General features: G+C 42.5%; 1 protein-coding gene across 2 annotated transcripts; it reads right to left on the bottom strand.

Moving 5' to 3' along the window:
* Positions 1 to 45,118: 45,118 nt before the first annotated feature.
* On the bottom strand, positions 45,119 to 280,019 carry NYAP2 (neuronal tyrosine-phosphorylated phosphoinositide-3-kinase adaptor 2). Of its 2 annotated transcripts, XM_061634458.1 has the most exons (8): positions 279,237 to 280,019; positions 273,497 to 273,736; positions 157,641 to 157,939; positions 132,188 to 133,285; positions 94,213 to 94,425; positions 93,583 to 93,624; positions 82,618 to 82,721; positions 45,119 to 45,346 (listed from the first exon to the last, which is right to left on the bottom strand). In XM_061634458.1, exons 2-8 carry the CDS (start codon positions 273,700 to 273,702, stop codon positions 45,119 to 45,121), a joined length of 2,190 nt encoding a protein of 729 aa, XP_061490442.1. In that variant the 5' UTR covers positions 273,703 to 273,736; positions 279,237 to 280,019. The 2 variants fall into 2 exon arrangements, with proteins under 2 accessions (XP_061490442.1, XP_061490444.1); XM_061634460.1 differs by lacking the exons at positions 273,497 to 273,736; positions 279,237 to 280,019 and adding an exon at positions 242,783 to 242,859.
* Positions 280,020 to 288,358: the final 8,339 nt, after the last annotated feature.

The raw sequence follows: 288,358 nt of genomic DNA, 5'->3' as shown, positions 1-288,358 counted from the left end.
AAACTTTTCTTCTACATGGACTACTTGAAAATTACTGAGGGTCTGAAAGTATCTGAAAATTTACTATGGGCATATGCAAGATAATTATCTCCCATTAGTGATAAGAGCAAGAATTTATAATTATTATTTTAATTAAAACAAGAGGCTTATCAGTACTTTGAAGTGGTTGTTGTTGTTATGTGCCTTCAAGTCAACTATGACTTATGGCGACCCTATGAATCAGCTACCTCTAAGAGCATCTGTCATGAACCACCCTGTTCAGATCTTGCAAGATCAGGTCTGTGGCTTCCTTTACGGAGTCAATCCATCTCTTGTTTGGTCTTCCTCTTTTACTACTCCCTTCTGTTTTTCCCAGCATTATAGTCTTTTCTAGTGAATCATGGCTTCTCATTCTGTGTCCAAAGTATGATAACCTCAGTTTCATCATTTTAGCTTCTAGTGACAGTTCTGGTTTAATTTGTTCTAACACCCAATTATTTGTCTTTTTTGCAGTCCATGGTATGTGCAAAGCTCTCCTCCAACACCACATTTCAAATGAGTGGATTTCTCTCTTATCCGCTTTTTTCACTTTCCAACTTTCACATCCAGGACTGGGTCTTTCATGATGCCCAGGGGGTGGGGGAGCAGGGGAGTAGTCAATAAGACAGACATCCTGGGATTGGTAATCTAATTAGCAAGTATGTGTGGGGTTGTTGCACACTTCCAGGCCCAGTTTCATTTTGAGTAGGGAGGTGGAAACTGTGTAGATGTGGTTCATCAAACGGAGAAGAAATTTTGAGTTAAGCAAAGCTCTGCTTTTACAAAACCTAAGAAACATACAGATACTTTGAATGTCTGAGTGTCTGCACCAGTGCAATACTGGAGGAACTTGTAAAACTTGCTGCAACAGTATCTAGAACTGAGCATGTGGTGTGAAAGACTCCTTTTTCTAACATTTTGGCTTCTTGTTTTTCTCCACCCACCACATCTCTGAAATATATTGTATATGTAATGGTTAACCAGACTGGTGCCCTGACTTACTTTAAGTTTGTTGCTATTTTGTGTTTTTATTGTGTTTTTATATTGATTGTGTATTTTTATTGTTTTTATTATATTTGTAAGCTGTCCTGAGCTCTGTTTTTAACAGCAGAAGGGCAGGATGTAAATCCCCTTAATCAATAAATATTCCATAGTGTTGGAAACTAGAGTCTAGGCATTTAAGGCTGAAAATGTAATTTAAAAAAAAAAAAAAGATTTCTCACATCTTTCCCCAGTTTTTGGTAGTAATTCCTAGGCACAAAAACAAAACAACTGGACAATCCAAATATTAATATGCAAATATTTGCATAATATGCAAATAATATGAAAATTAGCCTGCCCGGATTTGTGGAACTGGAATATGGCAACCCTATTAATGTGAGGAAGGGGACACTTTTTTCCTTTCAAGGAGCACATTCAGTTAGGGGTAATCTGTTTTGAGGAGTGTGCTAGTTACTGGTTGGAGCCAGTATTAAGTGGGGGCAGAGCCAAAAGTGGGCACACACGACACCCTTTCTTTCTCTCTTTCTGTCACTCCATTCCCATTTTCCCTCCTCATTGCCACCTGCATGAAAAATAGGCCAAGAGCCTCATGAAATTAGGTCAAGAGCCTCATGTGACCCTGGGGTTGCAGGTTGTCCCACCCCTGGCTTAAAGCAACCTTAGAATAGTGAGAACACACTAACCATGGTGGTCTTGTATTGGATTTAGCGTTGGGGGAGAAACTTGGTTTAGTTCACATTTTCATGTGAACCTGACTAATTTAAACATCCTGAAACAATATACAAACTGAAGCACAGATATCCTTGGAAATTCACACTTCTCTGAATTTTGTTATGCATTTTTTCAACCAAAAATAAAATGTGTACAAATGTATATGTTTGGGGATATCCTTTAAATAGGATACAGACAAACTGGAATTGGTTCAGAGGAGGGCAACAAGGATGATCAGGGGACTGGAAACAAAGCCCTATGTGGGCAGACTGAAAGAAGTGGGCATGTTTAGCCTTGAGCAGAGAAGACAGAGGGGAGATATGATAGCACTCTTCAAGTACTTGAAAGATTGCCACACAATGGAGGGCCGGGATCTCTTCTTGATTGTCCCAGAGTGCAGGACATGGAGTAATGGGCTCAAGTTGCAGGAAGCCAGATTTCGGCTGACATCAGAAAAAACTTTTCAACTGTTAGAGCGGTATGGCAACAGAACCAATTCCCTAGGAAGGTGGTGGGCTCTCCAACACTGGAGGCCGTCAAGAGGCAGCTGGTCAGCCACCTGTTGGATATGCTTTAATTTGGATTCCTGCATTGAGCAGGGGGTTGGACTCGATGGCCTTATAGGCCCCTTCCAGCTCTATGATTCCATGATACAACGTACAAAAATCCATTATATTTAGGGCAATGGTTTGCAAAAATATGTAGATTAAGCAAAATTACATGCAAAAATGTGTATATTGAGAGAAATGTGCACCAAAAAACATGAATTTTTGTAAGGACTTTAAAAAAAAAAAGTAAACTGATGTGGAAATGTGGCAAGCCAAACTTAGGCTTGAACAAAGAAGAAACTGAGCAAAACCTAAATTGACAGATTTGTCTGTCTCTATTTGGATTACATTTAAAATTGGTGTAACTATGAGAAATAAAGTGGTCTGTAAACTTAATGAAACTTACCAATAAGCCTGGTACACTATTTTTCCCCTCAGATGTGTTCGGTTATTTCTTTGAAAAGGTTGTTGTTGTTATGTGCCTTCAAGTTGATTATGACTTATGGCAACCCTATGAATCAGCGACCTCCATTAGCATCTGTTAGGGTGGAAGTATACTTTATACTTTAAAGTATACTTTATACTTTGAAATGGAAATGGACTGCCTTCAAGTCGATCCCGACTTATGGCGACCCTATGAATAGGGTTTTCATGGTAAGCAGTATTCAGAGGGGGTTTACCATTGCCTTCCTCTGGGGCTGAGAGGCAGTGACTGGTCCAAGGTCACCCAGTGAGCTTCATGGCTGTGTGGGGTTTCGAACCCTGGTCTCCCAGGTCATAGTCCAGCACCTTAACCACTACACTACACTGGCTCTCTGCTTTATACATTAAAGTATACTTTATATACTTTATATACTGTTGTTTTCACCAGGTTGAGGGGAGTTTGATACGGCAGATCTCTGTCTGAACAAGGCTATGCTGGCATAAGTCCCTCATCTTGGCTTAGCCTGAGGTCTTCTGTAAGGGAAGCCAGCAGATGCCAGCAGAAGAACTGAAAAAGGGACGTTCCAGGGGCATGTTGGAGGAGAGATGGGGGGTTTATGTTATATCCAGGTCCTGTTCAGCTCTCTTCTGTAACCCTCTGTCCCAGCAGCCAGTATGCCAGGAAAAGTGGCTGAAGGAAACATATTTTGTTTCCTTCCGCTACACCCTGTCAGCACAGACAGTGTCCTCCCCTCCAACAGGTCTCCGAGCAGCAGCTGGATGTGCAGCCCCTTCCGCTAGCTCTGCTTCCACCAGCCTCCAGCAAGTTGGATTGCTCTGCCCCTGTAATGTTAGCAACCTATTAAAAGAATTGAACATTTCTAAGTGACTAACAATATTTACATAAATAATTCAAGAAATAAAGGACATCACTCAGTCAAAGTTAAGAACTTTTAAGTCCCATGTACTTTGCTGGGAGAAACTCAGTGATTTGCTTGACTCTCTCATTGATTTTATTGGCAAATAAAGTCTTTACTTTGGCTGGATTATGTCAAAAGAAATTTGAAGGAGAAATAACAGTCGTGACTTTTTTGTCTTACATAAATTTAATCCAATAATTTTCAGACACCTAGAGATATTCTAAAAATGTTTACTTCCGAGAGGTTCAGTTCACGTCAATGGAATAAGTTCATTTCATGCCTTTTTATGTTATTTTCACTCATATATTCATTTTTATGCACATTTCCACCCAGTCTATGCATTTTTGTAAATGTTTTTTAGTTGGCGAACTGCATCCCAAAATTCTAATAAATGCAGATTTTGAATGATGGCTATGTTTCAGTTCTCATATGGTTTCGGAAAGTACAAATTTGATAAATTCTACTTAAAATGTGGACTGAATAGAAATTCTCACCCATCCCTATTCTATGTACAGAAGTGGTGCTTAATTCTCCACTTCCGCCCTCACAGAAAATGACAGATCCTCCCAGCTCTCACCTCTGAGCTTTCCTTTCCTCTCCCAGTCTCTCACCCTGGGAAGTCTCCACTTCCCTGCCTCTCACCCAGAGCCCTTCCTCTTTCTATCTGCCACTTTCATGTGGATGAAGTTCTTGCCTCCCCATGGCATCCCAGAAGGGAAGTCACCTCAAGGGTAATCCCCTGTGGAGTCTCCCCTTGTGGTGACCCGCATGTTGCTTGCAGCATGACTAGTTTCTCTCTTCCTTTCATAATCAACACTGTCCCATGAATCAAATCAACAGCAAATTAGTGTAAATAATAATAATAGTCTTAGAGGCCTTAAAGGGCAGGGAGTAAGATGACTGAAAATCACCTCCCTTTTTCTTTCCTTGATAACTTCTCTGCCAGCTCCTCTGTTGTTGCTGCCAAGATGTTTCTTTGTCACTGCCTGCAGTGTCCCTGTCTTTATCTCTCCTTGTCCTGGAAACACACCTTCAGGCCAGGTGGGGTCCAACCTTCTCACCTTTGCACAGCAGCACCCACTTAATACTGTCCTGTACACCAAATTGCTGGTACGTTTGCGCAAAGGGGGGGAAATCTTACATGGGGCAGGAAGCAAGAAGATGTCTGAATCTCACCTCAGTTTTTTCTTCTAGCTGCCAGCAGCTCTATTGTTGTTGCTGCCAAGATGTTTCTACTCTTAACAGGAATGTTGCCTGCTTTGTATGAATGGTGTGTCCTTCAAACTCCCACCCACCAAATATATTCAAAAGAAGAGGTGTCACTGGGGTTCAGCATAATAGCTGTTGCCTGATGCTAGTCCAGAAGGCCTTGATCTAGTACGGCAATACTTACGCAGAGCAGTGGGTCGCTGTGTGCATATTTTCCTATGCTGAGAAGCCCAGTCCAGAAGCCATAGCAAACTAACAAACCCATATATTTTTTTGGTTCTGTACAAAAATGAAGGCCAGGCTACAAGTAACATGAAGTGGGCAACTGCTTCTGAAAACAGCAGCTTCATGTCTAGATATCTGCTCCCTGTCAGTAACGCCATGTAGACCACTTACTCATGCCTTGACATCAGATATTACCTGCCGACATCTTGTTTACAGCCCAATAGGTGGACCAATGTTCTGTCTCTGTACGTAACAGCTTTGCATGTTGATATCAGCTTTTCCATTGGTTCAGTTTTTTGACAGCTCCACACAACCTTCTTTATATGTTACTAGTGGATGGTGTGCAATAATTTAGGGGATAGGTGTAATGTGGTGGATGTGGTGGTTAAATAGGCTTGTTGCAACTTGTTAAGAAGATACAAATCTGGTAGGAAGGAATCATGAGAAATAATAGGAATTAATGGAATCTATTGTATAGATTGTTACAAATGGATGGACTGACTTTCCACCTTTTGCATGGCAGGGGAAACAGCTGGAAGGCACTTTCTTCAAAAACTCGCCTTTACCTTCCTCCATGTGATTGAAGGTTTCAGAGGGGAAATGTACTCATTTGGAGAAGTGATTTTCCATTGGCCAGGTGACTGATTCAAGGTTCTTTACAGAAAAATGACTCCTGCTGCTGCGAAGTGTATTGTTTTCCACACTGAAAGTTGTGTGCAGTGTAACTGCAAAGATGTACCTTCATTAGAACATCCAAGGATTTTGTTTTCCAGTTTTTAAGGAATGCCTGAACAGGTATCACTCCACTTCCTGTTAGTTACCAGATCTCCTATGACATTGGAAACCTAGTTTCACCCTGTATCAATCTCTTTCCTGAAAACCTGACAGACGACCAGCACCTTGCATATGAAAGGTGCAATATGGAAGACTCTGCTGTGAAATCCAGAGAAGGCTGAAATGCCTATTGAAGTTCCTGGGAAAGGTCTGGTCTGACGGCTAGGAGATTACAACTATCTTACTAAAAATTTCATGCCTCGTAGGTAATCTCAAAGATCTGAGAGTGACGACATGCCTAAAGATTACTAGGGGAAGCCTTTATGGGGCACATTTCATGTGATCAGAGCATCATAAGCAGAGATCCCTTGTGTGTTTCCTTTACATCAAGGATGGAACTGAGTTTTTTCAGCTTTAAAAAACCCTCTTCATTTTTGCTATATATTACACAGCTGATCCTTTAATCTCAATGTGCCAAACTGGAATCTTTGTTCTCAAACCATGCATCTTTTCCTAAAGCCTGCATGATGTCTCAGAGGTTTACTGCAATCTCTATTGTGACTCCTAAGGTATTTAATATGATTTACCCAGAGAACCAAGATATGTCCACTTTCTCACAATTTGAAATTTGCACTTGAAACAAATTTCAAACTTGTTGGGTTGACTGGATATTTTTCTTTTACTTCAGTAACATCAGTTATTTATTATGTTTTATACCTGAATCCCTAAAACTGGGGTTTTTTATACATTGGCTTTGTAAATCCACAGTAGTTGGGATTCAACCATCAGAGAAAGTTGGGTTGGACTTTATCATGTTATCATAGTTACTGCTTCTGTCAAAATGGGTTAAACATTTTTTAAGAGACTATTCTGTCATACATAACCGCAGGGATTAATTTAGATCTCAGAACCTGTTTTCTGCATACTGGCTGAACCCAGGAACATATGAAATTATACCAAATTACAGAGCATTTTAGAGCATGTTCTGTTGCCTTTCTATCATGATTGGATAACCACAACTTGTTCTCATATATGTGGGATTAATGTTTGGTTATATTTTAGGTACACAGATTAACAACCCAATCCTAGGCAGAGTTGGTCTTTGGAACCCTCAACTCTGTATAGCAGTGGTGGGGAACTTGTGGCCCTCCAGATGTTGTTGGACCCCCATCAGTCCAAGACAACATAGCCAAGAGTTAGGGACAATGGGAGTTGTAGCCCAGAAACATCCGGAGGATCACACAGGCCCAGTTCCTACAGTTACCCAGGTAGAGCACTGGCCGAGGGCCGAGGTAGGCAGCGGGGTCGCTCACTGGCTCCAGCCCAAGCCTGACAGCCAATCCAGTTTATGGATATTGCTATAAAGGGTTAATTTTAGATGAGTGGGAGTGGTGTATCCAGTTCAATGCTAAGGAAATGGTGCTCATCATTTCAAAAGTTCAAAATGTTGTTTTTTTTCCTTTTTCAATGGAAGGTTGCCATATCGGTCAAGTTTTGTTTTACTTTAAAGGGGTGGGGGAAAGAGGGAGGAAAAAGTGTGGTTTGAGGAAGAAAGCAAAAGGACAAAGTGTTAGGTAATTTTGTAATTAAGGATTTTGTGCTTTGGTGAAGGCATTGATTTGTTCGTTTGTTCAAAGGATTAAGAGAAAAAGTAGACACATGTTTCTAGAAAAATGTGACAGGAGGAAATGAGGGCACTGGAGATACCATCTCAATGTAGGGCTGCCTTTGAAGACAGTTCAGAAGCTTCAGCTGGTGCAGAACGTGGCTGCCAGACTATTGACGAGGACCAGTCGGTCTTCGCATATAACACCTATTCTGGCGCGTCTGCACTGGCTCCCTATTTGCTTCCGGGCGAGATTCAAGGTGCTGGTTTTGACCTATAAAGCCTTACACAGTGTGGGACCTCAATACCTTGTGGAACGCCTCTCTCGCTATGAACCTACCTGTTCACTTCGTTCAGAATCTAAGGCCCTCCTCCGGGTACCAGCTCATCGGGAAGCCCGGAGGGTGGTTACTAGATCTAGGGCCTTCTCTGTGGTGGCCCCTGAGTTGTGGAACAGCCTCCCCGAAGAGGTACGCCTGGCGCCTACACTTCTATCTTTCCGGCGCCAGGTAAAGACCTTTTTATGCTCCCAGGCATTTTAATCTTTTAATTTTCTTAATCTTTCTACTTTTAACATGTATCCTTCTTAATTTGTGTTGTATTTCGTTTTTGTTGTGCTTTCTGTTGTTTGTTTGTACATGTTTTTGTGATTTTTTTACTATGATATATTGTATTTTATCTTGTTTGTTCACCGCCCTGAGAGCTATTCTGCTAAGGGCGGTATATAAATTGAAATAATAAATAAATAAATAAAAATAAAGTTACAAAGCTTCAAAGAAATGTGGTTGAAAACAAGTGTAGGAGGCATAACCACAGTGCCTTTGTTACTCCAGGTGTACCTAGTATCTAACAAGAACATTTTTGTGATCAGAGAACATGCAGAAAACCCTATGGTGGGATTTGAGTTACCTTTCATGGAACAAGGATATCATGCAACCAGTTATCCAGGTAGTCTACCTTGTCTGGAATAGAGATAAATTAATTAGGATATGAAATGTTATTTAGCCATTTTGATGGATTGATTTTACAAAGGAGGTGGTACGCAATGTGATAATGAATTCATAATCAAAAGGGTATAAAGGCAAGGCCAGGGTTTTGTTGGATGTCGTTTCCTGAGCAGAATCAGCAGAGAGGTCAACTGGTGAAGAGCTTTGTTTGTATGTATATTCTTGCTTCTAAGACAGTTAAGTATAGTGCTTAATGCTTGCTGTGTGAAAAGGGTATGCTTCTGTTTTCCTCTTCTAATAAATCATTCCTTTGTTAGTCTATAAAATAAATTGCTCTTAATCTTATCTGTGTGTATATCACTTAATCTGGGGTGGGGTTTGCTGAGGCTGCACCTACTTGAAAGTGGTTGCTGGGAATTTGGGGCCTTGACCCCTTCATGGATCCTGTGTTTTCAACAACATAGTTTTAACTCCAACAAAGGGGCCCTCTAATAGCCTGTGCCCAAGGGCCTCCAGGCTCCTGGATTCAGTCCTAACCACATGCTCCCCACCAATGCGGTTTAGCCTGAAGCTGGATCGATTTCAAAATGCTAAATTGTGGAGCTTAAGGGAGTGGAACCTGTGGCCCTTTTTAGAGACTATGTTAGTGGACTACAACTCGTATCATCCGTAACAATTGGCTATGATGGCTGGGGCTGATGGTAGCTGGAGTCCAACATCTGGAGGACCAGAGGTTCTCCTGTGCTTTCCATTCAGTGTTATGTGTGGAAAACATAAGTACTGTTCACTTCCCCCGGGTCAGTAAGGCTGGAGCTTGCATGTGAGCTGTTCCTTCACTAATGAAGCACCTCAGACTGAGAATTTATATAAAAATGGAAGCTTTTATCCCTTCCTGGCTTTCAGACACACGTGTTTCTTCCTCAGGCCTCATGGGGAGCCAGCTAGGTATGTTGGGAGTCGCTCTGAAGTTCCTGCCTCTCACACCATCTCCTCGGCTTCCGTGGCCCTGAGGATAATGGAGGGGGGGTCTGGGAGTCAGGAACTGAGGTAGCTGGTGTGGGGATCTCTGGTCCTGGGGCAAGGATTTCCAAGTTCAATGACTCGTCAGGATTATTGGCAGTGTGGAGATCTGCTGGAGGATCCCATTTCTTTTCTCCTTATCTGAGCAGACCTCAGGTTCGAGGTCTGGGCAGGGCTGAACCCTGACAGTAGGAAGCACAGGACACAGTTAACAGGCACAGCCTAAATCTGCATTACTGAAAAAGCTTGGTACTAGGCTTTCCAGCATTCTTAGGACAGATAGTTTCATGTTGTTAAGGCTATACTGTTCTGCAATGCAGAGTAGAATGATTATCCTTTATGTAAGTTTTGGTACAGCTTGACAAATGAAGAGCAATAATCAAATATGATGAATGGATACCTGAGTTCTTCAAGAGGACCTTCCTCCCCTCCAAGTTATCTGGACTATATCTTAGATTTCTGCCAATCTGAAAATAACAGACTCCAATAAATACAATTTGTTTACTCTGGCAAGTCTTGCTAGAAGATGACTGGATTCAGTTCAATATTGCTACTCACAAAGGAAAGCACAGAAGTAATACTACATCCATTTAACTCAATAGGGCAGCCATTCTGGTAAGAACAACTCTATGTACGCAGCAGAGATTCCATATCCTTAATGGAGGCCCCACTGTGACCCTTCCCACTGCTCTTGTCGCTGATACTAGGTAAACTTTGGAAAGGAAAAGGGTGGCAGATTACTGGGCTTTTATAGTGGGATGTGGGGCTTAAGTACTTTTTATGTTCCATTGTGCTCTCATTGGCATCACTGGGAGTGCAATAAGACCTGGACATCAGAATGGGTTAAAATGTTTATTGATTTACACACTGACCATGCTATTCCATATTGTTTTGGAAGCTAATCCCACTGTGTTCAAGGGGACTTACTTTCTAGTAAGTGGATTTAGGATTGCAGCCTTGGAGTACAATCCTAACCCCAATCTGTGCTGCAGGAGGAGATAACAGGCAGAGGCATTCCTCCACTGAGGTGGGGGATGTCAATGTGTATATGTGTGTGTATGTGTGGTATCTCTGCAAATGTGTAGGTCCCTACTGTGCCCTCTGAAAGTGGGGACAGTTAAGAAGGTATCTCTGGCAGTATTCCAACTGGTCTCAAAAAGAGGTAGCACAGTGGTGAAAAAGGGCTGGCAATGGATCCCAAGCTGTCTTTTTCCATTGGGCCCCTCTGCTGTACCAGCCTTAATTAGCAAATAAATCAGGCTTTTCCAACCTTTGAGTCCCCAGATGTTGTTGGACTATAGGTCCTATCAGCCCCAGCCAGCATTGCCAATGGTCAGGAATGATGGAAATTGTAGTCCTGCAACATCTGGGGACCCAAAGGTTGGGAATGAAAAAACAAATAAACCACAGCCCCACCCATATGCCATGTGTGGTGGATGTGAAGGTGGGTCTGCCATTCTAGTCTGCCCTGTTGCTCCCAATCAGGGCTTTGGATTGCTCTGCCCATCATTTTGCTTTATTCAAGCCCATTCTAATTTGCTGTCATTGTAGATGTACTGTGCCTATTTATTGAACTTATGTTTTTACCAGTGGTGTTTTTGGTTTGTTTTATTGATGGTTGTGTCAGCTACTTTGTGACCAAGATGAATGGTGGAAAGCAGTCTATAAATATTAGAAATAAATAAATTAATACAAATTGAGCCAAATGGAGTTCATCCGTCACTAAACTATGTATTTCATCTGGACATAAGGCTATGAATTCTCATGCTGGAATTCTTGTACTTAAACCTAGATGCAAGTGCAAGCTGTTGGTGCTGTTGGAAGAAGAAGTGAGGGGTGTGGAATGGCATGTGGCCACACTGAAGACTATAAGAGAAGATGAAGAGTTCTTAGATAGGACACTGGAACAACAAATGCAAAGAGAAGTACAGGAGGTGGAAGAACAACAACGTGTTGAAGCAGAAGGGAGAGGAAATTCCGTGGAAAATGGTGACAGTTAGGAGCAGAAGAGCTAGAAGATGCCCTGCACCAGTGGAACTATGGAACCAATTTCAGGTACTTAAGGATGAGACTGGAGGACAGCCTGCCGAAGAAAAATTACAGAAGACCCCGCACAACAGCAAGTGAGAGGCAATGAAACCATGCCCCACAACAAGAAGAGAAGAGCAATAGTAGCGGGAGGCTCCCTACTTCATGGGATTGAGAAACCCAAGTATGCCAAGAAGATCCATGGACTTACTAGGTATGCTGTCTGCCAGGAAGATGGATTAGAGATGTGACAGAAGGGTTGCCATCACTCATAAAGCCCACTGACAGATATCCTTTTCTTCTCATCCATGTGGGAATGAATGATACTGCCAAGTGAAACTACAAAGAAATCACATCAGACTTTGAAGCTCTGGAAAGGAAACTCAAGGACTTTGTGGCCCAGTTAGTTTTCTCATCCATCCTTCCGGTACTTAGAAGAGGAGTGGAAAAGAAAAGAAAAATACTCCAGGTAAATGGCCACGAAGGTGGTGCTGACACAAGAGATTTGAATTCTGGGGCCACGGCAATTCGGGGGAAAGTATACTAGAGTTCTTGATTTTACAGGAAGCAAAAACTGAGAGCAGCCATATTTTAATAAACAGAACAATTTTAATAAACTCAGAACAATGGTAAGTAAGGTTCTGTGGCAAACAACCCTAATGAGAAAAGGAGTCCAAGATGGATGGGAGTTTCTAAAAGGAAATTCTAAAGGCACAATGGCTAACAATTCTGTCAAGGAAAACGGGGAAAGAGAGCAGAAGAAGCCAATGTGGCTTCACAGAAAGTGTAGAGATGACTTGAAAACAAAAAAGGACACATACAGGAAGTGGAAGTAAGGCCAGACCACTAAGGAAGAGTACAGACAGGTAGCACGAAATTGCAGGGATGGCGTCAGGAAAGCTAAAGCTCAGAATAAGCTGAGGTTAGCGAGAGATGCCAAAAGCAACAAAAAAGCTTTCTTCAGATACATCCATAGTAAAAGACAGAGAAAATAAATTGTGGTACAGCTACTCAATGAGGATGGCTAAACAATAACAGATGACAAGGAAAAGGCAGAAGTGCTCAATTCCTACTTTGGGTCAGTCTTCTCCCAAAAGAGGGTTTATGACCCTCCTGAGAAATGTGAAGTTGAAGGGCAGGATTGCAGCTTGAGACTGATAGACAAATGGTCAAGGAATATCTAATCACTTGAACGACTTCAAATCTCCAGAGCCCGATGAACTGTATCCCAGAGTATTGAAGGAACTGGCCGAAGAACTCTCAGAACCACTGTCTATTAACTTTGTGAAATCATGGAAGATGGGTGAAGTGCCAGATGATGAGGAGGGCTAATGTTGTCCCTATCTTCAAAAAGGAACCTGGAAACTACAGGCCAGTCAGCCTGATATCGATCCCTGGGAAAATTCTGGAGCAGATTATAAAGCAATCAGTCTGTAAGCACCTTGAAAACAATGCAGTGATTAGTAGAAGCCAACATGGATTTATCAAGAACAAATCCCACCAGACTAATTTTATCTCATTCTTTTGATTGGGTAACCTCCTTGGTAGACTGTGGGAATGCTGTGTACATCATATATCTCAATTTCAGCAAAGCTTTTGACAAAGTGCCCATGATATTCTGATTAGCAAGCTAGCTAAATGTGGGCTGGACGGAACAACTATCAGGTTGATCCACATTTGGCTACAGAATTGTACTGAAAGAGTACTTATCAATGGTTCCTTTTCAAACTGGGTTGAGGTAACAAGTGGGTACTATAGGACTTGGTCCTGGGCCCAGTGCTCTTCAACATTTTTCATTAATGACTTGGATGAGAAGGTCCAAGGAATGTTTATCAAATGTGCAGATGATACAAAATTGGGAGGGAATACTTTGGAAGACAAACAAAATTCAAAGAGATCTTGATAGGCTGGAGCATTGGATTGAAAAACCAGAATGAAATTTAACAGGGATAAGTGCAAAGTTCTACACCTAGGAAAAAGAAACCAAATGCACAGTTATAAGATGGGGATACTGGGCTCAGCAGTACTACATGTGAGAACGATCTGGGGATTGTTGTTGATCACAAGCTGAATATGAGCCAACAGTGTGATGTGGCTGCAAAAAAGGCAAATGCTATTTTAGGCTGCATTAACAGAAGTATAGTTTCCAAATCACATGAAGTATTGATTCTCCTTTATTCGGCACTGGTTCAGACTCATCTTGAGTACTGTGTCTAGTTCTAGACACCACACTTCAAGTAGGATGGAGAACTAACTGGAATGGGTTCAGAGAAGGGCAACGGAGATGATCAGGGGACTGGAAACAAAGCTCTATGAGGAGAAACTAAAACAACTACTTAACGGTCAGAGATGTATGACAATAGAACCAATTACCTGGGGGGGGCTCTCTAACATTGGAGGCCTTCAAGAGGCAGCTACACAGCCACCTATCAGGTATGCTTTAATCTGGATTCCTGCACTAAACTGGGGGTTAGACTCAATTGTCTTATAGGCCCCTTCCAACTCTACGATTCTATGATTCTATGATTCTAGATTGCATGTATGCATGAGCCTCTAGCTAGATCAGGGTAATGATCATGTTGTTGTTATGTGCCTTCATGTCGATTATGACTTATGTCAGCCCTATGAATCAGCGACCTCCAACAGTATCTGTCATGAGCCACCCTGTTCAGATCTTGTAAGTTCAGGTCTGTGGCTTCTTTTATGGAATCAATCCATCTCTTGTTTGGCCTTCCTCTTTTTCTAATCCCTTCTGTTTTTTTCCCAGCATTATTGTCTTTTCTAGTGAATCACGTCACATCTCATGATGTGTCCAAAGTATGATAATGTCCCATTCCCATCCATTTTAATTCACTCACACCAAGTATTGTAATGTTGATATGTTCCATTTCTTGCTTGACAATTTCTAGCTTTCCCTGGTTCATGCTTCTCGCAGTCCATGTTCCTATTCTGTGTGTCATACAACTCCGTACTCTCCTTTCGCATCTGTGTGCATCAGCCTCTGGGCTTCCTTTTGGCTTTGACCCAGCTGCATCATTAGTCACAGCGCTACTCGTACTTGTCCTTTGTTCTTCCCCAGTAGCTTGGTGCCTTCTGACCTGGGGGCCTCATCTTCCAGCACTATCTCATGTTGGGTAATGATCATACATGCCCTATTTTACTTTAAACAGCTGTGGCTGTTAGTGATTTCATATTGCTGAATGGCAATAATTACAGGATTATAAAAATGGCACATTCTAGAAAGTCAAAAGAATAAGGTCTAAGGATCTAATCTCGACAACATGTACAAAGATGAAAAAAGACTAAATTAAAATCTCATGAAGTAACATTGCCATTGCCATAAAGGCTAAAGAGTTAGAAGCCAATATTTTTCCTAAATAATAAAGGCACCAGAGGACATTCTGAAGATTGTTGTAGGAATATCAAAAGCAGGTTCAACCCTCTTTGTGGAACTTTAAAATAAAAACAAAACAGATTGAAATAAATCAAATGTAACTAAAGTCTAAACAAAGAAGGACTGAAACCATTAGACATATGTACTATTTAATTTGACACAGACTCATATTTTAATGTCAGAACATGGTTGCTCTTGGAATATTTAGCATAAGGTATTAACCCCAGACAACCAAGGGGGTGTTTATTCCAATCATGTAGAGGTTTATTTTATTATCCATTATCACTTACAATCTGCACATGAGGTAATATTCGTTGGCATATACAGATAGCAATACCTTGAATGTTATGAAATAACCACCCTAATATATGTTGTCTAATATCAGTCCAAACACATGGATACCCATAAAGAAAAGAAAAGGATAGTGCCACAGATTGGTATTTCTGATGTGTTTCAAAAATGGTTTCTTTCTCAAAGGAGGTTTGCTTTGGTGAACTGCACATAATATGAACATTTTCCCAAGCAGCGAACCTTTCTCTCGATAAAGAAGCAATTTTCAAAACACATCTGGAATGACCAAGCTGTAAATGTGACTTTTTTTCTTCTCTTGGTGAAACCTTTCTCCATGAACTGCACCAGAGATAGACTGGTGATCAATAAAAGGGTACTTTGTTTCCTTCACACCTACCCAGGTCACTGGATGCTTCAGCATCCTAGGAAGGTCCCCCACATAAGAAGGAACTTCTTTTCCCCCCACCAACATTTCTGTGCATCAGTTAACATGTTTTTGGTGAAGATGTTGTTGGTGGCAGGCACAGATGTTTAAAAGCATCCACTGCACTGTTATGCATGCCCACAGTATCACTGTCTTTGCTTCCACAGCTTTCCATGTAAGCTTGCCAGCTCTCCATGTGATTTACAACCATGAAAGACCAGAGTGGTTTAACAATCGATCCCTCTTCCCACGTGCATTGGAAGATATCCACAAGATTGTTGTACAGACAGAGAGGTGTAGATGACATTCACAAATTACCTTTCAAATGCCATGTTTAGGGTTGTGGAGGATCTTGCATAGGGATAATATTGAAGTCCATCTACTCTGTGTGGTGGATGGAATTTATCATTAGATACTTTGTAGAGGCATAATTTAGCTCATATACCAGAGGGAGTCTTGAGGGCAAGGGCGCTACCCCCCTTCTATTACTTTTTCTTGTTTTGTGTTTCTTAATTTGTTTTCTGTTAAACCAGTCTAGAGGAGATTGGTAGTGGGGAGGATGTATGGCGCATGTGTAGTTCCTGCGCAGGGTGGGAGCCTGTGCAGTGAACTGAACGATAGGAGAAAGTCACCAGATGCCTTCAGAATGACAGTCTGTAATTGGCAGAAGGCTGGCCCTCCCTGTGTGTGAGACAGGAGGGGGAGTAGATGGGCCCTGTGTAAGTTTGAATGTGTGTGACTGTTCCCAATCCTCACAGAGGCCTACTGGGATAATTCGCTTTGGCAGGCTTTGTTGGTGGGCTCGTGTTGGGCCCATATTAGGTAGTTGGGAGGAGTCTTAGCATGGAGGAACGTGAGTGATGCCACTCCAATTTCAGTGATTATGGGCAGAGGGAAATATAGCCATGGGGAGGTGGTGAATTACTATAGAAGGCAAAGGCAAGGCTATCTGCGCCTTATTCCTTGCTGCCACTCCTCTCATGGATGGGTTCCTCGTTGCTCATCTGCTGTGCCCACTGGCCTGTGTGTGTGTTGTTTAACGCCAGATCGGTACATAATAAGACCACTCTCATCCATGACTTGATTGTGGATGAAGGTGCCAATTTGGTGTGTATTACCGAGACCTGGGTGGGTGAGCTTGGAGGAGTTGATCTAACCCAACTTTGCCCACCTGGATATTCGCTGCAGCACCAGCTCAGGCTGCAGGGATGGGGGGGAGTTGCTGTGATCTACAGAACTTCCATCTCTGTCACCAGGAAACCACCCTGTCTTGGAGCTGGCTGTGAGGGCCTGCACCTGGTGTTGGGCCGAGGAGACAGCAAACTAGGGTTGCTGCTAGTGTAACATCCACCCTGCTGCCCAGCAGCTTCTCTGACCGAGCTGGTGGAGGTCATCTCGGCTGTGACATAGGAGCAGCCCAGAACAATAGTCCTGAGTGATTTCAATGTCCATGCAGAGGCTGCCTCTAGTGTTCCAGCTCGGGACTTCATGGCCTCCATGATGACCATGGGGCTGTCTCAAGTTGTTACTGGCCCAACACATAGGGCAGGGCACACCCTCGACTTGGTTTTTGCTCCAGATGAAGGAAGGGGTGGTCTGGAGATAGGGGGGTGGATGTCACCCCATTGTCATGGTCAGATCACTTCCTGGTGAAGTTTAGACTTATGGCTCCGATCCTTCCCTGCAGGGGGGGGTGGACAGATTAAGATGGTCCGCCCCTGGAGACTAATGGAATCCACTGGATTCCTGAATGCCCTGGGGGGGTTCCCAGTAGATAGAGCAGGTGACCCTGTTGAAGCCCTTGTCATGCTGTGGAACTGCAAGGCACGTCGGGCTCTCGACATGGTTGCCCAGAGCGCCCTCTCCGGCACTGTGGAGCCCGGCTTGCACCTTGGTACACCAGTGAGCTAAGGGCAATGAAACAGGCTGGACGACGGCTAGAGTGCAAGTGACAAAAGACGTGCTGTGAGGCTGATCGGGCATGAGTAAAACATCATAACCGTGCCTACTGTGTGGCGGTGAGGGCGCCGAAGAAGGCCCACTTCTTTGCCTCCATCACATCTTCAAGTAGCCGTCCGGTGGAGCTTTTCCATATTGTCAGGGGTCTGTTGACATCAACTCCAGGAAATGGAGTCTTAGACCCTTCAGAGGCCCACTGTGAATTGTTTGCAAGGCACTTTGAGGGTAAAGTTGCTCGACTCCGTAGCAGTCTTGATGCCCCATCCACATCTACTGAGGAGGTGTCCAGTGCAACGTCTGCTGCAGTTTCTTGGGAACGGTTTCAGTTGATGCGGCCTGATGATGTGGACAAGATGCTTGTGATGATGTGGCCAGCAACGTGTCTTCTCGACCCTTGCCCTTCTTGACTTATTAAAGCTTGCCGAGGGGGTCTGACAGAGTGGATCCAGGGTGTGGTCAATGCATCATTGTGGGAGGGAGTGGTTCCAGCTGCATTTAAAGAGGCTGTGATCTGACCACTCCTAAAAAAGCCCACCCTGGACCCATTGGTTTGTGTCAACTACCGACCGGTTGCAAATACTCCCTTTTTAAGGGAAGGTGATTGAGAGGGTTGTGGCGCAGCAACTGCAAGTACCAGAATGATCAAGGGGATGGAGCGACTCCGTTACGAGGAAAGGTTGCAGCATTTGGGGCTTTTTAGTTTAGAGAAAAGGCGGGTCAGAGGAGACATGATAGAAGTGTATAAAATTATGCATGGCATGGAGAAAGTGGATAGAGAAAAGTTCTTCTCCCTCTCTCATAATACTAGAACTCGTGGACATTCAAAGAAGCTGAATGTTGGAAGATTCAGGACAGACAAAAGGAAGTACTTCTTTACTCAGCGCATAGTGAAACTATGGAATTTGCTCCCACAAGATGCAGTAATGGCCACCAGCTTGGATGGCTTTAAAAGAAGATTAGACAAATTCATGGAGGACAGGGCTATCAATGGCTACTAGCCGTGATGGCTGTGCTCTGCCACCCTAGTCAGAGGCAGCATGCTTCTGAAAACCAGTTGCCGGAAGCCTCAGGAGGGGAGAGTGTTCTTGCACTCGGGTCCTGCTTGCGGGCTTCCCCCAGGCACCTGGTTGGCCACTGTGAGAACAGGATGCTGGACTAGATGGGCCACTGGCCTGATCCAGCAGGCTCTTCTTATGTTCTTATGTTCTTACTCTTGGATGAAACAGATTATCTTGACCCATCCCAGTCTGGGTTCAGGCCTGGTTATGGGACTGAATTGGCCTTGGTCGCCCTGATGGATGACCTTTATCGGGAGAAGGACAGGAGGAGTGCGACCCTGTTATTCTTATTTGATCTCTCAGTGGCTTTTGATACCATTGACCATGGTATCCTTCTGGGTCGACTTGGTGAGATGGGTATTAGAGGCACTGTTTTACAGTGGTTCCGATCCTATCTCCAAGGTCATTCTCAGAGAATAGCATTGGGTGACTGTCTTTCGCCCCCCTGGCATCTGTGCTGTGCTGCAGGGTACCATCTTGTTCCCCATGCTGTTTAACATCTATATGAAGCCCTTGGGAGCAGCCATCAGGAGCTTTGGGGTGAGGTGTCAGCAGTATGCTGATGATACCCAGCTCTATTTCTCCATAACATCTGAATCAGGAGAGGCCGTGCAAGCCCTGGACCACTGCCTGTACTCGGTGGTGGGCTGAATGAGGGCCAATAAACTGAGTCTTAATCCTAGCAAGACAGAGGTACTGTGGTTGGTGGTTCCCGAGTTTGGATAATTGGTCAGTTGCCTGCTTTGGATGGGGTAGTACTCCCTCTGAAAGAACAGGTCCGTAGCCTGGGGGTGCTCCTGGATCCATCTTTGTTGCTAGAGGCCCAGGTGACCTCCATGGCTAGGAGTGCCTTTTACCAGCTTCGGCTGGTGAGACAGCTGTGGCTGTTTCTGGACTGGGATATCCTGACCACTGCTGTCCACGCACTGGTAACCTCCAGGCTGGATTACTGTAATGCGCTCTATGTGGGGCTGCCCTTGAGGTTGGTCCCGAAGCTACAGCTGGTGCAAAACGTGGCTGTGAGACTGCTCACTGGAGCAGGGTATTGCCAACATGTCACCCCGCTACTGAAAAAATTGCACTGGCTGCCCACGGGCCTAGTTCAAGGTTCTCATTTTGGTGTACAAAGGCCTATACATCTCGGGACCAGGATACCTGAAAGACCGTCTTATCCCTTACATACCCATTCGATCACTGCGCTCTGCAGGTGAGGGCCTCCTGCAGATACCATCTTATCTGGAGGTTCGTTCTGTACAATATAGGAAATGGACCTTTAGTGTGGCAGCACCTACCCTGTGAAATTCCCTCCCTTTGAATATTAGACAGGTGCCATCTCTGCTATCTTTTCAGCACCTTTTCAAGACTTTTCTTTTTCAACAAGCCTTTTAGGTTGAGACCTATCCCAGTCTGTTTCAGTGTCAGAATTGCTTAATATGTTTTTTAATAATGTTTTTATCCCTTTTTAAAAAAAGTTTTAAAAATGTTTTTAATGCTTTTTTGTCTTAATGTATTTTAAGATTTGTTTTTATGATGTTTTAAAGTGTTTTTAGAGCCTTGTTTGCCGCACTGGGCTCCTGCTGGGAGGAAGGGTGGGATACAAATTAAATAAATAAATAAATAAATAAACAAACAAACAAACAAATAAATAAATAAATAATAAATGCAGTAGGAGCTGTGAACTCTCTAACAGGAGGTCACATTCCTTGTCCATTAGATAATGAGAGGCACAAGACTGACAGGGAGGAAAATATCTTAAACCTATGATGCATGACTCATTCTACTATAAAGGAGGGGTCAGGTAGACTATATCAAGCCATTCTTTCAGACGGGAAGGGGGCAGGGAGCCCTCATGAGATATCAAGAAATGTGAGATATTTTATGCTTACTTATATGTGTATAAGCAGTAAATGCTATTAGATGCCTCTCTTTTAGTGCCCTTAATTGTCTAACCTGAACTAATTAACTAACTACCTCTGACCAATGACTTAGTAGTCACCCTGGAACAGAACACCAGGCAACTTTAGGAATTATAGCTCTGTGAGGGGAACAGGGGTCTCCTAACAACTCTCAGCACTCATAATAAATTAGTTCCCAGGATTCTTTGGGGAAAGCCATGACAGTGGTATGATAATTTAAATGTATAGTGCAGATGGGGCTAAGGCTGACTGGTGTGCATACGCACACACACATGCACACACACATGCTTGTACCTGCATCTGGGGGTATTGGCTGTGGCTTGCACCCATCCAGACCACCCTGTATTCCAGATTAGGATTTATAAATGCTTTGCAGCTGAATAGGAGTTTTGTGGGTTTTTTGACAGTGCAAAAAGATCAACTTATTTGTAATGTGGTGTTGGAGGAGAGCTTTGGGGATACCATGGACTGCAATTAAATAGTTAAATAGGTTAATTTGGTTGTATGGTTCAAACAATTAGGTGTTAGACCAAATTAAACCAGAATTATCACTAAAAGCTAAAATGATGAAACTGAAGTTATCATAATTTGGACACATAACGAGAAGACATGATTCACTAGAAAAGACAAAAAGATTCACTGGAAAAAACAGAAAGAAACAGAAAAAAGACAAAGACCAAACAAGAGATGGATTAATTCCATAAAGGAAGCCACAGACCTGAACTTAAAATATCTGAACAGGGAGGTTTACAACAGATGCTATTGAAGGTCGCTGATTCATAGGGTCACCATAAATTGTAATCTTGAAGGCACATAACAACAACAGGAGTTTTTGTGGGGGTTTTCCCTGCCCACAAATTGGCCAAGCTGGGCAGGATTTTCTCCCCAATCTATACTTGATCCAGGGGGTGTAGGGGTCTAGGGGTGGCTGCAGTTAAATAGGTTAATTTGGTTGTATGGTTCATTTTGTCGCATAGGTGGCAAGAAAGGTTGTTAGATAAGGGAACAGGTGAACACCCTTAGGCATCTTTGAAGATGGAGGCTGCTTCCAGAGGCCAGGAGCTCTTGGTTGTGGGCTTCTTAGACTAGATATTGAATGTTCTTAAGGCTCACCTGCCACACCAGCCTGGAATTGCCAGACTCCAGGAGGGGGGGGACAGGAAGGCCTCCCTACTGACCATAAAGTGGTACCCAGACTTTGGGTATCCCTTGTTATGCCCATTTGAATGGGTGGTCTGTCACTCACCCAAGGTTGAGGTTAAAGTTAGCTTCCTGCACCTCTCATTTTACCCTGCAAATTTGATTCATAAGATGTGGCCCTACTACAATCCATCACTCATGTCTCACCTCTTTATTCCTGCGTTCAGCCACAAAATCAGTTTTCAAATCAAAAGCATTTTATTTTGCAAACTCCCATATTCTGAAATTTGTTTCAGACTCTCAATGACCTGCTTTGAATCTCAGGAAAAGGAGTATATACAACTGTGCATGGCATTGAGAAAGTGGATAGAGAAAAGTTCTTCTCCCTCTTTCATAACACTGGAACTTGTGGACATCCAGGGAAGCTGAATGTTGGAAGAATCAGGACAGACAAAAGAAATTATTTCTTTATGCAGAACATAGTTAAACTATGGAATTTGCTCCCACAGGAAGCAGTGATGGCCATCAACTTGGATGGCTTCAAAAGAGGATTAGGCAAATTCATGGCTGATGCTATCAATGGCTATTAGCCATGGTGGCTGTGCTTTGCCTCCAGTTACTGGAAACTGTGGGAGGGGAGAGTGCTCTTAAGCTCAGGTCCTGCCTGAGGGGTTCCCATAGACATCTGATTGGCCACTGGGAGAACCAGATGCTGTGGAAGTTCAAAGTGAGGCCATTTAGATTTAAAAAGTGCAGGTTTGAATACTTTGCAGTCCATTTATAATTTTGTCCTCAAAGAGATGTCTTGTAATATCTGGAGGGAGGGGGCATGCAACCACCAATGGTCTTTAGGAATTAAGCTGTGAAGAAACCATGTAGATTTTAATTTTTTAACTGTTCTTTCTATAGGTTTTTTTTTTGTACTCTTGTATAATTCTACTGCAGGTGCATGATTGTCTATTTAATTCTAGGGTTTAGCTAACCTGCAAAAAGGTTCTTATTTTTCTATTAGGCAATGTAAGGATTCCCTTCTGCAAGGAAGTATTTTAATATACCTGTTGATGCTCTTCTCATTGTTAGGGATATTTCTTGGCACATCGCTAAGACTTTTTTTACAGTGTTTAATACACTTTCATTTTGTATATTAAAAGAAAAGAATAAATTTTATATCTAGGTTCAGACCCAGCATGCATTCTATACACAGTCCCAAATTACATGCTAGGAGGGATATATGTCTGCTGTTTACTCACAGTGGAACCCACAGGAATGTGAAGGAGCCTTACTCCAGGGTCCCCTCCCCCTGCAGGAATAATGATATCATCTACCAGAGAGGTATTTGCCAGTATTATAAGTAAGGCTGTACTCTGAATTTGGCCAAGGCTGGAGGCATATTTGGACATATTTGGGCCTCATCAGAGTCTGGTTCTGACAGCCATGGATCACTACAGATTGGATTGGATGACCCAGAAGTGACCCGGGGCTGTCAGGAGGTGGAGCATCAGACAGGAAGAAGAAGCAACTGTAGTTGTCCTTACTGCCTGAGCACCACTGCCACCCAACAGGATCCCTACAGGCATTAGTTTGAAAGGTTCTTTCCTTCAGGAAAGCACCTTGCAAGCCTTCATTGGACAGGCTCAGTCCCTCAGCTGTTGAGCCCGGGAAGTGATGGCCTGGGGATGGAGGTTTGCAAGGCAAGGAAAGCTTTTGCGGAGCATCACCTGCCCCTCCTTTGATCAGGTGTTCAGCAGAGGGCTTGATTCTGCAGGGTGCTGCGATGCCTCTCCCCCAGTCAATACCACCACTGAGGCATTTCTGGGAGAGGAGGCATTGTAGCACCCTGCAGAATTAACCCCTATCTCAGTTGGGGAGGGGTGGAAGGAGTCACAAGGTTTCCGTCCCCTGCCCCTTTCCCAGCTATATCTTTAGTTAGGGTTTTAAAACCCTAATTGAACATTATTCCCATTCCCCAAACTTATTTGGGACCAGATCTGAGGCAGTGCAGAGGGTGGTCCACAGGTCAATCCAGGGTGGAATGGCCTGATATCCCCTCTGATTAGAGCCATGGGGTAGGTAGAGGAGGCTGTGCACAGTTCTAATTATAAGCTTGGGACACTGGAACACGGGTGTAGCCTGGTCTAGGGTCCATTTGATGGGTAGGCTAGACTCAGACAGCGATTGACCCAAAGACACCCTGTAAACTTTATGGTTGATCAGGGATGGGAATCTAAGTCTTCTCAGCCAAGGTCCAACATGCCAGCTACTACATCACCCTTGCCAGTTGATGCATTTTTCCTTGGGAGTGTGGCTATGGAATGTCTTTGAGGGTGGCTCTAGAGCTTTGCAATGAGCCCCGACATTTCAAAAATTACCATTATCCCACTGCTTACTCACATCTCTTCCCAATCATGTTTAGTTTAAGAATACTTGGATGTGATCTCATCACAACAAAGTTGCAACCAATGAAGTGGCATTGAGGGAAAAGTTGGAAGGCAATGAAGTTAATTTATGAGTCTTCCATAATTAAATGTTACCAGGAAGGCATAGAAGGATGTATAGGTTGGTTTTTGTTCCTTGTAAAATGTAGTTGGGCTACAGCAGGGGTAGCCAATATGGTGCCCTCCAGATGTTGTTGGACCACAGCTCCACCAACCCTCTATGTTGGCCACCCTGTTTCTTAAATATGTGAATAGGCCTGTCATTTCCTTTAAAAGGAAAAATATTTATTTACATGTTATTTGCACTGGAAAAATAACAGCCGTCATATGTCTACAGAAGCATCTGATAATAATTGCCGTATCAAGGAAGTTATGAGATAAATGATAAACTTATCCTGAGATCCTACAGAGGAGGATGTTAACATTTCTTGTTAACCATTTTGTATCATTTGCCTTACCTTAGGAGACAGATCCTAGGAGAAGGAAGCGTATAGAAAGCTAGTTTTCAACACCACCCTAGCAGGAAAGCTTCAGGGGACACTGTAAACAAGGCTAAATTCCACTCGGAGAGAAGGGGGAAAAGGAAACTCCACCGATACATACAGGGAGAGAGTCAGCTCAGTCCTTGCTAAAAAGGGCAGCTTCAGCCTTCCTGAAACACAACCACAAGCTCTGTTTCCCTAGGTTAAAGAAAGGTCAGGCTGTTCTAGGTGGGAAAACAACAAACACAAAAGACTTGCCTGGAAAGCGCAGCCCCTTGCTGAGATTAAAAGCAGCCAAAAGCTTAAACAGCCCCGCCCCTTGCTCAGGAAGGAAGCCTGAGAGAATACTAAAGAGTTAAGCCCCAGCTGATAGCCATCAGCCTCAAGTAACACATCATTGGCTGGCAGCAGTAGCTGGGAGGAACCAGCCACACATATAAAGTCAGAGCACCCTAGCGAGGGAGCCTGCTCCACGAGCTAGAGGGAGCCCCAGCTGACGAAGCGTCAAGTCGAGTTAAGCAGCAGGGCGAGTTCGGCAGCAGGGCGAGGAGGCCAGGGCCCCCCACTCTGCCCGTCTGTTCCCTGACCTCAACTAAACCGCAGTCTCCAACCCATTGATGTAATAAACCTTAAACAAAACTATGCAGGTAAGAAGCCAGCAGGGGTGTGGGGGCTTTCCAGTGTTTTGCACCGCCTGCAGCATGTACAACTATCTGCCTGTTGGACAGAAGTCGTGGGTCTGCTCTCGGTGCAATGAGCTCCTGGCTCTCCGGGAACGACTTCATTTCCTTGAGGCCAAGGTGGCGGACCTGGAAAAGCTGAGAGAGGCAGAGAGGTGTGTGGAGGAGGCCTTCAGGGACGTTATAGCTGTGTGCCATTCCAACGATGATAGCTCTCCTGCTATCATGGAGAACGATGGTCTCGGGGAAGGAGAGCATCCAGCTGAGGAAGAGGGAAACGATCCCTTAGAAGGGACCCATTCCTTGGGGGATGAGCAGCTATCCTCTCGTGCTGAGGATATATCTCCAGGGGGTGGAGGGATCCTTGTAGTGGGTGATTCGATCATTAGGAACATAGACAGTGGGGTGTGTGATGGGTGTGTAGACTGCAAGGTGTTTTGCCTGCCTGGTGCGAAGGTTGCGGATATCGCCCGTCGTTTAGATAGTTTGGTAGACAGTGCTGGGGAGGAGTCAGTGGTCGTGGTGCACGTTGGCACCAACGACATGGGGAAATGCAGCCGTGAGGTCCTGGAAGCAAAATTTAGGTTGCTAGGTAGGATGCTGAAAGCCAGGACCTCCAAGGTGGCTTTCTCTGAAATGCTACCGGTTCCACGCGCAGGACCAGCCAGACAGGCCCAGCTTCGCAGTCTCAATGCGTGGATGAGACGATGGTGTCGGGTGGAAGGGTTTGGATTTGTTAGGCACTGGGGAACATTTTGGGACAAGCCGGGCCTGTACAAAAGGGACGGGCTCCACTTGAACCAGAATGGAACCAGACTGCTGGCACTTAAAATTAAAAAGGTGGCAGAACAGCTTTTAAACTGACTGAGGGGGGAAACCCGACAGGAGCTGAGAAAGGTCCGGTTCGGAATAAACCTCCCCCCTGGGATAAAAACCAAAGAAATGATGAAATTTTAAAAGGGGTAGGCCTAGAAGTAGGCATTGTGAGAGCAGGGGCACAGGATATGAATTCAGAAGAGCAAAATTACCACAGGCCTAACCACAAGTGCCAAAGACACTTGAACAGAGACACTGCTTACAAGTGCCTGTACGCTAATGCTAGGAGCCTGCGAACCAAGATGGGAGAACTGGAGTGCTTGGTCTTAGAGGAGAGCATTGATATAGTGAGCATAACGGAGACCTGGTGGAATGGAGAAAACCAGTGGGATACGGTTATCCCTGGATATAAACTATATCGGAAGGACAGGGAAGGACGTATTGGTGGCGGAGTCGCTCTATACGTGAAAGAAGGCATTGAATCCAGCAAGCTCGAAACCCCAAAAGAGGCAGACTCCTCCACAGAATCGTTGTGGGTGGTGATACCATGCCCCAGGAGGGACTTAATACTGGGAACGATCTATCGTCCCCCTGATCAAAATGCTCAGGGAGACCTTGAGATGAGATATGAAATTGAGGAAGCATCCAAACTAGGAAATGTGGTAGTAATGGGTGACTTCAACTACCCGGACATAGACTGGCTGCATATGTGTTCCAGTCATGACAAAGAAGCAAAGTTCCTAGATATTGTAAATGACTATGCCCTAGACCAGTTGGTCATGGAACCGACCAGAGGGATGGCAACCCTGGACTTAATCCTCAGTGGGGACCGGGACCTGGTGCGAGATGTAAGTGCTGTTGAACCGATTGGGAGCAGTGACCACAGTGCTATTAAATTAAACATACATGTAACTGGCCAATTGCCAAGAAAATCCAACACGGTCACATTTGACTTCAAAAGAGGAAACTTCACAAAAATGAGGGGATTGTTAAAAAGAAAGCTGAAAAACAAAGTCCAGAGGGTCACATCACTCGAAAATGCTTGGAAGTTGTTTAAAAACACTATATTAGAAGCTCAACTGGAGTGCATACCGCAGATCAGAAAAGGTACCGCCAGGGCCAAGAAGATGCCAGCATGGTTAACGAGCAAAGTCAAGGAAGCTCTTAGAGGCAAAAAGTCTTCCTTCAAAAAATGGAAGTCTTGTCCAAATGAAGAAAATAAAAAAGAACACAAACTCTGGCAAAAGAAATGCAAGAAGACAATAAGGGATGCTAAAAAAGAATTTGAGGAGCACATTGCTAAGAACATAAAAACCAACAACAAAAAATTCTATAAATACATTCAAAGCAGGAGACCATCTAGGGAGACAATTGGACCCTTGGATGAAAAGGGAGTCAAAGGTGTACTAAAGAACGATAAGGAGATTGCAGAGAAGCTAAATGAATTCTTTGCATCTGTCTTCACAGTGGAAGATATAGGGCAGATCCCTGAACCTGAACTAACATTTGCAGGAAGGGATTCTGAGGAACTGAGACAAATAGTGGTAACGAGAGAGGAAGTTCTAAGGTTAATGGACAATATAAAAACTGACAAATCACTGGGCCCGGATGGCATCCACCCGAGAGTTCTCAAAGAACTCAAAGGTGAAATTGCTGATCTGCTAACTAAAATATGTAACTTGTCCCTCGGGTCCTCCTCCGTGGCTGAGGACTGGAAAGTGGCAAATGTAACGCCAATCTTCAAAAAGGGATGCAGAGGGGATCCCGGAAATTACAGGCCAGTTAGCTTAACTTCTGTCCCTGGAAAACTGGTAGAAAGTATTATTAAAGCTAGATTAACTAAGCACATAGAAGAACAAGCCTTGCTGAAGTAGAGCCAGCATGGCTTCTGCAAGGGAAAGTCCTGTCTCAGTAACCTATTAGAATTCTTTGAGAGTGTCAACAAGCATATAGATAGAGGTGATCCAGTGGACATAGTGTACTTAGACTTTCAAAAAGCGTTTGACAAGGTACCTCACCAAAGGCTTCTGAGGAAGCTTAGAAGTCATGGAATAAGAGGAGAGGTCCTCTTGTGGATAAGAAATTGGTTAAGAAGCAGAAAGCAGAGAGTAGGAATAAACGGACAGTTCTCCCAATGGAGGGCTGTAGAAAGTGGAGTCCCTCAAGGATCGGTATTGGGACCTGCACTTTTCAACTTGTTCATTAATGACCCAGAATTAGGAGTGAGCAGTGAAGTGGCCAAGTTTGCTGATGACACTAAATTGTTCAGGGTTGTTAAAACAAAAAGGGATTGCGAAGAGCTCCAAAAAGACCTCTCCAAACTGAGTGAATGGGCAGAAAAATGGCAAATGCAATTCAATATAAACAAGTGTAAAATTATGCATATTGGAGCAAAAAATCTTAATTTCACATATACGCTCATGGGGTCTGAACTGGCGGTGACCGACCAGGAGAGAGACCTCGGGGTTGTAGTGGACAGCACGATGAAAATGTCGACCCAGTGTGCGGCAGCTGTGAAAAAGGCAAATTCCATGCTAGCGATAATTAGGAAAGGTATTGAAAATAAAACAGCCGATATCATAATGCCGTTGTATAAATCTATGGTGCGGCCGCATTTGGAATACTGTGTACAGTTCTGGTCGCCTCATCTCAAAAAGGATATTATAGAGTTGGAAAAGGTTCAGAAGAGGGCAACCAGAATGATCAAGGGGATGGAGCGACTCCCTTACGAGGATAGGTTGCAGCATTTGGGGCTTTTTAGTTTAGAGAAAAGGCGGGTCAGAGGAGACATGATAGAAGTGTATAAAATTATGCATGGCATGGAGAAAGTGGATAGAGAAAAGTTCTTCTCCCTCTCTCATAATACTAGAACTCATGGACATTCAAAGAAGCTGAATGTTGGAAGATTCAGGACAGACAAAAGGAAGTACTTCTTTACTCAGTGCATAGTGAAACTATGGAATTTGCTCCCACAAGATGCAGTAATGGCCACCAGCTTGGATGGCTTTAAAAGAAGATTAGACAAATTCATGGAGGACAGGGCTATCAGTGGCTACTAGCCATGATGGCTGTGCTGTGCCACCCTAGTCAGAGGCAGCATGCTTCTGAAAACCAGTTGCCGGAAGCCTCAGGAGGGGAGAGTGTTCTTGCACTCGGGTCCTGCTTGCGGGCTTCCCCCAGGCACCTGGCTGGCCACTGTGAGAACAGGATGCTGGACTAGATGGGCCACTGGCCTGATCCAGCAGGCTCTTCTTATGTTCTTATGTTCTTATGTTTTATTGAGTTATAATGATGACTTTATTTGCTTTCACCAACATACACAAGTATGATAATGTAATCTTGATATCAGAATGAATGCATTGCTCAGTTTTTTGTTTTTATCAGCTTCTCATTTATCATAAATACAGTCACTCATGCTCCCAGTCCATAACAGTATTCTCTATGAGCTACAGAGAAAAATGGTTAAGGGTAGGGGATGTAAGAATTATCTAGTGTTGAAACCTAAACACAAACACAAACAAAGATGGGTGAAGAGGACAGTTGGTTATATCCAGTCAGAACAGATGGGTGGATCTATTAATCATGCCCATCAATGGGTCTACTTTGAATATGACTAATGTTGGATACAACCCAACTTTTTGTAGACAATGATTAATCTTGAATAATAAAGCAGGAGGGTAGGGGGGATTAACTAACAAGAAAGCACATTAACCCAAGCCTTAATTAAAGCTTATGACCACCCAGCTTTTCAAATGACTCCCTCACATTAAATTTTGCAATTCGCCACAGAATTCCATCAGCTCAGATTATAATAATAGTTTGTAATTCAACTGTGGTAAAATGCTGCTCGTTATTAAGATCCCACTCAACAAACCTTCTGTTTATTCATTCACTTTGACACTGATCCCAAAGAAATGGCTGGGCATAAACTGAAATCGATGGGACTAGTTGTAACTAGCTTGATGTCTGTAGGACTTAAGTGGGACTAACTTTCTCTGGATTGGGATCTTATAATTATACATGACTGATAATGCCAACCTATGCAGTTATCACAAGCAAAATAAAAAAGGACTTTAAAATGTAATGCTCATTTTTTGGTAAAATGCCACTTAGTTCATATTTCTCAGCTTCCTTCCTTCTTTTTAGAAGTGCCATTTAACCTCACAATATCAGGGAAAGGTTGTTGGATGCCCAGCTGACATAGCAACATGTCAAAGGTAATGTTTCTAATCTTTATCCAACATTTCCCTCATCCCTTGCAATTCTGTATTAGGGATCGTTATTTTGTCTTGTCTCAAACCTTTGAAATTGTGGAGTCATCTTTGACATAACCCATATCTCAGTAGTTTCCAGCATCATATCTTAAGAGCTCCTCACATGTTGAATGTCATGCTGAGAACCTGTTGGGAAACTATGGAAACCTGATGCTGTGGCACATAGCTTGCCACAAAAAGATTTTGCACATACAGGGATTAACAAAAGAGGGGGAATCCTATTCTTCTCTCTGCTCTACCTAACTTCCTAATGGGTTTCTAACTCCCCCCCCGTTGTTGTTATTATTGGAAAGTCCAAGCATAAATGAAGAGCATTGTTCTTCAACCTTGGGTCCTCAGATATAGTTGGATTACATCATTCCCAGCCAGCTTAGCCAATGGTCAAATATGATGGGCATTGTAGTTGAACAACATCTGGGGCACCCAAGAGGAGGAAGGGTGGTATATAAATCAAATAAATAAATATAGACAGAGAAACAGACAGAGAGACACTGATGTAAACTGTTACAAGAGTAGCTGCTGAAGAACTTTCATTTTAAGCGATGGTACTCTATCCTGAGAGTGGGAAAGTTGTGGTCCTCCAGATATCATTAGGATCCAACTGTCAGGTATGATGGGAGTTGTAATCCAACCACATCAGGAGGGCCACAGGTTCTAGATCCCTGCTCTACCCACATATGAGAAATTATAGTTTTATTTTGCTCTGATATTTCATTAAAGCCTATGGCATTTTTTGTTTTGTTTTTATTTGGGGAAGGGAAAAGAAATGAGTGAGTTCAACAACAAAAAGGCACCTGGTTGGCCACTGTGAGAACAGGATGCTGGACTAGATGGGCCACTGGCCTGATCCAGCAGGCTCTTCTTATGTTCTTATGTTCTTAAAAAAATGTGTTGATCCATGTTAAAGAGCTTTAAAAATATTGTCCTGGAAAGCTGAATAATGGTCATCCATAATGCAAGCAAAGGGTGGCAAGTGACAATTATGATTCAGAAAGAGGATATTTCTGAAGGCCAGGTCCTCTGATATTTCCAAATCATTGGTAAAATATGGGGGGCTGGTTGCTGTTGAACTTTCATTAAAGCTGAAATTTATTTCTGGCAATTTGAGCCAGCCAACACCGGCTCATCTAGAGATAAATCATCCCTTTCTATAATATTCTCTGTCTAAGGTAAATCTGAAAAGGTAGTTCTTCAGAGCTTAGTGGCACCATGAATGCACCATTAATTATTCTTCCCTTTCACATTATCTAGTGCTCTTAACTTGAGGTATGATCTGTTCGAGGACAGAAGACACCTTGTCAAAATCCAAAATTCTATGTCAGCATTTTGTCTGAGTCCCTCACCACTACTTTTTAAAAAAAGTTTAGTATGGAAAGACAAATACACTTTGTCAGAAGAACCATGGGAAGGAAAGCAGAAACAATTCTTGGAGGGTAGCAACCTTCCGATACTCTCACTTCTGTCTCCTTATGCCATTGATAGCTACCCACAGCAAAAGTAGCCAGCACATACAAAGAACAATATTAGGGAATGTGTATAAAGAAAATTTCTTCTAGCACATTGGTGTGTTCATATGTTGAGTATGAATAGCAGTGCTCTAGGTTTGCAGATAATAGCAGTAGTAGTTAAGAATGAATAGTAGTTACAGTGGTTGTAAGCCTTAAGTTGAAACCAATTGATCATCAGCCATTTGGGAAGTGCTTCTCAATGTGCTTTGCAAACCTTGTGCTCAGGGCTTCTCAAAACCCAAGCAAAATGTGTTGCACGATGCTTGCAAAATGCCCAACGATCATCTGGTTGGTGGGGACTTGGGGAGCACTATGGAAGGGGCTTTGCAGGCACAACCAATCTGCAGCGCCTACAAAGCCCCCTTTGGCCAAGCCCAGTCCTTACCTGCCTTACACCTGATTTTATATATGAAGGGTAGGTGGGTGTGGCTTGCACAGAATGGCCTTGCAGTCCAAATGGTGAGCTGCATTTGGCCCATGAGGTAGCGATTTCCCACCCCTGTTGTAAAGGCTTACTGGCAGAAGAAGGTTTAGCAGCCGTTATAGTCATAGTGGAGGGTGTCTTAGTAATACACATTTAGTAGTGGTAATAGGATTATGGATATACATGATGAATAAGAAGTTGATAATAAAAAGGGGTATATAATCTTTATATATCCCTGCTGCATGGAGAGTAGTTGAGGATTGGATAGCTAGTCCTATTTATTGTTGTGGTGGTGGTAGAATCATAATCATTTACGTTTTATAGCAGGGGTGGGCATCCTTTTTTCTGTTGCGGCCATGGTCCTTCAGAAGTAAAGTAATACCTCAGTTAACAAAGTAGATGCATTCCTGGACATTACTTCTTTAACAGACATTTTGCTACCAGAGGTAGGAATAACATAGAAAGAATAGCAATAGGTTCCAATCCCCGCTCATAGATGGTGGAAGTAGCTTCAACCGGGGTTTTAAAGGGTGCCTACCTGGCACCCACCCACTCCCACTCCTTCTCCTCCTCTGAATGGTATTGGATCCCTCCCTCCCCAGCCTTGGGAGAAAGCAAGAGATCTCTTTAATGCAAAGCAACACACAGGCGTGTCAATTTCATCCTTGCAAAGCAAAGGCACAGGCTTATTAGTTTATTGATAGCAAAGCAGACAAAGGCTGATCAGTTTCACCCTAAAGCAAAGGCACAGGCTTGAGTGTTTATCCATAGCAAAGCAAAGACACAGGCTAGTCAGTTTCATCTTAAAGCAAAGGCATAGCAAAGCAAAGACAAAGGCTGATCAGTTTCACCTTAAAGCAAAGGTGTAGGGTTGTCAGTTTATTGATAGCAAAGCAAAGACACAGGCTGCTACAGGCAGGCCTGGGCAGCTCCTCAGCAACCATCCTGCTCTCCTGCTGCTTCCCTCCTTCTCATGCTCCATTGATGAGATAGGTGGTGACGGAGACGGTGGTAGCAGCAAAGCAGGATGCTTGCTGAGGAGCTGCACCAACCTGTTGCTCCACAACTCACCCACACCACTGCCTACCACCTGCTTACTCTCACACTCCCGCTCTCCAACCAATCTCCGGCTGGCCTCACCTCCCCACCCTCTGCCCCTCCCTGTCTCTTTGCTGAGTCACCAGCCTTGGCCGCCACCACTTTCATATTACCATCGCCATGTCCCCACATGACTGTAGCATGATGCTTCACAAAAATATGATATAGGAAGATACACACACACACACACGTTCTCAAGCCATAGAACCCCCAAACCAAAAATCTTTTTATTTTAATCAAATAAAGTACTGCCCTTTCCCATTGTTTTGAAGGTACGTAGAAAAATTGTCAGGGAACTTATTAAAGGCCAGGGAAAATAGGGAGAAAGCTTAACAGGAGAAAATGCTTTGATTTGGATTCCTGCATTGAGTAGGGTGTTGGACTTTATGGCCTTATAGGCCCCTTCCAACTCTACTATTCTATGATTCTATGAAAAAGGAAATCTGATGGGATGAAAGAATAGGGAACCATCTGAACCCACCATAAAATTGGTTGGGACTGCAGGCAACCACCCAGTGCAGAGTGCCCACCTGGATTTTATAGAATAGAAGCCCCTGTCCATGGTTGCTTGTTCTGAGCCCAACCCTAGAGTGGACATACATATTGGAAGGGACATTATTCATCAAGGGGAAACCTTGGAAAGGGGGGAAGAGAAAAGGGGGAAGCAGCTCCTCTGTCCCTCTTACCCTCCTCTGTCCTTCTCACCGTGCAGCCAACAGGGTTTTGGATATCTCAGATCTTCCAACATCAGAGCTTCCTCTACCTGCTGGTGGGATTGTTCTCCTAGAAATCTGTGCTGATGAAACATTCAAACTAGATAAGTTGTTTTAAAAGTCTGAGTAATGTTGCCTTTGAGTTATTTTAATAACAAGACCAAGGACATAAACTATTATTTAGCAATTGAATAACATACACAAAAAAGCAACATGACAATAAATGTCCAAATGAAAAACAGTCCATTTATCTCTAACTGTGGCTGAGAATTTCAAGCTATTTTATCCTCTCTGGGCCTAAATAATAGGTTGAAAGGTAGGTAGTTTAAAACCCCTGCAGTTCTCAACATTTACCATATCATTATGACTTAAATGCCTTCAAGCTTCTTTATCAGATGGCAGATTTTTAAAATTATGACCATGTGGCATTTATGCTAATTTGGAAGCAACATGGTTTTGTAATTAAAGCTTAATAAAATTGTGTTATTTAATCCATTCTCTTTAATTAACTAATTGTTTTTGAAGGTTTATACTTTACCTTTCAATCAAATTATTCTCAAGATGGCTTACAAAAAACAAGCAATAGTACAAACACACACACCCAAATTCACACATACACAAGGGAGGGGGGAGAATTTCAATTCAGTTCAAATGTAAAGGTGAATATACCTAATTTGTTCTTTCTGAAACAAATTGAAATGCAGCTATCCTTCAAAATTTGCACTTCTCCAAATTTGCAATGCAGTTCTTCAGCCAAGTAAGGTGTACAAAAATGCATATACTAGGGCAAAGTATGCTTAAAAATGCTTAATAGTAGTGAAAATAACATTGGGGAAATTGGTTTGCATATGTGTGTATATTAGGTAAAATTGCATAGGAAAATGTGCATAGTAGGATAAATTAGCACTGAATGCAGATGAATTCTCATAAGAACATTTAAAAAAAAAAACCCTACAGATTAATGTGGAAATGTGGAGAACTGGTCTTAAAACTGGAAAAACAAGAAACCGAGAGAAACCTAATTTTACAGATTTACCCATTGCTAGCATGCAACTCAGCAGGATTTTGTCCTCTGAGAGATGGATGGGGCCAAAGCCTTCTTTTCTTCAGTCCTGCAGTCTCAGGCTAACTGGCAATAGGAGGCAACTGTTCTTTCTGACAGAGAAGGAGGAAAGCAAGCTGCCCTTTTCTGGCAGATGCATCTGGCCAAACTGGTCTTCTCCTTGCCATGAAGTTTTTCCTGAGATGATGAAGATGCTACCTTCCAGTGGCTCTTGGTGCCACGGCTCATGACAGAGGCCAGAATGTACTTTCTTTTAGCTCTGCAGCCCAAGGGCAACTAGGAGCAGCATCTCAGCATTCTCTGAGGTGGTGGGGGAAGCAAATTCCCTGTAGCTGCCCCTTCTTTGGCTGATGGGTGGGGCCCTATCAATTGTATTGCCCCATTCTTTTTTAAAGAGCCGTGGAAAAGCATACAATAAAAAAGAAACAATGAATCAATAATAGCAAAGGACACACAGATGGGGAACCGATGAACCTCCAGGTGCCATTGGACGACCACTCCCATCATCCCTGACTGTTGACCATGCTGGGTGGGGCTGATGGGAGTTGGAGTCCAACAACTTCTGGAGGGCCACAGATTCTAGTGATATGGCAGGACTCTCCACTACACTGATGGGCTACAGGCTAGCTTCAGGGATTGTAGGGCAGGGTGTCTGGCATATACAGCTCTGTCCTCCAACACCTTCCTGCTACCCCTCAGCATCTACTGCCTAATGGTAGGGCCAGGACAGAACGGGACATCTTGTTTATTTTAACGGAATGATCAAAACTGCATACCTTACCAATCTTGATTGGGAAATCCATGTGAAAGAATGGAGCAGCTCCTGTAGGTTGCAAAAGTCCATTGGAATTCCACATCCATAAACGTGTACTGGATTGGGGGTGGGGGGTCTGTGACTTTTATAGTTAAAGGATGCTACACTAAATTGCATTCTGTATTTATCCTAAAGTATGGTAACTTCTTCAGAAATAATTACTAACCAGGTTTTCATATCTTCAAAGTGCACATGATAGCCTGACAATATAATTTGGTTTTCCTTGGTGTGGAAGGTGAGAAGCAATTCGTATATTCAGTGGAATGGGAAACTCTTTGGAGCTGACTTAAAACAGGACTCTTTCTTCACCTTCCATCTTTGGTGTTTTCCCTTCTTGCTCTCCCCAAGATTCCATCCAAGTTGTCCCTCAGAGACCTCCCACCAGTACTGCAGAGGTTCACCCACAACAAATGGCTCTGCAACCTTTTTCTTCACTTCAGCAGGACATCTGCTGAACAGGGAGTGCCACAAACATTTGAGGAGGTCCTTGCTAAGGGTGTGCAAGCATCCCACTGTGCACCATGAAATGGACTGATCCAAACAGACCTATTTCAATCTCTTTGAAAGCTCTCAAAGGCTTGAAGGCTCTGATGGAGCACTCACAACTGCCACCATTGATCCCCCTTTCCATATCCTAAGGTCCAGAAACTTTATATCTGGGGAAGGGGGAGGTAGCAGGTTCTCCCAGGTCATCAGTGGAGCATCTTTTCCCATGATGGACTGAGACTACAAGTCCCTGCATTACTAGAGGGAAATTAATGCTGTACACATTGTCCTCACAAAGCCCCAAGAGCACGTAGAATTGTTTTTTGCTGTCTTAGATGCTGGGACCTGTCGTATTAGTCCCAATGTCCACTGTCAAGGGAACAGAGATGGACTATCTCCAGCATCCTCTGCTACCAGCACTTCCCTATCCTCTGACCCTCTTTCCTTCTGCTCCTCCATCTTTTATCCACCAGACTGAGTGGATCTAACTCAATATAAAGCAGCTTCCTGTGTCCCCCCCTTTTTAAAAAAAAGTGGTGGCTAATGTGTGGCCCTCAAGTTGTTGTTGATCTACAGCTCCCATCAGTCCCAACCAGCATGGCCAACGGAAAGGAATGGTGGGAGAGAGCCACAGGTCAGCTACCCCAGTTTTAAAATCTCCTCTTGATTACTTGAAGATGATCTAGCCACTTCTCTGAATGACTGTAGACTTTTGATTTTCCCCAGTATAATTCAGATTTCTCTTTCAGTCCCATGAGCAGGTATTTCAGTAAACCTGTCATATCCATCTATGAATCAAGTCCAGTACATAATGGCAGCCATACTGAATTGATTTAAGTGATACTTACTAGAACGTCCCTCCCTTTCTTAGCTCTCTTGTATACATTTTGCTAGTTAATACTTTTCTTCCAAGAGCAATTTCTGTCTCCAGCATATGATTCAGTGAGCAAATTCAATGAGCAGATACCCATAAAAAATATAAAATTATACACAATATTTACATTCAACATATTTTACATGGGTGCATAGCTTTCCTTTGAAGAGTCTGGTTCAATGAGCACAATCCACCAGGATACCTCCTGTAGAATCTCCATTGAAATAAATGGGATCTGTGCAAAAGCAATGTAAAATGAGTATGGATGAGAAAACTGCCCACTGCCAGGGTCTGAAAATGATATTTGGTGAAATGAGACAAAGGGGCATCAACCGTAACAGCTATAAAGGAGCTAGGGGGTTCTTATACTTTTTAATGTTTTCAAAAAAAATGCCAGGAATGAGCTGGATCTTAACAAGATGGAGGCAGCATTGATGGATACTTCATGGGTCATGGAACTGGGTGATCAACATGTTCTTTTTTATGTGTTGATATGCAATGAAATGCAATTAATAATAAATAAAAATTAAATAGGTAAATCCACCTCTCCAATCCTTCCCCCATCTTTGAGTGTCTAGTATTTTTGTTACCTAAATTAAGGTAAATACAAATTCCATACTTATGTGAATGTTCACAAAATATGACATAACCCTTCAGCTTACATAATGCAGCACATCCCCAATCCTGGCAAATGATGTTTAAATGGGCCTCCCCTTCTCCACACAAGTGTGTTAAATAAGTATTGCATCTGAATATATGTAAAAGGCTCAAGGTTTTCCTTATTCTCTTATTTAGCTCCGTCCAGACAAACCAGCTTGAATTCTGACATAATGAATCAGGAGATAAAAGGCTGAATATTTAAACTATTGCTTTTATTATAATTACACTGGCGCACAAATAAATAAGCACTAAGTTATTGTAAAATATTGTCAATGCACTAAAGAAAACAAAACAGATCTTCAAACAACATCTTATTACTTCAGAAGTATCAAAGTACATTTAATTACATTTTACTTAAAAAAAGAATCAAGTACAAAAATGAAAAGAAATTAATATGTATTCATAACTGTGTATATAGAAATGGCTAATATATGATTATAGTTATCATCTATCTACTCCGTATACATTTCAGGCATGTACCTGACATTGGTAATGAAATATGAAAAAAGCAATATGACATTCAGTTTTAAAATATTGGTAAACATATTACATCGGAATGGACATGTTACGGTTTCATTTCCTTTAAAAACCCTGTCTCTTAAAAATGTAGGGCCATTGGCCACTTTTTAAAAAAACATACTATTTAATACCATTAGCTATAAATTAAGGGGGAAGGGTGCAAAAAAGGAAACATACATTTGCTAATATACGTAAACACATTTTTAGTGCAAGAATTAACAAGACCTGTGACCTTACTGTGCTTTCTTGAAATCACAGTGCACTTGACACAAAATGCTACACTAGAATGTTGAACTTTAGAAATTTAAAGCAAAGTTAAGTGCATACCAAACATTTTCATATATACAGTCCTTATAAGTGTGTGGGTATGTATGTGTGACCTGAATGTTAGAGATTGCATATTTAAATACAGCTGTTTATGAACTCACCATGCTAATCCCTGTCATTCTCTCTCAACAGAAATAGCAGAGAATTTAGAACATGTTTAAGTAGGATTTGTTTGTAGCGGATGTAGTGGACGATTTCTTTGTGAGATGTGCCATCTCTTTAAATCAGGGACAACCCTCCATCTGGAATGTTGTGTGCAGTAGTGAAGTGACAAATTCAGAACTGCAGGGTCCCTTCATGATAATCATGCCACGCCCCTTCATAGCCATGTCCACTCACTTGCTCTCTGTCATCATCTCCACACTCCTCAGTCCTTCCCACATGCACCTTCTTCCAGAACAAGAGATGTCCTTAGGAGCCAATCAGCATGCAAGGTGAGTTTGTCAGAGCTACAGAGAAGAGTCTTCTCAGTGGCTGGCTCACCTCCTTTCTCTCTGATTGGCTCTAATCTGTAGAAAAGGACAAGGAACCATGTAAGAAGATTCTTCTTGGTGGCTAACACCATTCATGCTTATTGGCGTATAGGATGCTGGAGACATAGGGACCCATGTTGGGACCCTTCTCCCAAAAAAGTAAGGGGTCTAAGACCCCCTGAGACCCTGGACCACTACACACCTGGTTGTGTGACATTTGGGAGGGATGTTGAAAAGCCCAAATAGATGATTTGTGCCTGCCTTCACCCATAGGAAAAAAAGCCTCACCTTATGAAATGGAAAGGGCTTAATTAACAGATGGTGGAAAGGGTTCACACTATTACATAAGAGAGACTTTTGCGTGTTAAAAAGATTTAGCATTCAATGTGGTTGCTTCTCTAGAGATGTGCCAAAATCTTTTTTTTTTCAACCATTCATTGAGTGGGTGAGGGCAAATTGAAACTCTCCCAAAAGATTGGGGGGGGGGGGAGAGGAGAGGAAGACATTTCAATCTGAAATTTTGTGCTGGTGGGTGGGTTGCTGTTTACCGTAGCTCTTAGATAAAGGGTTTATGTTTGTTTTCTTGCTCTCTTAACTTTAAGCAAAGCCCTGCACATCTTACAGCAGTTCAAGGCTCTCTCCACACCTTCCTGCTAACTGTACTTCCTAGAATGTCTGACCACATGTCACCTCATGTTACACTGCTCTCAAGGCATTCTGGGAATTATGAGCAGTGGAGAGCAACATAAGACTCTCTCCACAGCTCTCCATTGACCACACTTCCTGGTAAGCCCCAGTAAGATAAGAAAGGGAAGGGGCCATTAGGAAAGAAAAGATCTGCAGTTTCTCATTTTCCCAGTCTTAAATTCAGTTCTCCACATTTCTGCAGCAATTTTTGAACTTTTTTTTAAAAATGAAAATTCTCCAAAATTTAAGTGTGAATTTCTCATAATAAAAACATTTTTGAATGCAGTTTTGACTAATACACACATCTGGCAAGCAATTTCTAATCATATAATGCATTTTGTATGTTATTTTCATATATATTCATTTTTATACACTTTCCCCTAACATATGCACTTTTGTAAACATTGTTTTGTTGGCAAACTGCATTGCAAAATTTGAGTAAGAGTGCATTTCGGAGGACAGTTGTGTTTTGGTTCTCATATTGATTTGGAAAGTGCAAATGTGGTAGATTTGGCTTGAAATGTGAACTGCATCAAATTTATCACCCTAAGGGCCAAAGCTCAGTGACAGAACACATGCAGGAGATTCCAGGTCCCATCCCTGGTATCTCCAGGTAGGGTTGGAAGGGAGCCACTGCCAGACAGCAGCAACAATATTGAGCTGGATGGGCCAATGATCTGACTCGACACATTTCCAGACTGCTGCTGTTTTCAGATGGGATTCCATCACATATTGGCAAATTCAGGTTGAGGTGTTGGGAGGCCTTCAGCAATAAATCAGACTTTTTCTGATAATGAAAGTGACGGGGAAATGATCTGCAAAGTGGGAAATAACACTTGCTTTCATGCAACATCATCTAAGCTCCCTGCAAACAAATCGGAATGAATGCTCATTCCACAGCCAACATTGTCTGATCTCCCTGAAAACAAAACAGGATGAAACATAGGCAGCCTCCTACGTTCCCAGCCTGCCCTCAAAAGCTCAGAGAAATTTCTTTCCTCACCACTACTGTGAAAGCAGCAGAAAATCTGCCTGTTTTAACAGGGGCATATTATTTTCTGGAAATTGCGGGGCTGGGGGTGAGAGATTTTAACCCAGTCCTACTCACACTTCCGTGTGTATAACTACTTAACTACACAGGTGTGCTAAGGTGAGTTACTCCTATGTGTGCCGAGTCAACTTCAGAATGATAACGCACCACATACAGCTAGTCCAAAGAGTTACAGGACCTGGTTGAAGGGAACTTTGCCCAAGTAGCTGTGAATACCATCACTTTACATTATATTTGCATGATTATACATTAAAGGGCTAAAAGTGATCTCATCATGTTTGAAACCTAGTATAAGATTTGCTTGGTGGTATAGAGGAATGGCAGTTTTTATTGATTTATGTTTAAGTTGATTAAGTTGGTACGTCATTTTCAGAAGGATGCACAACAAATAGGGATGCAGTTTAGTGGTGGGTGATAGCTTTTTCCTCAGACTGACTTGGATAAGAGAAGGAATTACCCCTCACCCTGAATTTGGAAATTAGCTTGGATTTTCCCGAACCAAATATATGTTACATAGGACTCCATCAATCCTCATTTTGGGGTCTCAATGGCATCCAATCCCTCCCCTAACATCACCCATGTGAACCTCCAAAACTCTTTCCCACTCATACATTTCCCTTGTGGCTGCTCAAGCTCTTATGACAGGGGACAGGGAGATCTCTCTCAATCCAGTCTGTCCCCTCATGGTATCTGATGTTGATGCTGACACAGCAGCAAACTGCCAGGAACACTGGGAAATGCACGTTTTCAGCACACCTGAAAGATATTAGGGGCCCTGGGGAAAAGCATTTTCCAGTACTTCTGACGCTTGGCTCGTTGTTCTGCCAGCACCAGGATCATGCATTTAAAAAGATCTTTGCCTTCCCTAATAGGAAGAAAGCACCCCCTTTCCTTGGGAAAGGGGAAGGGCAAAACATGAAGGAGGTGGTGCTGCCTCCCTCCTGCCACCAGGGCTCCAGCAGCCTCAAGGTAAGCGGGTGGGAAAAGGTTTTTGGTGACCTCTCTGCCTTTCTCCCATCACTGGAGCAAACAGAAAGGTGGGTGTCCGAAAGAATGAAAGCTGGAGACGTGTGTTAGTGGAGGGAGGAGCTGGAAATAGGTGAGTGCGAGGGAGGAGAGATTTGGTGGCAAGCTGTGGCAGGGCTGTAACTCAGTTGCAGAGCACATGCTTTACATGCAGAAGGCCCCTGTTTCAATCCCCAGCACCCTCAGGTAAGGCTGGGAGCATCACCCATCTGAAACCCTGGCTGCCACCAATTAGTGTAGGCAATACTGATCTATTCCAGATGGACCAGTGGTCTGACTCAATATAAAGCAGTATCCTATGTTCCTAAGCAGATGAGGAGGTTGGTGAGATATTGGACGGGAGGGAGGGTTAGTGAATTGGAGATGAGTTCTTCTCCAACTGAGATTCAAATCCAAGTCAGAAAGAATTCAGTCATAGTGCTTGCCTTGCATTTTAGGCAAGTGTTATGTGCCATCAGGAGTTTGTATCTCCACCCAAGGAATCACGAAGCTCAGCACCATCTCTACGCAGTTGTACGTAAAATGTAGTGAAAAAAGCAGGAGAAAGGAGGATAAATCCTTGGACAACTCCTGCTTAACTTAAGAAGTTCTCCATAGCCATGACCTGAGCAAAAGAGAAAAGAACTGGCAATTCTGCAGTATTTCCAAGTATCTATTGAAACATTTTCTTTGCTAAGAATGTAACAGGGCTTTCTTTTGCCTATAACATTTTCTTTTCAGAAATTAACGATTCTTCTCAACATGCTTATACTTGGTTCTCTGACTTGGGGCATGGGAGCATGTGCATGTTAGCAACTGAATCACATACCCATTTTAGTTGTTGCGTATGCAGTGTGGCAATATGCACATATACATGTGTCTGTGTCCTTATGTTATTGATAAAACATAAATAATGATGCTTAAAGAAGTACTGTACACACTTATAAACCCCCACACCTTCTTCTTTTAAATCTGATACAGAAATTGTCAGTTTGGACATCAAAATATACATTAGTTTATAAAATATTTAAAAACTTTATTTTTTTATTTGTCTGGAAAGAAACTACTATTGGTAAAGTAATTATCAACTTTATCAATATAGATTACAAAATAACCTACTAAATTTTTGTTTTATTTTTGGTCATTATTGATCAGCAGTTGCGCTTGGGCATTGCTGTCAGTATCATTTTAAAAAGGAAAAAAAAGCCAATATGACAATAAATTCAAATGACACATTTTTTCTTTTTCTCCGAGAATATAATATTCTTAAAATGATTGTTAAACGAGGAACCTTTTCATGCTGCCAAACTTTTAGAAGCATCGATAAAAATTTAAATATATAAAATATATGCGATCACATCAACTCTACGGCAATATGGATTTTTAAAAATCTTATCCTACACAGTGCCTTCTAGAAGATACTTTAATGCACAGATCTCACCCTCATGTACAGCTTATAAACCATCTCTTTCTCCTGTTAAAACCAAGAGGTCATAATTCTTTGGTCATGACATTATAGTCTAGATAGATGGGTGTGATGTCACAGAGGACTATGACCCAATTACAGGATCAACCAGGAATACGACAATGGTTACTTGAGAGAAATGTGCTCTATAGACCCAATCCAAAGGGTCAGACTTTCCAAGATGAAGTCAACCTTTCTCATTGACTTTAGTGAGATTTTACACTAATTCATTCCATAACTCGACACACAATACAACATATTATAAAAGAAATGTGAACATTGTGAACAGATTTTTGTTGTTGTTACCTTTACCTTCAGGGACCCAAGACAAATGAAGATGGGAATTATAGCTGCGTTACCACCATTTCAACCTGCTAGATGAATAAAGAATAACTGAATCGTGATGTACAGTCCTTAGTCACAGTGAACCCTGGTCTCTGCAAATCATCTGAATAGAAGAGGTCTCCATTGAAGATAATCTTTCTGCAGCAAATTTAATTTACATGTTTAGCCAACCTACCTTATCAGTTTTCCACAAAACATTCATCCTGATCCTAAAAGGTAATGCATGTGAAGTAGCCTATTTCTTTGTGCTGATCCCCCTTGCACTTGTTTACTCAAAGAAATGTTGATCAAGGCTTTAAAAAAAACACCCATCCCAATGTACAATGTTCCTGCATCTGTTACATACTACTACACAAACACCTCATTAAGCAGAGACGTTAACTCTGACAAGCTATTTGAAAGGGGGGGAACTAATTCCAGACACCCTCCTCCGATCACCAATTCCCTTTAATGGGTGTTGAATGCTGTTTGGCAGGAAAGATCCTTGCACAGCTGCTGCGCAGAAGGGTCTTTGGATCAGGGCTGTATCATGCAATCCATTAGACAGTCTCCAACTATGTCAGTGAGGCTGATAAAGGAGGTTGCACAGCAGTCATACTTGGTAAATTGCACTAGTTCTTAATGCATTAATACAATTTTATAATAGCAAGTATGCTTTTTTAAAAAAAATGTGCAGAATGACACATTGTTAATGTAATTTGGGCATCCCAATAAAATACTGTTTTACCTGTAATTGTTTGCTGTTCTGTCTGTGACCTACCAAACATTTTACAGGAAATCTCTCTAATGAAATCAATTGAGTTTTTCTCTTAATTTCGCTTCTATAGCCCTAGCACTGGTTTGATTCAGATATTTTAGTGTTAAACCAAAAATGTACAACCACATGCTTTTGTAAATACACTAAATTTGGGCAGATGGGATAACTGTAAATGTTAAAAACAAAACAAAAGTATAAAGGTAACACAGAAAATAGTTAAAACAGTATATGAGTAAAATGCTTCATACATGTTTGTATTATATTTTTAAATAGTGTATTGTCTCAGGGTTGTTGTTTTTAAGAGATTGGCAAAATATTTACATATTTTTATTTTTCTGGATCCAAAAGAATCCTCAAAAAATGTGCATGCCTTCATTCAGTGGGAGACAAAGACTTGTCCTTTGAGTGACAGGTGGATACCACTTTAGTAAGTTTTATTCCTAGGCAGTTCATCACCTGAAAATTAAGTCCCAGCCATCACCTGATTAGGAAGATAGGCTAACAGTGCATGTTTTAGCAATGTGCAGAAGATAACCCCCTGTCCTCGTATCATATTGCAGTGTCCCAGAAAACTGTTTGTTGCTTGGAATATGGAGGGGGGCTGTACTTCTTGGACCCTGTGTTCTTCTTCCAACTTGGCAGGATAGGCATGCTGTCCTGTTTGCACAGTCCTTTCTCTGATTTCTGTCGCGCCTTGATTTCTTTGCACAGACAACGTTTTTTCTCAATCATTTCCAGCATTGTATGGTCTCCATGCAACCACTGCATACATGTCACCTATTAAAAAAGGCACAAACGTTTAACCACAAATGAAGTATGGTGTTGGTTCCCTGAGAGAATCAGGAAGCATTCTCAAAATACTTATGGTGACCGCTGGAGGGGGGGGAATGAAAAACTAAGCACAAAAAGTACTCAACAGCATGTACAATGGAGCACTTTTAGCTTCTTTCTGAGACTAACAAATGTGCACAAGTACTGTGCTAAATATTTCTGAGGAATTCTGCACTGACAGCTAGAATGGGGAAGAACCATAGCTCAGTGGTAGAGCATTTACTTTGCATGCAGAAGGCTCCAGGTTCAATCCCCAGCATCTCCAGGTAGGGCTGGGAATGTCCTGTCTGAATCTCTAGAGAGCCACTACCAGCCAGTGTAGACAATACTGGGCTAGATAGATCAATGGTCTGGCTTGGTATAAAGAAGTTTCCTATGTTCCTATATAAAGCTATTGCTGGATGGAACCATGGAAAACTGCAGTTGTGAAATTGACTGTTTGAACTTCTGTCATGGGGGGAAAAACCCTATCCATAGAAAACTAGCATGTCCAAGAGAGTTAAAACAACAGAAAAAAACCCTCTTCTTCTTGTGTGTGTTTTCTTTTACATTGATAGGGTTTTATATATGAGAGAATTTATGTATCTCAAGTGGTACAGGGAAATGCTGTACATGTGATGAGTCATTTAGTTAGCTCAGGCAATGGGTCTTGAATGTTTCCCTGTATGACAGAAGCCGCCTTCAGGACATTCTTCTCTTGAGTTAAATAAACATACAAGGGGGGGCAAGGGGCATGAGCATGCTATCTCCACTCACATTGCTATTCCGGTCACCTCCCACAAGTTGGAGGGTGAACTTTTGAAATGGGCAGCCTCCTATATTTGTGGGGACTCCCTGCATATTTTACAACCCTGGAAAATCAGGGTTCTAAATTTGGGGGGAGTGTCCATGAATATAGGGGGCTCCCTGCTTCATACATTTGCTCTCTGACTCACGGCATATAGTTAGTGCACTCGTCCCTGTGGCCTTCCTTATATATTTAATGAACCCAGAAGACGAATGCCTGAAGAGGCCTAGAATGTGGCCACTATGAACAGTGTTTCCAAGTAATAAATCATAATTCTAGATCATAAGATACCTCAAGAATATACAAAATATATGAGGTGAACAAATATAATATGTAAGATAAACAAAGAACTAAAATAATTGTGATAGAAATGAAAGGTTATTTGCATTTAATCAGGCATTGCAAGGGTATAAATCTGCAACTGTGAAAATGATTAAATTTCATTGTCACAGTCTACTGTTTGTGATGTATTTAGGGTGACATCAAATGTAAGTCATACACAGAGAATACTCACTTAAGTCCATTGATTTAAATGGGTTTATTCTGAGCATGACTTAGCTAACTATCACCCACAGTTTGTACACTTGTCCTGCATTGCATCATGTTGTATCATTTCAGTATATCTTTCAAATGGCTCTATGATGTTGTGCGCTTTGGAAATATATTCAAGGAATGGTCAGAAGAATTTCATTGTAGATACAGTAGGGCCCCACTCATACGGTGGGTTGCATTCCGGACCCCCGCTGTAAAGTGAAAACCGCTGTAAAGCGGAACTCATTGAATAGAATGGCATGCGATGCCTGAAAACCGCCGTAAAAGCGGAACAAGCGCTGTATGAGTGGGGCTTTAGTCTAATTGTGTCTAATTGAGACCGCTGTATTAGCGAATTGCTGTAAAGCGAAGCGCTGTAAAGAGGGGCCCTACTGTAGTAGAAAATGTACTGTAGGTATCTGAGGTGGCCTCAGAGAACACACCTGCTATTGCTAGAAATTTGTGTTATCTGTACATGAAAGCTAATTCATATGACTTAGCAATGGCAGGGGCATAATCATCCTATTTCTTTGTCATGTAGGCTAAATCAGTTTTTTGTGTGATAGGCAAGCAATTTTCCTCACATGACTCTTCACATGAATGTGTAGACAAGCACACTCCTCTGGCTGATTCGGATGCATGGCTTGTATCTACCAGGATCCTTGCATTCGGTATGGTGGGCCCAATTCTGTGGAAATCCCTCCTGGCTGAGATTAGACAGGCACCACTACCTGTTGAATGTCTGGTGCTTGGTGAACACTGTTTTTATTTCAGTAGGCATTTTTTTCTGGTTTTGTGGTTCATTTTAACTGATTTTATCCTTTTTGTATTTTTTTTGTAATCTTATTGCATAACACTCACCGACTATGGTGTTACATGGTATAAAACTGTACCACTATCTGTTTAGTTTCTTAAAACTGGTGAACTAGGACCTACCTTTTAGTTTGCAGTCAGCCCATTATCAAATGAAAAGTCTCAGTATAACACCAAGCACCTATCTCACTGTTCTGCTATAGTGGTAATATAACAGTCCACTCAGTATCAGAACTCTAGCATCCAAAACTTAACTGCCCTATCAATATTCTTTTGTTTTTATCCTTTCCCCACTCCATTTGTATCATAATTATAATAGTTTATTTATATTACATATGTATACCCCACCTTTCCTCCAGGGAGCTCAAGTCGGCATACACTTCATTCTCTCCCAATTTTATCTCAACAACAACCCTATGAGGTAGGTTAGGCTGAGAGGCAGTGACGGGCCCAAGGTCACCCAGTGAGCTTCATGGATACATGGGTATTTGAACCTGGGGATCCCAGGTCCTGGGGACTAACTCTATTAATTATGGCATAGCACAGTGAGAGTATTGTACAGCATGATTTATTTATTTATTTATTTTATTTATTTCTGCGATTTATTTATCGCCCATCTGGCTGGAAACCGAGCCACTCTGAGCGATGTACAAAGTCATAATATATAAGTATCACAACATCAAAACAGCAATAAAACTAAAACAACAGGTAAAGGTTACTACAGTTGCCCACAGCACAGAAACAAATATTTAAATAGGAATGTCAGAGCTGACTAGCTTGAACCTCATGTTACTTAAGAACATCGGAAGAGCCCTGCTGGATCAGGCCAATTGCCAATCTAGTCCAGCATCCTGTTCCCACAGTGGCCAACCAGATGCCTATGGGAAGCCAGTAAACAGGATATGAGCACAGCAGCATTCTCCCTGCTTGTGATTCTCAGCAAGTGGGATTCAGAGGCTTACTGTCTCCGACAGTGGAGACAGGACACAGCCATCATGGCTGTTAACTACTAAAAGACTTATCCTCTATGAATTTCTCTAGTCCCTTTTAAAAAGCCATCCAAGTTGGTGGCCATAACTACCTCTTGTGGGTGCGAATTCCATAGTTTAACTATGCACTGTGTGAAGAAGTTCTTTCTTTTTCCCCTCCCAAATCTTCCAACTTTGACTTTCATTGGATGTCCCCAAGTTCTAGCATTATGAGAAATACAGAAAACCTTCACCCTATCTAATTTGTTCCACAGCATGCATAATTTTATACATCTCTAATATGTCATCCCCACCCCATTCACTTGTTTGCTAAGCTAAAAAGTCCTATATCCCATGGCTAAGACTTCTCTTCTGAGCTACAGATGTGCCAAAAGATTCTTTTTCAGGCATCCATTGCCTAGGTGGTGGTGAACTTAAACCCTCCTGAAAAATGTCTGTGTACTTTGAAATTTTCATGTGGGGTTTGCAGCTTACCTTATTTAAGCTTGCGGATGACCAAGGGTTTTTCTCCCCACATTGCTTTTCAAACTTTTAAAAATAAAAACCCAGATACTGCTCACAAAGGCACAGGGCTCTCTCTGCAGTGTAATGCAAGGAACATTTCCCCGAATGCCTTGGAATCAAGGCCATATAATGTCACATTGTATTGTCCCCAAAGCATTCTGGGAGGTGTGGCCGATGAGAAATGGCAGATGTCTCTCTTCACAGCTTCCCACTGGCTGCACTTCTTAGTGAGATTCAATAAAGGAAGCAATAACCATCTCCACAAAATTTTGAAGAAATTTCTTCCCCTTCCAAAAAAACCCAACAACCCCCCCCCAGCAGCAGAATATTACCCCCTGATTTTGCAGGGAAGGATATTTTCATGAAATAGAGGTAGGGAATATTCCCTTCCCATTCAAATTGTCCCTGTATCAGCTCAGCACCTTTCTTCCCTCAAAGAGAGAAAAAGGAGGGAGAAGTCCCACCCTGTGCTGTTCCTTTCCTCTAAAATGGCTTACAGTGATTTCCTTGCATTTGGTGCTCATCTTCTAGAGTTTTTCCTTGGAGCAATGCTTGTGTCTATACGTACTGCAAACTCCCCCTTGCTTTTATACCTTCCAATGAATATATGTGCTGCCTGTTCTGTATGTGCTGCAGAACTCCTCCCAGGGTGTGGACTTATTGGGAGTCACAATGTGAAAGGCCCTATCTGCACTATACATTTAAGCAGTATCATGCCACTTTAGACAGTCATGGCTTCCCTTAAAACACCCTTGGAACTGTAGTTTGTTAAGGATACTGAGAGTTGGACACCCCTATTCCCCTCACAGTACTACAGTTTCTGAGTGGTTTAACAATCAATCCCTCTTCCCAGGGAATTCCAAATACCTTATTCAAAAACAAAAGACTTCTAAATTGAGTGATATTGATACATTATCTTTGTAACTCACTAATAGGCAAAAACCTTGTGGTTTAAGAATGTACCTATAGCCCACAGATATTTCTATCAAACTTTAAAAAGCAGGGAAATTGGGCAGCTTAAACCATAACCCAGGAGGTAAGAAATGGGATCCTGTGCAAGTTTGCTGAGAATGGATTGATCATTTGCATGCTTATTGAGTTCAGTGGGATTTACTCCCCTGCAATCATGCTTAGGAAAGGTGAAACTGACCACAGGAGATGGGGAGGGGAGGAGGAGGAAGAGGGAGGGAAGGAAAGGCAGAGGGGAAGACTGAGATGGGAGCAGGAAAGAGGGGGAGAGGAGGAGAAGGACAGGTTTGATCATTTGCATGTTATTGAATTCAGTGCGATTTACTCCCATGCAATCATGCTTAGGACAGGCAAAACTGAACAGGGGGGAGGGGGCAGGGGGCAGGGGAGGAGGAGGAAGGAAGAGGGGAGAGGAGGAGGAAGGGAGAGGAGAGGGGAAGGAAGGGAAAACAGGTCTGATCATTTGCATGCTTATTAAGTTCAATGGAATTTACTCCTATGCAATCATGCTTAGGATAGGTAAAACTGACCATGGGGTAGGGGTAAGGGGAGGGGTAAAGGGAAGGAGCATATTGGAGGGGGGCAAAGGAAGGGGAATGGGAGGGCAGGTTTGATCATTTGCATGCTTATAGAGTTCAATGGTATTTACTTCTGTGCAACCAGGCTTAAGATAGGTAAAACTGACCATGGGGAGGAGGAAGGGGAGGGGGAGGGGGAGGAGGAGGAAGGGGAGGAGGTGGGGAGGGGCAAAGGAAGGGGGAGGGGAAGGGCAAGAGGGAGGGGTCAGGAGGGAGAAGGGAGGGTGGGTTTGATCATTTGCATATTTTTTGAGTTCAATGGGATTTATTTCTGTGCAATCATGTTTGAAAATGGAAATGGACTGCCTTCAAGTCAATCCCGACTTATGTTTACTCTATGAATAGGATTTTCATGGTAAACGGTATTCATAGGTGGTTTTACCATTGCCTTGCTCTGAGGCTGAGAGGCAGTGACTGGCCAAAGGTCACCCAATGAGCTTCATGGCTGTGTGGGGATTCAAACCCTGGTCTCCCAGGTCCTAGTCCAACACTGGCCAGGGGGAGGGGAGGAGATTGGGTGGGTGGGCACTGGGCAGAAGGGAAGCCCCTTTGCTTTCCAAAAGGAAAACATTGTGAACAGAATCATTCTTTTTCAGGCTTTCCCCCACCTTTTTCTTCTACAGCAGGTACATGTAGTCTCCCACCCAAATTTAAACCAAAGCTGTCCCTGGCCACATCCACACCAGACCTTTATTTCATTTTGGAGAGTCATGGCTTCTCTCAAAGAATCCTGGGAAGTGTAGTAAGTGAAGGGTGCTGAGAGTTGCTAGGAGACGCCCTGTTCCCCTCACAGACCTTCAATCATAGTGTCTGGCTGTTAAACCACTCTGGCCACTGGAGCTCTCTCATTGGAACAGGAGTCTCCTCTCAGCCCCCTTCACAAACTACACTTCCCAGGATTTTCTGAGGGAAGCCATGACTGTCTCAAGTGGAATCAAAGTCTGGTGTGGGTGTGGCCCCCTGATTAGGCAAGTCAAGCAGCTGTGAGTCTGGCTTTTAGAACTCTGACAGTTGGTTCTTACTGAGCATGCCCAGCATTATCATAGGATTCCAGCCAAAATTTCTTAAATTAATTAAAAATCAGCCAGGCATTTTTTAAAAAACTTTTAAACTGCAGAAAATGAAGGTCGGAGTATGGGGCAAGGTCACTATTAGGATTACAGGTACTCTGTGAACATGGCTGACTTTTAATGAATTTCAACAGATTATGAGAACTCTGACAGAAAAAAGTCCAAAAGGGCTCTGAGGTTTTTTTCTCTCTTTTTAGACTTTGAACTCTCTATTCTCTCTGACTGTTTGGTATATCGCCATGAAAATTGACAGGGTTGTTAAGCAAGCATTTCTGAGTTCAGGACTATAAGTTTTGTAAGGTTTTGTTTTGAAACAAGCTTATGGGAAGCATCAGAATGGCATGGGGGTATTTTCAATTTAACATTGCAGAATGTGAAAAATCTACGCTGGCTATAGTATATAGCCACTCTCGTGGCTGTATAATAAACACATGTGTTGTCTATGGACATCTAAACTAGTGTTGTTAATCAGGAGTATGTTATTAGTTACCTCACTGAGCATTTCTATTGTTTAAGCATTGCCCTTATTGCCCTTATTCCCTTAAAAATGAGAGAGAGGGGAAATCTCCACAGTGTTCTTACTTATTTCAAATTGATGACCCACTCATTATTTTGCATCTTAAGAAATAACATTCACTAATAGGCAAAAAAAATCCTTGCAGTTTAAGAACATACCTACAGCCAACAGATATTTCTATCAAATTTTAAACAGCAGGGAAATTGGGCAGCTATAGTGAGTGTGCCACGGGAGCAGGACACCTGACCTCCTCTCTGAGATGTACTGCCCTATGAATTTGTCAAAATGCAAACACCATTTCGGTTGGTCTTTCATAGTCCAAGCCACTTCCCGTGTGTAGCTTGGATTTGGTAACATGTGCCTCTGAGCATATGGTGAGTGGTGGCAGAACTGCAGTTCTCAGAAGAGGGGCTGACTGTTCAACCACTCTGGCCACTGGAGCTCTGGCAGGGGAATAGGAGTCTCCTAACAACTCTCAGCACCTTTCACCTTCTACACTTCCCAGGATTCTTTGGGGGAAGCCATGACTGTTTAAAGTGAAAAAAGGGCTAGTGTGGGTGTGGCCACCTGATTAGCCAAGCCAAACAACTGTTAGTCTGGCTTTTAGAGCACTGATGGTTGGTTCTTACTGAGCATGCACTTATCATTGACTTCAGTGTTAAATTTCTTAAATTAATTAAAAATTAGCCAGGCTTTTTTTAACTTTTAAAACTGCAGAAGATGAAGGTCAGAGTATGGGGCAAGGTCAATAATAAGATTACAGGTACTCTGTGAACATGGCTGATTTTTAATTAATTTCAACAAATTATGAGACCACTGACAGAAAAAGCCCAACAGGGGCCTGGATTGAACTCTCGATTCTCTGAGTGTTTGTGTACTGCCATGAAAACTTAGAGGATTGTTAAGCAAGCATTTCTGAATTGAGGACTATAGCTCTGCTCACGGCCGGAGTTCGATTCCAATGGAAGGAGGAAGTCGAATATCCGGTAAAAGGGGTCAAGGTCCACTCAACCTTCCATCCATCTGTGGTCGGTAAAATGAGTACCCAGCATATGCTGGGGGGTAAAGAAAGGCCGGGGAAGGAACTGGCAATCCCACCCCATATATACGGTCTGCCTAGTAAACGTCGCAAGACATCACCCTAAGAGTCGGAAACGACTCGCACTACAAGTGCGGGGACACCTTTACCTTTTTTAGTTTTAGTTTTGAAATGAGCTTATGGGAAGCATCAGATGAGCATGGGGGTATTTTCAGTTTAATATTGCAGAATGTGCAAAATCCATGCTGGCTATAGTATACAGCCACTTTTGTGGCTGTATATTAAAGACACGGACATATACAACTAAAGAGGCATTCCCAATCAGAAAATGAAGAATACAATTGCCTGTGTTTTTTCCCCTTCTACTGGGTAGTAATATTGCATTCTGAAGAAGGATTACACAATTTGATCATTTTCTGAAGAGGAAAAAGTAATACTGTTAATGATATAATGACAAAATAATAATAATAATTCTCTGAATTACTACAAGCTTTTAAGAATGTCAGACACTGCAATGTCAACTAATTAGAGGGTTTTAAAATCAATTAATTTATTGCATCTGAACAAATTGACTTATTCATCTATTAAACTATCACATAGTATTTCAGAACTATGATGAACCTTTCAGATGAACCTTTGCATGACTAAATTATAAATATATTTTGATTGCTAATGAAAGCTAAATAAAATGCAAATCTTCAATCAAGAGATTTACAAAGGTTGTCTATAACAATGCTATCAGTACTCAATATTCTTTCAGAGAACACATCTCAAATGTAATTTCATCATTTTAATCTGTAATTAATCAAATTAGGTCAACTGATGTAGCTGATTAAATTGTTCGTCCCTATCCAGACATTTATTGCTAGTTAGTTTCAATGAAATGTTACTCTCAGCGGAGGCAATAATATCAGTATTACAAGATGTGATTCCTCTTTATTGCCTTTCAACACTGAAATCACAATATATATCACATAAAAAAACCAAATGGTGTCAACATTGTACACAAAATCAATAAATCAATACACAAAACACAACTGAAAAAATAAGGAAACACTTCTAAACCATATAAAAGAAAATGCTTTTTTTATTATTTTGCAAAAGAAAAGGTGACCAAAAATATTAAGAGATTATGGAGATGGAAACAATAATAGTAACAACAACAGCAACAACATGAAAAGCCTTCTTATTATGAATGTGATTCTGTTTCAGCAGCTAATTTGCTCTTGTAAGAAGTTTTGTGCCCCGTGCAGATAGTGGGCGTAATTGAGCAAGATGTGCTCCTGCACCAGCCCCATTGAAATGAATGGAAGCGTTTCTAGCATAGCTCCCATTCATATCAAAAGAACTTTGAGAAGGGGAACTTCCAGTTAGAGAAAACCTAAATCTGAATGAATCTATTACATTATCATGTTAGCAGCACTCTTTAGGACGTCCAACACCATGTGCTATAATCATGCAACAGGGAGACAGGGGACTCTGTGGGGATTAATGTTACAGCTTCCCTCCCCTTATTGTCACTCTCATCATCTTCCACTAGTTGGAGGGTGACTGGATGAAGCAGTGAGCCTCCTTTCCCTGTATAGGTCCCCCCCATGATGTGGAACATCAGTTTCAAAAGTGTGTGTGGAGCTTCCATGAGTACAGAGGCCTCCACACTTCCCATAGTTACTCTCCAGCGCCTGTCATTTTTCTGGACATGACACTACTGGACTTTTCCAGCTGCAAAGATATTTTAAAATAAATATGAAACAAACAAACTGGTGGTCAACATATTGCTGTTAACAGCAGAAAATGGGCACATTGTATTGTATGTTATCTCTTTACAACTTTGTGCTATGTACAACTTTTTAATCATCCTGAGCCATTGTTCTGCAAAAGTGTTCCAATGGCTTATAACGGCATACTGTGGCAAGGTAAGCGGGATCACAGCAATAGAACTTTTTTATTTTCTCAGAAAAGAGGCCTTTGCTACCTCTTTATGTAATGAAATTAGGCACAGTTTGGGAATTGTAGTGCATATGGTGTTCATTTGACACAGTATAGAATGTGTTAACCTGATATAACATAGAACCAGAAAAACAAAATTCCAAGGTGCCTGTGGTTGCCAAATGTTCATTTGGTGTTTGATACTTAAATGCTAGCTTACCCATCCCATGTAACGGGATACTATCCAAGTAGATAATGGCCGGAATGTATCGCGTCAGGAGGGGGAGGTAGGGACAGCACGGATGAGCGATCAAGGCCAAGACGCAGGCTCAGTGCAAGATAATGGAGAAACTTGGAAAGTTACTGACAAGACGGGAGGGGCTGTGTTAGGAGGGCTTGAGAGCATATATCACTTGCATCTGTATAATCATGCTTTAGACTGGTTTTCAGGCATGAGCCGAACAACCTAGTCTCCTTTTGCAAAAGATATTGGGGATCAATAATGGTTTTGACTGATACTCTGGTCTCCCATCTGGTGTGTTTTTGGAGCTTCCTCCAGATGTAAAGAGCCATTTTTTGGTGTAACATTTCTGGCGAGCCAGCCAGGAGGTCTGGCTGACCCGCTGGCCTCCTGTTTTGCCCCTGGCGGGCCAAGGAGAGCGCTCCAGGTTGTTTGAACATGCCTTGGGGCCAAGGGTGCAAAGAGCAGAAGACACGGTGGCATCAACCGGAGCTCCAATAGTGAGACCAGAGGGCCAACACCTTAAGGAGTAATGGGAAGCTGTTGGTGACTGTGCGGTGATCGTGAGAGTCAGAAGGCCTACTGAGAAAGCCCGGTAAGATCCGCTTGCAGAATCGGGAGTAGGGACGACTTCACGAGGGGCCCGTGAGATGAGAGCCTATTGAAAAGCCCAGGGAACTGACCTATAGCAGGCAGTTGAAAAACCCAAGTAAAATAGGAACAGGGGCATCGCGGGAGGAAAAACTGCAGAACCCGTTGGGATGTTTCTTGAGAAATTTTAAAGATTTTAAAAATGCATATGGTGCAGGTGCTATGACTAAATGGGGTTTGATTAAATTTTGTAATAATGAATGGCCTGAGGGGGGAACCTGGGATAAAAGTATTATAAGTGCTGTACATGCGAAAGTTACAAGAGAGGGAAAATGGAATCAATTTCCCTACATTGATGTGTGGCAGGATCGGGTGGAAACGAACCCACCCTGGGTAAAGAAATGTAAAGGTGCCTGTTGTACAGCAATGATAGCCTCAACCGTGGGGGTTAAAAAGTCCCAGCCCCAGCATAAGTCCGATCCTCCTGCGGTTTTAAGTCAGCCAGAGGAGGATCCTTTTGTGGATGATGTATTGCCTACTGCTCCACCTCCGTATAATCCTTCATGGAGGGCCCCTTCGGGAAGTGGGTCCAGCATACTAGCTTCACCACAACAAGCATCAACTCCCTCCACATCCCCTATGTTAGCCGAATACATCAAACAGCTGGAGACGACGGGTCAGGAGCGAAGACTTCTGGCAGCTCAGAATCAACAACAGCTGACACAGTTACAAAGGCAACTTAGTGAAATGCAAACGAGTCTGAGGGAGGAAATGGGACAGGAATTAGCTTCATGTGTGGGTGAATTACCTGAACAACCCGCCCTCAGTCCCATATGGCCAGGGGTGATGACAAGAGCACAGGCAGCAAGAAGGCAGGAAAGGGAAAGAGAAGATCTGGCCGATTTGACATGCCCTATGAGAGAGGTGGCAAACCCTATCGCCCCTGCTGCAGCCCCAAGGTCATATGTATATACCCCATTCTCCACCTCAGATTTGTTTAACTGGAAAAATCAGACCCCTGCCCTGAGGGAAGACTCAACCAGAATGCAGGATTTGTTCCAATCAATATTTTTAAGTCACAACCCTACTTGGGCTGATGTTCAGACCCTACTCCAAACACTTTTGAGCCCAGAAGAACGCACGATGGTGATAAGCCAGGCTAGGCGGCAGGCAGAGATAGATGCAGCCCAGCAGAATGGAGTCCCAGTGGTGCAGAGCTTTCCAGATGTAGACCCTTGAGGGGGGCTTGCCTAGAGTCTACTAGGTCTCTTCTGAAGGAATTGGCTAAAAAGGGATATAAAGTGTCTAAGGACAAGGTGCAGTGGTGTCAGGAAGAAGTCACGTTTCTGGGATACCAAATCAAGAAAGGCAAAAGGGCCTTGGGCCCTGAACGAAGGGAAGCAATATGTGGTATGCCAAGCCCCAGAACTCCAAAAGAACTGAGAGCTTTTTGGGGACTAGTGGGGTTCTGCAGGCAATGGATCCCTGAGTTTGGAGTAAAAGCGGCTGTTCTGTATGAGTCCCTGACAAAGGAGGGGCTGAAGGATTGGAAATGGACTAAATTAATGGAAAAAGCATTTAGGGAATTGAAACTAGCCCTAAGTAACCCTCCTGTGCTAGCCCTACCAGATGGACAGAAGCCATACCGATTGTATGTGAGCGAAAACAAGGGAGTAGCTTCAGGAGTCCTGACGCAGAAGTGGGGAGACAAATGGCGACCCATAGGATCCTGTTGCCAAAGGGTGGCCCACTTGCTTGAGAGCAGTAGCAGCAGCAGCGTGCTTGTTGCAAAAGGCTGAGAAAATTGTCATGGGGGCACGACTAGAAATAACAGGCCCACATGACGTAGCCAGAATATTGGGAACAAAGGCGGATAAAGTTCTCAATCCTTCAAGACAGTCTTCCTATGAGAATTTGCTAACTGGACGTAATAATCTGACCCTGTCAGTTTGCAATACCTTGAACCCAGCTACCTTAATCCCTGAACCAGGGGAGTTGTTACATGATTGCCTGGAAGTTCTGGATCAAGATACCTCCATAAGGCCAGGACTGAGAGACATACCGATAGAAGGGGCAGATAATGTCTTTGTAGATGGGTCTAGCCGAGTAGTGGAAGGCAAGCGTTATACAGGAGCTGCAGTTGTCAAAGGTAAAGAGATCGTATGGAAACAAGCTCTTCCTCCTAGTTGGTCAGCACAGCAGGCAGAACTGTGGGCTGCAACCAAGGCTTTGGACTTATATGCAGACAAAGAGATCAATTTGTACACTATTCTAAATATGTTTTTGGTACAACATATGCTTTTGGGGCATTGTGGAAGGAAAGAGGATTCTTGGGAAGTGATGGAGAACCTATTCAGAATGGCAGTGAAATAAAAGCATTCCTGTCCGCATTATTAAAACCCAGGAAAGTGGCTGTCATACATGTCCCAGCGCATCACAAGTGCAAGGATTCCATCTTGCGCGCAGGCAACCGTTTGGCAGATCAAGTCTTAAAGGAAGCAGCGCTAGAGATAGGAGAGCAAGAGAGAGAGGGAGCGTTAATTCCATCACTTGACTTATCCAGCTACCAGGCAATATATTCGCCAGAGGAAATCCAGAGAGCCCAAGAGGCAAATGCTAAACGTCTCCCAGGAGGATGGTGGCAAGTACCGGGAGGGCAGTTTATTATTCCTCGCTCTCTGTTAAGAAATGTGGTGCTCAATACGCACAAAGCCACGCATTTGGGAGGAAGCGCCTTGGGAGATTTGATGATTCGTTATGTCATTGCACCAGGACTGTATGTAGAGACCCAAAGGGCAGCAAGCCAATGTCCCACTTGCGCAGCCATTAATGCAGCAGGGCCCAAGCCCCCAGCACCAATGGGAGGCCGCCCTTGGGCTTTCTATCCCTTCCAGCGTATCCAAATAGACTTTGCTGAACTTCCAAGAACCATGGGGTGGCGTTATTTGTTAATTATTGTAGACCAACTCACTGGATGGGTGGAAGCTTTTCCTTGTCGTCATGCAGCAGCACAAACTGTGGCAAAGATTTTATTAAAGGAGATTATACCACGCTTCTTGTTACCTGAATGTATTGAATCAGACCAAGGGCCACATTTTGTTTCCAAGGTTGTTCAACACGTAAGTGACTTTTTAGGAATCCAATGGAAACTACACACTCCATGGAGGCTGCAATCATCTGGGCAAGTTGAACGCATGGTCAGAACGACAAAACAGACTTTGACCAAAATCTGTAGAGAAACCAAATTGAAAGGGCCAGAGGCACTACCAATTGCATTAACCAGAATTTGTTGTAGTCCCCGGGGAGAGACTAAATTGACACCATATGAGGTTTTGTACTGCAGACCACCATGGTTGGGGCAGGGAAAAGGTAGTTCTGTAAATACATTGTTAGGTGAAAATGCTGTTGTTGAATATGTAACTGCCCTGCAGTCTGTATTACATGATCTTCACAGGTACAGAGTTCCAGAGATTGCCGTTGGAGGGACCGATCCATTCCTATAAGCCTGGAGATTGGGTCCGAGTTCGGAAGTGGCAGCAGGAACCTCTTAAAGACAAGTGGAGCGAGCCGAAACAGGTCCTGTTGACAACCCATTCGGCAGTCAAGACCCACGGAACATCCAAGTAGATCCACGTCAGCAGACTCAAGGCGGCATCACCACCAGTGGAACCAGGGAAGGAGGTAGCACAGGACCTCCCAACAGCTGAGGGACAGGAGAAGAGTCCTGAAGAAAAGTGGCTGTCGGAGATTGTGCCCAGTCTCGGCCTGAAGGTGAGATTCAAGAAGAAAAAGGAGTGAAATGGACTTTCCTTCTTTAATTCCAGTGACTTGGGAAATCAATTGGGAAGAAATAATAGGTGGATTTGTGGGAGCTGTGATTGTGTTTGTATTCCTGTATTATTTTTGCTGTAAACGATTGCCTTAAACAAAAAAGGAAGGTATATGGGAGGCTCATCTAAACCTATCTTCACAACTTATAATAAGATGTGGCTGTTGTGGATATGGAGGCTTTTCCTATTTACAGGGGCAGAGGAACCAGAAAATCCAGAAGAAGAACCAGAAAATTCAGTTTTCCATTTGATGCAAAAAGTGGATTTTTGATATTGTGTGTAATCTTGCTGATTTTATTAATTATGCCTTGCTTTCTTCCATGTATTCGTTTGATTATACAACGCATGGTTGAGAGTGTAACACATAAACAAATGCTTATGATGTATCATAGCCTTCCAAAAGAGGAAGATTATAAAGTTTCAACCCCCTAAATTGCTTTTTGAGGGGGGACTGTAATGAAATTAGGCACAGTTTGGGAATTGTAGTGCATATGGTGTTCATTTGACACAGTATAGAATGTGTTAACCTGATATAACATAGAACCAGAAAAACAAAATTCCAAGGTGCCTGTGGTTGCCAAATGTTCATTTGGTGTTTGATACTTAAATGCTAGCTTACCCATCCCATGTAACGGGATACTATCCAAGTAGATAATGGCTGGAATGTATCGCGTCAGGAGGGGGAGGTAGGGACAGCACGGATGAGCGATCAAGGCCAAGACGCAGGCTCAGTGCAAGATAATGGAGAAACTTGGAAAGTTACTGACAAGACGGGAGGGGCTGTGTTAGGAGGGCTTGAGAGCATATATCACTTGCATCTGTATAATCATGCTTTAGACTGGTTTTCAGGCATGAGCCGAACAACCTAGTCTTCTTTTGCAAAAGATATTGGGGATCAATAATGGTTTTGACTGATACTCGTCTCCCATCTGGTGTGTTTTTGGAGCTTCCTCCAGATGTAAAGAGCCATTTTTTGGTGTAACATTTATACATAGGGTAGCGTTTGAAGCTCTGGTCATTGAGCCATGCCTACACTTCAGCAGGTGCTTCCATATTTTCCCCCAGCATTCTATTCTCACACTTACTTTACTGTATTGTGTACGCTACTAGGCTGTGGAAGTGGCTGTTCTCACCTGGTCCTTGTGGGTTTCTTCCCTCTCCTGTTAGGTGCACAATGGGGCTGATTCTACATTTAGAGCGAGGTGTGGAGGAAACCAAGTAAAGAAAGATCGGTGTGATCATGGATCGTAATGTGTATCAAAACAAAGTTCTTTTTCACAGTTGACACACAGGGACAACATGGACAAACCAATGTGAGGTGAAAGGCGCAGAAGTGATGTTTGAATTAAATTAAAATCCAGCAGTGTTGTTTCAAAATGGCATGTGTATCCAAAAATAAAGTGACCCACAGACTGGTTCCATTAAAAGTGCAGTGCTTTTCACTTTTAGTAGATCTGTCATCAGGCAAAGAAAAAGGAAAAGCTTGCTGAAGGAATCACTTACCATTTATCTTAAGGAAGGGAAAGTGAGGACACCACTATTCTACTTGCTCAATTGTTCATTGACAATTAGGGTAAAGGTTTCTTCATATCCCTGAGTTTGGTATGTCTGGTGAATGCATTTTCCTATTATATTGATTATATAATAGGAACTAAATCTGTTACCTATACAAACATGTGGTGTCTCCATTTATACCTGTGCTGTATAGCAACCTACACCATTTTAAAGCAAGACAACTGATATGTGTGAGATGGAGAACCATGGATTCTGTTCTAGCATTTTAAAATCGTAAGACACATTATCCTCTTTGCTATAACATCACTGAAAATGAAACATAGGAATCTGTCATAAATATGCTTATTCTTTGGCATGTACTATAATCATTTACATTTGGATTTCTACTCAATCCTTTTTCAAGGTTTCAGGGTGGGCAACAAGACTTCTTTTAAAAAATCAACAATTATAACATAGCTATTAATATAAACTTAGCATAATAGTAACATGCTTATTAAGTATACTATATCAAAAGGTGGAATACATGTGTAATCAGCCTGGATATCAATTTGTAATACACATACACCTTGTTTCATTGAGATGAAAGTCTTTTAAAGTAGCTTAGTTTTTCCATTCAGAATTACTCTTTGACCCTAAGTGTAGCTTTGAATACTACAAAGAAATAGGAATAGACAATGTGGAGGTACTCATGGTTCCTCTTTCCCCTCTTGTGGTATAACATCTAACTCACATACCATCCCCAAAGATGAAATGTATGAGTTGCCTCATCATGAAGTAGAGAAAAATGCATGTGTTTTAATTTGGATGCAAGGCACTCAGGCTACCACACATTTAATAATGTCAGAAGCTGCTTTAGGTGACAGTGTCCCTTAATCGACCACTATTTGATGTAATATAAAATGCTTTCACAGAACTTTCCCAAGGTCTTCCTATCTTGGTTACTTGTATCATACTGCCAAGTAATCAGGAGGATTTTACTACACAGCAGATGCAATTGTGTAAAATGCATGATTAAATTATCTTGTCCATCCACCCCATATATGCATGAATCTGTAACATGGGTTGTACTTAAAAGAGAACAGGTAATGTAAAGGATATACTTTTCAAAGGTTTGTGTCTCAGAATGCTCCAAGATAAACATGTCACAAGTTCATGATGATTTGCAAACTGCCTGCTTTTCTTGATCTGTAGACAAGACCACAGCAAAGTCACCTACATCACACATCTTGTGAACTTTATATTGAACAGGATAGATGGGATAGAGGGCTGATTGATGCCACATTGTGGAAAGAACCATAAAGATTCAATTGACATGTGGAGATTTTCTGCGAAGTGCAGCACACAGTTTCATATGGGATACAGTTTTTCAGAACAAGCCAGGGATGATGAACCTGGGGCCTTCCAGATGTTGGATAATAAACTCCAACCATTCCTGATCTTTGACCATGCTGGCTGGACCCCATGAGAGTTGGAGTCCAGAAAAATCTGAAGGACAACTTCTCCATCCCTGGAGTAGGGTCAGAAAGCAGACTGAAGTAGGGAGGAGTCATGGCATGATTGTTAAGAAGCATATGCTAGCCAATATCAAAACACTCACTATAGAAGCACTGTGCTGAAGTCATTTGAATGGTGCAGGAACAGAGTTTAATTCATCAGGGGTCTGTGTGATGCGTCCTTCCCTGGCTCTCCCTGTCAGGTTCCTACCTGCTCGTGGTTACTGCCTGTCTCTAGGCACCACCAGGGACTCCACCAGTCTGGACCGCTCTCTCTTATGATTTCTCTCCCTGCTCTAGCACAGATCTCAACAGATCCCCCTGCTAGGCAACCACCAGTAACGTCCCAATACTAGTATTCCCAGAGACTCTGAATACTGGTATTGTTATTCTCTTCACCGCTGCCACCATTTGTTACAGTTCCCCTTCAGCCTTGGTCATTACCTTACCCTCCCTTCTGGTCTGTGAAACCCCAGCCAAGGATCAGGCCTTTGGTAAACCAAATTAAGTATTTATTACAGATAACAAAGCTAACAAGATTAACAAGATTTCTTCTTAAGGCACATAAGCATATGGTTTTACTCAATACTAATCCAAACTCCACCCCCCTCCTTCTTCACTCTCTCCTGGCAAACAACTCTCTCAAACCCCACCAAGCAATCCACTCTTTCTCTTCTCCCCCCAGATTCCACAATTCACCACCTCACATTCCCCCAGATTTACCTGTCATCCTTTCATTTATACTGTCAGCCATTTTAAACATTCAGCCAATCATCAAGCATTCTATTGCCCATTCACTCCCCCTCCTCTTTCACTACTTACCATGTATACTCTAAACAACCAGCACTTACCATATATACACTAATATATAGGAACATCACAGTCTGTCCTAAACATTTGAGCATGTTTGAAAATGGAAATGGACTGCCTTCAAGTCAATTCCGACTTATGGCAACCCTATGAATAGGGTTTTCATGGTAAGAGGTATTCAGAGGTGGTTCTACCATTGCCTTCCTCTGAGGCTGAGAGGCAGTGACTGGCCCAAGGTCACCCAGTGAGTTTCATGGCTGTGTGGGGATTCGAACCCTGGTCTCCCAGGTCGTAGTCCAACACCATAACCACTACACCACACTGGCTCTCATGTTTAGGCTTATTAAATTAACGCACCCTGCATCTGAAAGGGATACAGGATTAGACAGAAAGGAAAGATTCTCCCTACCTTTTTCAAATCCTTAACATCAAAGTGAGTCACAGAGCAGCAGGCAGCATGACTCAAGCATAAGGTAATTTGCTGCCAGTAAATTCAGTTCCCTCCTGCACATTGAAGTGAATGGGAGTATTTTCATATTCTGTCAGAACAAAGTAACAGGAGATCATTCTTGGCCTTTGGAGTTCTCCAAGTTATACTGTGAAGGGACTCATGGAACAGGGGAGGACCAGACAAAGATCTGGAAGTCATCTTCACAATTCAGTTGCACTTTCCAACATGGAAATAATGTTCTGTCAGCATAGTGCTTACTTTGTGCTCAAAGAAAAGCAATGAAGATATATTTATGTGCAGAAGTCAGCATGGGAATATAATGCATTTTTTAAAATTAAAAAACACGATTATTGTGCAGCATAATAAAACAGTCATTTTCTGTGTTGTGGTTACATGGGCACACACATTTGCTCAGGAAAGAACCATAAGACCCTTATTCAAACAGGCATCCCCACCACTTCTGTAACATGTGTTATATGTGTGCACAATTCAGAACATTCTCCTCTTTACAATTTGTGTAAAGATTCCACAAACATAATCACACTTTGCCTCCATTATATGGAGGCGCACAAATGTCCACAGTCTTCTAGCATGCAAAGGACTTATCGGTGTGTAAATTAGTGCTTATCCCCTTCTGTATCTGCATATCTCTTGCCAGAGTCCTTAATGCATGTGTGGATAACCACCAGCAATTTTTGGGGATCCCTAAAGACCTCAGCCATTTTGGCAATTGCTGCAACAAGAACATAAAATATAATGAAGTAGACACAGTGTTGAGGTTGGATGGAGCCATTCACCTGAGGTGGATGCAAATAGCCCACTCCCCAGGCATCAGATCAGTCATTTGATAAATGGAGAGGGGGTGATAACCCCCTTCTCTGTTGATTTTCATGGATTAGCTGACAGGGAGAGCTGTGTGCCTATACATGCCTGTGTTTTTCTAGTGTGTGTATGCAAGAGTGTGTGTAAGAGAGTGTGGGGTGGCCATAACCACTAACTCACTTATGGCCACACCCACCACTGGTATGTGACCCCCCCCAAACACATACACACACAGGAAGGCTGGTCAAGGGTGAATGTGGCCTCAGGCCAAATATAAGTTTAGCGACCCCGCCGATGTGCACCCAACTTGCTTTTTGCATGTACAGAAATGTGGAAAGACTGCAACATTGCATATGTGAGGATGTTTTCACAAGGGGATGCTAACAGCATGTATTTCTTCCTAACACAAAATTTCTTGAAGAAAATAATATAGGATGACATGGTATATTAACATTTGGACATCCATCATGCATGCTGGTGTCCTACGGATAGTAACAAAAGTGTCTTTTGAGAAAACACTCTACATTCAGGGCACGGCTAAACTTTATGATTGCTGTATAAAGCATGGAAGTAAAATGTGTGTGTACACACTGTATTTCTTTAAACTCCCATGTTTTATTTGCTCAGATGCATTATTTATTATTATTATTATTATTATTAATAATAATAATAATAATAGTTGTTGTTGTTGTTATGTGCCTCCAAGCTGACTACGACTTATGGAGACCCTATGAATCAGCAACCTCCAAGAGCATCTGTCATGAACCACCCTGTTCAGATATTGTAAGTTCTATTATTATTATTATTATTATTATTATTATTATTATTATTATTATTATTATTATTATTATTATTATTATTATTATTACTACTACTACTACTACTACTAATAATAATAATATCCCACCCTTCCTCCCATTATATGTATAATTTACTTTCAGACACGGGAGTGTCTTAAACCCATAAGCTTGGAAAGTGGCTTGGAAGAAGCAAACAAGGGGGGGAAATACCCCTTTCAGATGCAAGGAAAACTGACTTTCCCACAGAAAGAAAGGAGTGTATGTTGGCAAAGCATGTTCTGACTTAAACTTGATCCAATTCTCCCCTCAGACTAGCCCAGATACTGTTTTCAAGGCTAAGGCTCCATCGTGGAACAAATGACATAATAACAAAACCGGCAGTCCTTCTGAGCACATGCAGAGTCTTTCTTCCACCACTGAGTTACTGCAGCCAGTCATCTGACATCTTCCACACAAATCTGCCCATCTGTTAAGATCATCCCCCAAAGCTGTTTTTTGGAAGTGAGTGATGACTGGATAGAGGCCTCCTCAGTTGTGATGCATTTATATCTGTCATAGAACTGCTGGAACTGTGCATGGGGTTGCCAGGCAGTCTCCCATCAGACCAGTCTCTCAACAGACCAGACAGAGACCTGTTTATTTTCAGAAAGGTGGCAGGCATCATGTGCCCTCAGACTATGCTTCATAGGCTGTCCCTGTGAGGTAGAACCCTGAGTACTCAAGAGTTCCAGCTCTCAGGGACAGCCAATATGTGTTCTGTAAGCTGCCCTGCTGCAATGTGCCCTCAACCCATTGAGAGGCTTTGGGTAGGATGATGTGATGGTGGGAATGGGACTTGCATGCCCAGTCCTCTTCTCCATCAAGCAATCATCAATGCTTCTTTGTGACCACCTGTAGAGGGCTATATACTGAAGCACTTTGTCAGCTTGAGCACACACAGTCCAATGCAGAGTTTTCTGACCCAATGACTGTGTCCTTTTGCACACATGTCAACACTCAAGGCTTAAATCAAACTGCTTATTAAGCACTGGAATGAATCTCATGAACTTGATAGGAATTTGGATCAAGTTTATGATGCCTAACACTAAAGCACTTCTGGTGGAATATGTCCTCACTACTTTTTGTTGTGTTGCTAGTGGTTTTCAGAATCCATCTCTCTATGCCCCTCCCCCCCATAAAGTCACAGACTACAACTAAGGTTCTGTTGCAGCTGTTAGAAAAAATTAAGTTAACCTGGAGAGGGAAGGTCTTGCACAAAAGGGGGCTGTGATTCTGCCAATCAAAATTACTATTTTTAAAAAAGAACAACTGACCACCACTTTTTTTGTGAAGATTTGTCTTCCTTCCAGCAAGAAAATATACAAGGCTGCAGCAATTTATTATGCAGTTAGATAAATCCAGCTGGACAAAATCCCCAAAGATAAATAATGTAATTAACGTTAATTGAATGGAAGTTATTACCGTTAAAAAGTAAATATGCCTTAAGTTAGCACAGACAGTTCCTAATAGCGGCTCTAATCCAGCAAAGCACTTATGTGCCCAATGTAAAGTCTGGTGTTACTGATCATCTGGATGTCCAGTAAGAACAGGATGGCGACTGGCCAGGCTTTCATCTGGAGCCTCTTTGTGGCAGGTATCCAGTTTGGGGAATAGGATGTTAAAATAGGGCTGTGAAGTGGTATTCAGAGCCAAATGTCACTGTGGAAATATATTATGAGCTGGAGGGCAACAGCTACTTTCCATGTATTATTTACCTAACCAGGGACTGTGAAAATGGACATGTTGAGAACTGTGACAAATTCCATCACTTTAAATACATTTTTACTCAGTGAATATGTTCAACAATCTTACTATAATCCACCCAAAATACTGAGAGAGAGGGAGAAGTATTCTAAAATGAAAGCAACAAAATTGACTTTGAAATGATGAGATTTTTGAGACCTAATATGTTTAGGATTCTTTTCATACACCTCCCACCTTCTGGGCTTTGGGGCTACTTCCCTGCTGCCATGTTTCAATTTTGATGGGGTTACAGTGCCCATACTATTTCAGACATATACAAATTTCTCAAGAGTTGTGGGTTCAAGGCCAATTTGGCCTAAACTGCACATCAATCTCTAATTCATCACTTGCAAGATGATGAAGATGATGATGAAGAAGAACAAGATGAGAGACTCCGATACTAACAGAGTGAAGTAAATCAAAAGAGGCTCAAGTACCACTAGACCACACACTTTTGTACATTAAGCCAAAGATAACAATGTGTGATTTACCAACATCAGCCCAATGAAACAGAAAGCCTCTGAGGATTAACTTTAATTCAGCAAAGATCAGGGTTAGAAATTTTTTATTTGTTTAAAAAAATGATTTTATCAAGAACGCTTAGGTCTAACAAGCAGAGCTTGGAAAAGTTACTTTTTTGAACTACAACTCCCATCAGCCCAATCCAGTGGCCATGCTGGCTGGGGCTGATGGGAGTTGTAGTTCAAAAAAGTAACTTTTCCAAGCTCTGCTAACAAGTCTGACTACTGTTAATACTATTTCATGTCTGTTCTTATTGGTTGTTAATATTATGTCATGATATAGCTTACAGGGTCTGCTTCTAATGATATGAAATACATATTAGTACCTGTAGCCCATGGCAACTAGTACTTAATTATGAGCCTTGCAAAAGAAAAAGAATGTAAACCTAAGAATATAACCACGGTGCTGGGACCTTACTTAATTGCTGGAAGAGTACTTAAGAGCAATGCCCCTTGCTGTTTAACCAAGCAACCAAACCTAGCTGAGCAAAGACCAAATTATTCAGGCATGGGGATGGTGTTTAGGTTTCCTTCTGTGATGCCTCAGGCTAGAAGGAGGAGAATATGACTAAGAGCAACACCCTGTGGAGAAGCCCTGAGCTCTATGAATTCCTCTTTTGTATATGAGTTTGCTATCTCCGTCCATGTGTGGGCAATGTTGTCATGGGAGAGCCAGTAATACACTGAGATTCTCTCAATGGGTGACCAGCACGAGGCACCCCATATGTCCTATTGCTATCCCAGTTCTCTAAAGATGTTTTTTTTCTTCAGCCGAATGTCTTACCACTGCTACTTATGTTCTGTTGCCTTTCCTTGTCACCTTTTAGGATTCCTGGCTTGTTTACTTCATGGCCATTGGGAAGCCACTGTCACAAACCCCAGTCGTTACTCTCCATTCCCTGAGATCTTTGCTCTGAAAAGTGAATCCAGCCTTCCACAGTCCTATTTTACAGTGTAGAAATGAACCAACAATCCCCATGCAGGTGGCTGCTAAAACATATGAAACACCCCAGCCAACCAAATGTAAGAAGTTACCTTCCCTGAAAGTAAAATAATAGAAAAGTAACCACTGTTTTAAAATTCTCATTTAAAATACATGAAGTTTTATTTTCATTGTTGAACAAGACAAAATGAAGGTTATACGTTATCAAAAGTGAGTGCTGGCATCCATACTTTCATCGTAACTTGCAGACACATAATGTAAATGAGAAAGTCAAACATTTCAGTGACAGACTATGAAGAGACACACGTACATATACAGATATATAAACAAACTATACATACATACATGGGTGAATAGAATAAATATACATATTTATGGGCATACAGTATACAGACAAGATACTATACAGGTGCAGTAAGTGCAATATACTGTATAAGGCTATACAAACATTTGAGGGGATCTGATGAAATTATGGTCACCATGACAACAAGGCTAGAGGGGTCTGTGATGTAACAAAAGAGATGGTAATAAAAACGGTACTTTGTTCACAGTGTCCCGTGTGGTGTCTCCCTCTCTACACACACAGTTTAAACAGAAAACACATGGCAAAATCCACCAAATTCACATATGAAAAAGGCAAAAAGAAGCTATGTTCATGAAGAAAATAGAAATGTGTGTGAGATGAAAGAAGTGGCATTCTATTTATAGCATATTATAAACGGGCTCTTTATTTTCTTTAACAAGGGGGGATGACTAAACTATACACAGTCCCATGCTTTCACAAACTTTTGCTTCATGCCACTTTTAATCATTGTCATCTTCTTTCTATTTATGAGTAAATATCCTATAAAATTGTTGCCCTGAGTCAAACATAAATGTACATTAAAGGATGAAAAGAAACTGATCAGATTCCCACACATGCACACTTTCAACAAAGGCACAAGGATTTCAACTGTAGGTCCAGAAGAGCCACAGGAAAGCAAATCAGTAATAAAGTGTGGGTCGTATTTATTTTCTCAACTTGATTAAAACAACTGTTTTCACATCAGATCTTGGAAAGCTAATTTCCTGACTTTTTATTTTTTTAAAAAAAGACTTCCATAAATTATAAAATAGGTGAGTCTTAAAGCAATACTCCTGAAGGATCCTGGACTCTTATGCAATAACATAGATACCACCTATAGATACACATAGGCTGACATGTAATGTTAATATCTGTTCTTAGCAAAAGTTCAATTTCATTAAACTATAAAGTAGTCCTTATAAGTTCACTGTAATGTTTGAATAGTATCATATCGTTTTGAAGGGCAGTTAAAAAGTGGATGAAACACTTACATATGATTTTTTGATTCTCTGAGTAGACAAAAATGAAATGTGTCCAACAAGCCCCAAGAGATTTAGTCTAACTGCATTAGACCAATGAACCAATAAGAATACATGGCTGCTTACCATCAATAACCCTATTTTGCTTAGTTGTACAACTGGCTCCATGGTGTTTCTGTGTTGTTGTGAGGTTTTTTTGGTGGAAATAATATATATTATTGCACACATTTATGTCTGCATAATTTTATAGTATACTAATAGAAAAACTAACACCCTGATCCTAAACACATCTATTTAAAGCAGTGTTTACTTTAATTTAATAGCAGGTACTTCCACGGAAGTGAGCTTAGAAGTATTTTTAGTGCAATCCTTAAAGCACTGACATGTACTGTATATTCAAAAGCAGCCTAAAACTACAACCCTCTATATGCTTACATTGGAATAAATGTCATTTAATTCAGTAGGACTTCCTTCTGAAGAATAGACATGTGTAGGATTGCATGATTAATGACCATGGATAACTAGAAATCTGTGGTTTAATGATCTGCAGAACCTGTGTCACTTTTTACACATGGAAGAGTTGCTAATTATAAAAAACAAAAACACCTGTCCATGATTCATTCTCATAGGATTTCAAAGATGCCAAGTTAAAAAGTGATGTAAAAGATAAGGAAAATCACAGATGCGAATCCATCAGTAGGCACTCAACAAGGTGGCTGAGACATACAGCTTGGTATTAGAGATTGGGTGTGACAGGACTTCATAACAATTCTTTTTTCACATGTTCAGTGAATGGAAGGGAGAGGGAATTGGTTTGGATCACTTCTGGTGCTCCTGTTCCTGGCCTCCATGTGACCATCTAAAGATCTGGAAACAGCCCAGGAGCAAATAAATTATATAGACTCTTTCTACATAATCAAGAATCCTGCAAAATGTGGAGGCCCTGATCACATACAACAACTACACACAAACAATCGTACACCCCTAGATTATAGTCAGTCCTTCAGATTAATGTGTGGAGGTTGGGACTAGGACAGGACCAGTCCCAATTCTCTCTCCCTCCCTGTCCTCCAAACACACACATTCAGTGAACGTCTGCAAATGGGTGAACTGTTGTGATCTTGTATATTCCTCAGAAAACTTCTGGAAATGGCCACTGTTGAAGGCAAGGTGCCATGCTTGAAGGACTTTGATATGAACCCACATTGTAATTTGTATATTGTTACATTAAAAATGACAACATAAAATGATTATTTTGAAGCAAGTTGATTTAAGTATTTATGTCTTGTAGAGCTGAAAGACTTGTACACCAAGAGATCATCAGAATCTGCTCATGTAATGTAATGTGTGACTCACCAGACATTTCTGTGCATCCTTACCCTTTTTGTTCTGCCTTTGTTCTGTTGCAGTCTACAGATCTGCCCTACTGTAGCCCAAACTCAGCCTATCAATAGCAAATTGGTTTTCTGGATTCTGGCTCTTATCCACTAGCCTCTGATTACTGATCCTTGATTTGGCTCTAGTTTACTATTTTGGGTGACCTCCATCTTTCAGTCATTCTTGAACACAGACCTAATCTAAGCTCTAATATGGCACCTTCAGGTCATTTGGATTCCAGCTTGATTCATTTCCAACTTTGGCTCAAAGGAGTCCCTGAAGGAGTTTCTTAACATTTCTCTATTGAGTGCAATATTCGGACCAATAGAATGAGACCTGCCTTTGCTTTCATGAAATTCTCATTCTCATTAAAGCACCCTTATACCACTTTAACAGACATGGCTTCTCCCAAAGAATTATGAAAACTGTGATTTTTTTTTACTGATGCTGACCTCTCAGAGCTACAATTCCCAGCACCCTTATAAAAAAACCAGTTTCCAGGATTCTCCATTACTGTTAAAGTAGCATAAGAGTGCTTTAAATGTATGGTGTGATTGTGACCAAATATGACACTAGGCATCTAAATAAACCTTACTCATGGAGAGGTCCATTTCCATCTGCTCAGCTTTCTATATTAACTGAATTGCTGGCAACTGCATGCACAGGTCAAGGGACCTGCATCTGTGGACTTTGCAACACTGATGTAGCAATGTTGCATGGGCAGACTCCAGTGACACAATTTATGAATGACATATGAAACCCGTCATAGATTAGTGTTTTGATGGGGATTGTATCAATGGTGGTTTTGTGCTAGTGAAAGTACTTCCACTCATGCAAGGTTGGTTACCAGATTTTTGCTGGTCCCCCACCCCACCCTCTGCACCTTCTGAAAACTGCTCCCGAGTGTTGGGGAGCTATTCTGAGCAGTATATGATGTGGTACAGTGGGCTGAAATAGGAAAAGGGGGATTGGTGAAAAATGGATGTCCTGCTTTGAAAGAGCGTAGCACTTTCCAGCGTGCCTTGCACAAGCCTAAGTACAAAACCACCACCCAACCACATTTAAAATGTGAGTCCCAGTGTATGGTCTGAGCACATATGAGGTCACCACCTTGCTGAAGGTAAACAGGTCTGGGTCTGGTTAGTGCCTGGATGGATGACCTCCTGGGAACCACATGTATAGTGTCTTGGATTAGAATATTGAGATTTCGTGCTGCCAGCCCAAACCTTGGTAAAGTAGATTTACCAGCAGGTCTCTGCTGTGGCTAGGAGTGCCTTCACTCAATTAAGATTAGTGCGCCAGCTGCGCCCGTTCCTTGACCTGTCAGACTTGACTACGGTAACACATGCCTTAGTTACATCCCGATTAGACTACTGTAACGCGCTCTACATAGGGCTGCCCTTGAAGACTGCTCGGAAACTTAAATTGGTACAAAGAGCGGCAGCCAGAATGTTAACTGGAGCTGGGTTCAAAGAACATACTACTCCTTTGCTATACCAGCTCCACTGGCTGCCAATCTGTTTCCGGGCACAATTCAAAGTGCTGGTTTTGACCTATAAAGCCTTATACGGCTTAGGTCCAGGCTATCTGTTAGACCGTGTCTCCCTCTATGAACCTGTCCGGATTTTAAGATCATCCGGTGAGGCCCTCCTTACTATTCCATGTTTCTCGCAAGTTCTACTTGCTGAGACACAGAATAGGGCCTTTTCGATGGCTGCCCCTAGATTGTGGAATTCTCTCCCTAGCGAGGTTCGGTTGGCTTCCTCGCTATCATCCTTTCGCGCCCAGGTGAAGACTGTTTTATTTAGGCGGGCTTTTAACTGAAAATGTTATAGTTTTAATCTATTTTGATTTAATCTATTTTTAATTGTTTTTAACATGTATATTGGTTGTTCTGATTGTTTATTGTTTTAATTGTGAGCCGCCCTGAGTTCCTCGGAAGAAGGGCGGGGTATAAGTATTTTAAATAATAATAATAATAGATTTGTATGAGATGCAGCAACTAATAACTCATGCATTATGAGACCAGCTGATGCATGAGAGGAAAATATGGGGATATTCAGAATGCAACAGTTTGCCTGAAACTGTCTTTCAGTCATATTGACTGTCTGACTTCCAATGCCATTAAAAATGCTACATCTAAGTCCTGGATCATTGGATGTTATATGAAAGAAAAACCAGTCGATTCTAGTCCAATATGTGAAGGAAAGGAGAGGATGGAGGATAGATGAAATCTGTGCTGGCATACCTAGCCTTATGAGAAATGTATTTTATTTTGAACAACTTGTGTGCCTAGATAAAACCCAATGCAACGTGGTGCCTACTGTAAGTGAATTAAATAATTTCCACAGTGATCCTTCATTTCAGGAAATTTAGAAATGGTACGCTCCATCTGACCACTGGATTGTTCCTTGGTATGGTGGACAAAACACTTGTCCTGCACAAAAACTAAATACTATAAAACAAAGTTGATCAACAGCCCCCTCTTGTGGGTGCCCAAAAATAGAAAGCTAAACTAAAATATCAGTTATAACCACCTACAGCAAACAGTACAAAAAGAAAAAAAGATACACAATATATTTGAAGTTTACATAAGTTAAAAAAGTTAGAATATTAAAACTTTTGCTGGGGTTTGGGGAACATTTTTCACATCTTTCAAAGAAAAATGAGGTAAATTTTAGTGGTAGATTTTGCTATGTTCCATGGATTCAGCATTTTGTAAGCTTTGAAAGAATTTTGCATAAAGCAAATCACAACTTTAAGACTGGAGAGTCACAAACTAAGTGTCTAAACTTCTCTGTGTCTTAGCATATTTTCTTCTCTATTGCAGGTATCATCACATCACATATTTATCCCATGTCTTTCAAATAGGACTGGTATCTCCACTTCTTTTCTTCTTCTATTCAGCTACTGTCCTCTGTCATCTTTTCCTTCCTGAAATCCACTGGTCCTGCTTTGGAGCTCTACTGCTACAGAACATCTCAACAATACCTGGCTATAATGATCACCCAACAGAGAACAATTTTCTCTTGGGTAGCAAAGGGAGGCTAAGGAGCTCTCAGAATTGTAGCAACTCATAGATTAAGGGGAGTAGCAAATGATGGGGGCAGAAGAGGAATGCAATGTGCTCAAAACTTTTAGACCCGGGGGAGGGAGGGATGCCCACTTAGGGGAACAATGCACTTGATGGAACTTTTATAGCAGTAGCTTTGATGTGACTCATCTTCTTCCATGGTCCCTCCATCACAGCAGAACTGTTACTTTTTATGATGCTTTAGTAAGAACATAAACACTTTTTCCTTTGCTGGAATTGCTTTGACTTGATCAAATATTAATGTTGTTCAGTGAAACACCTGACAATCTTCCTGAGCTGTTCTGATTGCACTCACCACTCACACATATATCAATGGCGGTCAGAAAATAGCAGGGAATAAAACAAAGCAAAACATGCAAAATATGCACTTAAAGAATTATGTGTATTCCAGCACCACCTAGTGGCTATTATGCTGCATGGTGCAGTGGAAGGGCAATGTCCAAACTATTTCATCTCTGAAGTGGGAGCTGAAAAGTATAGATAAACAAAGGACAAAACTTTGCAATAGACAAATGTCATATTTGAGTATATAAAATGGACTTTGATGTTGTCATGGGGAAAACACCTGTATTCTCTTTGCAGTGCTGTTTATAAAGCATTCAACAGCCATAAATCTGCAGGACAAACAGCATATTTCTCTAGAACAAAGGTAGACATAACGATCGGAGCCTACATACGATATGCTATTGCTGTTAGCTCCTGTTACCAGAATATACCAGGCTAAATTTTAGCATTTGAGAAGTAAAGAAGAAATTTCACAAGCTGACAATTCTGGCAGTCCACAGAAGAACAGCTTTTTTCGATCTCCTTAAAGTTCATGGCTGGTGCTTGTACCCATTCCTTCGAAGATACAAATGGAACAAGGCAGAGCTGGCCCAAAACATTTTGCGATCCGTATGCAAGGAGCATAAGGCAGACAAGTTATTTTGGCACTTGAGGAAAAAAAAATACACACCAGCAGCTCCCTGGTAAAAATATAATAATAATACTTTTTGAGCAGAGCAATCCGTGATATAGGAAGCCAGCATAATTTATGCTAGGGTAGACTGTGCCAGCATAATTTATCCTGTTCCAAACTCTGTTCAGGGGTGTGGCTACAGCTGGCTGAGCTAGCTTGAAGAAAAGCAAGCCTTTAAAATACAGTTTGACTTACACCACCCTTTTTGCCAGTGTAACTTCTGCTTGGTTGCTAGATCACATGACCAAGGTGAATGGAGTTTGGAATGGGGTAATCCTCCCACTGCCCTGTCCCACCTCTGGAATGAACCTTTTTGGGGACTTATGCTTCAGCTCAGCCAGCTGATCCCAGGTCAGCCAGGATGGAGGACTTACTCTGGTGTATCTCTGGCTGAGCCGGGTATGAGGGACTTCAGCCACTGTCGCCCAGCTGAGTCCAGCCAAAAGTCGGCTCAGCCTTGTGGATCTTGGGTTTGGATTTCACCCAAAATCAGCTGCCTAAGACAGCCACATCACTCTGCCTAAAGTTGGGGCTGGCCCTGAGACAATGTAGGTATACTATCTATGTACCACATTGCCTGTCAGAAGCTCTAAAAACTCCATGACAAGAATCAATTCAGAAAGTGTATATTCTGCTAGCAATGCATTTCCATAGCAGAAAAAAGCTGCATTTGTCAAATTAGTTGACATGCAACTGGGCAATTAACTTACCAGACTTGGCCTGAATGCCAGTGCCATGATGCAACTGTTCCACAATGCATAATTAATTTATGGAATTCACTGCCACAGGGAAGATAACATCTACCAATGGCTACTACCTCCTATAGCTAAAAGGAGATGAGATCAGGCGTGTTCAAGGTGGTATGACCATAGCACCCACCATTCCCAGGATGGATCTCCCATCCAAGTACTGAACAGGCTCTGCTTAACTTCTGAAATCAGATGTGTTCAGAGTGGTATGGCCTGCATGTTCCAAGGTAGTATGTCGCTAAATATCAGTTCAGGGCCTGCCCTGCCATTGGGCAGAGTACGGGTGCCACCTCTGGAAGCTGATTTGGGGTGTCATAAAAGGACTGCAAGTTGCTATTTCATTTATTATTCCTCTATTTTATTGCCAGAGAGGGGGAGATGTACCTGTGGGATCTTCTGCATCAAGTGCACTTGAATGGCCTTGGGTACTATGCACCTTCACTTGAGGGGGAGGTACAATTCACTCGATTGCCCCAGTCAGCAAAATGTGCAGCAAAATGTGTTTTTTACACAGATTGCGGGAGGGGGGCAGATCTGGCTCAGGATCCTAGTGTGGGAGTTAGGGTCTTTTAACCTTTAATCCCCATGCTGTGACCCAGTTTGGATCAGGGGCCCTGAGGCTGCACTTTGCACTGAAAAAAGTCCCATTCGCTGCAATGAAAGGTTTGTGTGTGTGTGTGTGTGTGTGTGTGTGTTTTGTACATAATTTTTAGGTGTGGGATGCTTGATACAGATTGAGACCACAGCAAGGGGTACAAAAGGTTAAAGTCAATTTGTGTCAAAGCAAAATAAAAAAAACACCTTGCACTTAAGAGGCAGAGTGGGGAACTAGGAAGCTGCCTTGTACTGAGTCAGAGCATTTGTCCGTCATCCAGTGTATTGTTTATACTGACCAGCAGTGGCTCTCCAGGGTTTCAGGCATCTTCTACCTGAAGATGCCACTGGGGATTGAAGCTGGGGAGATGCTCTACCCCTGAATTACAGAACTACATAGGGGACAGAATGGAAGGAGGCACAGCCTAAGTTGATTAGGGATTTATAAGACATCACATCCCCAGTGGATGGACTATGCTCAGAAGTAGGAGAAGCTGTAGAAATTCCTTCAATAATATCAGAGAACTACTAGCTGCAGTAGTGACCATACTTACTACTAATAATGCAGGATCAGAGGATAAGTCCAGGAGGGAAGAAAGAACAGAAGAAAGGATGCGGTATGTGAAATCAATCCTGAGCTATGCGTGTTATGCCTACAGGTGTACAGAATACTTCCTAAGCTTTCAGAATATGCTTGGAAATCTCATGTCGATTATGCACATCTGTTGTTTTCCAAACTCACAATAAGAATGGGAGAGGGTGGGGAATCCAGAAGTGAGTTTTGCATCTCTCTGGTTGCCACCAATCCCCTCTTTTTTTAACACAAGCAACAGTCAATTGCAAGGGGTGTTCTGGGCATCTCTAGACAGAACAGGTTTTGAAGATATGAAATGAATACGCCAGGAAAATTTCTCAGCCACCTGCTGCACATTTTGTACTTGCCTTAAGATGGAGCCAATGGTGTAATCCGGCAATTTAGAGTCATCTTTACTTTCTGGCACCTTTGGAATCTGTGGCATTTCTGGCTCTATAAATGTTGCCCTTTTGTAAAAAAAAAAAGAACAGCAACAGCAAAAAGGGGGAGGGTGGTTATAACGACTTTACATAGCTCAGTGGCAGAGCATCTGCCTTGCTTGCGGAAGGTTTCAGGTTCAGTCCCCGGCATCTCCAGGTAGGGCTGGGACAGACCGCTGTCTAAAATCATGGAGAGCTGTTGCTAGTCAGTGTAGATGATACTGAGTTAGATGGACTAATACTTGGACTCAATATAAGGCAGCTTCCTATGTTCCTAATATTATGAAAAGCTTCTCGCAATCTGTGTATACATAATATTTTAATCCAAGAACCAATGGCTAGTACTGGCAGCCTCATCTTTCTCTGCAGCTACCTACCTACCCACATACATTGATGTGTATCACTTAAAAGCATTAAGACCAATAATATTTGTTGTTTAAAAATACATCAGAAACAGGAAAGTTGCTAGGTGGGCAGTCGAACAACAAGGGGCTTAAAGGTGTGCTAAAGGAGGATGAGGAGATAGCAAAGAAGCTGAGTAAATTCATCCTTTGCATTTGCCTTCACTGCGGAAGATGTGGGACAGATACTTGCCTGTACTGACTTTCTGATGAACTTTGAGGCATTATTGACAAATTAAAAATTTAAAAATCGCCTAGATGGAATCCATAAGAGAGGTCTTAAACAGGTCTACACAAGCAACAAAACAGGTGATAAAATGCTTAGGTGGTATAATTAGTGCTGAGCTGAACGTTTGTCGGGATGAATTTTCAGCTCAAAATAAGGGGTGTAAAGGAATAGCTAATGAAAATGTATTAATGCAGCCAAAGATGTAAACTCTATGCAAAAGTGGTGTATTTGAGTTGCCATGCTGCACAATGAGATTTCTGTCCATGACAAATCATCTGCAACTAATGATTTCCACATGTAAGCCATGACTTGAAGCTACAGTGTTTAGTCAACACACAATGCATGTCTGAGCTGGTTTTTAGAAGTTAGGCCAGTGTATACCTTCTAGTTACATGAATTCATGCCCATGGGACCAGTGGTACCTGGTGGCTCCATGTCAGCAGGGCAGTGGAATCTGCTCCGGGTTTTAGTCCAAACTTTCAAGGAGCTGCTTCAGCACCTTGGACAGCTCCTTGAAAGTTCAGCCTAGAACCCAGAGCAGATTCCACTGCCCCACTGACATGGATCTACCAGCTGTCACTGCTCGGGACCCTGTATTCAGTTTCCCTCATACTTATATGGCATCCACCCACAGAACACTGTATTGCCACACCCATCCACCCTTGCACAGACGTTACATATAACACGAGGGTTCACAACCTGATAGCACTGTTTTGTAATTTTTTCAAGAGGCATGAACATTCAGGAGTACAAAAGACCAGTAGGATACTATGGAATGGCTAGATAGTTTGATATTTCATGCAGATCTGTTTTCACCATATTCCAGCCAGAACCTGGAGTTTCTTTACATTTCATTCAAACTTCTAGTATTCATAAATATATTTATTAACAAATGTGAAAAAAGAGAGGTGGGGAGGTGGGGAGAATCAAATATTGCCTTCATACTTTGGGTCTGAAAGAAGACGCTAATAACACTTAAGTGAAGCAAGTCCCTGTTCCTCCAGTTCCTCAATCCGAAACATGCTATATGTTTTGGATCACTGCGTAAGTAATATTTTAAGTCTTGCACTTACATAAAACATTACTTGATATGATCTCAACATTAATCTAATAAAGCTAAATATCCATATATTCTTATCTTCAAGTTATATACGTACAATAATTCTTCTACTGACTTTTTCTCTGCAACCTCTGCAGTTGTGACAGCTTTAGTATATTGTAAGTAGTTATATCTAAATTGGGTCATTTTTAAACAGGATCAATCTATCTACCTTGCCCATGTTACATTCTGGTATCTAATGTGACTGTGGGTGGGTTTACCCATATAACAAAACAGGTGATAGAATGCTAAGGTGGTATAATTAATGCTGAGCTGAAAATTCGATGGGATGTTTTGTTTCATGATGTTTTTAAAGATGTTTTGTTCTGATATATTTTGAAGTCTGTTTTTATGAAGTTTTAGAGTGTTAGTGTTTTTGTTTGCTGCCCTGGGCTCCCATTGGGAGGAAGGGTGGGATATAAATTTAATAAATAAATAATAAATGACTTTCAGCCCAAGATAAAGGATATAAGGGGACAAAACACTTTCCCTTTTCTTTTCTTTTCTTTTCTGTTTTGTTTTATTAAACACCTCCACTGCCACTTTCACAGCTGTGGCAAGGAGCACTTTTCTTGGTGGTGCCAGCTACAGGTTGTCTGCCAGTTAGGTCCCCCATTTCACAGACATTCCCAAATCACCTGAATGCTCTCATTTCCCTTCTCACAGAGGCCATTTAGTGGTCATTTTAGCTTGCACTATCTATAAAGAACTCAACCACTTCAGAGTACAGGTGAGGAGTACCACTTATGAATCCTCCCTTTGTTCACTACAAACAAAACTTCCTTGCAAAGAGAAAACTAGCACATCAGGATGAAACGTCCTTTGTCCAGTCCTTTGTCTGCTATGCTAGCTTTCTGTTTTTAACACAACAGATCATCCAAAGGTGTGATTCCCTTACCTATAATCTGAAGCAGTGCAGATCGTTTGAGCACCTTGGCATTCCAGCACCTCATACTGTTGGCATGCGTAGGCTAAGGGTCCAGGATGGGGCATTGCAGATCTGTGCTAGTTCAAAATTGGAGGCACTGTTCAGAGAGATAGAATCCTGCCCGCAAACCTAGACAAAGAGGTCCCCAAGTGTATCTTTTACTTACTCTCTAACTGATTTCATTTATTTGACAATAAGTAAGGTTCTATTTGGAGACAATATTGTCGTGGGGGTAAAACCTGCACCAACACAACAGAGAGAATCAAAAACAGCCGTGGAAAACTCCAGGCACTTAAGAGACAGCTGCACAAATAGATGCAGTTCCCAACATATTTTGAGAAAGAAAAAAAGAACGTATCTTGATAAAAACTGCTTGAGACAACTTTCTCTGTAGTGTGTATGGCCTGTCTCTTTAAGAGGCATGCTGGGTCCGTAATAGAAACACCCCTCTCTTCCCTGGGTATAGTTCCCTCCATAGCTTAATGGGAACTAGTTGGAACTTTAGTCTTACCTACGCGGCAAGCTCTGGTGGCAATGCTGATTTGTTAATCTGTTATTCGCAAAGAAATACAGCTATTGAAGTTTTCCTGACTCCTGCTGCTTCCTGGGATTAGGGCAGGCCCATTGCAAGGTTTCCTCACACAGCAAGTACCCTTCCTAAACCCACAGGATATTACATTCTCCTCGGCTCACCTAAAGTCTGCTTTGGAACCATAGCTTTTTGAGCAGCTGTCTTTTTTGTTGTTCTTGGGAGCAAAACCTGCCCCGTGCCACTAGGTGACCTACCCCCATGATAGTGCTGGTAAGAGGTCTTGGAGGATCCTTGGGCAGGTTAACTCTCCTCCTTGCTTCTGTTCTCACTGCCCATTCACTTGCCATCTCCCTCCGGGCCCAACACATACAGCCACCCAGCGGAAGAGTGCAAGGCAGGCAAAGGAAGCTACTCTATCCCATTCCAGTGTATAGGCAGTGACAGCAAGGAGAAGGAGCAGTAGGACCAGGAGGCTCCATGGGTTAACAGTGCCCCCTCCAGCAGTAGTGTGAGCCTCAGCATGTGCCTGATAATGCCTGTCCCTGTCACATGGACAGAAAACCCATTAGTGAGGTGGCATGGATATCTTATGTGCAGAGATGCCCATTGCACCCTTTGTCGCTCACAACATATGGGAGTTCCTTCCAAATATACCCTGCTCATTGTAAAGATTTTGGCTAGTGTATAAAAACATAGGAGATTATTTAATAGTCCCACTACAATTATACAGGAACTAAGGATGAAGAAAAATAACCTGCCATATGTAGGAAACAGGTTTTTTTGCTGTATGGCTAGAATGTCTATGTATATCAATATCTATATGACTATTAATCATGCACCAAGCTCAAAACAGATGCATGTGTAGCTACAATACAAGAGGTCAACATTCAAATGGTATATACAAAGTCAGTGAGAAATCAATTTTTTATAAAAAAAAAAGTGTAGATGAAATATTTAAAAGAAATCTATGTTATAAACAGCATTGATTAAAATGATCAATTGTTGATAAATGTTTATAAAGTCAGTAAGAAAAAATACATCACACAGGACCTTTTTTTTAAAAAAAGCAAAGTATTAAGCTAATACATAGAGTACAAAAGGTCACCACATTTATATTACAGAATGAAGAGGAGACAATTGGGAATTTAAAATGAATTAATAGCAAAGAAAGTCTTTGATGTGGTGCAGAGGGTAAAATTTCTTTGCTTATAAAAAGAGAAGGAGAGGGAGCGGGGGAGAGAGAGAGACGCACACACATACACAGGCATACAAACAGAAACCAAACCAAACACACAGAACAGTTTACAGTAACAGATGATAAGACACACAGAGAGGTGAGAAAATTTGGCATGTTGCATCACAGGAAGTCATTCACGATTGGCTAACGATGGTACCTGGCTTGGTTGCAGATCGCTGGCTTGCCTGAGAGGAGTAACGGAGGGAGGAGGCACACCTGATGTGGATGCAGATCGCCCTAACCTGCAGCTTGCTTTTGACTCTGGAAAAGAAAAGAAGGATATCAGAGGGCAGGGTCGTGGAGTCTCTGATCTAAATTCAGACAGCCACAGAAGTGTAGTTGTAAAGGTAATCTGTTTTGTACATTAGCATTTCTTTTTTGCTCCCCATATTCTGAGTGTTGACTAGACTTTTCCCAACAGTTCCCCAACTTGTTTTGAGATCTGCCTTCAAGAACCCTTTGATTCTCCACTGCAAGGACTTGCGGAACAGAGCCTGTCATCAACATGACACAGCCCAAACATGGGCACTGCTGCTCGACCATGTTTAGTAGGGAGTGGATTTGACCTTCCCTATGTGACTCTGGAATGGAGATCACATGCAGGGGGAGCATACTGCCATCAAGACTCTCGGAACATTGCTGGGAGGAGTTTACATTGGCAATACAATAAAAGGTCCATCCCTTGTCAGTCTTCTTCAGTGCGGCATCCCACCTGCCCGCCCTAGGGTTATTATGGGCTTCGTCTAGCTGCTCGTTGGAGGGCCAAGTTGGATTTTTTTTGTAGGGATTCCTTAATTGATCTTGTGGCCCCCCCCCATGTACAAAAATGCATTATAGCAGGAGATATTGTTTGCAAAAATCCGTACATTAGTCAAAACTGCATACAAAAATGTGCCTATTAGCAGAATTGCACATGAATTTTCATGAGAATTTTTTTAAAAAAATGGCAAATCGCTGCAGAAATGTGGGGAACTGAATTTAAGACTGGATAAATTAGAAACTAAGAGAACCAACATTGACACTAACAGATTCTTCCATCCCTAGGGACATTACCTCGTGATGTCTTCCCCTGGGCTTTAATTGAAGAGTGGGCACCCAGGATGCAGACCACTGGGGAGATGATTTGTAGAATGAAAGAAAGGACACTCACAAACATCTCTCAGCCACCTGAAAAGCATGCCAAAACCCTGTACCCCCTCACAAGAATTTCATCAACATTTTATTTCCCGTTTGATCATTTTTGAATGCAGTTTCCTTTCTCATTAACTGATGGAGAATTGCTGAAGAAAAAACGTGGGGCAAATGTTTGGCACACCACCACTTCTTGTAGATGATGTGGCCTTCTTTGGTTCTGTTGATGTGAAAAACTACAAGGCTCTGTTTGCCACAACTTTTGAATTGTTTTTCTTCGTTTCAAGAAAAGAGGAAAATGTCAGCATTTTCAATTGGGCATATACATCATCATGAAAGATTATCACATCTTTTGTAGAAAACCCCTTTCATCTGGCATCAAAGGAATAGAATACATCATACTCAGAGACAATGTTTGTTCCTCTTTATCTCCCTTGCCATATATTTCCAGTGTGATGTGCCATTTGCAGCTTTCAGGATACAATTCTATACACACTTGCCTGGGAGTAAACCCCACTGAGTAAGTAAAAATGTATAGGATAAGGATTGCATTGTCAGTTTTCTAGTGCACTAAGTTTCCTGTTAATGATCCAGCTCCCTACCATTTCTGTTCTTCTAAGACTCAAAACAAAAAGTGATTTTTTAAAAAAACTCTTTTCCACAAGTAAGAAAATTAAAACTAAAATTAAATAATTACAATTATTTACTGGCAGTTTAGATGTAGAAAACCCTGTTTCTATCCCATCTGAATAATGCCTCTATATGCTTATTCATGATCTAAACACTATATTTATTTATTTATTATTATTTATTATTTAATTTGTATCCCACCCTTCCTCCCAGCAGGAGCCCAGGGCAGCAAACAAAGCGATAAAAACACTTTAAAACATCATAAAAACAGATCTTAAAATACATTAAAACAAAACAGCATTAAAAACATTCTACATATATGTATAATTACTTTATGTAATAATGGATCTACATGTGCGTGGGTAGGCAGGCTAACTGTGTAGTGGAGCAGTGCAAGCTGCTTGAACCTAGAGGCCAATGCACTGTCAGGTTCTTTCTCAAATTTCCTCTTAGACTCTGGGGCATAACCTAATAATGTGAAGCCTCCGCTATCTGCTAATGGCCACACACACACACACACACACACACACACACACACACACACACACACACAGAGAGAGAGAGAGAGAGAGAGAGAGAGAGAGAGAGAGCTTCTGTTATAGCTTGGGTTACAGTAGGGATGGGCAATCATTCTCAGTTCGAGGGCCATATTCCTTTCTAAACAACCTTCTGGGGGCCACAAGTCACCAGTGGATGGGGCCAGAGCAACAAATGTGAATTTTACCTCTGTACCATAGGCTAGTTTCTACACACAGGTCACATCCACACCATGAATAGTATTCAGCTACTCAGAGTAGACCCATTGAAATTATGACCCTACTTTAGCTGTGTTTATTAACTTTAATGGGTTTACTCTGCGTAGGATTAGCACTGAATATCATCCCATACATCTAAAGCGCTGTTATACCTTCAGCACCTTGAACAGCTCCTTGAATGTTCAGACTTAAACCCTGAGCAGCTTCCACCACCCCACTGACATGGAGCCATCAGCTGCCAACGGCAAGAGGATTTCTTCTTCGTAAGAGCTATTCTTGCAGAAACATACAATCTACTTTGTCCTTTACATATAAAAATATTCATTTGTGTAGCTGAGCTGAGAACTGCATTATCTTGAATAAAACAATTCTTGACAAACTATGTAGTATTCCAAGGCTAAAGAAAAGTTTTTAAAAATTAACATGGAAGTGGGATGGAACAGACTTATGAATGAACACGTGCAAAACTCACACATGGGACACAGACTGATTCATCTATCCTTACAAGCAGAGTCACTTTGCCCAGGACCCACTCATACCTGGAGTCAGCCTGGATCTGTACTACCCTTATCCCAGAGTAAGAGTAAGTACTTCAATCACTGAGATCTTCTGATGGAGCACTTTTGGTGGTTCCTTCATGCCCCTGAGGTTCAGCTTGCCTTCACCAGGGTCTGAGCCTTTAGTGCAGTAGGCCCTGCCCTGTGCAACTCCCTACCAGTAGAGATTTGGGAGGGACCACCTCACTCTTCTTTCAGATGTCTTTTGAAAATGATATTGTTTAGACAGGTCTTTGCAGTTTGAATTTTCTCTTTTTAACCAATCTGTATTTATGTCTGATGTTTTTAATGATGTTTTAATGGTTGTTTTTACTGATTTTATTTTTATATGTTGTATCCTACCTTGCTACAGTCTTATGAAAGTGTGGATTATAAATACATAAATAAATGTAAAGATTTTTTTGGGTTCAAAGTACCTCTGTGTACTTATCCTACTTGGTACTTATTCTGTGTCCTCTTTTTCCCTCTATGCTCTGAAGAACATGCTAACTTCGAGATGCATTAGGACCATGACAGGCGTCTCTAACCACTATGCAATTTCCAGAGCTTGGAAAAGTTACTTTTTTGAACTACAACTCCCATCAACCCCAGCCAGCATGGCCACTGGATTGGGCTGATGGGAGTTGTAGTTCAAAAAAGTAACTTTTCCAAGCTCTGGCAATTTCCTTAGAAATCTTGGACACTGAGAGTGACAGAGACCCTATCTTTCTCCCCTCATGTTCCTACTTGAAGATAAGAGTGGACCATCTAGCCTCTTTCCAGTTACTGGTTAGGGGTGCCATCTAGCAGCTGAAAAGGCAACTCTGTAAAGCCCTTGCCTTCCTCCCTTCACTGCCTCAGGGCACCCCAGGAGGTTAAGGCCATCCCTTGCTCACTGCTCAGGATTATATGGGGCATATCGGATGGCAGTAGACAACAGTGCTATAAGCAATCCTACAAGCAGCACTGGGTGGCTTGAGTCTAGCCACCATTTAAATGTCCCACAATGCTTCAGTAATGTTGTGTCAGGACTGGAGCAGTATGGGAAATTAATATAGCAGCAAGACCCAGTCTTCCAGCACTGTTTAGATTGCTGTGCCAGATTCACTTTTTGTAAAAAGAGGGGCAGGGCAGACAGCAGCAGCAGGCCCTACTGGGGCACTGGCAGGTGCCGCCCAAGGATGCCAGGTACTGATGTCGGCCCTGCACAAAAAGAAACGGGAGGAAAATGAAAAAGGATCCAGACCAAGTCCCTGTACATTATACCCAGAAGTCTAGAGGTGGTCCAGTGTAGCAGCAATCCAATCTGCAACAGCTGACATGATGAAATGCTTGGGTTTAATTGTATATGCATCATACATCTCTGGATAGCCTCTTGAAGGGCAACAGACAAGGGTTAATCCACTTACCAACCAGGTTAGGGAGTTAGTAAAGAGGACTTTTCCCTGCTAAAAACAAAAACAGCAACAACAATGACAAACTTTGCTATTCTCCTTGTGTTAGATCTGTGGAGGTGAATAAAGCCATAATGTTTCAAGCATTCTTCTTGTCAACATTTGTACCGTAATATCTGAGATTAATAATGTATTAGGATATTTCCTGTCTAATCCTAAGAACCTTTACTAAGTACACAACTGTTTCATTTGCAAATCATTTCTGCCTGACTTCTAAATGATCTGGCAAAGCGTCAACATGGCAATGTTAAGAAATTAAAAACAAAAAAACGCAAGGAAACAATACAAGTGTGGAACGCCTCTCTGAATGCAGCGCAGTGCAACGTTCCAGCACTAGGTGGCAGTGCAAAATGCTTTATCCTAAGCAGGCAGCATTACCCTTCTGGAAAATGCTCTGTAAAACATCCACTGTTAAGTTCGATGAAGCCTCCCATTTTGCAGACCCCGTGTGGCTCTTCATTGAAACAGAAGTGGCATGTTTGCGAGGCAGTGTAAAAATCACTGCCAGCTATTCCTCTAAAAAGCCCTCTGATGGGAGATGCCTGAAATCACAGGGGAAGAAACATCCCTGAGAAATTATCCAGGAGATGAGGGGAGGACGCATAGCGATGAAATACAATGATGAACACAGTGTCCAAGGTCACCTTAATACTTGCAAGCTCCGAGGGGAAGCAGCCTACTTTCAAAGACACAGCATCCCAGCCTGTGGGTTATAATGGCAAAGACTGGGAGCAATTGAACCTAATTGAATAGCATGACACAGTATTGAAAGTGGAGTCGACAACAGAGGGATCAGGTGACCCAGTTCTGATGCTGCAGGAATGTACAGCTGTGCCTTGGCATGAAGAAGAACTCAGAGAGGAGGATGGCTGTCTGCCCTTTTGTTTTCATGCTGAAGAGAACAAGAAGATGAGTGTGAACGCTCCACGTCTCACTGTGCAACACCAGAACCAGCTGGGCCCTGCTGAGCTGTTAGGTGCTCAGCTGCAGCTGTCCACGCAGCAGGCAAGGGGAATTGCACAGAAGCAGCCATGTTGGCATGCAAAGTCCACTCTGTTGCTTCACTTTCATTCCTGGAGGGCTGCTTTTCTAGGAATGACTTCCTGCACTTCAGCTAAAGCAGGGATGAGAAACCTCAGCCCTCTTGAACCAGCCCCTCTGCCCAGGGCACACCCCTCACCAACCTTGCCCCACATCCTCCTCAGGTGCTTTTGAAAAATGGAAATAGACTCCCTTCAAGTCGATCCCGACTTATGGCTACCCTATGAATAGGGTTTTCATGGTAAGCGGTATTCAGAGGGGGTTTCCCGTTGCCCCCCTCTGAGGCTAGTCCTCCCCAGCTGGCTAGGGCCTGCTCAGCTTGCCACAGCTCCACAAGCCAGTCCCTTCCTTGTCCGCAACTGCCAGCTGGAGGGGAAATGGGCTGTTTGGGACTATGCAGATTGCCCACTGCTGCACAGGTGGCAGGGCACGTAACCCCTGAGCCACTCACTGTGAGGGTGATCTTTAGCTGGCCCTTGACACCCAGGAGACACAAGTAGGGATTTGAACTCACAGACTCTGGACTCCCCGCCAGGCTCTCCTCCCCACTGTTCTAGACCAGCTGTACCATGTGCTTTTACCTGGCTAGAATGTGCCTCTGAGGAGTGATAATGCCTCTTGCTTGCCTAGATGGAGGACAGAGAGTGTACGCATATACAGAACTCTCTGACTTTTGTGTGGTTGATATGTAGCCTACTGTACCAAAGTAAAGGTCTCATTGCGCTGCCCACTCCTGTGGCCACTCCTGTGGCAGCTGGAAAGTTGTCCACAAGGGAATGTGACCTTCAGGCTGAAAAGTGTTTCCATCCCTGAGCCAAAGCTCCAGCCTAGGAGTGATGGACCCCTCATATATGTTGCAGATGGGTATTTGCTCTTGTAAGCTTGCTGCTCCTAGGTTTACTCAGGAGTCTGGCAGAGAGGGGAAAGGACTGCTTGATACAAGCCAAGTCATGCACAGAAGAGGCAGCTGCCCCCACCACAATTAAACAGATCATAACCACATCGTGCATGTAAAGCACTGCTTTAACAGTCATGGAGAATCCTGGGAACTGTCGTTTCTTATGGGTGCTTGACCTCACAGAGCTACAATTCCCAGCACACTTAAGAAATGACATTTCCTAGGATTCTCCATGACTGTTAAAGTGGTATAACAGTGCTTTAACATGTATGGTGTGGACATAAGCAAAAGGGGAGGCAGCTGGCAACACCTCTCACAGAGACAGAAAATGGGGATGGAGTTAGAAAGGGGGCAACCTGGTCTGTCTCTAATAATCTGGTGTGTCATTTTTTTTTTGCTCTCCCTCTTCAGAGAAGGAATGGGCCAGCAGCTGGAACCCAAACAAAGAGAAGGAGACCGGCGGACTTTACCTGAGAGAAGCAGCCCAGGGAATGAAGCACCACCCCCATCTCATAGTGAATGCTGAACCTGGTGGCCGCCTGCTCTGGGAACCCAAGCCCCATGTGCCACTCCTCCTTCACCATTCCTGGAGGCACTGCTGTGTAATTCCTCATTTTACAGATTAGAGCTGTCATTTACTGGCTCCAATGAAGGACTTGCAGCAGGTTTTTCCTTTGCTTTAGGGCATGGGTAGCTAATGTGGTGCCCTCCAAATCTTGCTGGGCTCCAGTTCCTATCATCTGAGACCATTGGCCATGATGGCTGGGGCTGATGGGAATTTATTTATTTATTATTTGATTTATATCCCACCCTTTCTCCCAGCAGGAGCCCAGGGCAGCAAACAGAAGCACTAAAAACACTTTAAAACATCATAAAAACAGATCTTAAAATACATTAAAACAAAACAGCATTAAAAACATTTAAAAAAAACAACTTTAAAAAAGGGTTAAAACATTATTTAAAAACATATTAAACAATTCTGACACAGATGCAGACTGGGATACGTCTCAACTTAAAAGGATTGTTGAAAGAGGAAAGTCTTCAAAAGGCGCCGAAAAGATAGCAGAGATGGTGCCTGCCTAATATTCAAATCTTTAGTAATCGTGTTTAAAGTAATCATTTTTTTAAAAAGGATTAAAAACATTATTAGAAAAACATATTAACAAGCAATTCTAACACAGACTCAGACTGGGATAGGTCTCAACTAAAAAGGCTTGTTGAAAGAGGAAAGTCTTCAAAAGGTGCTGAAAAGAAAGCAGAGATGGTGCCTGCTTAATATTCAGGGGGAGGGAATTCCACAGGGTAGGTGCCGCCACACTAAAGGCCCATTTCCTATATTGTACAGAACGAACCTCCTGATAAGACGGTATCTGCAGGAGGCCTTCACCTGCAGAGTGCAGTGATCAACTGGGTATATAAGGGGTAAGATGGTCTTTCAGGTATCCTGGTCTCAAGCTGTATAGGACTTTGTAGACCAAAACTAGAACCTTGAACTTGGCCTGATAGCAAATGGGCAGCCAGTGCAATTCTTTCAGCGGGAGGGTGACATGTTGATGATACCCTGCCCCAGTGAGTAGTCTTGCCGCCGCATTTTGCACTAGCTGCAGCTTCCGGACCAACCTCAAGGGCAGCCCCACATAGAGTGCATTACAGTAATCCAGTCTGGAGGTTACCAGTGCATGGACAACAGTGGTCAGGCTATCCCAGTCCAGAAACGGCCACAGCTGTCTTATCAGCCAAAGCTGGTGAAAGGCACTCCTAGCCACGGAGGTCACCTGGGCCTCTAGCGACAAAGATGGATCCAGGAGCACCCCCAGACTCTGAACCTGCTCTTTCAGAGGGAGTACGACCCCATCCAAAGCAGGCAACTGACCAATTATCCGAACTTGGAAGCCACCAATCCACAGTGCCTCTGTCTTGCTAGGATTCAGACTCAATTTATTGGCCCTTATCCAGCCCACCACCAAGTCCAGGCACCAGTCCAGGGCTTGCACGGCCTCTCCTCATTCTGATGTTACAGAGAAATAGAGCTGGGTATCATCAGCATACTGCTGACACCTCGCCCCACAGCTCCTGATGACTGCTCCCAAGGGCATGTTAAACAGCATGGGGGACAAGATGGTACCCTGCGGCACCCCACAGCACAACTGCCAGGGGGCCAAAAGACAATCACCCAATGCTATTCTCTGAGAGCGACCCTGTAGATAGGATCGGAACCACTGTAAAACAGTGCCTTCAATACGCATCTCACCAAGTCGGCCCAGAAGGATACCATGGTCAATGGTATCAAAAGCCACTGAGAGATCAAGTAAGAATAACAGGGTTGCACTCCCTCTGTCCTTCTCCCGATAAAGGTAATCCATCAGGGCAACCAAGGCCGATTCAGTACTATAACCAGGCCTGAACCCAGACTGGGATGGGTCAAGCTAATCTGTTTCATCCAAGAGTACTTGCAATTGCTGCGCCACAACCCTCTCAATCATCTTCCCTTAAAACGGGGTATTTGCAACTGGGCGGTATTTGTCACAAATGAATGGTTCCAAGGCGGGCTTTTTCGGGAGTCGTCAGATCATCGTCTCTTTAAAGGGGCCTGGAACCACTCCCTCTTGCAATGATGCATTGACCACACCCTGGATCCACTCGGTCAGACTCCCTTGGCAAGCTTTACTAAGTCAAGAAGGGCAAGGTTTGAGAGGACATGTTGCTGGCCACATCATCACAAGCACCTTGTCCACGTCATCAGGCTGCATCAACTGAAACCATTCCCAAGATGTTGCACTAGACACCTCATTGGGGACTACAGTAGATGTGGAGGGGGCATCAAGACTGCTGCGGAGGCAAGCACCTTTACCCTCAAAGTGCCTTGCAAACAATTCACAGTTGCCCTCCGAAGGGTCTAAAACTCCGTTTCCTGGAGTTGATGTCAACACACCCTTGACAATACGGAAAAGCTCCACTGGATGGCTACTTGAGGATGTGGTGGAGGCAGAGAAGTGGGCCTTCTTTGCCTCCCTCACCACCACACAGTAGGCACGGTTATGATGTTTTACTCGTGCCCGATCAGCCTCATAGCACATCTGTTGCCACTTGCGCTCTAGCCATTCTCCAGCCTGTTTCATTGCCCTTAGCTCACTGGTGTACTAAGGTGCAAGGCGGGCTCCACAATACTGGAGAGGGCCGTTGTGCTGCAACAACATATGGAGTGCACAATGTTGGCTACTTGCTTTAATGCAAGGCCCTTTCAGATTCAGGGTGTACAGAACAAGCTAACAGTCATCAATAACTTCCTGCACCTTTGGTTCTTTTATTGCAGAAAGCATGACACACAAGACTTGGTAGAGGGGTTGCAAAAATCATTCACCATATTTTCCTTTCTCTGGATAAAATATTTTCCTTTCTCCGGATAATGGCACATCACTGTTTCTGTATTTAAAACAGACAGAACTGCAAATAATTTTAAATTCTAAGCTCTGTATTTTACAATTCCAGCACATTCCAGCTCAGAGTTCAGATTAGAATTTAAAATTAGTTCCATATTGAAAGCACTCTGCTGAAGCATGCCTCACTCTTGGTTGGATTTAAGGTGTCCACTTACACATTGCCAACAAAGAGGAAATACATCAACAAAATAGAGGACAAAAGAGGACACAGATATGATGATGATGGTGATAATAATATACTAATTAAAATTAATATACTAATTTAAAAAGAATTCTTATAACTTTAGAAAAACATTTCCCCATAGTGGGAAAGACTGTGATCAGGTGACCTGTCTGTCTGCTCAGTCTGCTATCTAGGTACTTACTACTAGCCATGATGGCTATGCTCTGCCTCCATAGTCAGAGGCAGTGTGCTTCCAAATACCAGTTGCAGGAAGCTACAGGAAGGGAGAGTGCTCTTGCACTCAGGTCCTGTTTGTGGGCTTTGCATGGACATCGGGTTGGCCACTGTGAGAACAGGATGCTGGACTAGATGGGCCACTGGCCTGATCCAGCAGGCTCTTTTTATGTTCTTATGTTCTTACGAACTGCAGAAGCAGCTCACCAAGTGGAGTGGAGCTGCTATGTTAGCTTCTCAGCAACTTACAATGAGGGAGAGAGGCAAGGCGGTGGGGAGGCTGGCATGATCCAGATGCACCAGTACGAGCACAAGATTGGCTCTGCTAGTGCATTTGCACCATGCCAACCTCCCTGCTGCCTGAATCCTCCCAGTAAACAACAGTGCTCCACCTGCCAAGAAGCTAGTGTAGTGGCTCTTCCCCCTTCGCCGTTAAGCTATTTCTGACAAACTGCTGATGGACAACGTGAAGGCCGCTGCTCTCTCTTCTCATGGTTCTTTATTTTTAAACCAGATTTGGACTCTCTAAAGCGGGACACATGGCCATCCTAGTGGGAATGTGACTTACTGGGTTTAACACTTCAGCACATTTGCTGTCATAAAGTGAAGAATGAGGACGTCCTCTGCTTTGCATTCTGTTCTTGTAACTGTCTTATATAAGGAGGGCCTATAAGGGTGGCAGTGGTGGGGAAAAGCTTATACACACTCCGCAACAGAACTGATACACAATGTAAGAAATATGCTTACCTGTTGTTGGACCAGTTTCCATTGGTGAGTGTGTGTAAGCTTTCAGTCTTCTAGTTTAGGTAGAAGTCACTTTAGCAAGATTCATCACCTTACCTATTTTGTCTCTGGTGTTCTGGGACCAGCACAGGAGTAGCACTATATAACAAACAAAAGAAGTTGTTCAACACAGCAGGCAGAGCCTTACCTATTTTGCTTCTTTCTTTCTATGGAGCCAAACTGCTGTTGCGTTCTCATGTAAGAGAACTCTGAGAAAGCTGTCTGATCTTGGATCAATAAATCTAATAGCATACCACCTTGGATTCTCCCATAGGGCAATGTGAGACATTCAAGGCAGAAGCTTAAAATTCAAAGTCCTCCCCCACTCCAAAAGTCTGGCTCCATTTTGCATGGGAGAAAACAACATCCCATGATCTCCAGCAGGAAATAATGCTTCTTGCATCATATCCACTTAAGGAGAGGCCTTGCAGGTCTTCTCCTGTATGGAAGTGAAGCCTATCACAACTCTGATCCCCTGTTCAACCAACTGGGTTTTTAAGAATTCCTATCAAATGCTGAGAAAAAGCCCAGTTGTTTTTTGTGGATCCTGGATGAGTTCACATGTTACTATTCTCTCAATAACTAGTATTTCCTAAACAGCTAGATATTGTGCTACACGGCCCATAGCATCTGATCTAGAAGCTTGGTCCTTGCATATTTATTTTGTTCTTCTACACTCCCACTTACCTGAGCTATTATTTCCTGCCAACATGGTTGGACTAACAGAAGACCTTCCAAGTCTGCTAGATGCAAGTGGTGGTCCTGGTGTCCCATCCCATTCCTGAGCTTTTATTGACTCTCTGGAGGAAGATGTCCCATAGTGACCTCCTCTCTCTTTATTTTCCAGCTTTGGTAGTGGCTCAGTGCTGTGGCTCCTGATCTTCAGTTCATCTAACGGTTCTGCAAAATGTGCAAAGGTCACAATCCATTATGCAGTGCAAATTGATTACATCCACACTCTACATTTTTTCCAGTTTAGTAAGCTGTTAATTGAGCTCCACTGTAAATGCATGCCATGATCAACCGAGAGGCATAATACGTGAAGGTTTGAAACAGACTTTATTAAAATTATAGTTGTAATTGAACTTTGCATCAAATAGCAGAAGAACTCAGAAGATAGAAAAACTACAGGATAGGTAGAATTAGATCTAAAAAATATTTAATGAAACCATAGAATGTGATAATATAAACATATATTTACAGGAAAGCGTATGTGTGATTTATTATTGACGTTTATTCCATAGGAGAACTCCTATGTTTGTTTTCTAGAGAATATGCTCACAATTTGGCTCAGATGTGCTTAATCAGTAGGTTTAGGACTACCTAACCATGCTGGATTGTGGCTTTTGTTGTCTGCTTAATGCAGGAGTCACCAATGTGGTGCCCGTGGGTGTCAGTGTGTCCCACCAGTACTCCCTGTGGTGTCTACAAAAGTACATATCCTCAAACATCCACAATACATGAGAATGCGTTCTTCCTACTCAGTTCCTGTTTGCCCTGTTTCAGCCTGTCCTACACTGAACACGTTCCCCCGATATGCCCACATTGGAAGCCAACATTGGACACCTGCCCTCCCTTCTGTTCTGAACCGAGAAGAACTGTAAAGAGCTTTTCTCTATGAATGATCCAAGTGGTGAGTGATGTAAACACCTTTTCTCCATTGATGGGGGCGGGGCTGATGAGGGGCATGCCCACACCATCTTGTGTTCCTGTATCTTTTCCTGCTTTTTAGATACAGCGACCATTTGGTGTTATGCCACACCCCACAGCAGCCTTTTACGCTATGCCATGCCCCCATAGCAGCCTTTTTGTGACTGGTGTCAATGGGACTTTCTCAAAAATATGTCAACTGGCCCATGGAGGTTGACCATTCCTGGCTTAATGCTACTCCTTTCAGAGATTTCCATGTGAGAAACTCAATTTGAAATACTTTGTCTAAGTCAAGTTAATGTGGTGTGCTCCAGATAGGGAAAGGGGAGAAATTTGATTTGGTTCGCATTTAAAGACAAATCTATGCAATTCTCACTTTCCAAAACAATATGAGAATTGAAATGAAGCCATCCTTCATAATTTGGATTTATCCGAATTTTGTGATGCAGATCACCAGCCAAACACTGTTTACAAAATGCATAAATCAGGGGATAATGTGCATAAAAATGGATATAAGTGAAAATAAATTATAAAATGCAGTATATTCAGAGAAATTGTTGCAAAAATGTGTATGTTAGTCAAAACTATATACAAAAATGTGTTTATTAGAGAAATCTATACTAAAATGCTGAAGAAGTTTATGATGATTTAAAAAAAACCCAAATTGCTGCAGAAACGTGAAGAACTGAATTTCAGATTGGATGTTGATGATGATGATGATGATGATGATAATTTACCCACCCTTCACCCTAGGGTTCCAGGGCAGGTTACAACAGTTTAAAATACATCATTAAAACAATAAAAAACAACTTAAAATCACAACATCACAAAACAGAGTGGATCCTAAAAATTTACATCTCAGGTGTCAAAGGCCAGGGTATGAGAAACTGAGAGAATCAAAATTGACAGATCTTTCCATCCCTACCTCCAGATGTTGTTAAACTACAGCTCTAATTATCTTTGACTCTTGGCCCTTCTGGCTGGGCTGATGGGACGTGGAACCCACCAACCTCTGAAGGGCACTGCATTGGCTATCCCTGGTCTAAGTGAACCATCAAACATCCCAATTAATACCCACCAAACTAACATCAGCAAGCCAAAAATGCTGCACCATATTCAGCCATGCACGGTATCAAATGTTGGAAGAAATAGGGTCCATGAGTTTTCTATAGTGATATCAGGCTTTTTTAAATTTTAAAACAAATATATACAGCTTTCTATTCAGAGAATTTCAATAACTCTTTGAGTTCTCTCTTGGGAGCAGCCTGTTGCTTTTTTCACTTTTTCCTCTGCTAGGCGCATCAATATCATAGGTGGGAAAAGACACTTAGTTCAAATGGAGCCCTGACATCCTAACTGCGTGGGTGAGACCACAAATACGATTGACTCATCCTAAATTAGACTTAGATGAATACCCTATTGTCTGTGGCCTAATAGCCTTACATGGTCTTCTGCAGTTCTAACTCTCTTGTGGACTAGAAGCATGCACAAAGGGGAGTTTTCAAAGATAACTGCAAAGCTTAACAGGTATCTCTCATTACATGAATTCATGCCAGAATGATTGTTCAACGTGTGCTCCTCCCCCAGATTTACCTACAGAACAAATGCATTAAGCTTCAGAATAAAACATGTAGGTATTAAATGCACTTCCAATATTCACAAAAATCTAGTGATAGGTGAATCCTGGTTTTATAGACATTTTACAATTGAATCCAATGGAAATTGGAACCAAAGGAATAGAATCACACACTGTAACTACTTCTTTAAAAAGTATGAGAGCAGGTATTGGGGGTCAGGATTGGACCAAGACCTGAGTGGTGTTCTCTTTGCCAAATCCCCCCTGAACTAAATCAACCTCCTCAAGTTGCACTGGGGTATCTATATGTTTTGTCCTATGGGGCAAATAGATGCTTGGTGGGGAGAGAATTTAGATTGTGAAACTGTCATGAGGGAAGGGGGTTAACACTCCCCTGCTCCAGCACCACAACTGCAGAGCCACACTGCTCAGTTTTATGTGTGATATATAGGCTTTGTTCTGTTTTTTGCTAGTTGTTTCAGGAGGTTTCATTGAACATCATTATTGTATTTTTATTGGTTTGATGTAACCTGCTTGGAGATGTTGATTATATTAAATGGTATAAATTGTTTGTAAATAAACAATTTATAAAAAGTTCAGCTCCTTCCCAATTTGCTTTTATGCTTAAAATATTAGCATTGGCATAAATATTTCATATGTTGCCTGTCCTCCCATAAGAACCCAGGGTGGTTATGCAACATCATTAAAAAAACTCACAATCTTTGCAATAGTGTAAAGATCTAAAAATACATCTCTAAAATGTAGAAATATAACCAACAACAAGCAGCTGAATTTGGTGACAATTCATCTCACCAAAGCCACTGCTTCCTCTAGTTTGACCCTAGACTCATGTTTTGCAGCATCTCACCACAGAACAAAAAAGCTAGTTGAGGTGCACATCAGTGTGAAGTCTCTTGTAATATTAGCCTTGCAAAATAGCTTCCCTGGTTGGAGGGCTGAACCAAGAAATGGATGGAAAGGATGAAGGGGGCACTGGAATGGGTTTTATTATATCCAACATATCCTCCAAGGAACTCATGGTGGCATCCCCACACAACTCCCCACACACACATTTTATCCTCACCATAACCCCATCAGGTTGTTTATTATTATTATTATTATTATTATTATTATTATTATTATTATTATTATTATTATTATTATTATTATTATTATTTATTTCTACCCCGCCTTTTGGTCAAAAGGCCCTCAATGCGGCTTACAAAAAATAAACATAAATATAAAAATACATCAATAAAAACAATACAATTTACAAAAAGCAGCAATTACAACATCCAATAAAATACATTAACAAATCACAAAGCAAAAATCCACTCCTCTCTCTTCTTGGCCTTCTAAAAAGGGCCCAGGAGAAAAGATGGGAGGCAAACGCCCATCTCCAAACCGGCAGAGACCCACACAAAGCAAGAAAAGCCCCTCTAGAAGGAACAGAGAGAGGAAGCTGGCCCAGCAATGGCGGACGAGGGAAACAGCAGTGGAGTCAACACCGTCCCAGGAAACGTGTCTCTCCGGCGAACCTTCCCAGTCTAGGCTCAAGGCACACTCTCCTCCGCACTCCCAGCACATCCGATAGGCGAAGAAGCAGGACAAAAGCTTGAGCAGGAGGCTGAAGATGGCCATGCCGGCGCTGAAGCGAGTGGTATCGAGCAGTGAGGAAGGGTGAGAGACAGTGTCTCGCTGAAGATCACACAGTGAGCTTTATGGCTGACTGGGAATTTGAACCCTAGTCCCTAACCACTACACCACAGATGGAAGAGACAGCATAGCTGGGAGCAGAAGAAGCAACACTGAATGTGAGCAGAAAGGGGCCGCTGGAGTAAAATCAGTTGTATAAAAGAAGGGGGAAGAGAGAGAGAGAGAGAGAGAGAGAATGCAAAACTGGTCCTAGTCCAGGTAGCAAAGATTTCTACTCCCCGTTCCAAACAGTTTAGCCCACTATGCAGAACATTTCCCCAATACACCACTGGAACTCTTTGGATGAAATGTTGCATAGATCATCAGTACTGTTAACATCAGTACTGTTAACCAACAGTTAACAGTACTGTTAACATCAGTACTGTTAACCAATTCTCAAGACCTTTCTTGCGCACCAAAATCAGTCTGCAGTTGACAGGACAGTTCATAATATATTTGCATGACAAGCTTCATTTTTGAGGTTATCTAAAAACTAATAAAGCTAAAAGAAATGAAACTGTCTGGATCAGTCTGCCATCTCTCACCATCCATTCTTTGCCCAAAGAACATTGTTATTGGATGATATTTATCAGGAACACAAAAGCAGAACCTTAAAAACATTGCTGTTTTCCACAGCCAGGGGAAATTACATTTCCAGAGAGCGTCATTATGGAGACCTCTCCATTGTCTGTATGTGTAGAAATGAACTGTTTCCTGTTTTAATATTCTCTGATGAATATGAAAAGATGATTTGGTGTGCCCATGCTTTGAAAACGCCTGCAACATTTGGAGCAGGCTTCTTTTCAGTGGGCCAATTCATCACACCTCGACAAATAAAGTTTTGCAAGTAATAATAAAGTTTCAGCTCAGATGGAGCAGCTAGAACAATATAAATTATTATACAGCCACAAGAGCTGCCCAATTTCCCTGCTTTTGAAAGTTTGATAGAAATCTCTGTTGGCTATAGGTACATTCTTGAATTGCAAGAGTTTTATTTTGCCTATTTGTGAATACTATATCAGAGGAGAACCTAGGTTTTTGCATTAATCTGCAGATTTTTTATATTAAAAATACCCATGAAAAATCATATTCAAATACATAGGGCCATGTCCAGTGCTGCAGCTCCTCTAGAGCAAAGGTCTTCGGTGTATGCAATGGTACTTTCTCTTCCTCACCTGTACCCTCCAGCCCTCTGCATGCCCTCAAAATATGCTGTGGAGCAGTTTTGGGGGGCACACAGGAGGACAGGAAACATAAGTCTGATTGCATGGCATTGGATACAATGCTTTGTACTGAATCACAACATACATATTTCAAAATGTAGCTTATCTCAATGTACACTTTTCTAAATATATTCTATCATAAAATATGCATTTTGTTACATAGTTTGGAACATTTTTTGAGCCAAGAACTATATCACAAATTTTGGAAAAGTGCATGTTGGAATTCACAGAAATCGAATTCCTCCAGTACCTCTTGTCTGTTGCCAGGCTTTTAAATGAATACCAGGGACAGGTTGAGTTTGATGGGGTTTATGATGGGAGAGGACATGTAAGCTCTGTACAACCTAGGAATTCCATTTAATAAGCTACAGCTTAAAACAAAAGCAAGCTGATAAATCAAAGCTGCGGAAATGCTTTATCTAAAATTCTGTCATTGAAATGAATACACGCTGTCTAGTCTGTCTCATATGCCTCTTAAGCACATGTTAATCCCAAAGCCTAGCTCATAAGAGCTGAGTGACAAACAGCAAAAATATCTTTTTAGGAGGCAAAAAAAGTGCAATTGAAGGAACTGTAAATGAGGGCAAATCTCAATCTTCTACAAGTGATCCAAAATGTATCAGATGACATGCATGCATGTATTATTCATTCATCTTTGCCCCCGTCTGTTATAAATGTAAATAAATCATAAATCACCTTTAGATTAGAAAGCATTTTTTTTATTTAGGAAAACAACCAGGGCCAGTTTTTCCAAAGTCCATTAATAATCCTCAAGGTATTTTCAATTAGTACTGCAAAACAAGGTCACACTGACCCAGGCTGCAACTTAGCATGCTGAATGGCTCTTGAGCCTTACAAATTGGTGCATTCCTGAGCTATTCTTTGCATGGTTCCTGAGGAGCCCCCTGGAAGCTGATTTATATGACGATTCACTACATGGGAAATCACAATTTTTCTTTGTTCATGGGTTTTTGGAATGATAAACCAATCTTATAAACGCTACCTCTTGTGTCAGTATCATGGTTCAAGATGTTCTGGCTCTAGCAGCTTGACATTGATAATTTCATTATTAAGGACATATGGGCTTTGTGGAATTCTCTCTCCATGGAGATCAAGCACTGACTGTTGGGTGCTTCCACTGACAATTAAGAGCACCCCTCTATAACAAAGCTTTTCCTGACTGTTAATACCGAGCTCCTGGCTTTTCTGGCTATTGTAACTGATACTTTTTTTGTTATCTAATTGTTATATTTTGTTATATGCATTTTGTTATATGTATTTCTTTTAAATAAAAAGCAGTATACAAATGATTTTCATAAAAAAAAAATACATCAATACATGGTGACTTTATCATGCACGCTATAGGTATGAGAATCAGCCCCAAGTTTCTTAAGGATAGGTTTTCAAAAGAGAAAAAAAAATCGTTTTGGTTCTCCAACTGTGCTTGGGAGGTGCAACTTGTTTAAACAGAATACAGCAGCTCGATTGTATGCCAGCCTTCCCCAACCAGGTACCCTCCAGATGTTATGAACTGCAACTCCATCAACTTCAGATGGCTGAGGTTGATGGGAGAGGGCACCAGGTCAAGGAAATGTGTGCTGCCGCCTGGAGCACAGAAAGATGCTGGAATTGTGCTTGTGAGGCTTGGATACAAGATTCGACAGTTGTAATGCTTATATCAAATAAGAAAAAAGTGTTAGGTGCATTGAATTCCTTCCTGGCTGAGATCCTGCCTCACCTATTCAGTCTCCCAAACCATCTTCCTCCCACCACTGACATAGCAACACTACTCTGATCTGCTTTTCTTTGTTTGTCTTTGTTACAGCTTGCATTTTCTTTGGTAGAAATGGCAAGGTTTTCTCATATGCCTTGCATTGAATGTTCTCATTCACCTCAAGGAATCAACGTAAATGATTGTGAAGGATAAGAGTCCAAACTAGTGTTCTGCCAAATTTTCAAGAAGTTCAGTCCTTGACACAAGAGGGATGCTTTTGATGGACTGAAAAAAAGCCTCTCAAGATCTCCAGCTTCAGTGGTCTGTCATTCTTTTGTTGTGTCTATTTGCATCCGTGACAGGTTATTCTTAAAGCACCAATTTAGGGATCCTTTCTTCTTTTCTGCATGATCCCAGCCAATCAGGAATATGTAGTGAACATGATGATGTCATGTCTATGTTATTATGTCACTGACAGCAAATGAAGCCTCTCTCTCTGTCTCTCTATATGGGAGGAAGAAGACATGCATCCCTGTTGCCCAGACAACAAGGTGACGCTCCATTTTGCCATGTTGCCATGGTGATCTAATCTCCTACCAGAATTGCACTGCAAGGTTTTTACCCCAGTCTAGAAATCCAAAGTATGTCATGTACAGTTATTCAGAACTAGTGTGGGCAGAAAATGGATGTGGAAAGCCTGCTCACATATCAGCCTGCCCATACCCAGAGGCCATCTTCTGATGCTTTTCTCCATGTGCTCCTGCAATTGGAAGTGAAATGGGTGGCAGCCATGGAAAGGACATTTTTGGCTGTGCTGCCCCTTGGCAGGAAAGTCTTTCTCCGAGGAAAGTCACATTCTGCCTACATGAGGACTTGTATATTCCTCAAGGTCTTTAGAATTATTTTAGTTACTTTCCTGCTGCTTTTTGAAAACTGTTTCCTGAGTTCTAATACTTTTTGGATCATACTTTGTGGTTTTTAACATTTTGTAAATCTCCCTGGAACCTCTGATGGAAGATGATGTAAAAGTTATGTTATATATATAAATAAGTAAGATCCCACTGAAAGTAAAGCAATGCAGAGTAGTGCTCTGTAAAAATAAATTACACTCAAAAATTCTGGAAGCCAAGCAAAAAAAATAGTTAAATTCTCATGGGTGTGGTGAAGGATTTTAGATGTGCTTAACTTACTTTTCATTCACTAGAAAAGACAGTAATGCTGGGGAAAACAGAAAGGAGTAGAAAAAGAGGAAGACCAAACAAGAGATGGATTTATTCCATAAAGGAAGCCACAAACCTGAAATTGCAAGATCTGAACTGGGTGGTTTACAACAGATGCTATTGGAGGTCGCTGATTCAAAGGATCGCCATAAGTCGTAATCGAAGGCACATAACAACAGCAAAACTTACTTTTCAGATGGCTGAGGGGTGTTTGTGGGTGTCCTTCATTTCATTCTACAAATCACCTCACCACTGGCCTGCCCTCTAAGAACACTCCATCCATGCTCCAAGTCAGGCAGCCAACTGATCTAGATGAGGGACCAGCCTTCCTGGGTGCCTGTGCTTCAATGAAATCCCAGGGGAAGATATCATGAGGTAACTCCTCCCATGTGTTTTTTCAGATCAGGAAGTGCAGACAGCCAGGGAAGCTGCAGAATGCTGCAAAATGTTTTAAGGAAAGCACATACACTACCCTGACTACCTCAAAATGATACGGTAAGCTCAAAGCCCTGCACCCACTGAAATGCTAAATTCTCAAGCGTCTAGAGAATGAGGCAGAAAAATGAAATTCTCTTTTGCAAGGGGAAGAAACCCTGTGAGAAACTGGAGGGCAGATTTTAGCCCAGCACTAATGCAGATGGATGACATCCCTGTCTGGCTATGCATTCGAATGGGGATGGCATTCATTCACACATCATTGCTTTCAAAGGGAAGCACACCCACCTGAAGGCACATCCTTATTCCCATTCTGCCCTGATTAATTACATGCAACTAGATTGGGTGAGGGAGCATCACTTTGGTTTCCTTGACTAGTGACACATGCTCCTTCTCCCTGCCGATAATTTCTTACCCTCTCCAAATGCTCCTTTTTGAAATTTATTATTTCTTTATTTCTTTATTGCATTTGTATACCTCCCCATAGTCTGGGTGGTTTACAACAATTGAAATGGAAATGGCTTGCCTTCAAGTCGATCCCGACTTATGGCGACCCAATGAATAGGGTTTTCATGGTAAGTGGTATTCAGAGGGGGTTTACCATTGCCTTCCTCTGAGGCTGAGAGGCAGTGACTGGCCCAAGGTCATTCAGGGAGCTTCATGGGTGTGTGGGGATTCAAACCCTGGTCTCCCAGGTCGTAGTCCAACACATCAAAAAGAAACATAAAAATTTAAAAACACATTTTTAAAAAGCAATTTACCCTACATTTCACACTAATCCACATGTATTTTGCATATAACTTCAGATAAGACCTGAATGAGCCCTAATTAAGTTGATTTGATTCAAGGACCCAACCTTTGAATACATCCTTTGATTTCCTAACCCGCAGCCACTGCCAGCTGCTACCGCCATCTTTTCAGTTATCCCTTCTTGATAGGCTTTACCTGCTGCTACTACCACCATTGGTACCACTATCTAGATCATATGGGACACAATAAAAAAAAATAGTTGAGTCAAAGGGCTTAAGTGCACTTAACTCTCTGGGGGATTGCCATGGCACATATGTACACAATATGTTTTAAATGGCAATTGTAAGGAAACAACTATAGCAACTCTTTCATATGCAATGCAGTTTGATTGTAATATTCAAGGATCTCTGCATTCATTAGCAAATTGGCAGAGATCTACATACCAGCTGCAAATCAAATATATTATTCTGCAACATTTAGATGCATATCATAGTTTTAAAAGTGCTAAATATCAAGATTCACATCTGTAAATATTAAATATTATTTTATTTTTAAATTTGAAAAAGAGAACAGGCCTCTATTCTATATATAGATATTGTTTCTCCAGAAAACATATAGGGATAAATTACTACATTTACTGCAACTAGAGTAAATGTATTATATACCTTATTGTCCAAGCACAGACATTTTAGACATTTTCTAGCATTCTTAGAGATAAATCTGTTCTTCAGTAGGAGTGAAATGGAGCCTTCAACCCACATTTTCCCAAGGTATTACTTGCAATTTTGAATCAAGGTATTCGGCAACTGCAGTGGCAGATTTGCATTCTATAAAGTAAATGCTCAGTTAATGAAACCTGGTATGGGCTGCAGTATAAATGTATAGGCCAGGATTCAAACTACTTCAAGCTACTTGAAGCTTGTCCAAAGGCTTGGATATGCCTGCTCCCCAGTGAAATTGTTGACTTTTCTCCCCCTTTGAAAGACATGCCATATGTCAAACTGCTTTTAGAAGCTCCCCCTGCATCAGAAGATGTTTCCCATGAGGGCAGCTAATCTTTGATAAACACAAGTATCATACCTCCCTGCGTACATGGAATTTGTTGCACAATTCTGTAGATCCAGACCATATATTTGAACAAGTGGTGTGGTCACAACTGGGACCCGGGGCTGGTATATTTGGGCATCTGCCATGGCTCACACTACTACAGGGGACCCACTGCTGAAGCCTCATGTATTCAATGGTTTTGACCCTCTGTCACCACTAAAGAACTATAAGGAGATTGCAGAGAAGCTGAATGAATTCTTTGCATCTGTCTTCACAGTGGAAGATATAAGGCAGATCCCTGAACCTGAACTAACATTTGCAGGAAGGGATTCTGAGGAACTGAGACAAATAGTGGTAATGAGAGAGGAAGTTCTAGGCTTAATGGAAAATATAAAAAATGACAAATCACCGGGCCCGGATGGCATCCACCCGAGAGTTTACCAAGAACTCAAATGTGAAACTGCTGATCTGCTAACTAAAATATGTAACTTGTCCCTCGGGTCCTCCTCTGTGCCTGAGGACTGGAAAGTGGCAAATGTAATGCCAATATTCAAAAAGGGATCCAGGGGGGATCCCGGAAATTACAGGCCAGTTAGCTTAACTTCTGTCCCTGGAAAACTGGTAGAAAGTATTATTGAAGCTAGATTAACTAAGCACATAGAAGAACAAGCTTTACTGAAGCAGAGCCAGCATGGCTTCTGCAAGGGAAAGTCCTGTCTCAGTAACCTATTAGAATTCTTTGAGAGTGTCAACAAGCACATAGATAGAGGTGATCCAGTGGACATAGTGTACTTAGACTTTCAAAAAGCATTTGACAAGGTACCTCACCAAAGACTTCTGAGGAAGCTTAGCAGTCATGGAATAAGAGGAGAGGTCCTCTTGCGGATAAGGAATTGGTTAAGAAGCAGAAAGCAGAGAGTAGGAATAAATGGACAGTTCTCCCAATAGAGGGCTGTAGAAAGTGGAGTCCCTCAAGGATCGGTATTGGGACTTGTACTTTTCAACTTGTTCATTAATGACCTAGAATTAGGAGTGAGCAGTGAAGTGGCCAAGTTTGCTGACGACACTAGACACTAAATTGTTCAGGGTTGTTAAAACAAAAAGGGATTGCGAAGAGCTCCAAGAAGACCTGTCCAAACTGAGTGAATGGGCAGAAAAATAGCAAATGCAATTCAATATAAACAAGTGTAAAATTATGCATATTGGAGCAAAAAAAAATCTTAATTTCACATATACGCTCATGGGGTCTGAACTGGCAGTGACCGACCAGGAGAGAGACCTCGGGGTTGTAGTGGACAGCACGATGAAAATGTCGACCCAGTGTGCGGCAGCTGTGAAAAAGGCAAATTCCATGCTAGGGATAATTAGGAAAGGTATTGAAAATAAAACAGCCGATATCATAATGCCGTTGTATAAATCTATGGTGCGGCTGCATTTAGAAAACTGTGTACAGTTCTGGTCGTCTCATCTCAAAAAGGATATTCTAGAGTTGGAAAAGGTTTAGAAGAGGGCAACCAGAATGATCAAGGGGATGGAGCAACTCCCTTACGAGGAAAGGTTGCAGCATTTGGGGCTTTTTAGTTTAGAGAAAAGGCGGGTCAGAGGAGACATGATAGAAGTGTATAAAATTATGCATGGCATTGAGAAAGTGGATAGAGAAAAGTTTTTGTCCCTCTCTCATAATACTAGAACTCGTGGACATTCAAAGAAGCTGAATGTTGGAAGATTCAGGACAGACAAAAGGAAGTACTTCTTTACTCAGTGCATAGTTAAACTATGGAATTTGCTCCCACAAGATGCAATAATGGCCACCAGCTTGGATGGCTTTAAAAGAAGATTAGACAAATTCATGGAGGACAGGGCTATCAATGGCTACTAGCCATGATGGCTGTGCTCTGCCACCCTAGTCAGAGGCAGCATGCTTCTGAAAACCAGTTGCCGGAAGCCTCAGGAGGGGAGAGTGTTCTTGCACTCGGGTCCTGCTTGCGGGCTTCCCCCAGGCACCCGGTTGGCCACTGTGAGGATGCTGGACTAGATGGGCCACTGGCCTGATCCAGCAGGCTCTTCTTATGTTCTTATGTTCTTATTTGAGGTCAGAGGACAATCTGGACAAGGAGCTTTCATTCTCCCAGATCAGAAGAGAACAGATTCAAAGGACTCTTTCCTGGTGTGGTTCCTGTCACCCCCTTATTGTAAGAGCCAAAAATGACTGAATAAGGCAACAGTCAATTTGTCATAACCCTGGAATCAGATTTCCATTCTTCAGGGGATGAGTAGAAGACTTCAAACCAGAAGGGGAAGGGCATGCAGGGCCAGCCCCAGAAGTGCTTCCACAAGATGAGCTGGGGACAGTACCCCTCCATCCTAAGGATGTGGTATTGCTCTCCTTGGACTCACAGGACTTCACTGCAGAAACCCCAGTGAGATCAGAGACTCCCCTGCTTAGTTGTAGTAGGAGACTACTGGAACGCCAGTAGTAGGAACTTAACTGCTCAGTTGTAGTAGGAGACTACTGGAGGCCCCTTTAACTAAAGAAGCACCTTCTGGGGCAGATGGGGCTAACAATCGGGATGTAGGTGCTACCACTACATAGGGTTCAGTTTGATGCTGAAGTAATAGCACAGCTCTGTGTTCCTATAGCACAGCCTGAATCCTACTTCATCCTTGCCTAAAGTTTCAGAAAGCCTTTCCTCTCTACGGAAGCAACAGTTTCTTTATCTATATGTAAGAACATAAGTAGAACCTGCTAGATCAGGCCAATGGCCTATTTAGTGCAGCATCCTGTCTTCACAGTGGTCAACCACTGTGGAAAGGCCACAAGAAAGATATGATCACAAGAGGCCTCTCCCCTCTTGTGGTTTCCAGCAACTGGTATTCAGAAGCATACTGCCTCCCACCTACGATAAGAAGCTTTCTGCCAGTGATCTGTCCATGGTTCTGATAAGTTTTGCCTAGTTCTAGCCTGATACTGCTCTACCAACAGAGTCTAGGGCTCTGAGCACATTAGTCGCCTACAGCAAAGTGCTTCCTTTGGGCTCACCGGGAGGGGAAACGGGTTGATCTGCAAATCGGTTGTGAAATCTGCCTGAAGCTGAATTCAAAAACAAACAAACCTTGAGCTGATCCCATCAGGATTTAGAGAAAAAAGGGGCAGAATTGAACTAGCGTTGCATGCCCCTGTTTTCAGAAGAGAGGTGGAGACGCACTGGAACCGGCACAACAGTAAGTGTGTCTCTACCCTTGATCTTGCTGACTTTGACCTGTTGTAGCTTACCTTCATGTTGCCTATTGAAACCTGACCTTGATTAGCATGACTCCAGCACTGACCCCTGTGCCATCTGGTTAAGCGGTACCACAACTGTAGCCCATTTCCCTGGAGATCAGAGCCCAGCTGGAGCAAGACAGGACAAGCCCCAGGCCCTGCTCCTCCTCTTCAGTGTTGCTGCCTATTTATCCACCCCCTCCAACCTTGCTAGAAAGAAGAAAGATCAGGAGGCTTCTGGACACTGCTATGGATTGGACTCTGAGGGAGAGGGGAGGTGAACAATCAATGGTGATGGTGCTAAGGGATGATCCCACTCAGGATGAGGGTCCCAGTAAGAATATATTGCCTAAAGCCCCTCCCCTCAAAATCTGGAGTTGATATAGTCAGAATGTTCTAATTTTCATTGTGGCCCCATCTGCACTATACATTTAAAGTGGCATTATGCTACTTTAAACAGTCATGGCTTCCCCTAAAGAATCCTGATAACAGTAGTTAAGAGTGCTGAGAGTTGTTAGGAAACCCCTATTCACCTCATAGTGCTACAATTCCCAGAATTCCCTGGGAAGAGGGATTGATTGTTAAACCACTCTGGACGTTGTAGCTCTGTGAGGGGAACAGGGATCTTCCAACAACTCTTAGCACCTTTAACAAACTTCAATTCCCAGGATTCTTTGGGGGATGCTGTGCCTGTTTAAAGTGGTATGATATTACTTTAAATGTATAGCGCAGATAGGGCCTGTGTCTCATTTTCACTCTGAGAAAGTGTGAGTGAGACAGAATACGTTATATGAACCTGCCTCAAACCAAGTCAGAGCATTTGGTCCATCTGGGCCAGGATTATCAATTCTGATTGGAAGTTTCTCTGGAAGGGATGCTTTCTTCAGCCCTCACACCCAAGGACCCTTTATGGTTGAAGATGCCAGGGATTGGGATCTTCTGTATGCAAAGCATGTCCTCTACCAGTCAATTACAATCCTTCCTCCAAAGAGTGTGTGTGTGTGTGTTCGAACCTGAGAAGGATTTATTGGAGGGGGGGGCAGAAATCAATGATACTAAAAAAATCCCTCAGAACATCATCAGTATCATATAATACACATTGACAAGTGCCTCACACTTCCAAGCCTAAGAATGTTAGTACCATTTACTTAGTGTAGCTTGGGAAATTCACAGTAAATTAGTTTCATCTAAAAGATTTTGTTTATCATGGCCCTGAATGTGGCCCTCTACTCTTTTAGCCCTCTCTAATGGAGCAAAGCCTATGCACCAGACAGCATGTTCATACTGGCACACTGCAGACATTTGTTGTCTTTTCAGTCATTCCTTGTGCCGAGATTGTAACTTGTGGAGATCTGTTGGATAAATTGCAACTCAAGCTTGAGCAGTTGATTAAACAAAGAGGAAAAATAAAGAAGTCTATGTGCATCAATGTCAAATAGCAGCTGCCTAAAACAACATTAAATAAAAAGAAACCCCAAATTACAATTGTTATGTAATTATGTTCTTTTCACTGATTCTGTATCCTCTTGCTGCATGAAGACAAATTGATTTTTTTAATGATGATATGATCCTAAATTCATCAAAGAGAAGCAAACACAAAATCGGACTCCCAATGAGGGTGCTATTCAATACTGGTGTTGTTTTGTATCCATGATAGTCCTGTGCAGACATCACATTGCATGTGCGTTCATTTTGTATGTGGCTGGAGCACTGAATGACTGTACACACGTTCACAGTCTACAGCAGAACTTGAATAAACTTATGATTGCAGACATTTGTTCACTTGTATATACACTTAGCTGTGTGAAACACTGAACATGTAGCAACATCAATTTAAGCATTGCTCTTACCCCCCTCTCTCTCACACACACACTCAGAAGAAGATTCAAGAAAGCATATATGGGGAAAGGAGATCTTGGGAGATCTGCGATAAGCCAATCAAAATAGTACAGGCAAGTTAAACTAGATGACTATCATTGAGGTATGCATCTATCTACACTCTGAGCATGTAAGCTACCATTTTGTTGGTTTCCCAAACAAAGGCAAGGAAAAACATCTCTCTCCCTGCTAAGTGAACCCTGGGTATCTGAGCCTGACATGCACTCCCAGAGGACCCCAAGGCCTAGCAGGCCAAAAGGAGATATCCCACCTTGGTGACTCAACAACTCCGCTTAAAAAGAGTGTGACTCGCCTGGCAGCACAGAGCCTGTCTGGGCCTGTGCACCCACACCAAGGCCCAATGACCTAATCACCCCCCACCCTGGAGATCTCCTCTGTGGGCCCAAAGCCTTATATGCATTCCTGCCGATGCAGGAATGAATCCTTGAAGGAGCAAGCTGCTCCACCTCTGGTGTCTGCGTCTGTCAAAGCCCTCCATTCAGGGTGGTGTTGGTGTATGGCCTCTAGAGCAAAACCAGAAAGGTCCAAAGCTCCTCGTGAGTTGCCTTGCCATGCAAGCCTGAACTACTGCGGCCTTCGCGGCTTGCCCACTGCTACAGCTGGGCCAATATTGGGGGGAGGTGGATGGCTGTCAGAGCAAGGCAAAAAAAGCTACTGCTCCTCGAGAGAGCCATCTCACCACTCAGGCCTCCACCATTGCCACCTCTGCTGCCGCCTCTGGCCTCGACACTGCCGTCTTCAAGACCTAAGCCCTAGGAGGACAGGTGGGAGCTAGAAGCTAGCTGCAAGCATGACAAGAGAAAGGGGGTTTGGGAGGCAGCATAGCCTTAAATACTGGGCTGGCTTGCCTCCCCCTATTGGGCTCTACAGCCTATTGGATGCATTCCAGTGAGTCTCTTAGAAGCGAAGGTGGGTACAGCAAAACCTCCCCCTTTTAAGGAGGGAGCGGCATTGTGCAATTTGTCTACCCAGCATGTATTGTTGATCATTAGCATTTTGTAGCATTTCCTACATGATTATTTCTGACATTATCCCCACTGTAATACAGACTAGAATTCCATGTGGGAACTTGCTTAGATTGGAATGCTTAATTAAATGGGCTGAATGTGTGAAAAAATAAAATCAACATGCATGCCCTGATCAGTGAGACCCACCCAACGTACATTTAGGTAAACCCATGTATATACACTGACTGTATGTGCATTCCCATTCCTTCCTCTGTCACCACATCTTGGGTGGGATGGAGGCAGCTTTGGAGTCAAAAGGAGGACAAAGGAGGAGGCAAGGAACATGGTAGTTTAAAGGTCTCCGTTTCATGTCAAACAACCAATGGGAGGCAAATCACATCAGCAACCAAGTCAGCTGGCTCTCTTTCCTCTTCCCCACTAAGTTTGGTTGTTGGTGGAGGCATGTCACTCAGACCTAGAAACCTAAAGATTCTTATAATAAGTTCAAAGCACAGGGACCTAGTCCAGTGATGTGTATGTGCAGCAGCAGTCTAAACACCCATGGAGCCCCCTCTTGTAACTGTTGTGGTTGGGGAGCTCACCTTTCCCCCCCCACACACAATGACGATTCCATTTGAGGAAGGTCTGCAAATGTAAATGCATTTGTGGCTTAATGAATTAAGACACACTCATAACATTCTCAATATTAACCGGAGTGGGCTGAAGCCATATGATGCCCAGAAAACTCTGGCTTGATATTCCCTCATAACCTGTGTGGATATTCATCAAGGCCCACTACATGGGTGCTCTCATTTTGTATCTAGCATTGTGGAATGGTCTGCATATCACACAATTGCATATGATGAGTACAGTTCAAATTGGCAATACCCAGCATGACAGCATGAGACTCATCCAAATCCTAGTTCATTCATATATATCAGATTACAGTGTTATCATCACTTGGAATGAGGCCACAACACAAATGTCAAACATCCTAAATTATGAAGATATGGATTACTTCTATGTGAGTCAGGAATGCATTAAAGTTGCATGGAGGATGATGGTTTGTTCCTCGCGTTGTCAAAATAACAAGTGCCATGCTGTGCACAAAGCCCCCCTTCTGCACCATGGGTCCAATCTGGAGGAGGGCATCAGGCCAACCTTCCCGGGGTCGACCCAGGGATCACCTGTCCTGCCTTGGAGCCACTCCCAAATAAGTTCAGGGGCAGAGCCCAAATTTAATTAGGATTGAAAAAAACCTAGTTAAACTGATGGCAGGGCAAGGAGAGGGGGAGGGAGATGTTGCATCTTCTCCCCCACCCAACTGATAGTGGGATCAATTCTGCGCAGGATCATTCCCCCCACTCATCAGCTGACAAGGAGAGAGAGTGATCCTGTGTGATGCAGGTTTGCAAGAAGCTTTCCTGCAGGCAAACCCCTTGCAGACCAGCATAATGGAGGTTCGCTCCCTTTGCTCAACAGCTGATGAGTGGAGGAAGGGATCCTGCTTGCAAACTGACCCCCACAGAGTGCTTGCAAACTACCCTGACAGTATTGCTGCTTCTGCTCATCAGTTGATGAGCGCAGGGAGTGAACCTGCGTGATACTGGTTTGCAAGGGGCTTTAAGCCTCCAGGAAAATCCCTTGCAAACCAGCATTGCACAGGATCCCTCCCTTGGCCCATGAGCTGATGAGCAGAGACTGTGATCCTGTGAGGCAACACTCAGGCAGGAAGGAGAGCCATGGCTACCTCTTCTTCCTGCCTAATGTCTTGCCCAGTGATATCCCTGGGTTGTTCCAGGTCATCCAATCTGACCCACAACAATCTGTTGGCCATTTCTGACTTTGTGGGTGGAAGTAGGTCAGCTTATTTTCTGAGCCAGTCTCTGGCATGGCAGGGCAAGAGCTTGCCCATCACTTTTCAACAGAACGGTAGCTGCATCGTTGATTGGATCCATCAGAAACCAGGTCTCATGCAGCTGTCATTGCTCAGCCATTGCAATAGGTGCCATTCAGTAAGAATTTAAATTGTTACTACTCTCCTTTAATGGTCTGAATGTTTGTCCATGTAGTCTGAGAGAACTGGGCCCAATGATTGAGCTCTGAGAACTTGCTCTCTTTTGGATGACCATTAAGAGTGATCAGGTTGTTGGGGAGGACCAAGGACCTTTGTACTCCTGGTGGCCCCCCACTTGTGAAATTCCCACAATTAAGTGGTTCCTACAGATTTTTTTAAAAAAAATTCCACCAAGCTTCCTACTGATTTTGTTTACTAGCTCCCTGATGTTTTTTATGATACATTCATTGATTTGATTTGCTTCTAATAATTATATCGTAAGCCGCTTTTGGGAGGGCTTGCCCAGAAAGGCGGGGTGGAAAGAGACATGAAAGAAAGTTGAAACAAAGATTGCCTGAAATGTTGTACCTCTGGCATTTCACCATATTGATGTATGCTTGGGGGTCTGGTGAACAGCAGGTCAATAGGTCCAGAAAGAATGTTCAAAGTTGGTCAAACCTGCTGGCCAAGTCTGCTTATACCTTCTTTCAGTTAGAGAGCTTGCAGACTAAGGCTGCAATCCAATACACACTTAGCTGGGAGTAAGTCCCACTGAACCCAATGGAGCTTACTTCTCAGCAGACATGTATTGGATTGCAGCCTAAATGACTGGTGGGCACTCTCTCAACAGTTGGGAAATAGCTGGAAGGTCATGTCTTTTCTGTTCTGAATGGGGACATACCTTTCTCTCCCCCACTCCATCTAAGGATGATGTACTCTAGAGCCATGTGTGTGTGCGCATGTGTGCGTGTGAGCGTAGGTGTGTGTGCATGTGTGAAAAGAAACAAAAGAAAATGCACTTTGAATTGGCTTTTGAGACAGATGCAGAGAGGGCCAAGGCCAATCAGATGGGTGGCCAAGAGGCTGATTTGGCCTGCGTCTCAAGCTCAAAGGGGCCCTCAAATTTAGACACTTGTTAATTGGTTTGGCCTTTCTTAAGTTTGATCTCTTCTTGCAAAGGAAACAAAACTCAAGTCACCATTGTCCCTGGAACATCTATCCGCACACACACGCACACGCACACGCACACGCACACACACACACACACCCCTTTTGTTCATCTTATTTCCCTAGGATCTTTGCAGACCATTTCTTCTTTCTATGCAAATATTACTGTTACCAAAAATTTCTTTAATGGACTTTACCGTAAGATCCATTTGGATGATTAGTGTGCTGTGTCAGTTCCTGAACAAGCCCTAAGTTCCCAATTCGCGATGAGTAATAATTGTAACGCTACTCTCCTTAATTTCCCTGCAGAGGTCTGTGATGTTCCTGCTTATAGTGTAAATATGGTAAATGCTGTTTATATAGAAGACATATGGTAAGTGGAGTGAAAGAGGAGGGGGGAGTACATGAGCAGTAGAATGCTGGATGATTGGCTGAGCGTTTGAATGGCTGGGAGTATAAATGGAAGAATGACAGTTGAATCTAGGTGGATGTTGGGAGTGTGGAGAAAGAGGTGTTTGAGGGTGGAGGTCAGGAGTGTGGAGAAAGTGGGAGTTGGAGTTCTGATTAATAATAAGTCAAGTACAAAACAGGAATAGATGAAACCATACGCTTGTGAAACATTCTAAAACTAATCTTGTTATTTCTGATATTTAATAAATACTTATTTGGTTTACCAAAGGCCTGATCCTTGGCTGGGGGATATACATACCAGAAGGGAGGGCAAGGTAATTACCAAGGCTGAACAGAAACAGTATCTAATGGTGGCAGCGGTGAAGGGAGGAATAATAACAATTCAAGTATCCAGAGCAACCCAGAGTTGTATGCGTTATCTATAAAGATACAAGGGGATTGGGAACAGCATAAGCACGCAGTCACAAAAGTAACCAGCTAGAGAGAGACTCAGGCAAAGTCTCTGGGAGTATTGGTTATAGGACGTGACTGGTGGTGCTGGCTAGCAGGGGAATCTAGTGAGATCTGTGCTAGAGCGGAGTGAGAAACCATATAAAGGACGGTCCGGACTAGTGGTATCCCTGGTGTTGCCTAGTGAAAGGCAGTAGCCACAAGCAGGTGGGAACCTGACAGGGAGAACCAGGGAACGACGTCACATGTGGTGGCTGTAGCGGTGGGATTCGAACCCTAGAAAGTTCCTAAAAGTGGTGTGGCTAAAAGATATAACAAATAAAGATTACTTGTGAGAGTGACTGGCAAAGAGTGTGTGGCAAAGTGCGAGTGAACTCCTAAAAACATGACTGAATATATAAAGATGAAAAGAGAGGAGATGGTGGAGAAGTGCATAACATTCAATTTACCTCACAAGGGTAAAGGGGTAGATGAATTGCGAGTAGCATTGATAGCATTCGCATCTGTTCAACAAAAACAACCTGTCAGAGAAGAGAACCCAGAAGGGTACTCAAGCAATCCCGCTTATATAGAGTATTTGAGAGAGAAGTTAAAGTTGGAAACTGAGAGATTGAGGATGGAAGGTGTAGAGAAGGAAAAACAGCGGGAGTTGGAAATTGAGAGAATGGGAATGCATACTGAAAGGATGAGAATGGGGTTTGAGGAGAGGGAGAAGCAACGAGCATTGGATGATGAGATACAGGTGGAAAAGTTAAAATCTGAAAGAGAGAAGTTTCATTTTGATGAAACAAGAAAGGACAGAAATGAAACCAAAATAAAGGTTACACCAAAAGATTTTGCGGTGTTTGAACCTGGACAAGACCCACAGATTTACCTCAACACCTTCGAAAAGGCAGCTCAGATGTGGGGGCTACGGAGGATAAATATATGCAATATTTATCAAATCTGATCAAAGGGGAATTGGCAGAGGTATACCAATATTTCCCCTCAGACAGGCCCATCACATATGCCGAGTTTAAAGAGGCAGTGTACAAAAGATTCAGACTGGGACCTGACTACTTTAGGAAGTTATTTCGAAACTGTCAGATCCAAGCAGGGAGGTCTTTTGTTGAACTGGGAGCAAAATTGATGGACATATTTGGAAAGTGGATGGGAAGTGCCAAAGCTCAGTCAGTGGAAGAGGTGAAAAGCCTCATGATACTGGATCAATTATACCATCAGTTACCACCAGAAATAAGGCTCCTTGTCAAAGACCGTTCCCCTACATCTGTTCAAGAGGCTGCAGAGTTGGCAGATCACTTTGCCTCCAATAGAACTGGCTGGGTGGGGAAAACATCAAGAGAGTTTAAACCCAGACCATATAATGGTGGCAGAAAGGATGTGGTACCACAGCGAGTGAGTCCTCCAATAAAGTCTGAAGGGCACAGGACACCCCAGAGTGGATCTGTGTACCCTAAAATGGAGGAGAAATTATGTTATAAATGTGGTAGACCGGGGCACCTACGTTTTCAATGTGAGGTTGCCAACCCCATTGGTAATCCTGCTCAGGGAAGGGCAGTGAAAACAGAACCAAGGGAGTTAGAAATGAAGAAGGTTCAGTTCTGCCAGATAAACTGGACAAATGTAAAAGACTTTGATTCAAGTCTGAGAGAAGAAGTGAGTGTGCAAGGGGCAAATTATTGGGCATTGCTTGATACTGGTGCCGCTCAGATGTTACTGAGGCCAGATTTGATAAAATCTGAGGAAATATTACCTCAGGAAACTGTGACAATCCAAGGAGTGAGGGGTGAACCAGAAAGCATACCCATGGCCCTGATAAAATTAAAGTGGAGAGGAAAGGAGGAAATATGTAAAGTAGGTATTAATGCCCAACAACAAGAACCAGTGATACTGGGAAGAGATGTTATGGGGGCACAAGGAAAAATATATGTGGTAACCAGACAACAACTTGGCAAAGCAACAGAAACCATGTTAACAGAGGCCGAAGAAAACAGGGTGGAACCTGTTATCGAGCCTAAGGTCGCCATAGCAACCCCTGGCAGGCCTGCTAAAAGAGACAAACTATATCGAATGGTCTCTAGTGAAGAGGCAGAGCAGTTCAGGGAAGAGCTGGATAAGGATGCAAGTTTGAAGCAAATGAAGGACCAAGCCCTTACACAAAAGATTCCCTTTACTGACAATCTGAGGAATCAAATTGTCTGTGAGAATGGGATTTTATATAGACTGTGGATGCCTGCTGAGAGAGAGAATGAATGTGAACCAGTGAAACAAATGATGGAAGTTGTGCAAAAGAATTTAAGTCAAGCTCAGCAGAAGCAGTTACTGGTATGATAGAACAGCCAGAGAACGTGTGTATGATGTGGGAGATATGGTTATGGCATTCATACCCAGGAAACACGATAAATTACAGGCCAACTGGGAGGGACCATATACCATAAGGGAAAAGCTTGACACAGTGACGTATGTGATAACCACAGACCAATTAAAAAAGCATAAAGTGGTTCATGTAAATATGTTGAAACCTTATCACACCAGGGATGCAAAGGTGTTGCAAGTTACCTTATTCCCTGAGGGAAGTGGGCCTGAACTTCCAGATTTGGTACAGGAAAGCAAAGCAAAAGGTGGGGTAGATCAATTGGAATGGTCGGAGGAAGTGAAGGAAGAAGTCAAGAAAGAGATTCTAAGAATTTAAAAAAATTATGGGGATCTCTTCAGCAATAAACCTGGCCGAACCAGTATAGCCAGACATTCAATTGATACTGGAAATCATGCCCGAATCAGATCTGTTCCGTACCGTGTGAATGGGAAAGTTTTGAATGAAATTAGAAAGGAGGTTGAAGACATGTTGGAACTAGGAGTGATCAGGGAATCCATCAGTCCCTGGGCCTCAAGTATTGTACTGGTTCTGAAAAAAGATGGAACCACAAGGTTTTGTATTGATTATCATTTAATCAATAAAATTACTGTCCCAGATGCGTATCCTATGCCTAGGGTGGACGCAATGTTAGAGCTATTGGGAGCAGCAACCATTATCTCTACCATAGATCTGTGTAAAGGATTTTGGCAGATGGAATTAGACGAGCAATCCAGAGCCAAAACTGCCTTCAGTACACCAGATGGGTTATATGAGTTTGTGACTTTACCCATGGGACTAAGGAACTCACCAAGTTCTTTTCAGAGACTAATTAATACTGTGTTGCGAGGCATGTCAGGTTTCGCAGTGGCCTATATAGATGATGTGGCCATTTTCAGCAAGTCGGTGCCTGAGCATGTCCAACACCTGACAGCAGTATTAGAGGCATTTAAGAAAGCACGGCTAACAATAAAAGCCAAGAAATGCCAGTTTGGGTTGAATGAAGTGATCTATTTAGGACATAAGGTGGGGAGTGGGAAAATAACCCCCTTATGGAGCAAAGTTGAGGCAATACAATCGTGGCCCATCCCCTTAACTAAGAAACAAGTTAGGGCATTTTTAGGTGTGGCTGGTTTTTACCGTAAATTTGTAAAAGATTTTGGGGAAATCGCAACCCCCTTGCATGAGCTAACAAGGAAAAAGTGTGCTGAGCGTGTGGTGTGGACGGATGAATGTCAAAAGGCTTTTGACCTTCTGAAGCAAGCCTTGTGCCAAGGGCCTGTATTAAGAGCACCAGATTACGAGCAACCATTCATCGTGGCTACGGATGCGTCAGACCTAGCGCTGGGAGTCGTCTTGCTACAAGAGAGAGGAGGTACCAGACATCCAGTGGCGTATCTTAGTCGCAAGCTGACATAGAGGGAGAAGAATTATTCGTCGGTCCAAAGGGAGTGCCTAGCGGTCGTGTGGGGACTGAGCAAGTTGCGCCCATACGTGTGGGGACGAAGATTTACAGTGACAACGGATCATCAAGCATTGTTATGGTTACAGACTATGAAAAATCATAACACTATGCTGCAGAGGTGGTCCTGGGCTCTACAAGATTACCAGGTGGACTTCAAGTTCATAAAAGGCAAGGACAATGTATTGGCCGATGGACTTTCAAGGCAGGTGGCTGGGACTGCAGTGACGTGACCCAGACGTGGGTGCAAAAAAGACATTTTCCCCAAAGAGACTTGTTTTTTATTGTTAACGCGTCGTATGAATCCTAGAGCAGGAATAATACTTTGCTGTTATTTTAAGGGGGGGGATGTGATGTTCCTGCTTATAGTGTAAATATGGTAAGTGCTGTTTATATAGAAGACATATGGTAAGTTGAGTGAAAGAGGAGGGGGGAGTACATTAGCAGTAGAATGCTGGATGATTGGCTGAGCGTTTGAATGGCTGGGAGTATAAATAGAATGACAGTTGAATCTGGGTGGATGTTGGGAGTGTGGAGAAAGAGGTGTTTGTGGGTGGATGTTGGGAGTGTGGAGAAAGAGGGAGTTGGAGTTCTGATTAATAATAAGTCAAGTACAAAACAGGAATAGATGAAACCATACGCTTGTGAAACATTCTAAAACTAATCTTGTTATTTCTGATATTTAATAAATACTTATTTGGTTTACCAAAGGCCTGATCCTTGGCTGGGGGATATACATACCAGAAGGGAGGGCAAGGTAATTACCAAGGCTGAACAGAAACAGTATCTAATGATGGCAGCGGTGAAGGGAGGAATAATAACAATTCAAGTATCCAGAGCAACCCAGAGTTGTATGCGTTATCTATAAAGATACAAGGGGGTTGGGAACAGCATAAGCACGCAGTCACAAAAGTAACCAGCTAGAGAGAGACTCAGGCAAAGTCTCTGGGAGTATTGGTTATAGGACGTGACTGGTGGTGCTGGCTAGCAGGGGGATCTAGTGAGATCTGTGCTAGAGCGGAGTGAGAAACCATATAAAGGACGGTAAGGACTGGTGGTATCCCTGGTGGTGCCTAGTGAAAGGCAGTAGCCACAAGCAGGTGGGAACCTGACAGGGAGAACCAGGGAAGGACGTCACAGGGTCTCTCAAAGGCTGCAACTCTTTCCTGTACAAAAAATTCATGTCATTATCCTCAGCTATGGATGAGAAAGGAGCGTGTGGAATGATTATGCCCTTACGTTTTCAAAAGATTTGAGGACTTAGGCATCCAACGATTTAGATCGTTTCAACATTTCAGATTCTTTTTTGGATGCAAAGTGAATCTTGGGTGTTATAGAATTTAATTATCTGTCAAGTGACATATACAGGAAGTTGAAAGTGACTAATCATATTAAAAATGGATACATTTCCATATCAGGCTACTGCCAGCGACTCAGGGATATTCCAGGCAAAAAAAAAAAAGCTCAAGTAAATATGCAAAAGCTGAAATCTTCATTCTAGTTCTTTTTCTGAGGAAAGCCTTGGTCCCTGCCATGGAAAGTAACAAGAGGGACTTGGTTTCCACATCCAGTGCAATGTGTGATGTCACCTCTCTGCTTCATCACCAGCCATGCTGCAACACAAAAAAACTCCTTCCACCAAATTAGCTTTACCGAGAAGCCCTCTTAGGATGAGGCTTCGTCATGGACTTTGGCATGGACATGGTGAATCTCTTTTTCATGGTTCACATTGGGGCCATATAAGGGAGGTCCAACCTGGTGATAGGTGGTGACTTTATTGCAACATTGAGCTGAATCCAGAGTTCAGGGTAAACAGGAGTGGGCTGCCTGCTTCCTATTCATACGGCCCTTAAAGGACTTTGGGGTTGATTGGAGCCAGCAAATCTCAATGCCTAGCTCCTAGTTACACTCCCAGGGTGATCGTTATGGCAGCAGCTAAATATGCTCACCCCAATATGCTCATCACAAATTGGGTGTTGGGTAAATGGTCTCCTATTGTAGCTGGATATTTGCTTATGCTGTACCAAACTATGAGTAAGCTATAACCAATTAAATTGTGAACAATGTTAATCCTGGCTATTGTCTTAGGATGGTTTCTTGCTCCTTTCCATACCCTAGTGCAGAATGTTGGAGTATGTCCCTGCCAGGGACCAATATGTTTCCCTGCCAGGAAAATAACCTTTTTACACTCCAGTACAAGGGTGGCCATGTGTCCTGCTTTACAAATGACAGTTCTGTCTGAAGGGCTGTCATAGACTTTGGTCTGGTCATTTCACTACCAGAAAGGGATTTTTTTTTATCATCTAGTATAAGCTGTCTGCAGGTTCTGTTTCTTTCTGTTTGGCTGAAATGTTTTCAAATCTATCAACAAAGGTATTTGTTTATTCATTTAAGGTATTTATTTCAGGAGTGAGCCACATTTGGCCTGGCATAGGTTCCAGTTTGGCTTTCAAGGCCACTTTCTCCAAATCACATCCACCTGCCCATTATTTGTGATATCAGATGTGGGTCTGGTAGTGATGCAGCTGGATTGACGGCAGGATTGGGGCACTTTATTGTGTAACTGATTCCTACAGAAATCACTGCAGTCACTGCCCCTTAGCTGAGTTCCCCATGGGACACTCCATTACATAGCCAGTCCTTGTAGAAAGCAGCTTTACTATGCCTACATTTGGTGCTTGGAAAGCATTGAGCACACAACCAGCTGTCTATCTGGCACTTGGGAAGTGCTCCGCAAGACACTTTTGACAGGAGGGTGGGGCAAACAACCTGTCAATCATCTGGCATCATAATGATGTCAGGTAATTTGGCAGGTGGATTGGTACGCAGGGGTGGGGACAGAAAAGGATCTGGCCCACAGGCCTGAAAGGTTTCCCACCCCTGATTCATTCATTCAGTCATTCTTCCGAGGAGGCATACCTGGTTCTCTCCCTTCCCCATTTTATTCTCAGAAAAACCCTGTGAACACCTACACCCACCATGTCCCCTTCTAACAAGAACTGTCTAGGATTTAAAACCCAGATTTACTTGCATCCTATAATACAAAAATCTGGTGATATTTTGTATTTGCTGTAATTTGTTTTTTATTGTCAAAGAACCAAATGAACTGTGGAATGCTGATTTATATAATGGGCTGCAAGTTGCCACACTACTGTGAAGGGATGAAGCCAATGTTTGCACTGACTCATTCTCCCAGCTTGAGTCTCTTTGCACTCATACCTAAGAATAAATTCATTAATTCCCAGGGTGCAGCCACTAAAACCTTATTAGCATAGCGGACAGCATTCCTGTCTGTCATGTGGGAGGCCAAGGGGTTTAATTCTCCAGTGAGGATATTAAATACTTTGATGGTGAAGGACAAAAGTTAAGTAGTAGAGCATATGCTTTGCATTCAGAAGATCCTGGCTTCAATCCCTGGGATCTCCAGTTAAAAAGAATCTGGTAGTAGGTGATGGCATAGACCTCTGTTTGAAACCTGGAGAGCCACTGCCAGTCAGAGTAGACAATACATGGGCTACATAGTCAAACAGTCTGACCTGGTATTTCTATTTTTCCAAATTCTCCCACAGTCCCATGTAAGTGAAGGAAATCCCAACAAACGATTTGGGGGGAGATGTCTATAGGAGAGGTGGAAGTGAGCATACACAATTCCCGCCATCGTCAGACCCAAGGGCTCTGGTGATGGCAAGCCTTTGCAGCCATGCCGAGGAAGACCTGGCATGGCTTCAAAAGCCCCTTACCTTTGGCACGAAGTGGCCACGCACGCCTGTTACATAGGGGGCAGAGCAGGGTGGCTATTTAAGCCCTGCTCCGTCTCCCCTCGGCCTCTTTTTGGCCTTACCCGATAATGGAGCAGGTCCCCACTTACTTTTAGTTGTATGCCTGTTCCTTTGGAGCATGGGGGGGGGGCTGAAGGAGGCTGATGATCAGCTGTAGCACAGGGCTTCAAGGGCCTGAGTGATCAGCTGTAGTGTGGGGCTTCAAAGGCCTGTGCGATCAGCTGGAGCACAGGGCTTGGCGGCGCGATTAGCTGGACGGCAGCAGAGCAGCAGTGCGGGCTGCAGTCAGCTGGAGCGCAGCAGCGATGGGCTGGGTCGCGGTCCAGCAGCTGGGCTGCAGTCGGTGGGCTGTGACGAGTTGTGGTGCTTGGTGGCAGCAAGTGTGGGGCGGCAGTGATCGGTGGCAGCAGGGCTGCGAGGGCCTGGCACAGGCCTAGCAGGTGCTCCCGCAGCAGGAGTGGTGGCAGTGCACACATGGAGAGGCAGCGAGGAATCAGCGCGGGCTTCTTGGCGGGCCTTCCTGGGCCTGCATGGTTTGAGGGGGTGGAGGTTGGGCATCTTCCCAAGGCTGCTGAGGGCAGTGGTAGCCTGGCAGCTTTCCGGGGGGGATGGCATTCTGCCTTTGCTGGTGGCCATTGGTGGTTTCCCGCCCATTTTAGGTGGGGATTTTTCTGCTTTTTTAGTTGCATATACTAGAAGCTATTCTGCATGTGTGTTCATATGACCCTCCCACACAGAGTTATTACATTTATATTCCACCTTTCCTTCCCTCCCCATTTTATCCTCACAACCCTGTGAGGTAGGTTAGGCTGTGAGATAGAGACTGGCCCAAGGTTACTCAGTGTGCTTCATGGCTGAGTGGGGATTTGAGCCCTGGTCACTCAGGTCATAGTCCTAACCTCTAACCACTTCACCAGACTGTCTTAAGGCTATACAAACAGTGTTTTCTTAGCATGCATATTGCAGTCTAAGTTGCATTGTACCGCAGATCAGAAAAGGTACCACCAGGGCCAAGAAGATGCCAGCATGGTTAATGAGCAAAGTCAAGGAAGCTCTTAGAGGCAAAAAGTCTTCCTTCAGAAAATGGAAGTCTGGTCTGAATGAAGAAAATAAAAAAGAACACAAACTTTGGCAAAAGAAATGCAAGAAGACAATAAGGGATGCTAAAAAAGAATTTGAGGAGCACATTGCTAAGAACATAAAAACCAACAACAAAAAATTCTATAAATACATTCAAAGCAGAACACCATCTAGGGAGGCGATTGGACCCTTGGATGATAAGGGAGTCAAAGGTGTACTAAAGAACGATAAGGAGATTGCAGAGAAGCTAAATAAATTCTTTGCATCTGTCTTCACAGTGGAAGATATAGGGCAGATCCCTGAACCTGAACTAACATTTGCAGGGAGGGATTCTGAGGAACTAAGACAAATAGTGGTAACGAGAGAGGAAGTTCTAAGCTTAATGGACAATATAAAAACTGACAAATCACCGGGCCCGGATGGCATCCACCCAAGAGTTCTCAAAGAACTCAAATGTGAAATTGCTGATCTGCTAACTAAAATATGTAACTTGTCCCTCGGGTCCTCCTCTGTGCCTGAGGACTGGAAAGTGGCAAATGTAACACCAATATTCAAAAAGGAATCCAGGGGGGATCCCGGAAATTACAGGCCAGTTAGCTTAACTTCTGTCCCTGGAAAACTGGTAGAAAGTATTATTAAAGCTAGATTAACTAAGCACATAGAAGAACAAGCCTTGCTGAAGCAGAGCCAGCATGGCTTCTGCAAGGGAAAGTCCTGTCTCAGTAACCTATTAGAATTCTTTGAGAGTGTCAACAAGCATATAGATAGAGGTGATCCAGTGGACATAGCGTACTTAGACTTTCAAAAAGTGTTTGACAAGGTACCTCACCAAAGACTTCTGAGGAAGCTTAGCACTCATGGAATAAGAGGAGAGGTCCTCTTGTGGATAACGAATTGGTTAAGAAGCAGAAAGCAGAGAGTAGGAATAAATGGACAGTTCTCCCAATGGAGGGCAGTAGAAAGTGGAGTCCCTCAAGGATTGGTATTGGGACCTGTACTTTTCAACTTGTTCATTAATGACCTAGAATTAGGAGTGAGCAGTGAAGTGGCCAAGTTTGCTGACGCCACTAAATTGTTCAGGGTTGTTAAAACAAAAAGGGATTGCGAAGAGCTCCAAAAAGACCTCTCCAAACTGAGTGAATGGGCAGAAAAATGGCAAATGCAATTCAGTATAAACAAGTGTAAAATTATGCATATTGGTGCAAAAAAATCTTAATTTCACATATACACTCATGGGGTCTGAACTGGCGGTGACCCACCAGGAGAGAGACCTCAGGGTTGTAGTGGACAGCACGATGAAAATGTCAACCCAGTGTAATTAGGAAAGGTATTGAAAATAAAACAGCCGATATCATAATGCCATTGTATAAATCTATGGTGCGGCAGCATTTAGAATACTGTGTACAGTTCTGGTCGCCTCATCTCAAAAAGGATATTATAGAGTTGGAAAAGGTTCAGAAGAGGTCAACCAGAATGATCGAGGAAAGGTTGCAGCATTTGGGGCTTTTTAGTTTAGAGAAAAGGCGGGTCACAGGAGACATGATAGGAGTGTATAAAATTATGCATGGCATTGAGAAAGTGGATAGAGATAAGTTCTTCTCCCTCTCTCATAATACTAGAACTCGTGGACATTCAAAGAAGCTGAATGTTGGAAGATTCAGGACAGACAAAAGGAAGTACTTCTTTACTCAGCGCATAGTTAAACTATGGAATTTGCTCCCACAAGATGCAGTAATGGCCACCAGCTTGGATGGCTTTAAAAGAAGATTAGACAAATTCATGGAGGACAAGGCTATCAATGGCTACTAGATATGATGGCTGTGCTCTGCCACCCTAGTCAGAGGCAGCATGCTTCTGAAAACCAGTTGCCGGAAGCCTCAGGAGGGGAGAGTGTTCTTGCACTCGGGTCCTGCTTGCGGGCTTCCCCCAGGCGCCTGGTTGGCCACTGTGAGAACAGGATGCTGGACTAGATGGGCCACTGGCCTGATCCAGCAGGCTCTTCTTATGTTCTTATGTACTATGTGAGATATTGGCTATATATATAAAGTACATTTCCTCAATGAATCCTTGAGAGCAATGCAGATTCCAATACATCTGCCTGTAGACACTGTTACACCCCAACTTTCAAATAGAATTATGTTTTAGGTAGAATTCCATGGTAGCCCTGATAATATCTTATAACATTATACAGCAATAGCTCAGTTAAGGAATCCTCCAGGAACCAAGCTCTTTTCCAGGCAGGCTTTTTAAAAGATGAAACTGACCAGCTTTCCTTTGCTATGGATAAACTTTCAAGCCTGTGCCTTTGCTTTTGGGTGCACCGGGTTGCCTGGGGTGCTGTGGCCTTTTTGTAGCACATTTTGCTCCTTTGTGTGAGTGGCAATTTTGAACACATTTATTTGCTGCCTTGTCATGGGTAGCCATTTCTAGTAGTCATTTTGAAAATATTTTGCTGCCTTGTGTGGGGTGGCCATTTTGGACTGGCCATTTTGGAACACATTTGGCTCCTTCATGTGGGTGGCCATTTTGAGCACTTTTGCTGCCTCATGTGGTGGCCATTTTGGGACACCAGTTTGATCTAGCTGTTTTGGTTCTTTCGAGAAGGGTCACCTAGTGGATGTAATTGTGCCCCCCAGAAGGGTGCCAGGGACTCAAAAGGTAAGGGTAAGGCTGTGAGGCGGCTGGCTCAGAGGCTGCCTCCTCCACCTCAGGAATTCTTATCCTTGGAGGATGAGGGGCCCGATATGGCCTCAGAGTTAGCCCACATTAAGTCGCTAGAGAGGTGAAATAGGCAGCCTCAGGAGGCTAATGGGGTGAGGTTTAAGGCAGCTAAGGGTCTCCAGAATGAAAACAGTCAGTATGGCACTGTTTGGGATTCTGTTTTAGGCCGACTGGCTGCATTGGAGGACTCTTCAGGTCTGTTTGCACTTCCTTGGCTACTGGGAGTCCTGTGGTGGAGAAGGCTGTGCCCCATCTGGGTTATGGCGAGTCCACACCTGCAGGTAATGTGTGGGGAATGGCTCAGGGGTGGCCTTATTCTCCTTATGCCGGTGCGGTGCCTTCTGGGTATGGAAAGGGGATGTCTCCTCCAATCCAACAGCAGCCTGCGAGTGAGGCTTGCAGACAGGTTTGGACTTCTATGGGCGGTCCTACCATGGGGCCGGCTCAGATGTCTGGTGATCCTTTGGCTTATGTTCAGGATGGCACCTTGCCATTTGAGGAGACGTCCACTCCCCTGGGGGCTCATTTGTTGTTAGCAACATGACAGCGTATATGGAAAGGGGAATACGTTGATGTGTTTTCCTTATTATACCGAGAACCTGAACAGAAGGAGAAGGATAGGCAGGAGAAAAGCGACAATGAGAAATTTAAACAGAAAAAGGTGGATAGGACCTGGGGCCATTGGTTGGCAGGGTTTTTGATCTATATGGGGGTAGTGATGATGAATCTGTTAGGATGAGGTCAGCAGTGGATGTTCACCTGCAGTGGGACAGGAAGGACCTAGAGTTGTAGTTGCAGGTTATGACTGCAGCTTGACCCATGAAGGGTGACAGGGCAGTTAGTGGCCATTTGCTTGGTGGGTTTGCCGGTGTGGCTCCTACCCGTGGGTCCACGGAGCAGGGGGTTCAACCCTGCCTGCTCTGTTGGGAGTTCAGTGCTAAGGGCTTTTGTAACAGGAACCCATGTAAATTTAGGCACGAGTGTTCCATTTGCCCTGGCTCCCATCCCTTCACCAGTTGCGCTAGTGCTCAGGGATTTAGGGGTTTTCAGAGGGGGGAAAACCCGTGCCTGGGGGACAGCCTTCAGGAAAGCGGCCCCACACCGATTAAAGTTCCTCGGCTTATGCACTTGCTCTGGTATTATCTCAGAAGGACAGATGCAGCTTGTTTGGGGGAAGGTTTTCATTCTGGTTTCGGGATTGTTGGGGGCATAGGCCTTACATGCCAGGGAATCTTAAGTCTGTGGTGGGAGTGGAGTTAGTGGTGCAGGAGAAGATTAACAAGGAGGTGGCTGAGGGACTGTTTGATCACCCTCCCATGCCCATGCTAAGGGTTTCCCCTATGGGCATCGTCCTAAGAAAGATCCTGGACAGTTTAGGCTGCTTCATCACTTGACAGCGCAGTTTTGATAGTCTGGCATTTTGGCCAGGGTGCTGTCATGGGTAAGTGTGATATTAAGTCAAAGCTTTGCCCATGGGGTGTTCTATTTCTTGTTCAGCTTTTGAACACTTTAGTACATTCCTTGAGTGGGCTCTCAGGAGGCGAGCTGGCTGTGCAACCAGCTGATGAGGATGTTTGGGCAGTTGGCAGAGGAGTTAGGTATGCCTTTGGCCAAGGGAAAAAACTGAGGGCCCATCACCTGCGCTCACCTTTTTGGGTATTGAGCTTGACTCGGTGGCTTGTTGTTTACTGGCAGCCAAATTAGGGCGTTTGAAGTGCAGGGTTGATAGCATGCGGGAAGCTAGGAAGGTTACACTCACAGAGCTGCGGGAGTTGGTAGGGCATTTGAACTTTGCGTGCAGAGGCATAGCACCTGGCAGAGCATTTCTGCACAGGATTTGCAACCCGATGAATGGCCTAAGCAGGCCTTATCATTGGATTAGAGTTACTAGGGACATGAGGGAGGATTTGCTAGTTTGGTCTCATTTTTTGGAGCAGTTTAATGGGGTTTTGTTTGGTGTAGGGATTTGCTGTTGGAGGCGGAGTTGTAAGTTCACTTGGATGCCTCTGGGGCTTTAGGCTTTGGGGTTGTTTTCTGGGATAGATGGTGTGCTGAGCATGGCCTGTGGCATGGGCAGAAGCTGGCATCACTAGGAATTTGACAGGAATGGCCCATCTTACAGACTGGTATCAGGAATAGCAAATACCCTTGAGAAGTACAATGGGTGGACTACACACACGGTGCATTGTCTCCAAGACTGTGGTGACCAAGCTTTCTTGGTGATCATTTCATGATTTTAAGAAGGCATAGTCCTGAGGGTACATAGGGCCATCATGTTGCTGATGATAAGCAGGTCTGGGTCTGGTCAGTGCCGGGATGGGGACTGCCTGGGAACCACATGTAGGCTGCCTTGGCTTTCTTGAGGAAAGAAAGGTAGGATATTCATTCTACATTTGGAATATACCATGTCTAATCCCAACTGCTTTAATATTATACTGAGTCGGTAAAAGCTGCTCTGATAATAGAGTAGCAGATTACCCAGTATGGGATGTTATGGAAACTACTATTCACATTACAATAAAGTGCAGTGACCACTTTCTGCCTTTGAGAGGCTGACTACAGATTTTAATTACTGTTATGTTTGGGGTTGGATCCCAACCTGTTCGGTATGCACCCTTCAAGATTAGTGTGGCTTCTACAGCAGCTAGGTTGGGTTTGGGAGCACAGCCATTCAGGCAGTGGAGCACTGGCAATCTGGTGCCTTCCAGGCTTGCGTCAGGCCAATCTAGGGTCCACTTGTACCGTTGCACTAAACAGTGTACTGTTAATTGTTGTTTCTGTTTTAACAGATTGGAGGGTGCTGGGGAGAGTCAAGGTACTCATGTGTGGCCACAGATGGAGTTCTGGGCCAAGAAGAGGGCATGGCAGATCAGGTATGGAACCCAGTTGGGGCTCAGCCATTGTGCTTTGGTCCAGTGGCTGGGTAGATGTGGCATGCTGCGGGAATGCCTCCTGCAAATGGCGATGCATCGATGGTGCAGCACCCTCCACAGGTCTTAGTTATCCATTAGGGAGGCAATGACTTGTGAGTGTTGAAGGGGAAAAGCCTTTATCATTCAGGTTTGCCCGGACTTTGAGGCTGTAAGTAGTGGGCAGCTTGGGACCGTGACTGTTTGGTCCGATATCCTCCCCAGGAGAATTTGGTGGGGCGGGATTGACCCCTGGAGCCTGAACAAGGCTAGTCAAAAGGTAAATACGGAAGTCCGGCTCACCCTTGCTGATAAGCAGGGTGAGGTAATACATCATCTGGAGATGAAGTGTGGCAGGCTGATCTTTACCGGCCAGATGGCGTTCATATGTTTGACCTGGGTAATGATCTGTTTCTTTCTGATCTGCAGAGTGCCCTGCATGAAATAATTTGTCACAGGTGGGGGAAGAGGGACTAAGCTGAGGATTGCTCTCTTCTGTGGCAGATATGTGCAGAATTTCACAAGGTAGGGCTTCGTGACCACCCTTAGGCACCCTTTAAAGTGATTGGTGGGTTCTGAGGCCTGCCTCCCAGGTTGTGCAGCCGGTTGGCAGGATAAGGCTCACCTTTGGGGCTAACCTGTAACACCCACTCAGAGGTTGTGTGGCCCTGAGGGGGGAGTGGAGCAGGAAGGCCTCCCTAACCACCGTGCGGGGATGGGGCCCGGAGAAGGGGATTGGGCTTGGACCACCCCCTTTCCCATGGCAGGGTGCCCTTGCCCGATTGGGGATGAGTTAGGTTCCACACTTGTCTCTGCAGATCATTTTATTATGCAATCAGGCATGTAATTGGCTTTATTCCAATAAACGTGGCCCTTGATTTACGCACACTTCATCTTGTATTGCCTCCTCATTTCCCAGCTATGTGCTGCAATTCATATGCATCAGCAATTTGGCTCATGTCTTTCTGCAAGTGACACTATAAATACACAGTTATCAGCTACATTTGACCCAGGGTTTTTCCAGTGTTATTCCTCTGCCCCAAAGGCATAATTTATTGCCATTTACTACATAAACCCCATGACTAGAAAATAAACCCTTCTTAAATAAAAGCATCTCAGCTATACAGGCTTCAAGATGCCTCAAACTCATTCATAAAGTGGTTTTATAGGACCTGCAGAGGAATGTATATCATGCTTACTTACTTCGCTAAACTAAGGGCTTAGAATACAATCCCTGCCTGCACTTGATTCATTTTCCCAACTGTTTGAATCAAAAACATTTCTGACATGCTGAAGGCTAAGCAGAGGTGAGAAGGGCTAAAGTTAACGGAAGCCGCTTTGTGCCTCCTGTTTCTTGCCTTCTTCCACTAAAAATCAAGCTTTTTTCTGCCTAACCTGGGCACGTGGACAAAGAACCACAAGGCAGGAACCAAGCAGGGAACAATTTGGGGACATGGACATTTTCCTTTTACCTGGTAAGAATTCTTTTAAAAAATACAGCTGTCTAGCCTTCCTGGTTTTCATAGAAGACTTTGAAATTATACGGTGCATTAAATATTTCAGAATCAGAAGGAAGAGGGGATAACTCTTTGCTGATCGTTCGGGGTGGTATTCAACTACCGTGTCCTGTCAGTACAAGGATTTTCTGCTTGCACAATGGGATTTTCCTCTCTCTCCTCCCCCTGCCTGCACCCTGCACCCTCCCCGAGTCTGCTCCCAGGGGTTGGGGAACCCTTAGAAGAGATTTAGAGGGTCACAGAGGGAGGAGAGGAGGGAAGATCCATTGTGCAAGTGTAAATCCTTGCACTGATGGAACATTAACTTAGTGTTACATTGGATTCCACCACCAGCCAATAATAGAGCACATTTTCGTCATGCAGTCACAATTCTCACATTCAGCTCCTGCTGCTTAAAGTCTTTCAGGAAGCAGGGCTGGGGAAGATCTTTGTCTGAGACAATGGAAAACCCCTGCCATTCAAAGCAGTCCAAGCACAGCCTTCAGATGTTGCTGAATGTCAGCTCCCATTATCCTTGTCAATTTGCCATGTTGTCTAGGGCTGATGGGAGTTGGAGTTCAAGGACATCTGGAACACAGCACATGTTCCTGAAGTACACAGTACCAGGCTAAATGGAACAAAGATAACATCTTTTAAGATTCCTAGTTAACATTGGGCACGAATGGTGGAATCTTCACTTAGAAAATGTTTATTGGGCAACTAGAGGATGCCCTCTTGCTTACCTCAGTCATGCTCACGTTTGTCACATTAGAATCATGGAAGCCATCACCTTCAATCATCACTTTCAAAGAGCTTCTTACAGTAAGATTTTCATAGGTTTGGAACCTATTTGTAGTTTTGAATATGAACTTCTTCAACACTGGTGGGGTAAAATCCTACCCCAGGTGTGCTTTTCATTTCAGAATTTACAAAGATGTAGATCTACAACATAGCATTTCTAAGATATTGTTCACTGCACGGCCGTAAACAATATCCCCAAATTTCAATTGCTTACATACACAAAAAGCACAGGGGACAAAAAAGAAAAAAGTCAGAAGTCTATTGAGTTTTTTTTGTCCTAGCCAAAAAATGTTCCATGCAGTTTTTCAAGCAAAAATTGATCCAGGGAAGTTTATTTAGGGTGCATGGCTTTGTTTTGCAATATTTTACTACCCTGATATACACTGTAATTTGCCATGGGTAGGAAAATGTCTCTCTCCAAAACCCTCTATCAATTTAAGTTTCTTTGTGTTAAAGACAGTTAAAATTAAAGCAACATTAGTGAGTTTGGGGAATAAGTCACTAATGGTTATACCTTTAAACATATTTCCTTGAAGTACATTGAACCTTGCAGAAAATAGAATTAGATAATAAAGAAATATAAATAGTTCTAAACTAACCCAGGAAACTCACAAAGAAAACGAGAACATTACATGAAGCCAAGTACACCAAATTCATGGAATCCCTGACAGTAGGACAGTTAGCCAATGACTACACAGTACAATTAGCCAATGAAACTATGACACTAGTTTCAGTGTTGGTTGTAAAAAGGCAAAAAAGCATGATATGAAACACTTACTCTCTGCAGGCTCTTTAGATCTTCTTCCACTGGAGGATTTCCTCAGTAAACTTCGTCCTGAGGTAAAAAGGCTGGTTAATTCCTCTAGAGGACTGGTAGGTGTTCTAGAACGGGAACTGCTTTGTGACGATGACCCGTAGGTATTGACAGAGGCATTTACCATTTTCCCTCCTTCTTGCAATATGCTTCTGGCTGTAGAATGAGGCACTGATGGAGAACTTCTTGAGAGACTTCCTGAATGTACAGAATCATAAGGAGGAGGTCTTTTGAGACTTAAGGGGGTAAGTGACCGACCCATATTCACAGGAGAGGGAGAGGCTGAGTGGCTTTTAGGATAGCCATGTGGAGACTGTGTTCTGTATAAGGTAGAAGGATGTGGAGGTGAAGAGGAGTGTCCTGGAGTACTAGTTCCATGAGGTGCCGTCTGGTCTTTTTCTAGTTTTTGATGACTTGGAGTATGAGGTGGTAGTGAAGATGGAGAAGCTCCAGCTTGCTGCTTGATATAAGACACATTTTCTAACACAGGAAGCTTTGTGACTTCCAGTGGTGTTAAAGGAGATTCATCAGAATTTGGGGAGCATTGCACTGGTGCAGGTGGGAATACCAGGAGTGGAGGTCTATGAGAAAGCAAATTTGGAAATGGTGGGGGTATATCACAAAGCACACCCTTGGGAGTAGATGGCACTGAGGACTTGGTGAAATCAAGGTCAGGCACTGTGGGAGTAGCACACTGGGAAGAACAGCTGTGATGGTCATACTCACATGGACATTTTGAATCTTGGCCTCCATCATCAAAGATGGGGTATTTCATTTCCTCATATACTGCCTCACTTTGATCCTCCTCATCTTTTTTGAAGTCTCTAAGTATATTTCCAACCATTTCAATATAAACTGGCTCTTCTTCCTCAGTATCTGGAGCAGGACTGCTGACCAGTGATAAGGAGGCATCCCTACTTAGGGTTGACCTTGTGGGGCCATGTTTTTTTATGTATGTCTCATCAAAAGATGCACTTAGCTGAGTGTTCGGGTTCCGTTTTGGCTTAGGAGGAGGAACCTTCTTTGAGTATTCATCACTATGAGGCCTTGGTTTCGCTGACACTGCACAGGAAGCAAAATACACATTGATAAGATGTTTATTTAAAATGTTGTCCACCTTTCAAGCACCTGTAGCATGGTCCATTTTCATAACAGATAATTGTTTATTCTTTTTCTCTTCTCCCCTCCTATCTGTTTTCACAATAGTTAATTTTTGTCATTCCTGCCTTTTAGGTTTGCTTTTATTTATGATTTTCTCCCCCACCCCACCCCCAACATAATATAAGCATATATCTGAAAATTGAATACAGAGGTGTGTGTTTTAAAAAAAACCCACTACAGTATGCAATTAAAGCACACATCTAACAAAACACTGTTCAGACCTTGTGAAGCTCACTGGCATTCTAGATGTGGTGATATTTAGAGTCCATTCTTCAAAAATGATGTTGTCTCAATAAATCATCATCATCATCATCATCATCAACAACAACAATAATAATAACAATAACAATAACAACAACAACAATAACAATAACAATAATAGCCTAGCCCACTCTCCCTCCCAAAGGAGTCCAGGGCGGCAAGCATACAAGCACTGAAACAATCAAAACACCTAAAAAATCTCCAATATAGATGCAGACTGAGAAAGTTATCTACTTAAAGAGCTTGTTGAAATTAGTAGACACCAAAAAAGACAACAGCAATAGCACCTGTCTAATTTTAAAGGGAGGGAATTCCAAAGGGCAGGTGCAAAGGCGGTAAATGCCTGATTCCTATATTATATGGAATTGACCTTCTGATATTATTATGGTATCTGCAGGAGGCCCTCTTCTGCAGAGTGCAGTCATTGATTGGATATATAAAGGGTGAGATGATCTTTTAGGTTACCTGGTCCCAAGTGGTATAGGGCTTCATACATCAAAACCAGCACTGTAGATAATTTACTAATGTACATGTCCCTCATGTTCAGATATAACTTTTGATGATCACTTAAATAATATGAATGAATTGGGCAGATCTAATATTTTAACATCCTAAGGTTGCAATTCTAGGCTCTACTTACATGGGAGTACACCCCATTGAGCTGATGGGGCAATGAGCTGACATACATAGGATTGTATTGTAATGGCTTCAGTGGAAGTCTACAAGTCTCAGTGAGTCCTAGGATCTTAGATGTTTATAAATGGAAACCTAGGAACAATATTAGGGACTTTCTTTGAAACGGCGAATTAAAACCTTGCATTGAAATCTTTTTAACAAAAAGGTCAAGGATTCCATGCAAATTAATCTCTACAGAATAATCAAGAAAGAGGTTTGTGTAATTTTTTTATGGTTCTCTTAAACTTTCTTTAAAAATGGATAATATCAGAGTCCCTGGCATTGCCATTAGTCTATCCATTTGGATTAAAATGTCTAAGATGCTTAGACCTAATTTTTGTGGAATAAGAACATCCTGAGCTGAAAGTTCAAGTATGTTACTGATCTTTTCCAAAGCTCTGTACTTCCTAAAGTAAGCACAAAGAAGCTGTTTTAAAGACTACTCAATAGCTATGACTTAACAGGAGGGGCTAAAAGGTTTATTTTTTAGCATCTTTTTAGAAGCATGAATCACTCCCTCAGTTTACAAGCAGGATGTCCTACATGAGCATTCAGGGCCAGATTAGTCATTAGGCTAATAAAGATATAGCCTTAGACCCTCACATTATTTAGACCAGTGGTTCTCAAACTTTTTTGGTTCGCAGCACACTGTAAAACATATAAAAATTTTCTGGCGCACTTTGTGTACAAAATTAAAAATATATTAATATATTTTAAACTATGAACAGAACTAAACTATAGAAAACTATTACTTACCCTATACAAATGGGTTTCTTCTCATTTTTAAAATATACTTTCATAATATTTGAGGCACACCTAGCCACCTCTTAGGGCACACCAGTGTGCCTGGGCGCACCGTTTGAGAATCACTGATTTAGACCCTCAGTTTCCCAGCTCAGCCACAAAGGTTCCTGAGCTTCTGCACTGCAGTTACTGCATTGGTCCTCCTGCTGATCAACAGCAAACTGCTGAGCAAGAGGTGTCTCTACCAGATGGCAGCCCATCCCAAACTCCATTGACATATGACTGCCAGTTCAATCCTCTTGCCTATGAATTTCATGATGTTTCTAAGCAAAAGCAGATGAATCTGACAGACAGCTGCTAATTCTTTAAACTATGGGGGAACATCCAAGTAGGTATTCCACTGAACACAACACAGTGCAGATTTGCTAGGAAGCTGCCTTATACCAGGTCAGATTATTTGTCCATCTACCCAAATGTTCTCTACTCTGAGTGGTAGCAGCTCTCTGGGGTCTTAGGCAAAGATCTTTTCCATCTCCTGATAGCTTGTCTTGTTAACTGGAGACATCAGGGACTGAACCTTGGACTTTCCACATGCAAAACATGTGCTCTGTTACTGAGCTACGATTCATCCTATTGACAACAATATTTATTATTATCTTACAAATTGCCTTTTACATGTGTCTCAAAGTGATTTACAAATATATAATAACAACAGCTAAAAAGAATTTTAAGAACGGTACAAAACACAACTGAAGACAGATATTTATTTTGTATTGTTTTTAAACCTAAGGAAGAAACCTTTTCATCAAGCTGGAAAAGCTTGTCAAAACCAAAAATGTCTCCAATTGCTACCAGAAAGTACAAGTAGTGGGCATTTGTTCCATTTTAACAGGAATGCTGTTCTACAGAACAACGGCAGTCACACTGAAAACCCTACTCAAAGTTACTGTGTTATGATATTTCACCTGCAGTTGTATGTGAAACACTACGCAAGCCACAAACACTTTTTGTCAGTCTACATCTAATATACTATTTCCATGCAGGATGTGTGCATGTGTGTGTGGAGACAGAGATCATGCCTGAATTATCTTTTCCCATGATGGCAGAGATTGGTTTCTAGGTACTATCCCTATGCCTAGTATCAGTGGAGACTGGTGGCTCCAATGTCAGTGGGGCACTGAAACTTCCAAGGAGCAGTCCAAGGAGCTGAAACACATTCCTAAACTAGGTTCAGTACTGTGGACAGCTCCTTGAAAGTTTGGAGTAAAACCCAGAGCAGATTGACTGCCCCACTGATATCAGAGTCACCAGCCTTCAGAGCTTACTGTTCTTCATTTCTCTCACTAGTACAGGGTCTGCACTGACAGGAACTTCCTTTTCCAGCTGCCTTCTGCCAACTCAATACATATACATCTCCAATATATTTCTAACATTAAACCTCACAGTCAGCACTGCAGACAGAAAGAATACCTTCCACACACTCAGCCTCAAATACACTGCTAAAGACAGAAATGGTACAATTTTCTATTGTTATTTGGTTAATAGTGTTGTGCAGCCACTCTGGCTGAATCCCAGTTCTTGAGCCACATTGGGCCGATCGTGGATTTGGCTGGAGCATGTGGATGCATCTCCAGATTATCCTGGGTTGAACCCACCTGGCGTGATCCAGGGATGTCAAAAGGGGAGGAGGATTGGGTGGCAAGGAGAGGGGATGAAGAAAACTCGCATTTCCTTCTCCACAACTTCTAACCGCATGTTCAAAATCCTGATTAAACATGTTAAACATGCAATTGGGAAGGGGGAAGAAGCAGCAGCAGGCAATCTGCCCCAGCAAGGCCACCTTCTCCCCCCAACACGGCTCCTGGTTTGAGGCCCAGATCCAGGTTGGGTCGGCCCCAAATCATCCCAGGTTGGATTGGAACTATTCCAGAGCACCAGAGCGGACCCCAAATTGGATCAGGGATGATGTGCCCAGCCCTACTGGTTACCTTGTTGTGCTAATCTATTGAAGTTGTTCTACAGTAAGACCCAATGCAACATCTGAGGATGTGCCTCAAATTTTACAATGGGCATGAGAATTGATGAAACTTGATTAGTGTGGCATGTATGGTCTGCGCAGATTATTTTTCACATCATTCCCAAGGGATGTCTTATCTGCTCTACCATACAGAGTTAGAACATAGGCCACATCTGCACCACACATTTAAAGCATTGTGATACCATTTTAAACAGACATGGCTTCCCCCAAAGAATTCTGTAACTTCCCCATGTGTGTCTGAAGCATGTTCCATGGGATGTTCTGATGCTCATAACGGGCACCAGATGTAGACTGTGATGATACTGTGCCAACCCTAGACTGGTGAGGAACCAAGGTGGATAAAAGCACCAACTGGTCTGGATTTCAGGGATTGCAAATAGTGCATCTAATTCCACAAATTAGAGCCATCTGGTTGCACTTCGACAGGTACCTGTAGCACAATATATTTCAGGTCCATGCTGCTTTCTTACACAATGAGCAGCATGGATTAAACTGTTAACTTTCTTTAGATGTGGGAAGCCCTGCTTCAGCACAGGAGATTGTATGAAGTGACCTTCAGGTCCTTTCCAAGTCTGCACTTTTTTCATTCAGTGAAAAGGTCCTCCTCTCCACCCACACATTCCCCACCAATAATTCAGGCATTATCTGTGTGTTCTATTTTGTGTTCTGCTGTGCAGTAAAAAGAAGAAGATAACATGGTTTGAAATGCACTACGGAAGTGCTTGGCATTTTCTCATCTGGTGTATGAATGCCATGTTATATCATATACAGAAAACAAAATACAATTAGTGGCATAAAGGTTGGCTGACTTTGCCCTCATACATAATATGGAAGATAAATGTCTACAAGAGGAGTCCTCCTCTCTTACCCTTCACAGGACTCCTATGTCTCTCTTACCATTGTTTGCATGAAGCAATTTTCATAACAGATAAAATAAAAATATGTATTTTAGACTCCTTCCATCACCGCAAAAACTCTGAGCTGTGTAAATATTTTATTTCAAGCACTCTCTGAATAATCACTTGCCTTTTCAGAATATTAAGAATAACAGGAATATTAGGGAAAGAGATCTGGTAGTTCCCACAGGCAATGAAAAAGGAATTATTTGGCATTCTCTGTAGGAGGGGAAAAGGCACGACACTGGATTAGCACTGACATTTAGCAGACATGGAAAACATTCCATGCATGCTGAGAAAAAAAACTCCCAAGAACAGCACACTCTGGCCAATTGCCACACTTAATGATATTCATACCCTCCACTGTTGTGTTTTTATAGATACAGAAATCTATCAAAGAAGAACCTTACTGAATCAGAACAAGGGTCCATCTAGTTCAGGATAAAAAAATAATAAATCTATATCGACTTCATACCATTCCTAGGGCTGAATTCAGCTCTTTGTATCCAATGTTAGTCCTTCTCAGAGTAGACCCAATGAAATTAATTGACATGACTTTGTTGTTGTTATGTGCCTTCAAGTCGATTACGACTTATGGCGACCCTATGAATCAGCGACCTCCAGTAGCATCTGTCATGAACCACCCTGTTCAGATCTTGTAAGTTCAGGTCTGTGGCTTCCTTTATGGAATCAATCCATCTCTTGTTTGGTCTTCCTCTTTTTCTACTCCCTTCTGTTTTCCCAGCATTATAGTCTTTTCTAGTGAATCATGTCTTCTCATTATGTATCCAAAGTATGATAACCCCAGTTTCATCATTTTAGCTTCTAGTGATAGTTCTGGTTTAATTTGTTCTAACACCCAATTATTTGTCTTTTTCGCAGTCCATGGTATCCGCAAAGCTCTCCTCCAACACCACATTTCAAATGAGTTGATTTATCTCTTATCCACTTTTTTCACTGTCCAACTTTCACATCCATACATAGAGATCAGGAATACCATGGTCTGAATGATCCTGACTTTAGTGTTCAGTGATACATCTTTGCATTTGAGGACCTTTTCTAGTTCTCTCATAGCTGCCCTACCCAGTCCTAGACTTCTGATTTCTTGACTATTGTCTCCATTATGGTTAATGACTGTGCCGAGGTATTGATAATGCTTGATAAGTTCAATGTTCTCATTGTCAACTTTAAAGTCACATAAATCTTCTGTTGTCATTACTTTAGTCATTTTGACATTCAGCTGTAGCTGTGCTTTCCCCTTTAACTTTCATCAACATTTGTTTCACACCATTACTGGTTTCTGCTAGTAGTATGGTATCGTCTGCATATCTTAAATTATTGATATTTCTCCCTCCAATTTTCATACCTCTTTCATCTTGTTCCAATCCTGTTTTCCGTATGATATTTTCTGTGTACAGATTAAACAAATAGGGTGATAAAATATACCCTTGTCTCACACCCTTTCCGGTGGGGAACCAATCAGTTTCTCCATATTCTGTCCTCTTGTAGCCTCTTGTCCAGAGTATGGGTTGCACATCAGGACAATCAGATGCTGTGGCACCCCCATTTCTTTTAAAGCGTTCCATAGTTTTCCATTATCTACACATAAAGCACAGGGTGATTTTCTTCTGAAATTCCTTGCTTCATTCCATTATCCAGCCTATGTGCGATATGATCTCTGGTGCCTCTTCCCTTTCTAAATCCAGCTTGGATATCTGGCATTTCTTGCTCCATATATGGCAAGAGCCTTTTTTGTAGAATCTTGAGCATTACTTTACTTGCATGGGATATTAAGACAATAGTTCGATAAATACTGCATTCCCTAGAATCCCACTTTTTTTTGGAATTGGGATATATATTGAATGCTTCCAATCTGTGGGCCATTGTTTAGTTTTCCATATTTATTGACGGATTTTTGTCAACATTTGGACAGATTCATTCTCAGTAACTTGTAGCAACTCTATCGGTATGCCATCTGTTCCCGGTGATTTGTTTCTTCCAAGTATTTTAAGAGCAGCTTCCACCTCACATTCTAATATTTCTGGTTCTTTATCAAATGGTTCCTCCATGAATGAATCTGTCATCCTGGCATCACTTTTATAGAGTTCTTCAGTGTATTGCTTCCATCTTCCTTTTATTTCATCTCGATCAGTCAGTGTATTCCCCTGTTGATTATTCAACATCCCTACTCTTGGTTTAAATTTCCCTTTCATTTCTCTAACCTTTTGGAATAGGGCTCTTGTTCTTCCCTTTTTGTTGTCCTCTTCTATTTCTATACAATAACTATTGTAATAGTTCTCTTTGTCCCTATGTACTAGTCACTGTATTGTTGCATTTAGGGTTCTAACTGTGTTTCTATCTCCTTTTGCTTTTGCTTTCCTTCTCTCTTGAACCATTTTAAGAGTTTCTTCAGTCATCCATTGAGGTCTTTCTCTTTTTTTAACTAGAGGTATTGTCTTTTTGCATTCTTCCCTGATAATGTCTCTGACTTCACTCCATAGTTCTTCTGGTTCTCTGTCAACTAAGTTTAAAGCCTCAAACCTGTTCCTTATTTGATCTTTATATTCTTATGGGATGTTATTTAAATTGTATTTTGGCATTATGATTACTTTGTTGTTCTTCTTTAGCTTTACTCTGATTTTCAATAGTCATTCATTGGCGATCACTCGTGGCCGAGTAAGATTGTCTTTCAAGACAGTGACAGTGGAGGCCAATTCTGGATCCACTCAGCCTCCCACAGTGAGGACATAGATTGAAGATGGTCACAATGAGGATTTGTTTGATGTGCCTTCCGCTTAGCCCATTTGCCTTGTATGCGTGCTTTTTCAAAGTCCACAGCACCTTTGATAATAGCCGACCTCCATTTGGGATGTTCATGGGCCAAGACTTCCCAGTTGTCAATGTTCACGTTAAATTTTTTTAGATTCGCTTTAAGAACATCTTTAAACCTCTTTTGTTGTCTACCAATGTTCTGTTTTCCATCCTTAAGTTGGGAGTAAAGTAGCTGCTTTGGAAGACAGTGATTAGGCATTCGAACAACATGGCCAGCCCAGCAAAGTTAATGTTTAAGGATCATTGTTTCAACACTGTTAGTCTTTGCTTCTTTCAAAACGCTAACATTAGTCCGTCTGTAATTTGCAGAATTTTCTGGAGACAGCATTAGTGGAATCTTTCAAGAAGCTGGGAGTGGCGTTTATAAATGGTCCATGTTTCACAGGCGTACAGTAAGGTCGGTAGTACAATAGCTTTGTAAATAAGCATTTTGGTCTCCCTGCGAATATCCCAGTCCTCGAACACTCTACGGTTCATTCGGAAGAATGCGGCACTCGCAGAGCTCAGACGATGTTGAATTTCAGCAAAAAAATTTACACAAAAAAGATCAGAGCTTGGAAAAGTTACTTTTTTGAACTACAACTCCCATCATCCTCAGCCAGCATTGCCACTGGATTGGGCTGATGGGAGTTATAGTTCAAAAAAGTAACTTTTTCAAGCTCTGAAAAAGATCACCCCACCAAGTGTAAGAAGAGAGAGACTTTTCTTGGTTTCTAATGCAAGAAAATTGTTTAAACAGGATTCTACTTTATATGGATGTTCATACTTTTAAATTAAGCAATGGGCAAAGAATGCCAGTTAAGAGAGTTTGTGTGTGTGGCAAATATACAACTCTGATACAGAACCTAGAACTGGAATAGGGAACCTGTGGCCCTTCAGATAATGTTGGATGACGTCCCATCATCTCTGACCATTAGCCATGCTGGCCAGGGTTGATGGGAGTTGGAGTCCAATAACATCTGGAGGGCAATATGTTCCCCAGCCCCTAACCTAGAGGGCTCAGTCCTTAAACTAGATTGATGACACCCCAACTGAATAAGCAGACTGATAATGAATAACATTTTTGAAGTGAGGTATTTTTGTAGCACAAAGGATCAGCAGAGCTTTCAAACATGCTGCAGTTAAGACTAGAAGTTCTGCACACTCCTTGTCCTCATCATCAGCTTTATGATTTTTTTTTCTTTCCTCCATAAGGATGGATTGAAATATGAAATTATGTTGTGGCATTTCTTTTCATCTGCTCAGAGTACGAGGGGAAAGGACAATTAAAAAAATAACTGGTTTGTCATTTTCTATTGTACCTCAGCTGTTTACTAGCTTTTGAGACCTCCACATAGAGATAATTTACTGTACAATTCAGCCCACTAAGAAGAATGGCATTAAGTACAAAGGAAAATTAAACTCCTACCTCCTCATTTATAAAGGTACTATGTCAATAGGAATTTCAGACCTGAACCACCTTCTCTCTCTCTTTTTCCCTTTAAAGTAAAATAATGTACATGCAATCATGAATTGGAAAAAAAGCAATTCTCAAAAGATCTTACCTGTATGCATAGCAGCTAGAATTTGGCTGTGATCCTAGTACACTTACTTCAGGGTAAGTCCCATTAAACTCAGTGGGACTCACTTCTGCATAAACATGCTAGGACTGCACAATTGATCAGGCTATGCTTTGACAGATGTTATTAGAGAGTTATTATTTTGCATATGGGAGTGAATAGCTATTTTGCTCTAGAACTCTAGATCTGCACTATAGTTGAAGCTGAAAATATACAAATGACTAGGGACAGAGGTCTGTTTAAAATGGATTTATATACGCAATCTAGCATTTCCAACCTGATCGTGCTTTGCTTGTATTGAGCTGGTCGTGCACTGAAAAGCCAACAAATTATATGCAAAATCAAAAATATATTATAGGTATAATACATATAAAAGAGCCAAGCCCCATGCAGGACTGTATTTCTACAACGTAATTTTATATGTATTAATACATGTATTTTGTACAGTTATATATTTTATGTAGGCATTTTAGCATGTGTTTTTAAATTGTTTTTTAAAAATGTGTTTTTAAATTTGTGTATTTATTTTTAATGTTTTTAATTGCTGTAAACCACCCAGAGAGCTTCAGCTATGGGGCGGTATACAAATGCAATAAATAAATAAATAAATGCATTATTGTATGAATCTGTGTATATGCTGGTTACTTTAGTAAATCTGGAGTGTATATATGTATAATATGATGCAGATAATAATGCAGATAACAATGTTTATAATAATGCATATAATAATGCACATGACATGCGGGAAAATGGTTTGGATTTTTAGCAGAATCTATTAAAAAATGGCTTGCTTCTCGCCAAGATGGAAATAAAAAAATCCATCAGGATAAACTCAACATTGAGATTTGCAGAAAATTCTATACCAACAAATAACTCATTTCTACTACTTTTGGTTCACATTCCTTTAGAGATACCTGCCATTTAAAAACACAGTCCAAATATAGTAGTAAATGCTAAAAAGCATGTTTAACAAATAACAACATAATCTTGGGGGTGTTGACTTAAAACTGAACACTACAGTGCTCAAAGAGTGCATAGGATTGCTGCCTAAATAGGCCAGAAGACAGAGATACCATAATATGAAGTCAAGAAGGCACTGAATTTGAAGCTTTTCTTCAACTTTGAAAAGGGCTTGAATTTGAAATTGAAATTTTGAGGTTTCAGTATTTTTAAAGATTGCTTCAGAAGTACCTTTTCCTTTTTTACAGAGCAGGGATGAAGAAGCCTGTCAATCTCCATCCATGACATACTGGATGGATACAGACTTAGGCAGCAATCCAAACCTAAGATATGCCAGGATGAGTGAAATAGGAAGATCTCCAGCTAAGCCTGGACTACACTGGCTGAAGTCCTCATCCCAGCTCAGCCAGACTTATTCTGGCATAAATGCTCAATCCCTGCTGAGCCAGGATTCAGTGCTGAGCCGAAGCTGGCTGAGTCAAGGCCAGGGTGAGTCCCCAAAAAGGGGCGTTCTAGGGTTGGGGCAGCGCACGGACTTACCCCTATTCCAAACTCCATTCAACTTGTTCACATGAACTAGCAACCCAGTGAAACCTACACTGGCAAAAAGGGTGGTATAAGCCAAACTCTGCTCTAAAGGCTTGCTTTCCCTCTACCAGATTTAGACTGGCTCATCTGGTAGTAGTCCTGCTCCTGAACATAGTCTGGAATAGAGGTAAATCGCACCAGCATAATCTACCCTGGCGTAAATTAACCTGGCTTCCTATAATTTGGATTTCCCTGTTAGTCTGATTGAAATCAATGGAACTTTGATTTCTTGACTAACTTCTCCCATAGATTTCACAATCAATGTGAAATAATGGGAAACAAGGACACAAGAGGTAGACACTGTTACTCTGCCACTAATCAGAGATCCAGACTGTCTGATATTCTGTATTAAACCAGCTCTCTGCCTCTCTGTTTATACCAAACTGAATTAGTTAACCTTTCCCCACAATGAAGAATCCATCCACACAACGTTCTTGGGAAATTACAAAATGACTGATTACTCTCTCCACTTAGGGTCTTTTGCCTCTGGACTTTACAGTTTAACACCATATTTTTCATCAGGCCTGTGTAACTAAAAAAACCTTGAACAACAACATGAAAATAATAAAAATGCATTAAAAAAAGACAATGTGGCTACAAATTGTTGAAAAACAAACTACTTTGGGGCTTTTTTAAAAAACCTAGAGATTTCTTTTTAACAAACAAACCCACATGTAAAGGTTTTGTAAAGAGCTCAGTAGTTAGGCATACATTCTAGATTCCCTTGAGCGGCTATTTTAGAGAGAAAAATACCTTCACAAAATATTGCTTGTAATTAAAAAGATATTAAAATTATTGACAGTTAAATGTTTTTTCCTACCCCACAATAATTATTAGGAATCATTTGTGTTTCTTTGTAAACCAGTAAAATAGTTTGGAAACAGGGCAGTAGTTTAATTCCTCTGAGATCGTGTAGGTACAAGGCTGGCACAAGAATTTTGCTGCCTGAGAATATAAGAACATAGGAAGAGCCTCCTGGATCAGGCCAATGGCCCATCAAGTCCAGCATCCTGTTCTCACAGTGGCCAGCCAGATGCCTATGGGAAGGCCACTAGCAGGACCTGAGCACAACAGCGCTCTCCCCTCCTGCAGTTTCCAACAACTGGTATTCAGAAGTAGACCGTAGCCATCATGGCTACCAGCCATTGATAGCCTTATCTTCCATGAATTTGTCTAATCCTCTTTTAAAGCCATCCAAGTTGGTGGCCATCACTGCCTCGTGGGAGTGAATTCCACAGCTTAACCATGTACTGTGTGAAGAAGCACTTTATTTTGTCTGTCCTGAATTTTCCAACATTCAGCTTCACTGCATGTCCACAAGTTCTAGTGTTGTGTTATGAGGGAGGGAATAAAACCTTTCTCTATCCACTTTCCCCATGAACTTTATACACTTCTATCATGTCACCTCTTACTCACCTTTCCACTAAACTAAAAAGCCCCAAATGCAGAAAGAGCAGATCTGTAAAGTAGAAGTGCTTTCAATCATAGGACTGATTTTGGATCTGAATCCCCAAACCAAATGGATTTTGGAATTAAGATGCTCCCCAGCTTCTTCTACAATGGGAATACACTGGCAATAATAGCAAACTCAAAATTGGCAGTCGTTGTTGCCTGGACCAATGAGAACTATGCAAAGATTAAAATCTGTAAATAACTATCCCTTAACAAATCTGCGAGGACAGTATGTGGAAAAGTATCCAATGAATAAAATAAATATAAAGAGCAAAGCAACATGTACTCCCAGTCTCTTTAGAGATTAATTTGTGCATCCATAGGTCAAATGTAATTAAACTGATATCGCTATGTACTCTCACTGTTAGTAAATCAAGTGACAGGATTTCAAACTGAGAACTAGGAAGCTGCTAAAGATTACTTGTGAAAAAGAGGCTTTTTCCTGGAGAGACATTGTATCAATATTCTCATGATAGCCATTTCTAATATAAAAGTCCTCATGCTGTTATCTTCCTAATGTGTTTATCAATGTGTTATCACCACCTTAGGCAGTTAAAAAAATCATAATCTGCAATAGGATACACAGTTTTGTTGAAGAATGACTAGCAAAGCACGTATTGATTCGTATGTAATAATTTAAATGCTAGGTGTGTCTGAGGGCCTTTATTTGCCTTTTTGCATATAGAACATTTGCAGTCCAATTCATATGGAAGAAAGTTGGTCCTTAAGGGAAATGATGGCACTGTCCTAATTTCCTGCTTAAAATGCAGTGTTATAGAGGAGCAGGAACATGGGAGTGCAGCTCCAAAACTGTAGTCACCCAAATGAGGTTCCATTCTGAACATGAATCTATAAAATGGAAATGGCCTGCCTTCAAGTCGATCCCGACTTATGGCGACCCAATGAATAGGGTTTTCATGGTAAGCGGTATTCCGAGGGAGTTTACCATTGCCTTCCTCTGAGGCTGAGAGGCAGTGATTGGCACAAGGTCACTCAGTGAGCTTCATGGCTGTGTGGGGATTTGAACCCTGGTCACCCAGGTCATAGTCCAACAGCCCCCTTCATTTTATTTCAGAGCAACTCTCCATTGCAGCTATGCTGTGTCTGTGGGAATGTCAGAACCACATGTGCTGGGTTGATCATGTGGGATTTCCCCAAAGAATCAACAGGAGGAAACCCATGTAACTAGCCCCAACCACGAGATGATAGTATTCACACACATGGCACAACTGGGTGGGTTATTTGTTTGTTTTGTTTATTTATTGATGGCTGAAGGAGACTGGACCTGACAACCCAGAGATTACTAGATGAAATAATGTTTGCAATCTGTAACTAGTTTCAGAATGTTTTTAATTGTTTTAAAATGCTTTTTTATTGTTGTTAAATGGGTTGTGTTGTTGTGTTTGCCAGGATATAAATGCAATAAATAATAATAAAAATAATATTTAAGACATTTTTACAGTGCCCTTTATTCTATTTGGAATTTCAAAGCTGTGTGAAAGGAAATGGACTACCTTCAAGATGATCCTGATTTATGGCGACCCTATGAATAGGGATTTCATGGTAAGCGGTATTCAGAGGGGGTTTACCATTGCCGCCCTCTGAGGCTAGTCCTCCCCAGCTGGCTAGGGCCTGCTCAGCTTGCCACAGCTCCACAAGCCAGCCCCTTCCTTGTCCGCAACTGCCAGCTGAGGGGCAACTGGGCTCCTTGGGACTATGTAGCTTGCTCACGGCTGCACAAGTGGCAGGGCACGTAAGCCCTGAGCCACTCACTGTGAGGGTGATCTTTAGCTGGCCCTTGACACCCAGGAGACATGAGTGGGGATTTAGAACTTACAGACTCTGGACTTCCAGCCAGGTTCTCCTCCCCACTGTGCTATATTAACTTGTCAAACCTGTGTATAATCATGAAACTAAACCTAGTATACAACAATAAAGCAATGGGGAAGAAATCCTAATTTTCTTAGAACATAGGCATGATTGAAATTAACAGAAGTATAGTTTCCAAATCATATGAAGTACTAATTCTCTTCTATTTGGCACTGGTTAGGCCTCATCTTGAGTAAGGTGGCCAGTTCTGGAAATTGCACTTTAAGGATTCAGACAAATTGGAACAGGTTCAGAGGAGGGCAACAAGGATGATCAGGGGACTGGAACCCTAATGTGGGCAGACTGAAAGAAGTGGGCATGTTTAGCCTTAAGAGGAGAAGACTGAGGGGAGCTATGATAGCACTGTTCAAGTACTTGAAAGTTTGCCACACAGAGGAGGGCCAGGATCCCTTTTTGAGCGCAGAACATGAAATAATGGGCTCAAGTTACAGGAAGCCAGATTTCAGCTGAACAACAGGAAAAACTTCCTGTTACAGTGGCACCACAATGGAAGCTATGACCTAGGGAGGTGGCGGGCTCTCCAACACTGGAGGCGTTCAGGAGGCAGCTGGACAGCCATCTGCCAGGTATGCTTTAACTTGGATTTCTACATTGAACAGGGGACTGGACTCAATGGCCTTATACTGTAGGCTCCTTCTAACTCTATTATTCTATGATGGTTCTATGAAAATACAGTAATACCTCAGTTAATGAAGTAGATGCATTCCTGGACATTACCTCTTTAACAGAGACTTTGGCACCAGAGGTAGGAATAACATGGAAAGAATAGGAATTGGTTCCTACATCACAAAAACGAAGAGCAGTTCAACATATTTCAGCAAACTTTTTATTCAAAACTAACAATACACAAGTCTGAAATGAAACGAACAGGTCAGGTAAGCCTAGCATACAGACCACTTGAAGGCTCCATACACTCGAGCAGGCAAGCAAGGGGCAGCCACCCCCTTGTGATTGTGCTTTCTCTCTCTTTTTCTCTCTCTCTGTGCCTCCTCCCCAATACTTGAACAGTCTGTGGTTATCAGTGCTTTCAGGGTACCCGAAGCACTGTTTACTTCAGAGGCACCTGCACCATCTGGCAAGGAGCGCCAATTTCAGCCACATGAGAGAGAGCTGCCTGCAGCAGCTGCAATCCAGTAGACAAGGAGCCACAATCTGAACAGAATGTGCACACCCCATGCACACTTTCCATACTCCTTGTTAAAAGGAGCATTTTTCTTGAAGGATTTGTTAACAGAGGCATTACTGTGCCCAAGTGAACAAAAATGTTTTAGCATGGCACCAAAAATATTGCCATGTGGGCACCAGGCTTGCCTAGGGATGGAGAACTAAAGGGCTGGGAGCCAAATGTTGATCTCCAGATCCTCCCCAGGCCATGCACCTTCTTGAGCCACACCCCACACCAGCCCTGCTTTGCATGTTTCTTGAGTGTTTTTGTCTGGCTAGAATGTGTTCTTGAACTCTGATAATGCTTCTTCCTTGCCTAGATGGAGGATAGAGCAGAATGTGTGTGTGTGTAGAAACTACCCTACTATACAAAGGTAAATTTTACATTTAGTGCTCTAACCACTTTGTCCTATGACCCCACCCACCACTAGCTTGTGACTCCTGGAAGGTTGCCCTAAAGGAAATACAACCCTTGGGCTGAAAAATGTTCCCCACCCCTACTACAGGGACCATCCATATAATCCATAGATGGGATGGCATTACCAAAAAGGCCTTTTCTTTTGTTGACAACTTGTTCTGTGTGAGAAAGGTCGTTTGGCCTCAGCTAAGAGCTGAGTGCTGGAAGTGGGGAAAAAGCAACTCCTGTTTGGGTCCTTTTGTTTGCATTCCAAAGGGAAGATAGAGTTAGGATCTTCCAGCTAGCTAGGCTTGCCTACCTTTACCTGTGCTGTTCTCTACCTAACGTCCTTCAGTTGTAAACTGATATGCCCCTTCCTTTGTTTTCTTCTTCCTCTCCAAGGAGAGAGGAGACATCTTTGCTCTCTCTCCTGAGCCATGAGGGCAATACCCATGTCTGGGCATTGCACCTCCAACTTAGTTAGTTAGAATTAGGTGTGCCTTTCCTATCTACTATGTATTTCTATAAGTAAAGTAGCTTTTTCTTATTTTACTAAGTCTTAAGTCTCAGTGATCTAAATGCAGGGTAAAAGCCTGCTTCTATTTATTTATTTATTATTTGATTTATATCCCGCCCTTCCTCCCAGCAGGAGCCCATGCTTCTAAGGTAAATAGACACAGTGACACTCGCAGCTCAGACCGCTGAGTATCTCTGTATATATATACATATTTCCATAACACTGAGAGATCCAGCCCTGACCGATTCAAGCCTTCTTTGGGATATGAGAGAAGAAAATGTGATGTCCTACATATTGCACAAGGCTTTGCCACCCAAGGAAGATCCCTGTTGTGATTTAATAGCCAATCCTTGCAGGATTAGACTGAGCAACGGATATTACTGTGATGCACCACTTGTGGACAAGGAGCAGAGGAGGCCAATCATCAAATTACAGGGACATTCTAGTGCATATTTTTCTATCTCAGTTAAAGACACCAGAAATGCAAAAGCCCATTTAAACATCCTTTGTGAATATGGCCACAGAAAGAAAAGAAAATCTGAATAATTTCTGAAAAGTGCTCCCTTTTTAATGTGTCATTCTGGACGTTTGTTTCCATAGTAATTGCATAGCTGACAGGCTTCTCTGTAGTTATTATATCCAGCAGTGAATTACTCCCAAAATTGAGCATACCTAGCAGTTTTGCACTGAGCTGCACTTTCCATTCTGGCCGTCTTACTCTCAGTAGTTAAAGGAGCTTCCCCAGAGGTTCCTGTGTTATTTTAGCACCCCATGGATTTTCCACACCCTTTCTTTATGCCCCATTAATAGTCCATAATTTTTGGGGGGAGGGGCTTGTAGGTAAAGGATCTGTCAGGCTGTAGGTCTGGGGCCATAGATTAAATTTAAGGATGATAGGATTTGCCCTGTTGTGTCTCTTTTATAGTTCCTCTGGGTCACTATGTCCTGCATTTAACTCCTCCTGAATTCCAGTTTAACAAGAAGGAAGTTGACTTGAACCTAGGGATGGTGGAGGAAGCCCATTCAGTTTACATTTACAGCTGAATCTATCAAATTTGCACTTTCTGAAACAATATGTGAACCAAAACACAACCATCCTTTGAAATTCACACTGATCTGAATTTTGTGATAGAGTTCTACAACCAATGTTTACAAAAATGCATTCATTGTATTAGGAGAAACTGCTTGCAGAAATGCATATATTAGTTAAAACTGCATACAAAATGTGTTTAATAGGAGAAATTTACACTAAAATGCTGAAGAATTTTCATGAGGGTTTTTTTTAAAGCAAATTGCCATAGAAATGAGGGGAAGTGAATTTAATATTGGGAAAATGACAAAGAAAAGGAACCACAATAGACAGTTTCTTGCATCCTTCCTTAAACACTTTCATCCATTGCAAGAATGCAAGTGAGGCTTATGGGGTCCACCCCCTCACCTGCAAGTCATGTGTTGACCACACACCTGCCAGCTGTGTGTTCAGTAGCCAAGTGAAGGGGCCCTATGGACATACGGATGTACACATCTAGAGCTCTTTCATGTGTATGTGTCAGGAGGATTGTGACTGGAGTCTTCACATGGTCATCAAATGCACAGCTGGCAGGAGTCATTTGCAGGTGGCAGAGCTACATGGCATGAACCCATGAGTCCAGGTGCAGGACTACATTTCAAAGCATGTAGGGGTTTGAGTGGAATGTCATTTTTAAAATGAATCAGGGAATCAAAGTATACATAGTTTGCCTCAGCTTTCAGTACATTAACATCTTTCCTCCTTTCCATTACTGATAAAATCCTGGGGGGGTGGGGGATCTATCTATCTATCTATCTATCTATCTATCTATCTATCTATCTATCTATCTATCTATCTATCTATCTATCTATCTATCTGTCTGTCTGTCTGTCTGTCTGTCTGTCTGTCTGTCTGTCTGTCTGTCTGTCTGTCTGTCTGTATGTTCCTCAACCTGCTGCCTTCTAGATGTTTTGGACTATAACTTTCATCATCCCAATCATTGTATATGGTGGGTGGTGCGGATGGAAGTTCACCCGGAGGAAATATCTGGAGGGCAGAGGTTGGAGAAGGCTGGTACATATGACGGTATCTATAGGATGGACACAGACTTAAATCTTGCTGTAGACTCACTGATTTCAAGGGATCCACTCTAAGCATGACTAAGGCTATATACCCACCATACATTTAAGGCACTCCCCCCCAAAAAAGAATAATGGGAACTATAAATTGTGAACTGTACTGGGAATTGTAGCTCTGTGAATAATAAACTACAGCTCCCAGGATTCTTTGGGGGGTGCTTTATATGTAGAGTGTGTAGGGACGGGCGAGAAATTACATTCAGTTCACAATTACAGCTGAATCTATCAAATGTGCACATTCTGAAACAAGATGAGAACTGAAATATAGCCGTCTTGAAATTTGCATATATCTGAATTTTGCAATGCCAAACAATGTTTACAAAAATGCATAAGTGATGGGACAGTATTCATAAAATCAATAAATTTTTAAATAACATACAAAAATGCATTACATTAGGAGAAATTATTTGCAAATATGTGTATATTAGTCAAAACTGCATACAAAAATGTGTGGTGTTAGGAGAAATTCACACTTAAATGCTGAAAAACTTTCATGAGGACTTTATTTAAAAAAATGCAAATTGCTACAGAAATGTGGAGAACTAAATTTAAGATCAGAAAAATGAGTAACTGAGAGAACCAAAACTGACAGATTCTTCCATCCCTATTGGTGTGTATGCAGCCTAAGCATTCAACCCTATAAATGAAGAGTTCTGCTGAGATATACATGTGTTCTTGCACATTGGCAAAACATCACAGATAAAGAATCTTGATGCTATCAGTAATCCCCCCCAATGTATCATGCACACCCACATGGATAATGAAGGCAGAGAAGGAAGACACAAATGATGAGAGCCACCTCTATCAAATAGTCTTAACAACCATTCTGTGATTCTGGGTTGTATCCAATAGGAATGTGAGCTGTCCAGAGGCCTTGATTTGTGGCCCCCAGGGAGGGCCAATCCTCCCTGTCCCTCATTCCACCCTGGATCCATTCCTGAAGCTATTTGGGGGCAGGGCTAAGGGTTTCTTAAAAATTAAAACATGGGATAGTGGAGAAAAGGAGATGTTACATCTCCTCCTCTTTCCCCCTCCCCCTGACAGCAGGAGAAGCAACCAGCACCTCCTTCTGCAAACCAGCTGGTAGGTGGGAAGATTCCATCCTGTGCATTGCCTGTTGCTGCTCCTTTGCAAGCAGTTTCTCTGCATGCAGGGAAGCTGTTGGAGAACCAGCAGCGCCAGGCACCACACTGCACAGAATGAATCCTCCTTCTTACTAGCTGATAAGCAGGAGAATTCCATACTGTTGGGAGCGGCTCAGCAAAAAAGGCACAATGTTTTTGTGAAGCAAATTCAGGAGGACTAGTTTGGGGTGGACTTGTCTTTCCTCCATGGGGCAGGGGCTCTGGCTTGGCTTCATCCACCAGTTCTAGCTGCCACTTGTTCTGCAGCAACAGTTCCAAAACAGCCACCATCCCCAACTCCTCTACAACTAACACTCCTGCAGCCTCTGGGCAGGCATGCAAGAACATGGGCATCATCCTTGTCATGGTCCCAAACCTACCCAGGAGCCCTAAAACAAAGGAAGGAAGGAAGGAAGGAAGGAAGGAAGGAAGGAAGGAAGGAAGGAAGGAAGGAAGGAAGGAAGGAAGGAAGGAAGGAAGGAAGGAAGAAAGAAAGAAAGAAAGAAAGAAAGAAAGAAAGAAAGAAAGAAAGAAAGAAAGAAAGAAAGAAAGAAAGAAAAAGAAAGAAAGAAAGAAAGAAAGAAAGAAAGAAAGAAAGAAAGAAAGAAAGAGGGAGGGAGGGAGGGAGGGAGGGAGGGAGGGAGGGAGGGAGGGAAGAAGAGAGGAAGAGAGGAAGGAAGGAAGGAAGGAAGGAAGGAAGGAAGGAAGGAAGGAAGGAAGAGGGGTTGGGTCTGGTTCTAATTCCCTTCTAACTCTGGGTGAGAGCACAGCACATGGAGGATGGATGGGAAAAGAGGGCAGACAGATGAATGGATTGAATGCCAGATGGGGTGGCTGGGAGGGAGAAAGGGCACCCTCATGGACACTGCCTCTGTGCCAGGAAGTGGGATTAGTTCCACTAGGGTAGCAAGAAGTGTGTGTGTGCACTCCTTTGTCTCAGAGTCACTATAACAATGCTCAGTCTTCCATCATGGAGGGAATTTGGAGACCGTGTGCGGCTTGGGGAGGACTGGTGAGAAGAAGGAGGGGGAAAGGCCCTACCTTCTCCCACAAAGAGGTGCCTCCTTTTCCTGATTTCTCTTTCTTCCCGCTCACCCCTGCTTCCTTTTTCTGCCCCATGCCCCATCGCTTGATAGCCCCAGATCACTTTGGGCAACCTGACCCAACCTGGAGGGATCTGGGGTTATCTCAGCCCAACTTGGATGAGGCCCAGATGCCTCTGAAGTGGCCCAGTTTGGCTCAGGGCTTGGGCCTCACCCTAGTATCCAATGCAGTGTGAGCATAAGGAGACTTGCACAAGGGACGTTCCCTGCTCCATCCTCCTCCTGCAGTCACCTAAGTGTCCTGAAAAGCTTTTTCTGGGGGGCTGTGGGCTGCAGTGGAGGGGGAAGCTTGTGCAAGTTGTCTCTACCTGGCTTCCCCAGATTCCTCCTCCCAATGCAGCCCCACATCTCACATTCCAGAAGACTGCAGAGGGGGGGGAGAGACAGGGATCCCCCCCTTGTGCAAGTGTCCTTGTGCTCACCCAGCGTTGGATGTAACTTTCTATAAATAGATCATAAAATAAAAACAATTAAACTTTGCTTCTAAAAATAAAACGTTAACTATGCAACTGCTATACTATCTCATTAGTGACTATCAAGATGGCTTCAGTAGCTAGAAGAGCCTATTGCCATCTGTGGCGATTCCTGGACTAGGATAGCCTAGTCAAAGCATTCCATGCTCTAGTAATCTTCCAATTAGATTACTGCAATGTGTTCTGGGTGGGGCTATCTTTGAAGATGGTCCAAAAGCTGCAACTAGTGGAGAATGCAGTTGACAGAGAGCTGAGTGGTGTATCCAATCATACCGAATTTGTGAGAGCTACACTGGTTGCCTGTATGCTATGGGGCTCAATTCATGGAGTTGATAACCTACAAAGCCTTCAATAAAGTGGGACCCAAAGGGTAAATACACACTCACTGTTCTGCCAGTTCCAGTGCATCTCAACCTCTCTCTTCTGAAAAAAGGGCACTATTACTGTAAAATCTGGTGGGATCAGCTTTAGTGCATTTTCTTAAAAAACGTTAGCTTCAAAGAGACTTTGCAACTGATTGGCAGGTCAATCTATTCCCCTTCCAGGTGTGGCGAATGGAAACACTTTGCTGTAGGTGACTAGTGTGTTCACAGCCAAATACTTGAAGGCAATATTAAACCATTGTAAAATCATCTGGATTTATGTCTTTCTTAAAATGAAATTTGTATTCCATAAAAGGATACTGTGTTCTTATTACATAAAATCCCAGTGAAATGAAGAGGCAAGTATGGTCACTTTTGGTATCAGATAATCTTTTAGTTTTCTAACTAATATGGTGCTGGGTATTTTCACCTACTGCTGATGTCAGTTTTGAAATGCTAGCATTATAAATCTTGCCATATCACAGCTAGAGGAAATAAATATTGGTCCTACTCGTTGTGATGGATTCTAATTGTGTTATAAGAGACAAAGGCCTATTGACCCTTTATCGAAGCTGAGATGCCAGAGAAACCACCTGCACTGTTGCTGCTAACTCAGCAGGTTTATTTAAAAAGTAAGGGAAGGTGGGATGGAGAGATGAGGAGGAGGAGGAATGGGGGAGCAACTGGGATGGAAAGAGGACGACAGTGCTGCCATGCACCACAAAGAAAAGGATAGCAGCAGAAGACATCGACAGCAGGGGAGCACTGGCTGGACTATGCACCTGCCAGCCCTGATTATAAGAAGACAATGATTGGCACTGTATCTGGGAAAGTGGTATTTATCTGAGGCACAAAGTCCAATCAGGAGACCAGAGAGGTGTTGCATCAATGAACTCAAAACAATTATTTTAATATTACTGTTTGCTGCTTACCTTATGTCTTCCCTTACCCTTTTGGTAAGATCAAATTTATTACGCTGACCCTTTATAATTTATGCTAGGATTGATAATACGATTGCAAGCTATTTGCATACAGGTTGGACAACTCTCTGGTTAGGCGATGCACCTGATAGTGGCCTGATGGCACCATACTTCACATTTGGGTTATTAATTTTATTCTTCACACCCATCCCACTGGGCATGATGCTTACTACCTAGTAAGGACTTTGGGCCCATCACTATCTGTCAGCCTACTCTACCTCACAAGGTTATTATTAAGACAAAATGTGGAGGGCAATTATGCATGCCAACCTGAGCTCCATGAAAACTGAACACAGGGGATGGGGAGGGGAGCAGGCAGGAGGGGGAAGAGGAGGGCAGGTTTGATCATTTGCATGTTTATTGAGTTCAGTGGGATTTACTCCCTGTGCTCATGCTTAGGATAGGTGAAATTGACCATGAGGGAGGGGGAGGGGGAGGGCATTGGAAGGGGATGGGGAGGGGAAGAGAGGGGTGAAGGAAGGAAGAGGGAAGGGGCAAGAGGGAGGGGATAGGAGGGAGAAGGAGGAAAAAGAGGGGAGGGCAGGTTTGATCATTTGCATGCTTTTTGAGTTTACTCTCATGCAATTTACTCTCGTGCAATCATGCTTAAGATAGGTGAAACTGATCTGGGGGAGGGGTGGGGGGGAGGAGGAGGGCAGGAAGGGGAGAGGGAGGGAGGAATGGGGAAGGGAGGAGATTGAATGGGTGGGCACTTGGCAGAGGGGAAGCCCCTTTCCTTTCCAAAAGGAAAACATTGTGAACAGTATCATTCTTTTTCAGGATCTCCCCCATCTTTTTATTCTACAGCAGGCACATGTAGCATCCCACCCAAATTTAAACCAAAGCTGTCCCTGGCCACATCCACACCAGACCTTTATTTCCCTTTAGTTAGTATGGCTTTTCCCAAAGAATCCTGGAAAGTGTCGTTAGTGAAGGGTGCTGAGAGTTGCTAGGAGATGCCCTGTTCCCCTCACAGAGCTTCAGTCAGAGCGGCTGACTGTTAAATCACTCTGACCACTGGAGCTCTGTCAAGGGAATAGGAGTCTCCTCTCAGCACCTTCACAAACTACACTTCCCAGGATTCTATGGGGGAAGCCATGACTGTCTCAAGTGAAATGGAAATCTGGTGTGGGTGTGGCCCCCTGATTAGGCAATTAGCTGTGAACCTGGTTTTTAGGACACTGACAGTTGGTTCTTACTGAGCACACCCACCATTATCATTCAGTTCAATGTAAAATTTCTTAAATTAATTAAAAATCAGCCAGGCATTTAACTTTTAAACTGCAGAAGATGAAGGTCAGAGTATGGGGCAAGGTCAGTAATAGGATTACAGGTGCTCTGTGAACATGGCTGATTTTTAATGAATTTCAACAGATTATGAGAACTCCAACAGAAAAAAGTCCAAAAGGGGTCTGTTTTTCTCTCTCTTTTTACACTTTGAACTCTCTATTCTCTCTGACTGTTTTGTGTATCACCATGAAAATTGACAGGGTTGTTAAGCAAGCGTTTCTGAGTTCAGAACTATAAATTTTGTAAGGTTTTGTTTTGAAATGAGCTTATGGGAAGCATTAGAATGGCATGGGGTATTTTCAATATAACATTGCAGAATGCAAAAAATCCATGCTGACTATAGTATACAGCCACTCTTGTGGCTGTATAATTATAGAATTACTAGGGTTACCATAACACTATTTACAGCACATCTTGTATCTCAAGATATCTCAGAAGCGGAATGGAGCTTGATGCTCCCATATGGCTTTACAGAATTTCAGGAAAATTCTGTCTTTATTTTAGAATAGTTTTTAGTCACTCTCAATAAAATTAATAAATAAGGTTAAACTCAACTTTAAAATCTTCATGAAGAAACAGGAGCTTGTTCTAAATTCTGAAATTTGAACTGGCAGCAAATATTCACTTCTAATGGTAGAATTTATCTTTGGCTAGGATTGGATGAGAAATACACTTACATGCATTTTGGTGACAGAACTTGTAGACTGCCCAAGCACAGAACCTCCTTGAAGTTTGAGGGATACACCATCAACAAGTGAACATTTAATATTATCTCCAAGAGTAAATGGAGGTGTAGCATTTACCTTCAGTCCGGTCTGGCAGCTTTGCACTCTTAGTTGTTCCAGCATTTACTGTTTCAGAGGATGTGCTTAGCTTGGTATTGGGATCTCGTTTAGGTTTTGGTGGTGGTTGCTTGCGAGAGCAGCTACTGCTTTCATCATCGGTACCTCCAACAGAATGAAGCGACTGGGATCTCACGGCAAAACCACTAGAACAAGGATGTGGCAGTCTGTCCTGAGGGGCAGGCATTGTCATAAATCCCATGCGGAAATGCTTGCCAACGTAGCTTCCTTCATTTCCTCTCACAACTTCACCACCTAAGCTGTAAATAAGATAAATACACATGTATGTATAGGTATATGAAGCTAATAGAGTTGTTTGGATGGCTAACAAAATTTTAACTCTCTTGTTAAGTGAGTTACTGCTTAATTACAGAAATTGCTTTGACAGCTTGAATACAGTCTAGCATTTCAGGGATGCCATGGTGTTTACAAGAGGTAGTTCTAATCCATTTATAATATTAGTTTTGATTCAGGGAAAAAATAGTTTCTGTCTTAAAAATGTGTTCATTATAAAACTCCAATGGACTAATTTAGGTCCACTGATATCAGTGGGTCTACTCTGAGTAGAACTTAGTCAAATACAACACTATAATCTCAACTAAGGCTGCAATCCAATACACACTTACCTGAGAATAAGTCATATTGAACGCAATGGAGCTTACTTCTGAGTAGACATGTCTTGGATTGCAGCTTAATTGCCTCTACTATATTTTAGTTAAATACCCACATTGTTGTTACATCAGGCATAAATTCAGATTTTGTTTGCAGTTTGCATTTCACTTACCACCACTCCCAACCCAAACACCCATGAAATTTATTTTCACATTTATTTTACAATGTGCAGACCAGATTGGTGCTTCTTCAGAAATCATCCAGAACATTCCATCGGATGTCTTCTCTGAAGGATTATTTATTTATTGGTTTGTTTTTATTAGGAACATTTTGTACCATTTCTCACTTCTGAGAGAACTATCAAAGAGATTCACATCATAGAAGTATAAAATAAAGATAATATGCAACAAACATATAATCAAATGCTTAGGTAAATAAATGTAGTTTTAACTTCTGGTGGAAACCATCCGGAGTCAGCACCTGCCTAATTTCCACAGAGAAGTCATTCCAGAATAACCCACCAGATGTCTTCTTCTCACACTGTCCCAATCCAACAGAACATGCACTAAGCCATCACAACTATGTGTGTCACCCTGAAAAAAGCTGAAATCCCACCAAAAAGCAAGCTGACCTCACAGTCACTCTTCAAAACAACTCATCAGTGAGATTCCAGCTTTTTAAATAAGGCTATCCACATACTGCATATAGATCTATACATACTAAGGAATTTGCATTACATTTTTCAGTGAGAAATTTAGGATGTTGTTGTTGTTGTTGTTGTAGTAGCAGTAGTAGTAGTGTACTTCAAGTATGTTTGGTATGACAGGCATCAGTTTTTATTATACTGTTACCATTTATACAGTCTCCAGAGGTTGGAGTGCAGCTCCCATCTTCCATGATCTTTGGCCCAGCTGACTTGGGCTGATGGGAGGTGGAATCCAGCAACATCTGAAGTGCCACAGATTAGCCATTCCTGTTTTATGGTTTGTTCCATGCATGATAAGTTTTTCTTTTAAAAATTAATAATCATAGGTTGTTCTATTATAATCCTATTATTATTAATGACTATATCTATATTTATCTGTATTATGGTCTGTATTTATTTCTGTGACATTTACATGTTCATTTTTTCAGTGCCCCTGAAGTTGCCAGAAGCGAGCTTCTGGGGAAGAACAATGGACAAGTACAAGTAGCACTGTGACTAATAACACCAGTGGGTCAAAGCCGAATGGAAGCCCAGAGGCTGATGTGCACAGATGCAAAAGGAGAGTCTGGAGTTGTACGACGTACACAATAGGAACATGGAATGTGAGAAGCCTGAACCAGGGAAGGTTAGAAATTGTCAAGCAAGAAACTGAATGTATCAACATTACAATACTTGATGTGAGTGAATTAAAATGGACAGGAATGGGACATTTTCAATCAAGCAACTACAAAATATTTTGTCCTTACAGTAGCCTCTTGTCCAGAGTATAGGACAATCAGATGCTGTGGCACCCCCATTACTTTTAAAGCATTCCATAGTTTTTCATGATCTACACAGTCAAAGGCTTTGCTGTAATCTATGAAGCACAGGGTGATTTTCTTCTGGGGTGTATTTTATCACCCTATTTATTTAATCTATATGCAGAACATATAGAGAACTGAGCACTGAGGGAAAGCTACAGGCAGCTGGGCACTCAGCAACTGTAATTATTCCAAAGCAATTCAACGTCGTTTCGGCCTTCGCTGCTGCTGTTGTGTGTGTGTGTGCATTGTTGCGGCCTGTTTGGGCCCTGCTGCCGGCGGCGTTGCGTTGCTGCCGTTGCTGCTGCCTGTTCGCCTGCCCGCCATCGTTGTGCCACCGTCGTTGTCATCGCCGGCCCACTTGCGTGTGGGCGTTGTCGTCGTTGCCGGGGGGCGCGCTGCCGCGGAGGACTCCGTTGCCACGGCCCACGCCGTCATTGCCGTCGTCTGCCCGCTTGTACGCTGTCGCTGCTGCTAGGGGGCGTGTCGCTGCTGGGGACTCTGTCGCCGCGGCCCGCGCCGCCGCTGTCGGCCAGCTTGCATGCGGATGTTGTCGCTGTTGCTGAGGGGTGTGTCGCTGCTGGGGATTCCGCTGTGACCCGTCCTGCTGCCATTGCTGCCGCCGCCCGCTTGCGCGCGGGGCGTTGTCATCGCCGGGGGGGCCGTGCTGCTGCCGGTGGACTTTGTCGCTGTGGCCTGTTGTCGCCGCCATCGCCGCCGTGGGTTGCAGGCGTTTTTATTATCGCTGATGGCCGTGCCGCTGCCCAGGACACTACCATTGCGGCTTACATCTTTGCTACCTTCGCCGCTTTTTGTTCGCGTGTGGGTGCTGCTGTTACTGCTTGGTGCTGTGCTGATGTCCTGGTGCCGTTACTGCGGTTTGCTTTTGGATGGGGGGCTCGAGACTGCCATCGCTGCTTGAAGAGGATTAACTAATTTTTAATGTTGTTTGTTGGGGGGGTGTGGGTTAAATGTGGGGTGAATGTTTTGTATGTTTGCTTGTCTGTGTGGATTTGTGTATTTTTAACATGTGCCTGGGAGAAAAGATTCCATCCTTCCTGGGGGGGCTTTCGGGGGCCCCAATTAACGTAGTGACGGGTAATGGGAGGTATGGTGTTAGGAGGAGAACAGGCCAGGTAAGGGGAACTCGTCCCAGACAAATTGTGTCTGTGCCTTGTTCCGGTTCTCCTCATATCCACAGGATTGCTGGTTGTCCTATCAGCCAGCTCTCAGATCTCCAAGTGCTGCTTTTGAATGCCAGGTCGGTACATAATAAATCCTCACTTGTCCATGATTTAATCCTGGAGGAGGGTGCCGACCTGGCATGTATAACCGAGACCTGGGTGGCTGATCAGGGAGGAGTTGCTCTTTCCCAGCTTTGTCCACCCGGGTATTTGGTTCAGCACTGTGGTAGATCTGAGGGCCGGGGAGGGGGGGTCGCCCTGGTCTATAGGAGTTCTTTTCCTCTCACCAAGCACCCTGTCCAGACGGCAACTGGTCTGGAATGTCTCCACCTTGTATTGGGCCAGGGAGACAGACTAGGAATACTGTTGGTGTACTGTCCACCTTGCTGCCCAACAGCTTCCTTAGCTGAGCTGACAGAGATAGTCTCGGAGGTGCTGTTGAAATCCCCTAGACTTTTGGTACTGGGGGATTTCAACGTCCATGCCGAGACTGTCTTATCTGGCGCAGCTCAGGACTTCATTGCCTCCATGACAACAATGGGGCTGTCTCAATTTTCTACTGGCCCAACGCATGTGTCGGGACATACTCTTGATCTGATCTTCGCCACTGGACATGGAGATGGTGATCTGGTGGTGGGGTGCTATTCATCTACCCCATTGTCATGGACAGATCACCGCTTGTTGAGATTTAGACTCACAGCGGCTCTTTCCCTCTGCAAAGGTGGAGGATCTATTAAGTTGATCCGCTCCCGGAGCCAGATGGATCCCGTAGGTTTTCAGAGGGCTCTGGGAGATTTTCCGGCTGATAGGACCGGTGCTCCTGTCGAGGCCCTGGTCGCACTGTGGAATACGGAAATGACCTGGGCTATTGACATGATCACTCCCGCGCGCCCCCTCTGGTGTAGAGCTCATACAGCTCCGTGGTATACTCCGGAGCTGAGAGCGATGAAACAAGAGAGGAGGAGGCTGGAGTGCAGATGGAGGAAAACTCCCAGTGGATACAACTATGCTTTGGTAAGTGCCACCAATAAGTTGTATACAAAAGCGGTAAGGACAGCAAAGAAGCTCTATTTTGCTGCCTCTGTTAGATCATCTTTATGCCGCCCAGCGGAGCTTTTTAAAGTCGTGCGAGGGCTCTTACACTCTGGCCCCCACGATACTATGGAAACATCTGAGACCCGCTGCAACGAAATTGCTGGACACTTTCAAGATAAGATCGCATGTATCCGCAGGGACCTTGACTCTGATGTTGTGACAGATGAATCCATTGAAGTGTCCGGAGCACGGCCTTGTCCTTCTTTATTGGATGAGTTTCAGTTGGTGCAGCTCGAGGAAGTGGACAAGGTGCTTGGAATGGTTCGGGCAACCACGTCTGTTCTGGATCCTTGCCCATCTTGGCTAGTGAAAGCTAGCAGGGCTGGGACCACCGGTTGGGCCAAGAAAGTGGTTAACACCTCCTTGAGGGAGGGAGTAGTCCCTGGTAGCCTCAAGGAGGCAGTAGTGAGACCTCTTTTAAAGAAACCCTCCTTGGACCCAGATAATCTGAATAACTATAGACCGGTGGCGGATGTCCCTTTTTTGGGCAAGGTTTTGGAGCGGGTGGTTGCCAGCCAACTCCAGGCGCTCTTAGATGAAACCGATTATCTAGATCCGTTTCAATCCGGTTTCAGGTCCGGTTTTGGCACCGAAACAGCCTTGGTCGCCCTGTATGATGACCTTTGTCAGGAGAGGGACAGGGGGAGTGTGACTCTGTTGATTCTCCTTGATCTCTCAGCGGCGTTTGATACCATCGACCATGGTATCCTTCTGGGGAGACTCGCAGAGTTGGGTGTCGGGGGCACTGCTTGGCAGTGGTTCCGCTCCTACTTCGCGGATCGTCACCAGAAGGTAGTGCTTGGGGAACATCACTCGACACCATGGACTCTCCATTGTGGAGTCCCCCAGGGATCGGTCTTGTCCCCCATGCTTTTCAACATGCAGCCGCTGGGTGCGGTCATCAGGAGTTTTGGAGTGCGTTGCCATCAGTACGCTGATGACACGCAGCTCTATTTCTCCTTTTCATCTTCCTCAGGTGAGTCTGTTGATGTGCTGAACCATTGCCTGACCGCGATAATGGACTGGATGAGAGCTAATAAACTGAGACAAGACCGAGACATTGTTGGTGAACGCCTTCCCTGCTCAAATGGTGGATGCTTACCCTGTTCTGGATGGGGTTACACTCCCCCTGAAAGAACAGGTACGTAGTTTGGGGGTTCTTCTCGACTCTTCCTTGTCTCTTGAGGCCCAAGTGGCCTCGGTGGCACGGAATGCGTTTTACCATCTTCATCTGGTAGCCCAACTACGCCCCTATCTGGACAGGGATGACCTCGCCTCCGTTGTCCACGCTCTGGTAACTTCAAGATTGGATTACTGTAATGCGCTCTACGTAGGGCTGCCTTTGAAGACAGTTCGGAAGCTTCAGCTGGTGCAGAACGCAGCTGCCAGATTATTGACGAGGACCAGTCGGTCTTCGCATATAACACCTGTCCTGGCGCGTCTGCACTGGCTTCCTATTTGCTTCCGGGCGAGATTCAAGGTGCTGGTTTTGACCTATAAAGCCTTACACGGCGTGGGACCTCAATACCTTGTGGAACGCCTCTCTCGCTATGAACCTACCCGCTCACTTCGTTCAGAATCTAAGGCCCTCCTCCGGGTACCAACCCATCGGGAAGCCCGGAGGGTGGTTACGAGATCTAGGGCCTTTTCTGTGGTGGCCCCTGAGTTGTGGAACAGCCTCACCGAAGAGGTACGCCTGGCACCTACACTTCCATCTTTTCGGCGCCAGGTAAAGACCTTTTTATGCTCCCAGGCATTTTAATCTTCTTAACTTTTTTAATCTTTTAATCTGTATTTTAATTTTTGTAGTATTTATTTTGTTTTTGCTGTGCTTTTCGTTGTTTGTTTGTATATGTTTTGTATTTTTATTATGATATATTGTATTTTACTTTGTTTGTTCACCGCCCTGAGAGCTATTTCGCTAAGGGCGGTATATAAATTGAAATAATAAATAAATAAATAAAACATATATGGAAAGCGGGATTGGAACAAGAAGAACGAGGTGTGAAAATTGGAGGGAGAAATATCAATAATTTAAGATATGCAGATGATACCATACTACTAGCAGAAACCAGTAATGATTTGAAACGAATGCTGATGAATGTTAAAGAGGAAAGGACAAAAGCAGGACTACAGCTGAACGTCAGAAAGACTAAAGTAATGACAACAGAAGATTTATGTAATTTTAAAGTTGATAATGAGGACATTGAATTTATCAAGGATTATCAATACCTTGGTACAGTCATTAACCAAAATGGAGACAATAGTCTCCTGTCGGGAGGAAGGGAGGGATATAAATCAAATAATAAATAAATACATAAATAAATAAATAAACATTTCGAAGTCACCATATTGACTACACCTGATCCAAGGCATCAGAAACAGCTACTTACTAGAAACAGGCTTTTAGGATGCATGGAGCCTCTTCACCTCTGCAAAGCTCTAATGCAGAGGTGGGAGCCTTTTTCAGCTCAAGGGCCACATTTCCTCACGGACAACCTTTGGGAGCCATATGCCAGTGGTGGCTGGAGCCAGAGGCAAAAGTGAGCAGGAAAATGTATGTGACTCTTCTCTAATTATGTAGGCTACATTCCAGCTGACACAATGCAAAGATTTCTGTACACACACACATACCCCACTCCATTCTCCATGTAGGCAAACAATAGGCATTACCACAGTTCAAGGACACATTTCAGCCAGGCAAAAGGCCTCAAGGAGAGTGTGGAGCAGAGTTGGTGATGGATGTGACCTGGGGAGAGGGCATGTCCTAAGGAAAGTCCTCAGGGCCAGACAGAGAGACCTGAAGGGCCACATTCAGTCCCTGGGCCTGAGGCTCCACACAGCTGCTGTAGTGAAATCTGCTCTCTACATCTGGCACATTGGTTAGGTGGATTTGTGTTGGGCTAGTGAAAAAAAGAAAGAAAGAAACTGGAAATGTGAAGAAAATAATCAGTCGCTCTCTTGTATAGGTTTTAAGATTTTTTATTATAGAAAAAATGTTGTTGATTTTTCAGTTCACTACATCTTAGCTGGTTATATTTTTCTTTGACGTCTACAAAATTTCATGCCATTATCTACAGATTATCACTAAGAGTCAAACACGCTCCCTCAAACGTGCAATTTCCTTTGCTGTTTTATAGCATGAAGTTTGTCCTGCCCATTGACGTAAAAGTGTTTAGCTGATCCTCCCAGTTGTAAATAGTGGGACTGACTGGTCCTAGCCTGCTTTGTAGCAAAAGAGGGAGAGCAAGATTTATGTGCACTTTCCTGTAAAGGAAAATGAAGACAGCTAGCAGAAATGATTGTGTAGATGATCTCATTCCATTACTTTTGACAGAAAGGAGACTGTGCTCTTACTGTTCAGATGATAAGCTCCAGCTCGTTTCAAAATTCTATTATATGAGTTGCCAAAAAATTCCGCACAGCTTATTAATATATATGGAAATGTACATATGGATTACTCCCCTGAGAGCTTTTCATTTGGGCTTGGTCAGGTTCAAACGGCTTTTATGACAAGGAAAAAAATTAGCTGAAGTGCAGCATAGAAAAGGTTACTTAAAAAAGAGCGGGTTGGAAGGGAGACATTTGTCAGAATGGAAAAGTGAAAGGACAATTTTCAAACCATATACTCCAGAGTAATCTTACTGAGTGCTACTACTGAGTAGCACATGCTTGGGGGATTGCATTCTCATATCCAGATTATAATAACCATTACAGCCAACATTAGTCATACGCAGAGGAGACCCACTGAAATTAACGACTAATGTTGGATATCATCCTTGGTCTGGAGCTTCTGGAACTTTGCCATCCCAGATAGTGATAGCGCTTATTGGATTGGGCTACCTATGCTGCCTATTGCAATGTTCTTCAATGATGGGTCACCAGATGTTGCTACAACTCCCTTCAGCCCTGGCTATTGACTAAGCTGGCTGGGAGTTGCAGTCCAACAGTATCTAAGAATCCAAGTTTGAAGAACAATGTCCTATTGGATATGGCTGGCCTTGAGATCAGAACCCCATGCGTGAGGGTTGAAACTGGCCCCATTGGCAATAAGAAACCCAGTTCAAGATAAAAGGGATAAATTAAAAACCCAATCCCCTCAATGAAAAGGACAGGGGGAGTGTGACTGTTACTCTTACTTGGTCTCTCAGCGGCTTTTGATACCATTGACCACGGTATCCTTCTGGGCCGACTTGGTGAGATGGGTATTGGAGGGTATTTTACAGTGGTTCCGATCTTATCTCCAGGGTCGTTTTCAGAGAATAACATTGGGTGATTGTCTTTCAGACCCCTGGCAGATATGCTGTGGGGTGCTGCAGGGTACCATCTTATCCCCCTTGCTGTTTAACATCTATATGAAGCCCTTGGGAGCAGTCATCAGGAGATTTGGGGCGAGGCGTCAGCAGTACGCTGATGATACCCAGCTCTATTTCTCTGTAACATCTGAATCGGCAGAGGCCGTGCAAGCCCTGGACCACTGCCTGGACTCGGTGGTGGGCTAGATAAGGGCCAATAAACTGAGTCTGAATCCTAGCAAGACAGAGGCGCTGTGGGTTGGTGGTTCCTGAGTTCAGATAATTGGTCAGTTGCCTGCTTTGGATGGGGTCATACTCCCTCTGAAAGAGCAGCTCCATAGTCTGAGGGTGCTCCTGGATCCATCTTTGTTATTAGAGGTTCAGGTGACCTCAGTGGCTAGGAGTACCTTTTACCAGCATTGGCTGGTAAAACAGCTGCGGCTGATTCTGGACCAGGATAGCCTGACCACTGTTGTCCATGCACTGGTAACCTCCAGGCTGGATTACTGTAATGTGCTCTGTGTGGGGTTGCCACTGAGTTTGGCTGTAGCTGGTGCAAAATGCGGTGACGAGACTGCTCACTGGGGCAGGGTATCACCAACATGTCACCCCGCTGCTGAAAGAATTGCACTGGTTGCCCATTTGCTACCAGGCCAAGTTCAAGGTTCTAGTTTTGGTGTTCAAAGCCCTATACAGCTTGCGACCAGGATACCTGAAATACCATCTTACCATATATACCCAATCGATCACTGCACTCTGCAGGTGAGGGCCTCCTGCAGATATCATCTTATCAGGCAGTTCGTTCTGCACAACATAGGAAATGGATCTTTAGTGTGGTGGCACCTACCCTGTGGAACTCCCTCCCCTTAAATATTAGACAGGCGTCATCTCTGTTATCTTTTCGGTGCCTACTGAAGACCTTCCTCTGTCAACACTCTTTCAGTGGTCCCAGGCTATGATCCCTCTCTTTCAGTGGTCTCAGACTATGGTCTGAAGGTACATAAGGCCAGCACCCTGCTGAAGCTAAGCAGGGTTAGTGCCTGGTTGGGAAACCACCTCGGAACCATATGTAAGCTGACTTGGGTTTCAATCATGAAAAGAAAGGCAGGGTAGAAATGTAATAAATAAATAAATAAACAAACAAGCCTTTTAAGTTGAGACCTTATCCCAGTCTGCTTCTGTGTTGGAATTGCATTTTAATATGCTTTTAAACCTTTTTTTAAAAAAACAATATATTTTTTAACTTTTTAAAAAAAAATGCCTTCAAAGCTTTTAAAAAAATGTTTTTAAAATTGTTTTGTTTTAATGTATTTTAATGTCTGGTTTTATGATGTCTTAAAGTGTTTTTAGTGCAAAAAAAAACACTAAAAACACTCTAAAATATCTTAAAAACAGACTTTAAAATATGTTAAAACAAAACATCTTTAAAAACATATTAAAACAAAACATCTTTTTTAAAAAGTTTTAAAAACATCTTAAAAAGCAATTCTAACACAGATGCAGACTGGGATAAGGTCTCTACTTAAAAGTCTTTTGAAAGAGGAAGGTTTTCAGTAAAATATGTAACCTGTCCCTCAGATCTGCCACCATACCTGAGGACTGGAAAGTGGTCAAAGTAATGCCAATCTTTAAGAAGGGTTCCAGGGGGGATCCCTGAAATTACAGGATGGTAAACTTAACATCTGTCCCAAGAAAACTGGTGGATAGTATTATTAAAGACAAATTAAGCAAGCATATAGAAGAACAAGTCCTGCTGAAGCGGAGCCAGCATAGCGTTCCTCACAGGTCCCACTAACCTATTTGAATTCTCTGAGAGTGTCAACAAGCATATAGATAGAGGTGATCCATTGGACATAGTGTACTTAGTCTTTCAAAAAGCTTTTGACAAGGTGCCTCACCAAAGACTACTTAGTAAGCTTAGCAGTCATGGAATAAGAGGAGAGGTCCTCGTGTGGATCAGAAACTGGTTAAGTAGCAGGAAGCAGAGAGTAGGAATAAATGGACAGTTCTCCCAATGGAGGGCTATAGAAAGTGGAATCCCCCAAGGATCAGTATCAGGACCTGTGCTTTCTAACTTGTTCATAAAGGATTTTACCATCACCCTGATCACCAATTGCATTGCTAAATTTTGACAGAAACTGAAATAGACAACTGTAACCCGAGGTGACATGATTATGCAATTTTATCTATTTAAAAATTTCAAGATGTCTTGGAAATTTCTTTTCTTTAAATTTTAAAGAACTGAGGCAGGATATGACAATACCATGAAACCAGAATGTTACAGAGCCAATTTGTTTTCTAGATTGACCACCAGTCACTACATTTTACATTGTGCCTGAGCTTTTCTCATTAATTCAGATCTATAATTTGGTGGTTTCTTGCCTTAGGCACCAATATCTCTCTGTGTTTCATATCCTTTGTGTAAAATCTATTTTCTCCTGTGAGCTGGGATCTGATATTTAAACACCACATACATTTTGTGAGAGATACCAATTTCCTCTCTAGCTAGTTGACACTTTCTGGATATTTTGCTCCATGATTCAAAATGTGGAGAAGCATATTTCATTGTTGTATAGGAAAAGTCATTCATACTTACATGCTTCTTGATCCTTCAAGTTGCTTTAAACTTCAAAGTACAGCTGCACTATTTGTGACTGTTTTTAACAGGATGTTTTAAAGGCATGGAACGATTCCTGCAAATCACTCCAGTTCTTGCACATATGCACTAAAATGCTGCCTGAATAACACCTACAGGAGTATGCTGTGGTTCATTTCATGCCCAAAAAACTTTGAAAAATAGGTGAATTGGGCCTTGGTGAGTTGTGAACTTAACTCAAGCTGGGGCATTCACCACTTTAAAAGAAATCTACTAAAAAGATTGATTCAATATAATTTCAGGATGTAAAAGTGTTCCTGTGAACTGCAACCATTTTTCATCCTCAATGGCTCAATTGAGAATTGACATTGGTAGCTGCTCACCCATTCTGAGGAAAAATATATATATATTAGTTAGATTTCATATATGCTTAGCAACCTTGACTATGCTAGAACTATGGGAGATGTCTCAGCTACAGTTAACTCCTTATAGCTATGGTAAGAGCTGGGATGTGAAGACAGAATAACTGTTGTTGGGAGATGTGCTTAGCCCTCATAAATGCAGAGGGTTAGGCCACCCGAAAGTGTCTGATCATAAAATCACATGTTAAACTTTGGAGGCAGAGCAAGGGCTAAGGTAAACCTCTCCATGTTTGTTTTGGGACTCAAGTACACATTGCCAAATTTTAACTGTAACTCTTGATTGTATCTGAACAAATGAAAAGATTGTAATCTATACACTTTTATTTAAGACATTTATATACCGCTTAATCATTTGCATTTCTAAGCGGTCTACATAAAAAGGAGCCATACATTTAAAAAAACAAATAACACAATAAAATCACCAAGCACAACCTTAAAATGCCTGTTGGAACAAGAAAGTATTAATCATGCACCTGAAGTTCAGCAAGGAGGGTGCCTGTCTAATCTCAGCTGCCAGGGAGTTCCATAGGCTTGGGCCAACAACACAAAATGCACAGCTTCTAGTTGTTTCCAGGCTGTGCTTCTGAGCCACCAACAGAGACTCTCCCAAAGAACTCAGTGACCAGACTGGGATATAAGAGTTCAAGTGGTCCTTAAGATATCCTGAATCCAAGTTGCTATACTGATACTTGTGGTAGTTTCGGGAGGAAAGAAATATTTTAAAATGAAACATTGAAAGAAGCAAACTATCATCTATTCCAATAGCACTCCTAAAATAGGAAATCCTATAGCTAAAGCATTCCCAAGAAATACTTCTCAAGTTCACTCTGTTTTCAATTGCACCCAGACCCACCCAAAATGATAAGGCAGACACAAGCATATGGGCTAATAACCAGCAACATTTATTAATGCCAATTAACGAATTAAAGCACCTTAGACCAATTAAAACAGGTAGAAAGTGAAAACTGGATTAAGCCAAGCCTCGAGATTGAGATCTGCAGAGGGGACCTGGATAATTTTAAAAGATCAGTGCGGGCCCCTATAAATCTGAGTGCTACGGAACTTAATTCCAGCAGGTCTGATTTTTGAGCGAGTAACCTTGGCTCTAGGCCGCAGAGTAGTGAGCTAGCTACTCCTGGCCTTTCATTGCCGGCACATTATCTGTGCCTAGGGAATCATGTCCATCTCACCCCCGACTCCAGCCTTGAGGCACTGAGTCTGTGATCTGGGCAGTCCTCAAGGAGGGCTCCTGTCCCCAGCATCTGGCCTTGAGACTTTGATGGCTAGGTCTGAGGAAGCCCCCTTTCACCTTCTAGAAGATGCCTCAAGGTTCTCACCAAATTATTTCCACTTGCCCCCTTTTCCCCCTAATCCTGCACTGACCCTGCCACATAGGGGACCTAGCCCATGCTCAGGTCACCTCACCCACCACCAGAGCCCAAGGTGATGCCTAATACCCTGCCGCAGATCCTCAAGGAAAATGTCATACCCCTCATCAGAGAGAGTATGTACAGGTGTACACCTGTACACCCTGTACAGGTGTGGCAAAGAGTGTTTGATGTCTGGATGGGGGATGAACCCTCCCCAACCAGCCAGCAAAACCCACCTCAAGGAACCATTCACCTTCCTCCCGGTTTTTCCATCTGCTTGGGGGCACCGCACTTCCACACTGCGCTGAAGCATGTCGGACCAGATGATTCTCACCCCTGGGAAGGCAGCTTGGATCGAAGCAAACTCCTCCTCCACCTGGAAGTGGAGTGACAAGCTCTTCCTCACTCCCAAGTCATTCTCACCCAGGTGGATCAGCAAGACTTGAGGCGGGGAGCCACCACGCAGCCACTGAAGCAGGACTGGGAGAAGCTGGCTCCACAGCATGCCATGCCAGCCGGCCCACTCAACGTGAGCAATCCAACTAAGGCCAAGCTGTGAACCCAAGCCAGACCCCCTAGCCCTGCGAAGGGCCCAGAAAACAATACTGTGGCCACAAATCAGGATGCGCTTAGGCTCACCACTCCCGCCAAAACCTGTAAAAACAAAATAAAATCCAAAACAAAAATCCAGCGAAGAACCTCAAAACTTACACAAGTAAAACTATTTAAAGGGTCAGATATACTTCTTTAAAACTCCAGACTTCCAGCGCCCAATGGCCTGAATACACCTGCCTTTCAGGCCCAAAAGTGCTGCCGTAGAGGCCGCACCAATGCAATAAGAGTGGGTTCCAAAGCTTCCAGCTGGAGCACCAGCCATCTCTAAGGCTTTCTTCACCACTGCCCAGAACTGGTAATGAGTCAAAGGTGACTGATCCTTGTGCTGCAATAAAAACCCCAGGTTCAGCCCGCAAAAGCGAATATAAGCAGCCAAGTTGCGAACCGGACAGAGTTCAAAAACCTCACATGATGCCAACCAAACCAAAGAGCCTTTGCCCCTCTGATCTGTCTTCGATTTACGTAGCTGGACAGACAAACCCCCATCAGTAAAGGCAACATCAGAAAAACCCAAGGCTCTGGTGGATCAATCAAACTTGGAAGCGACAACTAAGTCGCTAACCCTGAAGGCCCCCAAAAAGGCCAGGAGCATGGCAGCCTTGAATAGTTGACTCTCGAAGTTCGAGTGACATAAGACTGCAAGAGCCCTGACGCAGGCCAAGAGCAGAGTCGGTGAAATGGGGCAGTGTGCATCAGGCTGTTGAGGTGCCACCCTAGCCCAGCCTTCCAGCATCTTCCTAACTCTAAATCCCCAGTAGGGTCAGGGAACCCCTATGCCTTGGAGTAAAAGGCCAGGCCTGCCAACTTGCCTGCTATTGAACCTTTAACTAAACTTAAGAAAAGTTTAAGAACTTAAGAAAAACTGAAAACTGCAAAACATGGTCGGGATTGGCCAGTCCTCAGCCAAGCTTGCTGATTGGCAAAAAGCTGCTAACTGAGAAAAGGCCCTCCTATAGCTGGACCTGGTGCTGGAAGCCAATGAAGCCTCTATGGCTTGCTGGACCTCGATCTTCCAAGGTGCCACATCCATGGAGGCACCAAGTCCAGTGTGGCTCTGGCTATGGGGGCAAGTGCCCAGAAATGGTCTACCTGAAAACAAGAAAGGGAACCTGCAATCTTATTATCGAGGCGAGGAACTTGCCATGCCAGGGGAAAAAATTATATTTAAGGCACTGTAAAACAAAAAACTGGACCAGCCTCATGACCCTGGGGGACCTAGATGACAAAGAGTTGATAACCCAGATAGTTGCCTGGTTATCACACCAAAACCTAACTGACCTATTGGCCAAAAAATGGGTCCAGATGTGCACTCCAACTACTATGGGAAAAAACTCTAAAAATGTCAGGTCCTTAGTGATGCCACTAACAACCCAGTCCTCAGGCCACCACTCCACACACCAGAATTCTTGGAAATAAATGTCAATGCCCAAGCCACCGGCAGCATCAGAGTGGACCTGCAGCTCAGCCTCTAGAAGTAACTCGGTCCTCCAAAAGGAAATACCATTAAACTGGTCCAGAAAGGACAACCAAACCCGCAGATCCTGCCTCATGCCACCAGAGACCCTGATTCTGTGATGAGGAGCCCTAAGACTTTTGGCAGCGTCCCACAGGCGCCTGAGAAATGCTGTCCCGGGAGCTAATGTCTTGCACTCAAAATTTAAATGGCCCACTAGGACCTGAAGCTGTTGAAGAGTAAGTTTCTTGACTGATATAGCCTGGGTCAGTGTCGCCCTCAAATCCTCAAGCTTCTGGTCAGGGAGCCTGGACAATTGAAGTCCAGAATCCAATTCTATGCCCAAAAGGGTTAAGACTGGCAAAGGAGCCTCAGTTTTTTCAGAAGCCAGTGGGACGCCCAGCTCCTCAGCAATGGACGCAAAAGCTGCCTAAGTTGAAGACAATCATCAGAGCCAGCAGCTCCAGCAAAGAGAAAATCATCCAAATAATGGATGATACTCTCCGAGCCAGTCCTTTGCCTAACCACCCATTCCAGCATGGTGCTAACAGTTTGAAAGGCCGCACATGAGATGGAACATCCCATGGGCAAGGCCCTATCAACAAAAAAACTTGCCCTCAAAAGAAAAACCCAGCAAATCAAAATCATGAGGGTGAACCGGAAGCAGGTGAAAAGCAGACTTTATGTCGCATTTGTCAAGCAGAGCTCCTCGGCCACAGCGCCTCACCATAGCAACGGTGCTGTCAAAGGAAGCATATGAAACAGAACATAGGTGCCGAGGGATCGCACCATTCACTGAATCCCCATGAGGATAAGACAAGTGGTGAATGAGGTGAAACTCTCCTGAGGCCTGCTTGGGTACCAGCCTGAGTGGAAAGATCCTCAAGTTGGGCAAGGGCAAGGAATCGAAAGGGCCAGAAACCCTATCCTTCCTAATCTCTTTCTCCAATTTAGCACAGACAATGTCTTTCAAACCAGAGATGGATTTAAGATTCCTGGACATCCGGTGAACCCTAGGGCCAACATAAGGAATACGAAAACCTTCTTGAAAACCTTTGGCTAAATATTCCGCAGCGGTCCTATATGGCTACATTAATGGGACTGCTGGCCTTTAACAGTTGCAGCTGTGGGCGGGGGGTTGTCATAACCACCTCCACGGCTGGGATGCCGCCCTATGCTCCCCCCTCTAGTGGCCCTGCTACGTGCACAGTTGATGATGGCATGGCCTGCGCCACAGCTGGAACATTCATGTCTGAAGCAATATGGCTGCCTCCCACAGTGACCCTGGGAATTGAAATCCCAGCAGAGCAGGCGGGGTTGAGCCACCTGCCCCACAGTCCCAGAAGAAACCAGGGGAGCGGGAGAGCGGGCCAACAAATGCCCACTATCAGCATGCTTACCAATGGCTTTGCGTGCCAGGGCCAGGCATTGCATCCACAGCTCTTGCTGCGGAATGTCCCAAGGGAGTGCGGGGTTCAAAGCCGCCCTCATCCTAAAATTTTCATCATACCTGAGCCACGCTGTGCCCAGGTACTCCGAAAAGGCCCTTCCCAGAATGAGGTCAATACTTGCTTGCTGATTTATGCCACTGCTGGGTCACTCTTTAGAAGCTTTGTCCTAATGTTCATGTTGGTAATGCTACATCCCAATAATTTAAAGATTTCTGTTCTGTGTCCAATCTACAATGAAGAGTATTTAAGATAAAATTATCAAGCGTATAAGGCCTTGCTTAAGTAGAATTAGCATAGGTTCTGCAAAGATATGTCATGTCTCACTAATACTTCCTGAGAGTGTCAGCAAGCATGTTGATAAGCCAGTGGCCTTTCAAACAATGATTGATAGTTCCTCACCAAAGACTCCTGAGTAAACTTAGCAGTCATGGGATAAGAAAACAGGTCCTCTTATGTATCAGTAACTGGTTAAAGAACAGGAAGTGGAGAGCAGAAATAAATGGACAGTTCTAACTGTGGAACGATGTAAGAAGTTGGGTCCCCCAAGGATCTGCATGGGGACAGGCACTTTTTAACTTGTTCATAATGGCCTGGAGTTAGGGGTGAGCAGTGAGTTACCACAGCTGCTAAGTGTACTAAATTATTCCGGGTAGCAAAAACAAAAAGTGATTGTGAGGAACTACAGATGGATTTCTCCAAAACGGATGAATGCATAGCAAAATGGCAGCTGTGGTTCATTGTAAGTCCAAAGTGATTGACATGGAGGCAAAAGCCCTTTAACTTCACATATACATAGATGGAGTTAGAACTGGTGTGACCGACTAGGAAAAAGTTCTTGAGGTCATGGTTGTCAGCTCAAGTTGAGCCAGTGTGGGGCAGTTGGGGAAAAAGGTGAATTCCACATTATTATAATTATAAAAGGAATCAAAAATAATCTGCTGATATTATATTGCCATTATAAGAAATTATGGTGCAACTATAGTTGGCATACTATGTACAATTCTGGCCACCACATCTCAAAAATGATATTATAGAGCTGGAAAAGGTGCAGAGAAGAGCAATCAAAATGATCAGGGACCTGGAGCAATTCCCCTTTGAGGAAAAGTTGCAATGTTTGGGGCCTTTTAGATTAGAGAAAGGCAAGAGAGAGGGACAAGACACAGGTATATACAATTATGCATGGTGTGGAGAAAACAAATAGGACATTTTTCTCCCTTTCTCATAATGCTAAGTAGAAGATTCAGGACAGACAAAAGGACACAATTCTATACACAGGGCATAGCTGAACTATGAAATGCACTACCAGAGGGTATGGTGATGGGCCCAGCTTAAGATGGCTTTAAAGGGGGATTAGTCAAATTCATGGAGAGTAAGGCTGTCAGTGGCTATTAAATGGCATTGATATATGCTCCCTTCAGGATCACAGGCATCAATACCAGTAGAGGGCTACTGTGTTTGTGTCCTGTTTGTGGACTTCCCCTGGGCTTCTGGTTAGACACTGGTGGGAATCAGGATGCTGAAGGAGATAGTTCTGATCCAACAGGGCTCTCCTTATGTTCTCAGTGAATAAATCTACTCTTATTTTCTTTTAAATAATTTTTAAGGACATTCTTCTCTTTATCTTTTTTCCCCTTACAGGTTGAAATAAAATCAGTTGTATCCAGTTGAGTTATGCCGGGTGGTATCCTACGAAACAGTTCTGCTGCTAGTGCAAGGACTTTTATCTGCACCATGGAACTTCTCCACCTTCTCCTCCCTCTGCACCCCCAAATCTGTGCTGGAGGCTTCCCCCAGTCATCCAAAGCAGAGCTGGGGAACACACAGTGAGATGACAGGGTGGGGAAGTTTTATTATGCCCCTAAAAGTCTTTGAACTAGTGGAGCTGTTTAGTCGGACATCACCCGCTCAGAGCAGGCCTATTGCAATTAATGGACTAATGCAATTAGTCATACTCATTAATCTTAGTGGGTCTACCCTGACTATGAGTAACATTGAATACAACCCCTAGTTCTCTGTCACATCCTTCTTCAACTATCTTCTAAAATGTACCATCTTTGTATCTGTCTCCTGCATCCTTCTCAATTTGCAGTATCTATTTAGCATGGGCACAACACTGTAGGAGAGGTTCTTATCTTTGCTGAATAGGGGGGTACTAATACTTACCAGGTCTTGGAAACTATGTTCATGACAGTGTAACCTAGAATGGCCTTTGCCTCAGCACCACCACAGTGACTCATGCTCAGTTGATACCAATTAAGCTCCAAATTGCTCGAAGTGGAGATGCCTATTCATCTCTGCCTGTGGAAGCAAGCTAAGGCTCCCTTTCAATATTAATTATTTTGAAAAATACATTGAATCATGCTTACCTAAAGCAGTATGTATTTTCTAGCAAAAGAAAGAACATAAACAGCAGGGGTTTTTCATCCACACCAATTAGCACATTCACACTTCAGAAAACACAGAGCATGATCCACTAGAAGTTCTCCAGTGCAAGCCCCGTTGACAGCAGTACAAAAAGATGGAACTTGTTGGTGGATTGGGCTCAATATGTTCACTGTAGAATTTTTAGCCACTTGTGAATGCTTATGCCATCTAATTACCACATTCTCTTCCCACTTGTGTCTAATCTTCTGAGATAAAGGACTGAAGTGCCTTTGAAATTTCTGCTTCCCCTAAGAATAAATAGAATAAATTATACAGTGTGTGTGTGAGTGAGAGAGAGTGTGAATGACTTTCCCCACTTTGTATCTGAAAAGTGCTTTCAAGATTAGCATTGGGACTTGCCTAAAAATTGATGCTGTGCTATTTTTATCCACTCAAATAAGATTTCTACTGTCCATGAAAAAGTCTAATACTGGAAGGAGGAGGAAGCAAATAAAGAAGTCTTATATCCTGACACCTGTGCATATCCCACTACTGTAAAACGTAACTGTATTGTAAATTGGCCTAGATTTTTTATCAGGTGCACACATGCATGCAGACAGGTCCAGAGACATAACGTGTTGTTTAGTTCAGCATCTTTCAATTGGCATTCTGTTTTATAGCGTGTGGTTCTAGGTTTTTTATTCTGCACAGCACTGTGATTAAACCCAATCAGTCCTGCTCCTGTACCAACTGAAATGTGATTGAAAGGTGCACATTTTCTCCCATCCAATCTTTAAAGGAATTGAGTTAGAGACAGTGGTGAAGGACTGGGACTATGAAGGCCTCATGTACAAAATACTCAGCTGGTGCAAAATGCAGCAGCGTAACGGCTCACTGGGGCAGGATATTATCAACATGTCACCCCACTGCTGAAAGAATTACACTGGCTGCCCATTAGCTCAAGTTCAAGGTTCCGGTTTTGGTGTACAGAGCCCTATACAGCTTGGGATCAGGATACCTGAAAGACCGTTTTATCCCTTATATACCCAGTCAATCACTACGTTCTGCAGGTGAGGGCGTCCTGCAGATACCATCTTATCAGGAGGTCCGTTCTGCACAACATAGGAAGCAGATCTTTAGTGTAGTGGTACCTACCCTTTGGAATTCCCTCCCCTTAAATATTAGACAGGTGCCATCTCTGTTATCTTTTCAGCACCTACTGAAGACCTTCTTCTTTCAACAAGCTTTTTAAGCAGAATTCCAGTCTCTGTCTGTGTTGGAATTGCAATTTAATATGTTTTTAAAGCTTTTTTTTTAAAGATGTTGCTTTCGCCTACTGTTCAGTGTCAACCTTGATTTATTTGACATGTTTTATAAACTAGACCATTAGTTCACAGCTCGAGATGTTAGCAAAGTTCTCCTGAGTGGGCTTCATAGCCAAAATTCAGGGGCTCAAAGAGAGGTGCCCTTTGCAAAATCCCAAATTCTTTTCTGGCTCAGACTAAAATCTGACCTGGAGACTAATTCCTGGCTTCCCTGACTGTTAAAGGAGAATAAATAGTTTTACCCTATCAGTTTCTATTATTTTAATTTGTGTCACTGGGATATCGGGTCCCAATTTATTTACAGTCATCTTGTTTGTTTGATTAGGGCTTCTTTCCTTTGTGCTCAGATTAGAGAGACTTCTCCTAGCTAGGGCTGGCCCAAGTAAAGATATTTTGCTGCCTAAGGCAAAGGACAAGATGGCACCCACCCCTCTCATGCCACACACAGAAGCTAGGTAAGATTGGCAGGTATTGATTTGACTGGCAGTTACTTCAACACTTTCAATGGGATAGCGTCATACACAGCACCAGGCAGCACGAGGGCAGCAGGCTAGTTTAGGAGAACATTGCCCCCTAATATCTGCTGTCTGGTGCAGTTGCATCACTTTGCCTAATAGTAGGGCTGGACCTGTTCCAAGCCCTCACACTCCCTGGCTGCCAAAGCCTAGTAGGTGCCTTTTTCAGCCCAAGTTTAGAGCACCTGCATGTACTCCAAACTCTGGCTACAAAGGCAGCCATCCACAATGGATCTCCTCTATATTGTGTGGCCCTGGCTGCCTTTTACAGTGTCAAGTGGCCAGGATGCCTAGCCATGCAAAGTTGACAAAAAGCAGACAGGTGTTACAGCACAGGGACCTCCAGACAGCCCGGCCCAGCCTATGAAATTTCCTGTGCAGGGAACATCTGAACCCTGGCTGGAATGACTGCCAAGAACTCTCATTGTTCATCATTCCGGGTATCAAAGGAAGCCTCTGAACTTGGGGTAGGCTGCCTTTTACAGCCAAGGATTGTGCAGTAGCGTCAGCTGAACAGTTGACTCAGAGCACATGATTCTTGGTTCCCATATGCAGCCTGTTGGCCTTTGCTAGGGTTCTCACACACAAAGAAAAGCTAGTGGATGCTTTTTGCAGCCAAGCATGGTATGCCCTTACAGCTTGGTCCAGGTGTCCAATCCTGTGTTTGGTAAACTGAACACAAATGTATAGCAATTTGCCCCTAATAAGAACCTTACCCACCACTTTTTGTGAACCATGGAAGCACATTTTGTCACATTGTTTATTTCCTTCCCAAATCTGCTGAGTGTACAGTTTAATTTAAGCCCTGAATCAAGTCTGCATGACTCCAGTAAGTGCCTTAACATCACACCCACTCACCCAGCTCTTGAAGTTTGGAAATAGGAAATAGATTGCACTACCTAATATCTCTGGACTCCCAAACATTTGAATTGGCAATGCTGAAAATGGTTATTCATTTCTAGAAGAAGCAAACTGCTTTTGTCCTCAGATCCAGGGGGATCCTGACAATCTATCATATAACACTGCCAACAGATACAGCCCCAACATATACAATATTCATACACAATACCCAGTCTTTCCCATTTCTGCAGAATCAATGCAATCTTTGAAAGCTGGTCATATATTACACAGGTCCATATATTCCCAATCAAACATAATGCAAAGCACCAGGAACTCACTCATAAGGCTCTGAGTATGTAGCTTCTTAATATCTGCTGCTACTGTTCTGTCTCTCTCTCTCTCACTCATTGGTTTCAACATGATAAAACAACTACGTCAAATATTGTACTTCAATATTGGCAGCTTTCAGTTTTGCTTTTCATCCAAGCTTAAAAGGCTGCAGGGTCTTGTTCACTAACATTCAAATTTCCCTTTGAACTGCTTGCTGGAGTTCTAGTTATAGAACATATTTATTCATAACAAAATGATTGCCACAATGGAATATTTAAATATTTTATGTCTAAATCTAAAACCAGAAAATGTACTTCTTGATGGATGGAAACCAGGACTATGAAACTGATAGTTACAATACACTAACAATCTATAGCTAAATAAATAAATAAAAATGAGGGCTTTAAAAAATGAAATGGCAATTTAAAAATAAAAAATATCATATGATCAGAAAGGAACTGGGGGGAGAGGTAAGAGTTATGATTTGGATTGGGTCTGGAATTTCATTCTAAAACATGAAAGGGCAAAGGTTTGAGTACAGATGGAAATTACTGGTTTTTAAGCATGTCTAACTTCATCTGAATTCTACTCTAAACAAGTAGACTAAGGCTGAAATCCAGTACCCACTTACCTGGAAGTAAGCCCCATTGATGTCAGTGGCATGTTCAACATTGTGCTGTAACAGTGCAATCCTAAGCATAAGTACCACTGGATTTCATGGGGCTTACTCCCAGGTAAGTAGGTATTGAATTTTAGCCACCAGGATTTAATACCAAACAGTCCCAATAATGTGAACCTATGTGCATGGATTGTTTAAACATTTTCCCTGTCAATATCAAGATTAATGATATTCTGTAGATAATTCTGATGCTGTTGCTCTTGCTGCATTTTGCATGTCAAGATCAATTTATGTCTAGAGCTCAGCCACAATAGTCAGGTAGAGACTAATATCCAGTGATGTACTTCATGGAACCCTTCTTACATCACTCAAATAACTGACAAACACAGCTTGATAAGAAACTGTAAAATGAATACTATGCCCAGTTCTGCAAGCATGTCCAGTCACTCTACTGTGGGAATTTATGAGGTCAGGATATTTTAACTCTCCCAAACCATCTACAAGGTAGGAGGCAAACTATGTTCTTGATTGAGCCAGTTCATTCATGATGGATGAATTCCTCTCTGTTCAATTTGGAATTGGGTCAGGATTTACATATACCACTGGAAAACACTAAAAACACAATATTTTAGTGTTCTGGATAAATTTGTCCTAAATCTAAACTGATGCTGTGGAAGGATCTAATTTGCATTTGACCCTGAGGTTTAGGGAATTAAAACTTTTGGCCTCACCACACATGCCGGAAGCCTCAGGAGGGGAGAGTGTTCTTGCACTCGGGTCCTGCTTGCGGGCTTCCCCCAGGCACCTGGTTGGCCACTGTGAGAACAGGATGCTGGACTAGATGGGCCACTGGCCTGATCCAGCAGGCTCTTCTTATGTTCTTATGTTCTTATGCCATATCAAGAAAATTGAAGCTGGGGGAGAACAAAAATAGAATGGATAAGTAGCATTTGCACAAGCTATAGTTTGTTAGAGTTGGGGGAGGATTCAAGAGCTTTAGCAATTATTCCACAGCTTTCCCCCCTTCTCTCTCGCAGTTAATTCTATAGGCTCCCTCACTGGATCTGCATGGAACTGAGTCGTATGAAAGTACCAGTACATGAAGAAGTTTAGTGCCACTCCCTTTAGGAACATAGCAAGCTGCCTTATAATGAATCAGACCATTGGTCCATCTAGCTGTATTTAGATTGATTGGCAGTAACCTCTCCTGATGGGACATTCCCAGCTCTACCTGGGATCTGCTTGGATTTGAACCTGGGATCTTCTGGTGGGGCCACCACTGCATCTGCAGCCCTGCCGCTCATGGTTCAAAAACAATATAGACTCAAGGTTCAAAAACAGTCTGACCATAGTCACTAAAATCTAGAAAGAAAGGAAAAAAACAAATTTCCATCCAACAGTGAAATCCCAACATTAATGTGGTCATCCATGCCTCCAGAGGAGGGAGTTCTGGAGCTGGGGCACCAATACCATGCTAGAGCCATTTGGCTCTTTGTCTCCTCCATCTCCATACTCAAGCTGCATGAATTGACGCTCAATTAATGCCCTCTCCACCTCATGTTCAGACTGCTCATCCATGGCTGAGAGCCACAGGATAAGAGCCCTTTGGCAATTATAACCAGAGGCATACTGGATCAGACAAATGTGCATATGTGTTTGTAAAAGATTTGAGAGAAGTAAGGAAATACCTTTTTATTCTTCCTAATGTAAACTGATAACTCCAAGTTATTTTTTTAGTCCCAGGTTATGGTTTGAAGGTAAATGAGACCACCACCTTGCTGAAGCTAAGCAGGTCTGGGTCTCGTCAGTGTCTGGATGGGAGACTGCCTGGGAACCACATGTATGCCACCTTGGATTCCATGGTGAATGAAAGGTGGGGTATAAATGTAACAAATAAATAAATAGTGCAAAAGCTTACCCCGGTAGTCTGGTTTCACGTGGAGTTTAACCATAAGCCACGTGAACTCCAAGCAACTCCCATGGAAAGGAATGGTGAGATTGGATTTACACTAGTTGCCCATTTTCCCTTTTTTTAAGCTCCAGGCATCTCATCAAGCATATGAAAATAGGCAACAACAATTTCAGACAAGATATCTTTATTTACTAAAATTTGTTTCTTTCACATTTTCATAGGTTATGCAAAAGGTTTTGCAATCCTTATTTTAAGAGCTCTAGAAAAATCTTCAAGTATACAAAAGTAATAACTGAAAGACCAAAAGCCATATGGCAATAGCAAAACCCACACGGCAGATCTCCATTACCACTTTGCTGGGGGAAACCCCCAGACCTTGTCTTTGTCGATAAAGGAATCACCAGTGACTAGGGATGGGGGGGGGAATTCAGTTCAGTTCACATTTAACCTACCTGATTAGCATTTTCCAAAACAATACATGAACCAAAACACAGCCATACTTCAAAATTTGCACTTCTCTGAATGTTGGAATGCAGTTCTCCAGTCACGTAATGTGTAATAAAATACATATATTAGTGGGGAAAGTGTGCACAAAATGCATATATTACTGAAAATAACATAGAAATGTTAGCATATTAGAGAAAACCGCTTTGCAAAAATAGTGTATATTAGGCAAAACTGCATACAAAATGTGTATATAATAGGAGAAATTCTCACTAAAATGCAGATAAATTTTCATGAAGACATTTTTTAATGCAAACTGATGTGGAAATGTGGAGAAACAATTTAATAATGGAAAAATGAGAAACTGAAAATGACAGATTCACCCACCCCTCCCAGAGATAGGAACCAGCCCTGGCTCTTTGGCAGGCAGGCAGGTTTATTTTGCACAAAATTCAAAGTTGGAACAAATTCCAAGTTTGCTTGTCTTTTATCCATGCATATATATGTTGACCTACTTGTCAATCTCTTATTTATTTATTTCCCGCTCTTCCTCCCAGTAGGAGCCCAGGATGGCAAACAAAAACACTAAAAACCCTATAAAACATCATAACAGCAGACATTAAAATATATTAAAACAAAACATCTTTTTTTAAAAAATCTTTTAAAACATATTAAAAAAGAATTCCAATGTAGACGCAGACTGGGATAAGGTCTCTACTTAAAAGGCTTGTTGACAGAAGGTCTTCGATAGGTGCTGAGAGAAATGTATATAAAATGTTGCTTTTTCTATTCTAAGGATAAATAAAATATGTGATTTTATTGTTCAAAATAAATAATTACTCAATTGATAGGTTGCAGTAGATACTTTATAGAAGCTGAAGCTAAGACAAGTAAACGAAAAGGGGCTTTTTCTCTGAACAGGATATGATTAACCACAAGCTATGAGGCTGTAGCTGCTCTGTTTGCTTTGCAGACAAACTTAATTTTAAAATAGATAAAGGATTCATGCTTGGCTAATTTAGAGGAGGTTTTATTTCTTTGCTTGATGTAAAGGGGAGTAGTTAAATAATAGATTGTTTTAAATGACTGTTTCATAGATTGACCTTAGGCAAGACGTTGCTAGGTAGAAGGGGTTTTTTCACCCATAAAGATAGAAGAAGATAAGATGGCCATCTGGAACACAGACAGATGAAACCTGTTTGCAGTCAAAGTCGGTTTTAATAATAAAATGGGGATTTTCAGTTGACAGAATTATAGGGAAATTTTACTTTGCTTGACATAATGGGAGTGTTTTAAAGATATTCTGCTTAATTAATATTTACATAATAAATATTGGTATGGGGCAATGTAGAATTAAGTAATAAGAAATCTAAATAGGGATGGGACTTCATTAAGGCGTTCTTCGGATAAGATTGTAGACCCTGCCTCTGGCCAATCAGGAGGCAGGGGAGGGAATCATAGTGTCGGGCTAGGGGATAAAAGTCTGTATCAATGTCATGTTGGGTGTGTCTGCCTTCTGGTAGGACACCCGTCCTTGCAAGTACGAAATAAAAGCTTTTAAAATTGATTCACACTTGTCTCTGTCGTGGGTCTTCCACAGGAGACCATTTTTGGGGTCTCATAGGGGGTTTTTCCCTTAAGGAAAACCACGTTAAAACTACGTTTCTTACAGTGCCGAAAAGATAATAGTGATGGCACCTGTCTAATATTTAAGGGGAGGGAATTCCAAAGGTTAGGTGCTGCTACACGAAAGGTCCGTTTCCTATGTTGTGCGGAACAGACCACCTGATAAGATGGTGTCTGCAGGAGGCCCTCAACTGCAGAGCGCAGTGATTGACTGAGTATATAAGGAGTAAGATAGTATTTCAGCTATCCTGGTCCCAAGAGGTATAGGGCTCTATACACCAAAACCAGAACTTTGAACTTAGCCCAGTAGCTAATGGGCAGCCAATCTCTCCACCCTTTTCAAGCAATGCATATCTGATTGCAGTATGGTCTCATAAAGCTGAAATGAGCCTTACAATTAAAACAAAGTCTCTAGTGCACTCCTCCCCTTCCCATCATGAATAAAAGGGAGCTTTGTGGTTCTTTAATTTCTGAGCCATATATTTTTGCTTTGATTAAAGGTAACAAAAAAATGCACAGACATTTCTTTCTTGTTTTTCTTGTTGTTTTGCTGCCATTGCTTTTGACACCCAAAACAATTTCTTATTATATATGTGTCTCATCTCATGTATTTCATACTCAGAAGTAAAGTTTGAGCTGTCACTTAATGACATTTGGCGCATATAAGTCTGAATTTTAATAATAGGCTCCAGCATCTGCGTCTGCTTCTCTCTCTCTCCCTTTCTCTCCCTATTGTGCACTGCATGACTCCATTGATGTAGGGTTCCCCCCCCCCATTTTTTTTCCTGGAGTAATCATTAAGCTCATGTTATTTGCCTTTGGAGAGTTAAATATGCCTGTCATATGCATGAATTTTAGATTTTCTGGCATCCCTAGTGTATGGGGAGCACCCCCTATTTATGTCAAAAAATTATAATTCAAAACAGCTTTCCTAAGTCAGGGGTGTTTTTTTGCAGGGGGTCTAGTGTGGGTTTTCCCTCACATAAATTGATTGCCTGTCATATTCTTCACATAAAAATGTTACATGTGCATGTTCTGGAGTACTGCTTCTAATATTTTAAAGTAATTGTTGTTGCAAGCAGCAGGGTAATAAATGGATGCTAATAAACATACATTACATGAACACAAAATTTTAGAAATCTCTTTTTCAGCAAAGTTTTACAAATGCAGTAAGAGTAAACATCACCCTTTCCTTTCGTTCAGAAAAGCAGTATTTTTCTCTGACTGAAATGCATGATTTTGTTCTGCACTGTTTTTCATGCCACAGTTCAGTCAATATTGGCCCAGTTGTTTCAAACGAGTTTAAGACAAGAACGTCTGAGACTGAAAGTAATAAATTAGCTGTCACAATCTTTTCATGCTTTTATAAAAGGCCAGACAACATGACACAAAAATTCATTACATTTGCTTCTTTGTAATTAGGTGTACATTAAAAAAATACATCTAGGAACACATAGAGGAGGGGTCACCAACCTTTTTGAACCAGAGGGCACATTTCAAATTTTGAGAGTGCTGGGGGCACCAGTCACAAAATGGCTGTCGTGGAGGGAATGCCATAACACAAAATCAGAGAGTAGTCATACTGAAATTTTTCCCATAATTTTATTTCCATACTAGAAAAGACCTGATCTGTTGAATTTCTGCCTACCATACATCAGTTAAAGGTACAAGAACACTGTTTTTCCCAGTGTCATCTCTAAACCAAAGCTTAGGCCACCATCGTTACCTACATACCTGGAAGTAAGCCCCATTAAACACAAAGAGACTTACTTCTGAGTAGACATGTGTACCACTGCATTAAGAGTGACTTCAGACATAGCACCAAACCACAGTCCTATGCTTGCATGGTCTGTCCTTCCTTCCTTCCTCTCTCTCTCTCGCTGATTTTCCTCACACATTCAATTAAGTAGCACACCATAGTCTGGTGTTACAACTGGGAAAACTATGGTTAACTTTGAGCAAACCAAAGTTTGCCTGTAAACTAGAATTGCAAATTCATTTCCATTCAAATTATATTTTACAATCCTGGTTTGAAGGCAGTTTGCCCAGTACACATGCTGCTAAATCAAAAACTGAGAACAGGTATCAGAGCATGCAAGAGGAGAAGATACAATGCAAGCATGGGGCTTGTTCATGTAGCATTAAAACAGGTGTGTGTTATAGCTGAATTTACCTGGAATTTATTGCTGGCCTGTTAGTACTCTGCCATTGGCAGCATCAGCAGTGGCCATTATAAGTGGATGTCTTTAGACAGTAATGAACAGGCAGGGTGATAATAAACTGAAGCTGAATCTAGACAAGACATAGGTGCTGTTGATGAATATTTCAACTAATTTATACAGGACAGGGTTGTATTTCCCTATCATATAATGGGTCTGCAGTTTAAAGATGCTCCTAGAGTAAGCTTTGGTTATGGCTCCTCAAGCGGCATGTGTAGCTTAGAGATCCTGTTTCCAACTTTAGTTGGTATTTCATTTGTGGCTTTTCCTGGAAAGAATTGATCTTGCCATGATAGCCCAAGTTTTGGTAGCTTTCAAGTTTGACTGCAGCTATGCATTATACAGGGGCTGAACCTGAACAGAATACAATGGCCAGGTTGTTCACACGATGTTGCCAGAATGAGGCTGGTGTTATGAATCTTGTGATTTTGTCAGGCAAATTGCTTGGTAGCAACCCATGAAGTTCAGGGAATGTCTCTTTATAGGGAAACATTGTTAGGGGGAAAGCAGCCTAATAGCTCAGGATGGGTGGTTGATGTTTCCTCAAAGGAGTCTGAAAAACAGAATGTAATATGACATTGGAGGTAACTATTCAAAGATAAAAAGACAAAAAAATTCGACTGTGCTTCAACAAGTCCCTTACATGAGCCTAAGTAGCATACTGGATTACAGACTCTTCTACAGATGGTCTAGCCAGGCGAGCTTGAATGTTTCTTTTAGGCCTCCTCCTTATAGTGGATTTTTTCCTCAGTAAAGTGATACTGTTCATATTCATCCCATCTATCATCATTTTGGATCTTTGAAGCTACCATACAAAATAGGCCTATCGCAGTGAGGTCAAAAGGTGCTTTCGACATATTAGAACAAGCTAATCTGGGGCCACCAATGAGTCATTCATGCACATGTGTGGGATATACCCAACACATAAATATATATCACACTCCAAGCTGAGCCTGTACACACATTCAGCTAAAAATGTTGAACAGAAAAAAGAATTGTGACCTCAACCGTACTGAAATCATTGGGACTTAACCCTGCAGTCCTGTTTATTTGAGTGTGATTTAGGCATGCTTCATGCTGTCTGAATTGTGGCTACACATATAAATGTCATGTGTGCAACTTACTAGCATACTACAAAGACAACAACAACTAAGCAATTGAAATGACACAAAGAATTATGAAGATCGGTGCAAACCAGAAGCACATATTTTGGTAGTTGAACAAAAGATGCTTTGAAAATAGTACCCAAAACAGAGCCACCTGTCAGCTACAAAAAACTACTAGCTTAAAAGGAAGGAGAAACCACAGTTCTTGGAAACCACAGGAGGCAAGAATGCTCACGTGCTCAGGTCCTGCTTATGGGCTTCCCATAGGCATCTGGTTGGCCACTGTGAACAGGATGCTGGATTAGATGGACCACTGGTGTGATCCAGCAGGGCTCTTCTTATGTTCTAGTGTGAGTTGTTTAGACTTTCCTCAGTCCGTGATGTTCATAGCATTGACAATTGTTTTTCAGCATGCTACAAAATATTTTAACTGGGATTGAGGTGACAGTGGATATGAGGATCTGTCTTCAGTGACCAGTTACACAAAGTGACCTTGGGCCAGTCACTACCTTTCAACCTAATGAGCCTCCCAGAGTTGTTGCAAGGATAACATGGAAAATAGAAGAACTATGTCTGCTGCCTTGAGCTCCTTGGAAGAAACATGGGATATAAAAGTAGTAAATAAATAAGTTCAAAAATAAATCAACCCATCTGAAGCAGAGCTTTAGCTAAAGGCCATAATCTCCTGGTTTCTGGTCCAGGGCTTTAGCCATAGAACTAATTTACCTCATCCTTAAACTCTAGAAACTATAGTAAGAGTTTGGGAGTGCAATTCAAAAAACATTTAACCAGCTATTACTGTACTTGATAAACACGATAGCCAGTTTACAGGAAACCACTACAGCTATTTCTTTACCAACTTTACAATAATAGCAGTTGCCATTTGTTTAATGAAATAATTACAGCCAGCAGGAGTAGTAAATAGCATATTGTTGGTCAGGTAGAAATCTGAAATGCATGCCTGGCAAAGCTGCTGGAAGCTGGTTAGCCATTTATGCAACTAGGCTTTGATTTGACCATCTGCATGTTAGATGAACAGTCTTCATCATTTTCTTGCCATTTAAATCATATAATGGGAAAGTAAAGTAGGATGCCATCCAGAAACGGACAGACAGAGCTTGGAAAAGTTACTTTTTTAAACTACAACTCCCATCAGCTCCAGCCAGCATGGCCACTGGATTGGGCTGATGGGAGTTGTTGTTCAAAAAAGTAACTTTTCCAAGCTCTGTGGACAGATTTGAGGAGAAAGAGCGTATTAATTCTATTAATTTGCTTTAATATGTTGCCCCATCACTAGTTTTCTATTGGTTGTTTCTGTGATTCAGAAATGCAAAAAGAGGTAAAATGAACTTATAGGCTTCAAAAACTCCCTTCAGGAGGATGCTGTTTGACATCACAGTTCCAACAGCTCACCCTGGCAAGGCACCCACACATATTACTAAAGGCTCCCAGTTCCAGCCCTGGCAACTCCTGGCAAAGTTGTTGCCTAGAGAATGATAAAATCACCTTTTGGAAGGGCTGTAGCTCAATGGCTCAGCACATGCTTTGCATGCAGGAGATCCCATGTTGAATCCTTAGCATCTCCAGGTAGGGCTGGGAAAGACTCCTATCTGAAATGCTGTAGAGCCATGTCAGTCCATGCGAACATTACTGAGCTAGTGCTCAACAACATACCACTAAATCAGGGGTGGGGAAACTTTTCTGGCTGGTGGGCCAGATCTTTATCTGCCCATCCCTGCCAGGCCAAATTTGACAGATGAGTGGGGGCTACCCATCCATCAGTCATCTGCTGTCACTACACTATGACATCTCATGCTGCTAAATTTATCACATCAAAAAATAACATCCAAGTCAGGGCACTGAAAAAAGTGAGTTTCCTGGAAAGTTTGTAGGAAGTTGCCAGACCTGGAAGATGAATTGGCAGTGCAAGAGTCAAAGCTGAGGGTAACTGGCAGTCCTGTCTTTTCTAGGTATCATAATCTTGTGTTGCAAACACAAAGACAAATGAAGCTAGAAACGTCAGAAGCAAGGAGGAAAGAGGTATTAAAGATTATGATGCACTTCACAGAAGAACTGAAATAGGAGCCATTTGGTGGATTAATGATGCTAAATATTTACACCACACACTAACCGATCCACAACAGCTAGAACACAATTTTTCATTGGCTGAGATGACAAAGCCATTAAAACCTGGATCTTTGACACAAATCATTCTCAATATACTGTTGTAGCATCCCCCGATGCACTACATTTCAATGGGGGCATCCTGGATCATTTCTGTTTGATATAATTCAGACTGCATTTTAGAAGCAGACTTTGCTGTTCTATATCTTCACCACTTTGAGCCCTTCCATTGCTGAAATTTAATCAGCATTTGTAAACATGGGTATGGTGATTTCAGTTAGTTTATTGCTTTTCAGTGCAGTAGCATTCTCCCTCTGTAATCTCAGAGGGAAATCAGAACACAAGGGAAATCCTGTCTTCTCAGATTGTAACAACCTATGGGTGATAGGTTGCCATAATGCAGGAATTCACCTGAAGAATGCTGGGCATTATCTGAGAGGATTCTGTCACAAAAATGAAGATAGTATAAATGGGATCATTGTAAAGGAGGCTGCATAGACACCATACAATTGAAGCACACAACTTCCTTCAAATAATCCGGGGAATTGTAGTTTGTTGAGGATCCTGGGAATTGTAGCTCTGTGAGGAGTAAGTTACAGTTCCCAGGATTCTTTGGGGGAGGTCACGTGCTTTAAATGTATGGTGTGTACTTGTCTGTACACTAAAAAATATATATCAAAAGTAATTATTTTCTGTGTATTTTGTTCATGTGGACTCCATTCTGCTTCTACAGTGTAAACATTATTTTAATCCCTCCATCCCAAAGGCTATTTATATGCTTATGTTTTTTCAGCACAAAGAATAACAACTTAAACATGCAGATCAAGTAGAAAAATAATTAGGTACAAAGCAAGGTAATAAAGAGTTAGTGCAATGACACCTAATATTTATGAGAATATTAGTACTGGAAGCAACTTTGCATTATTCAGTTTCAGTATCAAACCTTGGATATCAAAACTATTAGTTGCATCTAATGCCCATTGAAATTAATGGACATGACTAACTTGGACCCATTCATTTCAATGGGTTTATGCTGAGCAGAACTTATTTTATTTTATTTATTATTTATTACTTGAATTTATATGCCACTTTTCCATACAAATATGCTTAAAATGGCTTACAAAAATGCAAATGACGACATCAATAGCAATCAAACTTAGCAAATTTAGTTAGATACAACCGCATCAGAGATTTCACTGTCTCCACTTCCCATTTGGTTTAATTTATGAATGTAGTTTGTTTAATTACAAGTCTAAATTCCACTGGGCCTTCTGGATAAATAAGGTTAATCCTAAAAAGAATCAGAACTGTTACTTACTTACAGAGTACATACTGTCTATCTGCATGCTCACAACTACTACAGAATTGGATATAACCCTAGAAAATGAGCTTATACTATCCTACACTAGAAAGCAAGACCCCAGATCTGAGTTTTTAATAGCCAAAATGAGACTACTGTTATTATTCCCCACCTCAAAATCTTATGCCTGATGAATGTGGATTCCACAAGAATAGTATGGGTTTTGGTTCCTCACAGGGGAAATTTGTTTTGTCATTTGATGTCTGCAACATAAGCAAGAGGATAAGCTCTACTATTAGCTACAGGGAGGCAGCCACCTCAGGCAGCACATACTGGATGGCAACAGTGAAATGCTAGAGGAAAAAGCTAAGTGTGCCATGTGGCCTGTTCTGAATCCCCTAAACTAGACTGCAGTCCACAGGTGCAGTAAAAAACCCGGGCCATAATGGAAGGGTATGCCATCTTGTCCTCTGGCACAGTCACAAAAAGTTTTCACTGGTACTGATCAGCACAGTCACTTCTACATGTGAAAGAGGCATAGCAGAGCAAACTGCCCAGATATGACATAACCTTATACACAAAGACTGTGCAACCGAACATTCTCCCCCTCTCCTTTCCCCATGTGCCCCCTAAATCTGTTCTGGAGCAGATTTGGAGACAATGCAAGGCAGACTCAGGTTGCGGGGGAGGAGAGGGATGAAAAATCCCCTTGCATAAATTGAAGTTGTTCTATGAGCTCAAGAATTTAGTTGAATACTACCCAATATTTTTCAATAGAAGGGCTTTACATATTCACACTCATAACAAGCACTGCACATAAGAATGAATGTCTCTCCTAAGACCATGTCTGCTGTGGTAACTGTGTGCATCATTTGAAAACAAAGAAAACATTGTTTTTGTTGCAAAAAAAATTCACTTTGTTCTTGTTGCATTATATTTTTACTGTATATTTTTACTGGTTATTTCTTTTGTAATTTTTTTTGTAATATGTTTTAATATGTTGTTCACCACTTTGGGGGCCTTTTGGCCAAAAAGTGGTATATAAATAAACTAAAAACTAAACATAATATGCCACTGCTCCCTCTGCCACCAAGAGAGCTTTGCCGTTGTCTGCCTCCACACTTCCTATCTTGTGGCTTTTTGGTGAGTTTTTGGGGGTGGGGGAAGCTTGTTTATTTGCCAATAGTTTTCTTCTACCCCCTCACATTATGCATGCAGATGGAACATAGGAAGCTGCCTTACACTGAATCAGACCATTGGTCTGTCTCTAGCTCAATATTTTCTATCAGGATTTGCCAGGGTTTCAGAGTGCAGACATTCCCACCCTACCTGAACATCCTGAGGATTGAACCTGGGATTTCTGCATGCAAAGCACTACCACTCAGCTTTGGTCTTTCCCCCATAACTGTTGTCACATGCATGCACATTATTGTTTCCCTCTGAAAATTAGTTTAGTTTCACATGTTGTGACTGTGTCCACCTTGGTGGAAAGCCACCTGGAAATGCTGTCTCCTCTGTTCCATACCTGAAAACAAGAGAAAGCTAAGAGTAAGTAGTTAATGTTAAAGAAGGCATGCACTCTCAAAGCTGCTGGGTTTTTTAGTTCACATCACAGGCAGCTCCACAGTTTTGTGGGCCCTTGTGAGCATTTCATCTGGACAAATGCATATACAACCAACTAAAACTAAAAAGGAAAGAAACCCAACCTAAACAAACCTAGAAGAATTCAGTTGGGCTAGATCATCTTTCTATTATTTATTTATTTATTTATTCTGTTATACTTGTATACTGCCCCATAGTCGAAGCTCTCTGGGCAGTTTACAGTAAAATATTAAAATATTGCATATAATTTTATTCTGTTTGAAATGGCTATCAGTCATTTATAAGACATAATTAAAAACTTCCATATGTATCAATACAATTTCTTGTCCTGACAAGGAATTATGTCTTACCACTGACAGCCATTTCAAACAGAATAGAATTTATGTAATGTTTGAATAGATAGATCATCTAGCCCAACTGAATTCTTCCAAATTCATATACAAACCAGATGACTGCAAATTTTGATGACTTTATTAATTATGACTGGCTGGCATTGCCTCTTGTCCTGGTCACCTTTTTGTGATTCGTTCTAGCTGGTGAACTCAAATAGATGGCATAAAAGTGGCATTTATCCACAACTGCCCTAACTTAATCTGTTGGCTTGGAAGGACTCACTCGTGGTGACATATATATTCGCATTCAGACTTTCAAGATGACCTCATATACAGCATGTAGACTTTATAAGATAGATCTGTTTCCTTCAATATCTTTCAGGAGCTGCAAGTTGTTGGATTAATTTATCATTTGAATCCCACAGTGCTTTTTCAGATACAATCATACACAACTATGTCAAAGCTACTACTTTGAGTGCTTGGTACAATACAATAACCGTTGCCTGGACGCGACAATGGACTGGATGAGAACTAACAAACTGAGACTCAATCCTGATAAGACTGAGATGCTGTTGGTGGATGGTTTTTCCAATCAGATGGTGGATACATATCCTGTCCTGGATGAGGTTACACTCCCCCTAAAGGAACAGGTTCGTAGTCTGGGAGTCGTTCTAGACTCTTCCCTGTCACTTGAGGCTCATGTAGCCTCTGTGGCACGGAATGCGTTCTACCAACTTCGATTGGTAGCCCAGCTACGTCCCTACCTGAGTAAGGAGGATCTTACATCAGTAGTACATGCTCTGGTAACCTCACGTTTGGATTACTGTAATGCGCTCTACGTAGGGCTACCTCTGAAGACGGTTCGGAAGCTACAGCTGGTGCAAAATGCGGCGGCCAGACTGCTAACAAGAACGAAGCGGTCTGACCATATAACACCTGTTTTGGCCCGCTTGCACTGGCTTCCAATACGCTTCCGGGCCAAATTCAAAGTGTTGGTATTAACCTATAAAGCCTTATATGGCGCGGGACCTCAATATCTGTCGGAACGCCTCTCCCGCTATGAACCGGCTCGTACACTACGGTCTGCTACGAAGGCCCTCCTCCGGGTCCCGACTCATAGGGAGGCCCGGAGGGCAGTGACAAGATCAAGGGCCTTCTCAGTGGTGGCCCCCAAACTATGGAATAGTCTCCCCGAGGAGGTTCGCCTGGCGCCGACACTATCATCCTTTCGGCGCCAGGTTAAAACCTTTCTCTACTCCGAGGCATTTTAATTTTTTGTTAATGATTGTAATGTTTGTAATTTGATTTTAGCCTTTGCTGTTTTTAGACTGTGAAATTTGATTTTAGACTGATGTTTTGTATTATATTGTATTTTATTGTATCTATGTTCACCGCCCAGAGAGCTATTGCTAGTCGGGCGGTATATAAGTTTTAAAAATAAATAATAAATAAATATAAATAATAAGGTAGCGTATATGACTGTTGGTTCTTATCTAGATTGCAAGATGGATGAGAAGGTATGTTCATCCAAAAGGTGCACTGTGAATGGAGGTGATGTTGGATGCTTCACATCTGGATGTGAATCATGATGCAGATGTGCACCCAAATGCACAGTTGTGTAGCCAGTACAGCATGGGGATTTGTGCATGGGAGCATATTTAAGTGTTCAACCTGACCTTGGTGGATCATGCCTCATATCCATATCTCTGAACAGTATCTACTATGGATATATCATCATAATCTCCTTCAAACCCCATTTTGCAGCTCTTGTTTATTCTTGAGGCTGGGCCTCATAACTTGAATCCATTCTCTGATCAAATCATTTGTTCTGAGCATCCATAAACTATAAATGTCACTATACATATAAATCAATACATATGTGTCTTTCCTTTGCCTAATTCCTATGCACCAGAAGGTTTACAAAATGGACAAAGTCAGAAAAATTAGTGTTACAAGATGAGGGAGAAAGAGTAGAAGAAGATGGGCACTTATAATATATTGGTTCCCTCCCCCTTATAAATATGAGATGGGAAATAGTCCTAAGAACAATGATGTGCAATGCAAATCTATGCATGTCTGCTCAAAGGAAAGCCCCATTGACTTGACTAGAAGAAAACTACTAGCTAAGTGTACATAGCTGCCTTTCCCAACCTGGTGCCCTCCAGATTTTTTTTTACTACAACTCCCATCAGCTCCCAACAGCCATGCTGGCTGGGACTGATGGGAATTGTAGTCCAAAACACTGGAGGGCATCAGCTTGCGGAAGGCTGGAGCACAGGATTGTAGCCTAAGGAATATAATAGTGATGGAATCTTAGCATGTCCACTCAGAAGTCCGATGCAACTTCAGGTTGAACACAGAAAAAAATGCTCTGAGATAAAGATTTCATACTATTTTCCATGAACTTTCATTTTGGTTAATTTTGTATTTTCTGACATAATAAGAGATAACAACAAAATATCTTGTGTCCTTACAAAAAACATATATGTTTCAGAATACAGTGTTTCCTGTGATGCAGCACTGATGAAAAATCAAATGAAAAATTACACCTGTTTTCATAAACTAGATTTAAAAACAAAAAAAGCAACATTTTTTTCTTTGTCAACATTATGGGAAATGACTGTTTATTCTGATTTGTGAAGTTCCTATCCGTTTGAAGCACTATGCTTTTCCAGAATAAGTCTGTTGGCCATTTTACATATATGCAGACATAGCTCAAAGGTCCATTAGGAAATGAGGGATTCTACAACCGTTTTTTACAAGTAAGTGTCAGAATGAGATGGCATTTCCCTGCCATTATTTGGAGGGTATCGTTTTTATACTCACATGGCAATACTGGGATTCAGATATAAAAAAAGATGAAAACTTAATTGCATTTGTATTTGCCATTGATGTGTCTTGATTTCACCATAGCTCTCTTCAGGCATTTTAACAGTGAAACCATGTTGGAAGCTGGGGGCCAATGTGCCTGGCCCTGCACCGCCAACATCTTTTCACTTATAATGCTGGAAGAGAGCTTCTGAGGAGGGCAAATGTTAAGAAATGAAATTACTGAAGGATGCTGGGGAATGACACATTGTAGTGACATTTTCCCACGAACACTCTGTGCACATGCACAGTTGCACACACTTCAAAGCAATATTGTGCACCTTGAGGGATACAATGTATAACCTCAACCTTGGTTGTCAGAAAGTCAAATATGGTACTCATTAAGCTATATATGCTACAGGTGTACTTCTCAAATTAGGATGAGCTCTGCTCAGAGGGTGCAAGTCACAGTTCCAAGGATGGAGACAGAGGCCACACCTACACCATATATTTAAAGCACTCTTATACCACTATAACAGTCATGGCTTCCCCCCAAGAATTCTGGGAGCACTAGTTTGTTAAGGGTGCTGGGAACTGTAGTTCTGTGAGGGGTCTGTCAATACCCTTTATGAACTATGGTTCCCAGGGTTCTTTGGAGGAAACCATGATGTTTTGAAGTGGTATAAATGTGCTTTAAATATGCGTTGTGGATGTGACCAGAGATATTTCACCCCTAGCAGGGAGAAATCAAAGTGTGTGTGCTAATCAAGGAAGCTGCAGAGGCAGGGGCAATGTGGGCCCTTTCTGCTACAACAGCTCCTTCCTCTCCTAGCTTTTTCTCTGGCTGGCTGGTTTCAGGAGAGTCTGTAGCCCTCTTCACACATTATGCACATGAAGGGACAGCATGGATACAAAGACTCAACTTGGAGAACTTCTAAAGTTATTCATCTCAGGCTTTCTTATAAACAGTGCCAGTGCTGGAGTCGTGCCCAATAAACAATGCCTTTTGCACACAGCAGTGGGATGAATACGTACAGCTGTCTGAGAGCAATCAATTTGCTTGCCTGCCAGAGATGGATGACTATGGGGACTGTGGAAGATAGGGAACGTATATAAGGGAAACCAAAGGCAGTGCACTGTTTCACAGAAAGACTGTGTCCTTCCCTACAAACCATATCCCGGGTTAAGATCAGCAAAGGAGTCCCACTTCTTGGTAGTTCCACCACTCTTGGAGGTTCAGGTCTCTGTGACAGAGCTTCAGCTGTGGAACTCTCTCCCCACAGAGGTGTGTCTGGCAACTTCATTGTATGGTTTTCATTATTTGTTGAAGACAGAACTCTTTATTTTGGCCTTTGACACTTGAGAAATACCTATTTTAGGACCACTCTGTTGTTCTGATTATAAATTGTTTGAACTGATTCCAATCTTGCATTTTTACATTGTTGAAACCTACTCTGGGACCTTATGGTGAAGGACAGGTAAGAAATCTAAATAATAATAATAACAACCACCTGTTTACATGCTCACATTTAAAATGCAGTAGTGATGTCATATATGTAATTACTAAGCATTAAATATCCCTTTAGTCAGTGGGTTATTAATTGGTATTAAAACCATCAAATGTTGATAAATGAAACTCACATTTTTGTAAGCAGGGATGAAATGAAGACGTATTATCAAACTTTGGGTTGGGAAGATGACTTCACTGCAATAATAGGGATGCAAGGTGGGAGGTGACTGGTTTATGGCAGACAGAGTGCTGAACCTCCTCTCTTCCTATTTCTTGCCTGCCAATATCCCTGAGGCTGTCCCTCACCTTCCGCCACAGCAAGGCTTAATTCTGGCTGCAGAGCCTACTTGCAGGAAACAATGACTGCTGGGCAAGTTGGGGCATTTACAGACATCAACAGGTGGGGAAAAGGTTAAGTGCCTCCATTCAGGACTGAAGAGAGGGTGGTGGTGGGCAAAATCCCTGGGTCCCAGATCTCTGGGGGCCTGGACTGTGAAAAAACAAACAATTTTGTTGTTTGGATTTTGGAAAGTTGCATATCATAGAATAGTAGAGTTGAAAGGGACCTATAAGGCCACTGAGTCCAACTCCCTGCTCAATGCAGGCATCCAAATTAAAGCATACCTGACAGGTGGCTGAACAGCTGCCTCTTGAATGCTTCCAACTTTGGAGAGCTCACCACCTCCCTTGGTAATTGGTTCCATTGTCATACTGCTCTAACAGTTAGGAGGTTTTTCCTGATGTTCAGTTGAAATCTGGCTTCTTGTAACTTGAGCCCATTAATCTGTGTCCTCTAATCTGGAACAATCGAGAAGAGATCCTAGCCTTCCTCTGTGTGATAACCTTTCGAGTACTTAAAGAGTGCTATCATATCTCCCCTCAGTCTTCTGTTCTCAAGGCTAAACATGCCCAGTTCTTTCAGTCTCTCCTCACAGGGATGTGTTTCCAGTCCCCTAGCATCCTTGTTGCCCTCCTCTGAACCTGTTCCAGTTTGTCTGCATCCTTCGTAAAGTGGAATGTCCAGAACTTGATGCAGTACTCATGATAGGGCTTAACCAGTGCTGAAAAGAGGGGAACTAGAACTTCATGTGATTTGGAAACTATACTTCTGTTAATGTAGCCTAAAATAGCATTTGCCTTTTTGTAGCCACATCGCACTGTTGACTCATATTCAGCTTGGGATCAAGTTCCAAGATCCTTCTTATATGTAGTATTGCTGAGCCAAGTATCCCCCATCTTATAACTGTGCACTCCGTTTCTTTTTCCTAGATGTAGAACTTTGCACAGATCTCTGTTAAATTTCATTTTGTTGTTTTTAGCCCAATGCTCCAGCCTATCAAGATCACTTCGAATTTTGTTTCTCTCCTCCAGAGTATTAGCTATCCCTCCCAATTTTGTATTATCTGCAAATCTGATAAGCATTCCCTGCACCTCCTCATCCAAATCATCAATAAAAATGATGTAGAGCAGTGGACTCAGAACCGAGCCCTGTAGTACCCCACTCATTACCTCCCCCCAGTTTGAAAAGGAACCATTGATAAGAACTCTTTGAGTACGATTATTTGCCAACTCGTGAATCCACCTGATGGTTGTTCCATCTAGCCCATATTTAGCTAGCTTGCCAATCAGAATATCATGGGGCACTTTGTCAAAAACTTTGCTGAAGTCAAGATATATTATGTCCACAGCATTTCCATAGTCTAATAGGGAGGTTATCTGATCAGAAAATGAGATAAGGTTAGTCTGGCAGGATTTGTTCTTGACAAATCCAAGTTGGCTTCCAGTAATCACTGCATTGTTTTCAAGGTGCTTACAGACTGACCACTTTATGATCTGCTCCAGAGTTTTCCCAGGGATTAATGTCAGACTGACTTCAGTCAGTTTCCCTCAATAAGATGCAGTTCCTCAAGTCCTGGAGATTCAAAGTAATTAGGTATTCCTTGAGCATTTGTCTATCAATCTCAAATTGCAATCCTGCTACTTCAACTTCACATTTGCCAGGATGGTTATAGACCCTCTTTTAGGCACTTCTGCCCCAAAGGGCACTTCTGCCTTTTCTTTGTCATCTGTTATCATTTTGCCGTCCACATGAAGTAGCTGAGCCACCATTTCTTTTCTCTTTTATTGTGGATGTATCTGTAGAAAGCTTTTTTGTTGCTTTTAGCATCCCTCGCTAACCTTAGCTCATTCTCAGCTTTAGTCTTCATGACACCATCCCTGCAATTTTGTGCTACCTGTGATATTGTGCAGAATGAACCTCCTGATAAGATGGTATCTGCAGGAGGCCCTCACCTGCAGAGCGCAGTGATCGACTGGGTCTATAAGAAATAAGACAGTCTTTCAGGTATCCTGGTCCTGAGCTGTGTAGGGCTTTGTACACCAAAACTAGAACCTTGAACTTGGCCCGGTAGCAAATGGGCAGCCAGTGCAGTTCTTTCAGTAGCAGGGTGACATGTTGGCGATACCCTGCTGCAGTGAACAGTCTCGCCACTGCATTTTGCACTAGCTGCAGCTTCCAGACCAACCTCAAGGGCAGCCCCACATAGAACGCATTACAGTAATCCAGCCTGGAGGTTACCAGTACGTGGACAACAGTGGTCAGGCTATCCCGGTCCAGAAACGGCCGCAGGTGTCTTATCAGCCGAAGCTGGTAAAAGGCACTCCTAGCCACTGAGGTCACCTGGGCCTCTAACAACAAAGATGGACCCAGGAGCACCCCCAGACTACAGACCTGCTCTTTCAGAGGGAGTACAACCCCATCCAAAGCAGGCAACTGACCAATTATTCAAACTCGGGAACCACCGAACCACAGTGCCTCCATCTTGCTAGGATTCAGACTCAGTTTATTGGCCCTCATCCAGCCCACCACCGAGTCCAAGCACTGGTCCAGGGCTTGCACGGCCTCTCCCGATTCAGATGTTACAGAGAAATAGAGCTGGGTATCGTCAGCATACTGCTGACACCTCACCCCAAAGCTCCTGATGACTGCTCCCAAGGACTTCATATAGATGTCAAATAGCATGGGGGACAAGATGGTACCCTGTAGCACCCCACAGCACAACTGTCAGGGGGCGGAAAGACAGTCACCCAATGCTATTCTCTGAGAGCGACCGTGGAGATAGGATCGGAACCACTGTAAAACAGTGCCTCCAATACTCATCTCACCAAGTCGGCCCAGAAGGATACCATGGTCAATGGTATGAAAAGCTGCTGAGAGATCAAGTAAGAATAACAGGGTCGCACTCCTCCTGTCCTTCTCCTGATAAGGTAATCCATCAGGGCAACCAAGGCCGATTCAGTCCCATAACCAGGCCTGAACCCAGACTGGGATGGGTCAAGATAATCTGTTTCATCCAAGAGTACTTGCAATTGCTGTGCTACAACCCTCTCAATCACCTTCCCTAAAAAGGGGGTATTTGCAACCGGTCGGTAGTTGTCATAAACCAATGGGTCCAGGGTGGGCTTTTTCAGGAGTGGTTGGATCACTGCCTCCTTCAAGGCAGCTGGAACCACTCCCTCCTGCAATGATGCATTGACCACACCCTGGATCCACTCGGTCAAACCCCATCGGCAAGCTTCCATGACTATGTGGGAATTTGAACCCTGGTCTCCCAGGTCATAGTCCAACACAAAACTGAGTACAAAAATGTGTTTATTAGGAGAAATTCACACTTAAGTACTGGAGAATTCTCATTAAGATTTTTTTGGGGAAAAATAGCAGATTGCTTCAAAAATGTGGAGAACTGAATGTAAGATTGGAAAAATGAGAAACTGAAAGATTTGAAATTGACAGCTCTTTCCATCCCTAATCTAGATGCAGAAAAAAGTTCTATTTTTCAATATACTTTTGTTCTCAGGATGCAGTCAAGACAGTCTTAATTTCCTGTTTTTGTAAGCCATTGTTTTGGTTGTTATATCTAAAAAATAAAAACATATTTTTCTAAATAAATAAATAAATAAATGTTGGTATCTCAACAAACCAAAGAGTGGGTATAATGTCTGTTGCTAAATCTCAGCATATCCAAATCTTCTATAAGCCCCACATTTATTAATATGACTGAGACACGGCAAAACACAACATACACATTGAGGGTCTCAAGTTGAGGCCAGACCTACTAGGTCTAGTTCACAGTTTACAATGCTACTAGGGTCCACTTCACATTTGCTCAACAAGGATTTACTACCTTTTTTAAAAGGAACAGTACACCAGAGTTAGAAAAAGAAAAAGCTACTAGATGGGAGTGCATGACAAATATTTTTATTTTTTTTATCTGTGACACAAAATATCTTTTAAAACATATTTTTAAAAAGCTTTACAAACATCTTAAAAAGCAATTCCAACACAAATGCAGACTGGGATAAGGTCTCTACTTAAAAGGCTTGTTGAAAGAGGAAGGTATTTACTAGGCACAGAAAAGATAAGAGAGATGGTGCCTGTCTAATATTTAAGGGAAGGGAATTGCAAAGCATACACTACACTAAAGGTCTGCTTCCTATATTGTGTGGAATGGACCTCCTGATAAGAAGGTATCTTCAGGAGGCCCTCACCTGCAGAGTGTAGCGATCAACTGGGTATATAAGGGGTAAGACGATCTTTCAGGTCCCAAGCTGTACAGGGCTTTGTACACCAAAACTAGAACCTTGAACTTAGCCCAGTAGCTAATGGGCAATTCTTTCAGCAGTGGGGTGACATGTTGGCGATACCCTGCCCCAGTGAGCACTCATGCTTCTGCATTTTGCACCACCTGCAACTTCTGGATCAACCTCAAGGGCAGCCCCACATATAGTGCATTACAGTAATCCAGCTTGGAGGTTACCAGTGCATGGACAACAGTGGTCAGCCTATCCTGGTCCAGAAACAGCAGCAGCTGTCTTACCAGCCAAAGCTGATAAAAGGCACTCCTAGCCACTGAGGTCACCTGGGCCTCTAGCAACAAAGATGGATCTAGGAGCACCCCCAAACTACAATCCTGCTCTTTAAGAGGAAGTATGGCACCATCCAAAGAAGGCAACTGACCAATTATCTGAACTCGTGAACCATCAACCTACAGCACCTCCATCTTGCTAGTATTCAGAGTCAGTTTATTGACCCTCATCCAGCCCCCACCGTGTCCAGGGACTGGCCCAGGGCTTGAAGAGCCTCTCCTGATTCAGATGTTACAGAGAAACAAAGCTGGGTATCATCAGTGTACTGCTATTATAGAGAAACACAGCTGGATATCATCAGAGTACTACTGACACCTTGCCCCAAATCTCCTGATGACCACTCCCAAGGACTTCACATAGATGTTAAACAGCATAGGGGACAATATGGTACCCAGGGGCATCCCACAGCACAACTGCCAGGAGGCCAAAAGGCAATCACCCAATGCTATTCGCTCAAAATGACCCTGAAGGTAGGATTGGAACCACTGTAAAACAGTGCCTCCAATACCCATCTCACTAAATCAGCTCAGAAGGATACCATGGTCAATAGTATCGAATAGTATCAAAAGCCACCAAGAGATAGAGTAAGAATAACAGGATTGCACTCCCCTTGTCCATCAGGGCGACCAAGGCAGATTCAGTCACATAACCAGCCTGAACCCAGATTGGAATGGGTCAAGATAATCTGCTTCATCCAAGAGTACTTGCAGTTGCTGCACCACAATTCTCTCAATCACCTTCCCTAAAAAGGGAGTATTTGTGACCGGGTTGTAGTTGTTACAAACCAATGGGTCCAGAGTGGGCTTTTTCAGGAGCGGTCAGATTACCACCTGTTTCAGGGCAGCTGGAACCACTCCCTCCTGCAACAATGCATTGACCACACCCTGGGTCCACTCGGTCAAGCCCCCTCAGGAAGCTTTAATACGTCAAGAAGCGCAAGGGTCAAGAGAACACATTGCTGACAACATTGTTGCAAGCACCTTGTCCATGTAATCAGGCCACATCAACTGCCAACCCAAGCAGTTGCAGCAGACATCTCACTGGGGACTACACATAGATATGGATGGGGCATCAAGATTACTATGGAGGGGAGCAACTTTACTCTCAAAAAGCCTTGCAAATAACTCACAGTGGGCCTGCGAAGGATCTGAAGCTCAGTTTCCTGGAGCTGATGTCAACAGACCACTGACAATATGGAAAAGCTCCACCGGACGGCTTCTTGAGGATGTGATGGTGCCGGAGAAGTGGGTCTTCTTCACCACCCTCACTGCCACATAGTAGGCACAGTTATGATGTTTTACTCGTGTCTGATCAGTCTCACAGCATGTCTTTTGCCACTTGCATTCTAGCCATCATCCAGCCTGTTTCATTGCCTTTAGTTCACTGGTGTATCAAAGGGCAAACCAAGCTTCACATTGGAACAAGTCTATATATGTCTATATATGGCATTGTTTTACCGTGAAACTAACATTATGGAGCACAAACATATGTGTCAAGAACACCTCATAGATTTAGGAACTTTGGCCATTGAATTTCTCTTCTCTTCTCGATCATCCCAGAGTGCAGGACATGGAATAATGGGCTCAAGTTGCAGGAAGCCAGATTTCGATTGGACATCAGGAAAAACTTCCTGTTAGAGCCATACGACAATGGAATCAATTACCTAGAGAGGTAGTGGGCTCTCCAACAGTGGAGGCATTCAAGAGGACAGCCATCTGTCGGGAATGCTTTGATTTGGATTCCTGCATTGAGCAGGGAGTTGGACTTGATGGCCTTATAGGCCCCTTCCAACTCTACTATTTTATGATTCTGTGAATCAAAACTTGCAAGAAAACTAAACGTTGATGATATAATTGAAACATTTTCTAATAGAAAAGCCCACAAAGCACTGTTGATGTGTTGTAGACGAATAGATTGATAACCAGTCATAAACAATGTGTTTTCATTCAAATGTATTAACGCTACTAATTAAGTAGTTTAGTAATGTAGTAGTACTAAAAATGTTAAGTTTATTTTCACTTGGAGTTGTGAATAGTGTCATTTTAATAAACATATTAACTATCCCATTCTGATAAATGCTTTTCATTTATTTTCAGACTTTCTCACCCTAAGATAAGGTAAGTGTGTATTGGGTTGCAGCCTAAAGTAGCAACATTTGGTTTGTAAGATGATTTAGGGAGATGGGGGGTGATCATTCATCTTGCCCCGGGCCCAGTGCCAGTGGCCCTGCTCCCACCTGCCGATTCTTCCTGCAAGTGACTACTGGCCCTGGCATTAGCACTGTGGGGGAAATGCAGGCTTGGGAATCTTGTTTACCTCCTAAAGGGCTTGGAACCCTATGCTTGCCTCCTACCTATGGGGACCCCAGTGTTTACCACTGCAGTCATTCCTATTTCTGTCCTGGATGTTCATTCAATAATTAAAAACACTACCATGAATTTAGTCCAGCCTCTCAAGTAACTAATAAATATTTAACACATAATTGTAACTTTCCAGGAAAGATTTCATGTGAAAAGTGCAGAGTGGTTTGTGTTGAATTTTTTATTACAAAACAGTGCGTAAATCTTCAGCTGCTAAAACTGTAAAATTAATTCTGGCACTTCTCCCAAAACATGTACCATTAGTTTCTCTTGAATTATACTTTTTTTTTTTTAACACTCTGAGTTAAGAAAAGAATGTTGGTCGTCACACTCTTACTGCTCTGCAGACTTCGACAGATCCTCTTGTTTTGTTCCCAGTTTGAACTTCCTAGTGGTAAAAGAACCCCAGAGGGAGAAGCAGGGGGTGGGGTGGGGTGGGGTGGGGGAGAAAGACTGGTGATATGTTTAAATTGAACTGGGTCATAGTTTGACCCACATAGATAAATTCCTACATACTACATTAAGGCACATGCCTTCAAAAGGTGTAATGTTAAAGTTTAATTAGTAGTCACAAACATGAACATTAAAGTATTCTTAGAACACTCCACCAATCTTGTGCACATTTTATACCTACAGGTATATATACCTACAGGAGTGGTGGGGTAGAGCCACTGAGCTGGCATCGTAGCAGATGCTTACTGGAAGAGATAGTTGAGGTGAGAGACAATTGTCGGGGAGGTCAGTGTGGTGCAAACACACTGGCAGGGGTGCCAGATTGGCTCCACCAGGGCATTTGCACCACACCGACCTCCTTGCCACCTCACCTCTTCTCCTGGTAAGCAACAGTGACCCACTTGCTGATAAACTACAACAGCAGCTCCACCCCACCTGGCAAGCTGCTTCTGTATACCTACAGTATATTTCTATAGGTAGAAGATATGCAGAGAAGAAACAGCAGAAATCATCAGTGTGGGCTACATATGAAAATGGTACACAGGGTGCACTTGAACAGGGTTATACAGTGCTACAAACCAAGAAGGCCTCCAATATTAACATTTCAAGCTCCCCTAAGCAGAAGCTTTATGCTATCCCAAGTAAATCAATTAATTACTATTACTCATTTTTTACATAAAAGGTCTCCAAATGAGACCTGAAGTTGGGTGTGTGTGTGTTTGGAAGGACTCTGGGTGCTGCTGCAGCTGTTGCCACTTACCTACCCTGCCTTCATTTTGTGTCTTCTGCTCCAGGTATATGAAGGGGAAGAGCTGCCTGAGGCAGTGCCTTGGCGTCGCGCCAAGTGTGACGCTAAATGCGCACTTAGCATCGGACGGTGTCGTCTTGGGGTTGTTTTGGAGAAAGAGGACAATGGAAGAAATGTTTATAGTGCTATGGGTTATGGAAGATGGGGTTAGGTGGGGAGAAGCACAATGGGACATTGGAGAACATGTTGCAGATATTGTTATAATTGCTATGTTTGGCTTGTTTTATTTATTCTGTTATTATGTTATGTATATCGTTGAGATGTATTGTTTACTTATGTTTATTTAAAATGTGATGTACTGTTTTCCTTTTAATTGTACCAATATGAATTGTATATTATATATTGTATATTGATTTTTTTTATGTTATAAACCTTCCAGAGAGCTTCGGCTATGGGGCGGTATAGAAATTTAATAAATAATAATAGTAATAAATGACTCATATTTAAAAACTCCTCAACACAGGGCCAGTGTAGTGGGCCCTCCGGCACCAATACTCCCCCCATGGCTGCCCCATCTCCCATGTTGTGATGTCAGCATGTGCTGACATGACGACATGGAAGCCCGCACCATTCACAGGTGTGTATGCTGTCTTAGAGATGGAGGAGCACCCACTCCACCATCAGCATTGGGCTGCAGGGCATAATTTGCAGCTGCAAATCATGCATCATATCTGACACCACAGTGGACTGGGGAGCTCCACCCTCCCAGCCCCAGGCTGTAGATCTAGGCTAGGGTCCCCCAGGAGCAGCCGGGGGCCTTGGGAGTGGCAGGACCCTCAACCCGTGCCTCACCTACCTGCCCGCTGACACTGGGCCTGCCTCAACAACACAGGAGAGGAATTTCCCTAATAATCCCTATTAGCCTATCTCTGTTCTTCTGCTTCTTATCTAGATAAAGAGCTAGTTTTCAACCTTCTATTATTATTATTATTATTATTATTATTATTATCTTTATTTATACCCCGCCCTTTTTCCAAACTGGAACTCAAGGCGGCTTCCAGATAAAAACAAGTACACATCATTAAGAACCTATAAGAATATAAAACATATAAACATATAAAATCAGCATTAAAACAGGATTAAACTATTAAGATGTTAAAACCAATTACTCTTAAAATACTGCAACCCAGTTTAGGAGCATACAGGCAAAACAATAACATACAGCATCCTCTTCAGTCACTACCCTTAAAGCCTTCAGTTCCAAAGGCATGCCGGAAGAAAAAAGTCTTTAGCTGTCGGCGGAAAGACTGCACAGAGGAGGCCATTCTTGCCTCCCTAGGGAGGGAGTTCCAGAGCCTAGGGGCAGCCACCGAAAAGGCCCTATCTCGTGTCCCCACCAGTCGCACTTGTGAAGGTGTTGGGATCGTGAGAAGAGTCTCTCCTGAAGATCTCAGGGCCCGGGCAGGTTTATATAGGGAGATACGGTCTGACAGATAGCCTGGACCTAAGCCGTATAGGGCTTTATAGGTCATAACCAGCACTTTGAATTGTGTCCGGAAACAGACTGGCAGCCAGTGGAGCTGTTGCAGCAGGGGAGTTGTATGGTCCCTGTAACCAGTCCCAGTTAACATTCTGGCTGCAGCTCGTTGCACCAGCTGAAGTTTCCGAACAGTCTTCAAAGGCAGCCCCACGCAGAGCGCATTACAGTAGTCTAAGCGGGATGTAACTAAGGCATGTGTCACCATAGCCAGATCAGACGACTCCAGGAACGGGCGCAGTTGGCGCACTAATCTTAACTGTGCAAAAGCATTCCTGGCCACCACAGAAACCTGGGCCTCCAGGTTTAAGGCTGAGTCCAGGAGCACACCCAAACTGCGAACCTGCATCTTCAGGGGGAGTGTAACCCCATCCAGCACAGGCTGAACCCCTATTCCCTGATCCGCCTTTCGACTGACTAGGAGCACCTCTCTCTTGTCTGGATTAAGCTTCAGCTTGTTCACGCTCATCCAGTCCACCACTGCTGTCAGACACTGGTTTAGAACCGGGACAGTTTCCTTGGAATTAGGTGGAAAGGAGAAATAGAGTTGGGTGTCATCTGCATACTGGTGGCACCGAACCCCAAATCTCCGGACAACCTCTCCCAGCGGTTTCATGTAGATATTTAATAGCATGGGGGACAGAACTGAACCCTGAGGGACCCCACAGGCCAACGGCCAAGCAGTCGAACAGGAATCCCCCAGCACCACCTTCTGGGTTCGACCCTCCAGGAAGGAACGGAGCCATTGTAAAATGGTGCCCCCAAGTCCCATCCCGGTAAGGCGACCCAGAAGGATACCATGGTCGATGGTATCGAAAGCCGCTGAGAGGTCCAACAGAACCAACAGGGACACACTCCCCCTGTCCAGTTCTCTGGACTCATGTCCAGTTCTCTAGGACTCATGTCTGTCTTTGTGTGTGGGTCTGTGAGTCTGTCTGTCTGCAGGGTAACAATCACAGTATATTAAGGTAACGTAATGGAGACACAGATCATGAGTTTGTTTTGTTTTAGAAGAAAGCAGAAGAAATCATTTCCTCTGTATTTGAGACAGGTGGATACTTTTGCAAAAGTGAGAGAGAAATTGGTGATAGAGAAATTGTGATAGGGAAATTGCAAAAGTGAGAGAGAAATTGCATCGCATTTGGACTTGTTCTACATTGGTGTGATTCTATTGATACAGTGACTCCTCATTTGCATATCAGAAAGAAGTCAAATTTTAACAAACAGAGAGCAAATCATTCCTAATTAGAATTAAGTGTTTTGATATCTATTTCCAGGTAATTACAATGGATGGTTTTGTTCTAGCTTACAATTTCACAGTATGTCTCAAACCAAAGAAATAATACAACAAAAAAGAAAGCACAGGTTCAGTAGAGTGGCTTCTCTTTCCAGTCTTTCTAAACAATAACATTGAAAAGAAAGGAAATTAACTGTGCTGGATTTTTATTAGATCAGAAAAACAATATTTAACCGTCAGTGATTTCAGATGACCATGTCATAGAATCAAGTCTTCCAGCTTGAATCCCTGTCATATTGCGTGATACCAGTTCCCAGATGAAGGCCAAGCCACGTGTGGTTTATATAGGCCTCATCAAACTCTTGTTCTCCAAACCTTGCAAAACACATTGCATTTTGAAGAACCCTTAAAGCTCTTTGAAACAGTATCTTGCTAGGACACAAGGAGCAAGGGGTGTCTTAGGTGCTAGTACAAGGGAATGGCCTCCCTCCCTCTCATCTTGTGTGCCAAATCTGTGGCAGGAAGAGGCTTCCCCATCCTACTAAGGGAGCAGAGCTAAGAGAGACAATGAAATGTCCCATATGCAAAAATCTATGTCAGGTGTGGGAACCTTTGGCCCTCCACATATCATCAGCCAAGCTTGCTGGTGGTGATGAGAGCTCAGCAACATCTGGAGGGCCAAAGGTTCACCACACCTGGTCTATGTTATATTGCAACATAATATTGAGTTTTAATATCACCTGCATCTAAACAGTACCAAGACTGCAAGCAAACACTCCTATTCTTTCCACAGTTCCCAAGCTGACATAGTTTACAGCAACAAGGTGACGTGCTAGCACAAATCTTTGAAATAAGATGGATACAGAAAATTCAGCTTTGATTGTCTAATTTTTCTCAAAGATCAAGGATAACCTACATGAAAATCCTTTTCTTTAATTATACAATAGCTAAGAGGATGTGACTCAGAATCTTTGAAATACCTCAGTGGTTGTCTACTTGCGCAAGTGAAAGCACTCATCATTTTGAATTCTAGTAGCTTAGATTTATAGCTTAATGAATGCCATCTTTCATTGGATATATTTTTAAACTGGTAAATATAGTGTCAACAAGTCATTGAATTAACTAGCAAGCAAGTATAAGTTGTCAGGCATTATTCACATGATTCCATTCTATTTTCAGATAATTAGGATGACAGGACACAGTTACCCTTCTTGTGTATAGGAGAGCTAAAAGCGTTTCATTTTTCATTGATATGGTTCTATATTACTATTACTACTACAATTACTATTATTATTATTATTCCACTTTTTGGCCCATAGGGATGAAAAGTATATTAAAGTTTGATAAACATGAGAAGCAGAAACAATAAAAGATACAATAAATCTATCAACAATTAAGACAGTGTAAGAAAACAAAAATTACAGAATGAGGGATAAGAATAAAAGAAATCCTTCTCAAGCTGAAAAATTAAAGCACACTCCTACCACTACCCCATCCCATGTATTTAGGGTCGAAAAACCCAAAATATTTTTTTAAATACCCAGATTAGAGGAATTAAGTGGTACTTGCATCATCATCCCATTCCAGGATGAATGAGTGATAAGTATAAATCACTACCTAAAGGAAGCACTTCCAATATTAATAGTTACCACAAAGTGGAAATGTCCAACACTTCACCCTATACTGTTTTGGAAGGTAGGCTTAAAACAGGTAGCCCGCACACTTATGTCAACCTGAAGGGATGGCCCAAATGGGAAAGTCTCTTTGATCTTCTCCCTTTGATAACAACATACTGGTGGTGGCCTGATTGCAGCAGCCATTCAAAAATAGCCCAATCTTCTTGGAATGACTGTCACTCAGCTACAGTTGTAAAAAGTTCAAAAGGTGCAGAGTTACCTTCTGATCTATGGTAATCTTCTGCTACTCCCAATTTGCACTCAGCAGGCAGGAACCTCAGGGTCAGATATTCCAGTTGCTGCTTCTCTCACTATGGGATAAAAATTCCTGTTTCTTTGTTCCAGCCTTGGCCAGCTGAGTATCCTCCAGATGTTGTTGGACTGTGCTGTGCTGGCTGGGGCTGGTGGTAAATGTAGTCCAAAACATCTGGAGGGTCCAGGCTGACAAATGAGGCTTTGTTCAGTGGCCAGTATGAGCTGTGGAACAGGTGTTTAGGCCACTACAGCCTGCCTGTCTTCTAGGTTCTGGAAATGGCTTTGGAATACGAATACTTGTTTCTTTACTTATATTTTATTTTAACATTTTCTCAGAACACTTTAGGTCAAACATGTATGTGTTTACTCTCATGGTCAAGAGCTTATTAGGAACAGTATTTCTGTTTATATTTTGATTTCAAAGTGAGTTATTCCCTAAAAGTAAACCTGTGTTTATTAATTATATTAGAGAGCAATTCAAACCCAAGATCCACCAGGATGAGTGAGTTAGGATTTGGCAGAATTTTGGCTCAGCCAGTTGAATCTCAGCTGACCAGGGCTATACCAGTATAAGACCTCAACCCAAGCTCAGCCAGATATAGGCCAGCATAAGTTCCTCATCCCAGATTAGCCATGGCTCAGCCGGGACTCAACCAGCTCAGCTGAAGCCAGCTCATCCGAGGTCAGCATAAGTCCAAAAAAGGGGTATTCTAGGGTGTGGCAGCAGTGGGACAGTGAGGGGACCACTAATGCTGGATCCTAACTATGTCCAGCTCAGTCACATGATCTGGCAACCAGACAGAACTTACAGTAACAAAAAGGGTGGTCTAAGACAAACTTTGCTTGGGCCAGCTCAGCCAGCAGTAACCTCAGTCCTGAATGAGGTTTGGATCTGGCACACTTTAACTTAATTTAAACTGGCATAAATTATGCTGGCTTTCCATAATATCCAATAGACAGGAATCTGTGTGCCTACATATATAGCTAAACCATCTTGTGAAATATGCTAATGATAAGGAGATGTTTTGATTTTAATAGGAGAAACCAAATAATCTTCAAATACCTATAAAAGTTGGATAGTGGTAGCCAAGTAACTGTTTTATGATATATATATACACACACACATATACACACACACACATACAGAGAGAGTGTGTGTGTGCAATCTAGGTCAACGATGGCGGTACAAACTCATTTTGGGACCCTAGACCTCCTGCGTATGCCATTGCATTAGTAATTTTACTAAAACTAGGGAGTCAGCCTCTGCTTGCTTCACTCACCAGCCCCACCTATCATCACCAATCCCGCTTCCCCCTGGATCACCAAAGCCCCCCTCCCCCCACAGTTCACCATAGCTGTCCCCAATTCCCCTCTGGTGCCACCAGAGTTCCTCTCCTATCCCCTTTCCCCACCCCCACCCAGGGGTCAAAAGAACTCCACATCCCCTTCACTCCCCACCACCCAAGGCAACACCAAAAGCCCTTCCCCCTTCTCCCCACCACCACCACCCCAAGGGTTGCCAGAGCACCCCTCCCCCTTCTTCCCTCCCCACCCTCCTGGCTGGCCTCCCACCCACTTGCTGCGGCCAAACTCCGGGCCTCACTGTGTGGGCCTGCCCCCCTTCTGGGCCTCACTGCATGAGCCCACTGCCACTCTGGGCCTCATGGTTTATCCTTGCCTGCCTCACCTCCTAAGTGTCATGCTACCCATAAACGCTTACAAAAACATAATATAGGTAGAAATATAATGTAGCAACTATTCATACAAATAAGGGTTTGCAGAATTAAAACTAGATGTCTAAAAGCTGTATTATACACCCACGAGTGGCTGTATACTATAGTCAGCATGGATTTTTCACATTCTGCAATGTTAAATTGAAAATACCCCCATGCCAATCTGATGCTTCCCATAAGCACATTTTAAAACAAAACCTTACAAAACTTATAGTCCTGAACTCAGAAACGCTTGCTTAACAACCCTCTAAATTTTCATACACAATACACAAAACAGTCGAAGAATCGAGAGTTCAAAGTGTAACAAGAGAGAGAGAAAAACCAGACCCGTTTTGGACTTTCTTCTGTCAGAGTTCTCGTAATTTGCTGAAATTAATTAAAAATCAGCTGTGTTCACAGAGTACCTGTAATCCTATTACTGACCTTGCCCCATACTCTGACCTTCATCTTCTGCAGTTTAAAAGTTTAAAAAATGTCCAGCTGATTTTTAATTAATTTAAGAAATTTAGCATTTAACTGAATGATAAGGCTGGGCATGCTCAGTGAGAACCAACTGTTCTAAAGCCAGACTCACAGTTGCTGGAATTGCCTAATCAGGGAGCCACACCCGCACAAGACTTTGATTTCACTTGAGACAGTCATGGCTTCCCCCAAAGAATCCTGGGGAGTGTAGTATGTGAAGGTGCTGAGAGGAGACTCCTACTCCCCTCACAGAGCTCCAGTGGCCAGAGTGGTTTAACAGTCAGCCATTCTGATTGAAGCTCTGTGAGGGGAAAAGGGCATCTCCTAGCAACTCTCAGCACCCTATTCTAACTACATTTCCCAGGATTCTTTGGGAGAAGCCATGGCTGCCTTAAGTGAAATAACAGTCTGGTGTGGATGTGGCCGGGAACAGCTTTGGTTTAAATTTGTGTGGGAGGCTACATGTGCCTGTTGTAGAATAAAAAGGTGGGGAAACCCCTGAAAAAGAATGATAGTGTTCACAATGTTTTCATTTTGGAAATGAAAGGGGCTTCCCCTCTGCCCAGTGCCCACCCATCCAATCTCCTCCCCTCCCCCTCCCCTTCCTCCTTGCCCCTCCCCTAGGTGAGTTTCACCTATCCTAAGCATTATTGCACAGGAGTAAATCCCACTGAAGTAAAATACATGCAAATAATCAAACCTTCCCTCCCCTCCTACTCCCTTCTATCCCCTCCCTCTTGCCACTTCCATCCCCCTTCCTTCACACCTCCCTTGTCCTCCCTATTCCCATCCAATCCCTTCCTTCCCCCTCCCCATCAGTCAGTTTTACCTATCCTAACCATGATTGCACAGGATTAAATCCCACTGAACTCAATAATTTATTTATTTTTTATTTATTTAAAATATTTATACCCCGCCCTATTTCCAAGGAACTCAGGGCGGCTTACAAATAAAAACCATAATCAATTAAAAACAAGCAATATACAGTTTAAAACAATTAAAAATAGATTAAATCAGTAAAAGTTAAAAAATGACAATATTAGTTAAAAGCCCATCTGAATAAAATAGTCTTAACCTGGGCACAAAAGGATGAAAGTGAGGCAGCCAGTCGAACCTCGCTAGGGAGGGAATTCCACAATCTAGGGGCAGCCACTGAAAAGGCCCTATTCTGTGTTTTTACAAAGCAAGCTTGTGAGAAAGATGGAATATTGAGCAGGGCCTCACCAGATGATCTCAAAGCTTGGACAGGGTCATAGAGGGAGACACGATCTAACAGATAGCCTGGACCTAAGCCGTATAGGGCTTTATAGGTTAAAACCAGCACTTTGAATTGTGCTCAGAAACAGATTGGAAGCCAGTGGAGCTGGTACAACAGCGGGGCTGTATGTTCTCTGAGCCCAGCTCCAGTTAACATCCTGGCTGCAGCTCTTTGTACCAGTTTAAGTTTCCAAGCAGTCTTCAAGGGCAGCCCTACGTAGAGCGCATTACAGTAGTCCAATCGGGATGTAACTAAGGCATGTGTCACCGTAGTCAAGTCTGACAGGTCAAGGAACGGGCGCAGTTGGCATACCAATCTTAGTTGAGCAAAGGCACTCCTTGCCACAGCCGAGACCTGTGCCTCCAGGTTCAAGGCCGAGTCCAGGAGAACTCCCAAACTGCGAACCTGTGATTTCAGGGGGAGTGTAACCCCGTCCAGCACAAGTTGGATCCCTATTCCCTGATCCGCCCTTTGACTGACAAGGAGCACCTCTGTCTTGTCAGGATTTAATTTCAGCTTGTTCGCTCCCATCCAATCCATCACTGATACCAGGCAACAGTTCAGAACCTTGACGGCTTCCTTAGTTTCGTTAGATGGAAAAGAAAAGTAGAGTTGGGTGTCATCCGCATATTGGTGACATCGAACCCCAAAACTACGGATAACCTCTCCCAGCGGCTTCATATATATATTAAATAACAAGGGGGACAGAACAGAACCCTGGGGGACTCCATAGGTCAATGGCCAAGGGGCCGAACAGACATCTCCCATAATCACCTTCTGGGTTCGTCCCTCTAGGAAGGACCGGAGCCACCGTAAAACCATGCCTCCAAGTCCCATCCCAGCTAGGTGACCCAAAAGGATACCATGGACGATGGTATCAAAAGCAGCTGAGAGGTCCAGCAAAATTAATAGGGACACACTCCCCCTGTCCATTTCCCTGCATAGGTCATCCACCAAGGCGACCAAAGCCGTCTCAGTCCCATAGCCGGGCCTGAAACCAGATTGAAAGGGATCTAGATAATCCGTGTCACCCAAAAATCTCTGGAGTTGGGTCGCCACCACCCGCTCTATTATCTTGCCCAAAAAAGGTATATTAGAAACTGGGCGATAATTACCTAATAATGAGGGGTCCAGGGAGGATTTTTTCAATAAGGGTCTTATTACTGCCTCCTTTAAGCAGGACGGTATTCTGCCCTGAAGTAAGGAGGCATTAATCACTTCCCTGACCCATTCAATTAGTCCTCCTCGGGCATTTTTTATAAGCCAGGAGGGACAAGGATCTAATATGCAGGTGGTAGGATGCGCCTCTCCAAGGAGTTTGTCCACATCCTTGGATTGAACAAGCTGAAAAGAGTCCATTCTAATCGAGCAAGTAGAGGCCAAAGTTACATCCACAGAGACTGTATTAACATTGGTGTCTAAGTCAGAGCGAATCTGAGTGACTTTATCTGCAAAATGTCGTGCGAATTCATCACAGCGGACTGTTGCATGGTCACCATCATATTCACAGGGGTCAGAATTTAAGAGGCCCCTGACCACTCGAAACAGTTCCGCTGGACGAGACTTGGCAGACGCAATGGAGGCGGAAAAGAAAACTTTCTTTTGAGCCCGCACTGCCACGGAATAAGTCCTTAAATAGGTTCTAGCACGTGTTCGATCAGATTCGCTCCGAGTTTTCTGCCAACAGCGCTCTAGCCTTCGTCTTTCGCGTTTCATCGCATGCAAATAAGCATGCAAATGAACAGACCTGCCTTTCCCCTCCTTCCCCTCTCAACTCCCTTCCTCCTCCCTTCTTCCTCTCCTCCCCTCTTCGTTCTTCCTCCTCCCCTGCCACTCCAGACCTCCCTCTCCATGGTCAGTTTTACCTATCCTAAGAATGATTGCACAGGAGTAAATCCACTGAACTCAATAAACATGCAAATGATCAAACCTGCCCTCCTCCTCCCACTCCTGCCTGCTCCCCTCCTCCACTCCCCATCTCCTGTGGTCTGTTTCACCTATCTGAAGCATGATTGCAGGGGAGTAAATCCCACTGAACTCAATAAGCATGCAAATGATCAATATATTCTCAGCAAACTTGCACAGGTTCCCATTCCTTACCTCCCAGATTAAAAAGCAGACAAATTCACTAACAGGCAAAAAACCTTGCGGTTTAAGAACTCACCAATAGCCAACAGATATTTCTATTAAAGTTCTATTAAAGTTTAAAAAGCAAGGAAATTGGGCAGCTATAGTGAATGCACCAGGGGAACAGGAGATCTGACCTCCTCTCTGAGATACTGGACTGCCCTACAAATTTGTCAAACACAATTTGGGTTGGTCTTTCACAGTCCAGTCCACTTCATGTGTAGCTTGGAAGAATTTGGTAACATGTGCCTCTGAGCATATGGAGAGTGGTGGCAACACCTGCAATCTCCAAAGATGGAGAATTACATTTTTGTATGTTTGTTGGTGTTCTTACTTCTACCAGGTCTGAGTTGGTTCAGCTGGCAGTAGTTTATTTATTTATTTATTTGTGATATTTATTAGTCGCTTTTCCCCCAAAATGAAACTCAAAGCGACTTACAAGAAATACACCTCAAAAACATATACAGAATAAAGATAACAGTACAAAAGCATACCAAGCAAAACTCAATACAATAAATAGAATGTGATAAAAATCACAACACACAATACAACTCAAATATAGGTTTTCTGATACCCCCCTCCTGTCCCCAAAACTCAAAACCTACTAGTTCAACCATCGTAGTTCCACTCCTGAACTGAGTGGTATCTTATACTGCGCTAAGTTATACTGGCTACCTACAATAAGGATTGCTCAGTAAAGGTCCAATTCCTATATTGCACGGAATGGACCTCCTGATGAGATGTTATCTACAGGGAGCCCTTTCCTGCATATTTCAGTGATTGGTTGGGTATATAAGGGTGAGATGATCTTTTAGTTATCCTGGTCCAAAGTTATATAAGACTTTGTATACCAGTACCAGCACCTTGACCTTGATGATGATGTACTGCCTTCAAGTCAATCCCTACTTACGGCGACCCCATGAATAGGGTTTTCATGGTAAGTGGTATTCAGAGGGGGTTTACCATTGCCACCCTCTGAGGCTGAGAGGCAGTGACTGGCCCAAGATCACCCAGTCAGCTTCATGGCTGTGTGGGGATTTGAACCCTGGTCTCCCAGGTCATAGTCTGACACCTTAACCACTACGCCACGCTGGCTCTCCACCTTGACCTTTTTTTTTTTTTACCTTGACCGTAGCCCAGTAAAAAAGGCTTGGTTTTATTTTGAGGTTAAAAAGTCTATGTCTTATTTTTTAACCTTAATCAATGGTCTTCCTTATGCCCATCCTATTAACTAACTCTCATCAGGAGTGAGAATTTGCTAAAGATACTGAGTGACTGATTTATGAATGAAAGTGTTGCCAATTCAGTTACACAGCTGATTAATAAACAGCAAAGCAGAGAGAAAGAGGGGCATTATCACTTAATGGCAATACATCATAAGACATAAAAACTGATATTTTCTTAGCGGTTTTGACAAAATAATCTTAGGCATTTATTACACAGACCCTGTTCCAATCTAAATAATGTTTATGTACATTCATATTAAAAATAATAACTATAGAATTTTTTCCAGTAATCATAATTTTGCTTCATTAATCAAAGGAAATATGTTATTCAATTATACATTATTTATACTTGACATGTGGTATCAAGACTTGGTTAAGATTAAATGACACTTATCACTGCCTACTTAGAAAAACTCCCTGGAGACCCATGAAAGGGCGTCTTGGATAATGCAGTCATCTGTTGACCTGCTGTCATTATTAACTGTGTGTATTAAACATACCAAAGGTGAACATCGGGTCTCTTAAAGTAATGGCCTCTGATAGCTTAGATGTACCTAAGGAGATTTTGTTTTCTTCTGGTTTAATTATGTTTTTAAGTTGACGTACAGAACAAGAAAGGTGCATTTTAGACACCAAACGAAGTCTTTGATCCACAGAAAGAATACACAAACATTGCTGGTTTTAACACTGTTCCTGTATAAAAACAAATCATCGCTGCTATGTCCGAGAGGAGAGGGCATTTAACCATGACAATTCACAACTGCTGCAATCCTATACATACTTATCTGGGAGTACGTTCCATTGAACTCAGTGGCACTTACTTCAGAGTAGAATGCATAGGGTTGCATTGTTAGAGAACTAGCAAGAGTCTGATCATAACAATGGTTTTAAAGTTGCCCCGAAAGATATGGATTAGGCTGCAAACTCTGAATTTAAAAAACAAAAACAAAGGAGGTTTTGTACAAAGAAAAAAATATCACGTAAAGGCAAACATTTGGAAGCCTGTAACCCAAGAGTTGATTGATTGGTAGGGACGGATCTGTTAGCTTCGGTTCCCTCCGTTTCTCATTTTTCCATACTTAAATTTGGTTCTCCACATTTCTGTGGCAATCGGCAATCTTTTAAAATCAAATTTATTTATTTATTATTTATTTTATTCGATTTATATACCGCCCACAGCGCAAGGGCTCTCAGGGCGGTGCACAACATGGATAAAATACAATAAAATCACAAAAACAGCAAAGTATACATTATTAAACAAGTAAACAACCTGATATAGATAAAAACACAAATGAATTAAAATGCCTGCGAGAATAAAAAGGTTTTAACCTGGCGCCGAAAAGATAAAAGTGTAGGCGCCAGGCACACCTCATCATAAAGGCTGTTCCATAAATCGGGGGCAACCACTGAAAAGGCCCTAGATCTTGTTACTACCCTCCGAGCTTCTCTGTGAGTCGGAGCTCGGAGGAGGGCCTTAGATGTTGAACGTAGTGAACGGGTAGGTTCATATCGGGAGAGGCGTTCCGCTAGGTATTGTGGTCCCGCGCCGTGTAAGGCTTTATAAGTCAAAACTAGCACTTTGAATTTGGCCCGGAAACAGATAGGTAGCCAGTGCAAACGAGCCAGAACAGGTGTTATATGTGCAGACCGCCTAGTCCTTGTCAACAGTCTAGCTGCTGCGTTTTGCACTAGCTGTAGTTTCCGAACTGTCTTCAAAGGCAGCCCCACGTAGAGCGCATTGCAGTAATCCAATCTAGAGGTTACCAGAGCATGCACAACTGAAGCGAGGTCGTTGCTTTCCAGATAGGGACGTAGCTGGGCTACCAACCGAAGGTGGTAGAACGCATTCCGTGCCACCGAGGCCACCTGGGCCTTGAGAGACAGGAATGGATCGAAAAGAACCCCCAAGCTACGAACCTGTTCCTTCAGGGGGAGTGTAACCCCATCTAGAACAGGTTGAACATCCACCATCTGGTCAGAGAAGGCACTCACCAACAGCGTCTCGGTCTTATCAGGATTGAGCTTCAGCTTATTAGCTCTCATCCAGTCCATTATCGCGGCCAGGCAACGGTTCAGCACATTAACAGCCTCACCCGAAGAAGATGAAAAGGAGAAATAGAGTTGCGTGTCATCAGCATACTGATGACAACGCACTCCAAAGCTCCTGATGACCGCACCCAGTGGCTTCATGTAGATGTTAAAAAGCATAGGGGACAGGACCGATCCCTGCGGGACTCCACAATGGAGAGTCCAGGGTGTCGAACAATGTTCCCCAAGCCCTACCCTCTGGAGACGATCCACCAAGTAGGAGTGGAACCACTGCCAAGCAGTACCTCCAACTCCCAACTCCATGAGTCTCCCCAGAAGTATACCATGGTCGATGGTATCAAAAGCAGCTGAGAGATCAAGGAGAATCAACAGAGTAACACTCCCTCTGTCCCTCTCCTGACATAGGTCATCATACAGGGCGACCAAGGCTGTTTCAGTGCCAAAACCGGGCCTAAAACCGGATTGAAACAGATCTAGATAATCGGTTTCATCCAAGAGCACCTGGAGCTGGATAGCGACCACCCGTTCTAAGACCTTGCCCAGGAATGGAACATTCGCTATCGGTCTATGTCCTCACGAAAATTCTTCAGCATTTTAGTGCACGTTTCTCCTGACACACACATTCCTGTATGCAGTTTAGACTAACATACACATTTTGCAAGCAATTTCTCCTAATATCCTGCATTTTTATGTCATTTTCACTAATATGTTCATTTTATGCACACTTTCTATAAGATTTGTTTGGTTGGAGAACTGCATCGCAAAATGTGCATAAGTGCAAATTTCGAAGGATGGCTGCGTTTTGGTTCTCATACTGTTTAGGAAAGTGCAGATTTGATAGATTTGGCTTTCAATGCAAGCTGAATCAAATTTCATCCTTTCTGACTGGTAAGAATTGGCTAGCTGGAACCGTAAGAACAGAGGAGCTGCCTTATATTGAGTCAGATGATCCTTGGCCCATCTTGCACAGTATTGTCTATACCAACTAAAAGTGAGTCTCTATGATTTCAGACTGGAGAAATTCCCAGCCCACTTCAAGATGCCAGGGATTGAACCTGGGTCCTTCTGCATGCAAAGCAGTTGCTCTACCAGTAAGCTACAGGTCAGTGCCCCATTCCATTGTATTTCAGCCCCATTACCTCCTTAGGATTAGGAACATACCTTATGCTAGATCACCTGTTCTGTCCATCTAGCCCAGCTTTCTCCAACCTGGTACTCTCCAGGTGGTTTCAACTACAACTCACATCATTCCTGTCCACTGGCCTTGCAAGTTGGTGCTGATGGGAGTTGTAGACCAAGACAATCTGGAGGGCGCCAGGTTGGAGAAGGCTCATCTGCCCAATTATTATCTATACCAACTGGCAGCAGCTGTCTTCCAGGGAGTCAGAGGACTTTCACATCACCTGCCAATCTAATCCTTTTTACTGGCCATGGGAAGATTTAACCATGTATTTAAACATGGTATTGTATTATGATTTTACTGTATTTTGTTCACCGCCCAGAGAGCTATTGCTAGTCGGGCGGTTTATAAGCTTAATAAATAAATAAATAAATAATAATGTAGGTTCCTTTTGCATGCAAAGTGTTTGTTATTCCCCTATCCTATGGTCTCTTCCTTTAATTGCCAGATATTAGCACTGCATTAACTGCAGAAGCCACAGCAGATAAATGCTTTCTAGCAGTCAAAACCTGGCAGCTTTAGTTTCCTAACCAACAGTTCCTAGAACTTTTTTATTATCTGTTGTTGCCTCAAGTTCCTGCATAATAAATTCTTATTTGCCCTTTCCTTCAAGAGCTGCCTGTGGGTACTCTTGCCTTCAGATTATCTGTCCATGGATACCATACAACCAATCAGTGTTGCAGAATCCACTGCCACAACTCAGTAAATTACTTGTTGCAATCCAGTAATCATGACTTGCTGTATAATCCCATGACATGACACTATCTGATAGAACTGAGCTCAACAAGATAGAGGCAATATTCCTGAAAATGTTAGTAGCAAAAGGCACAGTGGAGGCTGGCCCACCAGGGCTACTGGGGCACAGCCCTCCCAATGAGGATGTCAAACAATTTTTACACACTTTCCTGTCCCACATACATTTTATAATTTCTTAAATTTACAGAGGCTTGTGAAGGCATTTCTGTCAATCTCCTGTTCTCTGACCAATCAGCTTCTGGTTCTCTGGATAATCTGCTCTCTGCACCACTCAACCAATCCTAACCCAAAAGTATAGCTATGGCAAAGAGGTCCCCTACAAGACTGCCTGCTTGTCAGCCCTACTAGGAAGATTCCTACTCCATTTGTTATAACAACCTCATATCCAGCATAGCTAGTAGAGCAAATCAGGGAGGAGTTGGAACTGCTTCAAGAACAGCACCAATCATACATTGGTTCTGAGCATGCTTAGAGCTATTTCCATGAAGGCTAGATCTCCTCACTGGTAACCAGAGGAGCAACAGGGACTGTTTCCTACTTTCTTGTTTAGTTTTTTTGTAACTTTGAGAGAGAGAGAGAGAGAGAGATCAAACAAACAGTACATCTCTTTCTATAATATCTATTTTTAATTTAATCATTTTGCATTTATTATTGCAAATTAGAAAACTGGGAGGAGAAACACCAGATGGCTTGTGCATGTGTGGCAACAAACTCTGTATTAACTATTTCCCTGCATTCACTCATTAAAAGCTAGGTGGAGCAGATAGATCGGAGCCACTTGCAATTCCAGAGTATTTGCCAGAATATTTCCAGAAAAGGTGTATGGATCGGCTTCCAACAAGCCCCTCCTCTAGGTTAAGTTCAGAATATTTTCAATGGCAGGAAATGCTTGCTGTTTCTAGCTTGCTCTTTTGTGAGTTTTGTAATAATTTCTAAAATGAAAAGTTTGGGTTCTATGTCTCCACATCCTCCCCTAAACCTGGAAGATATTCTTACTAATCTCAGACATCACAGAGGCTGATTATGATTAGTCGGGTGTGATATACTGTGTGCATGAGCAGAAATTATTACTTCACATTTTCAGAACTGAGCCATGCATTGCAATTATGTTCTGCTGTGCTCTGATGTGCCCTGGCTCAAATGAAATAATTTTTTGTCTATTAGTTGGAATCCTTTCTTCTTTTAATTTAGAGAACAAAATGTTTTGGATAATGCAAAGTTAAATTCATTGTTGGGGGAGGAAAGCTGCATGCACCTGGAAGCAAGTGTTCCTCCCATTTTAAAAGATTGTGTGTGTGCATGCAGTTTTTTGGCAATGGGTGTGTAGGTGTATTCAATACATGAATTCAAAAACAGATGTCATGTGGTACGGCTTAATTTTTAAATAAGAGCTATGGAATCAATCATGTCTGAAAATCATACTTGGCCTTCTTACAGTAGTACCACAGGAAAGAAGCAAAGTAAGAACACCAAAATAGAAATGGACTGCCTCCAAGTCGATTCCGACTTATGATGACCCTATGAATAGGGTTTTCATGTTAAGCTGTATTCAGAGGGGGTTTACCATTGCCTTCCTCTGAGGCTGAGAGGCAGTGACTGGTCCAAGGTCACCCAGTGAGCTTCATGGCTGTGTGGGGATTCAAACCCTGGTCTCCCAGGTTGTAGTCCAACACTCAAACTGCTACACCACACTGGCTCTCTCAGAAGAACACCAACAGACATACAAAAATGTAGTTCTCCATCTTTGGAAATGCAGTCCTGATTGCAGGTATTGCCACCACTCACCATATGCTCAGAGGCACATGTTACCAAATTCTTCCAAGCTACACAGGAAATGGATTGGACTGTGAAAGAACAACCCAAATTATGTTTACATTTTGACAAATTAGTAGGGCAGTACAATACCTCAGAGAAGAGGTCAGGTCTCCTGCTCCCCTGGTGCACTCACTATAGACACCCAATTTCTCTGCTTTTTAATGTTTGATAGAAATATGGCTATAGGTATGTTCTTAAATCACAAGCTTTTTTTGCCTATTAGTGAATTTCTCTGCTTATTAATCTGGGTAGTAAGAAATGGGATCCTGTGCAATTTGCTGAGAATGGGTTCATCATTTGCATGTTTATCTAGTTCAATGGGATTTACTCCCATGCAAATATGCTTAGGATAGGAGAAACTGACCACGGGGCAAGGATGGGGAAAGGGAGGTGGGAGAGGAGGAGGGAGGGACAGTGAAAGTGGAGGGTAGATTTGATCATTTGCATGCTTATTGAGTAATGGGATTTACTCCTGTGCAGTCATGCTTAGGATAGGTGAAACTGACTACAGGGGATGAGGAGAAGGGGGAGGGGAGGGGGAGGGGGAGGGGAGGGGGAGGGGGAGGGGGAGAGGGGGAAGAGGAAGGGAAGGGAGAGGAGGAAGGGAAAGAGGAAGGGAAGGGGAACAGGAGGCAGAGGGGGGAGGTTTGATCATTTGCATGCTTATTGAGTTCAGTGGGATTTACTCCATTGCAATAATGCTTAGGATAAGTGAAACTGACTGGGAGGGAGGGACGGAGGGCTGGAATGGGCAGGGGAGGAGGAAGAAGGAAGAGGGGAGGGGAGGAAGAAAGGAGGAGGAGGGGAGAGGAGAGGGGAAGGAGGGAAGGGAGGGAAGGAGAGGGGAGAAGAAAGGCAGGTCTGATCATTTGCATGCTTATTGAGTTCAATAGGATTTACTCCTGTGCAATCATGTTTGAATAGGTAAAACTGACCATGGGGGATGAGGAGAAGGGGAGGGGAGAGAAGTGGGAAAGAGGAAAGGAGGGGAGGGGGAGGAGAGAGATGGGAGAGAGTAGGAAGGGAGAAAGGGACAGGGGAGGGCAGGTTTGATCATTTGCATGTTTGTTGAGTTCAATGGGATGTGCTTCTGTGCAATCATGCTTAGGATAGGTGAAACTGACCTGGAGGGGAAGGAGGAGGGGGAAGGGGGAGGGGAGGAGGGAGGGGAGGGAGGAGAGGAGATTGGGTGGGTGGGCACTGGGCAGAGGGAAAGCCCCTTTCCTTTCCTTTCCTTTCCTTTCAAAAAGGAAAATATTGTGAACAGTATCATTATTTTTCAGGGTTGCACTCACCTTTTTATTCTATAGCAGAAACATGTAGTCTCCCATCACATTTAAACCAAAGCTGTCCCTGGCCACATCCATACCAGACATTTATTCCAGTTTTAACTGTTTTGGCTTCCCCCAAAGAATCCTGGGAAGTGTAGTTTGTGAAGGGTGTTGAGAGTTGCTAGGAGACACCCTATTCCACTCACAGAACTACAGTCACCAGAATTCTCTGGGAAGAGGGGCTGACTGTTAAACCACTCTGGTCTCTGGAGTGCTGTCAGGGGAATAGGAGTCTCCTAACAACTCTCAGCACCCTTCACAAACTACTCTTCCCAGGATTCTTTGGGGGAACCCATAACTGTTTAAAGTGGAACAGTAGTGTAGTGGGGAGTTCAGAACTACAGGGTCCCTTCATTATAGTCACGGCCATGCCCCTCCCTCTTTTTTTGCCGCTGGTTGAGATCCTTGTTAATGCCTTCTCACACAACAACAGACATCCCTAGGAGCCAATAAGCATGAAAGAGGAGAGTGTTAGCTACTGAATCTTCTCAGTGGCTGACTCATCTCCTTTCACTCTGATTGGATCCAATCAGCAGGAAAGGACAAGGAAGCATGCAAGAATAATAAATAATACAATTTTATTTTTGAGTCACCTATCTGGCCGAATGAACGGCCACTCTAGGCGACGTACATAATACAGTAAAATACAATATAAAAACCAAGAAAGACCGTAATCAATAATTAATTAAACACCAGTTAATAACAACAGTTAAAAGACTAACCCACCCCAGAAGTCCCATAGACCTGCCTGAACAGCCAGGTTTTCAAGGTCCGGCAGAAACTTGACAGGAAGGGGGCATGGCGAAGATCGAATGGGAGGGAATTCCAGAGGGTGGGAGCCACGATCGAAAATGCCCTCTCTCTGGTCCGCACCAGCCTAGCCACTTTAACTGGTGGGACCGAGAGAAGGTCTTGTGTGGCTGATCTTGTCAGACGGCATGATTGGTGATGCTGGAGGCGTTCCTTCAGATAAACTGGGCCGAAACCGTATAGGGTTTTAAAGGTCAACACCAACACCTTGAATTGGGCCCGGTAAACAACTGGTAGCCAGTGTAGATCTATTAACACCAGAGTAATATGATCACGGCGACGGCTGTTTTTACTCAAACGTGCCACCGCATTCTGTACCAGCTGTAGTTTCCGGACCGTTTTCAAGGGTAACCCCACATAAAGCGCATTACAGTAGTCTAAGCGGGAGGAAACCAGGGCATGTATCACCCGTGGGAGCAAATGAGCAGGAAGATAGGGTTGCAGCCTTTGTATCAGATGTAATTGATACCAAGCTGCCCAGCTCACTGCCGAAACTTGAGCCTCCATGGACAGCTGGGAGTCAAGGATGACCCCGAGGCTGCGGACCTGGTCTTTCAGGGGTAATCTTACTCCATTGAACACCAGGTCTATATCTCCCAACCTTCCCTTGTCTCCCACGAGCAACACCTCAGTCTTATCGGGGTTTAGTTTCAGCCTATTCCTTCCCATCCATCCACTTACGGATTCCAGGCACTTGGACCTGGTCTCCACAGCCAACTCTGGTGAGGACTTAAACGAGAGATAGAGCTGAGTGTCATCCGCATATTGGTGACATTTCAGCCCAAATCTCCTGATGATGGCCCCCAGCGGCTTTACGTAGATGTTGAATAGCATGGGGGAGAGGATAGAACCCTGTGGCACTCCACAATTGAGAGGCCAAGGGTCTGACACCTCATCCCCCAATGCTACCCGTTGACACCTGTCTGAGAGATAGGAACGGAGCCACTGTAAAACAGTGCCCCCTATTCCCAATCCCTCCAGGCGATTTAAAAGGATACTGTGGTCGACGGTATCAAAAGCCGCTGAGAGATCCAGGAGGACGAGGAAGGTATATTCCCCCCTATCCAATGCCCTCCTCATATCATCTACCAGAGCGACCAAGGCCGTTTCAGTTCCATGTCCCGTCCTGAAGCCCGATTGGAATGGATCTAAATAATCTGCTTCATCCAAGTGTTTCTGTAGCTGTTTGGCCACCACTCGCTCAATCACCTTGCCCAAGAATGGTAGGTTAGAGACTGGGCGGAAGTTATTCAGCTCTTGAGGATCCAAGCAGGACTTTTTCAAGATGGGCTTTATTATTGCCTCCTTAAGGGCTAATGGCATTGCACCCTCTTCCAAGGATGCATTTACCATTGCCTGGATCCATAAGCTCAGCCTCTCTTTGCAGCTCATAATGAGCCACGAAGGGCAAGGATCCAGCAGACAGGTGGTTGGCTTCACAGTAGAGAGCACCTTGTCCACTTCCTCAGAAGGAAGAGGCTGAAACCGATCCCACCGGACCAGAGTGCTACTGGCCGCCTCCGGCTCACTTCCTGTGTCCACGGCGTACAGAATCGTGCTCTTCAGGCGCTCAATTTTATCAGCAAAGTGTTTGGCAAATGTGTCACAGGAGGCTTTAGAATGCTCCATGGTTTCCTGAGCCACTGGACCGACCAGGCTTCGGACCACTTGGAACAACCTCCTGGGACAACACTCCGCCGACGCAATAGAGGCAGCAAAGAAGTCCCTCTTTGTTGCCTTTGTTGCCACCTGGTAGGCAGCTATTGCTGTTCTAACCAGTGTCCGATCGTCTTCAGAGCGAGATTTCTGCCACCGGCGCTCTAGTCGTCTCACCTCCTGTCTCAAACCCCGCAACCGTGGAGTGTACCAGGGTGCTGTCTGAGCTCTATTCAGGGGGAGAGGACGTTTCGGAGCCACCCAATCTACCGCCCTAGTGATCTCCTTATTCCACTCCATCACCAGGGTTTCGATTGGGCGTCCTTCAGCTGGCTCCAAGTCTCCCAGTGCATTCAGGAATCCTTTAGGATCCATCAGGCGTCTGGGGCGGACCATCCTAATAGGTCCTTGTCCCCTGCTGAGGGTATGCGGCATTACAAGGTCTATATTCACCAGATAGTGATCTGACCATGACACGGGGTTGGAAGAAACAGCCCCCATTTTCAGAGCACTTCCCTCCCCTCCCGAGACAAATACAAGGTCAAGAGCATGACCGGCTACATGGGTGGGCCCTATATTACTAAGGTGCAGTTCCCATGAAGTCATGGTTTCCATGAAATCCCGAGGGGCTCCAGTGAGGATGGTCTCGGCGTGCACATTGAAGTCCCCCAAAACCAACAGGTTGGGGGAGACCATCCGTACACCCGAGATCACCTCAAGCACCTCGGTCAGGGAGTCTGCTGTGCAGCGGGGTGGGCGGTACACAAGTAGAATCCCTAAACTGCCCTTTGGGCCCAACCTCCAGTACATGCAATCAACAAACTTGGTCTCATGGAGAGGGGGTCTGGCGAAAACCAAGGATCCCTGATAGATGACTGCCACTCCCCCTCCCCGCCTACCAACACTTGGCTGTTGTGCGTATCGGAAACCGGCCGGACACATGGCCTCAAATGTAGGAGCTGAGGCCTCGTCCAGCCAGGTCTCCGTAATACACACCAGGTCCGCGTTCTCATCCAGAATCATATCATGGATGATTGCTGTTTTTTGTACCACAGACCTGGTGTTACACAACAGCAGTCGAAGGTTGTATGGAGTCCTGCGTCCCCCAGTTATCTTCTGGTTATGGACAGGCCCGGATTGAAGAAGAAGACTCTTCTCAGTGGCTAACACACTCCCTTTTCATGCTGATTGACTGGTAGGATGCTGGAGACATAGGGACCCTGCTGGGACCCTGCTCCCAAAAAAGTAAGGGATCTAAGACCCCCTGAGACCCTGGATGACTACACCATTGAAGTGGAATAAATGTCTGCCATGGGTGTGACCCTCTGATTAGCCAAGCCAAGCAGCTGTTACTCTGGCTTTTAGACCTCTGATAGTTGGTTCTTAAAGAGCATGCCTGCACTATCATAGACTCCAATGTTAATTTTCATAAATTAATTAAAAATCAGTCATGCATTTTTTTTAACTCTAAACTGCAGAAGATGAAGATCAGAGTATGGGGCAAGGTCAGTAATAGGATTACAGTATTCTGTGAACATGGCTGGTTTTTCATTAATTTCAACAGATTATGAGGCCACTGACAGAAAATGTCCAACTGGGATCTGGATTCTTTTACTCATGTTTCAGACTTTAAAGTCTAGATTCTCTCTGAGTGTTTTGTGTATTGCCATGAAAATGCAGAGGGTTGTTAAGCAAGTGTTTCTGAATTCAGGACTATACATTTTGTAAGATTCTGTTTTGAAATGAGCTTTTAGGAAGCAACAGAATAGCATGGGGTTAGGGTTAGGTATTTTCAATTTAACATGGCAGAATGGAAAACATCCATGATGGCTATAGTATAAAAATAAACAAGAGAGGGAGAAATGATGCCAAACCAGTTGTGGGTGGGAAGGGCAGTGGAAGTTTCAAAAAATAAAAATGAGCATTTTCATTATTAGGTTGGGTTGGAGAAATCAGACCATCTGAAAATACTACTTAATTCCTGAAAATTGAAGTGGACAAACATTTGGCACAGCCCTAAATTCAGGCCTTCCTACATTAACAGTGTGACAGCTTCTTCAATGTTATTTATTATTTATTTATTTTATTACATTTTTAGACCGCCCTATAGCAATAAGCTCCCAGGGCGGTGTACAGCATAGTAAAACAGGTTAAAATACAGGTGGATGTAAATACAATACACAATGAAATATAATTAAAATTTACAAATTTAAATACAAATTTAAATTTTTTTAAAATGCCTGGGCAAAGAGGTAGGTCTTTACAAGGCGCTGAAAAGATAGCAGAGAAGGCGCCAGGCGTATCTCATCAGGGAGGGCGTTCCATAGTTCGGGGGCCACCACTGAGAAGACCCTAGCTCTAGTAATGTTGTGGTTTACTTCTGTATTTGCAAGAGTTCACGTAGACTAGGATTTCTGTCATACTCACACTTTGCACATTGCTTTAATTCGATGTTCATGATTTCCTGACTCAACACAACAATGCATAAATCATGCTGGCTATTGCACACAATGTCAACAGTCCCTGTGGTTGTTCTTTTATAGCCTGTCACATGTAGAGGGAGATGAAATGCAGAGCAGCTGGTGCCTGCTTCAGAGCAGGCAGGAGATATTCTCTAGGTATAATTTTCACCTTGACTGGTCACTGTACAAAAGCCATTAGCAATTCTACCTTGCTGGAGGATCTCTTTTAAGAGAATAGCTGCATTTCTAATGTCTGTAGTGTGAGCTAATGAAGTCTCAAGAAAGTTAAAGATTTGTTCAAAGGTAGCTTGAGGTATTTGTGACACTGTAGTTTTCCTTTCCATAATTTTGTGTTGAAGCAGACAGCAAAGTGCAGACCTTTTAAAGGCTACCTGCTTAAAAATAAGGGTAACATCCAAGGACATCTGTCTGATTGCACAACAGATTTCCACTTCCCATCTAACTTCCCCTTTTTATTTTAAATCCTTTGAACATTAATTTGTACGTATCTGGTTCTAATGTATACATTATGCAAAAAGATAACCTTCCTCTCCTTCCCCCTGTAGTCTGTCATATGCCTCCAGAATCTGCTCTGTAGGGGGGCCCAATCCTCCAGAGGCAGATTTGGGTGTGCACAGGGAGCTGCTGGGGGGAGGGGGGAGGAAAAGAAAGAGAAGATCTGATGCGCAAACAGAAGTCTGTTCACATGACATTGGATTTCACCAAGGGAAATTTTAAGAAGTTGAAATAAAATGAACACTCTGTTTTTGATTTTTTTTATTAAGACACTTCAGAGGACAGTGTACTAATCTGTAAAATCATTAATGATTGGTAACTTTCTGCATAATGCATCAATTAGAACCGGATACGTACAAAGTAATGCTCAAAAAATTTAAAATAGAAGTCAGATGGGCACACTGAAGTCTCCTATCAGAGGGCAGCTCCATTCATTTGAATGTTGTGAACTGCAGTGGTATTATTGATGATACTACCAAGATGGTATAGAAATGTTTCAAATACATAAATTAAATTAAATTTAGCCATTATGAAAAATGAGTCCCATCATTCAGTGCCATCCACACTATAAAACATACTATTATAGAGCATGCTACCACTAATTAACAACATAATCATTTCAGAAGAGTCCTTACATTCAGATGTTCCTGTATTGAACTGTGCATGTATGTTTGCTCCTTTAAAATCAAAAGGAGTGTAGAGAATGAAAATGACACTTTAAGGCATTTTAAGATCTGAGCCAGATGGTACTTATGCATTCCTAACCACGTCTACTTAGCAGTAAGTCCTAATGAATTCAATGGTGCTTATTCACAAGTAGGTGGGGTTAAGATTGGAGCCTTACACCATGGAGGCTCAAGAAAATGTATCCCAATGTAGATTGATTGATGGATGGGTGGATGGATAGATTGATTGATGGACTGATTGATGGATTTAAATGTATTAACTGCCCTTCACCCCCAAGCCCCAGGGCGGGTCACAACAGTTTTTAAATGTGTTGTTAAAAACAGTTTAAAACAACCTAAAATCATATCACAAAAAATAAGGTGGGTCCTAAAAATCTGCATCTGAAGTGTCAAAGGGCAGGATAAAGAGGTGCGTCTTCAGCATTCACCGAAAACTGTACAGTGAAGTTGCCAGATGCACCTCTGTGGGGAAGGTAGTTGCACAACTTAGGAGCTATCACTGTCAGTCTCTGCCAGCTGCACCGAGGTGATAAATGGTGCTGTAAAACAATTAGCTGGCAGCTGCCTATGCGGGGGCTTGGTTGTAAAGCAGATAAGCAATGGAGAAGGTCAAGGGGTCTCAGTGAACATACCAGGTCATCTTCCAAAAGGCAAAATCAGTGACCAAAGCAAGGTCCGATATTCTAACAAAGGCAATCCAGGTTTCAGGGCATGGCATGCGAGGGTCTGATGCTGGTGTCTTGATGTTGCTTCCAGGAAAGGGCAAATGGTGTCTCACTGCCTTTTAAGCTCCCGTCCCTGGTTCATGTGCTAGCAATCAGCCCTCCGACTCCCAGGAGCTTATAGCCTTAAATGCCCAGAACGCCTGCGTTGCTCTGCTACTCGCAGGCGACTTCGCTCTGCAGGGAGTGGAGGGGCCTTCCGTTCACTCCCTGAGTCTGACTGAGGGGGCCGAGCTGTATCCTGAACATCTTCCAGTGCTGGGGGGTTTGGGGCTGCTTCTTGGGTGGGTCTGCTTGTTCCCTCTCCTGGGTCTGCTGTGTCAATCCCCTGCTCATCCTCATCCTCTGAGGATTCATCCAATGGAGGCATGACAGCCACAGAGAATGCCCTCTCCTGGGCTGCTCCCCCTAGCAGAACCACTGAAGCACAGTGCCCTCAACCCCTACCTCCGTGGGATGCTCCAGAAGGATACCATGGTCAACAGTATTGAAAGCAGCTGAGAGATCAAGGAGAATAAGCAGGGTTGCATTTCCCCTATCTCTTTCCCGACAGATGTCATCAGCCAAGGTGACCAAGGCAGTTTCAGTGCCATGGCCAGGCCTGAAACCAGACTGGAGTGGATCATTTTCCTCCAAACATGCTTGAAGCTGGACTGCCACCACCTTCTCAAGCACCTTGCCCCAAAAGGGGATATTTGCCACTGGGCGATTGTTGTTTACAACTTCTTGGTCTAGGGAGGTCCTCTTAAGAAGGAGATGCACCGCTGTCTCCTTCAAGGCAGAAGGTACCTCCCTCTCCTCCCTCCTCCAGTGAAGCTTAATCACTCCCTGGATTTACCCAGTCAGTTCCCTACAGTTAGCTCTAAGAAGCCAAGATGGGCAAGGGGGCAGGTGGTCAGGTGCACTTTTTCATGGAGCTTGTCCACATCCTTATGCTGCAATAATCAACACTGATCCAGCACAGATGGAACAGACAATGCTTTGGATGCCTCCACTGGACTTGCTCTAACTGCAACATTCAACTCTGATTAGGGTTGCCAGGTCGGAACCATCAAAAAACCTGAGAAAATGGGGGCGGGCCCTAGTGACGTCACGGGGCGGACCCTAGTGACGTCACGGGGCGGACCCTAGTGACGTCACGGGGCGGACCCTAGTGACGTCACGGGGCGGACCCTAGTGACGTCACGGGGCGGGCCCTAGTGACGTCACGGGGCGGGCCCTAGTGACATCATTAAACATGATACATTGTATCAACCACAGTTGCTTGGAGCATACCATTCAAAAAAAAATTATCTGATTGGAGATTAAAATAGAAATCTTACCTAAAATAGGGTGTTCCTAGGTCCATCTGAAGTGACAAGGTCATTCTTTCTCACAAGCTTAGGGTGATGCAAAATGGAAATGGACTGCCTTCAAGTTGATCCCAAATAGGGTCTTCATGGTAAGCAGTATTCAGACAGAGGTGGTTTACTATTGCCTTCCTCTGAGTCTGAGAGGCAGTGACTGGCCCAAGGTCACCCAGTGAGCTTCATGGCTGTGTGGAGATTCAAACCCTGGTCTGCCAGGTCACAGTTCAACACCTTTAGGGAACATTTAATCTAGCTTACTTGCTTCTGGCAAGAAGGGTTTACGTGCCCTCAGGCCAGGCCATTATTGGAAGAAAGGAGTTTAGTGTTGCAGAGATGTTAGATGGGAGCACAGATGGATGCCCCTGAAGGCAGCAACTGTAAACATGCTTATTAAGGAACTAAGCCCCATAGAACTCAATAGGACTTACTTCTGAGTAGATATGGTTGCAGCCATGTTAAACAAATTAAACCAGAACTATCACTAGAAGCTAAAATGATGAAACTGAGGTTATCATACTTTGGGCACATCATGAGAAGACGTGATTCACTAGAAAAGACAACAATGCTGGGAAAAACAGAAGGGAGTAGAAAAAGAGGAAGACCAAACAAGAGACAGATTGATTCCATAAAGGAAGCCACAGACCTGAACTTACAAGATCTGAACAGGGTGGTTCATGACAGATGCTCTTGGAGGTCGCTGATTCATAGGGTTGCCATAAGTCGTAATCGACTTGAAGGCACATAACAACGCCTTCTTGCCTGCACTATCTAAAAGTAACATTTGTAGGGATGAGAGAGCTGTTTTATGGCACCAACTATCCCAAATAAAAGGCACAATTCAAACCATGTCTGCTGCTACATACATGCTTTAATCTGCTAGCCCATAAGAGACTCCCATGAAAGCACTATAGTCCAGGAGGCCTCCACCTTAGAAAGTGCCCCCACTACATTCCAGATCAGTTCCAGCCTTGGGAGGGGACAACTATATTAATAGGTTGCTCATTGCTATTGTTGAGTGGCAGATGCCTACACAAAAGGCATCAATGTGCCAATTTTACAGTAGCATTAAGTTACTACAAACAAATAATGCAGCAGAGTTACAACACCAGGACTGCACACTGCACCCATGTTACTGCTCCCCATATTGGTGTCTCCAATAATCCCTTTAGCTGTTTAGAAGGCAGGTGGGTGTTCTCACTTGTAATCTGCATTTCAGAAGATCATTAGATCCAGAAGTGTAAGCTCCGAATCTTGCATTAAGATCCACAGACTACAAAAAAAAATTCATTCATTCTATACCACGATTCAATCCACAGCCTAATCAATTTGGACAGATACTGAGATGGAAGGGGTATTTAAAAGCCTAAGTCTGTGGGAAAATTCTGCTAACGTCTGTATGCTGTAGTCCTTTAATCCAAATACTCTCTTAGTGCCATGGATATTAACTGAACTTGCTAAGCAAGTTACAGCATGAAGTCTTTTCCCCTGCAAGAATGAGATTTTGTAGGAGGGGAGAAAAAATGACAGGAATTAAGAGATTTCGAGGGGCATGAAAAAAACTGTCATCTCCTACTGTGGCCAGGCTTATCTGTAAATACTTTTCCAATATATTTTTAATAGTACCTTTGTACAGAACAATAAATATCTTTTCAGCATTCTGGTTTTTTACCTCTGGAAAGGAGCAGCGTGGCACCGATGGGCAGGAGCGGCCGCGATGGGGCTGAGGAGTCTGTGCGTGCGGTCGTTCCGAATCCGGTTGGGGAAAGAAGGACCGGTTTGAGGCCTGGTCATTTTCAGGCCGTCGCGCAGAGGGAGAGAGAGAGAGGGAGAGAGAGATTTGTCTTGAGTCTGCTGTATTTAGTGAAGCTTGAGTCTGCTGTATTTAGTGAGTGGCCTGCCAGCCTCAGCCGGTTCCCCTGCTCCAGAAAGGACGGCCGGCCGCTTCACTAAATACAGCAGACTCAAGCTTCACTAAATACAGCAGACTCAAGACAAATCTCTCTCTCTCTCTCTCTCTCTCTCTCTCTCTCTCTCTCCCCCTCTCTCTCTCCCTCTGTGCGACGGCCTACAAACAACCCGGCCTCAAACTGGCTCCTTCCACCAGCGGCCTTCTTCCCCCAACCGGATTCGGAACGACCGCACACACAGACTCCTCAGCCCCATCGCGGCCGCTCCCGCCCATTGGCGCCACGCGGCTACAGCCTCCACTCACCACCCCCTCACCTGTACTTCTGTGGCCGGCGGGAGCAGCTAGGCTCTGCTGCACAGGGTGGGGGGGTGCGGCGGCGACTCAACTCCTCCTCCTCCTCTCTCTCTCCAGTCCCTCCCTCAATTACAAAGGGCGGGAAGGCGGCCAGCCACAGCCTTCACGCATGCGTATGTCAATCACACATGCGTGGCTGAGCGGCACGCTCAAAAGCCGGAGATTAGCCTCTTCAAAGGAATTATGGCTGGAGGCCGGAGACGGCCCCCTTTTCCCTGAAACTCCGGCAGAAAACTGGAGACCTGGCAAACCTAACTCTGACCAAATTTGAACTGTTTTCTCCCTGAAGTGCCTTGCAAAATTGATACAGCAGGCCTCTGGGGGTGTCAGAGCAATGCCCTCTTGGCTAGATGACAAAAGCCCATTCACTATTCAGAATAGCTCTCCTGGACGGCTACTTGTGGATGCAATGGTGGGGAAGAAGTAAGCTTTCTTCACCACCACCACTGCCACATGGCAGTCACGATGGTGCAACCTTACTTATTCTATATTACCTTATTTACTTTATTTCATTCTATTTTATATTATGAATAATGTGTTTTATGCTGTTTCTGAATGGTCTTTGACCGTAATAAAGAATTATTTGATTTGGTCAGATTCAGACCTAGATCTATGCCACCTATGCTCCACTTGCTGACCCTCCTGTTTCATTGCACATAGGTCACAGGAGTACCAAGGTGACCTACATGCTCTACAGCAACAGCGGGGACACTCAGAAGCAACTGGATCGATGCCTATACAAATCTCACCATTCCACAGAGAGACAAGAACCTCAACAAGAGCACCAGCCATGTCAGCCAGAACATCCCCTAGAGCATTCAGGAACCCATCAGATTCCATAAGTCTCTAAGGATGGGGCATCTCAATGGATCCCCCATCTTTGCAGACTGGAGCAGCTGCATTCAGCCCAAACCTTACCAGGGAATGGTTCGTCCATGACAAGGGACTCACAGAAAGTCCCCCAATCAATGGAGTATTACCAATCCACTTTGTGGCAAAGAGCAGGTTGAGTATTGGAGATTAAGTTATGTACAAGTGACATGGGTATATATGGTGGGAATGTCTGCAAACCCTTATATGGAGCCAACTAGTCGCAACAGGAGAAATAAAGCAATGCAGCAGAAATATAGAGCACAATCACCAAAATTAACTAAAAGCAGTAAGATGCAGTCCATAAGATAACCAAAATAAAATCAGCTGCAGAAAAGTATTAAAAACTAGAAATAAGTTAAAGCTGTTAAAACTGGCATGAGAAATATTTTATGATGTTCCAAACTAACTCTGAAACAAGATCATCTCCATGCTAATATCCTTTTGGTTGAAGCAGATTCTGAGCCCGTGGAAGTCATAACCCTTAATTTAACCACACATTGCCCTTCATATCTAGCAGGGCTGGCCCTACCATGAGGCAGAGTGAAACAGCTCCCTCAGGAGGCAGACTGAGGGTGGAGGGTGGGTAGAGGGCAAGGCTATGTGTCCCGTACATCCTGCCATGGACTTCTAAACTCGCCTTCTGCTCTGTGTTGAAAATTCATTTCAACTGCCACCCCGGTCAGCTTCTATATGTGGAATATCCTTCGGATGGCAGGATGTCTTTGGCTGGCCCTGATACTTAGCTTCACGTAGTGGCCTGAGACCTACTTTCCTGTACTGATGTCCAAAATGGTTGTGAACAAATGATTCATTTGTGGCTGGTGGCATGGTTCATCTTTTCTTTTTATATCTTTATTTGGTGCTCCTGTTTCTATCTCTTTGGGTGAGGAAAACTCACATGATTGGTCTTGCTCATATTTACACACAGATCTTGTACAGGTCTGTGGCTTCCTTTATGGAATCCATCTGTTGTTTGGTCGTCCTCTTTTTCTACTCCCTTCTGTTTCCCCCAGCATTATTATATTTTCTAGTGAATCATGTCTTCTCATTATGTGTCCAAAGTATGATAACCTCAGTTTTATCATTTTAGCTTCTAGTGACAGTTCTGGTTTAATTTGCTCTAACACCCAATTATTTGTCTTTTTTGCGGTCCATGGTGTCTGCAAAGCTCTCCTCCAACACCTCATTTCAAATGAGTTGATTCTTCTCTTATCGACTTTTTTCATTGTCCAACTTTCACATCCATACATAGAGATTGGGAATACCATGGTTTGAATTATCCTGACTTTATTGTTCAGTGACACATATTTGCATTTGAGGACCTTTTCTAGTTCTCTCATAGCTGCCTTTCCCAGTCCTAAACTTCTTCTAATTTCTTGACTATTGTGTCCATTTTGGTTAATCACTGTCGAGGTATTGATAATCCTTGACAAGTTCAATGTCCTCATTGTCAACTTTAAAGTTACATAAATCTTCTGTTGTCATTACTTCAGTCTTCTTGACGTTCAGCTGTAGTCCTGCTTTTGTGCTTTCCACTTTAACTTTCATCAGCATTTGTTTCAAATCATTACTGGTTTCTGCTAGTAGCATGGTATCATCTACATATCTTAAATTATTGATATTTCTCCCTCCAATTTTCACACCTCCTTCATCTTGGTCCAATCCCGCTTTCAGTATGATATGTTCTGTGTACAGATTAAACAAATAGGCCGATAACATACACCTTTGTGTCACACCCTTCCCGATTGGGAACTAATTGGTTTCTCCATATTCTGTCCTTACAGTAGACTCTTGTCCAGAATACAGGATGTGCATCAGGACAATCAGATGCTGTGGCACCCCCATTTCTTTTAAAGCATTGCATAATTTTTGTGAACTACACAATCAAAGGCTTTGCTGTAATCTATAAACCACAGGGTGATTTTCTTTGGAATTGGTATATATACCTAACACTTCCAGTTTGTGGGCCACTATCTAGTTTTCCATATTTGACCAATTTTTGTCAAGTTTTGGACAGATTCAGTCTCAGTAACTTGTAGTAACTCTATTGGTATGCCATCTGTTCCTGGTGATTTGTTTCTTCCAAGTATTTTAAGAGCAGCTTTCACCTCACATTCTAAAATTTCTGGTTCTTCATCATACTGTTCCTCTCTGAATGAATCTGTCACTCTTGCATCTCTTTTATATGGTTCGTTAGTGTATTGCTTTCCATCTTCCTTTTATTTCATGTCGGTCAGTCAGTGTGTTCTCCTGTTGATTATTCAACATCCCTATTCTTGGTTTAAATTTCCCTTTCATTTCTCTAATCATTTGTAACAGGGCTCTTGTTCTACCCTTTTTGTTGTCTTCTTCTATTTCTATACAATAACTATTGTAATAGTTCTCTTTGTCCCTACGTACTAGTCGCTGTATTATTGCATTTAAGGTTCTGACCTCAAACCAATACACACATTAAAACACAGCTATCTTTTTAAATTCACACTTCTCCAAATTTTGTGATGCAGTTCTCCAACCAAACAATGTGTAGAAAAATGCATATATGAGTATTCATAAAAATGCATATACTGGTGAAAATAACCTTCAAAAATACATTCTACTAGGCAAAATTGCTTTCCAAAAATGTGTATATTAGGCAAAACTGCATACAAAAATATGTATATTGGAAGAGAGTTGCACTAAAATGCAGATGAATAAACCAAAAATTGCTGCAAAAATGTAGAGAATTGAATTTAAGTTTGGGGAAAAAATGAGAAACAGAGAAACAGAACCTGACAGATTTCTCCATCCCTAGATATAATGAACAAAGTAGAACTTATTTAGTAAACATTGCACAGGATTGCACTGTTACTCTCCCTAAATGTAAATAGGATAATAAATAAGTATGGCTTTTTCAAAGCATTTGACTGATACACAATAAACATAAATGTTAGTCATACTTATAGTGTTTCATGACCCTGAGTATTCAGGGGGAAAGTCAAGTCTATGAACGTTTGACCATGAAGGCTGCAAATGCTTTTGAAATCCATCTTGGCAGTGGCTGTGTATTAACCTTAACACCTTTCTCTGATGATAACATGAGACAGTCCACCAAGAATTGGATTAGGAATTCTGGTTTAAAATCTGCAGAGTTCCACTTAAATAACAGGTGGGCTTACACAGAAGATAATATAAATCACTCTTCAGGTACTCTAATTCCATACAGGCTATTAAATTCTAAAGTTTCTAACTTTGGGGCATCTCTGCTGCATGTAAGAAAAGCTACCTATTATTATATCATGGCCTTACAAGCTAATAACAAATTTTCCATTACATTCTGTCTGTCAAGGGTCAGGCAACTTCTACAAGGAGACCTAACAGAAAACAGGGTGTGCAATTTGGATCTTGCTACAGCTTTGGGGGAGAGGGGGAGGGGAGGGGAGGGGAAGAGAGAAGAGAGAAGAGAGAGGAGAGAGGAGAGAGGAGAGAGAGAGAATTATGCTATCTCTTTGGATTATATGAGGCATGACTCCTCTTAAACTTCCCTAGATTGAATTAAATCAAACATACTAACTAGGGTCAGAAGCTTCAATTGGCAGATTAATTGAATCTAGCTTTAGTTGCTTAATCATTGATGGACAAATTCTTATCTGAGAGTTAAGGGCAATTAGTGAGGAGTTATTTTAGTTTTAGTTTGCTATTGAAAGAGAAAAATATTGCAGATAGTCTTTCTAACTATGAATATCTGCATAGATCATAATTCTCACACTTGCTCTAGTATCTCAAAAAGGCACTTATATTACAAATATGCAACTTTAAATTGACTGATTCAATTGAAATATAGGCAGATAGGTAAGAATTCTTCAATAGGTTGATAGTTACACATATTAATAAATCTCAGATGTTTATCATGTAACCTTGTGGGGACCCATATCTTCCTCCTTCTGCTTCTGTTTCTTGGTGTAAAATGCCATGCAGAATGATAGCTCTAAGATAAAATTTAATTAACAACAAGCCTTTGGATTTAACACATTTTGTAAGGGGTTTTCCATGTCCATTCAAGTTCCAAAATGCGGGAAATTACAGCTGTTTAGGGCCAGCTTTTGAAGGGCCAGTGAAAATAATTCACTGGAATTAAAACCTAGACCTGTTTATCAAAAGGAAATCACACACAGACACACACTCCATGCCTGCCCCTCTTCATCTGAGCTCAGGGCATTTCCCTCTTCATCTTGGTTAAACAAAATGCAGTGGTTGCTTTAAAAATGAAGTGCTTTTTGGGCACCTGACTACACAGAGCAACTTGGGATTTTAGGAAGTCCCTGATCAAACAGCTCAAGATTCCTTGTTAATGGTGCAAACCAATTTGTAAATTGAAAATCTCACTTAAATCACCCATATTCACCTCATAATTCAGGGAACACACAGAGCCTATGCATGCCCCTAATATATACCTCCAAGTGAGAATTATGCATGCCCCTTTTTTTTTGTTTATGCAGCACATTGTTCTACATAATTTCTTTTCTGTAACTTATGGGATCAAGTATAGCAGCTGCAAATTAAAAACAAAGCGCAAGTGCTTTTTTTTGGTATACATAATTGAATTAACAAAAAAAAGCTTTTTCAGATATTACACTGAAAACTATTTCCTTTGTGAGAGTATACATTTCTAATGTTCTTACATCTCCATTCTAGTCTTGCAAACATAGATCAATGCTTAAATACTGATCAGTCATCGTCAAGAGCCCTTTTAATCTCTTCCCTTTGCAGTTCTCTCATAGCAAAAAACAAAAAGCCTCTCCAACAACATCTTATTTCTGACTTTCTCATGTCCTTGTTCTTCCTCCCAATTGCAATTTTACAAGACCAGTGGAATAAATTCAGCTGCACAGGAACAATAATCTAGAGTAGCAGCAAAAGGAACCATAGTGGGGAAGTTTATTTCATTTATTCTTTATTATTAAACATACTCTACATTGAATATGCTAAGACAAACTTTCTGTCAGCACAAGGATTTCTCCTTGTACAACAGAATGTTCTCCCCCTCTCCTTCCCTTGCATGCCCCCTAAATCTGTTCTGGGGTTTTTCCAAACCCTCCAGAGCAGATTTGTGGATGGCATAGGGACAGGCCTGTAGCCAGGGAGAGGCAAATGGGTGCACCACCACCCTAGAGCTGTGTTTTGCCCCCTCTAGGAGTTTTGGGGGAAATTGTCCCCAATTTAGTTGAAAACTGCCCTAAATTTCTATCCCACCTTTCTTCCCAAAATAGTAAAACGATACTTAAAAAAAGTTCTGATAACTGATATTAGTTTTGCCCACACCATTCCCCCGGAGTAAACATGGGAGACATATAAAGGGAATGAATGCTACAAATGTATTACATTAAAGAACCTGCAAGGGAGTACTGAACTATCTGATATGTCTGAGCAGCCTAAGCCAGAGAACATGATGGGAGGATTTTCCACACTTTCACTTGGCTGACAACACCCCAGCAGATCGTAGGGTTAACAGATCTGTGTCTTTCCTTGCCCCTGAGTGCCAACTGCTAGAGATCACAAGTGGAGGGAATGCTTTTGTGCTCAGATCCTGCTTGCAGGCTTCCCACAAGCATCTGCTTGGCCACTGTGAGAACAGGATGCTGGACTAGCTAGGCCTTTCAGCAGACTGTCTCTTATTATGTGCTTAACGGTGAAATGAGAGGGGCTTTCATGAGATGCATCCTTCTTCCACTGTCCAGCGTTCAGAGAAATTCATCATCTGGTGCCCAAGGTCTGTTCACCCGCCCACTTCTTTCATGCCACCTGGCAATAATGGGCAAGTTGGGAGAACATTCCTTCATCAAGCTGGTGCCCTTGAGCACTCACCAAGGAAGCTAACATAAACCCCTTCCTGCTCTAACTCCCTGCCAGTTGTGACAAATCAATTACCAAGTCCCCATAGATTTATCATCTGGAGTAGGCAAAAAGAGGTGAATTCTTGGCCAATAAGAAAACACCTCCCCCCCCCCAAATGCAACTCAGACTCCAAAGGCACCTAGCTAATTCCATACTGCAGAAAGGGATTTTGTTTGTTTGCTTATTGATTTTATTAAATTTATATCCCATCCTTCGTCCTGGGCAGCAAACAAAACAATTTAACAACAAAGAATTCTAAAAACAATTAAAAATGTTCTTCCATCCAGTGATATCCAGGTTGCCAAGAACAGTCTCCTTCAGCCATCAAAAGCCTGAGGAAACAGGAATATTTTCAAATTCCTCCTAAAAGTCATATGTAGGGGACAGATGCGCTTCACAGAGGAGGACATTCCACATCCCACTCTGGGATGGGTGGGTATAGTGCCACATTAGCCAATAAAGAGGCCTGATCAGGGGTGGGGCTGGCTTATAAAGCTGTCTCGATGCACCTACGTTTATGTAGGCACTTCACTTCCACGAGAGCATGTGCTCTTACTTTATTCACTCCAGCAGGCGGGTGAAGTAAAGCAGCTCCTGCTTTAGCATGGAGCTCAATTCTGCTAAGCATCTTGAATGGAAAACATCTATTACAGCCTGTTTCATAAGCTCTATGTTCCAAAACAAAGTAAAGACAGCAACACTCGACACACTTACCTGGGAGTTCAATGGAGCAGGCCACATTGAACACCAAGAGACTTACTTCTAAGTAAACATGCATAGGATTGCACTGTAAATTACTACAATGTGCTTGACATCAGGGTGTTTTTAAAAAACTTCAGGGAAAGTACAACTAGCCCAGAATGTGGCTGCCAGGTTACCAACTGAGGCAAACCACCGAGAATTTATAAATAATGCCATTTCTTCATCATCTGTATTGGCTTCCAGTTGGATTCCAGGCACAATTCAAAGTTCTTTAACAGGCCTAAATAAGGGTTGACTAATTTGACTGTGGATGGTATCTGGACCCCAAGCATTTCTTTGTGTCCCCAAAAAATTGCCAAAAGATGTTCTTTTTTCTTTTTTTTAAATAAAGCTATATATATTCTGCTTACTCCTTTTTCATGCAGTCCTTGCTAGCTGTTGCTAGGTTTCAAAAAACCTTCAGTCCCCAAATGGGATAATTCTTCTTACCTTTAAAAAGCGGCTTTTCTGCCTCTGCGGCACCACCATTGCAAGAAATTTTTAGAACCTAGGAAACAGGAAGGAGGGATACATGCTGTTTCCTGAGTTCTAAGGCTTTCTTGCAACGACAACACCCCAGAGGCAGAGAAGACCTTTTTTAAAGGTAAAGAAGAGGGCTTCCCTCCCTCTTCTTGTTTTTCCATCCTATCATATTATTGCGATGGAAAACACACACACACACCACTTCAAGTTTCTCTGCTGACTGATAGAAGATGAGGGCTCTTGGAAAGTGTGAGAATGTGGCAGTGGTGTGGGATTGTTTCTTTGTCCGAATGTGTGTGTGTGTGTCACTCAATCTGCCTGCCTCCTTGAATGTCTGTGTGTGTGCTGTCTATGTGATGAGAGTGTGGCATTTATTTATTTATATCCCACCCTTCCTCCAAGTAGGAGCCCAGGGTGGTTTATGTGTGGTGAGTGTGAATGTGTGTGCATATGTGCCCCCCCCGTGTATGTACGTATGTATGTATGGCCTGGAGTCCATGAGGGGTTGGTCAACTCATAGTGCAGCCTGTGGTGATTTCTTCAAAGAGTGGCAAGGAGGCAAAGCGTGCGCTTGCACTGAGGGCATATACGGTGTGTCGCAGAGACATGGATATCCAAATATTTCATGTTATACTGTAACCATAGTTGAGTTAAACCTCTGCACATAGCCTCATTAATTGCTGCATTTAGAATAGTTCTGCCAGGCTAAGTAAAAACAACCTTCCATTTGCCTGGTTCTGCTTTTCCATTACCTCATTCCTCAGATAAGGCTGTTTTCACTCTCCTGTGAGAAACTTATGTTTATGACTGCCCCTTCTCCTGAAGGGAGGAGAACCCAGTCCCAGACAGTTTCTAGGAGAAGGGAGACCTCTTAAAATCCAGGCAGGTGAAATGTCTCTTTCTTGTTCTCACCCTGGGAGATGGAGAGCATGCATCTGTCCAGGGAACTCACAGCCTTTTGGAGTGGCTCCCCGTTGCACCTTGGGAACCAGTGCAACACCAATTGCAGCGATCCAAGGAGAGTCTGTACGCTTACTTTGCTTTGCTTTTCATTTTTATCATTTGCATATGTGTTCCAACTGTATAATCAATAAACATTAGTCATTATTTCACACCAAGTGGACTTGTCTCATCTTGGTATCCTGGAATCTGGTTTGACCAGGCCCTGAGTGGATCAAACCCTCAGGTTGATACATGCCCTTGGGCCAAAGAAACGTTTAGTCACCCCTGCCCTAAATGATTAGGGCCTAGGATACCTTAAAGGCTACCTTCTTCCATATGAGTTGGAAGAAAAAAGATCACCTTGCAGGTCCTGCTCTGTGTTTGTCACAGAAGTGGAACAGACCTGAATGTGACAGTATCTTGAATGGGATAGGATTGTGAAATGTGGTTCTGTATTCAATGTACTGGAACCTACTTCTGAATACATACATAGGACTGCATTGTGCAAATGCCTCTTAGAATTGGAATACATCATTTGTTGATGTTTTTAATGCTGGGTAGAAAGTAGAAGGCAATGCATTTGAAATCTAATGTACTTTCTAACCAATATAAGTCTCACATTTCCATTTCATTTCGGAGATACCGAATTGAGTTAAGGGTTAGCTTCAGAAAACAGCCAAGCAATGATAGCCTTTAAAGCTGAGAAGCCTCCTCTTTAAGCAAAAGTAAACATTCAGAAAAGTCAGGGTTTTTTTATTTAGCTTCTATGTGATGAGAGGAAGGCAATGGCAAACCACCTCTGAATACCACTTACCATGAAAACCCTATTCATAGGGTTACCATAAGTCAGAATCGACTTGAAGACAGTTCATTTTTTCTATGTGATGAGTTTCATGTCAATAAAATCATTTAAGGTAAATAATGTTTTAAGAAGATTTTGGGACTATGTTGCATCTGATAAGATTTCTTCACTATGCAGCTTGGGCTCCTGATAATTTGGCCAACATGCAGTAAATTGAAAATGTTTTTATTTACCCAGGCTGCAGGATCACATTAAGTGTTGGCAGTTCTGGGACAAAACTATGCTGCTGGTGGTGGGAGACACTCTGATGGGTTTTGATGTATGTTTAATTATGCATATTTGTATTGCTATTTTATTTTTATATTTTAGGTAGCTCTGTGCTCATATTGGAGGAAGGGTGAGGTACAAAACATGGTGTGTCTGTGTGTTCCCCATTATATGAATGTTTCTATTTCTAAAAGGAGATATTAACAACTCCAAAGAGAGAGCAACAAATGTGGTCTTCTCCCTGCTCATTTCATCCTATCATAGCGATGCTGCTAGTATAAGTCAATAGGAATGGGTTAGTCCACATTTTAATGTGAATCCACCTAGTGCACACTAGGGATCTGTCAATTTCAATTCTCTCAGTTTCTCCTTTTTCCAATCTTAAATTCAGTTTTCCACATTTCTGCAGCAATTTGCCATTTTTATAAAAATCCTCATGAAAATTCTCCAGCATTTTAGGGCATATTTCTCCTATAAACACATTTTTGTAGGCAGTTTTTTGCAAGGAATTTCTTGTCACATAATGCATTTTTGTATGTCATTTTCACTAATATATTCATCTTTCTGCACGCTTCCCCTACATGTGCATTTTTGTAAATATTGTTTGGTTGTCAAACTGCACTGCAAAATTCAAATAAGTGTGATTTTTGAAGGATGGCTCCATTTAAGTTCTCATATTGTTTCAAAGAGTGCAAATTTCATAGATTTGTCTTTAGACATAAAGTGAATCGACATTCTTGCCCAGCCCAAATTCACACTCCCTGAAACAATACACAAACCAAAACATAGCTGTCCTTCGAAATGTGCACTTCTCCAGATTTTGCAGTGCAGTTCTCAAACTCAAAAAATTGTTAAAAATTGTGTAGAGAAGTGGTAAGTATTCATAAGAATGCATAACTTAGCAAAATAACATACAAATTACTATTACTATTACTATTATTAGTTTTTTTACTAGAACTCACTGGAATGGACTACAGGCACCCCTTTTATTTCTGCCCGTAGCAACCATTTTGTGCTCACACTTGCCTCACTTTTATCTATGTATGAGCACAGACACTTCAATTATTTTACCCCAAAAAGCACTAATTATTATTATCATTATCATTATTTATTTATTTATTTATTTATTTATTTATTTATTGTATTTCTATACCACACCATAGCCGAAGCTCTCTGGGCAGTTTACAGTACCTAAAAACATATATAAAAATTTAAAACACATCTTTTAAAAACAATTTAAACACAAATCAAACATTTAAAACAATATAAAAACACATGCTAAAATGCCTGGGAGAAAAGGAAAGTCTTGATCTGGCGCCGAAAAGATAACAGTGATGGCGCCAGGCACACCTCATCATTTATATCCCGCCCTTTCTCCCAAAAGTACCAAGGCCAGGCAAACAAGTGATAAAACAATAAAGACATCTTAAAAATAAATATTAAAAACAATTACAATACAGATGAAAACTGGGATAAAGGTATCTCTTAAAAGGCCTGATGGAATAGGAAGGTCTTCAGTACGTGCCAGAAACACAACAGAGACAGCACTTATCTAATATTTAATGGCAGGGACTTCCAAAACATAGGTGCCATAGCAGCAACAACAATAATAATTGGCAGCCAATGCAATTATTTCAGCAGTGAGGTAACATGTTGGTGATATCCTGCCCCAGGATATTTTGCACCAGCTGCAGCTTCCTGACCAATCTCAAGGGCAGTCCCACATTAAGCACATTGCAGTAATCCAGCCTGGAGAGTACGAGCACATGGACAGCAGTGGTCAAGCTATCCCAGTCCAGAAACAGCTGCATCTGTCTTTCCAACCAAAGCTAGTAAAAGGCACTCCTATCCACTGAGATCATCTGGGCCTTTAGGGACAAAAATTGATCCAGGAGCACCCCAGATTATGAACCTGCTCTTTCAGGGGGGGTACAACCCCATCCAAAGCAGGCAATTGACCAATTAGCAAGACTCAGGAACCACCTACCCATAGCACCTCCATCTTCCTAGGATTCAAAATCAGTTTCTTGGCCCTCATCCAGCCCACCACTAAGTCCAAGCACCAGTCCAGGGCTTGAATAGCCTCTCCCAATTCAGATGTTACAGAGAAATAGAGCAGGGGATCATTAGCATACTGCTGACACCTCACCCCTAATCTCCTAGTGACCACTCCCAACAGCTTCATATAGAAGTTAAACAGCATTGGAGATAAGATGATACCCTGTAGCATCCCACAGCATAACTACCGGGGCCCAAAAGACAGTCATTCAATGCTATTCTCTGAAACCAACCCTGGAGATAACCTGTTTCATCCAAGAGCACATGCAATTGTTGCATCACAACCCTCTCAATCACCTTCCCTAAAAAGTGGGTATTTGTGACTGAGCAATAGTTGTCACAAACCAATGGATGTAGGATGTGCTTTTTTCAGGAGTAGTCACATCACCACCTTTTTCAGGGTGGCTGGGACCACTCCATCCCACAAAGATGTGTTAACCACACTCTGGATCCACTCAATCATACCCCCTCGGCAAGCTTTAATAAGCCAAGAGGGGCAAGGGGCCAGAAAACATGTTGCTGGCTGCATCATCACAAGCACCTTATCCACATAATCAGGTCAACTCTACTCAAAATGATCCCAATAAGTTGCTGCAGATGTTGCACTGGATCCCTCACTGGAGACTGCAATGAATGTGGATGTGGTGTCAAGATTGCTACAAAAGCGAATGAATTTACCCTCAAAATGCCTTGCCAACAATTCACAGTGGGCTTCCGAAGCGTCTAAAAATGCCATTCCCTGAAGTAGATGTCAACAATTCCCAGAAAATATGGAAAAGTTCCACTGCATGGCTCCTTGAGAATGCAGTGGAGGCAAAGAAATGGACCTTTTTCGCTGCCCTCACCATCATATATTAGGCACTGTTACATTGTTTCACTCATACTCAGTTGGCTTCCTAGCACATCTTTCATTAATTGTGCTCTAGCCATCATCCAGCCTATTTCATTGTCCATAATTCACTGGTGTAGCAAGATGTAAACAGGGACAACTGTGTCAAGAACCTGATGTGTCTCATTGTTCAACAACCTGACAAGGGCATCTAACAGGGTGACCTACTCTGTCTGCTGGAAACTCCCCCAAGGCAATCAGGAATCCATTGAATTCCATTCGTCTCCAGGGTTAGACCATATTAATCCCTGAAGGGGAGGATCAGAACTTTAAGGCCAAACTTCACCAGGAAGTGATCTGACCATGAATAAGGGGTGCTATCCATCTCCTATCTCCAGATCATCCCTTCTACCCTCTGGAACAAAAACCAAATTGAGGGTATGTCCTATGTGTCAGACCAGTGACAACTTGAGACAGCCCCATGGTCATCATGGACGCCATGAAGTCCCGAGCCGGAACACTAGAGGTACCTCAGCATGAATATTGAAATCACCCAGGACAATAATTTTGGGCTCTTCCAGCACCGCAGGCAAGACTGTGTCCACTGGCTCAATCAAAGGAGGTGCTGAGCAGCAGGGTGGATGCTAGTTTACTGTCTCCTTGGCCAGCCCACTCCAAGACAAAGTTGTTTGCTGATGATGAATGTGGAAATTCTATGGACCACAGCAGCTCCTCTCCCCACCCCAGCCCTGCAGCTTGTGCTGATGTTGCACTGAGTATCCAGGCAGGCACAGCTGGGTCAGATAAACTCCTTCCAGATCACCCACCCAGGTCTTGGTAACACACACCAAATTGGCACCATCCACAATCAAATCATGGATGAGTGTGATTTTATTGTGTACAAATGTGCTGTACACAAGTGGGCACAGCAGATGAGCAACCAGGAAACTGTCCATCGGAGGAGTGGGAGCAACAATAAAGCATACATAGCCTTGTCCTTGAAGTCCATGGCAACTTATCACCTCCCCATGGCCATCTCCCTCTACCCATGATCCCTGAAATTGGGGTCATATCACCCATGTCCCTTCTTCCCAAGCCTTCTCCTAAACACATAATATAATATAATATAATATAATATAATATAATATAATATAATATAATATAATATAATATAATATAATATAATATAATATAATATAATATAATATAATATAATATAATATAATATAATATAAACAACAGCCCACCAACAAAATCCACCACAACCAATTATTCCAGCAGGCACCTGGCAGAACTGAGAACAGTATTACTGGAATTACACAAGGCCCGCCCAGTTCCTGTCAATCTGGGACACATCTACTTCCCTCGCACCTCACACCCAGGGAGGGCCAGCCTTCTGCCAGTTACAGACTCTCGTTCACGATGAGGGAAATTGCTTACACAAATGTGTATTCTAGAAGAAATGGGCACTAAAATACTGACTTTTTTGTGAGGGCTTTTACAATATCTTTATATTGCAAACTGATCAGACGTATGGTGAATTTATGGTAAAGGCCAAATCTTAACCAACCAACCCATCATGATAGTACTAGGTGAGGTTCCCTGGGGAGGGCATGCTGCAACATTGGTGCCACAACTGAAAAGGATCTATCTGTTGTACTTATCCTCTGTATGTCAGAGGGAGACACAGAGCAGGACTGATGTTGACTGGAATCCATGGGAGGAGACTAGAGTTGAGTAAGTAGAGTTTTAACTTATTTACTTTAGTTTTCTATAATATTTCATATCTAGAAATCAAGGCTGGACAGCCTGTGGCCATCTAGATGCTGAGTGACTCCCAACAGGCCCAGCCAGCATAGCCAGGTATAATGGGAGTTGTAGTCCAACAGCACAATATAATAAGGATTTACAACCTGCCTCTTTTAAAGGCAGCAGCAACAATTTAAGAATAGCTATCAGTGTTAATGTTGTCCCTATTGGGTTACATGCTGAATAAGCTAAATAAACTAATTACTCTAAAGCTATCGTTTCTGCCGTTAGCATATACATGCAGTGCTCCTTTCTCTTCTGGAACAGCATGTGGATGAAGAAAACAACATTTGCATTAAATAGTATGGCAAGGTTGCTCCCTTAAAGCATTCTGTTTTTGAACAATCTCTCCTGCAATACTTGATATGCATCCCTTGATATTCCCATTGCCTGCAAAGATTCAATTAAAAGTATGTCTCAGAAATTAAATTATGGTGTGGAATTAACTGAAGGTATGAAATACTGCATTTGCCCTGGCATTCAAGGAAAAGCTGTACTTAGCAATTTGCTTAATGGCTCCAAACATGTGATCTCAACTTAATAAATGAAAGTGCCCTCAGCTAGCGCAGAATTACTGGGGAGAGATGTCCTATATAATCTACTAGCAGAAGAAAGGGTTTAAATGATATTAATTTGCTGCACACCATGTAACTGTCAATATTTTTAGACGGTTGATAGAATTTCATTTCTACCAAAGGTCATTTGTGTCTTCTGGTGTTATCTGCGTTTTACACATGGACAATTTAAAATATACCTGCAGATTTATGAAGCTTTGGACCACCCCAACAGTACCTTGTAGATCTGTTTCCCAGACATGTGTAGCAGGATAAAAATATACTTGCATTGCCATTCCCTCAGTGCATAATTGTGAAAATTGGAACAAAGGTTGCCTTCTGCATCCCTAGTTTATCAAAAATCAGGACTGAGGAACAGAATATTGTTCAGAACAAGAAGAGGGATCGCTATATGGCTCTGATTCACTATTAGACCTCAGCGTCCATGCTTCCAAAAAGATAGGCTTGCCAGTTTGCAAAGTCAGGAAGGGAGTTTATCATGCTTTTTGACTCTTTCATACAACCTGGTTTGCCTGAATCTCAACTACTTGCCAGAATCCAATCAATGCTGCAACAGAACTTATGGCTTTTGTATTTTTATACAAGCAGAGCTCCCCCAGATTTTTTCACGAATTCTCCCGATGGACTGCAGCCTCCATTGCACACCCCATATTGCTTCGAAGGGTTGCTCAACATGCAGATTTTTGGAGTACTGCATTGAGTAGGGAGAATAGCAAAACCCAGAGCCACCACCTTGTACAAGAGGAAGTTCTTTCCACTCTCAAAATATAGCATCTTTGGATGCTACATATCAGCTTTATTATATTTTATTTATTAAACTGTTTCTACAATTGCACTACTCATCAAGATTTCAGCTTGCATGAGAATTGTAAAATAAGGGGAAGTTTGTTCATTACCAGTGCCAACACCTGGACAGATTGAGCTGTAGCTCAGAACCCTGAACTTTCAGAGGGTTCCTTAAGCCCTGGATTTATGATCTCAGACTCAGCTTCCCCATTGATCTTCATGATCTGCGTGTTCAGTCTTTCTGAGGATCACTCTTTGAATCAGGGCCATCTGCCTGGAACCTGTGCCCAGTGAAAATGCTCCACCCCAGTGGTAAGCAGTATCTTCTTTCAAATTGCACCAGGCCATCAAAAAGGCCAGAATTAGCACAGGGAAATCTTCAGAGTAAGGAAGACTTTGGGGAGAAGTCTCATAATTTTTACTTTGGGCCAGTCAAGGAGCATGACAAACCAGCTCCACAATCCCTCTGCAATGTGTAGATGATTCATTGGACTGAAGGGGCCCTGTGCAATGAGAAGGCCCTGTCCTCTTGTCACTAAAAGTGCACAGCTCATTGGTACATATCTTAAGCCCAGGTAGGTGCCATCTTGCTCATATAAATAACATACAAGTTCCTGCCTTTGTTTTTAGGTTCTCCAGGAAAGATCACTCTCCACACAATATATTTTTAAAGGAGATTGTTTATCATCGAATGACAGCTTTCCACAGGGTATTGCATTGACACTTTGAAATTACTTCACGTGGGAAGTCAAGTCAAATTAGAACAGAAAAGCTTTGATGGAAAAGGCCATTTCATTAACAACTATGTTGTACAGTTGTTTCTAACCCCGCTTTAAAAATCTGTGATTTGCCAGCTTTAATCCAATCACAGAGAAAGGTAATCTACTTTTTTTAAAAAAAAAAAAACTACATTAATATTTTCATATTGTTTCAGACATCTACCTAACAGACCACTGATAAATACCCCCTGGCAGATGTTTTATTGGATTACCAGGGAACTGAAATGTTTCTCCAATTTACGGACTATTGAAGATATTCATATTAAAACTCTCTGTAATCTGATATGATTGGGCATGGCTGATAATTTAAGATAGGTCAGTTTAGGCCAGATGTGGATAGACTCTAACTCCAAGCATCCCCAACACTGACCATGCTGGCTGGGATTGATGACTGTTATAGTCCAACAACATCTGGACAGCAGCATGTTGGCTACCACTGATTTAGTTGCTGGCATTGTTATTGGTAAGCTTTGAGACAGATGGAAAGGAAATAATCCCCTTTACTATAATTATGAATGGTACAATAAATGAAACATCTAATATCAAAATGAGGAGGGACAATGTACAATTACCACTTTAGCCTGTAAAAAAAGTAGAGGTGAACCACATTTTCACAAGATTCAAATTGTTCATTGACATTTGCAATTTCAACCCACAAGAATTGTTCGTCAAACGACAATGCAAGTTCCACAAAAGAAATTAAAGCAGGATTTCCTTGGTATCCTGTCCAAGGCCAAACACTGCACAGAGGAAGCTGTGCAAAAATGAAAACAAATCTAAATTGATAGCTCTAGCCCCATTCTATAAATGCTTTGAAGAATGTATGAACTGACTGCTAAATCAGAGCAAAGTCCCCTAGTCCAATACTGTGTGCCAACAGCAGTTAGCCAGATACCAATGAAAGGTCATAAACAGTCAATCGTTATGTGAATCATTATGCACTGGTATTCAGGTAATAGGTCTTCTGAAAGCCAAAGCCAATGAATCTCTGCAAAAGCCCATAGAACTCTTGAGCTCCAGAAGCTCAACTGCAACCAGTCACTAGTAATGGAAGAATCTGTCAATTTTGGTTCATTCAGTTTCTCATTTTTCCAATCCTAAATTAAGTTCTCCACATTTCTACAGCGATTTGCAATTTTTCTAAAATAAAAAAGCCCTCATGAAAATTCTTCACCGTTTCAGTGTGTATTTCTCCTAATAAACACATTTTTGTATGCAGATTTGACTAAGGTAGGATTGTTTGCAAGCAATTTCTCCTAATGTAATGCATTTTTATAAACACTTGTTGCAGATATTTGTCACAAAAATTGAATTTCAAAGGATGGTTGAGTTTCAGTTCTCATAATGTTTGGAAAGTATGAAGTCAATAGATTCAGCTTTAAATGTGAACTGAATTACTGCCCTTTCACTATGCAAACTTCTACTTCCTGTATGCACATTTTAACGGTAACAAAAAGCATTTACGAGGTCAGCGAACAGCCTCTGCTCCTTGCTCTGCCCCTCCTTATTCCTTCACTGCTCCTTAGCCTTGCAAGCATTTCCCAGGCTCCTCATTCCTTCCAGTCCTACCTCAGGATCCTTCTAGTGTATAACTCAAATAATGCAGATAGAGGGAAACATCCTGTTTTTTTCCCTCCAGCATTTGATATTCAGAGGTATACTGCATCTGAACATGGAAGGTCCATTTAGAAACGAACTGTTGATAGACCTGCTCTCCATCAATTTATCCAATGTCCTTGCTGTGCTTAAAATGAAGAACTTTGTACATCATACAATAGAATTAACACTGCCTTTTATGCAAAGTCATGGACACCACCAAATCCTTGATCTAAAACCCATCTAATCTTTCAGCCATCATCAAATCTTGTGGTGGTGAGTTCCATAATTTAATTATGCAAATTAATATCTACATCAAGGGTGGGAACCTTTTCCAGCCTGAGGGCCACACTTCTTCCTAAACGACTTTCCAGGGTCTTCATCCTAGTGGGGGCAGGGCCAGAGTCAAAAAGTGGGTGTAGCAATGAGACACTTATCTTTTTGGGGTAGGCTACATTCCAGCCATACAGAAGAGGTACACACACACAATTATCCAGCCAAGTAAAAGGCATTATATCCAGGCAGGCAAAAACATGTGAAGAAGGCAAAGAGCAGGGCCAGTGAGGGGTGTGGACTGGAAGAAGAATGTGGCACCTGGGAAGGCCTGGGGAGAAAGCCTAGAGGGCCACATTTGACCCCCTGGTCTGAGGTTACCCATCCCTGGTTTACATTTTCCTAAAACCAAACATAATTCACAATATCTAAGATTTGGCCATGGTTGTGAAGTGGATTTTTGCATTTGTGTCACTGCAGGCATATTTTTAGAATTGTGCTGGTTCCATCTGTGTTTCCCCCCCATTAATATCATTCCCTTGGGTAATGTCACCCTTTCCCTTAACCTTTACAGTACAAGTAATGAAAGTGTTTGTCATAGAACCACTATGCCATTTCTGAAGGCAGAAGATCAACATTCAGCAAGCAAACTAAGAAAGAGCAGGCTTTGCTAATATACGCCACAAATGGATGGTGCCATTTCGCTCAAAGTATTCTGTTATGAATGAGATTCAACCTCTTTAGTCAACAACTCAGAATGTAATTGGTCAGCAGTCAAGATCCTTTCTTCAGTCTCCTTGTCTGTCAATCAAATTTAATTCCTTCTGGGAATGTCCTTAATTTAATAAATAATAACGCTTATCTGGTATATGTGCATAGTAGCTTTTCTGCTTTAGAAACATTACAAATTACAATGCTCTATTATAGTGCAGTATATGTTTTAGAAGGATTGTGTCCATTAAATTTCATCCAAGTGTTCCAGATGCATGGGGGACAAAGCCAACTACATTTGTAAAATATTTCTAGGATTAGGAAATACGTCCTTTAAAACTTTTTTTAAAAATAAAATAAACCAACTTAAAATCCTTTCGTTCACATTCCCACCACCCCTTGAACCTGGATGTTGTGAAGCACTAAAATGCTTGAAGTGTATTTTGGATTCTCTCTCATACACAAATCTTCCTTCTTGGTTTAAATACAGTCTTTTGTCACTGAAGGCCAGTTTTTTTTACAGTATATATGACTGCTGGTTTCTTGGCAAATTGGTTATCTGAATAATATTCTGTCTTGTAGCAATGAAAGTTAATTTAGCCACATGATGGAGCAATCAGATGACCATTTTGTTGTGTGGCCAACTGTAAAATTCATAAGATTCACTAGTTATCCCAAACTGATTTTGGCCCCTTTCAAACACATACAGTCTGTGTGGCTTAGATTATGGCTCCCCTCCTGTCAATCACCTGACATCAGCCTGAAAACTCCACTTTTAGCAGGGAGCCACATTTTTACCTGTACCACATCTTATGTCATATATGACATCAGGTTTAGGACAGGTGGCTGTTGTCTGGCTGAAACAGCTCTGCAGGTCAAATGAGGAGGCCTGGCAGACCCAATAAGGCCAATGGGCCAAGGGTTGCCCACCATTTGGAATCGGCTTTCACATAATAAGGTGTCATGGCTCTGGAAAATGCATCTGAATATTCCAACCAAATATAAATGATGTTCATCTGGGGTGATATCCAACAAAGTAGATTTAGGGGGTGCATGGGAACCACATGAGGAAGGGAGAGGGAGGGGAAGTTCCATTGAACAGCCAGAAGTCCTTGCACTAACTGATCAACTTTGTTGGATATCACCCATGGGCTTTTCACATCCAAATAACATACCAGCATTGATTGGGTGGGAATGACCATGTGACTGGTCCTATCCACATGGTTGGGATATTCAAATGTCTCAGTAGTATGGGGTCATAACATAGGAAAATAACTCCTACATTGCTGGATGTGAGCTTGAAGGGACTTTGAGTCATGTGGAGTGGCCCTAGGAAAGAGGCTAGAAACTTCGTAGCTCATATCTTCCTCCTGCTTTATCATGCTTGCAAAAACCATGATATAATTGGATGTAGCTACATACAAAACTTTTGCAAGTACATGCTCATCCACGTGCAGGATTAGCACATCAGACATCTGACATGGCATTGATATGCATATACTGCACGCACATGGTCTCACCACCTTGTAAATGTAATGTGGTAGTAGCAACATAGGAAGATAGGAGCTGCCATGTACTAAGTCAGACCATTGGTCCATTTAGCTTGGTATTGCCTACAGTGACTGGCAGTAGCTCTTCAGAGTTTCAGACTGGGGTATCTCCCAGTCCTACCTGGAAGGCTGTGGATTGAACCTGGGACCAACTACATACAAAGTAGCAGCTGTACCACTCTGCTATGGTCCCCTTCCCATATTTAAATGAGACCTGAGACTAGGCAATTTGTACAAAACCTGGAGGAGTCTTGCCTGCCCTGTGACAGCTGTTCTGCTTAATGTAAAGGAGGATCTCATGGACATTGTATAAGGTATCAAAAAAAAGAATCAGGCCGTTGTTTATCTAGGAAGGATAAACAAAAAACTATTATGCAAGGGGAATGGCTAGACCTGAATCTTGAGTTCAAATTAACTACCACGCCAAATTCAAGGTGCAGGTGATCTGAGAATTCATTGAACAACTTGGGACCTACAGATCTGAAGGAGTGTCTCCTCCTATACAAATCTGTCTGCTTATTAAAATCTGCAGCTCAGGCCTGCCTGCTTGTTCCGCATGCAAAAAACATCTGTTATGCAGCAATAGCACCCCAATTATGGATTGCACCTCAGTTATGGAATGCACTTCCCCTCCATATACGCTGATGCGTTTCTGGCACCAGTTAAAAACCTATTCATTTCAGCAGGCTTTTATGATGATTTAACTACCTGACATTTTTTTTTAACTGTTTGGCTGCTACTGATTTTATTTATTTATTTTATTTATTTATTAACTTTATTTATACCCCGCCGTTTTTCCAAATTGGAACTCACGGCGGCTTCCAGATAAAAAACAGATACAATTAAAACCTACCAAAGTTAAAAGCATATAATACATAAGTAAATAAATATAAACAGATATAATTAAAAAATGAACTCTAATTTAAAATAGCATTAAACTGTTTCTGATAATTAAAAACTATACTCATAAAATCAGAATAATTAAAAAATAAACAAGCAAGAGCAATATGACCTCCTTTTGGGCCTATCCTTAGCCGCCTTCGGAATCAAAGGCTTGCTGAAATAAGAAAGTTTTTACCTGTTGACGAAAGGACTGCAGGGAAGAGGCCATTCTTATCTCCTTAGGGAGGGAATTCCAAAGCCTAGGGGCAGCCACTGAGAAGGCCCTATCTCGTATCCTCACTAGTTGTACTTGTGCGGATGAAGGTATTGAAAGAAGGGCCTCTCCTGAAGATCTCAGGGCCCGGGGAGGCACATAGAGGGCGATGCAGTCTGACAAATAGCCTGGACCCAAGCTGTGTAGGACTTTATAGGTCAACACCAGCACTTTGAATTGTGTCCGGAAACAAACTGGCAGCCAGTGGAGCTTTTTTAGCAGGGTAGTTGTATGGTCCCTGTAATCAGCCCCAGTTAGCATTCTGGCTGCACCACGTTGTACCAGCTGAAGTTTCCCAGCAGTCTTCAGAGGCAGCCCCATGTAGAGCGCGTTACAATAATCTAAACAGGATGTGACTAAGGCATGTGTCACCATGGCCAGATTGGACGGGTCAAGGAACGGGCGCAGTTGGCGCACTAATCTCAAATCTGCAAAAACCCTCCTGGCCAGTGCAGAAACCTGGGAATCCAAATTTAAAGCTGAGTCCAGGAGGACACCCAAACTGTGAACCTGTGTCTTCAGGGGGAGTATAACCCCATCCAGCACAGGATGTATCCCTATTCCCTGATCTGCCTTACCAGGAGCACCTCTGTCTTGTCTGGATTAAGCCTCAATTTGTTCATCCTCATCCAATCCACAACTGATGTCAGACACCGGTTTAAAACTAAGACAGCTTCCTTGGAAGAAGGTGGAAAGGAGAAATAGAGTTGGGTGTCATCAGCATACTGGTGGCACCAAACTCCAAACGCCCGAACAACCTCTCCCAGCGGTTTCATGTAGATGTTAAATAACATAGGGGACAAAACTGAACCCTGAGGGACTCCACAGGCCAATGGCCAAGGAGTCGAACAGGAGTCCCCCAGTACCACCTTCTGGGTTCGCCCCTCCAGGAATGACCGGAGCCACTGCAAAACAGAGCCCCCAAGTCCCATCCCAGCTAAGCGGTCCAGGAGGATACCATGGTCGATGGTATTGAAAGCCGCTGAGAGCTCCAGCAGAAACAATAGGGACACACTCCCCCTGTCCAGTTCTCTGCGTAGGTTGTCCACCAAGGCAAGCAAGGCCGTCTCCGTCCCATACTCAGGCCTGAAACCAGACTGAAATGGATCTAGATACTCTGTTTCATCCAGGAATCTCTGGGCTGGGAGGCCACCACACGCTCTATTACCTTACCCAAGAATGGAATATTGGACACTGGCCGGAAGGTATCCATGTTTAAGGGGTCCAGGGAAGGTTTTTTCATTAAAGGTCTCACAACTGCCTCCTTTAGGCACCTTGGAATTCTGCCTTGTTGTAAGGAGGCGTTGATTTTGTTGTAATTTCATCTGCTCCTGTTAACTGTTGGCTGTATTTTTGATTTTATATTTAAATATATATTTTAACACATTTTCTCACAAAATAAGCATTTCTAAACACATTTCTTTCTAAAATACAAATAGTTATATGCATTCATCTGGTGTATCTTTTCAACTGAGAACTACACCATGAAATTCAGAGGATAACTGTATTCCACTCTACACATTAGTTTGAGAGGTACAGATCTGATCATTTCTTATCAGAATTTGCAAATAACAAATTCTAAAAGCTAGGAATGTTAGAGGGTACTTTGATTAGGACCTTCTCTTGAATCTGGATCTAGTCCTGTCTATATAACCTCCTTTTTTTGCTAAGCAAAGTTCTATCTACTCTTCTCAACCTTTTCATCTCCTAAGAGGCTTAACTAGGCTGTTAGAAGTAATGTAAGCATCAGGCCACTGAAGGATTGGACTCTGGCCAGAAAGTAACAGGTAGCAATAATATTTATTGAACCTGACCCATGGTGTATTTTTAGCCACTGGCTAAAAGGCAAAGCACAATATCCATGTCTCCTTGGTGATATACCGAAATACTAGAAAAGCACCAAAATGGAGACAATAGTCAAGAAGTCAGAAGAAGGCTAGGACTGGGGAGGGCAGCTATGAGAGAACTAGAAAAGGTCCTCAAATGCAAAGATGTATCACTGAACACTAAAGTCAGGATCATTCAGACCATGGTATTCCCAATCTCTATGTATGGATGTGAAAGTTGGAAAGTGAAAAAAGCTGATTCAGAGAAAAATCAACTCATTTGAAATGTGGTGTTGGAGGAGAGCTTTGCGCACACCATGGACTGCGAAAAAGACAAATAATTGGGTGTTAGAACAAATTAAACCAGAACTATCACTAGAAGCTAAAATGATGAAACTGAGGTTATCATACTTTGGATACATAATGAGATGTGATTCACTAGAAAAGACAATAATGCTGGGAAAAACAGAAGGGAGTAGAAAAAGAGGAAGACCAAACAAGAGATGGATTGATTCCATAAAGGAAGCCACAGACCTGACCTTACAAGATCTGAACAGAATGGTTTGTAACAGATGCTATTGGAAGTCACTGATTCATAGGGTCACCATAAGTTGTAATCGACTTGAAGGCACCTAACAGGAAAGCACCAAAGTTTCCAGCAGATCATTTCTACTTTAAAAGTGTAAGAAAGTATTATATTACCAGCTTTCTGCATTGCATGAAGTAAGACGCTTGGATGGCAATATTACATTTTCACATGATGAATTTGTTTTCGGGCTGTACCAGTTCAGATTGGAAGTGGGGGACCGAATGCTGCTCTATATTAAAAAAAATCCTTGCACATACAAAACTAGAACATCAGGCTCAGCTAGAACCCTCATCCCTGGCCTGCTGTACTCCTCTGTGAAATTCATTTGATCTAGGTTACTCTTTCTGTAAAAGTATGAAACAGAGGCATTTCATTATGGTGTTATCTGTTTGTTATAAACTCTTAATAGATAACTGATAGTATCAGGCTTCTGAATGTTCCATCCCAGTAGGTAACTTTTAATGATTTTTTTCCCTATGTCCAACGATGATAATTATGATGAAATTGCTACTGCTGCTATTATACAGTTTGCATTACATATGGGTAGCCATATGGATGACAAGCATTTGGGAAGGCAGATTTGTTACCTAGTTCATCTCAATTATTTATAAATTCATTGTAATGCATTTGGAGAGCATCTTTATTGCAACCATTTTGTTGACAATGAGTAGAAAAGCTGAAAAGTAGCACTTTCTCCAAGTTAACCTGTCTACAGCAAGGTCATGAGATAATGGTAGGTACATCACAGTATTTACAATATATACAGTGGAGTCACTATGTCATCTATCTGGAAATATAATAAAAAAGCAATTCTATTTGCATCATGATTACATCTTTCCATAGGCACGAATCCTTTGATTAGAGCCAGCTAATATTCAGTTCTGGAAAATCAGCATTGCATTGCAAGAGAAGCATGTTTTTATTAAAGCAATAACTAAAAAAAGTGTGCCTTGATCCACCCAGCTATTTACTATCAAAATGTTGAGATCACTTTAGAACCTTGAAACTTTGGATACTCATGGCTGGGTGTATCCACCTTGCACTGATAAGAGGCAGGAAATGAGTTTGGTCCTACTCTGATGCTTGTTACCTGCAATCCCCCTATCAAAGCTTTCTATCAAATAATATTGGAGATGTAGCTACTGTGGTAAACTGAGCACATTTAAGATGCTGGGTAATCAAATCATCTCCTGTCCTAGCACCGTCACATCTCCTTTTCCCTATATGCTGTACATTTGCTTTGACCTGGTCACTGGTTGTTCTCAGCACAATAATGTCAATGCCAACTCAACATCTAGGCTTCATTTGCAGCACCAGTCTAAAGCCACAGGTTATGACATTGCATTCCTGCATCAGCCACTGCAAGCATTCAAACACATTTTCCACTGTGGTGGATTACAGAGTTGGATAGTTTTCCTGGAGGACTGACCTACAGCATGTTGTCATTGACAAAGTATGAATTCCATAGCATGTTTGAAGTATGAAGTTCACTGAGCACAATCTTGGCCTGTGGTAATTTTCAAAATATAAAAGTAGTCTGTGCTATTTTATTTTATTTTATTTTATTTTATTGGCTTATGGAATGGGTTGCCAACATGGTGCTATCTTCTCAATACTGCCACATTATTGGAATCAAAGAACAATATGATATTTGATGAATGAACGAATCATTGCTGTGGAAGCCTTCAGTGTGCCTATTTGTAGCATCCTGGGCTCTACTTCTAGGGCAAACTTCATTGAAATACATGGCACTTCCTTCCAAGCAGGTATTTTTAGGATTGCATTGCTAATCCAATATTGCCTTATTTTTTGCCAATGTTTATATCAGCAATAAATCAGCTATGTAAGATGCCAAAGACTCTTAACCACCTCTAAGGCTGAAATCATATTCATATTTCCCTCAGAGTAAGTCCCACTGAACAAAGTAGGACTTACTTCCAAGTAAACAAGCACAGGATTGCACTGTAAGATCCTTAGTATGTCTCTCTCTCTCTTCCTTCTTCTTCAACCCTTTCTCTGCCGTAGATTCAGATCTATATCTACACATACATTCACACATAAAAGAAAAGGAAAAGGAAATAGTAGTTTGTGGGTTTTTTAAAAAGCAAGAAATGTGCTTACATTTGCTGAAGGGTTAATCTTCAGTGTGTGGTTTGCCATAGATCATGAGAGGTTAAGATGACAGCTGTTCATTACAATTACTCCTTCTTTACAAGAGCTTAGCTCTGCTACTGACTGACTGGCCCATTTCTGTTAGCTTTGGCACAGAATGAAAACTGCAAACATGCTCCTCCTCCTTTGCAACATCTGTCTACTTATTCCCAAGAAGGAGCAAAACAAAGCGGCATGCAGTGCCACTTTTGGGCTAGAAACAGGAGTAAAGCCCAGCAAAAACAATGCTGGGCTGAGGCTGCATCCAAACAGTGATGTGTACAAGTTTCAGCACTTAGTGCAAAGTTCATTGGGATTAAAAGGTGTTCCAAAGAAGTGAAATAAAGGGGACAAAAGCTGCTGTTTTATAAAATGTGTGGCCAACCTCCAGCATGGCAACTGGTACACCAGAAGCTGTCAGGATGTGAGGTTTTCCTAACAGTGGTGACTGGTGGCTCCATGTCAGTGGGACAGTGGAATCTGCTCTGGGTTTTAGTCTGAACTTTCAAGGCACTGCCCAAGGCCCTTCATCACTTTTATCACTTTCATCACCTTGGACAGCACCACTAAAGGTGGATTACAACAATAGAATCGGCAATTATAAAAACAATTGCAACAATATTATTATTTTATTTATTATTACTAGTATTTATTAATCGCTTTTTTTCAACAATAGAACTCAAAGTGACTTACAAAAAGGAAGCAAGAACACAATAATTGAAATAGCTTGCAACAAAAGCAAACAATTACAAAACAATTTCAAGCAAAATAATATAACCATAATAGAAAAAATAACAAATAGCAAACATTACAACAACACAAAAACTATTTCCACACTATAAGTATAACATAACACATTATAGGAGGCTGCATTACACGTCTAATCAACATTGCAGGGGTAAAAGAAAACTTAAGCAGTTTCAACTTAGTTACTAGAGCACCCCAACCATGATGTTATACGCAGTCTCATTCTTTCTAACAACAGAAAGTCCCTTTAGTCTCCGCCAATCTCCATCAGCCGCCACCCTAGCTCTTCCCGGCAGCCCGATCTCAAGCTTCAAAAGTTCTATTCAGCCAGCAAAAATTCAAGTGACAGAATCCCAAGTGTTGCAGGATGAACTATTTTGTAGGCAAATGCCAACAATTACATGCTTTTAAGCCCAGGATTATATCTGTTTACTATTTATTTAAAGGAATCGGGAGTGCTCAAGGCAGGTGTGGGGAACCTTTGGCTCTCCAGATGCGCTGAACTACAATTCCCTCAGCCCTAGCAAGCATAAAACAGTAAACACAGTAAACACTCCAAATGGAGCAGAACGGTATGAATTCATCTAAAGTGGTGGTCCCACAAAACAAAACACCTTAACAATCAAAGGCTAGGGTAATAGTATGGCTATGTTCTACCTCCAATGTCAGAGACTATATGCTTCTGAATACCAGTTGCTGGGAATCCCAGGCTCAGAAAGCGCTTTTTTACTCAGGTCCTGCTTGTGGGCTTCATATTACTATCTGATTGGCCATTGTAAAAACAGGATGTTGGACTAGATGGGCCACTGGCCTGATGCAGCAGGGCTCTTCTTACATTCTTATGAAAGCCAAGGAAGTATCTGTGCCAGCAACTAGGAGGTTTCCATGAACAGACCTCCTGCTCCACCCATGCCAAAGAAGATCCACAAAATCCTATGGCCCTAAGGCCACCATCCCAAGACCATAAAGTCTCTAGCTTTTTTAAAAAAAAAAATAGAGGTACAAGAAAAACATGCAGGCAATTCTACCCAATTACTCACTAAGAAATAAACAAGTTCTAACTTTCTGGTGGATTAAATAAATACACAAGATAGAGCACATTAGAGTGGGCATGATTTATGGCACTCTTGCAAAAAAAATGGTTAGCCTCTGTGGCCATATAACACATTAATTCTTATTAAGCTCATTCATTGTCAATTTCAGTATTAAATTATCATATTATTTATTTTATTTATTTATTATATCCCGCCCTTCCTCCCCGAAGGAGCCCAAGGCAGCAATATATAAGCTTAATATATAAGCCATTTTCTTGAGGAGAGATTTTATGGAAGGAATGGGGAACCTTTATCACTTTTGGGCAACCTTCTGAGGGCCACATGCCAGTGGTGGGTGGGGCCAGAGGTGGAGAAAATGGAAATGGACTGCCTTCAAGTCGGTTCCGACTTATGGGCAACCCTATGAATAGGGTTTTCATGGTAAGTGGTATTCAGAGGGGGCTTACCATTGCCTTCCTCTGAGGCTGAGAGGCAGTGACTGGCCCAAGGTCACCCAGTGTGCTTCATGGCTGTGTGGGGATTCAAACCCTGGTCTCCCAGGTCGTAGTCCAACACCTTAACCATTACGCCACACTGGCTCTCTATGGAGGGTGGAGAAATGAATGTAATTCTTTCCTTTGGACAACAGATTAGTTTCTACATACACTTTCATATCCCTTTTGGTCCTCCACCCAGACAAGCATAAGTCATTATAAAATTCAAGGGCATATTTCAGCCTGGCAAAAACATTTTTGATGTGAATCAGGGCCAGAAAGGAGTGTGGCCTATGGAGAGGGAGTGTAGCCTTTGGAGAGTTCCAAGGGCCAGATAAAGAAACCTGGAAGGCCATATTTGCCTCTGAGCCTCAGGTTCTCCACCACTGTTTTACTGCCATGCATTTATTAGAATCTGTCCTTAGTTTTTGAAGTAATAATAATAGGGAAACATAAACATGGAAAAGTTTAATTCCATGAAAAGTGGAGTATCTGAACATCTGCTTCAACTATGAACATGCTGGCAAGAAAAGGTCTAAAACCATGAGTACCTATAGGTAAACCAAAAATATTCACCCTTCCTACAGTACTGTGAATTGGTGGAGCTTCCCTGACATTCATATCCAGAAGTAAACCCTCCAGCAATTGGTGTACTGTGATCTATTAACTGTGGGCAATATATATCTACAGCAATGCACAGACCACCAGTGTTAATGAAAGTAGATCCTTGCTCCCTAGGAAATGTGATAGTGTTGTGCTTTTACAGTGTTAACATGTAAATAATGTGTTTTAGCAATAATAAATTTGAACAAAAATCAATGTGAATAATGTTGAGTTATATTTAAAAATAATGCTGTTTTTTTTAAATAAAAAGGCTAATTATAAAGTGGCTATAGGACAGTTTGACATGTCAGACGTTTGTATCATCTCATTCTCTTAATCATCACATTAACCTGGCATTCTTTGCACAATCCCTGACAAATATACTAAAATTAGGTCAGAAATCCATCAGCTGACTTCATCCAGTAAGAGACAAAGACTTTATCTGTACACTCAGGAGGAATAGCTTAAGATTCGCTTATTAGGAAAGATCTCTCAGGTATGGTTTTTGTTTTTTACAGTTAGCCATCCTACCAGATTTATTCCTCATGTCATTGCTACTCATGAAAGAAAAATTATCTGTCCTTTTTTACTCTAAGGTAAAATGTCCTTTTCTTATACTCTAGGTAAGTAAGACTTATTGCCTTAGAACATTTTAAAATCTCTGTTTAAGGTACAAGACATTTACACACACACACGTTTACATGCACACACAGGTGCATGGGTCAGCACATAATATCTGTTGTTGAAAGCCCTGAAAGATAACAATTTGTTTGGCATTAAAGAAATCATTATTGCAAATCTTAGTTTCCATCTTATGCATAAACCACCTTGTAATACGGACCACTGTGCAGAACTGTGGCCACTGGGATTAGTCTTCTAATTTTTTTTAAAAAAAATGCAAGGTACTCTTTTTCTACTTATACAACAAGACACAGGTGAAAGAGTCTGCCAACAAGTACCAAGTCCTGTATACCGATCTCTAGCCACTCCTTATAAAAGAGCAGTGTCAGCTCCAGATTCGGGGGGGGCTCTTGGGCAAGATGTTCTCAGTACCCTCCCCTCTGACTGCTACCCCAAGACATTTTGCTGCCTGAAGCAGAGCCAAATGGTATCCACCCCCTGCTCAGGCCAAACATTGAAAAGTCTTGTTGCACCTTTCAGACACCAGTTCTTGGTTTCTTCATCCTGCTTCATGGTAGGACCAGCCGTACTGAGTGAACTCACCTCCTTATCATGGTCACCACTGCCTGTTCATCTGCCCTGTCTCTCTGGACCCAATCTGTATTACTGCCCTGATGGAGGAGGCAAGACAGCTGGAAGCTTCTTCTAGCTGTTGTCGCTGCTCAGTGATTTGGAGAGGACAGATGGGCAGGAAACAAACAACAAGGAAGAGAAGAAGGGCAGGGTTCTTCGGGAGCCAGCAATTACCCTAACCCTACGTTAGGAACTTAGGAAGCTGCCTTATCCTGAGTCAGACCACTGGTCCATCTAGGTCAGTACTATCTACAATAATAGTTGTGGCTCTCCAGGCAGGAGTCTTTCCCAGACCTGCCTGGAGATGTTGGGGTTGAACCCGGGGCTTTCTACATGCAAAACAAGTCCTCTGTCATTGAGCTACAGCCCTTCCCCTGTATGGGTCTTGGCATATGCCTGACAATGACCCTGACCTTGGCTCAGACCTGTCCAAGAGACTCCACACTCAGCTACAGCTATAAACAAACATCATCTCAGTACCATTCTCCATTTGGAAAGCAGACTGAGAAGAATCCAGATAACCAATGCCATTTAGCTGTGTCTGGAACTTTGAGGCATTTGTTTGCATTTTTTCCCTATTTGCCCTTCACCAGGAGAATATGAGCTTGGATCTCACTCACAACTGATCACTTGGATCTCTCTAAGCTCACTCACTAGCTGCTAGCAATCTGTAGAACCAATCCTTGCAGCTCTCCAACTAAAGGATCATTCATACATACATGGACTTCACTTGGCATATGTCAATGCTGAGAGTGTGTGGTTGTTAATAATCCCACTGAAATATATTGTGCTTCAGGTGAAGTGAGATGATATTAAACCTATGCAGAGCTGGAAGTGTGATGTCTGTTTTGCACTTGCAACTCTTCATTGATACTGTAGTCAAGTGATGAGTAGGCATAAGTAAATTTGTTGGCTATTAAACCGAGAAAGCAGAGGTTAAATTTCCACAAGTGAGCTACGTGACTTAGCAGCGAAAGTTGGCAGAGCTTGAGCCATCTTCAAGGACACGTTGCTAAGAAACCTAGGCTCGGGCAGCTGGCCTTATCTATATAGAGGGCCAGCAGACGCACTTATGAGTGTGGGGGTCGAGGAGTTTGTACAGAGAGAGCTTGTGATATATTGTCAGTAAACTCTTAAAAAAACTTATTGCTTGTCCGGCTCATTGCTTCAACTGGCATCTAGCCTGTCACTATACTGTTCTGCATCCTGGGCATCTGCTTGCGCCAGATACAACATCCAACAAATTGTAGCAGAGGATGGTTACCCGGTGCTGAGGATTGCAGAAAAGCGGCAGAAAAAAGCCAGAACTGCAGACCAGCGAGTAAAACAGCAGAAAGACGGAGAAACCGAAAGCTGAGCTGAAAGCTGTGAGAGAGCCGTGGGAATAACTGACTGTAGGACAGAGGTGAGAAGCTCTAATTACAAAGGCGGTGAACTGTGAAAAGCGAAAATATGTCTGTTACGTTATCGGCCGGGATTCCCTTGGAAAGGCTGACAGGGAAAAATTATGGCACTTGGAAACAGAGAATGCAGGCTTTTCTAGTGAAAGAAGACCTGTGGAAAGCTATCGCAGAAGACCCACCCGCCGTAGTGCCAATTCCAGCAGATTGGAGAAGGCTGGATGAGAGGGCAAAGGCGTTAATTGTTCTTGCTATTGATGATTCTCAATTACTGCACGTGCATGATGCAACAACGGCAAAAGAAACCTGGGAAACTTTAAGAAATATTCATGTGAGAAAGACTGCCAGTTCTAAAATATATCTTGCCAGAAGATTGTATCAGATGCGCTTATCTGGAGATACAACCATGTCAGAGCATTTGTTGGAAATAAACAGACTGTTTACTGAGTTATCAGAACGTGAAATTGAACATTCTCAAACGCAAAAAGTGTATATCACATTAGCTTCACTAGATTCAAGTTATGATAGTCTGGTGAGCTCTTTGGAAGCAATGGACGATGCAAATCTCAATATGGATTATATAGAAGGCAAACTTTTACAAGAATTCCAAAGGAGGCAGGAAATGGCAAAGCAGGAAAATACTGAGTCTAAACACAACGTGGAAAAACGGAACAACAAAGCTGCATAAGAGAGACTGTATGGACAAAAAGCGTGTTATTTTTGTGGTTCCAGGCAACATCTACAAAGGAATTGTGAAGCAAGAAGAAGAGAAAGAGGAAGAAAACCATGTGTACAGGTGATCTATGCTAGTAAGAATAAGCAATGTATTAACAATGAGCAGCGAAATAACTGTAAAGATTTATGGGCAATTGACAGTGGGGCAACAAATAGTATAATCAAAGATAAATCTATGTTTCATACATTTTGTGACATAGAGGATCATGTAATAATGGCTGATGGATCTAAGAAACAGATCAAAAGTAGGGGTACAGTGAAATTAGCAGGTTTCAATACCATTATGACAGATGTGCTGTTTGTTCCTGATATCAAATGTAACATTATGGCTGTGTCGAAACTCAATGAAATGGGGTTCACAGTAATGTTCAAAAGGGGTTCAGTGCATGTAATGAGAGGAGAAAAAATATTCATGAAAGGGATAGTAAAGAAGTCACTGTTCTATATGCAGCTGAGAGTCCTCAGTAAAGACACAGACAGGACACATAGAGGTTCAATAGGGATTAACCTGACGCAGTCAGTGAAAGCACAGACGCCAGTGATTGATGCTGATGTCGTGGCTTATAAAACAGAGCAGGAAAAGAACCCTCAAGCCTCGGGGATATAAAACAATTACCCATAGCCAAACAGAATGAATGGCATGCAGCGATGAAAGAGGAGCTGGAAGCAATGCGAAATAATGGCACATGGACGCTAGTACCTCTGCCCCCAGGGAAGAAAGCTATAGGGTGTAAGTGGATATTTAAATGTAAGCGGTCGAGTACTGGACAGATACAAAGGTATAGGGCACGCCTAGTAGCTAAGGGCTTTACACAGCAATTCGGGACGGACTATGATGCAGTTTTTCGCTCCCGTGGTGAAACATGAGTCAATCAGGGTTTTGCTAAAAATAGCTGCCATAGAAAACATGCATGTAAGCCACTATGACATTGGCACGGCGTTTTTACATGGGGAGTTGAAAGAAGAAATCTATATGGAACAGCCTCCCGGATGTGAAACACAGCCAGGTCTAGTTTGCAAGTTACAGAAATCCCTGTATGGTCTGCGCCAGAGTGCGCGCTGTTGGAACAAAAAACTAGATGATGTTCTGCAGTCAATGAATTTCAAGCGTTGTGTGGCAGACCCCTGTGTGTATGTGAAAGAAAGAAAGGGGGGGCTCACATACTGCCTAGTTTATGTGGATGACATCCTGTACTTGTCCCATGAGGAGGAAGACGAAAGAGAGTTCCATAATAGTCTGAAACAACATGTGGTAACGAAAAGTTTGGGACCTGTAAGTCATTATTTAGGTACAGAGGTCATACGGGGTTCAGACGGGAGTTTCGTGTTAAAACAGGAAGGAAAGATAAAACAAATACTAGCAGATTGTGGGATGTCTGAATGTAAGGCAGTAGGGACTCCCATGACAACATCATTTCAACAAGAAAACACAGAGACAGCTTGTGAAAACACTGCTAGGTACAGACACATCATAGGACAGTTGCAATATCTTGTTAAGGTAACAAGACCTGACATTTGTAATGCTGTTAGCATCTTAAGTCGAAAAGTAGAACAGCCTACTGAGACAGATTGGCAAGGAATAAAACGAGTCCTGAGGTATTTGCAAGGTACTAGCAGTAAAGGTCTAGTGTTGTCCAACAGTAAACACGGGAGTATGTGCTGCTATGTAGATGCGGATCATGCTGGCGATCCCAGTAGCCGCAAGTCTACTACTGGTGTTGTCATTCTATTATATGATTCAGTGATTGATTGGTGCAGCAAGCGGCAAACTATAGTGGCAACATCAAGTTCAGAAGCTGAATATATAGCGTTGTCTCTGGTTTGTAACGAACTTACCTGGTTCGACCATCTACTGTTTGAAATTGGAAAAGGCATAGACAAACCAATCAAAATATATGAGGACAATCAGACCTGCATTAAGCTAGCTCAGTCAGAAGCACACACCAAGAGAACCAAGCATATCAGCATCAAATATCACCATGTCAGAGAAATGATTAAACAAGGGTTTGTGGAATTAACTTATTGTAACACTGCTGATATGCTGGCTGACGTTATGACAAAACCACTAAGTGAAGACAAGTTCTCAAAACTGATAAATCAAGTAGGTATGACTGGAAAAAGTGGGATGATGGAAATCATGAAGAGTAATGAAATGTAATGAAAATGATGCTGAGATTGCAATGGAGTAACAGTATTACAAATGAAAGTGATGTAAACTGGAATAAAAGGAAATGTATCAGAAGAATAAAACCAAATGATGTAAATGTACTGACATGTAAAATGTAACACATGTAAATGGAAGAGAAATGTAACTGGCTGAATGTGGAAATTTAAGGTGGGGGATTGTTGGCTATTAAACCGAGAAAGCAGAGGTTAAATTTCCACAAGTGAGCTACGTGACTTAGCAGCGAAAGTTGGCAGAGCTCGAGCCATCTTCAAGGACACGTTGCTAAGAAACCTAGGCTCGGGCAGCTGGCCTTATCTATATAGAGGGCCAGCAGACACACTTATGAGTGTGGGGGTCGAGGAGTTTGTACAGAGAGAGCTTGTGATATATTGTCAGTAAACTCTTAAAAAAACTTATTGCTTGTCCGGCTCATTGCTTCAACTGGCATCTAGCCTGTCACTATACTGTTCTGCATCCTGGGCATCTGCTTGCGCCAGATACAACATCCAACAAAATTTAGGAATCCAACAAGTATCTTAATGAAAGAAAAATACTCTGCATCATCGAAGGGGAAAAACACAAATGCTACTGAAACCTACTCTAAGATTCTCCCTCTCCTTTGCGGCCAAAGAATAGGTTTTCAATTCCCTTCCCCCCTCACACACACACACATGGTTGCTGGATAAGGAACAATGATACTGGTGCACCAGACAGCACTGTCTGGAGATTAATAGATAGTCTGTTTCACTGTTTTGTTTCTAATCTATCAAGCACTAAAAAACCTGTCCTTAGTATAATTAAAACAAGTGAATCTCTCCAATGTGCTTGGAAAAAAATAGATTTCTTCCCAGGCCTGAATCCCAGTAAATGTGAGAGTCTCAATTATTAACGTCTAGATTTTTCTTTAAAAAATGGGCAATGTCTCCAGCATTGAAGGCCATTTTGGAAATGTGTCACAAGCCTGAGGGCTGTGGCTGATTTGCATGTAAAATTAGCACAGTCTGCATAACATCTACATGTGTCTTGTACAATGAGTTTCAGCCAAGGTATGTAATTGCATCTATTAAAACCATTTCAGAATAAGAATATTGTATAGCATCAATATGAAAAATCTGGGTTGATCTTTGAAAGAAGATCCCTGGTCGATGGGCTTGGACATCATGGCCTCAATACTCTCAGTCAGTGACATCTATGGCAAATCCAGACAAGCTAGAGATACTGATCATAGAAGGGAAGGGCAATCTGGGAAGAGATGTTCAGCCTGTTCTATGTGGAGCCATACTTCCACTGAAGAAGCAGGTGTAAAGTTTGGGAATTTTCTGGGTCCAGCTTTCCTCCTGGATGGACAGGAGTGAGAACATTTTCAATCATGTTCTGTTGTTTGCCCTTTCAAGAATATCTACTAGCCTCCTACCAGTAACATACCAGCACATACTCAAAGAAAAAACATCACGTAATACAATAAAATAATGAAAGCAGCTTGAAAGCAAAATAGAGCACGTTACCAATAAGTGTTAACACTCGAGGGAGTGCTGTGGGGATGAGTGTGCTAGCTTTGCCTTCCTTGTCACTGTTCTCATTGCTTTCTAATTCATGGAGGTCTGAAATACAGTTTCCTGTACTCATGCAGGGTCCCTGCACATTTTACAATTCTGGACAGTCAGAGTTCTACAACAGGGGTGGGGAACCTTTTTTGAGCCAGAGAACCAGCCACATTCCCATCTGGGCAACCTTCGGGGATCCATATGCCAGTAGTCGGAGAGATCAGAGGCAAAAGTGGGGGTAGAGAGTAGGTTAGTTTCTATATACACTCTCTATCCTCCATCCAGACAAGGGAAAAAAAACAATGTCAGAGTTGAAGAGCACATTCCAGCCAGGCAAACATACTCAAGGAGATTGCGAAGCAGGGCTGGTGAGTGGCATGACTGGGAAGGGTAGAGCCTAGGGAGAACCTCAAGGGCTTGGAGCCACGCTTGGCCCCCAGGTCTGAGGTTCTCCACCCCAGTTCTAAAATGTGCAGGAAGCCTCCATGAGTACAGGGGACTCTTTGCCTCACAGGATCAATCACCCTCTGTGAGTCAGAAGGCAGTAAAAATGGTGATGAGAGGTTGGAGCTAGCCTTTCTTCACTCCTCCTTCCCCCCAGGGCCAGATTTAGAAACAAGCCTCTTTAGGGGCCTCTAAATATGTTGGAGATAACTAAGAAGTTTTATTATAATTGAAATTGTTTTGGCTTAAATAGCCTTTCATATAAAATCCACCTCCAAAATTCTTGACCCCCAATCCCAATCCACATCCAATCCCATCAACTTCCCTTCCAGGGCTGCTGGACTACTACTACTACTACTACTACTACTATTATTATTATATCTTGCCCTTCCTCCCAAAATGTGTATTCACAGTTGCAGCTCATGAGGCAAGCCATTGTTTACTTTTTAACGTAAACAATAACGTAAGCAAGCAGGAGCACAGAAAGCTACAGAAAATCCATGGCTGCACTTGTGGTTCCTGAACCCATAATCAAACAGCCAAACTCTGAAATCTATAATACAGACGAGTGCTTGAAAGCCAGGATCTCCTTTATGCCATCTCTGGCCAGGACAAGTGTCTCCTGTGCTCACAGACTCCCTCAGACATAGCCTGCTATAGGATCCCATTTTTGGTCTACTCATAAAGCTCTGGATTGCAGCTGAATCCTTTATGAATGCATTGCCAAGTAGGCCCAGTTTTATGTCACAGCATGTGTACAAGGTCTCTCTTCTGCCACTCTCTTGAGGGCATGGCAGTGAGGGACAGGATCCCCTTCTTCCTTCCTTCCATGGCATTCAATGAGATGGGCAGCTCAGGCAATTTGCCAGGAACAAGACTATAAATTAGGTGCAACAACACATCACTATTTCCTAATGGAACTATAGGTGCTCCATTAGGCTACCAGCAGTAGTCTACTTTTTCAGGCCCAGGACCCACCTTTGACACAAACATGGGATTGCATATAACATAGCACTACATGAACGTTCAGTGAGCACAAGAATATCTGCTGGTACTGTACAAAGGAATGTTCTCCCACTCTCCTCCCACCTGCACCCCTTAAATCTGTTTTAGCGGTTCCTTCAACCCTCTGGAGCAGATTAGGAGAGGCATGCACAGTCAAAAAAAAGGGGAAGTTCAACTGCACAAGTAGAAATCTGTGGATTCATTTCATAATTTTATTTATTTATTTATTATTTGATTTATATCCCGCCCTTCCTCCCAGCAGGCACTGGTAATTTTGTACCATATATTTATATGGTGGTAGTCCTGCTGTTGTGACCCACCTTAGATGAGGCCATGACCCAATAGCGGGTCCTGACCCACCAACTGAAGATCAATGGGCCACCAGTTTCATTGGCCTGCCTCCAAAACCAGCATCAGTTCCTTGAAGTAGCCATGCCAGCCCTCTACAAATGGAGGTGGTATTTTAATCTATAACCAATCTTCCACAATTTTAAATGTCCTGTTTACTCTTTGACAATCATTCCTGATTCTTACACAATAAAACAAGATAGTTACCGTTTTATTGCTTCTTCTTGTTTCCGACGCTTTTCATTCTTTTCTTTCAAGTAAGCCAGGTTCATTTCATTCCTCATGCGATCATTTTCTCGAGCAATGTCAGATGCATTCTGTATAACCAAGCCATCATAGGCTTTCATGCCCATATCTTCAATATACTGGAGAAAAGTGCCCAAAGTGACCTCCTCCTGATTAGAAGTCATCATCTTGTGGGAGATAATAAATGAAGGAAAATACTTCCTGTGAGTTGATAAAGAAAGAAAAGATGTTCATACAGGTAAATCAATTTCAGCTCACTGGTTATTTTTAACACCAATATTTTCAAATGTCATTTCCCTTAAGGCTAAAGAAGATCTGAGTTAACTGCTGGATTTTATATTTTTAAAAATGAGGGATCAGGCATTGTGCATTTCTTCATCACTAAAGTCCTAGGTGAAATATGAAAGCTGCATAGTACTTAGCTGATCATAACCCAGTTAAGTCCGCCATCTCCTCCTACATTCCATCTTAAGACCATGACCAAATTCAGTTTCTGGCTACTTTATAAGCCATTCCATTCAGCCTGATGAAGAGTACTGGCAAATTCAAAAACCATGCTCACGTTTTTGTGGCATTCATAAAGGTATTGCCCTACTATGGATTTTAAAATTTGCTTTTTGGACATTTTCAAAGTAGGCCTAAATTTACAGCAAGCATGACTTTTGTTGTTGTAGTCACTGTAAGCACATTAATTTTGTCTGACACTGTTTTTCATGGTTTTATTAGTATTAAGTATTAAGGCATGGATCTTGGCTGCCATCCAGTGATGCATTTGTGCTTAGATCCATACATGCATTCAGATGTATTGGGTCATCTTTACTCCAACAGTTTCTATGCCAAATGCATAAGCCTTTAAATACTCTTCTGTGCAAAAAAAAAAGAGTAATCTGGAACTTCAGAAGAAAGAGATGAAAACCAACCTTATAACCCCCAAAGGGTTCTTAATGAATATATTGTCATATCAAGATTATTAGCAATACTCATTACATTCATCTATTATCATATTTGATTTTAAAACATTTGGAAAACATTGTACAACCTCAACATGAGTGAACAAGGTAGTGCAGCAGACATGAGGTCTGGATACAGGGAAAGGGTTGCTTGTCTTCATGGGCATCCAGAAAGAGGGCATCCAGAATGACCAAATGTTGTGATGATTTAATACCAGCATCATGTCAGAATTTGCAACAGCAATGGCTTGGATCTAAATATTACAGTGCACAAGTGAAAGGCGATTCTGTTCACACCAAAAGGTTTTTTGTGTGTACTAATTTCCCTGCCATCTTCAGCCCTCAGTGTCCCTTCCCAAAACTAACTTCATAGGATGGAAGAACTGGAGTAGCCACTGTGAGAACATGTGAGACCACAGATGGAATGAGTTTGCCATGCCATGGAAGTGCCCTCCACTCATGCAGAGAGATATTTAAGTTGCCTTTAAGTTTAAACTGATGATGTTACCTAACTATGACCAACTAATGGGGGGTTCGTTTCCCTGCTTGGTCATTTTTTTACCTTCTGAATGAAGAAACCCAGCATGAAACCTCAGCATGAAAACTGCAAAAAAAAAAAGATGCAAGAGACAGATTTTCATATGAACTTTTTCTGGCCCTGGAGTGGGGATGAAAAGGGGGAGACACTGAATCCTTACATGTAGATCTCAAGTAAATAGGGACCAAATCAAACAAATCCAGGGACATCACTTTTAACATGGCTATTGGATCTCTTGGAACTAGTTTGAGAGCAGGTATTGGGTCAAGGGAATTGTTCAATGAAATCACCAATTTTGTATTTGGGAATAGTGGGCCCTGACCCACCAGTTGAAGACCAATGGGCTACTAGTCTCATTGGCCTACCTCCAAACAAACTGGTTATAAACGTCAAGTGTCCCTTGAAGTTTCATGAACATCATACAATTTTTCATGTTTTTTCTCAAGTTGTGTCCATATCTATAATTAATCATTCAATCATGCAGAACCATTATATAGCATTTTTGAGTGTGTGCAGGACATAAGAATGTAAGAACAAAAGAAGAAACCTGCTGGATTAGGCCAAAGGCCCATCTAGTCCTGCATCCTTTTCTCACAGTGGCCAACCAGATGCTTGAGTGAAACCTGCATGCAGGATCTGAGTGCAACAGTACTCTTTCTACTTGTCTTCACATTCTCTCAGCCATCCTTACTCCTTAAAACAGATCAGTATTATTATATCTGCCATACTACAGATGGGGAGTTGAGGTTGCATATACTCATTACTTAGTGAGTTCATGGCTGAAACTAAATTTGAACCAGGGTTCAAACCTCATCCTCTTAGTCACTTGGTTATCCTAGTTTACATTTTATATATATTAGTCATGTATAATAATTTATCCATTTTAATAGGCCAGGTTTATCAGAGCTCTTGCAGTATATATATTATTGGATGTATTTGAATTTTATGATGTTAGATGTATTGTAAGATCTATTGTTAAAATCCTGTATTTGGTCTTATGTAAGTTTAGTACTTAGCACTTATGTCATGCAAGTGGGGCCTGCCACAAAATGTTGCCATAATGTATCCTCCCTACAAAAAAAGAATGCTCCTGGTCAGGGTTCCAGCTGGTAATTCTCTCCAGGTAGGGCATTGCCCTGCTTATATAACCTCCCTAGAGTTTTATTATTTGCGGAAAGGACACAAGCATTTATGGCTGCAACAAGCCAGCAGCTTCTGTAGGCAAGGAAGGTCATTACAGTCTTCAAAGTACAGCACGGTTTAAAGTTGTAGAAGATATCTTAGAATAATCCTTCGTATCAGCTATTAGCAGGGAAGAAGTGAAGTTCACCAGAGAATTTTTATTTTTATTTTTAACTTTTACTGTTCCTGCCAGTTTGTTCAGTTTATGGCAAGGTGAATCAGTTCAGTGAATAACATCCCCTCCGCCGAGGGCTCTCATGAGTAAACTGCAGTATCATAACAATTCTCATGTAGTTTCTGCAAATGAGGATAAATAATTGATTGAGTTTGCAATTCAGTAATGAGGCAATCAAGCATCTGACTTTTTAAATAAAAAAGTACTGACTTGATAAAGTTGTTTTACTTTACTAGATCACCTAGTAAAGTAAAACAACTAGAACAGCACATGTCACGAGTCTAGAGCAACTAAAGTCATGTCCCAGTCCAGATAGGGCTATACCTAGCTAGATGGGGATCCACACGTTAAGGGGTTCTGTTTACATAATTCCTGATATCATCCTACAATGCGCAGCAGTATTGATGTGGCTTTGGGCAGATGATAACCAATACCTTGAGCTGCTCATTGGGTGAGAGGGAAAGCAAGGGGCTGGATTTAGTTCTCCTTTCCTCAAATAGATAATTGGGATTTTTGCAGATATCTGACCAGGGTGATAATGGATATAGAGAAGCCTGATGTAGCATGTGCATATACATTTAGATTAGGGAGCCGGATTCTGATCCAGTATGAATATAAAGTCCTCATGTGTGCAGGCTTCCCCATTCACTCTGGTGGGAAAGTTCTGTATAAGCATGTGAACCCAGAGGTTTCCCCTCCACTGAACTGCAAGAGCAAGTCCTTTCATGGATGTGAAATCCATGTGTGCATCAGAGTTCCTGTGTGTGAAAGAATCCTCCAGGTTTGGTTGCATTCTGACATGGTTACGGTCCAAAGAGGATGGTACTACATGTTTTTTCAAACATCTGGATTGTCCCTAAAACTCAATTTGCACATGCACATTGCAGTAGGGAACCCATTTGTGTGAAGCAGGTCCCTACACAAGTTCTGATAGTTTTCATCACACCAGTGCAAACACTCACTTTGGTGCTGGGGAAGGTTTGCCATTGTACAATGAAAACATTCTAAATGACACAGGAAACCTCTTCACCCTTCATGCTTGCTACATGCAGCTGTCTGTACACTGGTTGCATTTTAAGTGTCTCCAGCTCCGCAATTTGCATGTGTGCTATATAAAAAATGCTGGGCTGTTGGAAAAATAGTGTGGGCAGTCAAATGGAAAGGTTGTTAAAATAAAGATAATGAACGCTTTCCATATTTCACTGATATGCAAACACACACACATTTCCTATTGTTTTAATGGCTACATATGACATCTTTAAACACTGCTTGCTTGCTTTGCAGATAGACAGAAGAATTTAAAAAGAGGTGGGTTCTATCCCATCCCTCTCTTTGTATGTTCACTTGCATTTTCCAGCATAACTATTAGTGCATTGAAAATACACTGTTTTAACCAGAGATGTCATACAAAGTTCCAGTTGTAGTGTTTGGACTCCGTTTTCATTCTGTGCTTCTTGGATTGCTTACAAGACAGTAAGTGCAAAGTGTCTAGGCCACATCCAGTACCTATTAGACTGCTGACTACAGCACCACTGTTAAAGACCTAATGGCATTGGTGTGCTATACACTGGGTTTTTCCCCCTTCTTCAGAGTTGCTGTGTTTTATGAAATGGATTTCAGAAGACAAATTATTTCTTCGCTAGGCATATTGTCAATGAAGCTCTCCTATGTATGTCTGGCTCCTGCCTTGTTAATTTTTAACTAGACTTTTAATTTAAAAAAAGGAAATGTTTTCCAATTCCACATGGCCCACATACTGGGAAACAGGGATCAGGCTGCCTCAACAGCACAAGTTAGGTTGTAATTTTAAACACAGAGCAAAGTTTGCAAGAATCAACTCTTCTGATATTCTTAACACTCAACCAGGTTTATCCAGAAACTTTCTGTCCTGTAGTTGGTTAGCCTTGTTGTAAATGAAAATTATGTTTGACTTGTAAAAGGTTACCTTTTTAATCACACAAAGGTTAGAAGTAACTGCTTCAGGAGAATAAGAAAAAAGGCCTCACATGCCTGAAAGAAAACTATGCTTCTAAGAAGGTGTATTTGTATTAAGTGTCTTGAATGGAAATAAAGAGCTTCACAAACCCAATAAATTTGCACAAAGGATAGATCCTCCTTCCTGGTGGCTACACTCCTCAAAGCCACTAGAATGCAAAGTACTACTACAGTTGTTGCTGTTTACTTGTCAATCAAAAGTCCCTTACATATCTGTTTTGACCCCAAAATACACAATTTCCTAACAAGCACATAGCATGTAACTGGATAGCTAACAGCCGGCACTACCTATAATTAGAAGATTACGATTATCCCAGCACTCCTGGGGCAATATGTCTTTTGACTTAGAAGAAATACTTATCTGCTTTCTGCTTAAGTATATTGTTTCCCACGTTCTTAAAGACGTGGGGAGTTTGCAGGGAGATAAAGTGGAGATCTTTTGGCTAAGAGAAACATATTTAAAATGTTTTGAAATATTAATAGTGTGGCATGTTTGATAAGTAACTAACACAGCTGTTAGGCATTATATCAATTAAATATGTCAGAAAAATAGCAAGCAACCTTTTAATAATTTAACATTGCTTTTACAAATGAAAACTCCAACTGCCAAATGTTCTTCTTATCAGGCAGCCTAATGTGTAGTAGAACATTAAATAATCCCAAACACATTGCAGCATTGTTTGGTTTAGCTGTGGTTTGATTAATGCCTCTCCAAACAGACAAAGTTCTAGTTAGAAATGTAAGACTTGTGAATCATTCCATTTCTGACACTATGCCTCTCTGATAAGTGATATAGATAAGCACTGTATTTCATTAGCATGCTTAGACTTTTTTAAAAAAAACAATCAACCATGTACATACCGAGATTAAAGTCCTCAGGGGACTGCTAAGTGCAATAATTAAAGGTGACTTTTGTCTGTAAAAGCCCTTTGCTGTGGTTTATCTCAGTGCAGTCTGAAGGGATATTTCAGCACCATAAAAAACAGATTTTGCAGATTGGCTCAGTTTATCTTCAATTAAAGTGCTTGAGATCTTCTTGGCAAAGATGTCCAGACTGTAGCATTCTGCATCTCTAGAAGTCAGCGTGTGGCATTAAAAAGAAAAGAAAAGAGATCTTCTCGGTACAGAACTAAAATAGCATTTTTAAAGTTTAAAAAATGCAGTGGAGGGAAAAGATGGGATCTGGCATCTTAAATCCACATTGAGAGAAAAGACTGTGAAGGTTTCAAGGGGGCACCAATGGTACCCTGCTCTGAAGTCCAACAGAAAGGAAATTGGAGGGATTTTTGCCCACTTCACCACACAGAAGATTACAGCACCAACATATGCAACGACAGAGAGGTGGCTAAGGTGCCTCATTGGAGTGGATGTTGTGGAGACCAAAAGAAAGGAAAAGATGGGATAGAAAACATCCTATCCAAATGGCTTCTTGCAGCAGAAAAAGATGCTCTCTCCTCTCTGGCATTGCCACCTAGACACTGAAGGTTTGAAACAGTCTCTGTCAGGCTCTCCCCGTCACTACAGGCAGGCTCTCTCTCCCTCTGTGTTGATGCTGTTGTTGATTAATCAGGGATTCTCAAACAAAGAGCAAGCCTACCTTCCGCTATGAGCAGTAATCTGGTGCGCCTCTTTTTCTGCAATCCGCTTCCGTTCAGCAGCCAAGCAGCCAGCATTCTAGCACCTTGGACAGTTCCCGTTTGCTTAGGCCCATTGGAAAAAATGAGGCGAAGGAACAAGTGAAGAAATGACAAGAGACCGGGAAGCAAGCAGCCTTCCTTCGACTTCAGCTTGCTGTCCCCAGGGGCGCAGCTGCTCATTAAAGCCTCCTATCTAGGCAACAGATTCTCTCTCTTTTATCTTCGCTGCACTGAAGTCTGATGAGCAAAATAATCCAGGTTTTTTGGGCGAGGTGAATCTGAACAAATTCAGTCTCTCTAGGTAGGACGGAACACGAAAGAGCACTGCTCCGTTCTTCTGCCCCTCACTCCTTAAAAAAAAAACAAAAAAAGCAACGTTCCTCCACAGAGAATGGGCAAATTAACCTTTAGCCCATGTTATGGCTCCAGGAAATGAGCAGCCGCTTAGAGGGAACATCTAAGTCTCCGTTTGATACCTCATATTGATGTATCGTTTGTACTCACCCTCACAGTAAAAAGCAGTGCAAGGCTCACAATTACTGCTGACGCAGATTAGGCTGCTGCTTGGGGAAAGGTAGGAGGAGCTTTTTAACCTCATCAAAACAACCTCCCACCACCTGCTCCCACTGCATGAGCGAGAGCACAGACCTCCCCTATTTGGAATGCATATCTGTATAATAGGTGATTCAACAGCAGGAATATTTGAAACACAGCAGGGCAGGTTTATGCCTGCCTGCAAAGTTCATCTCTTTAAGGAAATATTTAGTTTCTGTTCACCAATTCACAGAACTGGGGAAACCACCTAGTCCAACCCCCTGCTATTCAAGGCAGAGCTACCCCTCTACCATAAAGCTTCTCTAGTTCAGTCTGTGCCATCCACAACAGAATGCACTGGGTTAACCAGTTGCCCTTCAGAAAAGGTACCAGGAGAAAAAAGAGCTTCCAAAGACTCCAGCAAGTGAGCAAGACACAGCATTACAGAGAACACAAAAGGCTTCTTCGTATGTTACACTGAACACAGGTACAAGCTGTCTCTACTCATGTACAAGTGTTTGTGTAAAATACTACACATGCATTGATTTGTGCAGCTCCCCTGCTGTGCACACAGGTACACAGATTGTACACTCCTTGGATGTAATGTGGGTACACCCCTACAAAAGTCCAGCTCTGGAGCATTCGTCCAACCCAGCAACTTCAAACTGGAGGGAAATCCGCAGTGTCCATTATGGAAATTAATAAGCAATCAAGGAAGAACTGACCATTGACTGACACTTCCCAAAATAAATTGTTGAGCTGGACAAATTTAATTGTATAAAACTAGCTGTGATAATACCTAATGACACAGAAGTAAGGGCGGGGGCCAGGAGGGAATCTTAAGGTCAGACAGAGCAGAACCACTCTAGAGAAGCCTGAGAGAGGAAGAGACTCTTGGCAATTGGAGGGCTCAAGCCACAAGATGAGGGTGAGCAGCCGGAGTGCAAGATGCTGGCCAACAGGATATCAACATAGCAGGCCAATTTGCTGGTGGAGAGGAACGGTGCAGCCCTGGTTGGCTGCAACAACCCCAGACTCCGGTTCTGAGCATTCAGCAAAGAACTCAGCAAATTCATGGGTGGCAGTAAAGATTCAGCATTTGGTTAGTTCCCAGGCTTATGAAATGTGGGTCCTAAATGCCCTCTTTAGGATCCCCTGGGAACCCACTTTCTTGTGAGACTTGTGTGTGTTTGGCCTCTGGATGAGATGGGTGGAGTCCCCTGTGGGAGCCAGGAGGTTGAGAGATGTTGAAAGGGGAAGTGTGAAGGAACTCGTGTTGGTATTTATTAATTAATAATTTGTATTATGTGTGTATTATTTGTATTATGATTTTATTGTGCATTTTTATAATACTTAATGTAGTTGTTTTACTTTTTTTCTATTTTATTTTAAATAAAATAAATAAACATCTCATCCAGCTAGGAATCATACACATGAAGAAGCAAACTTCATTCCTAACTGGATATAAACAGTTGCTTGGTGCTCAGTTCTGCAGTCTGATTATCCAGTTCAGCCCACAAAGCAGAGTTGTGTCTGATCCATTGTTTAGGATGGGGTGTGTTTGTTTGAATTTAGTACACCCAGTCCTCCTATCCCCTCCAGACAATTGATAGGTGTTATTCAGATCATCTGAATGGTTTTTATATACAGATAGTGCTGAAATAAATAATAGAATAGTGGAGTTGGAAGGGGCATATAAAGCCATCGAGTCCAACCCCCTGCTCAGTGAAGGAATCCAAATTAAAGCATACCCAACAGGTAGCTGTCCAGCTGCCTCTTGAAGGCCTCCAGTGTTGGAGCGCCCACCACCTCCCTAGGTCATTGGTTCCATTGCCGTACCACTCTAACGGTTAGGAAGTTCTTCCTGATGTTCAGTCGAAATCTGGCTTCCTGTAACTTAAGCCCATTATTTTGTATCCTGAACCCTGGGATGACCGAGGAGAGATCCTGGCCCTCCTCTGTGTGGCAACCTTTCAAGTACTTGAAGAGTGTTATCATATCTCCCTTCAGTCTTCTCTTCTCATGACTAAACATACCCAGTTCTTTCAGTCTCTCCTCATACGCTGTTGTTTCTAATCCCCTGATCATCCTTGTTGACCTTATCTGAACGTGTTCCACTTTGTCTGCATCCTTCTTAAAGTGTGGTGTCCAGAACTGGATGCAGTATTCATGTTGAGGCCTAACCAGTGCCGAATAGAGGGGAACTAATACTTCACACGATTTGGAAACTATACTTTGGTTAATGCAGCCTAAAAAAGCATTTGCCTTTTTTGCAGCCACATCAAACTGTTGGCTCATATTCAGTGATCAACGACAATTCCAAGATCCTTCTCACATGTCGTATTGCTGAGCCAAGTATCCCCCATCTTATAACTGTGCATTTGGTTTCTTTTTCCTTGGTGTAGAACTTTGCACTTATCCCTGTTAAATTTCATTCTGTTGAATAGGATAAGTGTCTTTTTAAAAGCTTTCTAACCCCAGTGGATTGTGGTCGATACATCAGGATAGAAAATCACAAGACATCCTTCATAAGCCTAAATTTGATTTGGGCAGAGTGGTATTTTTTTTTCTTTATTTATGTGCACCCCTTTGTCATCACTAGTTATATACTCCATATATATAAAGTCTGGTCAGTGATGGATGGACTTACATTCCACCCATAACAAAAAACTGGTCAGTGATGGATAGACATACATTCCACTAATTCCAAGGCTAAAAGCAATGATTTTACATTAAACCACAGTTTAAAATCATCTTAAAGATAGCATGAAAAAGTTCCCTTGATAGTGGAACTTACTTTTTTCCTTTTATTTTCACACAAATGTGAAAATGTAACGTTTAAGAGGATTCACTGCTTCCTCAGAAACATAGTCTAGCTTGTGAAAACTGCCTGCTTTTGACATCTGAATTCCCAGTTCATATAATCATAGGACTGAAACAGAGACAAATCTCACACATGCAGACATACATGCGCACACACAACTATATGCACACACCACAAACAGCAGGAAGGCTGTCCAGTTTATGCAGCTTTCATACCTTCTTCAAAGGCAGTGATGTATTCACAGAATTGGGCTAATCAGTCATTGAGGTTACCAAAGCATAGATGGCTGTGGCCAGATCATATGTAATGTTTTTCAGAGGGATTTGTGCATGCATTTCACTGTGTACCATTGAGTGATGTGCATGTTGGAATTAGTTCTGTGAGTGTTGATGGTAACTGTTTTCCTGTAGAGTCCACAACACAGCAAAAGGGGACTGACAGGAGCCCAGACAGACCCTTGGAATTTATCTGGGCTTCAAAGACATCAGTGCATGTGCAACCCAGTTTAGCGATCCCTTAGAGCACTACTCTTCAACCTGGAGTCCCCAGATGTTGTCAGACTACAACTCCCATCAACCCCAGCCAGTTTAGCCAATTGCCAAGGATGATGGGAGCTGTAGGTCAACAACATCTGGGGACCCAAGGTTAAAGAACAGTGCTTTAGAGGCATATGATGGAAGAAACAGGTCTGTGTGAATACCTGCTCCTATAGAGTTAATCTCCAAATTCTGACCATCTTTTTTTAAATGATTAATACATTTGCTTTCTTCCAAGGAGTTCAGAGTGGCATACAGGGAGTAGAATCCAATGTTGTGCTAAGGTGATTGTTCCATCAGTGCAAGGATTTCTCCTTGTACTATGGCATGTTCTCCCCCCTCCTTGTAGCCCCCCTACATCTGTTCTACATGAAACATGAAAGTTGCAGTCTATATTATTCACCATTGTATTATGTTACATCACCTTTCCTTATGTTTAAGTGGGCTTTTAGTGGTGAGGCATGAACAACAAAGCCCGTCAATTGATTGTAACCTCTTTAGATGCTTGTCTCATACCCACATCATCATTTGATCCATCATTTGATCCACATATACTGTAAACTGCCCAGAAAGCTTCTGCTATGGGGCGGTATATAAGTACAATAAATAAATAAATATAATGGATCAAGTGATCCACATATAGTTTGCTAGAATGGCAAACTATGGAAATCTATTCCACATCCTGCACCCTCTCACAGGGTACAATTGCACCACTTTTGTACTAGAATGTTCATTGCACAAGATACTCAGGCATAATAGCTAACCTTATTTCCTGCTGCCTACTTGCTATACATTAAAATGGGTGGTATTCAATGCTAATTGTACTCAGAGTAGACCCTTTGATGTTAATAGACATTACTAATTACTAATTTAATTTCAGTGGGTCTACTTTGAGTAGGGCTAGCTTTGAATGTCACCCAGTGCATGTGTGTGTTCTCTGTGTGAGACAGATCAAACTGTTTATGCCATTTACCTCTGTTTTAGTCCTGTGATTGTACTGTACTGAAGCAAGCAGGTTTCAGGGGGCTTTAACTGTTTGATCAATTTATTGATTGAATGTACTTTATATGAAAGGGTGTTTCATGATATTTATTGCTCTGGGATTCAAACTGTTTAATGAAGAATGTGCTATAAATACTGTAAATAAATAAATAAATATTAGACATAACTAATGTTAACATGCATATTTATTTATCTTTAAAAAGAACTAATATATGTCAAGAAAGGCAACTCTGCAAGCCATACTGCAGTATCTGAATTTAAATGATGGTCTCTATTGTTTCCCTTATGCAGCTGGCATCAGTCTCCCATTCATAACGCTGATCATACTAAGCAAATTATATAGTTCAATGAAAACCTAATGATGACACCATTTTGCACTGAATAACTACATATGATGTCCTAGAATTATAAAAGGAAAGGTCGACAACAACAGTGGGGGAGGGACCTTTACACTATGAGGTAAGACAGAAGGAAACCTGCTATCATGTGGAAATGCTACTTCCCCTGCTTTGGAAGTTTCAAACGTATCAGCATTAGGTTTCCTCCCAGATAGTTCAGTCTCTATTTCTCTTTATTCTGATGAGCAGATAAAGAAGCTTTTTAAGATACTGTGGCTCAAACAGTATTATAATAGAATTTATTATCCACTTTTAATTGCAGTTCACTCAATACGATTAGAATAGAACCAAAGTTTTCAGAAAGGTGGAGGATATAGTCCTTCAAACCCTAATGCATATGACCTGTTAATACCTCATCTAGTAGGTAATATATGCGTGAATTATTGATGCATCTATAAATGCAGACAAAAATCAGCCTTTTTAAAAAAAATGAGTTCATACAATATAAATTATAGATGACATGAGCCCTGTGGAGAACTCTTGGCAGGACTCATATGGGGAGGAGAAGGTTTGGGATCTAGGGGAGTGGCCCAGTGGTCTGGGCACTGGGGATGAGGATGTTGGGAAAGAACCAGTGAACTGCCATTAATGGCTCTTCCCCCGAGATGTCTGCTAAGGCAGACAAGGTGGTTGAGCCATCAGTCCTTCTGAGCACACAGTCCCCAGCCACCAAGCCTATCTCCTGCAGTGGGCCCACCCTCATACCAGGAGAGAATACTGGAGGCAGGGCCGAAGGAGGATCTGGCAGAGTTGTCGCTGCCCCTGTCACCACATACGTACCAATAATTGTTCAGGCATGAAAAAACTAAGCCTGTTGGCCAGCCTTCCTGTAGGAGTGCCCTCTTGTTTGCCCAATCCCAAATTGAGAAGAAGGCCCTGCAAAAGTAGCTGTGCCTGCCATGTCCTTTATTAAGGGGATTTGGGGTGTGTTTCAAGTGTTGTGACAACATCTTCGCTGGAGTAGCCATGCTGTTTAATGCCTTGTAGTGATTTTAGACCTTATAAGCTGTATGCTGACCTACGTTCCAGTCGTGTCTAACCTGTGGATTAAAGCCATTGGCAATAACTGAGCCAAGAGTCCTGCATCTGATTCTGTTGATGGGAGCCAGGACAATATATTACATTCTAGGGAGGGCTCCATTCAGCGATAACTTTGGGGTGTATGAGGATTAGCCAAGAATTATATCCTCTCCTCACACTCAGGCAGTCCTATTATTTTCACTGAAGATGAGCTAGAGCTATCCAGATGTTCTTGCCTTCCCAGTGGTGAGATCATGAAATGGCCAAATATCTTAGCTTTGAAGAAACTTCTTCAGTATGTTTCCATTTAAGACATGGCTAGCCCATAATATGGCTCCTGACAAAAGCAAGGGTCCCAAGCTAGCTGCCACTCAAAAAATATCCAAAATGCCATGTGGACATGCATACTCAGAAAAAAGACCTTTTGGGTCCTATCCAATGCTGTTGTTATGCTAACACAACAGACTTCCATTTGTGCAATGGAATTTGCACAGTGACCACCCCTCTGTTTGCAACAGCCCTCTGGAGCAGATTGGGGAAAGGCAGGGAGGAAGGGGTAGTCCCATTGCAAGAGTGGAACTTCTTTCATGCAGCATTGGATGTGGCCCATTCTCTCCAGTAAGGTTTACTTCCAGGTAAGTGTGTGTAGGATAGGGCCATCCAAATGTTGTGGAACTCCAGGACCCATCACCCTGACAGCATGGTCCAGGATAATGGAGGTTGCAGTCTGGCAACATCTGGAGGGCCATCGGTTCTCCATCCCTGCCCTAAATTATAAGCACTTGAGTAAACTGGGTCACAGATTTTTGTTAAGACTGTGTGACATAGTTTTCACAACAGCCACCCCTTAGCACATTAAGCCATTTAATAAGGGGAGGGAGCATTCTTCACTTTGAATCCCAATGCCCTTTCTCAGGCTGCTTTTAAAACACGCAGAGGCATGCCAGGTAGGGTGTCAGTCACCTCTCTCCTAAGATAGGAGAAAAAAGAATGCCAGGGGGAGAAGACATATAACTATTTCAAATAGGAAACATCTGGAACTGTCAGGCTTATTAAGCAAATGATGCACTCGCTTCCTATGCAATCATATTCTGACTTCAGAATGGAGGAAAGGATGGCCAGTTACCACCTCCCTCTCCTCCTCCTTGGAAAGAGAGAGAGAGCATTCCAGCCCATGAGAAGTTTCCAGGAAGAAAAGAAAGAAAGAGAGCTATGATTTTTAATTGTTTGCTAGGAAACCTAATGATTGGGAAAGAAACAAGTCATCTCAATAGTCTAACACCAGCACACACCCTGCCCTCAAAGCCAGAATGTGGAGGACAATGAGGATGCATGTGAAGAACAACTCTTTATTTACTTCAGGATCCCTCCCCCAAATCACTGCCATTGGAGTTGCCTCAGAAAATAATTTGGTCTGATTAAAAGCTAGACCTGTCTGTCAAAAAAACCCCAAAAGAAAACACCCTCTCCTCTTAAATTCTGGGCATTTCCCCAGTCAGGTTGGTTTCGTTTCTCAGAAAAGAAAAGGAAAAAATGTGGTGTACTTAATTTTTTGGATTAATCAAGGCCACATTGCAAAAATGTGTTGGGCTGGTGAGCAGTAGGCATTACTGTCTCTAGTAGTTTTCCATGAAGCCTGCAAGTGTGAAGACGTAACTGTGGTTAAGGGGGAGTTATGTCTATGTCCTGTATGGGAACGGACGGCCAGGGCCGTTGCTATGGTAGCCATCTGATAACAGCTGGGAAAGTTCTAACAGAGTCTATGTGTTGTGCTCTTCTGAATTATGCCTCTGAGCTGAGAGGCTGTCTTGTGTGTTTATCTATGGAGAGAGATGTACCAGAAGGGGGGTGACTGAAGAATCTCTACATGTATTTACTCTTAAGCCTCTGGCCTTAATGTCTTTCAATAAAGACTCTTAACATGCTCTGAAGAAGTCTTCTTGCTCAACTTAACTCCAACGAATGTATGCTGTTTCACACAACAACGCACACAAGCCAACAAAATGTGGGGGGCTTTGATGTGCCTCCAGAT

Source organism: Rhineura floridana, chromosome 7, assembly GCF_030035675.1.
Source record: "Rhineura floridana isolate rRhiFlo1 chromosome 7, rRhiFlo1.hap2, whole genome shotgun sequence".
Taxonomy (NCBI): domain Eukaryota; kingdom Metazoa; phylum Chordata; class Lepidosauria; order Squamata; family Rhineuridae; genus Rhineura; species Rhineura floridana.
This window is presented reverse-complemented; position numbering and strand designations above follow the sequence as displayed.

What these genes read in the sequence shown, in the direction of transcription:
- NYAP2 (XM_061634458.1), bottom strand. Translation starts at nt 273,702, where the DNA reads ATGATGACTTCTAATCAGGAGGAGGTCACTTTGGGCACTTTTCTCCAG. An exon ending in GAACACCAGAGACAAAATAG is followed by an intron (nt 82,722 to 93,582) that starts GTAAGGTGATGA and finishes TTTCTTTTCCAG; the next exon opens with AGTCAAAAGCAAGCTGCAGG. An exon ending in GCGATCTGCAACCAAGCCAG is followed by an intron (nt 45,347 to 82,617) that starts GTACCATCGTTA and finishes CTTTTTTAATAG; the next exon opens with GTGACATGTATGCAGTGGTT.